This window comes from Neovison vison, chromosome 6 (genome assembly GCF_020171115.1).
Source record: "Neovison vison isolate M4711 chromosome 6, ASM_NN_V1, whole genome shotgun sequence".
Taxonomy (NCBI): Eukaryota; Metazoa; Chordata; class Mammalia; order Carnivora; family Mustelidae; genus Neogale; species Neogale vison.
The window spans coordinates 112,132,579-112,420,936 of NC_058096.1; the positions used below are offsets into that span (position 1 = coordinate 112,132,579).

General features: G+C 39.3%; 2 protein-coding genes and 1 pseudogene across 2 annotated transcripts in view; 1 reads left to right on the plus strand and 2 right to left on the minus strand.

The window, feature by feature from the left end:
* Window positions 1-2,520: 2,520 nt before the first annotated feature.
* On the minus strand, window positions 2,521-154,638 carry P3H2 (prolyl 3-hydroxylase 2). The gene is made up of 15 exons (XM_044251997.1): window positions 153,842-154,638; window positions 35,495-35,647; window positions 34,322-34,511; window positions 28,410-28,541; window positions 26,310-26,452; window positions 25,884-25,973; window positions 23,906-23,946; window positions 22,722-22,816; window positions 15,971-16,098; window positions 15,273-15,368; window positions 14,554-14,704; window positions 13,580-13,697; window positions 12,562-12,637; window positions 6,859-6,999; window positions 2,521-3,505 (listed from the first exon to the last, which is right to left on the minus strand). The coding sequence occupies exons 1-15, from the start codon at window positions 154,325-154,327 to the stop codon at window positions 3,413-3,415; spliced, it is 2,133 nt and encodes a 710-aa protein (XP_044107932.1). The 5' UTR covers window positions 154,328-154,638; the 3' UTR covers window positions 2,521-3,412.
* An 11,978-nt stretch (window positions 154,639-166,616) lies between these two features.
* Window positions 166,617-168,476, plus strand: LOC122910515 (annotated as a pseudogene).
* Window positions 168,477-285,761: 117,285 nt separating this feature from the next.
* Window positions 285,762-288,358, minus strand: part of CLDN1 (claudin 1) — a 16,087-nt gene continuing 13,490 nt past the window's right edge. The window contains exon 4 of the mRNA XM_044251998.1: window positions 285,762-288,358. This exon is cut by the window's right edge and continues 35 nt beyond it. Within this exon, the coding sequence (XP_044107933.1) occupies window positions 288,231-288,358 (128 nt within the window). The 3' untranslated portion in view covers window positions 285,762-288,230.

Below are 288,358 nucleotides of genomic sequence, written 5' to 3' on the forward strand. Positions count from 1 at the left end.
AGAAGAAATTTATGCTCAAGATTCTCTCTGCTTTGAAGGAAGAGGAAAAAGACACCTGACTAGAACCCTCTTTCCTTCTGTGAGCTTCATGAAGGCAGAGCCTGGCACATGGAATTTTTTCCAAAGTGGGACTGATCTCATTGAATTACACAACCCGTATTCAATACATCTCTGAGGAGAGAAGGGGAAATACGCCTTCACATATCACTCAGCGGGAAGAAAAGAGAGGAGCAAAAGTTCAGATTTTATAAAAAATTGTACTTTTCTCTTCACATTAATGTATTATTTTATATTTAATATGCTTGGAAGCATGGCCAAGGGAACAAACATCTCTGGTACTTTTTTCCTCCCTCCTGTTCAAAGGGCTATACTCCGATCTCACACAAAAACATTCCAAGCTGAGTGACCACAGGCCGCAACTTCCTTTCACTGCTGTCCATGTCCTCATCTGGAAAGCGGGCCTCAGGATCTGTACCCAGAACACCTCCCGAGTTCTAGTGCGTGAGCAAACTCTGGCTTACAAGCACCCAGAGCAGTAAGAGGGCAAAAATAAAAACTTTGTGAAACTGCAGGCTTTTCACCCAAGGGTCATCTGACAAGTGGAAGTCCCCCAAGTGGTTTAGCTGAAGAGGACTGGCCTTGAGGTCCTAGAAAGTGGGCCTTTAGGCCCGGGTGGTCCCCAGCACAGACAGTGCTGCTGAGTGAATGAGAAAAAGGCCCCCCTTCTGCACAGACCCACCTCCTCTCCAGGTCCAGAGGCTGGGGAACAAGCACCTTCTCCAGCCATCAAAAAGGCACCCCTTCCTCTAGTGGCCACACCCTGGGCCAGACATTCTCACATAAACTTGACTTGGTAACCCTGGCTCAGATCGGCTTCGGTCCTCCGATGACACTCCCTAACTCTCTGAACACAATTATGTCTGGTTGGATGGGGAGCTGATTGAAAAGTGCAGGGGGGGCACCTGGGTGGCTCAGTTAGTTAAAGCCTCTGCCTTCGACTCAGGTCATGATCCCGGGGTCCTAGGATGGCGCTCCGCATTGGGCTCTCTGCTCAGCAGGGAGTCTGTTTCCCTCTGTCTCTGTCTGTCTCTCTCTCTCTCTGCCTGCCTCTCTGCCTACTTGTGATCACTATCTGATAAATAAATAAAAATCTTAAAAAAAAAAAAAAAGTGCAGTGGCACCTGGGTGGCTCAGTGGGTTAAAGCCTCTGCCTTTGCTCAGGTCATGATCTCGGGGTCCAGGGATCAAGCCCCGTGTCAGGCTCTCTGCTCGGCAGGGAGCCTGTTTCCCCTCTCTCTCTGCCTGCTTGTGATCTCTCTCTCCTCTGTCAAATAAATAAATAAAGTCTTTTAAAAAAGTGGATACACGATGTTCCAGGTGTACAACACCACGGGCGGCCTGAAAAACAGGAATCACCGCCCTGGGCAGTCAGCCCATGGCACGAGAGGAGATCCATAACACAGCTCTGGAGGCCGGCCTCCACTTTCTGTAGGGCAGAATCCCCACCTTAGTGCTGGAGTCCCAGCCTCTCCTGGAGCTCCCACGGCACCCAGGAAGCGGGAACGACAAGGAGCCAAAGACTGTTTTCTTTGTTGATGCCTCGTTGCCAGAAAACAGAAATTAGATCTTGCCCAGATTCTCCTATCAGCAGATCTGTGTGCCAGCAAACACTTCTCCGTGAGACGGCAAACAGAGATCCGCCTTCCCAAAGCTCGGGGAGTTTTAGCCCTAAAATTGGGTTTAAAGTTTTCAAATCACATAGACGCAGGAGGAACCCCTTCCCAAATCTCAAAATGTTTGCTCAAGTAAATTTGGTGGTATTGGTGCCTATTTCTAAAATCAGCTTTGTTTGTGTTTTTCATTGGCTCAGTGTTGTATTTAAAGCAAGAGGCTGAAGGGCTTGGGAAATAATTATAAGCTGGTATGTCATTTTCAGAAAAGGAAACTGAAACCCAGAAAGGAAAAGACAGTAGCTCCAGGTCACACAGCAGGGCATACTGGACCCAGCTGGGATTATAACCTAATGTTCCTTCCCTTCTCCCAACTGAAGGTTGGGTGGAAAACAGATGGCACATAACCCACCATGACTCAATTTTTCAGTCTCAAAGGATGAATGTGCTTAACCATCGACCAAGGTCATAAAAGGCAACCAATAAATGTGATTTTCCAGTGAATGTTTACATCTGATGGTTTTCTAAAGAACCTGTACCAGTGCCCCTCCCAAAGTAATCTCTGCCACCGGTTAGTAGCCTTCCCAAGACTGGAACCACCCCAGTCACCCTGAATAATGTCTTTGCAGGGCTTCCTTAGCATTCTGGCCAGGGACCAGATGTTCTCTGGAGGAACACCTCTGTTAACCATTTCTGTGCCTTCAAAAGTTGTTTCCAGTTTCCTTGTGGCCCTGAAACACCAGCAAAACGAGTCATAGCCAGGTGTTGTCCCTGGGCTGTCCCCAAAGCCACAAAGCCATTACCTAAAGATACACCAAACATTTGGGAGAAGAAAACTAAATGCCAGGTGTTAGGATCAGCCTCCCTGTATTAAACAATCAGACACAAACATGAATCTGGGAACTGGAGAGCAGCCGAGACAAGGGACACCAAAATACATGCAGCTGAAGATGGGAATCAGTCTGAAATCCGCTTGTCTTACAAAATGTCCCTTCTCACCAATGGGCCCCACACTCAGGCAACATGTCAATGGTGTCCCCATTCAGGCGGGATTGAAGATTTTCTTCCAAAGGCACGAGGGTGAGGAGTCATTCTACTTCAACCCTCCGAACAACCTTTTCTAAAGACACAAGTCTTAGGGCAGTCCTTCCTAGAGCACTGTGGAGGAGGAATCGAAGCTTCCAGTGTAAGTCTGCTCTCCGGGGAAAATACCAGGGCCAGTGACTCCACCAGGGCCCTGGCGATGCTGGGCCTCTCCATCGCCTACAGCACTCTTCCAAGAGGATCAGGGACACGCGAGGCAGCGCAAACCCCGCTGGGTGCTCCTCAGACTCCAGCTTGTGGCCTCCATACTGGGAGAGGGTGTTGCTGAAGGGCACGGGGTCCGAAAGCCTTCTGAGTCCAGTCACACGCTAACCTTAGAACCGGAGCATGCAGGACAGGTGTCGTGTTGCCAAGAACAAACTTATTCTTTCTGCCAGAGCTTTTGGATCTGCAGCAAAGGACGTGCATGTGTGCGTGCGTCAGTGTGTGTGCAGAGGGCATGGGGACAGAAGACCCCATGAGAGATGGAGACGGACAGCCTGAGTGAGGCAAAGCGGGCATCCGCAGGTACAGCAGGGGGATCTGGTGACTCGGATTGACCTGTTAATTTATATCATGGCTCTGTACAAAAATAAAGGGGTTCTCATAAGATTAACAATTTAAATAAATATCTGATAGAACTTTTCTTTCCCTCGTTTTTATAGCTCATCCCTGGGGTTGATATTCAGTCCCTGCTTTCCTTGTTGTTCCTGATCCAGGATGGCGATCACTTCATCGGCCTGTATCCGCTCCTGCAAAACAGGTAACCAACACATTTCTGTTACAGGAACCATGGTCACTCCCAGCGGCAGGTGCTTCCCAAACATTTCCAGGCATCTTTGTGTGCAGAGATGGGAGCTAGGTCCGGTTCAGGACCCTCATCTCTGTTCCCGCAGTGGTGCCTTCTCCTGACTTCCTTTTGTCTTAAGCAGTAACTTTTCCAAGATTTCTCTCTTGCCCGGAAGTCTTATGTAGTCAACCGACTAGTACCCTTTCTACACTGTGGTTCCACAGGCATCTCTGACTCAGGGCTCCAATCCAGCGTTCCAGCTAGAGTCAGTGTTTTCTCCCCCACACACCTATGCCCATCCTGTTCACCAATTCTCTCTCTCAGTCAAGACCGCCTCTGCTCACCCCTTTGCCCTCCAAACCCAGCCATGGCTCCTTGGACCAGATAAATCACCATGTCCTGTTTGTTCTCCCTCCTGTTCCCACCCCCTTTACAGTGCCTGCTATGGCTGCCTGAGTTTAGGGCAGGATTTCTCGGCCTTGGCACTCCTGACATTTGGGGCCAGAGAATTCTTTGTTGTTGGGTGTGGTCCCAAACCTAGTAGAATGTTTAGCAACAGCCTTGACCTCTGCCCATTACCGGGACCTGGTAGCGCCGCCCTCCAAGTCTTGACAACCAAAAATGTCTCTAGCCCTTGCCGAATGCGCCCTAGGAGGCAAAATCAGTCCCACTAGAGAACAGCAGATTTGGGCTGTCACCACCCCTAAGCCCAACTGCTGCAGCTACCAGATCGTATCCCCATTTAACACCCAGCTCGCACATGCTTCTGAGGGGCCCCTAGCATTTCGGTCCCAACCACGCCTCGTTCATGCTTTCAACCCTTGTACGGGTTCCTGTTGTTTGAGGTTCCAGGCTTCCGGTATCGCGCATTCTTCAGAGTCTACAATGATAACTACTCTTTGAGAATTGATACCTTTAAAACAACCTACAACCAGCAGGGAAATCTGCCAGCTTTGCTGACTCCTTCATAGGCTTTCCTTGCTCAGGGATTCCATCTGAGAAGAGGTGCCCAACTCCGGACTCCCGAAGTTTGTTGTACATTCTAATTACCTGGGGAGCTTTTAAAGCTCTCCATGCCTACCTAGGTCACACTCTCTATCAATTTAGCCAGAATGTTTGCGGATGGAGACAGATGTCAGTAGTCTCTAAAACTGCCCTGCTGATCACAATGTGGAGCCTGGGAATCCCATACGCTCATTTTTCCAGTAGTTGATGAGGTTCTGGTCATTCTCCCCTGTGACCACTAGATGCCGCTACTGCCCCGATTCTGGAGAAGTTTCCGAACCCTCTGAATTGGGAAGGAACCAAGAGAATTTACTTTGTGTTAAGTTTATTCGATGGAAAATATCTTGGAAGAGAGTGTTGGGATACTGAGCAATGAAACGGACTCCATGTTTGCTGAACTGAACACTAGAGAGAGAAAAGAATGTGGTGATGTTCCAAGAGTTTGTCGTCTTCCCCATCTGCTCATTTGCCTAGATTCCCTGGTGCAGGAGCACAGTTGGGGGAGGGAGGGGCTGGTGTTTCCGAGTGGACAAGCACAAGGAAAGAAAGGAATCGCAGTTGAGGAAGACTGTTCAGTGCCTCTTGAAGTTCTCAGAACTGAGTGTTCTGCCTGCCACCAGCCCCTCCAGTCAGGACCAGGACACTTGTCCCTTTGGGCACCTGGCTCTCATCTCCCCAGCAGGGAGTGAGCCTCTACAAGTCAGTCTTCCTTGATGCTCCCTACAAAATGTGCACTGCTGTCTTAGATCTACTTCCTTGCGGACCTCTCCAAGCCTCTCATGGTCAGGGACAGTGTTTTGTCACCGTGGTACCCCCATGGCCTACTGAGCAGGGTTGCCCAAGCATAGAGATCTTCCATAAACATCTGTGAAGTACATAAAAGAATGCTTACAGAATGTGACCTAAAATCTGTGTGAGTTAGATCGCATGGCAAAATGCATGAGACACAGGAATGAATTTTAAACAGTTTCTGACTAAATTAGATCCAATTTAGGTATCCAAAGAGAAAATTGGATCGAATGCTGTTTTAAAGACTAGATTTTCATAACTCATCAGTACCGGGGCTGAAGGAGACGAAGACACCAGTTTAGCCCCTGCAGTGAAGTTTCAGTTTCAGTGTCAGTATCCCATGCCAAGCTGTTGCTGAGGCTTTGACTGGAGGGACAAGGAACTTGCTACTTCCAGGGCAGACAACTCCACCAAAGGGTAGCAACAATTTTTAAGTCATGTCTATGTTGAGCCGACATTTTCCTTCCACCCATTGGTCTTAACTCCTCCCTCTAAAGCCTCACAGAAAGAGACCATAAGCTCTGGTGGGGGGCATCCAGAAGGATGGGGTCCAGGTTAAGTGTCTACTTCCAGTATAATAAAAACTATATGTTAAATGCAATGTTTAAGTTAACAATAGTAAATAAAAACAAACTTTTCAGGTTGACTCACCATCTCCTCCTACATGTGTCTCATAAATTACTCAGTGCTCTTTTTATTTTTTATGTAAAGATTTTATTTATTTATTTATTTATTTGATAGAGAGGGAAAGAGTGAGCACAAGCAGGGGGAGTGGCAGGCAAAGGGAGAGGGAGAAGCAGGCTCCTCACAAAGCAAGGAGCCCAATGTGGGACTCGATCACAGGATCCTGGGATCATGATGGGAGCAGGAGGCAGACACTTAACCGACTGAGCCACCCAGGTACCCCTCAGTGCTCGTCTTAAAGATTTGTTGAGAAAATAGATAAGTCTTCCTGGTGTCCAGCAGAAAGTGGTTCTTCTCTCTTGATGCCACAGTTTGGTAATAAGCTCAATACTAACTAGGGACAGCCATCATTATTTCCTCAAACGTTTTCTTATTAGAACCATTAAGAATTACCTTCCTGGGGCACCTGAGTGGTTCAGTGGGTTAAAGCCTCTGCCTTTGGCCCAGGTCATGATCCTAGAGTCCTGGGATTGAGCCCCGCATCAGGCTCTCTGCTCAGCAGGGGGCCTGCTTCCTCCTTTCTCTGACTGCCAAATAAATAAATAAAATCTTAAAAAAAAAAAATTACCTTCCCAGCCCCTCTTCTTTCTCTCAGACTCACACTACAACAACAGCTGTGTAATTGCTTCATCATGAAAAATCTGTTCTTGCTTAGAAAACACAACCAGTGTTGGAAACCAGAAAGAAAGGACTCTATAATAGTTTGATTGATTTTATGATCTCTAAGATCCCTGAAGGGTTATGGAACAATTAATGGACTCTTCAAATAAATCAGTTCACAAAGCAGGTCTTTGGGACATCTACTTGGCTTTCGGGGGGTGGGGGTTAGACACTCACCAATTCTCTGTAAAGTGGATCCAAGGTAAACCACAGAGCCACAGCACACCTCTGGCCCTTGGTGACTGCCTTCACTCCATGCGGGTTCTCTCCTCCAGAAGAGAAGCTGACCATACGGCCACACTTTGGTTTGATAGAGGCCTGAGGAAGAAGGTGAAAATGAGACTCTCCTTTCCATATCAGGAGCATCTCTACAACACCTTTCTCCATCCTTCTGTGGGATTATTTGGGTCAAGTTTTGAATCAAAGAATAATGGAATCCTGGGGCTGGAGTAGACATGGGTTGGTTCAATTTCCTCACTCGTGAAACCAAGGTAAGCCCAGAATAAGGTGTGATTCAGACATTAAAGTGTTCAGGTAAAATGGCTGGCACAGTCCAGGGCACAGAGTCACTGTCCAACACAGGCAGCCCTATGGCCGACAAACTCCATGGAGACAAAGGCTCCTTTTTACTTTATTTTCCGGCCTTTAGCTCTAGCACAGAATCTGGCATATGGCAGCTGCCCATTTAATATCTGGGGAATGACAAAAACAAGTCAAGGAGTGCACAAGAGTGCTGGTAACTTTTATTACTGATCTAGGTAGTGGCTCCATGGGTGCACAATTTTCATGCCTCGGTTGTACGTGTCTGGTTTGTGAGCCTTTCATAACATGAAGATTTTTAAAAGTCAAGTCTAATGCCATATGATACTTTAGTTCCACTATAGTATTCCTGTCCTCTGGTCCTCAGTGAATTCACTGTCCTCCTTGGAGGGACCTATTCCATGGCCTCCAGACTCTGCAGTGATGAACACAGTCCTTCCAAGCTTGTGCTCAGATAAAACTGCTCAATAATGTTCAGGGGAAGAGGACAGAGAGAGAAGAAGAGTGAGGGCAGTGATGGTGTCTGATCAAATGAGCGGGTTCTCCAAACTGAGTGAACTGAACAACAGAATATAAGGGGCCTGGCATCTATATTTTAAGAAGTGTCTGATGTCATCCAAAATCTATAAAGAACTTATCAAACTCAAACCCAAAGAACAAAGAATCCAATCAAGAAATGGGCAGAAGACATGCATAGACATTTCTGCAAAGAAGACATCCAGATGGCCAACAGACACATAAAAAAGTGCTCCACATCACTCGGCATCAGGGAAATAAACCACAGTGAGATATCACCTCACAACCAGTCAGAATGGCTAAAATCAACAAGTCAGGAAATGACAGATGCTGGCGAGGATGCGGAGAAAGGGGAACCCTCCTACACTGTTGGTGGGAATTCAAGCTGGTGCAACCACTCTGGAAAACAGCATGGAGGTTCCTCAAAAAGTTGAAAATAGAGCTACCCTATGACCCAGCAACTACACTACTAGGTACTTACCCCAAAGATGCAAATGTAGTGATCTGAAGGGGCGTGTGCACCTGAATGTTTATAGTAGAAAAATGTCTGCAATAGCCAAACTATGGGAAGAGCCCAGATGTCCATCGAGAGAAGAATGGATAAAGAAGATGTGGTATATATATATACATACATATGTATGTATGTAAGTATATATACACACATATACACACATATACACAATGGAATATTAAGCAGCCATCAAAAAATGAAATCCTGCCATTTGCAATGACATGGATGGAACTAGAAGGTAGAGGGACAATTATCATATGATCTCACTGATTTGAGGATTTTGAGAAATAAGATAGAAAATCATAGGGGAAGGGAGGGAAAAATGAAACAAGATAAAACCGGAGAAGGAGACAAACCATAAGAGACACTTGGTCTCAGGAAACAAACTGAGGGTTGCTGGAGGGGAAGAAGCTGGAGGAATGGTGTGGCTGGGGGATGGACACTGGGGAAAGTATGTGCTATGGAGAGTGCTGTGAACTGTGTAAGACTGATGAATCACAAATCTGTATCTTTGAAGCAAATAATACATTATAAGTTACTTAAAAAAATTTTTTTTTTATTTGATAGACAGACAGTGATCACAAGTAGGCAAAGAGGCAGGCAGAGAGAGAGGAAGGGAAGCCGGCTCCCTGCTGAGCAGAGAGCCCGATGCGGGGCTAGATCCCAGGACCCTGGGATCATGACCTGAGCCTAAGGCAGAGGTTTTAACCCACTGAGCCACCTAGGTGCCCCTATAAGTTAATTTTTAAAAAGGCTAAAAAAAAAAAAAAAAAAAAAAAAAAAAGCATCGATGTCAGTAGAATTCAGTTTTCTGAGAAACACAGAAATAGTACTCATTCCATAGCAGAGCTTAGAAAAGTAGAATAAAAGAAAAAAAAAATCCTACCATTTGATGACATGGGCCCATTTTAAGGAGTTATTTTCTGCATTGACTTGGATTGGTACATGCCCATTAGAAGAACTTTTGGTTTCCTTCACCATAAAAGGGGATGGCTATCTGTTTTCACTGTTGGCTTCAAAGAGAAATATTTAGAAATTTCCTGAGGTCCTTGGATGCTACCTAACATAGGTACCCCTAGACTGTAAGATACACATGGGAGCTCCGAGGGAGGTGGAGAAGGCAAGAAGTCTGAAACCTGTGTGTGTGTGTGTGTGAGAGAGAGAGAGAGAGAGACGAGCAGAGAAAAGCAGTCAGCTTCCAGTTACTCTTCTATTCACAATAATTGAGAAATGATTTGTCTTTGCTGGAGAGAGTTGATTTGCTTATGCTGCTTTGTCAAGATGACTTTTCGGATGCAAATCTGAAGAGTTCGCCACTTACAGGTGCCTTTGGTATCAATCTGATTTCATTTCCCTGGAGAAGGAATATGTTTTACGTTTCCACGTAGAAACAACAGAATTAATGATACTGGAAACACATGAAGTAGGATAGGAAAGCCTTCCCATATACACAACTTTAAGATCTGGTTTCCGGTTTTCTGGGCGGCTCATTCCCGAGTGCTGGTCTGGGCCCTCTCTACCACATGTGGGCGCCATTGCTTCTATGTGACCATCAAGGGTCAACAGTAACATTTTACAGTATTAAAGATAGGATGTGGGGACAACTTGATGCCTTATCTCTGATGGAACAGGAGGAATTGAAAGAAGTTTTTACACAGAAGAACTTGGAAAAGTTTAGGAGAAGAGAACATCAGCTGCCTGATGCATTTGAAATTGATGCATTTGAAATTGATTAGAGGAAAAAAGTTCACAAAAGTCTCTGTGACTGAGCTTATCAAATGGAGAGCGTCACCTGTTATACATTAGCCACGGAAAGGAATAAACAAGCTTCATTTATGACATGACTTTTACAGGAAAATATGTCCTGAAGTTTAGATGATTGTAAACATACTTTTGGAACACAGTTTATATTGAACTTAATTTTTCATGATGCAAATAGAACTTATTAAATCTCACCTCTCCCAAATTTGCACAGAGGAAACCCAAATCCCCAAATACTTATGTTTCACAAATATGCCGGTATTGAAAATGATCTATGTATCTTCCAAGTATGATAAAGGAACATTTCTTTGCTTTCCATCTAACTGATGGTTTAAAGTCAGAGAAGCCTTTGTGCTGTATTTGTCTTGAATGAATGTAAATCTTTAGCCACCATTCAGTGAATTGTGTAATTCCCAGATTTTTCCAAAGTAAAGAACTTAGAAGACTATTTTCCTTGTGTAGCTTTAAGTTGGGCCATTTCTCTGCTTCATTTGTCCCTTGTGTCAAAGAAAGGAAAGCTGAAAAGTAAAGCTAATCATTTCTCTTTGTCATTAGGACTGATTACCTAAGAATTTTTATTATTTACAAAATGGCCTAAAAACTCCACCATATGAATTAATCTGAAATAGAGCTAAATTGGGAAAAATGAATCTTTCAACTTGGAGCTTTTCAATCAAAACACTGTTTAAATCAATTTTTCTTTTACTTTTTTAGGGGTGATGGGGGTGAGATTCAGTACGTTTTAAAATACTTACACCTTTCTCTTAAAAGTATAGATATGTAGAAGACCAGGATTATATGCTTTCATATCTTTAAACAGCAGAATTACAGTTAACTTGCATTCAACAATTAATGAATTATTTGTTCTCACATGGTATTCCAGGCATCACTTGCTTTCAAACATTGGGCATTTCCAAATATGGCCACTAGATGGTGTAGAAGCAAAGAAATCTTTCAACCTGTGATTTTTTTTTTTTTTTTCCTTCTTTCCAACTGTGTGAGCTGCAAGCATTTTAAAATCTGTTATAGTGTGGGAAGAGCTCAGAAATCAAACGCTTTCCCTAAAGAGCCTTTTTTTAAATGGTAATTTTGTGTTGAGATTAGAAGCAACCCAGATCATCAATCCTGCTTTAATTTTCCAGATCATGAAGCATTAAAATAACGGTTGATACTTAAGCTTTCACAACAAACCAAGAGGCATCATAACTTTTTAGATACACATTATTGCAAGAAATGGTATGAAATATTTTTCTTAATTATTCCAATGTTTCTGGACAATTTTAACCAGAATCTCCACAGAGTTCTCTTTCAAAGTCAGTAGTACAGAATTTTTTATATCATCTGCTTATATCCCAGTGGTATGCTATGAATGATGGATGCGTATTTCACTATTAAGAAAAGGACACAAAATAGGAGAGGGAAAACATAATATTCAGTTTTGCTGTGAATATAGTATGTACAGGGGCACCTGGGTGGCTCAGTGGGTTAAAGCCTCTGCCTTCGGCTCAGGTCATGATCTCAGGTCCTAGGATCGAGCCCCACATCGGGCTCATGATCTCAGGTCCTAGGATCGAGCCCCACATCGGGTGCTCTGCTCAGCAGGGAGCCTGCTTCCTCCTCTCTTTCTGCCTGCCTCTCTGCCTACTTGCAATCTCTGTCAAATAAATAAATAAAATCTGAAAAAAAAGAAGAAAAAAGAAAATAGTATGTATAACCCCAAATACTTGAAGTTTATCAGATACATGCTTCAATTATTTAGATTTTGTATGGAGGAAAGATGTATCTCATAATCCATTTACATTTCAATTATATCCTCAATTGGAAAACGTGTTTTTCCCACCCTGTTATATGCTCTTTCGCTTAAAGTCTAAAGGATGCTGGCTATATGGTCTATAACTCAGTAGACTGTTTTTCCAAAGACATTGGTTTGCCTAGTTGAAATTAACTGTTGATTTTTACTAATGGAGTTGTGTTTAGAATCTCATCTTTAGTGTGTGTGTGTGTGTGTGTAATGTATATAAATCAATTTTCAGGTACAGGTTTACTTACAGTCACAAGCATATATATATATATATATATATATATATATACACAGTAATTTCCATAACTAGTGGTCTAGAGTGCAATGCTCAATCCAAGCATGGAGAACACCAGACTGTTGGAAAGCTATCCCATTGAATCCATTTGTCTAGTCCTAGGCATGGGTAACTTAGAAATAGGTGTTCTTGTGTTTCCGTCAGACTACCTGACAAAGAATGAGAAGACCCAAGTTCTGATTTCAAGTCTAACACTAACTGGCCATGTAATCATAAGCAAATCCTTCATATACCTATTCTTTAAATTACCCGTCTGTAAAATGGACTGGAAGATTTCACTGATTAATCCATCTCTAACACTTTATGATGTATACATTTGCTGGCCAACTGTACACCTCTTGAATTCTTGAATTCTCAAGCTTGGATATTTGAAATCCAACAGTCTGGATCCTCAGAAAAATAGCAAGATTGATATGAAGAAATGCAACAAAAATTTGCCTGTATAGTTTTACTTACCGTCACAGTTTTGGCATCCATCTCAGTGAAAATGAATTCTCCTCCTTCAAAGTCATCATTCATATACAGGAGAGCACTATAAGAAAAAAGAGAAAACCATTTGTACGATTATGTGCTCACAACAACTTCATCAGAACATACTGGAGATGACTGACCAGCCTGATTGGTCAAGATTCCTTTGAACTGGACATTGAAATAACCGACCCTCCCAACCCTAAAGAGTAAGACCGGATATGGTTCAGGTCATACCCCTGAATATTTACTTGTTTTACTTATGCTAACATTTAAATTATATTTCAAATTTCATTTCCCATTTCACTTTTTCCTAAGAAAACCTAACTGTATTTAATCTACTCCTTCAAACTTACCCACGCTACTTATAATTCTCTTCTTCCCTCTTATGCTTGTAACTCTAAAGGATGTATTCCCCACCCCCCCTCCCGCCCCCCCATGTAGCTAGAAAGCTCCAAGAGCTGTAGTCTTGCCTTGAAGCTAGTGGGTATTCAATAAATGTTTTTGTATGTCACACTCTATGGCAGTAATTAACCACAATTAAATACATGGTGACTTCTCTTTAGACACTAGAACATCATCCAATCTTTCTTCAGAGTTTCCAGTTTCTTATTTCTAGAAGGCAGACATAGGTGAGTGATATTGTAAGACCCCTATGCACCCTGGGACAGTAGACCCTTGGGTTCTCAGACTGAGATACATGTCCCACAAGGGATACATTTCAGTGAAAGCCAAATGATCAAATAAGGAAACTCTACTTTTTAATATGAAAACAAAATGGGCATTTTGTGGATTAAGGTACAACAAAACATGCTTGGATTTTTAAGGTAAAAATCTGAGATGATCAAGTCGCTTCCTGGTTGTGGCTTCAGGAAGTTTATTTGAGAATCTCTGTTTCATTGAGATGAATCTGATGACAAGCCAAACAGATGAGTTTTTTAGTTTCCATGGAGAGTTGGTAACTGTTGAGCAAAATCTTCATCAGTGAAGGTGGTGATGCTTGTACCTATAGTCCCGGAACGTGTACGCAGGAGGCTCCTTCCAGCATTCATTGGCCTCAGGATCCAACAGGCAGTTGTCAGCATGGATGGGGTGACTGAGGTCCGTTCTTCTATCCTGCTGACCTGCCGGAAAAGGGAACAGGTGAGATGACAGGAGAGTAGGACCCTCCACCAGCCAAGCTGACAACCTGTCTTCTCCCATCACTAGTGCCCTTTGAGAATTTAAGGAGACACAGGAGAGACCCACAGAGATGAACGAACCGACTAAGCTGTCAAGAGACAGGTCCTGCTTGGGGGCGAACTTGTAAAACTGTGGACAAATCACGTCTCCCTGTTCTCCTGTGAAAGTTTCTTGATATGAAGATACAAAATAAAAATTCCATGCATTCCATGGGTCAGACTTCATGCAGGAAAGACGAAGGAGAGGGGTGAAATGAAAATGCAAAAGAAAAGATTGATTCAGCTGAAAGTTCACATGTCAAAGTCTCCTCCCATGACATTCTTCCTCCCCTCCCACTCAACAGGGTGTGGAAGAGAAGAGCTAGAAGAGAAATCATGACAACCACAAGTGAGGCAGTCTCTGCCTTTTTAAGATCATTTCTTTGAAAAATCCCTTCATCTTCTATGCAACCACTTAATGCTTCAGGGTGTGATGGAGGACTATAATTTCCAGGTTCCTGGTTCCCTGCAAAGTGAAACCTAAAACAGGAAAGTCCTTCTTTGTGTGCCTTTAAGCAAGTAGGGGAAATGGTTCTGAAAGGAAAGACAGGCAAAGCGATGGCCTTCTGGAACTTGAGGGGGTCAAACAAGGAGAAACAGAGGGAAGGGGGAGCAAAGAGTGAACAAGCTGCTTCTGTTTGGGGAATTTACAACTTTGCTAAACCCTGAGTCTAACATGTAACAGAACTTTGTTTTACATTGTTTCCATTCTCATTTCACCATGAGTAGAAGGGAAAAAGTTCAGACTCTGGAATCTTACCAGACAGGGCTGTTCGGCAGACCATGTGTGTATAGGAAAAATACAGGGTTGAGTTCAGCATGAAATAGGATTCTACAATCTTTCGAGCCTTCTCGCTGATGTCATAAAACAGACGGGCACTCTTCAGGGGGACTCGGCCTTCGTAACCAAACTGAAGACAAAGAAGAGCATGAGTTCGCGCTGGGGTGACCCGAAGGCGTGAGAAAAACAGGTACTAGGTTCCAGTAAGGCAGTGTAAAGAGGATCACATTTGCACTGACCAGTGGAAATACAGCCTCATGCTCTTGGATTTGGGTTAGGAAAATGAGCCACTGAAATTCATCCTTCCTCATCACAGTGGGAACACTGAAACCTAATCTCTTCCTCTTGTCTCTTCTCAGAGAACACTCCTTTCTCCCCAACAACACTTGGTGTGGGGCAAAATCCTCATGGGGTTCAGTATGTTTTTGCCATTGCCCCAGGATCTCCTTGAGGATGGGGAGGAGAGGGGCTGTATATTATTTGTCAGATATGAATTTAGGATCTACAATGTTTGATAAGTTGATGACCCAATGAAGGGAACCAAGGAGTGATTTAAAACCATGGAGATATCATTTCATGCTTTCTCCCTTCACTTCTCCTGACAGGTCTACCGTCTCGACTCTCCTGTTTCCTGTGTCGACATGCACAGAAGGTATTTGATGGACTCTTGGGAACCCAAACCCAAGCTATGACTTTACTTTGAGTGCTTTCAGGACAGTTGCACCTTCAAACTTCTCATTGGGTGTATGGGGTGAAGTTTTCCCTCTGTATCCATCACCAACAAGCATGATTCCCTGGAAGCAAAATACAAGAAGATGCTTTCTTAATGACAGTGATGACCTCATCAGCTCTCCCTTTTTGCCCTGACTGCCAGGAAACTAAGGACCACAGTCAATGCTCAGACCCAACCTTATTTTGTACCAGGATCCTGATATCATTAATTCTTCCCATCCAAAGAGGTATCTTCATTTAGACTTCACTTTCCATGTTCATCATGAAATACTAGATTTGTAGAAACAGATAGGCTATCAATGATCAATATATGGGTTAATTATTGATTAAAATGTAGAGATTTCCCAGTGACTTTATATGGTAGCAGAACACATACTGAATGGCTATTGTCCTGGGTATAAAGTCACTAACTGTTCCAGATCCATGAGTTGTGTCCAGAGCTGGACAAAATCCAAATTCTCCCAATGCAGGCTATGAAAATGCCCCCACACTGATGACCTTGTCCTAAAGAAAGTGACATTTCAGGCCTGGTTTCCTGACTCCAAGTGAGACCAGGACCAGAGAGCTCCAGGGCTCCCACCAGGTCAGCACCATCAGGGTCCCCTCCCACCCGGATCCTCACAATGGCCACGCTGTGGAGCTCCCCTCCCACCCGGGTCCTCACACTGGCCACGCTGTGGAGCTCCCGGCACTGTTCCTCTGACAGGACGTTGTCCAGGAGAACCCGCTGAGTCCCGTTCAACTGTTCCGAGTTATAGACAAACGTGATGTTCTCATAGAGCAGAGGGCCACCTGAAGAGACAGAACATACGGTCTTCTCTGTTACCTCTGTTCCCCAGGTGGGGGAAGCACAGAACACCCATCAGTTTTCAATGTGAAATTCATGAGAATCAGTTTGCTCATGAATACTTAAGAATGAGGTGAACCATGAGAGACTATGGACTCTGAAAAACAATCTGAGGGTTTTGAAGGGGCGGGGGGTGGGAGTTGGGGTAGCAGGTGGTGGGTATTATAGAGGGCACTGATTGCATGGAGCACTGGGTGAGGTGCAAAAAACAATGAATACTGTTACTCTGAAAAGAAATTTTTAAAAAAGGGGTGCCTGGGTGGCTCAGTGGGTTAGAGCCTCTGCCTTCGGCTCAGGTCATGATCCCAGGGTCATGGGATCGAGCCCCACGTCGGGCTCTCTGTTCCGCGGGGAGCCTGCTTCCTTCTCTCTCTCTCTCTCTGCCTGCCTCTCTGCCTACTTGTGATTTCTCTCTCTCTGTCAAATAAACAAAATATTTTTTAAAAAAGAAATAAAAAATTTAAAAAGAAAACACTGAAGAATTATGTCAACAAAAGAAAAATTTAAGTTTGCATTTTCATATCAGTTTTTCTATCCAAAAATAATGTACACTTTTCCACATATTTAATTCTAATTCAGTGAGATTGTGAAATTTACTTATTAAATTTATGATTTACCTCTCGTTGCCAAGAAAGCAAAAAAAAAAAAAAGAATGCAAAGACACGTTGGAATCTTGCTATGTACACTATGGATTCAGGAAAAAGAGAGATGTCTGACAACCAGGTTTCTCCATAACATCACAATAATGGTGTCACATTTGTACAGTATTGTGGGTTTGCCACACTATCTTTTCATTTGATTCCAGCAATGATCCTGCAAAGCAGACTAGGAATCTCACAGGATGATGTTCAGAGAACTTCTAGAATTTTCTTCATAACTGCACACATCGGTCCCCACAACACTTGGCTCCTCACTCTGTTACAACATCACATTACTTGATCACATGTTTGTGCCCCCATACGTGACATATATACCGCAGTCTCACTGGTATGGAGAGAAATATCTTCACTCAAAAACTCCGCTGGTAAATGCACCCTCAGGACAGCCACACCCAAGCCAGCCAACTCCTTCCTCGTCTCCTTCCCGCCACCTAACTGACTCTAAATGGTCTTGTTTGTGGAATATATTTTTTTTCTGTTCTCTGGGCATATCTTTGTATTACTTTCTTCGCATGGGAAGGTTTCCTCTAGGCCCTGGCTCTCTCCCTGGGTAGGGCCCACAACTTCATGAAATTAGCCCATGTGGGCTTTTCAGAAGGAGATGATTTGGGGTCATGCTTTAGGTGGTTAATGACCAAAATCTAGACCTGACCAGGCTCTTTCCTCACAGAGAACAGAACCGAAGGACAAAGCTTCTGTTGGCAAGGAAATTTTCAGCTGTAACGCAGTGCAAGCAGCTTGAGCTAAAAAATTGAACAGAAAAGGAAAAAAAAATGTTCTTTCTTCGTAAACTCCTAAGGGACCTGATATGTGCCTGTCAATAACAACAGTCCACCTGGGAGGGAGGCACGGGGAGGGTTCAGCTACTCCCTTCTTCTCCCGCAATGGTCCCCAACACATGGGCCTACAGCACATCAGGTGAAGAAGGAAGAAACCAATGGAAATGAATGTCCCCTCTAGTCCTTTAAAATTAATTGGTGAAACTGGGGAACAGCACCACATTTATCAATATTCTAGTTATGATGAAAGATTCATTACAGCCCACAATTAGTGGAGTATTAAGATAAAAAGACAGTGTTTCCCAGTCTTTAATAATATATGGTTATCTGTTAAAGGAATAGTTCCCTAAGGAGAGGCAGTGCTGACACATTATTTTATAGCAATTTTGCTTCCATACTTAAAATTATAAAACTGTAAGTGCCGTATCTACTTATCTTTAGAGTTTCATATAACTGTAATGCCAAAAGCAATTCACAAGATTAAATAAAAGCAAGACCATAAAACTAACTAAATTCAAGTTAACATCATTAATGAAATGGTTAATGTTATTTTGCAGGAACCAAAAAGCTACATTCCACAGGAATGTTCTACTCACTGATCTGGCCCAGATTCTTTGGGCGCCAGCATCCTTTATAGTATTTCTGATGTGTAATGACTCATTGCACTGCAACTTTTCTTGATTGCAATTACTATGAAGTTGTAGTGTACCATGATAATTTGGCCCTTCGTCTGCTCCTGATACATTATTTATACGTTTGTTGGGCTTCATATTTTGTTAGTCTTCAGTCACCGAAGTATCACCAACAGGTGCCAGTGGGTTAGTAGCCTCACCCACCGCAGTGTGAAGTCTCATGGTGGGACTTGGCTATCAGGTGGTTATTTACATGACCTGATAGTTGCCCCTATTAATTTTTTTAGATTGTCATAAAAAATCTATAAATACAGAATTTCTCAGATTCCAGGAATATGACCACAAGGTATAGTTTCAGTACCAATCTTTTGGATGAACAGAGAAAAAATATATATACACATACATACACAATTCAATGTTTCTCAGCCTTTGATCTGCAGAAAGTTTTTGATGAAAAAAGGAGTTTCTTCATCAAATATGTTTGGGAAGTACTAGGTTACATAAGATTTAAGAAGACTTCTTAGAACTTTTAATATGTAAATAGGCATGAATATCTGGACTATCAAGATAGCATGAAGCAGTTCTCTCCCTTCATTGAGCACAAAAACCAACCTTCCTTCCTCCCTTCCTTCTTCTCTCCTTCCTCCTTCCTCCCTCCTGCCTTTGTTCCTATGGCAGAGAAACTGTAAGACAGCCCCCTGATGATCACTGCCTCCTGGGATTCATGGGCTTGCGTCATTTGCTTTCCTCGAGTATCAGTGGGGACTGGAACACACTTCTAACAACAGAGTATGGCAAAGGTGATGGGACATCCCTTCTGTGACTGCATTACACGAGACTGCAACTTCCATCCTGCTGGCAGAGTCTGCCTATTGCCTTCTCAGCTTTCCTTGTAGACAGACTCATGCAGCAAGGAATGAGGAGGCTCCTCCAGCCAGTGATCAACTGGGAACTGAGGACCACTGTCCACTAAGACTTTAGGAACCAAATTCTGTCTCCTGAGCTTAGAAGAAGATGGTTCCCCATCTCAGAGATGATCAACAATTTGAGGGAAGTCTGTGCCAGACTGTGAAGCAAGGGACCTTGCCAAGCTACCCCCAAATTTCTGACCCCCAAAGCGTGGGATAGTGAATGTATATTATTGTAAGCTGCTACATTTGTGATTTATTTCTTCTTCTTCTTCTTTTTTTTTTTTTTTTGGGCAGCAATAAAAGACCAGGAGAACATTCCTCCCCCCAACAGGACCTCTTAACATAAAACACAGGTTTTTCAGGAAAAGTTACTCTAATCTATGTAGCTGTTTAAGATCCACAGCCAAATTAAGGCAGTTTCCCAAATATTTGGAAAAGTAAACTACATATTCCATTCCCACTTAGAAAGGTAAAAGAGGTGTTCCTTCAACAAGAAAGAAAAGCGACTTGCCGGTTCACTGAAAAGCACTTCTAATATAAAAGTCAAAAAGAAATGGATGACAGATCAAGGGTTGAGTGAACCGGGTTGGTTTGTATTATATCATATTTTTTTTTCCTCTCTTGAGAGTATATGAACTTTAAATACAATGACCTGATTTTCAAGAGATGACTTTAATCATTCCTAAGTTCTGAGGAAGTATTTGCTATTACAGTATTGATTATTTAGTATTATAGTAATATATGCCTGGTCTATTATGTTAAGTTCTAAGTGTGGCATCTTAATAAGAATAAAGGAGTATATTCAGAGACATTGCCAGTTCTTCTAGTCATTCCACACGGAACATACAAAGATCAGGAGAAGGGACAGTGTGCAAAGGAGTCTTAACTACCCGCCCACTCACAGCTTCAGGCAGAACCCATGCTAGGAACCTGCCTTTCATGTAGTTACCACAATCACCACTGAGCATAGACTTTTATACAGAAACTTCCCACACATGCATTTCACAAGACACAACCAACTACCCACCCACTAGCCAAAAGGGGGAAAAAAATTAATAAATAAATAGAAAGAAGAAGAAGAAGGAAAAACAAACCGTGTCATTGAAACACATACATTCACCAGCCTGCAAATGACTAGTAGCACACCAGACAGAGGAAAACATTGAAATAAAAATAAAACCGTGGTCCAATAAGTTGTGGTTCCTGGGGCCTGATGTGATGGCTTCAGCCAACTCCTAACCACAGCTCCGGGAGATTTAGCTAAACAACTTAATTCTTCTCTCATTCATAAAGTATGCGCCTGGCTTGGATTCTCCAGTTGCAATAAAGAGGGATCATCTAGGAAAATACTCCTTTGTGCTCACCGCCTGTGGCTCACATGGCAAGAAGCAGCATTTTACCATAAATATTACAGCGTTCTACAAGTCACAACAGGGATGTGCTAAGCGAGCACAGCCCTTTACGGTCTACAGAAGACTTTTCACACTGTTCCTCAGCACAAAGTTGCTGTCCTTCTTTTACAGCTGAAGATCACAGAGCCCAAAGACCTCACGTCTCTAGGTGTCCATCACACCACAGCACAACAGACTAACCAATCCTAGAAACTGGGATGCCTGATTCCAAGTTCAATGTTATTTCTACTCTACTGATGGGGATGATTATGGAGCAGGACCTTTGGAAACTGGCACTTGGATGGAGAATGGGTAAGGGATGGGTGTTTTTAGTTTGATGATATGCCAGGAGAACATTCCGTGGACTGGAGTCTGTCTGGGACATGGTCCTGGGCCACTCCTTTAATGCTTCAGAGCTGTCCAGGGCGAATACTACTAATTGCCGTCAGGCAACCAAGAGTAGATGACAGTCACTTTGTGGAGGAGGAGAAAAGCTGAAATATAGTCTACTCTGTGAAGCATGCAAGCTTTCTTACCTCCCTGACATGTGCTTGGAGCCAGGCTAAGATAGGAAAGTGTTTTTTGGTTGGGAACTTTGCCTCTGTCTACCACTGTTCTTAATTTAGAAACTATTTAAATCTCTAGTGACTCCACAGAAGTCTTTCCAGTGGTTTCCCAGAGAACATCCTAAGATTCAGTAGCCCATTCAACTAAGCGAACTCTACAGAAGTGATAGATTTTGGTAGCCTGGACAGTCATGGTCTCTCCCCACCTGGGAATGGTCTCCTGATCTACTCTTCATGCTAGCCTTCCTAGACAGCTGCTGTACATCAGAGTCCTGTGGAGCCAGGGGACTTAAAAACACACACACACACACACACACACACACACACAAAAACAAAACCCCACAAAACACTTTGAAGTTTGGCAACCATCCTGGAGTTTCCCAAACCTTTACAGCAAAGTGCTGGCTTCCTGGCACATACTTCCTAGGTGATTTCTCAGCTGAAAAAGCAACACGAACTCTGGCTGACCATGGAACTCTCGGGCATTTGTAGAACAGCTTAGGCTTTGTGGCTACAAACTGAGGGCCAGGTCAGATTAGATGAGTGTTTTATCCTGTTTACTGCCTCCAACTGACTTGGAAGCTGAGGAAGGAAAGGGCTGGGAAATGTGAGAGCTGTGGAGAGCCAGACGTTTTCCAACCAGCTGGAGGAATGTGCTGTCGCACTATCTCGTGGGGGAAAGGAGTATTGTACTTCTCAACGCAGGTTTTTAAAACCTGCTTATCTTGCTGTTATTTAATCAATAAGGGATGCATTTTGGATCTCTAGATGCTTTTATGTTCCACCTCCAGCTAAGTAAGGGAAAATGGGATCTAGATCTGGATTCAAAAACCTGGGTTCGAATGCCTGCTCAACCCATTATGAACTGTGAGACACTGGACATGCCACTGTATCTCCGTGGGCCTCAGTTTCTTGCCTGGAAAGTGGGGACAGTTGTCTTGTATGAGATGCTTCCAGTATTCAAATGAACTGTGTATAAATTTGCCTGAGAAATTATAAATTATAACAAGTTTAGCTTTATCTAAAAACTACTTTGACAACACTCTACATGTGTTTCTGTGAATTTTGATCTGACATAAGTATATTACGTTCTGCTCTCTCCGTGTCTGTGCCTTTGTTCCATTGTTTTATCCATTAATATGGCTCCCTCCACACCGCTGCCAATGCAACCTAAGTTCCACTCACCACTCAGAGTCCTGCTCGAATATATGTACTTCAAGCACTGTAGATGAACTCAGCTGATAGTCCTGTGACCTCTCTCTTCAAGTTCCTCTGATGTGCAGTATACTCTGTACTCTCTGGCACTCACTCACTAGGTGACAAAAGCCCTGCAACCTCTCCAAGCCTCAGGTACTCAACTGATCATTCTGTCCCTGCCTAGTTCACAGGACTCCTGTGGGCAACAGATAAGGGAGTAAATCTGGAAACACTTTTGTTGGAAACCAAAGGTGATGACATACAAATCTGAGACACTGTTTTCAAGTCTTGCTTTCAGAATGTCATAAAATATAGTAGCTTAGTCCTATTCCTTAGTTTCCAGAGAAAGTGGACTCTTCCTTAATTTAATAACAATGAGCCAAGTCCTACCTCCTTCTTTCCCTCCTGTAAGCAGAAGTGCACAGATACTTACCCTCTCTTAAGTCTCGATCTATCTTGGGCGATGACTTTTTCCCCATTGATAATCCATGAACTTCTGCCCCTTCCACGTTCACTCCTGAAGGGACCCTGCCCATTAAAAACAATTGAAATGAATTTCCCACTGATTAAGGATGTTCAAAGACAAAGGGCACCTTACTCTTCTTAGCACTCTTTTTTATTTTTGACAGTTAATTATATCCATAACTTCACCCCTCTTGAAATTAGACATTAAGTCTCAAAAGAGCAGAAAAATATTAGCACATGCATCTTTGTGATGCTTGGGGCATTGTTATTTTTGTCCTGAGCATAGAGCACACCCCAAACAATAGCTGAACTGAAATAAAGCATGACCTCGTGCAGTGGTTCTCGACTATTCCAAAAAAGAAGACACAAGTTTCAGACTTGGCAAACATACAAATCACAGCATGATATCCTTTCAATATACACAGACTGAACAAATCCAATTGTGCATGTCCACTCTTGGAGCTCTTGTAATAATTTGAAACCACCCAGGGTTGAGGTCTTGCCACCTAGAGAAAGACCACAAGATTTTGAATAGGAAGATTTTCATCTACCAGTCCCTCGTGGTGACACTCCAAAAGAGTCCTTTGCCTTGTCAGAGCCTTGATTTCTGAATTTGGAAAATGAACAGGCTACATCAGGTCAGCTCAAACATATAACTCCAACATTCTATGATTTCTCAAACTGCTCATAACATGTAAATTGATTTTTTACTTCTATCATTTCAAAAAATGAAGTCTCTTCATTTCTGATTGAGTTAATGACACCTAGTAGTTTAGCTTGCAATGAAACTTGTTGGGCTTCCTGCTTTCAAATACAGTAAGGGAATTCAGCATTAACAAGAAAAAACGAAGCTCTATTCTATTAATCAAAAACAGAATCCATAGAAGGTTTCACCTTCAGAGATCACCTGATCCAACCCCTTCCTTGGAGGGAACACAGAGGACTAGAAAGGAAAACAAAGCACCCAAGGTCACATGACTGTAGAAAGAGCGAGCTGGGACCAGAAGGCTGAGCTTTTAATTCCCAGTGTAGAATTCATTTAATTATATCTTTTTGCCTATTTCATTGAGCTAAGATCCTTATAATGGGTATGACTCTAAGTATTTCTTCTCATTAAAAGTAAACGGATTGTGTTCTGAATGAAGAACTCACCGATTCTCATCCTGTCGTCCACCATATCGGATCCAATAATTCTGTTTTAAATTTAAAAAAAAATCAATAGCTTTGTCACTAAAATATAATGCATAAAAAGAAAATATAAATTTAAAACACTCAAAAGACCTAAAACATTGGGAAACTTGCATATTGTATTAAGATACAATATTTTTTTAATTAGTAAAAAGAAAACGTAAAGGCAATGAAACGTTGGCAAAGATAAAATGATGCACAAATGGATTTTTAAAAATAGCAGGGAATTAGCTTAAGTATTTATATTTTTTATCCAAGAAGTGGATAAAATTTGATGTCAGGAAGACAATTAAGAGATCATTCAGTCCAACTCCCTTATGTTTCATGAATAAAACAAACAAGAAAGGCCAGCTTGATTAATTATCTGTGCAGGATCATAAAGTAACTTTTTCTGAAGTTTCCTGGGAGAATGCAATTAAAGAAATAATAAAAAAGGCTGGGAATAAGCATACTTATAAACGTTATTTAGAATTAGTATACTTAAAAATTTTCCTAATTTTTAAAATATGCCAATAAAAACATAAGACAGTAATGAAAAGAATGTTACAAATAGGATATATTACAAATAGTGCTTTTTTATGAATATGTGACAGGTATAGATGTAAAGAACTTATATAGTTAACTAACAGATATATGAAAAAAGGCATGTCCAGATAATTCAGGTCACAGAAAAAGGAATTAATGACAATATGTGAAAAGTTAATTTTTGTTAGCCATCAAAGGAATACAAATGAAAACAACACTGATATATCATTTTGTATATAAGAAATATAAATGATTTTTAATGTTATTTCTCATTGCTGAGATATTCATAGTAACCTGGTACTTTATGCACTTCTAGAACCAGTTCCAAAAAAGAAGGTATCAGAAAATTCCCTTAGAAAAACAATTTCAAGAACTTTAAAACTTCTCATGTCTTGTTATGGCAGAATAATCCCATTCCTGGTAATTTATTCATAGGGCATAGTTCAATAGAGAGGGAAAATGCTTCATGCATTAAACATGGTAGAAAAAAATCAGAAACAAATCAGACTTCCAGTGTCAGGAAAACAGTTAATTTATTGCACATCAGTTCTATTTACATAGTTAAAAATCATCTTAAAAGCTGTAAAAATGTAGAAATTGCTTATGACAACTTAAATAAAAATCAGAACAGAAATCTCTCTGTACTGGCAAAGTTGTATCTTCACATGAAGAATGACTGAAAGTCAACATGGACAAGTGGAGAAAAGTCAGCATGACGAATATACAGTTGACACTGATTTCGTTCTGTACGAAGTCTTTCTAGTTTTTAAAATGTGTAGGAGAAATACAAAAGCTTGCATCCAGAATTTAAGACATAAAACAATCCTGAGGCAAATGCATCAGGTGCAAAACACTTCTCTTCCCCCCAAATATATCTGCTTTTGACTTTGAATCTCAGTGATATGGAGATCTATTAAAGTCTTTTAATGTTTATCATACACTGAGTAAACACCCACCCCTGCCTTCCTGGGTTTTGTTAATACGAGACAGGAGATAAGACTCTTCAATAAACTATATGTTGGCTAACTGAACATAATTAAAACATTTAAATTAATAAATAAATAAAATTGGCAAATGGAATTTCAAAAAAAAAAAAAAGAATCTTCAGTAAATCAAGCTGGGAAATAAAATCATGAATAAGAAGTCCACTGAGGGGGTACCTAGATGGCTCAGTGGGTTAAGTCTCTGCCTCTGGCTCAGGTCATGATCCCAGGGTCCTGGGATGGAGCCCCACATAGGGCTCCTTGCTCAGCAGGGAGCCTGCTTCCTCCTTTCTCTCTCTGCCTGCCTCTCTGCCTACTTGGGATCTCTCTCTCTCTCTCTCTGTGTCTAATAAATAAATAAAATCTTAACAAAAAAGAAGAAGTCAATTGAGTATTCTTTTAAAACACATTTCCTCTTCCCTCTTTGCTCTTACCGGTTCTGTGTATGAAAATCCCAGGCCCTCTGCAGCTGATTTTATTAGTTCTGATTCCATTTTATGACGCTTCACAAACATTGCCAAATCCTAGAGGGAAAAAAAAAAAAAGAATGAAAAGTTTATATTTAAGTAACAGTTAAGGGATATGATAAATGTTCAAGTGGAAATATTTTTCAATAGACAGTGACAAGTGAGCTAAAAAAATATTCACAGCTGCACAAAAAGTCTCCTTCTTAATAGATTTTCACAAGCTGTCATGTAGGAGAAAAATATGCTTCTGGCATTAGTACTGAAGTACAAAAGAACTGCTTTCTAGAACCTTGACTCAATGGCTAGATATCTTCCAGAGCAGTGCTACATTTTTACCAGTTCTGCCCAGAGCATCAGGCAGAATGCAGTTTCTTCTCAGGACCTTGGTCTCACCTCTCTGGCCTCAATGGATGCTGGGTCACTGCTGTCATCCAGGAGACTCTCATAGTAACCTACATTGTCTAGGACGTCCTCATCATCTGGATGGAGGAGAAGATAAGCCTTGGCACACTCCAAGGCTTTCACATATTCACCCACTGAAAGACCAAGGAGTTGTAGCATTAGAGTCAGGCTAGGTCCATCTAGGGGGGTTGTAAGAAATACTTCAACATACCTGTGAGAGGTCCGCAGTAAACACAAGTAAGAGGGAGGATAAGGTGAAGCTGAGTAGCATATGCAGAAATGGTCACAGACCAAAACAGATTGTCAAATATGGAGAAACAACTGATGGCTGCCAGAGGGGAGGTGTGTGAGGGGATGGCGGAAATTAAGGGGATCAGGAAGTACAAACTTCTAGTTGTAAGATAAATAAGTCACAGAGCTGAAAAGTTTAGCATAGGGAATACAGTAAGACCATAATAACGTTGTTTGGTGACAGATGGTGACCATGCTTATCATAATGAGCTCTGAGTGATTGTCAAATCATCATGTTGTTCACCTGAAACTAATACAACACTCAGTGCTAATCATACTTCAAAAGAAATAGCCACAGACAAAAGAAAGGACATGATTTCAGGTGTTTAAAATGGTACCTGCTTTGGTGCTAGATGTTTTACATCAATTATTACAAGTTTCCACCTGAAGATGTTTGTTGACAACTTCCATTAGTTAATACAAATAAGCAGAGCAGAATTTTGGCGGTTAATTCTGTTTTTGTCCTGAGTTCGACCACGTGACATCTAAAATCGATTTCAGCAATCCCAATTCTATTAATTGCTTATAAGTGTGAGGAAAGATGTTCAATCTCTCTTTCTCAATTAGATAAATAGAAATTAAAACTATACTGAGATAAAAATTTTCACCTAGTGGGATTCGGTAATAATCTAAAATTTCACAATATATTCTGTTGATGAGCAATGAAAAATGTACTATACATGGAAGAAAATTTGGCATCATCTATCAAAATTTAAAATGAATGAATGATTCGACCCAGGAATCGTACTTCCAGAAACTCATCCTATAGATATTCACTTGTGGATGTGAACTAACTTACATAAAATATTACACATTTGATCCTTGATTGAAATACCAGTTACTAACAACACAACACAATACCCATTAGTAAGGGGACACATAAAATAAATTACAGTACAATGGTATGTGGATGTAAAGAAAAATTAATGAGGAAGATCTCCATGTATCAATACAATTAGGTTAGACCATATAAAATTGCCAAAATTTGGCTTTTACTGACCTAAGCAAATGGTAATTTCATAGATCCAACCTACTAAAAAATACTTTTTATGATTTTATTTTTAAGTAATCTGTACACCCAACAGGGGGCTCGAACCCACAGCCCCGTGATCAAGAGTAGCATGCTCTACCAACTGAGCCAGCCAGGCACCCCTGGTACTATTATTATTATTATTTTATTATTATTATTGAGAGAGATAATCCTAAGTAGGCTCTTCGCCCAGCACAGAACCCAATGAGCTTCATCTCAGGACCTTGAGATCATGACCTAAGCTGAAATCAAGAACCAGATGCTTAACCAACAGCACCACCCAGGTGCACCCTCCTTACTTATATATATTATTAAGTGAAGAAAGCAATGTAAAAAAAAAGTGTAAATAATATGCCACCTTCTGTATATAAGGGGGGGAAATAAGCTAGGGTGTGTGTGTATACGTGTTTAAAAAAAAACATAAATCGGAAACTGTTGTAGGGCATGAAATTGGGCTGCAGAAAAAGGAAGAGAGGGAGGCTTTTATGATATTTGGTCTTTGAACTTGCAAATATATGACCTTTTAATATTAAATTGAAAATCATGTAAAATATCAGTCTAAGAAAATTTTCAGGACATCATCACAGCATTTGCCCACTTGTGGTTTTACCGGCTCTCTTTGGCCTGAGTGGCGGTGATGTGAGATGAGAGAAAAAAAGCCATAAACCCGCATTGCCTCAATGGTAAAGTGGGAAATACAGAGGAAAATTCAATGTAATGATGAATGACACCCCTTCCCCAAAGGTCTTCCGGGATGATCCACGCTTTACCTCGATAGTAGGCAAACTGTAGGTAGTCATAATGAAGGGGAAGAAAGTTCTCAATTGGAGAGAGGCGGCCAGGGCGAGTGGCAAGTTCCCTCACACATTCGTGCTGACAGACCAGCACCTGCATATAGTGATCTGGAAGACAAGAGTGAGAGGTGGGTGGGTCCCTCCCGTTCACTGGCGTGCCATACACACACACACACACACACACACACACACACACACATACATGTATATTTGTATGTGTATATAGATGTTATATTGGGGTATGGCCAATATTGATCAGGAACCTATTCTACCCAGTTACAGAATAGTCCACCACCTGAACATTGGAAATCCTAATACTGTAGGGACTGCTAAAATATGGAAGAAAGCTCAAGAATTTAGATACACATTCTGCCTCTTTCTCTTTGTTCCCCTTTCTGTGTCCCATCCTTCCTGCTGTAAACAGGTAAGGATTCTCAAGTGTAAGGTTGTCACATTCTCTTTAGCTCTGGGCTGTCACTCATCCACACATGGGCTGAGGAAACGAAAGTAACTAATGTCCCAGAGAAACAAACACTTCTTACATTTTGCCCCAACTTTGATTTCTACAACGAAGATGGAGGTCTTCTCCAGCAAGGAGATTTTATTCATGCTTGCGCAGAGCAGGCTCTCTTGAGACTGACGATAAAATCGTCTGACTTCATGACTTCACATTTTAATTTACCACAACTGCCTCCTCTCAACAGAGAACCTCTCAAAGGTTCTCTGTTGGGCAGTTTGGCTTGTCTCCTGATGACTTGAAGAGGGACCCCAGCACACAACAGAAAAAGCGTGTGTCTCTTCTGGTGTGTAGGCAAATGGGCCAGTTCTTGCACGACCTAACTCAACCCAACACAGAACAGCTAACATAATCCCTACAATCCACTGGTTCTTAAATGCAGCAGGAGGATGGGAAGGGAAGAATAAGCTCTGTTTACTTGTGTAGTATGTAGAAATAAACAGCTATATAAATAGCCAACAAATAGCTGTTTTATTTCTTATGAAAATGACAACCTTCAACTGTTTTCTCCTGGTTAGCTGGCCACTGGCATTCCTCTTTACCTTCTAACACACACTCCTCCTAATTCCAAATGACAAGCAAAAGGAAGAGGTGGAAAACACACCCAGTAAGAACCCAAAATCTGAAGGAAGGTAATTTTTCAACACAACATACAAAGAAAAACAAAATGAGAGTCACAAAATTATATTCTTTAGGGCTTTAACAAGCATACCTGGAAATAAATAACTACATTGAGAAGCCATTTGTGTTTTTAATGTTCTTCTAACTCTAAAATTAAAATATTTTGGTTTCCTAAATATACCCCATATTTCATTTTTTATTATTTTTTTAAAGATTTTATTTATTTATTTGTCAGAGACAGAGAGAGAACACAAGTTAAAGGGAGTAGCAGGCAGAAGGAGAAGCAGGCTCCCTGCTGAGCAAGGGGCCTGATGCAAGACTCGATCCCAGGACCCTGAGATCATGACCTGAGCCCAAGACAGACACTTAATGACTGAACCACTTATGTGCCCCTTCCATTCTGTATTTTTTTTTAAAGATTTTATTTATTTATTTGACAGACAGAGATCACAGTAGGCAGAGAGGTAGGCAGAGAGAGAGAGGAGGAAGCAGGCTCCCTGCTGAGCAGAGAGCTCATGTGGGGGCTCAATCCCAGGGCCCTGGGATCATGACCTGAGCTGAAGGCAGAAGCTTAACCCACTGAGCCACCCAGGTGCCCCATCCATTCTGTATTTTAAAAGCCAGTTTCACTTTTAATTTAGAACAGTTTTTTTTTCTTTTTTAAAGAAGATTCTATTTATTTATTTGACAGAGCACAAGCAGGAGGGGGAGCAGAGGGAGAGGGAGAAGTAGGCTCCCCACTGAGCAGGGAGATGGCCTTGGGGCTAGATCCCAGGACTTTGGGATCAAGACCTGAGCTCAAGGGCAGATGCTTAACTGCCTGAGCCACCCAGGTGCCCCTTAGAACAGTTTTGAACCAGACAAGAATTCACAGAGTTAGGATAACACATAAGTTGTGTTTCTTGTCTCCTTTCTATATCAAGTGCAATTACTATGATTTAATACATTTGAGATCCAAGACACTTCTGTGGAAATACTGTTTAAAATTCCCTTCTCATAATAAATTGAACATGTGTTGAATTCTCAAGAAGACTTGCCATATTTCTGTAATATATAATATTTGACTGAGTTTCAAGAGCTGTGACTTTTTAAAAATCACTTTTCTTTACTGGAAGTGGGGATAATGGTGGTGATAGTTGTATTAAGTATTAAGTATTAAGAGCCTGAGTTAAGAGATCTCTACTCTTTTCCAGCAACCAACATGTTATGATGACCTCATGCAAACCATTACACGTTGTTCTGTGGGACTCTGTCTGTCAGTTTTCCTAAATCAGATGTAGGATCTTTGCCAAAGCTGTTCAGTGGCCATTGATGGAGGCAAGTCTGGAGGAGGTGGAGACAGGGCACACATCCTTACACAGCTACAAGGTAATAAACTCTAATAAATGAAAAGCATTCCCAAATAAAAGAGTAAGTGTAAACAAATACTTAACAATTGAAATGTGAAACACACATAAAACTGACATTCTAAAGAGCAGAGCTCACAAAAATGCAAGGAAATGACTGTGCCAGAGGCTTAGCAAAACAAAACCTGGGGGGGGAAATCTTCAATAATTCAGATACTGGTACTGATTTTAAATTAACTGAATTGGGGACGCCTGGGTGGCGCAGTTGGTTGGACGACTGCCTTCGGCCCAGGGCGTGATCCTGGAGTCCCGGGATCGAGTCCCACATCAGGCTCCCAGCTCCATGGGGAGTCTGCTTCGCTCTCTGACCTTCTCCTCGCTCATGCTCTCTCTCACTGTCTCTCTCAAATAAATAAATAAAATCTTTTAAAAAAAAATAATAAATTAACTGAATTGGTTTTGGGTAATTGACTATGAGGCAAATAGTTCATCCAACAAACTGATTTTCAGTCTACTGTTTAATCTAAATTTTGAAAGATGGTTCCCAATTGTCCCTCTCAAAGACCCTGACAATTTATGACCTGCATTTTCAAAACATACAGTATAATTAATCCTTTTAATCTGAAATGTGATTGATGGTTATGTCATTTCCTTCCTCCTTCCTTTCTCCCTTCCTCCCTTTCTCTCTGTCTTCCTTCCTTCTCTTCTTTTTTCCCTTCCATTCATTCATTTAATGAATATTTACTAAGCACCCACTGTTTGCCAGTCAATATACTAAGGGGCTGAGGATTAAGCACTTAACAAGATAAGACATTAGGCAAGTGATAGAGGAAAACAACAACTTTCAAAGTCTGTGAGTGGAAATGAACATGGCATTTCCAGGAAATGCCACAGGAGTGGATCAAAGAGACAGAAAGAGAGGGGATGAGATTATACACAAGTGCACAATCATGAATATCTTTATTAAAGATCTTGGGTTTTAGTCCAAGTGCAATGGAAGGCTTTGGCTGGGGATGGTGGGGGGAGGTTCTGTGAACATATTTTCCTCTTTTATTTTTAGACCATTCTGTCTGCCTATAGAGTAAAACCTCGTCAGGACACAAGGACCAGCAAGGAGGCTATCACTGTGCCTTTGTTAAAATATACTGTGGATATGAACCAGGGTGGTAGCAAAAGGGATGCAGAGAACCAGGGAATCTCCCACGCTTTTAGGAAGTACCACCTATCAGAGTTTGGTAACAAATAGAGGAGAATAGGAATTAGGAGGAATCTAAATAAGGAATTAAGGAAAATAACTTTTGGGGACTTGGTTTGAACTGCTAGGTGAGGGGTGCTTTTCATGGAGACCAAAAACATAAGCATTTGGGAAGAGAAAACTCACTTTTTTTTTTCCTCCAATTTATTTATTTTCAGAAAAACATTATTCATTATTTTTTCACCACACCCAGTGCTCCATGCAAGCCGTGCCCTCTATAATACCCACCACCTGGTACCCCAACCTCCCACCCCACCCCGCCACTTCAAACCCCTCAGACTGTTTTTCAGAGTCCATAGTCTCTCATGGTTCACCTCCCCTTCCAATTTACCCAAATTCCCTACTCCTCTCTAACGCCCCTTGTCCTCCATGCTATTTGTTATACTCCACAAATAAGTGAAACCATATGATAGTTGACTCTCTCTGCTTGACTTATTTCACTCAGCATAATCTCTTCCAGTCCCGTCCATGTTGCTACAAAAGTTGGGTATTCATCCTTTCTGATGGAGGCATAATACTCCATAGTGTATATGGACCACATCTTCCTTATCCATTCATCCGTTGAAGGGCATCTTGGTTCTTTCCATAGTTTGGCGACTGTGGCCATTGCTGCAAACTCACTTTCTTAATTTGCCTTTCTACATGTATAGGCGAAGCTGAACATCCTTTTTTAAAATACATATGTATAACTTAGAACACAATATGTACTCAACAGATATTTGTTAAACATTAATTACTGAATAGGTTATCCTTTGTACATTTTTCATTTATGTAGACCTTAAAATATGTGTCTTAGACTGAGAAAAGCCTAGATTTGATTCCTAGCTTCCCCTTAATCACATTGCTCTGAGGTATAAGTTCCTTATTTAAAAAAGGGAGAAGATGGTAGATACCACTACCATCTACCTACCAGAAGTTGTTTAGAGGATTAAAAGATACATAAATATACAAAATGTTCTGCATATTGTAACTGCTATGTAAATGTTGCTTATTATTAGGACTATCCATAAATCAGAAATAAATTACTACTAATTACAATAATTTACCAGTTCTGCTTAAATATTATAGATATTAACTGTTTGCCTATAAATATTTTGCAACTTTTCTACTTGTCATTTGTAAGTTGGCTTGATTTATTGTATCTTTTGTATTTAAAATCTTATGTAAAGTCTATCTTTTTCTTCAGATATCTTGTCTTTTGTCATGCTAAGAACTGGTTTTCCTCTCTTCCCATTTTACACATATTCTCTTGCATTTGCTTCTTTTAAAGATTTATTCATTTATTTTAAAGACAGAGAGAAAGCATGAACTCAAGTGCATGCACGGGTAGGGAGAAGGGCAGAAGGAGGGAGAGAATCCTCAAGCAGATTTCCTGCTGAGACCAAGCTCTGAGCCAAAATCACAAGTCAGACGCTTTACCAACTGAGCCACACAGCCACCCCTCTTGCATTTTCTTCTAACAGTTTTATTTTCACACCTATATTATTAACATAAATAGAATTTATTTTTGTATGTTTTTCAAATGCTTCCCACCATAAATGGTTAACTAACCAATCTCTGTAGTAAATGTATAATTCACATTACCTACTATTTTACATGCTGCTTTGTAATATATTACATTCTCATAGATAATAAAAACCTCTTTTAAGTAACTGAAGAAAACTATACAAAAGCATTCACTACTACATTGCTTATAATAATGAAAACCTATAACTTTCCAATATTCAACAGTAAGGGGACTGGTCAAATTAATTATGTTTTCCACATATATTGGAATATTGCACAATCATTCAAAACCATAAGTAGATCCAAATGTACTACTTACATGAGAAGAAGTCCACACTATATTGTTAAGCATAAAATAAAATGAAAACAAAAATATGCTCGAAATCAGTATTCACAGTATTGTCTCATTTTTTAAAAAAATAATAATTATTATAAATAAATACAGAAACATTTACATATGCATCTGAACAAGTTTGGGAGTACAATCACCAAAATTTAAACGAGGTAGATTTATTTATAGGAGATAGGATAGGTTACTATATCTTTCATTTTTTACAATTTTTACTTCTGTATTGTTGGGGTAGATTTACAGACTGCATTTCCTATAGTCAGGAAATAAATAAGGGGAAAAAATAAGCTTTACCTGCAATGGCTTCATAGAGACCAGCTTTGTACCCTAAGTACTCGTACTCTTCAAATCTCTGAGGCCCCTCGCACAGGGCTCTGCACTCCGTATCTTCACTGTAATATTCTCTTAGAGCTTGCTCAAAGTACTTGATAGCAAGCTCAAAGTCATCAGCCTCATAATGTTTAACTCCTGCACTGTAACTCTCCTGCAAAGAAGCAGAAAAAAAAATTATACACACACACACACACACACACGTATTTATTTTTTCCAAAGAGCACCTGTGGAGCACTTGAATAACAGGATTCAGGGTCAATCAGCATCATTTGGACAGGGGTTCACTGGGTTCTTGAGCTATGGAAGAATAATGTATGGTTTTACTGGGAGACAAAAAGTAACTTCCCTGGTTTCAGGGAATTATAAATAAGAATGGTGTTATTGAGCAAGGTGAATCCTGTGGCACCAGTCAATTTCATATTCTTCCTGAGCACAAACATGCAAGACACCATTTTCTAACTTCATCTGAATATAGTTATGGGCATGCAACAACATCCAGTAGATTGATGTGGGTGACCATGACACACCCAATGTCCAGGCCTGGCCCAATTTAATAATAATAATAATAATAGTAATAATGCTTCTATTGAAAATCTCTTATCCTGTTCTTCAACCATCTTGGAAGTCACATGTCAAGAGTGGTGACATCTCCAATTGAAAAAAAAAAAAAAGCCTCCCCAACTTACTGTGATTTCAAGTAAGCTTTCATTTAAGTGGAAAATTATATAGCTTTAAAATACCAGAATTTGAAAAGTACAGGTACAATAGAAAATCAATGGGCAAGGAGCTGGGAAATCACAGTGTGACCTGAGTAGTTCGTACTGGCTTCAACTCCCATGTGTAAAATTAAAGGTTGGAGGTGGCGCTGAGGTTTAGAGGGGTGACAGATGTTTATATCATGTTTTACTTTTCACTATATCATACTATTTTCTAAGGGCATTTTCACCTTCTCTCAATTTTTTCAACCCCAGTAATAACAATATTTCATCTGAGAACTCTAAAAAATAAAACCATTACTGTATTTGGAATCGAGAATCAACCTGAGACACCCATTCACAGGCATCTGCTTGGAGTCCAGTGAAACTCAGGAACACCTAGCTCTTTCTGATTAGGGCAAGGATCCCCCGCGCTCACCAGATGTGGTTTGGCTTCCAGATCTACAGGCTGGAGTGCTTCCACGCCGGCCATTGTTCTGTAATTCTCAATGTTCTGCTGCATTTCCATGTGCTCGGGGTTGGCCATGAAAAATGTGTGGGCTGCTTCCACTGCCTTTTCCAACTGGTTAAGCTATGGAGAAAAGAAGAGGACCACATGAAGGCAAATATTTCTAACCCGGCTCAGTACCAGTCCAAGGGATAACGGCTAAAGCGGCAGGGCCAGCTTCCAGTTCATATTCACTGTATGCAATCTCTGTACTATAAAGTGGGAGGTTAAAGAACAGGGCTCCTAAAATGATATGTGGCTGTTCAGGCTTTGATGAAAATAGCTACATGTGCTCTACTCCAAGTTCATTCTTTACCCACTGTGACCTGAGCCACCTGCTTTTATGGCAAACTGAATCTTTGCACTTGGATTTGCTTCATGGTTGGTCACAATAAAAAGCTGCCAATGCTGTGCCATCTCTAATTCATGTTTTTGACATTTTTATCTTTTATTTTCTCTTTTCTCTTTGTTCCTTTTGCCTTTAATCCTGACAATGGGGTACAAACAAACCCATGCATTTCCAAAGGATGGGAATCAGTCTACCTCCCACTCCATCAAATTTACTGGGCTTTAGAATGTGAAGAATACAGAATTATGATTTTTTAAAATATTTTATCTATTTGGCAGATAGAGAGAGAGAGATCACAAGTAGGAAGAGAGAGAAGGGGAAGCAGGCCCCCTGCTGAGCAGAGAACCAGATGTGTGACTCGATCCCGGGCTCCGAGATCATGACCTGAGCCGAAAGCAGAGGCCTTAACCCACTGAGCTACACAGGCGCCCAAGAATACAGAATTAAAAGGAGTAAACTATTCCAATGTGTAAGAAATGCTGAATATGGCACATAAAATGCTTTACCACATTCCTTTGAAATACCTGATTCCAGCCTTACAACTTTCTCATCAACACAAAAGGAAGAATTTTTAGTAACCACTACACAGACAGTACAAAATCTTCTCCTAAACCACACAATACATTGTCCTCTGTGTAAGGCAGCGATGCATTCTTTAACAAAATAGAATTGAATTTACCCAATTTAAGACATTTTTCTCTATGCTTTAGACGTAAAGAATGTATATAGACAGATCTGTTTGCTCCATATCAAAAAAGTGAATATTCATATTGGCAATCTTTCTCATGGTAAATTCCAAATTATGTTTGATCTATTTTGCAGTATGAAGACATGAAAACTCATTGTCATTAAGAAGTAAACATAAAATCATGGAACAGCATATCTGATTCAATTGAGTCTGTTTTTGACAGTCTTGCCAGTCAGGTATTAATAAGAAATAGAAGTACTTAGTGCCTAAGTCCCCAATTATTGCCATTTTGTGTTATATAAATAATCTTAACCCTCACCATACTGCCCTATTTTAAGACCTGAAATCCTTAACTTTGTTTAATAATAGTAAAACCTTCCCTTTGAATTTGTATACTATTAGCTACTGGCCTTCCTTCCATTAAGTTTTTGTCTTGTCAACTGTCCCTGCCATTTTTACCTTTGTCCTCAATTCTATGCTCCCAGAATGATCTCGGCTATCAAAATCATGAATTTTGGATGTGGTTTCTTTCTTAATTTACATTTTTCAACTTCTTAGTCACTAAATATGAACTGTGTGGACATCTATAGTGTTGAGTATATAGGTAGAGAAGAAAAACAATAGGTTCTAATTAGATATGTGTCTACACTTATCAAATAAACCTGAAAAAATCATTTAAAAATTTATGACTTAGTTATCCTTTTTTTTTTAAAGATTTTTATTTATTTGACAAAGATCACAAGTAGGCAGAGAGGGGTAAGCAGGCTCCCCGCTGAGCAGAGACCTAATGTGGGGCTCGATCCCAGGACCCTGAGATCATGAACTGAGCTGAAGGGAGAGGCTTAACCCACTGAGCCACCCAGGTGCCCCTGACTCAGTTATCCTTAAAGGAAAAAAAATGCTTGTAAAAACCCTACACTACTATCTACTATATAGGATTTCATAAGGTTTTAATTGTGTAATATATATAAATGTGCTTCAGAAATCACTAAAATCCTTAAAAATAAACAACAGAATACAATTTGACCCATCCATTTCAAAGATGTAAATAATGATGGTATAAGATGAGTGGGTAAGAAGATGTGGTTTACACACACACATGTGCGCGCGCACACACACACACACACACACACACAGGAATATTACTCAGCCATCAAAAGGAATGAAATATTGACATTTGCAACAATATAGATGAAACTAGAGGGTATTGTGCTAAGTGAAATAAGTCAGTCAGAGAAAGACAAATACCGTATAATTTTACCCATGTGGAACTTAAGAAGTAAAACAGATGAACATAGGGAAAGGGAAGGAGAAAATAAAATAACATGAAAACTGGAGAGGAAGGCAAACCACCAGAGACACTGAACTCTAGGAAAAAACTGAGGGTTGCTGGAGGGGAAATGGTTGGGGGGAAGGGATAATTGGGTGAGAGCATTAAAGAAGGCACTTGACATAACGAGCCCTGGATATTACAGGCAAATGATGAATCACTAAATTCCACCTATGCAACTAATTTTAAAAAAGGGGGAAAAATGATGATGGTGTAATCTATGTGTCCAGGGGAGTTACTAATACACTCTGATATACTCTTGTTAATTAAAATTGACAGAACATAAATTTATTTTTTCACTTTCCTACCTTCGTCTTTTGCTTAGGCTGTTCCACCTGTCTATGAGCCTCTGTCCCTTGGTCTTTTCTTACTGAAATCTAACATATCCCATAAAGCTAACCCTAAATCCTGCCTCTCTAAGGGATCTTTTCTCAACATGATAGCCACAGTCACGTACAGCCATACCATCTTATCCTTATTCCTCTATGAGCACTTATCATACTCTGCTGTATATTGTACCTCCCTGAGTATATTCGTTTTTTCTAGTAGAGCTCTGTGAGAATAGGGACCATATGACTTCTTTTTCTTGTTTGTTTTCCACCTACTTTACATCTGGATTATGTCTAAGATATGTCTGGGGAAAAAAGAGGAAAAAAGAAATTCTAACAAATAAATCTTTTACACACAAATCAAAAAGTATATTACATGTGAGTGTGCTTCTTAAGCTCTACTGGCTGAAAAGGATAGTCAGTTTAATAACAACATCTCCAAAGTCACCATTCACACTGAGATCTTGCAATAACGGTTACCAACAAAGAATGTTTCATAGCTCTTGAACACTGCCAGCCAGCACTGACAAGTTAGTTCCTTTCTTAAATTTTATCATAGTTTTTAGTTTGTTTTGTTTTGTTTTGGCACATTTGATGTTTTCCCCATTCATTTTCTTTGTTTTCCCCATTTATAACCCAGTATTGAGCATCATATCATCTTCCCCAATATAAATAAGAAGATTCCATGCTTCAAGTTAAACCGTAAAACTTATTCATGAACTGGCCATGGTTTTTAAATCATTATAAACCAGTTCAGGAAACTGGAACTGGCTGCCAATGTCTATAAAAGAAGCCATTATTTTAACTAGAATCTTGATATCTTTGTACTTTATTTGAGAAATCAGATATACACATTTGAAGCGGTAGGAAAAGTTCAAGTGAACACGTGTATGCTGGATATAATGCCATATTTTGGGATGGAGATTATTATAAGGCCTTGTAAGTACTAGTTTTCAGCTAACCCACCACTTCATTGACACACAAAAAAGCAAACTATCCTGGAAGGCTCCTCACTGGACTTCCTTTAAGACCAAAATAAAATAGGGGTGCCCAGGTGGTTCAGTGGGTTAAGCCTCTGCCTTCAGTTCAGGTCATGCTCTCAGGGTCCTGGGACCGAGCCCACATCGAGTTCTCTGCTCATCAGGAAGCCTGCTTCCCCCTCTCTCTCTGCCTGCCTCTCTGCGTACTTGTGTCTTCTCTCTCTGTCAAATAAATAAAATCCTTAAAAAAAAAAAGGACCAAAATAAGATAAACCACAGGAGAGGGTAACTCTATACATTAGAAAAATGCATTGCAAAATAAAGAGCAGCTGAGAAAAGGGGAATGATTTGACAAGATGGTATCAAATTTTGAAGGGAGCCAACTGAACCACCGGCATATGAGAAGTACTGGCCAGAAATGCCTTCAAGAAGCACTGGGTGATTTCATCTCAGGCTGTGAAGAACTAAGGCGAACATTTTCTCCTGCCAAACCAGAAGCAGGACTGTACGTGGCAGTCAGACTGCATGGAAAAAGAAGTGAATGCTGATTAAATCAACACCCTGCTGACATTCCCAAGTTACTCTGTCCACTGGTGAGTGAATGAAATTCTTCTGACGCCCTCGTGGTTTTCCATAGCAAGTAATAAAGAAGCGTTTCACAAGGACACATGGATGATTTAGAAACCTTCAGTAGCTATCCATTGACCACAAAAGAGATTCCAGAAACTATGTACTACGACATTCAAAACCTCCAGGATTTAGCGTCAACTCACCTTCTAGCATAACTTCCTCACCTGCCATTACGCAAATTTTTCCCCAAAAAGGTTCTAGAAGATTGTCTCTCTCTCTCTCTCTCTCTTTTTTTAAGGGTTTACTTATTTTTTGAAAGAGAGAGCACTGTGGGGGTAGAGGGAGGGGAGTGGAGGAAGAGGACAAACAGACTCCATGCTGGGCAGGGAGTCAGATGCAGGGTTGGATCCCATGACCCTGAGATCATGACCTGAGCCAAAATCAAGAGTCAGATGCTTAATCGACAGAACCACTCATGCGTCCCTAGAAGAACTTCTAGATGTTTTTATAATTTACCACATTCCTGTTCAAGAAAATACACACAGTCTCAGTGCTCCAGTCATACTCAAATTCTTCATTTCACTCATTCACTTATTCAGCAAATATTTATTTTGTACTGAACTGGTGCCAAACACTGTGATAGTTGATGAGAATACCTAAAACCAAAGACCCTGCTTTCTAGATACTTACAGCCTCATCAAAGGGGACAAGTCTAAAGTATTTAAATCATTAATGAAATTAATTTCAGACTGTGTGGAATCTATAAAGAAATAAATGAAAACCCAACACTGTAAAATCTGGCTGGACTGGGGATGGAAGCAGGACTCAATCAGGTAAATTAGTCAAAGAAGGTCCCTCTGCTAGGGTATTTTGCAGCTGAGACCTAAATGTTGAGAAGCCAGTCATGAGCAGAATGGGAGGGAGAACATTCCAGGCAAAAAGAGAGTCAAGTGAAATGACCCTTTCCTGGCGAAAGAAAGCCAAGTGGAGAAAGTCTTGACATGATTTAAAAGCAGAGCAGAGACTAAAGAGAGATCTTTGAAAAGCTAGAGACAGACCAAGAGCTCATAGGCTATGGTAGAGTTTATTCTAAGTGCAAGAGGAAACCTTTAAAGAATTTTAAACAATATCTAATACACATTTTAAGATGACAGTTCACGGGCGCCTGGGTGGCTCAGTCGGTTAACCATCCAGCTCTTGATTTTGGGTTAGATCCTGGTCCCTGGGTCCTGGGACTGGCCTGTGTCCCAGCTTGCTTGGCATTCTGTCTCTCTTTCTCCCTCTGGCCCGAACCCCACTTGCATTTGCTTTCTCTCTGCATAAAATAAAATCAATACATTTTTAAAATAAATGAATAGGGTTAAGCATCTGCCTTCGGCTCAGGTCATGATCTCTGCATCCTGGGATCGAGTCCCACGTTGGGGATACCTGCTCAGCAGGGAATCTGCTTATCTCTCTGTCTTTCCCCCAGCTCTCTCATGCTCTCTCTCTGTGTCAAATAAAACATTTAAATAAATAAATAAATAAAAATTAAAAATGATCATTCAGACTGCTATGTGGGAAACAAATCTTTGGTAATAGGCAAGAAACCATGACAGTAACTCAGTCAGGTAAAAGACGATGCTTTTACTTTTCAAAATAAAAACAGGACAGGCATGGGTCCATACACTGACTTTCTCCCCTCTCTCTTACATTCTTTTCTCTTTCTCCCGATTTTGCCTATTCTTGCTATAGTGACGTTCCTCAATACAGACACATAATATACAAGAAAACAGTTTTAAAATCTCCAAATGTATTTTAAGGGAAATATACAAGTTTCCTGTCTTCTGGAGTAAGAGAAATAGGAAGCTCAAATATTCTGAATAGGACAGCCTGTAAGACATATGCAAGAAAGGAAATTCTAAAGCACATTTAAAAATAGAAAGAACACTGTACTTCTGAGATAGAGTATTTAAGATTACTTCCTAGCTTCTGAAGTCTTTTTATACAATCAGGGTAAAACATCAAGCCCAAAATAAGTAATTCCCATTCTCTTCTCCTCAAACATCCACATTTCCAATTAGGAAGGGAATTCTCACTCTGCTTTTACCAGCCTAACTTACGGAATTCATCCGACCTCATGCATTATATTTTGATGAAGTGCTGTGTTTTCTGGCCTTGGCTCTTTACTTAAATTTCACAATATAACAACTTCAGGGAAATTTTAACCCCATATGAAGTTTCTTACCAACTGACAAGCATGTAGACACTGAAGACATCCTGTTTCTAGGCCACAGCTGAATTTTTAAGTTTTAGTTAGTAGCATAAACACACGAGCTGGAGGAAAATTCACTAGATTATAACATGTACATCAGGCTTCAACACGGTAAATTCATGGGCTAAAAACTAAACGTTCTTTTATGGAACAGGAAGGATTTTTGTCTTTTGATGGTTCTTTGTTTAGTAATGGTGACACTACCCATTTTAGTAGCATTTGCTAATGTCTCCAAATTTACCTCAAATGTTTGCCAACTCAGTTACTTTTTCTTACGAAACCAAATAAATAATTTAAAAAACTGAACAACATATTAAAAGAATATCCTTAAAATAAAGATCTATTAGGTTTTTGGGACTCCTGGGTGGCTCAGTTGGTTGAGCATCTGCTGTCAGTTCAGGGTCCTGGTATCTAGGGTCATGATCTCAGGGTCCTGGTATCGAATCCTGCATCTGGCTATTTGCTCAGTGGGGAGGCTACGACTCCCTCTGCCTGCCTCTTCTCCAGCTGGTGTGCTCTCTCCCTGACAAATAAATAAAATAATAAAACAAAATCTTAAAAAAAAAATCTAGTAAGTTTTGAAACAAAATTTGAAAGCAATTTTTAAACCATTGGATTAAAATAATCCTATGAATTAAAGTGTTTCAAATGTAAAGACCAGGCTGCTAATGAGAATTCAATTTTATTTTAGAAAAGTCCTACACATTTCCATATAATGTAGTCAGATTTGGAGAGAGTAAAAAAAATAGCTATATAAAAAAACAACTTTGCATTCTCATTTCACAGTCTCTGGAGAGTTACTTTCCCTTAATGTTATTACTATAGCTTGTAAAAAGACCTACACATGGAATTATTTTTATAATTCTGTTATAGAAAGCAATCACTTGTTTCTCTTGACAGATTTATAGAATTAATTTTACCAGACACTGAAGACTACATAATATAGTGCATTGCCCTTTTCATCTTGGCTACTAAGAAGCTCAGAGCTAAATTTTATTCTCATATACAGCAACTGTATTATGCTGGGTTTCTAGCATACCAAACTGAAGCTGGTATATTTCCCTTTTTCTTTGACTTTCTTTGTTTTTTTATTCCATTTCAAAAATCTAATGATATAAATAATTGTTTTAGCTAAGTAATTCAAAGTCCTTCTAATTTATTCACAAAATAAACCCCTGTAGTAAGGGACATTGCTAGTAGAATTCTTTCTTACCTCTTAATGTGGAGTGTTTAGAAGTTTCTAGCTTTAAAGAATAACATATTAATTCACAAGTTAGGTGCTCATGTTAATGGAGAAAATAAACTTATCTTTGCATGTATGGAAAGTTAGTCTAAAGTGTTGTCATGGATATAAGTAAATATTTATAGCTTTCAAAATGCTATTTGTTAAGGATTAGATGGGACATGACATTTCTAAAGAGTAACGTTTTCTCTATGGGGTAAGCTGGAAAGGAAGAATATGTATTTTTAAAGCATTTTCTTCTGCCAAAGTGCTTATACTCTTTCCTTCAATTACTTACAGTCCTGAGACAGATTAATAGACTCTTGCTTGCTCTTTCTAAAAACTGGTAAGTTTCAAGTTGATGTTTACAACTTAATTGTAAATACTAATGATGAGTAGCCACTGTCAAATGAGGTTAACCTTATGAGCTCAGTGCAACAACAGATCCTATCAGCTAAGTCTGCTAGAAGGTTCTTATCTAAAACCATCTTCTGGGGTAAGGAAAACACTAAAGTGAAGAAGCAGGACTTTAAGCATACCATGTCAGATTAGAGACTACTTAAAACAAAAAGGCCTTGAAGTTTCTGAAAAAGAAGAAAACCTCAGAATATTAGCCAAAAAATACGTGTGTACTTAACTGGACAAAATCCCTCAAGCCATCTGTGGACTGTATTGTCTAACTTCCTAACAAGAGGCCAGCCAAGACTTGGATGCTCGCTGGTAAGGAGAGAGAACTGTCTCGGTGATGGAATGTGGGCAAGTCATCTCTGCCCCAGAGCCAATGAAACTAGCGTGTGGGACTTATTGGTATGCTACTGTTGTTTTTGGTTCTAAACATTAGGACAGGGTAAGATTGAATATCTGGGCAGGCATCTTAACCTCTACAGTATTGTCCAGAAGTCTCCCTTGAGGTGTCAGAGGATGACTAATCGTTACCGAAAAGAAGGTTCAGGCCAAGATCTCTCTGACATTTGCTTCCTGCTACTGTTTTTGGAAACACAGCTTTAACCTCTTCAGAAATTTCTCTGAAAGGACGATGTCACTCATTTCATATTCTAGTTTTGCCAACATCCCACAACTATGGCAGGGATCATCCCTTTAGCTGGTAAAGAATGTTATTATTTATAATAAATACATAAAAATATTATAAATAATATTAATTATTATTTATCTGATTATAAAAAATAAACACAAATCTAATGTCCCCCTTCTGTGAGCTCAGAACTGTTCTCTCCTGCGTGGCCCCCATGTTGGCGAGCATGATCTTGTTCAAGAGGTTGTTGTTCAGAATTTACCCTGCACATTGTTGTATAGTTTGAAAAGCATTTCATAGTACAACTGATCGAAGTAAGAGTAATAACAGTGATCATTTATTGAGTGACTACTCATTTCCTATTTGGAGATTCTTCAAAAACTAGGAGATGAATCCCCTACCTCACCTCGGGCCCAATGCAGGAGGACTAGATCATTATTCCCAAGGGCTCCTTAAGATACAAACAGTAGGATCATGTAGAAGCCAGTGCTGGGATAGACAGAGTAGCCCTTAATGAACTTTACCATATGAAAACAAGTTTTGTTGTTCTAACAGCTCACTCATGCTTTGCTTCTGACTGGTTTTCATTATGATAAATGGAGATGAATTTTGTGTTTCCCTAGCGAGCCATTAAAAAGTTCTAGCTGGCCCTCACTTCCCAGGAGCCAACAGCCAGCTCCCTAATTGCTCACTACCAGAGTGAGGACTCTGCAGTCATCAGAAGACAGAGCAGGTTCCCCCCTCCCTGAAGTGTACAAAGTTGCAATGGTTTGACTGTATTTGTCAAATATGACTGCACCATGCAGCTAACTATGGACTTGGGCTTTCTGTTCTAAGCTATTCTTCAAAAATCAACATGAAATAGCTTAATAAAGATTTGGTACTGATTTTTCTACTCTTGAGAATATGAAAGAGAGAGAGAAAGAAGGGATTTCAAAGCCTTGTGTGCCTGCAACATTGTTTTGTGAAATAAAGTAGTGGGCACAAAATGCTTGCCATGGGCAAGAAGGAGCGGGAGCCCCCAGGACTGAGATCCAAAGTGTGGTTTATTTCCTGTTTCTCTCCTAAGCACCTTCGTTTCCTGAGTGGATTGCAGCTGGGGGCACACAGTCAGGGAAGAGAAGTAATACATTAGGCTTTGCTTGTGAAAACAATGAGTTCTGGAACACTAAAAAGAAATTTACAAAACAAATAATTTTTTTTTTTAAAGTGTTAAGAGTGCTAGGGTGACCTTGGTGATAGCCTGGCAAAACTGATGACTGGGGAGAGCTTCAGAGGTCAGTGTCCATACAGAAAAACACTGTTGTTATAATTTCCAACGTCTCCCTTCTATGTTGTGTTTTTGAAAGAAATTTAACTTTCCACCCAAACCACTCCACTGTAAGCAATATAAGAAAAGCAAACAAGCAAATCAAAGGCTTTTCCACTTGTACCTTTTTGGTATAAATATGCCACATTCCTCTTTGAAGTACAAACTCTCTCTAGCCCCAATAAGGGTGGGGAGATTTACTTCAAAATGTATTTCAAAACATTTACTTCATCTCATGTAAAGGAATGTACAATGGCTGCAAGCCAAAGGGAGTTTCACTCCAAAGACCCTTCTTAGAGGGGACTTCAAGGAGAGCCTAAGGTCCCTTCAGGTATCCAACCCATCAAGCTGACTAATGGGTGTTCCTAACCTGACAGGCCACATGGTCTTATTAAAGAGGTAGTTTTGATGATGGAGTTCTTTCTGCGTTCCCCAAGCTCCTCTGGCATCACACCTGCCCTTCTTAAAGCATTCAGCCACAGCAATAACCTTCAGGCTATATTGTAAATTCAATATCCCCGCCATATACACAAGTTAAATATAAACACAAGAATTTTCTCTGTACCTCAGCCAACAGACTGTACTGGAAAGAAGTTCCAGTCCATCTGAATATCTGAGGAGATTAAAGCTTGGAGAAAATTCACTTATTTGTTGAACTTACCAGGTGGCATCAAACCTTGGGTTACTTTTGTGGCACCTGCATTGATCTGTGAACACTAATTTCCATTAGCCATGGATAACGAGGGCTAGAAAAACCCTTTCAATTATTTAGTCCCATAGCCTCAGGTGGAAAAAGGATGAACACAGAAAATTAATGGCAAAGTTGTGGCTAAAACCTAAGTCTTTTATTAAAATGTTCACAAACACACATTAGGGATTTTAATCCCCGTTATTTCAAAGTTGAGGTGAATTCATGTATATCTGGTCCACGTGACAAGTGTTTGTTGATCACCTCTGTCATAGAAAGAACTATGATAGATGTTCTGTGAGGTTATAAAATATTTACAATATGGTCCTTGATCTTTTATTAAATACACTCCAGTAGGTCAAGGAGATGTACACAAATTATTAATATCGAGAACTAAGTTTCTGCAGGATTAGAGGGCAGAGTTAGTGGGTAGCAGGCAACACAATGCTACAGAAATTGAGAGAAATTTGAACCTGAGAGGTTCAGGGAAGGCCTCATTGAGAAAGTGGAACTGAGGCTGAGTCATGAAGAATGAAAAACACGTGGATGTCTCAGATACAGAATTAGGTGAGCAGGGAGAAATAGAATGAGTCATATCTTTATCGAAGAGTCATTTGGCTAACCTGGCTCACATGCAAGGTCTAGATTACAGAGTAATGGGGGAGAAGGATAAACAGGAATATACCGTGGGGCTCTACGAACACTAAACCAAAGTGTTTTCATTCTTGGATAAAGAGAAACAGATACAGCTATGTGTGTATGTGTATGTGTGCAGTCAAGAAAATCTCTCCTGCCTCATTCCAAAAAGGACTGGAGAAATATAAATTTGAGTTAGCTACGGAAAACCTCTATCTTCAGATTTTATTTATTTATTTGTTTGTTTAAGGTAAGTGTAGGTTCACAGCAAGATTGAAAGGAAAGAAGGGAGGCTTCCTGTATCTCCCTTACCCACATGGACACAATGTCTCCCATTATCAGACCACCAGAGTGGTCAAGTACATTGACCCATCATAACCACCCAAATTCCACAGGTTTCACTCTTGGTATTGTACACTCTGCGGACTGTATAATGTATAATGACAGGGATCTATCTGTATCATACAGAGCATTTTTGTGCCCTAAAACCTCTGTTCTCCATCTACTCCTTCCTTCCACTCCAACCCCTGATTTATTTACTTTCTCCATAGTCTTGCTTTTTCTAGAACGTCATATAGTTTCAAGCCATACAGTAGTGTATCTTTTCAGATTGGTGTTTTTCACTTAGTATTATACATTTAAAGTTCCTCCATGTCTTTGCACGGCTTGAAAGCTCATTTCTTTTTAGCATTAAATAACAGTCTATCATCTGGATGTACCACAGTTTATCCATTCATCTACCAAGAACATCTCAGTTACTTCAAAATTTCCATAATTGTGAATAAAGAGCTGCTATAAGCATCCATGTATAGCTTTTTGTGAGTACACAAGCTTTCAGCTCCTTTGGGTAAATATCAAGGAGCAAGACTGCTAGATGGGTATAGTAATAGCAGTGTAATTTTGTAATAGACTGCAAAATTGTCTTCTGGAATGGCCTTACCATTTTGCATTCTCACCAGCAATGAATGAGTATTATTGCTCCACATCCTTGCCACCATTGATGTTCTCTGCATTCTGGATTTGGGTCATTTTAAAGGTGTGCTGCAGTGTTGTTTTAATTTTCACTTCCCTGATCACATAGGATGTGGAGGATTATCTTCATATACTTGTCAACCGTACCTCTTCTTTGGTGATATGTCTGTTAAGATCTTTGGCCCATTTTTAAATTGGCTTGTTTTCTTAATTTTGAATTTTAATAGTTCTTTACATATTGGATAACAACTATTTATCCCAAATGTGCTGTTTCTAAATAATTTTTTCCTCGACTGTTGTTTGTCTTCCAATTTTCTTGACATTGTCTTTTGCAGAATAAAAGTTTTTAATTTAGTCCAGCCTTCAATTCTTTCTTTCATGGATGGTACCTTTGATATTGTATCCAAAATCTACTGTCATACCCAAGTTCATCTACAAGTTTTACAGTTTTACATTTAGGTCCATGATCAATTTTGAATTATTTTTTGTGAAGGACATACGTTTTCTGCGTAGGCTCACTTTTTGCATGTAGATGTCCATTTGTTCCTGCATCACTTGGAGACATTATTCCATTGAACTATCTTTGGTCCTTTGTCAAAGATCAGTGAACTATTTGTATATGGATCTATTTCTGGGCTCTTTATTCTCTTCTGTGTATCTATATGTTTATTCCTTTGCCATACTGCACTGTTTTGAATACTGTAACTTTATAGTAAGTCTTGGATTTGGATAATGTTAGTCTTCCAATTTTGTTCTTCTCTATCAATATTGTGTTGGCTCTTCTGAGTCTTTCCTCCCTCCCTATAAACTTCAGAACAGTTTGTGGCTATCTGTGAAAGAAACTAGGATTTTGATTGGGATTATCCTGAAACTATAGAACAGACATCTTCCCAACTGACTGCCACCAGTGGGTCTTCCTTTCCTAGGAATATGGAATCTCTATTTATTTAGTTCTTTGACTTCATTCATCAGAGTTTGGTACTTCCCCTCATCTATATCTTGTAAATATTTTGTTATAATTACACCAAGGTATTTTATTTTGTGAAATGCTAATGGAAATGTTTTTGTGTTTTTAATTTCATCTTTTTAAAGATTTTTTTAATTTTGTGTTTTTAATTTCAAATATCACTTATTTATTGCTAGTATACAGGATAGTGATTGACTTCTGTATATTAGCTTTGTATAAAAAAAAAGTACTAACTTTGTATCCTATAAACTTGCTATAATCATTTACAGTTCCAGGATATTGTTTTCAAATCTTTCTTATTTTCTACATAGATTATCATGTCATCTGTGAACAGTTTGATCTCTTCCTTCCCCATCATATACCTTTTATTTCCTAGCCTTGCCTTATTGCATTTGCAAGAACTTCCAGTAAAAAGTTAAAAATAAGTAGTGAGATGGGGGCATCCTTGCCTGTGTACCTGATGTCGGCGGGGAAGTTTCAAATTTTTCACTATTAAGAATAATATTAGCTGTTGGTTTTGGTAGATATACTTCAGCAAATCACAGAAATTCCTCTCTCTTCCTAATTTACTGTGAATTTTTATAATGAATGGGTGTTGGACCTTATCTAATTTTTTTTGTATCTATTATATGATCATGTGATTTTTCTTTTTTAGCCTGTTAATGTGATAGATTACATTAATTGATTTTTGATTGCTGAGCCAGTTTTTCATACCTGAAGTAAATCCCACTTGGTTAAATGACTAAGGTATATTTTATGTCCCAGCATGTGATCTATCTTGGTGAATCTTCCATAGAGCTTGAGAAGAATATGGTTTAAAAAACTTGGGCTTTCCGAATTTGACTATGATCTTCTCTCTCTTCAATCCTGCAGGCGGTGGTTTGCCCTGTGTCCTCACTTCCTTTATGGATCCTAGAAGCGTTGTTGATTTTTCAGTCTGTTCGGCTTTTTTGCTTATTGGGAGGATGTAATGGCAACATTCAAGCTCCTTATATGCAGAACAAGAAACATAGGTCTGAGATACTTCGCATTTCTCAGAAGGAAAAAGGGTATGAGAATGGGGGTATATTATCAACTCGATATCTTCTCCCTTTTGGAAAGATTAACCTGGTTATTCCAGCATAAATGGGGACTAAGGGGAGAACGAAGAGGCACAATTCTTGGGGAACATTATAATACTCTCTCAGATAAAGCAGCAGCAAGTTGATTATTGTAGTCAGCATGGGTCACCAAAATGAAATACCATGAAATGGGTACTACAGACTATCATATTTGTTTTCACAGTTGTGGAGGATGGATGTCTGTGGGCAGTGTGCCAGCATGGTCAGGTTTTCGTGAGAGCTCTCTTCCTGGTTGCAGATGACTGCTTTTTTCATTGCGTACTAATATGGCAGAGAGAGTGTGCAAAATCTCTTGTGTCTCTTTATATAAGGGCACTAATTCTATCATGACAGCCCCACCCTCATGGCCTCATCTAAACCGAATTACATCCCAAAGTCCCTGTCTCCAAATGACAACACATTGGGACTTAAGGGCTCAACATATTAATTTTGGGGGATATAATTTGGTCTATAGCATTCATCAAGAAAACACATGATTTAATAATTATCTTTAAAACTTTAAATCTTTAAAATCTTTAGAATTTTAAATCTTTAAAATTTTGAAGTCAAGCGATTAGGAGTATGATAGAAATAGCAATGGGATTCACTATTTCTTAAAGGTGGTTCTGAAATTTGGTTATGGGATAGAGAAAATAATTGGTTCATTTTGAACTAGGTTACATTTGATACAATGAGAAATCTTGCAAAAGAGTACATCATTTTAGCAGAGAAGAACCTTGACTGAAGAGCTGATGGATTGAGTATTGGGCAGAGTCTACACCTGAGGCACACTTGAGGTCTTTGGCCCATAAAAAGTAAGACTTCCAGACTTTCCAGAGTGAGAGTATGAACAATTATTATAATTGGCTCAGAATAATCCAGAGGGACAGGAAAAATGTTTTTATGTTTGTAAGTAGCCCTTGCTAGGAAGAATATTCCCCTGGATGATCATAAGACATGCTAAAAGGAAAAAAAAAAAATTCTTATAGTGAATTAAGTAAGATAAAAGTTAAACATATCTATTTAGAATAAGACTTTTGAGACTTTTAATTACTGTGATAGTTAATTCCCATGAATCAGATATTGTATTCTATATTTTTCAAACTTTTAAAAAAAGGTTTTATTTATTTATTTGACGAGAGAGATCACAAGTTGGCAGAGAGGCAGGCAGAGAGAGAGAGGGAAGCAGGCTCCCTGCTGAGCAGAGAGCCTGATGCGGAGCTCAATCCCAGGACCTGAGATCATGACCTGAGCCAAAGGTAGAGGCTCAAACCACTGAGCCACCCAGGTGCCCCTCAAACTTTTTTGATCAAAGAACCATCCTCTGCTTCAGAGTGGCTCAAGACTAACCAGATCTCTGAGGCTCTACTTTGTTGTGTACATACACCCGCACACACGCTTTGGGTAAATTTCATTAACTTTGATGGAAGAATGGCTTTAGTTGTAAAATCATCATCTAACTGATCTCAGAATCCCAAAATGCTAAGAGAGGAATTTCCCTTAGACATAATATGGCATAAGTCTCCCTTCTCTGTTACACTTATATAAATAAGATATCTAAAACATAGAGTGAGAAATTTTTCTTAGGGCCACATGGATCCTAGCAGAAACGCTGGACCCTACAACCTGGTCTTCTAATTCCAAAGTTACTGATTTTTCTAGTAGACCTCATTGTGTCTAAGAGTAAGTGGCCAATCCTCCTCATTCGGCAGGAAAATAAAGAGTGGATCATTTTGGAGAAGTGCATATAAAAAACTCAGAACCGGAATAAGTCATAAAGGAAAACCTTTCCCCATGCCACCCAGAATAAGGCAACTTGATGTTGCAAAGTGGCGGCTAATGAGTATAGAAGAGAACTATGAGACTGTGTTCAAATGAAGAGACTGGTTTGAATTGAAACACAGCCTAGAAAAATCATATCAAATAGACTGTAAAATTATATTCATTGGTTTAAAAAAACTCAGGCTTTCTGAATTTGACTTTACACATACTGTGAATTTACATTGGCTTCCTTCCCCTGGAAATGTTATATTGTAGTTTAGCAGCTGGAAGTTTGGTCTGTACTAAGAAAAGAGTGCCACTATAATCTTCTATAAATGTAGTCCAGTGTTCCCATTTTGTCTGCAGAGGGTACTGTAAGCCTTGTATATCTAGGAATTCTGAGGCTCAGGTTACTCTGACTTTCAGTTCAACCTCATCAACATTCAATAAGCGTCCTGTTCTGAGTATTGGGGAAGGAGGAATGGTAGAGAGAAAATGGAGACAATCCTTGCTTTTTAATAGCTACTCTGTGGGACGGGGTGGGAAATCAGAAAAATACCTATAATTCAGGGTTGAGTAAGGGACCATAAAAGAAGTTCAAAACAAAACAAAATAAAACAAAACACAGTATAAAGATTCCAAGTAGGAAAGAACACTTCTAAATAGGTGGTTTGGGATCTAGAAAGTCTCTATGGAGATCTTACAAATATGGCATTTGTAATGGAGCATGAAGAATGGATGGGATTTCAACAGGGACAGATGCCAGGAACAGTATACCAAACAAAGTGTCATCCATGGGAAGATCAGTTTGTTGGGAGTACAAGTGTTGATAATGGGCTTTGGAGTAGTTGAGAATACTTAAAAAAGGAGGCTGAGACCAGACTCATGTGGGTTTGGAGCTAAGCACATTTTGTGTCATATTTGGGGGAGAATTGAAAATTTCAGAACACTGGAATAAGCTGAATCTTTTGAAACTGCCTTCCAGAAACATCACTGTGTCACTGTAGAGGAGTAAGTCTATGTTTCTAAGTTATACTAGTAACATAGGATGGTCTGGAGTGAGAGAGATAGATTAAATCAATCCTGCTTAGACACAGGTGCCAGCACCCCCTTACTCCCTGGGTCTAATTCCCAACTGGTCTTGGATCCCGAACACTATGGAAGCAGGCCACAGACTCACCTACCCAGAGTCGTTGCTTGGGCATGCCAGTAAAATGCTAAACTGCCACATAGCCCATTTCTGGAAGACCCACTTCTGTTACTCTGAAGCCTTTTATGTTTTACAGATGCCATAGTAAGTTCAGTTTTCTTTCTTTCTTTCTTTTTTTTTTTTTAAAGATTTTATTTATTTATTTATTTGACAGAGAGAGAGAGATCACAAGTAGGCAGAGAAGCAGGCAGAGAGAGAGAGAGGAGGAAGCAGGCTCCCTGCTGAGCAGAGAGCCCGATGCAGGACTCAATCCCAGGACCCCAAGATCATGACCTGAGCCGAAGGCAGCGGCTTACCCCACTGAGCCACCCAGGCACCCCGTAAGTTCAGTTTCCAACCAGAAAGAGATCTCAGCCAAGTCATTAAAATGAACACAGCCTTCCATCTGGGAATTGCCACCTCTACCCTTTCTACCCAGAGGAATATGTGGTCCCATTACAAAATAATCTAAGCAGCTTTCATCCTTTTCATTTGAAAACACTCCCGTGAGGCACTAGAGGACTTGTCACGTGCCTCTACCTTCAGACAACAAGGCTGAGAGAATCTGTTATACATCCATTCATCTTGGCCTCCTCCCTCATTTGAGCAGATAAATGAATGAGAATGATTGTATGAACTAATAATTATTAACCATGTGCTTTCCTATTTAGGAATGGAGGATGCTGAGACCTGTAAGAATTAAAGGAAGACTTGGGGTGCCCAAAGCAGCTGCCTTTGGCTTAGGTCATGATCCCAGCATCCTGGGATCAATACCCATTTCAGGCTCCCTGTTCAGTGGGGAGTCTCCTCCCTCTCCCTGCTCTTGTACCCTCACACTCTCTCTCTCTCTCTCTCTCCCTCTAAAAAAATTAATGAAATCTTTAAAAAAAAGAAGATGATGAAGAAGAAAAGGGAGCCAACGGGAGGCTAAATCCTACTGTTCCTCTTTCCAGCTCTCTCGGAAAAAGAAGCTAAGAGCAAATGTCTACGTCCAATGTGCATATATTCTCAAAGGGAAGAAAGTAAATGTGTATGTGTGTATCTCAAACAAACAACAGTCCTCTACCAGTTACCTTACAAAGAAAATCATAAATTACCTCAGGCCGTCATCACATACAGATTGGGCAAATATTAATATCTCAATTTTATCATGATAGAAAGAAAGCTCAGAGAAGCTAAATACTAATAGTTGGTACTATTATTGATCATATAACCAGAGACCTGAAATAAATGTCTTACATAGATTACCACATGTTATGGGCTAATGTATTCCCTAAAGTTCAGGTGCTGAAAGCCAAACCCCAACTACCTCAGGATGAGACTATATTTGGAGATAGGGCCTTTCAAGAAGTAATTAAGTTAAAATGAGACCCTCAGTGTGGGCCCTAATCTAATCTGACTAACGTCTTTATAAGAGGGAATTAGGGCATAGAGAGACACACCAGGTTCACTGGCACAGGGAGGAGAAGACCATGTGAGGACACAGTCAGGAGGCAACCATCTGCAAGCCAAGGAGGGAAAAAAATAATCATGCAGACTCCTTGATCTCGAACTTCTAGCCTCCAGAACTGTGAAAAAAATAAATGCCTGTTGTTTAAGTCACCCGATCGGTGGTATTTTTTTTTTTTTTAATAGCAGTCTTAGCAAATGAACACAGCACATTTTAAAAATAAAAGTAAGAGTAAGGTAGAAGTCAATAACTTCGTTTACAATTGAGACAATTGAAAACCATAAGTAATTGAATCTGACTCTAAACCCAAAGGTGTCTTATACCAGAACTCAGGACCTTAATCTCTCTGCTGTATTCTCTCAAGTGATTAAGTAATCAAGACAGTGCTAGCAACTTAACTAGGGCACACTAACTTTTAATTCAGGTTCGCTCCACTAAACTATCATGACATTACTTCAGTAGGCACTTTGACATTAAAACAGGATGGGAAACAAGATCAAGAAAAAAGAGTTCCAAGTGAAAATTAAAATACCTACTTTCCTATTTATTATTTCTTAGGATAGGACTAAACATTTCAGGTCAAATGAATCTTCTCTTCTAAGCATTCTGGAGTGGCACATCTGTTTTTATTTATGGTATTTAAATCTCCCATTTTGTTTTTTTACGAAAAGGAGTTTGATCAAGACTCTCTTCCTCTAAGCATCTCCTTTCATTTTATTTCAAGTAAAAAGTTTTCATAACATGAAAAACTCCCAAAGGGAAGATACTTTCCTAGTTTTATTTTAATTAGCTGGTAAAATTCCTGAAAAATGCTAAAAAACCGTAACACCAGAGAAGTCTGCCTGGGAAATGTCATCTTAATTTTGCAAAACAGAATTTCTAAGATTCCACATACAATGATCAGATCAAATTAAAAGTGACGTTTCAAACAACAGGGATGGACTAAATTACAGCACAATCGTATAGTAGGATATTATACGCCAATGGAGAATAATAAGACATGCAAAGATGTTCATAATATACTCTTGAAAGAAAAAAGCAGACTACATACCGCTATGTATGGTATAAATCCATTTATGCAACAGAAATTCACAAAAAATGTTATGCGCCAAATATTCATATTAGCTGTGCTCAAGCACAGTCAGGGGACTTACTTTAGGATGTAATAATTGTTATTTTTTATCTTGTTTTCTAATTTTCAAAAACAAACATATGGTATGTGTGTGTTTTGAAGAAACAGAAATGGAAGCAGAATGAGAAAATAAGCAGAAGTCTAGGTTTACCATGATTTTTTGAATAAAGAAATACTCCCATCAGGGAAGGGCTTAATCTTGGAAGAAGATCTGCTAAAGACACCAGTGAATTTGATTTATATAATTTAAATGAGTGAAACTCTAAAAAAGCTCTGGTGTGTGTGTGTGTGTGTGTGTGTGTGTACGTACACGAATGTACACTAGTGTGCAAGCACACAGTATGCATGAAAGGTCTAACATCTAAATCCAAAAAGGAAAATAGCTGTGAGGAACTTTCTGGTGAACTCCTGCTCCCCTTAAGCTCTTTACCACACTGAAGCCAGAATGATCTTTCTAAAATACAAATCTGATCTTATCCCTCTCTGATTTAAACTTTCAAAGGCTCCCCCTCTGGTATGAGGAGAAAGTTCAAATTCCTTAAATGACTCACCAATTTCTGCCTGACTGGTCCTGGTTTACCTGCCCAGACTCACTTCTCACTATTCTCTGTTACTTTCTAAATATGCCCTGGTTACATTTTGTCTAGTTCTATCTACTCTCTTCTCTTTGAGTTTATTATATTCCTTTGCTTGGGAAATTCTCCTTTAAAATCTCCGCCTGATTATTTCTTAATTATCTTTAGTAGTTTGTCTAGACATTGTTTCCTCTATTGTGTCTGCCATGAACAACCAAATCTCATATGCCAGATAGATCCCTGAACTTCTCACAGTACTTGCCTCACATTATTAATATCACCCATTGAGACACCTGAGTTCTCCACTGGTTCTCTGGAGATCTGAAGACTTTTTTTTTTTTTAATCAGCATACAGAGGATTAAGAGATTTTGCAAAAGGAAGAGAGAGGGAAGGAAGGGAGGAAGGAATGGAGGGAGGGAGGAAGGGAAGGAGAAGGAAGGAAGGAATTTGTAGAAAAACAAAAAAGAACCATCTTCTCTTTTTTAATTTCAATGTACAGTCACCTCACAAAAAGCTGTGTTTCTGTGGCTCTGATTGGTTACTGTACTTGTGGTGATTAACCCTACTGGGCACATTTTAGGTTCTTAATAAGAACTTGATGAAAAGCTGTTCATGTAGTTTTCACTCAGGGAACACTGATTGTCACTGTGGGCTCATGTACATGATGGGCACACAGGGCATGAGTGTGTCTCTCAATGTACATCAGTATCATAAGAGATTATAACATTGCGAGAGCTACAACAAGTAAATAAGCAGACAAAAATCAGACAGTGAGTAACGTACAAAAGAGAGTGATGTGATAATATACAGAAAGAACACTTAACTCAAAATGGATGATACTTATTAGGTCACCAAGTTATTAAAATTCTGGTAGCTGGTGAAAAAAATACAGTACTCTCCAGACAACTGATTTTCCAAAGAGTTTGGTTAAGTTGGAACTACTAGATCATTCCCAATCCTTTCTAAAAAATGAAAATAAACTAATGATAATGTTGAGGCAAACTTTATTTGCTGTTAGCAAATTTTATTAGCCAACTTTGATTAACTGAAAGACATCTACTTAAGTAGGCATACACTTAGCCAGCTACAGAAGGATGGACTGAATGGAGAGACCAGCAGATCTGTCTTCTAGCCACGTGGAATGGGGCAAGGGTGAGACATGTTAGAAGAGAAAAATAGACAAATAAAATCTGTAAATTCCAGAGAAAACAGATTCTCCCTGTAAATATTTCCCCTTAGGATTTATGACATCCTTTAGGGAATTGATGATTTTAACAACCCTGGCTTTGCATGCTGCTGCGTTTTCAAATATCTTTTCCAGAACCAGAGGGTAAATGGAATGGTTCTGGCTGCCGAACGCTGATGGCTTGAAATCCTTCATGAAGAAAAAAAAAAAAAAAAGAGTCAATTAAATCATCACCTCATAATTTTTGTTTATGAAATATTGCACCAAGACCAAGAATTTGGTGTTAGGTATCAGTAAATCTGATTTGATCCCATTTTAAAAAGGCAAAAAATTATGTTATCTTTTCTTCATATTTTTCTCCAAGAAAAAAGACTACTCTGGGAATTTACCTCTCCTGGGGTGGGGGTGTTTGGTGGCAAAATATAGACAATACATAGCAGATTTATGAGAAGCATTTATTACTTAAGGTGAACAATTAGGGAGGAATCCATGAAGAATAAGATAGTTGTACTGGTCTTTGAAAAAGATGTGACATGGATATGCAGAGTGGGTGCTCACTAAAGGAGGGGACACTTGAGATCAACCTTGACAGATGGATAAGGGTTGACAGCTGAGGGTGGATAGAAAAATATATTCCAGGTGAAGTAACTACAACTAAAAATAGAATGCTATGCATTGGAAAAGGAGTTTCAGTTGGCTGTAGCTGAGGCTGATGACAAGAAAATGGGAAACTGGGCCAAAGGAGAGGTTTACATTGTGAACATATTTAAATGAACATCAACTTTGACCCACAACATTTTCCATGGCTTGAATCAAAATAAGGGGCTCACTGTCTTCTCTGTCATTTCTTAGGGGTCTTGTGGCATCTCCAAGTCCTTGGACATAGTATGGGAGTCTTCTTATCTATCACTCTGATCTATATCATGCTTTCCAATAGACAACATCGTGCCCTCAAGTCGATGTCTTCAGAGCTGTAGAAAATTCTTTTTTTAAAAAAAAATAAGATTTTATTTATTTATTTGAGAGAGAGAGAGAGAGAGTGAGCAGGAGCAGGGGAAGAGAAGAGGGAGAAGCAGGATCCCCGCTGAACAGGGAGCCAGGACCCCGGGATCATGACCTGAGCTGAAGGCAGAAACTTAACCAACTGAGCCACCCAGGCGCCCCTAACAGTTGCAAAAAACTTTTTACTAAACGTATGAGGAAGGAGCCACTCATGTAAGGAGGAAAATGTGAGGCAAGAGCCACAGATCCTAGTTCTGGCTCTGCTGGCAACTTGCTGAGTAACCTTAAGCGAGTCCATCAGTATCCCTGAATCTGCTACTTCCTCTGCTGGACAAAATGATCTTTAAGGGGACTTCTAGCCTGCTACGTTTACATATCTAGATTATATATATTCTAAGAATGAGAGGTATAAATAGTATAATCAAGTTAACCCATTTTAGGTACTAAATTGAACAATTTTTCAAGGATGCGTCAGTATATAACAAGCCTTACCTAGAGACCCTGTGGCTGTCCCCACCTTGCTTCACTCACTGAAGAATAATTCATTCCCATCCCAGAATCTTCCTCCCATGTCAATAAGAGATTGTGTTCTACAGTAGAAATAGCAGTGATCCAGAAGTCAATGCTTCAGTCTTTTTTGGGTACTCTTGGAATGAGCTAAGGTTCAACCAGTACCTTTAGAAATCCCTTTCGGCAAGACTATGATTGCTAATTCTTGCCCAGCCTGAAACTCTGCCCCAAGGATAGGGCTAAAGATAAAAACCCCATTCAAAGTAAGCAATTAGAAAAGTCTAGATGGAGAAGTTTGTGTGTATGTATGTGTGTGATGAGGGCAGGTGGGGTATTCGCATTCTATTTCTTGACCGAATATTTTCCCTTAGAGTTCAGGTGTGATAGTAGGTCTCTGTGAAATGCCCTGCTCTTTAGTTTGCTGCCCTTTCAATCCTCCACCTCAATCACTGGTCACTACATCTATGGCTCATTTATCCTGAGGGGAGAAGAAACCCACAACAGATCACGGGGGAGACTTCCTATTCTACTGCTGGCTTGGGTATATGATAAATCCTAATCTGTCTTAATTTAATTACATCATATATACAGTAGGAATAATAATGATTAATATTTGTATTTTATTTTTTAATTGGGAATGTACTTTGCGGAAAGAATGATAAGTTTGGAAATTATAAATCTAACATTATTTACTATATTCCACTGCTTTTTCCATTGAATCTTAGAGACGAAAATGGCCTTAAGAGTTATTTTGGCCAAACCTCCACCCTCTCTTCTGGTGCTTGAATCTCCTTCAAATTCCCATCAATGGTCATGTGACTTCTTACTGACTACCTCAGTGGCAGGAAACTCACTATCTTCCAGAGCAGCCCATCCTGGCTTTGGGCAGTTCTAGCCTTTCCAGTGCCCCTTCTTATGCTGACTAGAATGTGTCTTAGAATTTGTAGGAACTGGTCTTCAAGCCACTTGTCATGACCATTCCAAATAGGTCTAAGGTAGCCCTTCCAACATAGGTACACTGAATCAATGAGTCCGTTCAGTAGAAAACGTTGTTCCTTTAAGAATAGTTTTATCATGGGCCACAGTTATCATAGATCTGAAGGCAGATAAGGCGGCAACTCTCTCTGTCTCAGGGAAATCTGCCCCATCTTCTCTCCCTGTTCCCTTGCATTTGTTCTTCAGATCCTTTCCAGCTGCCCTGTCAGTCAGGAATGGCCTCTCCAGCGTCTACAGGATTTTGTTCAAGGAAGCAGTGTATCATATGGCAATGTCATTTCTTGTTCCTTCATAAATCAGAGAGCCATGACTGAAGCAGTGAAATTCTACTTGGTAGTATAAATTTAAGCCACCTCAGCTGCTCTCTCAGGAAAGAAAAAAAAAAAATTACTGTTGGTTCTTTAGTTACAAAAAGCCTGGGGATCATCCCAAAAAATATTTCAAAAGGAGGCATTATTTCCAGAGGCTAAATAGCACACACATGGGATGCAAAAGTTTGTTGACTCCGCGGAGCCAGCAGAGGCATGGTAAATGTATCTGACTCCTGACAATAACCAAAATAAGTCCCTAAGACAGCTTGGATAACGGGAAATAGATTTTAAAAGAAATTATTATCCTCTGGGTTTCTCCTTAGCACCTTCGCTGCCAGCAGTACACAGTTCTGTGTTTGTCGTGGAGCCACACCTCTATGCCACGATGCATCGGGCACGTGGAGTCCCAGATGCTGAGTTCTCTGGGTGCTGCAGCCCCTGTCGGTCTTGGAGCAGAAAATGAGTTTTGTTTGTGGATTCACAAGCAAACAATTGAACATTATATCTCTTGACAGTCTACTTCCTGAAAGGTTTCTCTCTTTGACTTGAATGATCTTGTCTTTGTGATTAAAGCCAAATGACTCAGGACATTAGAATGGTGCAGATTGGCCCCAAGAGAGCAGAAAAGTGCTTTAATGCCAGAGAAAACTTGCTAGTGCTGTAGACACATGCAACCCCATGCAATACACACACACACACACACACACACACACACACATATACACACGAATCTAAGGTTAGGACAAATCAGTGAAAAAAAATGTGTTCAGCTTATCTTTGCCATGAGCTGGCAGGTGTGTGAAGGTACAGTGGTCAATTCTACTGATATTTATGAACTGATCCCCTTAGTATGAAAGCTTTTAGGAATTATATGAATTATCCTGTTCAGGAATTATATAAAACTTCATGAGGAAGTGTTCTGCTCGGCAAAGAAAATTTCTAATAAAGGGGCAGCTACTTTAAATTATGCTCTTAGACATTGTGGTCTGTCTTATTGAATCAACTATTCACAATTTCTCAGTTCAAGATCATTTGCAAACATATGCTCATTTCTGCAAAGTATCAATGATAACAATAGTGGTCATCATGTACTGTACCTCTGTGCTCAGCACTTTAAATATATTGTCTTATTTAGTCTTCTTAACATCACACCAAGGCAGGTGTTAATAATCTCATTTTGGATGAGAAAAACGAAGCTTAGGTAAGTATTTCAGGCCTTTCTAACTATCCCTTCCCACTCCTAGTTTATTTCCATATAAGCATAAGGAGGGGATGAACTCTAAGTGGTTAAGGATGTATGTCTGCCTGTATCACTTAGGATTGGATTTAAATTGTTCCTTATTTTAAGGCAGAGTAAATATTTTTAACTTTCCCTCTGATACAGACATCTGCAAACTTCTTAAGTGGTCATGGGCCAGACTACTATAAAAATAGATGCATAAAGCTTCGTGCTACTGTGACTTATGTAGGAAGAAACTACGGGATTCTATACCACTCATCTGGATCCAAAACACACAAGGGAGACTTGGAATCCAGTTTGACCAAGGCCTCCCTGAAGAAAGCCAAGATAGTTGCCATTCATTTCAATAACTGGGAGGATTCAGTCCGGTCACTCCTTCGACCTGGCATTTAAGGAAAGGCAAGTTAGACAAACAGAGGAGAGGAAACCCCAGGGGGACTGGCCCTCCCAATGTCTATGAACACAGACTCCTCTCAGGCAACGGAGATGAATGTTACTCGTAACCACATCTTCCCCTGGAAGAATCTTTATGCCAAAATACAAGGTATTTCTTTCCAGTCTACAAGGACAATGTGAGGATTTCATATTCAGAATACTTGGAGAGGTGAAGCTTCGTTTCCAGAACTGAAAAATTGTCCAAAAAAATATTCATCAGTACTGGTCCAACGATTTGTTCTGCTACTCTTACAGGAGAATGTCTTTCTATCCCCACGTCCATACATGTCAGGAAGCTTACTGTCATTTCCTGTACTTGTAATCTGACACTTTCAAACAGTATGCAGACAAATGACCTGAGTCTGTCTTCCACTTGAAGAACCTCAGCCAAGTCACTGTGTTGGCCTCTTAGTTTTAGTAACCCCACTGCTGAAACAGTAACAAGGATGCCTGCATGGCCTTCTTCAGGGAGTTTCTATGAGGAACACAAGGAAAAATCTAAATGATATTATTTAGAGCAGGGGAGTGCACGTATGCGTGCGCGTGCGCACACACACACAGACACACACACACAGACAACTGATGTTGCTATAATGATTTCTACTGAAGCCTGCCTTCACGCCTGTAATGATAAGAACCTGTCCTATCTTCCTTGTTATCCTGAGTGTTTGGGAAGGGTAGACATTGAGTGGATGTCAACAACAATGATGAAAATGGAATTTACCACGCCTTGCCCCATGGACACAATTCTGCCACGAATCCCAATCACGACCTGAGGACTTTTGATCGGAAAGGTTTGCGGTTAGTCTACTTCTGTAACAGAGTAGAAAGCTACCAAATCAATTCCAAGTCTTTTCCATTAGCTGTGGTGGCTGCCACCTCCAGAAAGGCTATGATACACCAGGCTTCTGGTAAAAACAACAGGAATGATTTAAGGAAAACTGCATCAGGTATCTTGACAGCCCTGGACACGAAATCAGCACACAAATGTGTTATCTTAATAATGTGAAAGTCAAAGAGATTGAGGAAAAAGTAAACTTGATTAAAATATTCTTCGGCGGGGTTAAGACCTGGAAAACTTTCCTAATTAAATGTGTCTCTTCCTCTTTATCTTAACCCAGCCCTTTTCTAAAAGCAGCTTCCTGGATTCCCAAATATAGTATCAGCGGGAACTCCAAAGAAGCTGGGTGAGTCCTTCAAGGACTTTCCCTCATAAGCCTCTTTTTCATGGCTGAACAGGCCTGACCTCAGGTCTCATCTTAAAAGTCAGAGCCTTCCCCTTTCATGAAAGCCTGCTCTGTCTGATCGGTCTCTGATACACAGCAAAGATAAATAAGGTCACAGTTAAGTATGGGTCTCTAGTGTGAAGCCCATCCAGGGGTGGGGTGATTTTTCCTCTGCGTGGTCTGGCTGGGCAGCTACTACAGACACATGCTGATTATTTTAAGCCTGCTGAAGTGCCTGAAGCCTAGCTGGCCTTTCAGAAAAGCCTTCTAAGTACTCATTTTCCAAGGAGGAGTGGACTGAGTCAAAAATGCAAAACAAAAAGGAAGCAATGCTACAAAATCCCAGTTAAAATGCTGGAGTGAAAACTGGCTTGTTATAAAGCTGCAAAGGGTTTAGGGACATCATTGAGTCCAAATCTCTCAATGTTATAAAGAAGAACCTTAGACCCAGAAAGGAAGGATGATTTTCCTAACGTCACTTGGGAAACCTCAGTCAGTCCTGAAGACCCTAACCAGCGATCCCTGCCTTACACCAGGATGGAGTCCTCCAGATGGTTAGCCTAAAATAATGCTAAATTACAGGCATCTGGAAACCCATGCTTGCACAACACCCAACATGAAATGTTTCCAAATCATCAGAAATTTGAATTAGATAGTTAACATAACAAAAAAACATTTGGGTGATTTCAGAGATTTCACGCCATTTTTGTAAATGCTTTAATCTGGTGGAGAAATAATCAGAAAGTACAAAAGTGGCTTCTTTTCTTATTCATCTTTGTAGCTCATGAAATAATAATTTGCCTCTGTCTCTGTTTATTTTTTGGCATTTCTTAAACCTGGAAAAATGAAATTAAATTGGCTTATTTCACTTTGTTTTTAAAGTCTTCCTTTTAGAATTTTTTTTTGTTTTATAATAATTAGATTTTCATTACCATTTTAATGCATAAATCCAAAAAAAACCACATTTTTTTCTTCCCTAATTTCCTTTTATTTTTTTTAGTAGCTTTCTCTTCTCTGTAAATGTGTTGTTTCTAGATCATGTAAACTCTTTCTCATCCAGTTTTTAAAAATAAAGTCCATTCTTAAAGTTCAAATTGTGCAAATCTGTAATATTCATTCCAATAAATGCCTATCCCCTGGCTGTCCATCTGTCTGCCCATCATCCATCCATGTATCCATTCATAAATCCAACTGTTCATTGATTTCCTTTCACTTCGCTGATTTACTTAAAAATGAGATTTTCTTTTTTTTAAGATTTTGTTTATTTATTTGACAGAGAGATAGAAAGTGAACACAAGTAGGCAAAGCAGCAGGCAGAGAGAAAAGGAGAAGCAGGATCTCCGGTGAGCACAGAGCCCAATGTGGGGCTCGGTCCCAGGACCCTGAAATCATAACCTGAGCCAGAGACAGAGGCTTAAACTACCGAACCACCCGGCATCCCTTAAAAATAAGATTCTTACAATTCTTTCCACATTGTATTGTACCGAAATGAGAAGAACTTTGTAAACTGCATGGATCCTACAGACATTAATTGTTCTCTTATCTGGGTATGGATTTGCAATGAAATGCATGTCCTTATCAGCCGAATGAATGTTCGCTGTGTATTAGGACCCGCGAAATGACAAAGTTTAGGTAAGAAGAGAATGTCTTTTTTATTTTATTTATTTTATGGCGTATTTTTATTTCAAACAACAGTATTTTCTACAAGCCAAGCAGAGTTTCAGGTGATTTACAAGCACTAACTCAATTAATCCACGTAACAGTCTCAAAGAGAGGTGCTACTACCAGCAGCTGGTAAATATATATATCCTATCTATTATATATATATAATATATATATGATATATACATGGTCCTATCTATTTGTAAATATATAGTCCTATCTATTTGGGGAAACCGAGGTACTGAGCACTAAAAAGAAATTGTCCAAGCTAACGGGTATGGGGATTCACAGTGCCTGGATCGATTGAATCCGACTCCCTGGGTGAGACTAATTGAAAAGCAAAGGAGGAGTGTCGGAACCCTGGGCCTCCTTTGAAGTTTCTTGGCTGAAAGAGCCCAATTCGTACTGTGACTCAAGGTTCTCATCGAGGGAATAGATGTTTAAAATGCAGACACCTGGAGTGGTCACATACATGAACTCCTTGCCTTGCACGTGGTGTATGGATTAAACTCACACTAAAAATGGAGACGGAGCTTGGCGTGAGGTCTTTGGTCACTAGAGCATCTGGTCCCCAGATCTCTCCTTTCTCCTACTAAGGGGTCAGGAATAATCCTTTCATTCATCGTTTCAGGGTTTGCTGGCCAAACCCAACAAATAGGGTTAGAAATAACGGAACACAACTCAAACACAGGCAGTCTGGCTTGGAGGCATGTGATTTTTAAGCTATGATACTTAACTAAGTCCTTGCTACTTAGCTCTGGAGAGAGAAACTTCCAAACAGATAATACCTTAACTATGAGCCGGGATGAAATAAACATGCCTCGAGGTATTATCCTTCTGTATTCTTCTACAAGGGCAACCAGAAATAGGGTATCTCAACCTTTTTATCACAGCTAATTCCACCCCTTTGTAAAATACCATAATCCTGGGTACCTAAAAAATATTAGAATAAAATAATTCACTCTGACCTTATACCGTAACATTAGGTTATAGGGAAGGTCAGTGGTTGGCCTGTAAAAGTGCTTGTAAGTATTAGTGATATTTTCACTAAAAGAAAATAGATCTCTAAATATAGTAGATACAGTTAATATTTCGTGAATCTTAAGTGCATCATAAACCATCTACTATTAATCTCATTCATCATTCCTCTCTAGATCTCACTTTGCTGCTCTCCCCCATCCCAGTCTGATCCCCACCCACCCCCATGCTGGTCCATGTGTTTTGCACACAGGACGTCTTCTGTGCTGGGTCTGGGCATCCACCCTCCCCTCTGTCCACATTGCTCCCTGAGCCCTCTGTACTCTATTCTTTGGCTTTTCATTTGAGGTGGCTTTTCTATTCCTGTCCTTAAGTTCCAACTATCTGCACACACTTCTAGAAGCGTGATTCATGATTTTCACAATTTCTATGATCTGGAAGCCAAATTTAAAGCACCATACCTAATAAGAGACAAATGATAAATGTGACCCTTATCCTCAACAGGATAATTAGCATATTTAGTAAGAGGAATTGGAAAGCCATCGCAGCCAGGATACCCCAAAGCGAAAACAGGTAGGACTCAGATTCCCTTTGAGTCCTATTCTTACAGAATGAAAAGTCAGAGTGAAGGACTTTTTGCAAAGTCAGGATTTGGAAGAACAGGGAAATTCACATCTGAAGAGCTTTTCCAGTACAGCTCTGGAATCCAGAAACCCTCCATTTCTTCTCTGCAGTTGACACACTTGAAGAGGAATGTTCCCTGTTACATGTTTCCACGTTGGGATGTTCTCACAGTGGTGCATCCCAGTGAGCAACCACAGCTCAGACCAAAGGTCTCTTCGACCTAATCTTCAGAGGTATCTTGAGCTCATATTTGCTGAGTCCTGCATAGGGTTTGCTACTCAGTGAATAATACTACCAGAATTAACTGAAATTCTATGATTCTTAGATGGAACCTTGTGTTCTATTGTGATTTCATTGTTATTTTTATTTTTGTTTCATTTTCTTTTAGTTTCCTTACAAAGTCAATTCTTTAAAAGCCCCAACAAATCTCTGCTGATATGAGAGAAGAAAATGATGCTGTATCTGGACCTCGACTAAGGGAGAGGGGAGGGAGGGAAAGAGGGAGAGATTTCCAGGAAGCCAAGATGGAGGCAGAAAGCCTGAAATTAACCACTGACTCCCAAAGTCATTCACAGGCCTTTTTAATTTCTCAGGCTCTTGCCAACTCCTGAAGTACTGCCCTGTGTTTCTTTTTTTTTTTTTTTTAAGATTTTATTTATTTATTTGTCAGAGAGAGAGGGAGAGAGAGCGAGCACAGGCAGACAGAGAGGCAGGCAGAGGCAGAGGGAGAAGCAGGCTCCCTGCCGAGCAAGGAGCCCAATGTGGGACTCGATCCCAAGACGCCGGGATCATGACCTGAGCCGAAGGCAGCTGCCCAACCAACTGAGCCACCCAGGCATCCCTGCCCTGTGTTTCTTGATTAAATATTTGATTATCTCTTAAAAGCTGGAGTGGGGAGTAGTTAATATTTATTGAATATCTATGGTAAATGTGGATATCACAGGTACCTCTTGTACATTTTCTGGTTTAATGGGGCTCCCAATATCTGAATAGAAGATCCTAATCCCCACAGATGGGATTCAATTCTCTATTAAGTTCTTAGATCAAGGTAGACCTGTTACTTAATCTCTAACTGATAATGACAAGAAATAAAGTCTTAGATCACAGAAATACAGGGATTTTTAGAAACTGTATATGTATACTGTTGCCTGTATTTATTCTTAAGTAACCCAACTTAACAATTTTATTTGGTGAGGTCTATACATTAATATGACAAGTTGAGGTCAGTATCTCACAACTATAATCCTCTAGAAGTGCCAGAGGGCAAAAGGAAATTAATGACTTCCCTTTTTTCTTTTTTTATTATTAAAGTATCTGATCTATGCCTTACATTCAATATAGTTTCTGACTCAAATTCATAATGACAAATATTAGAGAAATCCTTATCCACAGAGTTATTTAAATCTGTTCTGGAAATAAATAAACTGGAAACTTTTCAAGAAATAAATAAACTGTTCTGACCAATAAAACAAGATGCAACAAAAAAATATAGAAAAGGAGAGATAAAATTCATCATTACTTGATAATACCAAGAAAATCTGCTGAATTATTAGACTTATTAAAAGTTCAATTAAATACCTGCAAAAATAGTTAATTATATAAAGTGTGCAGCATTCCTCTATTACTTTAATAAACATTTTAAATGTATAATGGGAAAATGCCTGCAGATTACATGGACAAACTTTAAAACTGACCATTATGTATGTTACAGCTACATGAAGATAACTATAAAATTTCACTAAGAGAAAAGATCTAAATAATTAGAAGAATAAGGTTCTCTTAGAATTTTACCAAATGATTCTGTTGTTCACATGGAAAAATGAAAAGGCAGAACAGAGTACATTTTGAAAATCAAAAGTAGGGCACCTGGGTGGCTCAGTGGGTTAAGCCTCTGCCTTCAGCTCAGGTCATGATCATGATCAGGTCCTGGGATCGAGCCTCACATCGGGCTTCCTAGTCAGCAGGGAGCCTGCTTCCCCCTCTCTCTCTCTGCCTGCCTTTCTGCTTATTTGTGATATTTCTCTGTCAAATAAGTAAATAAAATCTTTAAAAAATAAAAAAAAAGAAAATCAAAAGTAATGAGAATGAGTTTGCTATAATAAAGCCACAGTAATTAAAAGAATCAATTCATGAGGGAAAACTGGACAGGGTATCAGTGGAACAAACTGAATAGCCCATAAGCAGATCTTAGAATAGAAAGGACTTCATATAGGAAAGGTGAGGTAAAAATGTTCTCAGAAAGTGAGAATAGCACATGAAATCAATAAATGATGTTAGAAAGAAATCAATAAATGATGTTAGAAAAAACTGGGTTTAGAAAATACCACTTTGATCTTAGCCCAGTATTATACTACTAATAAATTATAGATGGGTTAGAGTTACATGCCCTAATTTTTTTTACAAATTATATATTTTAAAAAACTAGAATAAAATACATGTGAATATGTCTGATATTCTCAGGCTTAGAAGTGATGGAAGATACTACAAGTAAACTACAGATCAATTAAATTCTAAATGCCTTAAAATAATCAAATTATAAAACAACTAGAATTAAATATTTTTGATTTCTAGATAAAAGAGACTTTCTCACATCTAAAACGATAAGAGGACATCACAAGAAAAAAGTTTGTCAATGGAAACACACATAAACTAAGAAAACAAAATCAAATTAACCCTTATATACATCGAATGACATACTTATGATGGCAAAAATATTCTTTAACAAGTATGATTTATGTTATTGTCTTAATACATAAGGGGATTTTGTAACTTTTAAGCCATAACTAATAGATATGATCAGATAATTCACAAAGGAACAAATGCAGACTGGTATAAACATTTACAGTTTCAGCTAAAATTTGCAACACAGATTTTATTATTTATTTATTTGAAAGCAAGAGACAGCATGAGTAGGCAGATGGGCAGAGGGAGAAGCAAACCCCCCCCCCCCCCGCCCCGAGCAAGGAGCTGGCTATGAAACTCAGTCCCAGGATCCTGGGATCATAACCTGAGCAGAAGGCTTAATGGACTAAAGCACCCAGGCACCCCAGGATAAACAAATTTTAAAATTTCAACTAGAAATAACTGACTATTACTCATTACAAATGTCAAGGTCATTAAAGACCAAGTGTTGACTGAGAAACTGTCACAGAATTGAAAAGACTGAGGGGGCACAACTAAATTCAATGTGAGATCCTATAGCAGAGAAAAGGACAATAGTGGAAAAACTGGTGAAATTGGGATAAGTTCTGCCAGTTTAGTTAAAAGTATGGCACTGCAGGCTAACTCCTCGGTTAACATGGGATTTAGCTTCTGTGATTTAGCTTCAAGAGGCTCAGAATAAAAATTTAATATTAAATTTTAAGTAAAATTGTAAAACAGAAAAAAGGAAGGAAGGATGGAAGGAAGGGAAGGAAGGAGGGAGGAAGGAAGCAAAGCGTGCCGGCTCAGTCACGGGACGGAAAAGTTGGACACTGACTCAGAAGTCACGGGAAAAGAGCAGCATACCATTAACATTTACATGGTACGTTTGGAGCTTTGGATTTGTAAGGTCAAAACTTTAGGCTTTCTTATTTCCTCCTGGAAACACTGTCTGTAATTACATTAATTGTCACTAGATTATAGAGGGCACCTTATTCCCAAGACAGACTCTTAAGTTTTGGCCTTTTTTTGCAGATGTGACTTAACTGAGCTAGCAGTATTGTGGTGTTTGCCTTTTATTAATTAAAACAACCAAAATGTAAATCTTAAAGATTAATATTAAACTTAACAAAGGCTTACAAAGGAATCCATTAAAGAAAGTAAATATCTGGTTCAATTTGGTACTTTTCTCATACTCCTTGACATTAAATTACCTGTTGTTTTTTGTTTTTGTTTTTGTTTTTGTTTTTAGCCTTTTTGCTATTTATGACCACAAAGAAAAAATCTTAGATGCTTTATCTCACTAGTTGCTGTGGTGTTTTTAGTGTATGTCTACTGCATTGCCTACAGCCATTCTGTCTTGTTCTGGAAGGAACATTTCAATTTTCTTCTGTACACCATGCCTTTTTCAATCCATGCTATTTGGATGTGGCATTTGGCTCTAATTCTTGAAATTTCCCAAGGAAGAAAAACTATCCTTATCGAATTACCTGCACCTGGTTTTTCTGCTTTTTAATCCCCACAGTTTAAGCAATTTACCAAAGACTGCAGAAGCCATCTAGCCTGAAATCCCATGTTTTTGATTATTTGTCCAAGCAGAAAGGAGCAGTATTCACATTCTATCACTCAAGATGAAGTTCTCTACCTCTCAACGGTTTTGTTAGCTTATAATCAAACACTCAATAATCATAAATTTGCATACAGTGCTTTGGCAAAGAGGAAGCTTATATTTTCTGCTTTTGGATTTACATTCACTTTCCTGATATAGGTATTCCTACAGTTTTAAGTTCATGTTCCAAAACACTTTCTAAGACAATATTCAAACTGAACACGATGTTCTATAAAGCTTTAATGTGGTCTCCTATCAAGTGACAACACAAGACTCAACAAGATGTGAAGGCATTTAAAAGTAATTGCATGGAACTCTTTTAAAAATAAAATTGTGCAAAAGGCTGATGAAAGAGGGAGGTGATATACCATATCCCATATCAATAATTATCCTCATAATCTCCATTGAAAGCCACATTTGATAATGATGGAGAGACACTCAGAGAAAGTGAGAGTCAGACTAGCATTCTCAGGGTTGAGTACAGGCTGCAAGTGGTGTAATTTGAATAATGATTTGCCTCCCAAATTTGGACATCAGGTTTCACAATAAACACAGGAGTTCAGCTGTTTCAAGGAGATTGTACAGTTCCAGACATAAATTTTTAAAAATAGGAAAATAATCACATATCCTCCATGTGATTCCAATCACTCACATAAAATATTTTGAAAACAGAAAGAAGCCAGATTCCAAACACTTCACACTGTTTGATTCCATTTATAGATATTCTGGAATTGGCAAAACTGAGGAACAAAGAGGAGATCAATGGCTGTAAAGGGCTAAGGGCAAGAGAGGTGTTCACTATAAAAGGGTAGCACAAGGAAATTTTGAGGGGGTGATGGAACTGCTCTGTATCTTAATTTTGGTGGTGATTACACAACTTGTTGTATTTGTCAAAAGTAATAGAACTCTACACCACAAGGTGCATATTTACTCCAGGCAAATTAAAAATAAATAAATACATCTGAAATATTTGAAAATACCTTGCAGAATAACTATTTTTTCCATTGTTTTTTATTTTTTTAAATTTTTTATTGTGTTATGTTAGTCAGCCCACATTTTTTTTTAATTTTTATTTTTTTAAAGATTTTATTTATTTGCCAGAGATAGAGAGAGAGAATACACACAAGCAGGCAGAGAGGCAGGCAGAGGCAGCAAGAGAAGCAGGCTCCCTGCCGAGCTAGGAGCCCGATGCAGGACTCCATCCCAGGACCTTGGGATCATGACCATAGCCGAAGGCAGCGGCTTAACCCACTGAGCCACCCAGGCGTCCCATACATCATTAATTTTTGATGTAGTGTTCCATGATTCATTGTTTGTGTATAACATCCAGTGCTCCTTGTAATACGTGCCCCCCTTAATACCCATCACCAGGCTCCCCTATGCCCCCACCCACCTCCCTTCTAAAACTCTCCATTTGTTTCCCAGAATCCAAAGTCTCTCATGGCTTGTCTCCCACTTCAATTTCTCGCCCTCCATTTTTCCCTTCTCCTAATGTCCTCCATGCTATTCCTTTATGTTCCACAAATAAGTGGAACCATACGGTAATTGACTTTTTAATGCGGTTCTTTGGCAATTAAGAATAAATGGTAAAACAAAGGACTTGGCACCAGAAGACCAGCATTTGAGTCCTGACTCCTATATTATTTGTTGCATGACTTTAAGAAAACATTTTAGGGGCGCCTGGGTGGCAAAGTCAGTTAAACGTCCAACTCTGGTTTTGGTTCAGATCATGATCTCAGGGTTGTGAGATCAAGCCCCATGCCAGGCTTCTCAGTGCTGGGTCTGCTTGAGACTCTCTCTCTCCCTCTGCCCCACTGGCACCCTCTCTCTCTCTCAAATGAATAAACAAATCTTTAAAAAAAAAATGTTAACTTCTCTGGGTCATTATATATTAAATAGCTATGAGGATGACTGACGCTCTACTCACCCTACTATTATTTGGGAATTGAATAAATTAATGTATATAACATCCAATCATATATAACATTAAAATTATCAAATATTATATGAACATAAGGTTTATTAAAGAGACATAAAAAGTTTTAACTCTCTAAAGACTACACAATCTTAAATCCTTAAAGAATTTGTTTTCTGTTTCGAACCCTTGATTCAATATGCAAGTTATTCATTCTATTGTCGTTCCCTTTTCTGATCCACCAGCTGTGATCTCTATATCAAAATTCTCTGTCACCTGTCAAGGTTCCCATGGGTTTCCCTTTCGTTTCTGCTATTTTACTGATACTGTTATCATACCCTTTACCTTAACTCACACTAAAAGGCAGCAGGATGGGAGTACTGAGCTATTGATAACTCAAAGTTATCCCCTTCTGAACAGAAAGCACATGACCAAGAACCATCTGTGTAGTGGAACTTGAGGGGATTTGGGGAATTAAAGCAAATCCAGATCTCACATTGGAATGTCTTACTGGACTTTTTCCCTCAACATGTGTTGCTAATTAGCAATGAGATCTGGAGTGGGGGCAGGTACCGAGAGGTACAATCAGAAACCGTGCCCAGCTGTTCGGGAGTTTTGCTCAAGTCATCCATCGGAAATTGCGGTGAAGAGTCTACGAAGCTGGCAGTTGCATGAATGGTTCCTGTTAATAACTTTACTCTATCGCGATCACCGTCTGCACTGCTCTAATTCTGAATCCGCTGGCATCCCATTTTTCCAAGTTCAGAAAAAAGTGACTTCTGGAAGGATTGGTGGCTGCCACCACCTCCCCTCTGCCACTCTCCAGTACTCCCTGCTAGCTTCTGTCTTTTGACTACAGGACTCTTTTTCTTCCAAATTCTTTCTCACTTTTTATTTTGTCTGATTTCTCATTTGAGAAGTTTGTTCTTCACTAATGATGCATGGGTCCCCAAACAAATGGTAAATGATGCATACGGACCAGACTCCATTTACTGGAATAAATAAAATACCAGTGAAATACCATCCGAATAAACTCCGAGTGATCCAATTATTTTGCACTTTGGAACTGGGTTGAAATGATTATTCCTTAATGAGTAATAACATTTAAAGTGGTGCATCACTTTAGTCAACAAGCTGCATCTCAGAGATAGAAGTATTTCATGTTTAATATAATTTATGAGATTATTTATCTTTATCTTCATTTTAAAAATGGAAACATTGAGTTTCAGAAAGAATATCAGCATGGTTGCATGGAGACAAGACAGAGAATTGAATTCATACTCTAATGTCAAATCACATTCATTTCTGTACTTTTTTATTTCTCTCTCAATCTCACTCTCTAAACCTACATTTGAGCTTTAGTCAAAGAAAACAAAATCAGTTCTCCCAAATTACCTTTGTAGCCTCTGACACAGGCCAGGGACACCCTCTGCTCTGCCCCAGTGCAATGATCCATCTTCCCCCACCACCTCCACCATGTAGACCAGGCAATGACTATGGTTTTTTAGAGACTTGCACTGATTCACTTAAAACAAAGGCCTCCAAAGGTATCGCCAATCTATGAACTGAATAACAACCTTAGAAAAACTAAGTTGACCACACTGGCAAGACAGGAAGGGTATATCACTTGGTAATATAATACAATTTTCAACTAACAAAGAAAAGTTATCACAGATTAGCAGTTGCAGAAGCCCAAACAATTTAAGACAACAGTAATAATCCCTGTAGCCCTTATCGTCCATCTGACTTTCGGAAGGGAAGGAAATATTCACCCATTTTAGAGATAAAGATATTGTAGGTTACACACGTGTGGGGTCACACGGTTAGAATGGAAGGAATTAAGTGCTAAAATTTGTGCCTTTCTATCCCAGTTCTAGGATCCTCCCACCAAACACTGCCTTCCCTAAAAGGGAAGCAAATTATAACTCAAAATCTGCATTAGTGAATCTTAGTATTACTGGATTATTACTTTCGGAATCTACTATAAGCTTTAGATTTCTCCCACATATGATGCTCATATATACACAATTTTGCATATAATTTTGAGGGCTACACAGATCCCTGGGCTACAACGAAAAATAGGGACTCCACGGAAGAATCACTCCTCTGAGTAGAAATTACAGAAAACAATAAGATACTATTTATACTAATACTACTTATACAAAAATTTTAGCAAATGGACTTTTTTACTCTCTATTAGTCTTTATCCCTCAGTCTCAAACCCTCAGTCTCCCACAGCCACGCATCTTATTTGCATGATACTGCTTTCTTCATGTAGCTATTAATCAGCATGCTTTTAAGTTATTTTAGATGGCTGATGTACATTTGAATTACAAATGCGGATTTTACCCTAAGGCACTTTCATAAGACCAAGTCCTAAACAATGGAACTATGGATACTATGTCTACACTTTTTTGTATCTATCTTAGTGTCACATGTTACAGACACTCAACATTTGTTGAACACAATTGTAATTTTTCTTAAAAATTTACAGTGTGTAGGCTCCTGGGTGGCTCAGTGGATTAGGCCTCTGCAGTCGGCTCAGGTCATGATCTCAGGGTCCTAGGATCCGGTCCGCATCGGGCTCTCTGCTTGGTGGGGGGCCTGCTTCCTTCTCTCTCTCTCTCTCTGCCTGCCTCTCTGCCTACTTGTGATCTCCCTCTGTCGAATGAACAAATAAAATCTTAAAAAAAAAAAAAAAAGATTAACACAGTGTGTTATTCCCATAACAGTGTGAGAGCATCAATGTGTGGGTTCAAATAATAAGGTCTATAAGTGGTTACCATTTATTTTCATGATGAAGCCATATTCCAGTCTGTGCTAAACTTGTACTTCTCCACGGATCTCAAAGACCTCCAATATAAAAACATACCTGAGAATAGCTAGTTCACACTGATGATGGAAACTATCCTTTCAGGAAATAAAAATAAAACTGAATTAAAGTTGGTGTTGAGGTATGTCTAAATCCAAGAACAAATTAGAGCAAACTTCTGTTGACCAACACTCCATATTATGAATTTTTAAATTCTGTATTTTCCTAAAGAAAGTAAGAGGAAAACTGAGGGGGAGACAAGCCAGACAAGACTCCTAACTATAAGAAACAAACGGAGGGTTGCTGGAGGGGAGGTGGGTACAGGGACAGGGAAACTGGGTGATGGGCATTAAGGAGGGCATGTGATGTAATCAGCCCTGGGCATTATATGCAAATGATAAATCACTGACCTCTACCTCTGAAACGAATTATATACTATATGTTAATTAAATTGAATTTAAATGTAAAAAAATTATATTTTCCTGCTGTTTCAACATCACCACTAAGAGGATGTGAACACCTGCCCAGGTGTCCAGGTGCACCAGTGTGATAAGACTGCCTTTGCCTCAAATTCCCCTTCTTGCCTTCCCCCAATTGTGATATAGTAACATTACAATACAGCAATGAAATTCTTTCCTGCTCTCTGTTTTGTACTCCACCCTGACTCACAACAAATGCACTTGCCCATGGGTCCTCTCTCTCTCCCTCTCCTGTCCCCAGCTGCTTAGTGGAGCCAGCTCCCTTGTTGTTCCCTGCTAACGGTCCCCATTTCATGTGGTGACTCTCTCTCTCTAGGACCAGCGAATAAAACACTTTGTTTCCATGAACCTCTTCCCCATCCCCTCTCGTGGCCGCACCTGACTAACCATCTCATGGAAGAATACAAAACACGGAGTTTCCTAAGATGCTCATCCCCTCTACCGGCAAGACCTGGAACTAACATGGAGTCCTGACTGGCCCCAGGCCTCTTGGAGGCTATGTGAGCTGTCTGGTAAGACACCGAGAACCTGCTGCTGAGGGCTTTCACCTCCTGAGCATCCACTCCACCCCCAAATCCTAGGCATGGCCCTGGAGTATTTCAATCACCACTGGTGTCTTTCTGGATAAAAACCCAGATATGTACAAGAAGAACTCACTCTAGAATGGGGGAAAAGAAAGAAAAAGAGAGAGAAAGAAAAATGTGAAAGACACAAGCAGGAACAGAAGGGGGAAAAGTCATCTAAAGTAAAATCTCAATGTTTTTCAGTTTACATTCCATCTGAAATGCCAAGGATGAAATAAGGATAGTAACGGGCATTGTAGCCTAAAAAAAAAGCTGTTCCTCTAGGATGTGTTAATCACTGAAACCAGAGATGGAAATAGCTGAATAGGCCATTTGTTTTTTCCTCAAGACAAGCCAGAAACATACCTTATAGTTTCCTTCCCAAAGTACACACAGTATTTATCATACACTGAATAGAACCATATGCCACAATAATTCACACTTTATAGACAAGACAGAGGTTAAAATTTTTGAAAAATGAACTAGACTTACTGTGCTTCCTTAAAACTTATTTTTTAAGAAGTGATGCATTATAAGGAAAGAAAATTTTATGGGACATATTATGGTTGAGTTCTCCACTAATAACAAGGCCTCTCAGATTCCGTCAAACATCATTGTCAATTGTAGTTCAATGACAACTCACAGTTAGAAGAAAGCACATACTTGATTTTAGTAAGAGTGCTTTTACATATTCCCATAGTGTTTCATAATTTGCAAAATTGGATGCATCTAATTTTGATATCATAAATTTATAAGATCTAGCATATATGATCCTCACTTACAGATGAGGAAGCAGGACCCACAGATACTAGATTATTAGCTAAAAGTTAAAAGCTTTACAGTGGCAAAACCATTGGATCATTCATTCAGTTTAAAAGTATGTCAAGCTCACAGTATGTACTAAGAACTACAATGGGAACAAGGGATACAAAGAAGACATAGTCTTTGCCTTCCAGATGTTCATAGTCTTTGCCTTCCAGATGTTCTAAGTCTACCAAAGAGCATAACAGTAATACACATAAGACTCTCAAATCATGTCAGGTAGACTGCAGTAAATCCCCACAAAGACCTCCAAAATAGCATGGAACTTATAGGAAAGTGAAATTGATATAAGAAATTATTTGAGTTTTTTCTACTCATAGGGAACTTGTCAAGGATAGAAAATAGGACTTACCCATTCTTATCCCTCTCAGAGCCTAGAACAGTCTATAGGTATTCAGCACATGTCGATTGGAAAGAGTAAATAAAGTGAAGGAATTGAGTTGGCTGCCCCCTATATTCCATTTATATGATGTAGATAAAATGATTAGTATACTCTCTAGAAATAAGGAACAGGGATGAAAACTCATGAGAACTATTCAGAAATGAGAACAGTGACTATAGTTGCATTACATATTTCTGAAAGGGATATTCAGCCTTTTAGTTCTTTCCACATAATGATTCAACATGTGTGTCATAATGTCCATTGGAGCTGGCACTGCAGAAATTCATCTTACACTTTATGGGTAAGGAGACCACCAGTTACAGGACAGCTTCACACTTGGCATAGATTTCCGGGGAGATTTGAAAGATCTGGGATAGGACTGTTTGCCAGAACCTTGAAATCGTTTTTACTAGGTCTATCAATGATCATGTTGCTCAAACCTGTATGCATAAAGAAGTTACTTCAGGCTTGTAAAAGAGAATGTCAACTAATGGTTCCTGAATCTAGCACTTGCAAAATAATTTTGGAAAATCAGAGTTAAGACACAATGGGGATCATGTTTTCATAAGACACGGTAAAGATTCTGATTCCAGGGGCGCCTGGGTGGCTCAGTGGGTTAAGCCGCTGCCTTCGGCTCAGGTCATGATCTCGGGGTCCTGGGATCGAGTCCCGCATCGGGCTCTCTGCTCAGCGGGGAGCCTGCTTCCTCCTCCTTCTCTCTCTGCCTCCTCTCTGCCTACTTGTAATCTCTCTCTGTCAAATAAATAAATAAAATCTTTAAAAAAAAAAAAAAGATTCTGATTCCACTTCTTCTATGTGTGGTGGAGGGAATGAAAGGGTTTCTCCACACCAACAAGCAATATCTGACACCAGTGAGTGTCCTACAAATCAAATGCATCCCACAAGTTAAAGGCTCAATCCCGCAATACTGCCCTCACTGTCCCCCATTTCAGACGTCAAGTCCAGGTTGTTACCTTTGCCTCCGACCCACTGGCTACAGACCAGAGTTTCCAAAGACCCCCTGCTCAGGTTCAATTAATTTGTTAGAGTGGCTCATAGAACTCAGAAAAAAAAAATGTACTTATTAGATTACCAGTTTATTATCAAAGGATAGAACTCAGGAACAGCCAGATGCATAGGCTGAGGTGTGAAGCTTCCAAACTCTCTTGCTCTGTTCTACTCTCCCCAAACTTCCCTGTGTTCATCAACCCAGAAGATCTCCAAATCCCATTCTCTGGATTTTTATGGAGGCTTTATTATAAAGGCATGACTAATTAAGTCACTGGCCACTGATGACTGACTGATTAAACCTCTAGCCCTTCTGTCTTCCCAGAAATCAGGGGGTAGGACTTGTCCCAACCCTCTAATCAAGGCTGATTATCCTGGCAACTGGCCCCTGTCCTTTCATCGACATAACTCCATTTTGGTGGGAAGGGGCTTGTTAGGCAAAACAAGACATACATTTCACCTTTATGGATCTGAAATGATTATAGGAACTAAGGACAACACACAAAATATTCTTTTTTTTTTTTAAGATTTTATTTATGTGACGGAGAGAGATCACAAGTAGGCAGAGAGGCAGGCAGAGAGAGAGAGAGGAGGAACCAGACTCCCTACAAGCAGAGAGCCCGATGCAGGACTCGATCCCAGAACCCTGAGATCATGACCTGAGCCGAAGGCAGAAGCTTAATCCACTGAGCCACGCAGGTGCCCCCACACAAAATATTCTAATAAAAGATGCTCCCATTGCCTTTATCAGTCAGGAAATCCCAAGGGTTTGGGGAACTTTAAGACCAAATTTTTTTTTTTAAGATTTTTTATTTATTCATTTGAGAGACAGAGATCACAAGTAGGCAGAGAGGCAGGCAGAGAGAGAGAGAGGAGGAAACAGGCTCCCTGCTGAGCAGAGAGCCTGATGTGGGACTTGATCCCAGGTTCCTGGGATCATGACCTGAGCCAAAGGCAGAGGCTTTAACCCCCTGAGCCACCCAGCTGCCCCAAGACCAAATATTGAAGAAATAGACATTTCTTATAAATCATAATATCAGAAGTGGAATCTGATCTGAATGGTCATCAGTGTATGGGCTAAAAAAAAGTCTTTCCATTGCTTAGGAAGAGTCCAGGCTTTCATCTTTCTGAACATAAATATGTAAAGTAGGATTTTTCTAGGAGTGGTGATGGTTTTGACTTAAGTCATCCACATCTTTTCATTTTTGTCCTTATATAAAGTGACCCTGATTTAGGACAAACTGGTTTATTATCTGTGGAAAGCTACTGGTCTTGTAGATAGACTGGATACATTTCTATTACACTCTACACAAAAACTAGGCTGACCAACATGTGGTCCATCCAACAAATATTTATTGAGCATCCACTACAAAGCTAATATGTAATAGTCATCAGTGAAACTCCATATGGTGGGTTGTGTGACCTTTAGGTAAGTACTAAAATCTGTGCTCAACACAAGTTCTTCATTTCTTATTTTCATATCCTGTTTCCTTTAAGCCTTTTAAGAGTATATTTTCACAAAGAGGGTTGGAGTGAAGAGCAGAAAATTTTACTGCCTAATCAGCAAAATATTTAAAATCTCAGTCCAATAAGGGGTCCTGAGAGGCTCACAGCTGGCTTCAACTTTGTGCAATTACAGAATTAAAACCAGTACTTTTGTCAGAGCCTGCTTAAAAGTTTCCATGCCTGACTTACAAATGCTGAAAGCCAGTAATAGCTATCCTGCAACCTGAAAGGCCCCAAAGACCCAGGTCAACAACTCAACATCTGGCCTGGCCATTGTTTGCCCTCCATTAACATTTTAAAACTTAAATAATTTCTCCCAATTGTTTTTATATGGCTTTAGATGTCCCCAAGGACTGGGAGAGGGACAAACTGCCTTTACTGGCTGCAAGGAAAATTTTTATGTTAAGTGGAAAGCAGTACTGTAAGCAAAACTTAAAAATTCATGATCACAGGAAGTTCAACTTTTTGATATTTCCCAACATATAAGAAAGCAATTACTTCATTTTTCTTATCTAGTTTAGAATCACGTGTGCACATGTGTGTACACAGACACACACACAAACACACACACACATATTCCCCAGAGGGAAATACCTTAATGATGAAATTCTGTAATTGCCTGGATGTTATTTAGCAATTAGCTGCTTTAAATACCCTAAACTGGCCCCTACTGTCTGAATGCAATGGGAAAGGAGTAGAGAGGGGGATGAAGACATTTATTTATTTTGTTGAAGATCTATCTGAAGTAGGAACTCGTGGTGTACATACTACTAACCTGAGAGAAAGGAATAGGAACCTCAGGTTCTGCACTGCTTTGCTGGCTGGGGATCACTGGCACATTTGATGCTTTGTTTTTTAACTGATCCAGTCCATAGTCTGTTGTAAATTTCCATGAAATTGCAATGTAGACAGCAGAAAGAGCATAGTATTTGAAATCAGATGACATGGTTACAAAAATTTTTCCTCATTCATTCTGTATGTTCTTGGTTGGGAAGCCCAGCAAATTTCATTTTCTGGTAAGATACACACACACATACACACACATATGCATACACACACACACACACACACACATACACACAATATGTATATGTATATATAAAACTACATATATATATATGATATATATATATACTTATGAACTGTAACTCTGCTGGCCATCTATCTCATAGGACTAATGTGGGATATATCAATATATCAAAGTAGTCTACCAACTTTGAAGCTACTGTCAAAGTAAGAGATGATTAGATCTTTGAGAGAAGATTTAAAAATGAACACCTTCCTTCAGAACAACAGTACGGATAAAAATGCTGGATTTTCTATTTTGTACCATTTGCAGTCCCTACACTAAACCTTTTGGCCCAAATTCAAAGGAATGGTTCTTATTTTACACTGGTGCAGTTACTGTTCCCTTTTAAGGGTAAGTGGGATTCCAGCACGCCGACTGTCTTAGTAACAAGAAGCTGTGAAAATGTGTCCCCAGAGCTCCACATTCTGGAGAAAGTTGGTGAACTCTTGTGTTTGTTTTTCACTCAAGTACAGTAACACTTTGGTAGGAAGCCAGAGTAGGAAAGAAGGCTGATCCATTTTAGCACTGACGATGAGGGAAGATAGGTATGTTCATTAGAAATATAACCATTAGAGACGGTCATTTTATTTGTCTTCCTAAAATAATCTCTAGTAAGAGAGCACAGCTGGATAGATGGCCTGTGAGCGAAAGGCGGGGGAAAGTAAGCATAAGAAAGTCCTTGGAAATATACAGAATGAAACAGAATTCCAAAAGCATTTTTATTTATTTGTTTATTTGCAAAAAAGACAAGTGAGTGGGAGGCAAGGCAGAGAGGGAGAGAAAATGAAAGAAAGAGTGTCTCAAGTAGAATCTGCAAGCCCGAAGTGGGGCTCCCTGAGACCCTGAGCTCATGACCTGAGCTGAAATCAAGAGTTGGGTGCTTAACGGACTGAACCACCCAGGTGCCCCTCCAGAACTATTTTTATGTCATCACTATGGTAGAAGAATAAAAACGTGTGGTGTGTGTGTGCGTGTGTGTGTGTGTACATATGCATTATATGTGTGTTAAGATGCAGCATGGCATTTATCACGTTTCTATTATCGATAGTAAAATCTCATCTGCGGCTTCTTGAGGCCTTCATGGATGTGCAGGTGGTTTTTCTCCTCTACAAAGTAAAGCAGCAAATCAAAATGAAGGAAGCAGCCTCTCTACCATCCAGAAGGCCACGTGGAACACACCGATGAATGGAGGGGATGAGGATGCTGATCTGCTATGGGCAATTCACTGTTGTGAGCATCTTCTTACTCTCCTTGAGTTAATACTGGAGTTGGTGGAAGGGAAGGGGGCAGGGGGCAGGAAGCTTGCGAGAGCTTGGCACAATTTCATTATGCAGGAATTACCTATTGATATTATTAGGAAAATAGAATGCTTCTCTCAAGCCCTCATCCTGTTCTTGGTATCAAGCAGGTGCTTATATACCATGATTCCGAATGATAATGAGACTAATGTTAATTAATCAGGACAGACTTGCACAAATTGTCAGCTAGCCATGTCTCCCCAAGGTGGGTGGAGGATACTGGAGTGGCAGGACGCCCAGTACCTGGGCTGAAAGGTGGCCCAGAGGCCACAGAAGCCCAGACTTCTAGGGGGACACCACAGCTCAGGGATGAATGGTGTGAGCGTAGGAAGTTTGTTCAAGGTTCTTGAGGACAGATAGCAGAATTAGAGCTAAACCTCAGGGTTAAATGTTTAGGAAAACATTCTTTCCTCTGCTCTCACAGTCCCCCTTTAGACCTCTAGAAACTGCAGAAGAGGAAGGAGTTAAGGAAATCTAATTAGCTAGATGGCTAAGTCAGCAAGGTCACTTTGAAGGAAGAGGCAATAATTAAAAGAAACAAAACAAGCTTTGAAGCCAACAAGATCTCACATCGTATCCCAGTTCTGTCAACTATTGGGCAAAATACTAAGCCTCTATAATCCTTACTTGCTCATTTAAAGTTTAACTAAAATATAACATATGTATGTGTTCTGTTCCTAGTTTCTTGGATATTTTGCTTTGGTAAATATTCCAGAAATAACAGTGACTGGAGAAGATGTGAAGCCTTAAATCTATGGCTTTAGAAATAGTCCCATCAATTTCCTCATGTCTGTATCTCTACTGTCACAGGCCTTTCCAGACTCTGTGGGAACTCCACCAGGGTTGAGGGGCTCATGGAGAAGATCGAACTGTGTGACACTGTGAACCTATAAAATCTTCTCATTTATACTTGTTCTGACTTCCCCAGCCACTTCTAAGAAATCCCATCTCATTTCTACCTTACAGTCACTCCAGAAATCAAAGACAGTTCTCAAACCACACCGTCATCCATCTGAGTTCAATTTTCCCATTCCTTACAGCAAAATGAATTCCCCCTTGGCAATCATTATAGTCTGTGTACTGTTTAGTGTACCTGCCACCGATTAACACAAAGCCAATTCAGCATCCCGTCTGACCAATGAGATGGGATACTTGGCAAGTAGTCATTAGATGACAATTTTTTTTTATCCTGTCCAAAAGTAATCCAAAAATTTGTATGAATAACATACTTGGATTTGGACCTCCATTTGCAGCATTCCTCTCCTTTACTATTTTAGGTTTATGTTTACTAAACTAACTTCAGCTAGAGAAGACATTCCTTTTGTAATTTATGAGCATTAGCAAAGCTACTGACTGTGGGTCAAGGTCAACCACTTAAATAGTAAGCATATGTAAATAAACATGAGTTGCCTGCCTTGATCCATGCCAGTGAAATTTTCCAGAAAGAAACAAAACTCAGTCACCTGAATTATTTCATAATTCAAGTAATACTGACAATGTAGGTGGTCTTACTGCATTGAGATACAGACAGAAAATTATATTCTTGTAAGAGTGACTTCATAAAAGCAAATGAGATTTGGGGAAACTTTCTCCTCTGAACTAGAACATGCACGTCTGCAGAAGAGAAATCATAGATCACAAGCATTATTTTTTGATAATCATGGAAAATATGATGAGTTTTGTGTTTTTTTTTTTTATTATTTCTGTTGTGCTTGGTATCCACTGTCTGGCTTGTTGTACATCGTTTTATGTCTATCAACATAGAGTTGGTGAAGTCTTATGCAGTGCATTTCCAATTCAGAAATATTCTTAGAGAGGACATAATCATGAATCCATTATCAAAAACTACCCTAATGATATCCCAACAATCCAAGTTAAGTTCATGTTCCTCCAGTTCCTCTTACTGGAGAACAATATAAGGAATAGAGAAAACAAAGTGCAAAATTTTTCATAAAATATCTGCTAGCTATGGTACTCAAATTTTGAAATTATTAGCTGCTCATAAAATAGTGTTACATTTGGAATACACACATAGTGGAGTAAAAACACATCTTAATTTTTTTTTTCCCTAGCAAATCTGCCTTGAAATCAGGTCTTTCCTACTAAAATAGGACTTTTGGAATGTTATCTGAATGAATTCCAGGGAGAAATCAAATTAGAACAACAGAAATATCTTGCTTTACTGGACTTCCCTGTTAATAGTAAACACTTTGTAAATAAGTATAAAATAAAAAAAATATTGTTTATATTTTATTTTTAGTTAGCATTTGCACATCTGTTAAAAGATATGCAGGGTCAAACGAGTGTTTACAAAATAAAAGTAGAACAAAAGTACCAACAAAGGAATGAATAGGTGCCCAGCTCCATTCTCAAGATTTTGAAAATAATCAGCTAATATTTCTTCAGAATTAGGCAGAAGTAGAATTTATTCCCCTGATACCCACGGCTTGCTCACTGCACTTCATAATCCTAACATGACATATTAGTTTTAGCCCAACCAGATGCCAAAAGGGAGATGTTTTACAGTACAGAAAAGTCAGGATGGTGGAATGATACAGGGAATTTCAGCCAAGGCACATTCTCTCGGCCCCCAATTCCCTAACAGCTGCCACACCTCTTCTTAGAACTCATCACACACAGACTATAGTTTTGACATTTGTCTCCCTTGTGGTCTCTACAAGAATTCTAAGGCATTGGTATATTAGTTTCTACTCAGAACTGGAGCACAAGACACTTCACCAAGGACACTTGATTAATTCTGTAAAATCACGTATTTATCAACAGATCATATACATACAACTTCCAAAAATAATATTACAACATAGCTTCCAATAAATATATATATATATAACGAGAAAATTCAGTGTCAGAAGGAAAGACAAAGAAAAATATACAGGGAAAAGGGAATAATTATATCTGGAAAGGAAACTGGGATTCATCCATTCCTTCTGTATGTATGGTATAAAGCCTAACTAAATGTCACTTGAGGCACAAGTCACTGTGATTTAGAAGAAAACAAAAAGAGAGTCTCTGTTTTCAAAAAGATGCAGAAAGAGCACAGTTACGTAAAAACTAAGAAAAGTGTGAAATCACTTAGATTATTATAGATATAACTCATCAAAATAAAAATCAAAATTGGATAGTGAGATACAGTAATTTGGGGAAGAGGGAACCCCTTGGGATGGCCAGGAAAGCCTCTGAGAGGAGGTGCTATTTGATGTGGAACCTCTGTAACAAGGCCTTGAGAAAGAAGACTTGGAGAAAGTAGTCAAGGCAAGAGTAAAACAAGTTCTTGGACATCTTTGAGGAAGAAAAAAAAAAAAACCCTGCTGGTTTTTCTGGAACCCGGTAATATATGGTAAGCCTACGTAAGCCCTAGATCAGCGAAGCCATGTAAGCCAAGGTAAGAAACTTGAATTTATTTCTAAATGATAAGAAAATTAATGCAACTGGGCTTCACAATTAGATCTGAGCCTCCTGGAAGCCAAAATCTCTCAACTTGCTTCTACTTCAACAAGGAAAAATAAGGCTGTCACTGTAAGAAAAGACATCTGGAGGGGGAAAAAAAAAATCAACTCAAATATTCTTCTTCCCAGTATCTTGCTTCCCTGTTTACTGGATTTTATCTTTCCCTCACCCTACCCCCAAATTCCTTTATACATTCTAGTTCTAATTACAGTGGACGAAAGGGAGACAGAGAGATCATAAAAATTAAAGGCAAAGGTGTGATTGTCAGTTTCACGTGTCAACTTAGTGAGACTACAGTCCCCAGTACAACAGTCGCCTGGATGTAGCCATGAAGGTATTCTGTAAATGTGATAAAAGTCCATAACAGTTTAAGTAAATTATCCTAGATAATCCAACTGTGCCTGATTCAATCACTTGCAAGGCCTTAAGAAGGTAATTTCTTCTAAGGAAGAATTATTTTCTTTTTTTTTTTATTTTTCCAAAGATTCCATTCATTTACTTGACAGAGAGAAACCACAAGTAGACGGAGAGGCAGGCAGAGAGAGAGAGAGGGAAGCAGGCTCCCCGCCGAGCAGAGAGCCCGATGCAGGACACTATCCCAGGACCCCGAGACCACGACCCAAGCCGAAGGCAGTGGCCCAACCCACTGAGCCACCCAGGCGCCCCAGGAAGAATTATTTTCTAAGGAAAAATAAATTCCTTCTGTAGATAGCAGCTCCACCTCATGGCCAAGAGTTCAAGTCTGCCCTTCCTGATGGTCTGCCCTAAGGATTTCAGTATAGTCAAGAGAGCGCCCTAATCATGGAAGCTGCTTCTTTGCAATAAAGATCTCTTTATATGTGTATAGATAGATAGATAGATATAGATAGATAGATATAAATACAGATTTTTATATCTATATCTATTCCTATATCTTTATATATATGGTTCTGTTTTTCTGGTTGAACCTGACTACACAAGAGGTCACACTTATTTTGAAGTAGTATCTTAAAGATAATCTGTGCCAAACACAAAAGGTAATGAGATAATGATAAATATAACTCCTTCACTTCTGTAACCACAACATATGGATTTAATTATCTGGAAGATGGGGAAATGAACAGTCAGATCAGGTATAATGCAGCCAAATTCCATTCTTCTGGACAAGGAAACCCACGGTAAATTAAGGTGGCAAAAGGATCAGAACTCCAGAGCCCTTGTCCATTTTAGATGACTGGGCTACTATACTCATAGATGCTATTGCTGGAATAGCTTACCACAGTCACCAGCAATGGCAAATAATTCAATATAAACATTTCAACATAATAACTGCACAAATTAGAACTCACAGAAATAGTAAGTATGAATATAAAAATTGATATAAAGGGATTTCCCTCAATAAAATTTATAGTTAAATAAAAATAATTAAACTAATCAAATTTCCAACATTAGGATGAATTAAAGAAATATTTGGTAATTGGGGTACCTGGGTGGCTCAGTGGGTTAAGCCTCTGTCTTTGGCTCAGGTCATGATCCCAGGGTCCTGGGACCAAGCGCCCATCGGGCTCCCTGCTCAGCAGGGAGCTTGCTTCCTCCTCTCTCTCTGCCTGCCTCTCTCCCTACTTGTGACCTATCTCTCTCTGTGTCAAATAAATAAATAAAATCTTAAAAAAAAGAAATATTTGGTAATTTATATCATGAAACCATATTAAGCCACTCTAATTAGTAATATAGAATATATTTAAGAATATTGAAAAACTTTATGATATATTGGAAGTACAAAACATAGGTTACAAATAATTGTAGGAGAGTGACACCAGTTTTGAAACATATGCTCCTAAGCATGGGAAAAAAAGATTGAAAAGACACCTCATCACTGCTATCAATTATTATCCTTGGGCTTAAGATTATCTAATGATTTCATTTTTTTTTATTTTACTTATCTCTGTCTTATAGTTTTCCCTCTCCCTTTGGCAATGAATGCATATTACTCCTTAGAAAAGCAAAAACTGCTCAAGTTATTTTAAGAAACAGAGAGTCAAAATATATATCTTTCATTTTAAAACAGATACACATTCTTTGAAGTTAAAAATCATTGTGGCTAAGAGTAAGTCATTATGTCATTATCACACATCCAGCCATGTCCTTGCCCATCAAAACGATCAGGCCAAACCCCTGCCTACCATACACTTCCTCATACCCATAGCATTCTCAGTCTTCCCATATTGCCACAATGTCACCAACCCAAGGTCAGTGGAGTGTCCTCATGTCAACTGCATCTACTCTTCATGTTCCCAGACTCCTTCAGCATGAATACAAATCATCCTCCTGTCTAACACAGCCACATCCCATTCATGTTCTTTGCTTATCAGTATACCATCATTCCCAAACATTCACCATCTCCACACGGTGCTTCTGCCTGAGACTTTCAAGAAGTACCCAAACTTGACCACTTGACAGTCACTCTTAAGGATCCTCTCTGCTTCTTCTGGGACTTGAGCTACACCAGCCTACTCATCACCCTCCTAGCACATGACGAACCTCTGTCCATATTCTAGGCTTCCTCTGCTGTAGACTGCATTCTATATACACCCCCTTTGACACAGCAAAAAAAGAATCTACTCATTCCAAGAACTCAGTTTTCACTTATCCCATGTTCATGTAATACTTTTAGACACAGTCAGTCCACCCCACTGAGTTCTCATAGAGTTGTATTTTCCCTCTACTATGGTACTTATGATAGCCTGCTTTTTGTTCTAGAGAGATGAATACATCTTCCTCTTTAGAGCAAGATTTTGGCTCATTCATTTTTTTAATCTTGTATTTTTTCTTATAATAGATAGAAGCACTGGACGCTAGAGCACTGACAGCATCAAGAATGTGAAAAAATATATAGACATTAGGAATAGAATGGTGGACTAGACCTTCAATCTTTACTCTTTAATATCAGCATCATGCTTTTAATCAAAAGTATTATTTCAGACTAAAGATCCAGTGACTGTACAATTCTGTCTTTTGATGGAGAGGGGACAAAAGGCAACCATGAGCAGTAGTTTCTAAACCCAGGGGTACAAAATACTCACCTCCAGGGGTAAGTTAATTAATGAATTAATTTTAAGTTTTTGGATGCAGATGCCAACCCCCCTTGAGAGCTACCAGTTCAGAATGTCTGGGACTGAGCCAGAAACCTGTGTTTTAAAAAGCTCTCGATTATCCTGAGTTATAGCACTGCTTGGGAAATCTAGGCTAAGAATACATGTTTACATTTCACTGGTTAGGGTTGTAATAACATTAAGAAAAACAAAATATAAGCTAGGCCATATTATTCAAAAACAAGAGGTAATTTTTTTGGTTCTTGATCAAGATTTGTCTTATACTTCATCAGATAGAGCTCATTTCATCCTTCCTAATGCATATAAGCCTTCTGATTGCTCATATTCCAGAGCAGTGGTTTCCACACAAAGCTCCTGGAGGTGCCTCAGAGGTGAATCTAGGACTACAGACACGGTAGAGGCAGAAGTTTAACTGCACAGCTCTCTCCATTTATAGCTCTTCTCTTTTTTCTCTTTTCTTTCTCTCCCTGTCTCTTCCCTTCCTTCCTTCCTTCCTTTTTAAAAATCACAATCATTCCTCTCTCTCTTTCTCAAATAAATAATGAAGTATTAAAAAAAAAATGGGGGGTAGTGGTGTGTATGCCTGGCTGCCACAGTGGGTTAAGTGTCAGACTCTTGGTTTGGTTCAGATCTTGATCTCAGATGCATTTGAGTCCGGCTCCCCACTCCACGAGGAGTCTGCTTGCGTTTCTCTCTCCCTGGCCCTCTGCCCCTCCCCACCCTGCCCACACTCTTTCTCTTTCCCTCTCTCTTTGAAATAATTAAATCTTAAAAAATCACAATCACTCAAATGATTTCATTTGAAAAATGGATTCTGTTAATTTAAGAAAAATGGCTTGAAAATAACATTAGATTTTGTTCATTTTATTAGAGATCCTTTTTACATGGTAGATTATTGATGGACTCTGACACTAATGCCTAAGTATGTTTAAAAAAAAAAAGACAGAGACAGGAAAAGCTAAAATTTCAGCTTGATATCATGTTTTTGGCCTATTTTAAAGCCATTAATTTTCATCTCTTTGGCTAACTCTATTGAGGTATTATACATAATATTCACAGAAAATATTCACATAAATATTCTGCTGGAGCAGCTTATCAGACTTGGAGATCTACAGTGTCTAACTGGGCTATGGGGATAAGAGCTGGAAATCACTGCAATGTGTTCTATATTCTGGAAACAATGTTTCTTCTTGATCAGCATCATATCACTCACAAGTAAAAGCAAACAAAAATTCTGTAGAGAGAGCAAAGGGACTCTCCTGGTTGCTTCATATCTACATGTCCTCCCAGTCCTAGAAGCTTTCAAAGGAATTAAAAAAGATAGCTTTGCAGGTGTGTGCATATGTGAGTGGACAGCATTTCAAGAGCCCAATGACTGCCTGTCACAGATGTACTGGAATTTACTTCAGATTCTGGCTTCAAATTACAGAAGACATAAGGGCACGTCCATGACTCAGTCCTCGACCCCTGCCAAAGTAGTAGTTTCTAGAAAGAAAACTACGGGAAAAGGAGGACAGAAAGTCAGAAAAGAGAAGAGGAAAAGAAAGTGCTATGCACGTTCATCATTTCTGCTCCTAACTAAAACCTGATGGGGTGATGAGGAGCACGGGACCAGAGCTCTTAGGAAAGAGAAGCACACATACACAAGGTCTACCGAATGCTTCAACAGACACACAGTTATTTTCAGTCACATTAATTAAGTTCTGTGCCTGGTGCTCGCACAAAAATAAAACCAGATGTTTAAGAAGTGATTCAACCCTGTATTCTCTCATATCCATTCCTGCCCTCCCTCACCAATTTCAAGAAATTGGCTTTTTGCCTAAACAGCAGGGGAGGGAAGGGGAGAAGGAAAAAAAAAATAGTTCTGGGGTTATGGCCTTACTTTTCTGTTGATGAGCAGTTGATGATGTGTGGTGAATATATTTGGCTTTCATGACCTCTCTGAGGGAAAGTTAAGAATTGTAGTTTTCTTGAGGCATTTGGGATCCTTGAAGGATTATTTATTCATCAAGCCAATAATTTATCAACCCTGATGAAAACTATGTTTCAAAATTGTCAGTTATATGTAAACATGCCTTAAAATCCATGCTCTGATACATGGACACACATACACATATTAATGAACACACAAATGTGTTAGTAAATATGAAGAAAATGGTTTCATGGTATCAAAGCCACCAGATAGACCTGCTTTAATTATATTCCTCAGTGTGTTTTCTGAAGTCTATGACATGTGGACATTCTTAGGACTTAAACAAATTTGAGACACACTGGGTTACACCAAGTTAAATAAGGTGTCTTTATCGTGGGAATTTCAGAACCTCTGATATGCTGACATACATTATGAATATTTGTGTGGGCAATATTCCGTGCCGTATCTCTCAGCTAGTTGACTCAGTCTTGTGGAATATGTCACGAGGGTAATGATCTACAGGACATGCTGTGAGAAATGCTAATCTAAATGAACCCAAAGTGTTTGTACAGTCTCTGGTTGGATTTTTCTGGGATGAAGAAAATCACTGCTTTCCAAAGAAGTCCGTTCTGTACTACAAAAGATCTAAGTCAATGCAATTTTCCTAACATTGAACCATCATCTACTTCCCTATCACTATCACCATGATTTCTGGTTGTGTACTCTGGAAGAATAAAAAAGAGTAACGTAACCTCTTTTTCCTGTGATAGCTCTTCAAGTATTTGAAGGCAACAATTACATTCCCACACAGTCTTCTATTTTGCAGGAAAAAAACACAAAACAGCATTCTTAAATGAATCTGTCAAATTACATGTTCTAATCCTATTTGTAGGTCTTCTTTAAGAGAAGATACCCAGGAGGATGTCTGGCTGACTCGTTCATAGAGCATGTGACTCTTGATGTCTGCGTTTTAAGTTCAAACCCCATGTTGGGTATAGAGAGTACTTTAAAATAACATATATACTTATTATTACATATATATTTATTATTACATATGTACTTACTTTAAAATAACATATATACTTATTATATAATTATAAATTATATATATTAAATATATAATATATTGTAAATTTTATATATATATATATATATATATATATTTATATATATATAAATTTTTTTAAAGAGAAGGTACCCAGAAATGAACACAGAAATTCTGATATGCTTCTTCAAACACGGTCCTAGATCTCATTAGTTTTTGTCTGGCAGACATGTCTTGTCATTGATTCCCCCCATTACGTTACTAAAACTTTTGAGTCTTTCTCTGAAGTTGTGTAGCTCCCTATGGTGTATGTGTGAGTATTCTGAAAAATGTTAGGAGAATAAATGCACAGAGTTTCATTTGCCCTCCATCACAGAGATTCTTCTGTACAATTGGTTGGATCTCTCTGCTTTGTTATCTTACAAAGTTATCTCAGTCTTATGCAAATGTTATCACTTTAAGCTACCAGCAAGCTTACCACCACAGAAGTCCTTCTTCCTGTTTAGTACTGATTCATTTCTTGACTCCTTTCAAGCAGTTACAAACCCAGGAAACACCAATTAGAAACCATTTCTCTAGCTGGCCATGAATCTTAGAATCTAATGAAAAACACTGTGAAATGTCTTTTGAAATTTAGATTATTAATCGGCAGCAGTTTTGATCTGCAGATCCAAGGAGGCAATCTCATAGTTGTGGGTAACACCATTATGTTAACCCACCAACTATGGCATCAGTAATAGTACCATCACGTGATCTGAGATATGATGAACGCTGCAGGTATAGGACAAGATTAATAAAAATTGATGGAGGTGCAGTTAGGGATCTGAAATAGGCTGCCAGTAGCTCAGGTCACTCTGAATGACAGAAGATCAAGGACACAACCAAAGAAAACAATTACCATAGTCTCAATGATAGGCAACCAGTACACAGTAAGGTTTCTGTTTTCTTTCTCTGTAACAGAATGGGAATGGCGGGGGGAATGACATACAGTTTTATGGCATTAAAATAAACAATGCCAGTTCAGTCTTTGCTCAAATAATGAAAAATTTAATATAAAATACGTTAAATAACTTGTTAGACAGACCTTCTGTAACTAGATTAAAATAAAAATAGATATTAACCCTGAACATTTAGTAGCTGCAATAATAAGATGTTAAAGAACTGATTTTGGAAAGTTATAGCTTAGTCTATTTCCCTTCAGAAAATTAAAAGAAGTAAAAGAAATCTGCCATTTGGTAAATCCAAGTGTCTAATTGTCACTGATAGGCAAAATCCCCAACAATTTAATTGGAACACAGAAAATAACAAAAATGTGCAATAGTTGTTTGTCATTTTAAGAACAAATACTACTTTCAAATCACTTTCCCTCCCAGGATTAAAATCTGCCAGGTTTCAGCCCACAGTGAATTCTTTCAGCTGGATTAGGATCCCTCAAGAAAGGGTGTTCAAAACAGAAATGCTGAGGGAAGCATTTCAGCCAAGGGAGGCATTTCAGCTGTGGAGGAGGCTGGAAAGTATCTGAACACAAGGTTTTCCCTTCTCAGGCCTGTGAATGGCGTTTCAAAGGCTTCCTCACCCATTTGTTGTACTCAGGCTCCCATAAGAGTCAGGTTTTGCAAACAAACAAGCAAACAAACAAAAACCAAATAAGTAAATGAAAAACTCCAGAAAACAGTTCTTGAAGAAGTACAATCTTGTTCCTGGGTAACTGATGCTCTCAAAAATAAAGTAAAAACAGAGAGGCAGAATAAAATCAATAAGCTTAAAATAACCACCACAGGGTAATAGTTTTAGCTAATGTTTATTGAGCTCTTGCTCTGTACTCAGCACTGCTGTTCTCCACGAGGAAAGTTAACATATCACCTTTTTACACAAAATCCAACTGAGGGCAGGGAGGTATTAACTTGATGAAGAACACATGGGTGTGCATGTGTGAGTGTTTATTTGTAATGTGGGTGTATATGTGTATATGTGTGCATGTGCATGCATACATAGAAGTCTTTTTACTAAGATATAATTGATGACCAATAAGCTGCACAAATTAAAGAGTACAATTTGATGAGTTTTGACAGCTGTATTCATTTATGAAAGCACACCACAGTCAAGATAGTGAATCCATCAAGATAACAAATCCATCTCCACTAAAAGCTTCCTTGCTCCTCTTTGTAATCCCTCTCTTTCCCTTGTTCATTCAGGGGCAACCACAAATCTGCTTCCTATCATTTTATGTTTGAGTATTTTCCAAGAACTATGTAAAGTGAATTAAACAATGTACACTTTTTTTATCTGTCTTCTTTCACTCAGCAAATACAGTCTGAGAGTCACCCATGTTGTTCCACACATCAGTAGTTCATTCCTTTATATTGCTGAGTAGTATTCCATTGTACGTCAATACTATGATTTGTATCACAATGTACTTGTTAATGGACATTTGTGTCTAATTTTTAGCAATTACAATTAAAACTGCTAAAAACATTCATATAAAATTCATTAATTTCTCTGAGAACAGCAAACATCGTCTCATATACTTGTCATCTATACATCATCTCTGGTGAAGTGTCAATTCAAAACTTTTCTTATTTTTTTAAATTGGGTTGTATTTTTACTGCCTTGTAAGCATTCTTTATATGCTGTAAATACATGTCCTTTGTCAGATAATATTTTGCAAATACTTTCCTTCAGTCCATGATGACTTTTTACTTTTATAAGTATTTTTTTAAAGGTTTTATTTATTTATTTGACAGACAGAGATCACAAGTAGGCAGAGAGGCAGGTGGGGAGGGGGGAAGCAGGCTCCACGCTGAGCAGAGAGCCCAATGTGGGGCTTCATCCCAGGACCCTGAGATCATGACCTGAGCTGAAGGCAGAGGCTTAAACCACTGAGCCACCCAGGTGCCCCTATAAGTATATTTTGAAGAGAAATCCTTCCAAATTTTGCTGGGGTCCAATTTCTTGATTTTTTTTCTTTTATAGTTTGTGCCTTTCATTCCCTATTTAGTAATAATCACCAAATCCAACATTACTAAGATTTTGCTCCTATATTTTCTTAGAGAAATTTCACACTTGTGATTCTTACACTTGGGTCCATAATCCATTTGTATTAATTTCTATATATGATATGAGATAAATTTTGAGCCTCATTTTTCTTTTGCATATGGCTATCTAACCTATCACCATTTGCTGAAAAAATTACCCCTTCTCCACTGAATTGCCATGATACCTTAACTGAAAATCAACTGACCATGTATGTAGAAGGCTATAAGTGGACTTTATTATGATCTTAACCACTGGTACTACAGGACACTCTGAGGTCACTGGTGTGACAGTGAGGTCACTGAAATAATGCCTAATAAAAGTCCCTCATCCTCATCCACACTTTAGTTTCTAAATGCCTAATTTATTACCAATAAAGCAATTTAGGCAATGAAAGGATCTGGCTTATGTAATTACGGTGGTCTACAGAAATCATAGTCAGGAGAACCTACATCATGAACAATCTTCAAGTAGGCTGGCCTGGCCTCTGAGAATCTGGTGAAATCATCACCTGCTACTCAGACTGACCTGAGAGCTCACCTCAGAAGGGACATCTGGCTGGTTTTGTCTTATTGTTGGGGTGTCTGTACAAGGGTGGAGGAAAAATCATGAAAATCTCAGCTCTGGGAGAGATATGACTCCCAGTTACAGTTCAGCTGTTGCACTAGGATCTTCTTATTGTGTATACTACCTCCCCTCCTCATCAGGCTTTGATTAGGACCCCGACAGAGAGGCCACTATCACTCCCTCCTCTACCCAAAACTGCCCATTCGTCTATGAACAATTCTTACTGCTTCAAAGCTCTCTCTCACATTGTAAAATTTCTATGATCCTGAAATTTTCACCTATTAATCCAAGTTTTGTGTCGCCACAAGGATTCTACTTGGCCACCAGTCGTGTGGAGACACTCTCTGGTACTGTTCTAATTTCCCCATCCCTCCCAGCATTATGGGTGAGAACCAGGGGAACTAAGCTTAATAGTCTCCCTTTTTCACACTACAGAGTTGTATACTCCCGTACTATCTCATTCTCCATCCCTGAATAGTTCTCCACCTTCAATACTTGCCTTAAATGGTTATCCAAGAACTGAACACAAGTCTCTAAGAATGGTCTCCTGAAAAGTACAGTAGGAAAGTCAAGTCTTATGTTCTTTAGGCTTCCCCAATCTCTCTCCCCTTCCTCAGTGGTGGGGGTGGGATTCATACCTTCCCTGTTCTCTGAAAGAGGGGCCTCAATCAATCTGGGGACTTCCATGTTCCCCAACAGAAACAGATGTATGACCTGGGCATTGCATGGTTAAAAAGAACACCGACCTCTGTGTTTGTAAACAAGCCTTGGTAGTGCATTTTAGGGTTAGGAATAATAACAAGGTGTACATAATATACAGTCTTATTTTCAGTAGTCTCCTTACTCATCCAAGTTTGTTTGGGTTTGGATAAAAACTAGAAATTTCTCAAGTTGATTTTTGTTTGGCCAAAAAGTGATGTTATATTTAATTTTTGTATAACTAATTCTGAAAAATTGAAATTCACCTTAATGTGTTTTTAATTGTACCTTTTTATTTGGATAGCATGGTTACTTGGATAACAGTGATAACCAAAAGGTTTTTAATTCATATAACCAGGGCCTTTAGATGCTAAGCAAAAAGCAAAATTTTGGGACAGGAACTCTTGCCAGATATGAAATGTTATTTTTCCCTTTCCTGAGTTTCACTAAATACTAAAATGCCCAGTACTTAGATATGTAAGACACTATTAATTATATTCCAAGAGTCAGGCAATGGTCATAGTTATATTTCACAAAACAATCATATTCTCTTAAAAGAAGACAAAAATTATTATGTGGACATTTAAGCAAGTATGAATAAAACATACTCCAGGTTTCCAAGAATGAATCCAAAATATACTACCATTCTCAATTTTATCCTTCTAGGTTTACTTATTTATATTTATATTTTGGGAGGATAAAAGCTTCTTTTTCCTTCTTGGCATATGCCGTAGTTTGTAATTAGGTAGTATTATTTGTGGGTTTATATTATGGACTGAATGTTTGTCTACACCACAAAATGCATATGTCGAGGCCCTAACCCCAGTGTGGTGGCTGAATATAGAGATAGTGCCTCTAAGAAAGGAATATTAGTTAAATGAGATCATGAAAGTAGGATCTGATCCATAGTATCCTCTTTTTCTTGCTCTCCACCTACTTCCTTCTCTCTCTCTCTCTGTTACCTCTCTCTTTATCTTCATTTCCATCTCTCCCTTTCTACATGCACTGAGGAAAGCTGTAATGAGAACCAAGGCAAGATATTTGCAAGCCAGGGAGAGGGTTCTTATCAGAAACTGAATGAGCTGAAACCTTGTTCTCTGACTTCTATGATCCAGAACTATGAGAAAACAAATGTCCACTGTTTAAGTCACCAGTCTATGGTATTTTGTTATTACAGCCCCCCACACCCAAACAGACTACTATCAATTGTTCCTTGGCTGTCTCCACAACTAAACTATAAGCAGTCCCATGAGGACTGCTACCACCTCATTTGGTTAACACCCGTATTGCCAAGTACTGAACACAGAGATTCCACAAAGCAATGTTCTGTAAATACCTACAAAAAAATTATGTAATTTTTAAAAAGACTTTATTTATTTATTTGACAGAGAGAGACATGGCGAGAGAGGGAACACAAGCAGGGAGAGTAGGAGAGGGAGAAACAAGCTTCCCACAAAGCAGGAAACCCAATATGAGGCTTGATCCCAGGATCCTTGACCAGGACCAGAGCCAAAGGCAGACGCTTAATGACTGAGCCACCCAGGCATGCCCCCATCCCACATAAAAATTAATGTACTTTTAACTAGATTCTTCTCAAATGAATTTTGGGAAATTTTTAAATACTCTTATTGTATTGAGAATATGTGGTATCGGGACTCAAGTTGCTCTACTGGTTTTGAGACCAACTCTGACATTGAGCTGGGGGGCTCCTCCATACCAACAAGCAATTCTTTGGACACCAACAATTCAACTCAGTTCTGACAGTATCTACCCAAAGATAGCATCAGATTCCACAGGTTAAGGGCTTAGTCCCACAAACCTCCACCCCCCCACCACGTCCCTCCCACCTCAAGCAGCAGCTTCAGGTCCAGGTTTACCTGTGCCTCTGACCTACTGGCACTGGATTGGAGGGTCCAACAATCCCCTTCTTGAGGACGATTAACTTGCTAGAGTAGCTCATAGTCAGTAAGCTTGTTTACTTGCCAGATTGCCAATTTCTTATATAAAAGGATATGACTCAAGTATAGCCAGATGGAAGAGAAGCAAGGAAGTTATGTGGAAATGGGCCCAGACCTTATATGTTCCCCCCAGGTATGACGCTCACCCCACATACCCGTGTGTTCACCAACCCAGAAGCTCTGGAAAGCCAGTCCATTTGGGGTCTGTATGTAGGCTTCATTATATACGCATGACTGATGAAATCCTTGCCCTTGGCAATTGAACTCAGTCTGCAGTCCCTCTCCCCTCCCAGGGAGGTAAGATTCGAAGTTCCAACCCTCTAATCACTTGGTGGATTCTCCTGGCAACCAGTCCCCATCCTTAGATTACCTAAGAGCTTCCAAAAGTCATCTCATTAACATAACAGAAGACCTTTTTGGCTCTTATCACAGCATATTCCAAGGTTTTAGGAGCTGTGAGCCAGGAACCTTAGACAAAGACAAAATATATAAGAGAAATATATTTTGGCTTTCAGAATGACCAAATATGTATTTCTTATAAATCACAGTATTACACTCTGAAAGGCCGTATCTTTTGGGAGCATTAATTTCAAGAAGGTGTGGGTGAAAATCTGGCTAATTCATCTCTCTCTAAGAAACTTAAACTCTAAGCCTATAGGTGCCAACTGAAAAGACAGAGTTTCTTCTAGCGGCAGGCCACGGGGATGCCTGAAACGTGCCAGCACAGAGTCTATTTGCACAAGTCCAGGAGATTGGATTAGAAAAGCCCATGCAGCTGCTCAGGCCCCCCACTTTCTCTGCCTGGGGAATGTCCTCAAATCCAAGCTCTCCCCAGACTCTGCTCTGTCTTACACAGGCTACACTTCCCAGGCCTCAACTGCTCAGACAGAACACGACCCCCCCTCCATCCTTCACCACAGACTAGAAACATGTCTTTGGAAAATGTGACCTCATCTCAGGGTAACTTGGGTTCATTTATAGCCAGAGAGGCCTGACGGAGCTGCTGCCAACCTTCAGACAAGGGAGGAGGGGGAGAGGGGAACTGGAGCAGAAAGAGATGGAATTCGGCACCACCTATAAATCAATTTTTTGAAAAGTCTAGATGACTTGACTTGAAATACCTTCTTATCCTGCTTCCTTTTACATACTGAAGGGTACGTCCCAGTCTTGCTACTCAGAGTGTGAAGTGATCCTTAGAACAGAATCAAAAACTTCACCTGGGAACGTGTTAGAAATGCTAGTGTCAGGCTTCACCCCAGAGCTCCTGAATTGAAACCACATTCCAACGCAATTACCCAGATGATTTGCATGCACAGGAAAGTTTATGCAGCACAGGTTTTCAGGGTTCAGACACAGCTAGAGGAAGCTAAGTCCCTGGGGACATATCTGAAACCCCAGGAGTCAGGCCCTGAGGAGGCCTTTGCTCCCTCTCTCAGCTATCTCCTGAGGTCCCCCTCCCTCCGAGCTGCCCCTTCCCTTTCCCTTGGGGAACCCTGCTGCATCCTTCCTTCCTCTGAAGAGAGCATTTGCTCCCTTAGGGGTTTCCTATAGGTGTCCATCTAGACTAATGATGTGGACACCAAGGAGAAGAAAGAAGTTGCCACACTTAACCTCGCAGGCCTCTCCTGCAGGACACAAAACTCAAAGTTGCAGAAAGCGGGGGACAACTAGACGTGGTGCAGTATGAGGTCTTTGTTTTAGGCAGAATTTTTAACTCATCTACATTTCAGTGAAAAAAACAAACTGACTGCGAGGAGCATTTTTCCCTTAGAAACTTGAGAGTGAAGAGGAGATGAACTAGGAAAGTCATGGGGGATACAGATGTAGTTTCAGAGTGTGAGGACGATGGTGAGTCCTCTTTCTCAGTCACTCCCAACACTAATACACAGCTGATCTTCAAGCTGAAATACTCACAAATGAGAAAAGAATTTGGGATCTGGCTGTGAAGGATGGGGGTAGCAGAGACAGAGAAGCAGCTGGGGCAGGTCAAAAACAGCCTCCTTTCTACCCCCCTCACCACCCCCCCCCAAAAAAAAAGAGTGCAGGAGAAAACACAGAAATTTCCAACATCACCTCAGTAGTTCCTGACTTAATATCATTTAGAAGAATGCGTATACTTCTACACACACCGTTACGGGGCCAGCATAATGCCTGGAACGTAGATTTTAGCCCATGTCAGTCAGTCAGCTTGTTGAAGACCTACTCCTTTTCCATTAATAAGAAATTAAGCAATATTCTTCTGTGTATAAGTAGCATGTATCAAATTTCTTAGGGATTTTTTTTTTTTTTTTTTTTTTTTAACCTCACAGTGAAGATCATGGGATACTGAGGGCCTACCATCTGGAAGGTAAAAGTATATCCTGAACAGCGGAAAAACTGCAGGGATCCACAGGAAGTGTAGGAAATAGACTTTTGGAGTTTCACACTTGGATCAAAGTTCTGAGATGGAATGGGGAGTAAATAACCCCGAAGAATATTACAAACAGCTTGGCAACAAGAGTAGGAATGGGGAGAAGACGGGGGATGGCCAGGAATGGAAAGGGTGATATGTTTACATCAACTTAAAAGAGCAAAAGAGCCTTTAATTGCCTTGACAGCTTCAACAACATGCTGGAAGCTGGGAGAAGTGCCCTCCACCATCCCCTACCGTACCCACCCCCCTTTGCTGATACAGATGTAGGGAGGATGTGAAAAGATCAGCAAAATTCAGCTTTCATTTGAGCTACTTCTGTTATTTTAACCCTGTGCAGGGGGTCATAGTGTTCTTCCCTGACAGTAAAAGGATGTTGGGAAAAGACTAGAGAAGGCACACATATAAAGAAAACTGGCCAAAGGCAGTCTTTTGCAAGTCTTTGTAGGGACATACTGTGGCTTTCTTTTCCTGCTGTGTTATTAGCTTAATGAATTTGGGAAAGAGTGCATTCCGATTAGCTTCCAACCATGCACATCCACTTCTGGAATTTCTGCTTTGATAACCACCTTTCTGGATTGCCTCTTGGCACCCACCCCTTCTCTGGGACGAAGGCTGGTCCAGAGAGGAAGCAGGCCCTAGAAGGTAGCACCTGCTTCCCAGCCACTGGCAGGGTTGCAGTGGCTTCCTACCCCGAATTTCTGGAGACATTCCTCTATTACACCCCAGCGCACCACAATAGCATAATTTTCTATCTTCCTGTCAGCCCTTCCCACTCACTGTGTGTCCTTTGAGCAGCAGGCCTGTGTCCTCTACACTTTAACAAAGCTGGTACACAGAGTAAGTGTTCAGTATGTATTCGGTAAATGTATCACGTAAGGATGATCTCCATGGGTCAGGGACTCCCCACACACCTGTACCAGGCAGCACCAAAAGCATGTACCATCATCCAACGCTGAAGAATGGAAAATTGAAAAGGTCACTGTTTTTAGTCATGAAGGTCATTTCCTCCCCTTGTATCTCCAGCCATGGTGTCATCACGAAAGTAGCACAGATTACCAAAAGTGGAAAAAGTGACATTTCCTTACTCATTTTTATATCCTTCCTTCACTGCTCCCCTGCGCTCCCAAGGGAGGTCACCTACACCAGATCCCGCCCTCTGATGACTACACTGTGGCCCACGCTCCTCTGGGGCCACTAGTACGGGCCTCCTCGACCGGCTGGCACTGTAAGATGTGAAAGACAAACTAAGAAGTCAGAACAAATATATTCTTGAGCTTCCTTGAGTATCTTGCAAGAGGCCTAACCTTGCTCTCTTTATCACACACCCTAGTTCACATGCCTAACTGGTTTCTTGTTTTTCACACCATGAAAGTGAAGGTTTCTGCTCATAATCAGATTTTGTAAGGCCATGGAATACCATCATGATTCTAAGTAAGTTACACTGGGAAACCCAAAGAGACATGGTTCCATTATTTTTTAAAGATGTATTTATTCAAAAGAGAAAGAAAGAGAGAGTGAGGGGAGGGACAAAGGGAGAGAATCTTTAAGCAGACCCCCCACTGAGTGAGGAGCCTGAGGCAGCACACTCCATCTTATGCCCTTGATCCTGACCAGAGCTGCAATCAAAAGCTGGATGTGCAACCAACTGAGCCACCCAAGTGCCCCAGCGTGGCATGGGTCCATTTTTAAGAGCAAAGATAAAAATATTTGCTTACCAGTTAAGATGGATTAATGAAGAAAAAAAATCAAAGTAATAATCTTGGACTACTCAGATATTAAGGCTTCGACCAAAATCAAGAATTTTCTTTTAAAAACTGACTATATATTATATGTTTAACTTAAGAGTTATATACAGTTTGTTGTGCTTAAATATAATCCAATGCCTGGGAAATATCTGGGGTTTGCAACCAATAGCTGGAAATGTTTGCCCTTAAGCAATCTTTGGAGAGAGGTCCCAAATTCACGGACATTCACTGTTTTAGAGGTTCCCCAAATGCCTGTAGGTTAAGGGAAAGAAATAGCTTTTTTAAAAGTATAGTTAACTCCCACCACTAATGAACTACATAGCTAAATCCTAACCTAAGGCATCTATTTTTAAATTAGGCTTAGGATGTATAAGGAAGTTCATATCAAACTTGTAAGTCATTCAACAGCCCAAACTGCCAAGTTTCTGAAAGTTACTAGTGAACACAAAAGGTATTCGAGCTCACACATGAATTTTGTGGGAATTAGAGGTACCATGAATGCCAAATCAGACTTAACAGAAAAATTTCCTGGATATTTTAAATAGCCAGTGAGTCATGGACGTATTTCCCTCTTACTTGCTCTAATTCCAGCTAGTAATTTTTTTTTTTTTTTTTTTTTTGGTAGCTGTGCGTGCTTTTGGTCAAGTCATCATTTCTCTGTTGTTAAGTAACTGAATGATATACAGTGCCTTAGTCACCCTAGCCTAATTTAGGCTATGACCTCTACTTCCTGAGATGAAATATATCCCCGAGGAGCAAAGCAAAGATTTCACATCGAACTATAACTTGTACTATTTTGTTCCATGGTCTCATAAATCGATGAATCCCATTATGAAAACTTAGTGTTTTTTATTCTGAGTGGATTATAAACCAAAATCCACCTACTAACACGCTAGCAATGCAGGGAAGGGGAGAGTAGGGATGGCAAGAAAGATTACCTCACTTGCATTAAATATCGATTACCTGATGCTATGATGAGAGCAGGCTTCATTCCTCATGATAGGACTCTTGGCTCATCCAGTGCCATTGTTTCTGACCAGGGGGTTTTCATAAAAGAATTGAGCTAGAATCAAAAACAAAACTACAACATCTTTCCCTGTCCTTTCTCCTTCCTTCTTACTTCCCTCACAACTGCCCGACAGTCCCTTATCCAGTTTCTTTTCCCTGGGCCTCAGGACAACACTCACATAGTATGCTGTGTCGGGGACTTTGTTGTGTAATAATTTCAACTGAGGAAGAACTGATGTCCCATGAGAACACATATCCCATATGTGATATCCCATAGAACACAATCCACGGAAAGGTCGATGCAAGGAGCTAAGGGGCAGGTTTTATCTAGTGCAATGTGGCTCTATTTTTTTTTGTTTGTTTGTTTGTTTATTTGTTTGTTTTAAGATTTTATTTATTTATTTGTCAGAGAGAGAGAGAGAGCACAAGCAGCAGAGTGGCAGCAGAGCCAGAGGGAGAAGCAGGCTCCCTGCCGAGCAAGGAGCCCGAAGTGGGACTCAATCCCAGGACCCTGGGATCATGACCTGAGCCCAAGGCAGCCGCTTAACCAACTGAGCCACCCAGGCATCCCTATGGCTCTATTTTTTTAATGAAATGCTCTGGGGATAAGCTGGAAGGACAGGCAATGGCTCAAGGAAAGGTCAGGAATTACAAAGATCAACAGCAGGAGGGTAAGAATGTATGTTCAACCACAGAACTCAGAGACAGAAATAGTTTTCACCCAGTTTATGTTCACCAAGCCCTATATATAAACAATACCAAGTCTTGCAGAGTTTAATTCCACCATGCCCAGCAGACCAATTTTTAGTCCCCATGCTTCTACTTGAAGCCACCACTACCTCTTAGTTTTGCCTCCTTCCCAATCAGTAGGTAAATTAGTGCCTAGGGAGTAAATATACTGATGTATTCTCCTCTTAAGAAATAGTTAAGGATTCTTCATGGCTTTCAGAAGAAACAGAATACGATGGAATGAAAACGACATGTGTTAAAATTCAGGCAAGCCTGGATTTGAATCCTAGCATAATACTAATTGACCTTGAGCAAGATTCTTGGTCTCTCCAGGCTTCAATTCCCCTCCCCCCCAACCCTTGGCAGAATACAGAAAACAACAGCTATTCATGGTTGTTGTGAGGATTACATGACAAAGAAACACGTCAAATGTCTGGCGTATATTAAGTACTCAATAAATGGCAGATGGACTTTCTTTTTCCTCAAGGTCTTTCACCATATTCCAATTTACTTTTCCAGTCTCAGCATACTTTCACTTTCCAATGTGCAGAGTTAAAATGTTCTTTCCCCCAAAATGTTCCCCCAGTTGCCTGGAATGCCCTCCGTCCCTTTTCACAGACATCCTGTATCAATTGTGTTCAGATGTTGTCCATCCTTCAGAATTCAACTGAAGTACTTTCTCTTTACTCTAGAATCCTTATTTTCTTCAGTCCTAATCCTTCCCTGTGAATCTCCTAGTTTCTTAGGTTTATCTGCCTCTTGGCACTTCCTAATTCTGTGCTAGCTCTAGAACTAGCTCTAGCTTTGCATGGAATAACCCATTTAACAAATTCAAATGAATACATAAAGTGATTTCTCAAGAACTAGCACTAGTAACTGAAACCCCATAAGCCATATATCACTCATTGCTTTTATCACTCTATGTGGGGTATACATCTATACTTGCATGTTAAGGATTTAATAGGTTTCCAATCAATATATATTGATTAATAATAACCACGGTACTAGTATCATGTGTGAGCATTCCAATTTAAAGCAAAGCTAGACCCTCTGTGTTGAAATCTCAGTTCTTCTGCTAATTAGCTATGTGACCTTGGACGAGTTATTTAATCACTCCATACCCTGGTTTTAAAATTTGTAAAATGGGGCTAATAATAGTATCTTGCTTCCAGGTGAGTCCTTATTACAATTATTAATACAAACATCTCTTCTGTCTGCTAATCCCACCCTCTACCCCAACCATCACCAAAAACTTCAGTAGGGAACAAGACCCAGACGTCATGAAATGATGAGAAGAGGACACTACTATGGGGGAATACCAGAAGTAGAAGCAAGAATAGAAGTGTGAAGGCAGGGGCCCCTGGGTGGCTCAGTGGACTAAAGCTCAGGTCATGATTGGCTCAGGTCATGATCCCAGGGTCCTGGGATCGAGCCCCACATCGTGCTCTCTGCTCAATGGGGAGCCTGCTTCCCCCTCTCTCTCTGCCTGCCTCTCTGTCTACTTGTGGTCTCTGTCCATCGAATAAATAAATAAAATCTTAAAAAAAAAAAGAAGTGTGAAGGCAGGGAGTGGTTGAAAGCCATGTGCAGATCCTATTGTACAGTTTTAAGTTTTGTTCTGAGCTTCCATTACCAAGATCTTTATTTGTTTAAAGAAGTAATGTCAAGCTATTCTATTAAGGTAATGTATTGGGACCAAACTACGTTCTCCAATAAATAGGTCCTGATATGCCTTATTTTAAAGCTAAGAGCACTACATTTACAAATTGGTTCATTACCTCTGAAAAATGTGCCAAGTGTGGAATGCAGCTACTGGTAAAGGACAGGCTGCATCTAGTTAGTCAGTGACGGATAGTCTGCAGATACCATGAGCTGTGGATTATTAAAATGTCAAACAGTAATCCTGACATGAGAAACTCAGAATTAATCATTTCCATGCGTGAGCCCAGGATCCTACTTCCTAGGATGCCAAAGGCAAAAGCAAATGTTTGTGGGATAAAGGCATTTTCCTAAGTGCTTACTGTGGTCAGTACATTTGGCTATTATATTAAGGATAGACTGTAGTATTAATGGCTGTCTTTAAATAAGACAACTGTACCAGACACTGCTACGCAAAAATAAATAAATAAATAAATAAATAAATAAATAAAAGTTATTTTTAGAAGTCATATCTACAGTTGCTTCCAGACTTCTGTTTTGCATTTTTAACCTTTAAAGCCTCTGATTACAAATTTAATGTTCTGTTAAATACCAGGTATATGGTTTATTAGAGAGAGATTAAAATAGTATTCTAGTAAGGTTTCCAATTTTGGTGTTCAGTGATATATAAATATGTCCAAGTCTCCTCTCACTCATTGTCATGATTATTTTTAGAGTCAGTATTATCCTTAGCATGAACAAAGCTTGTGTTGTGACCAGCAGAGACCCTCTGAGTTGCCCCTGAATCTCAAACTGTCACCCGAGGATACTGTAAGCAAAGTACTGGAGAGAGAGAGAGGCAGAGGTCTTCAAGAAAGTTTAACTATTTCCTGCAAGGAAGGAAACTGACAAGCCCCCATTCTTTTTCTGTGATGAGTTAGATTTGAGACTGCTTATACTCAACAACCTATAGGAACAGTTAAGTTTAAACCAACCCTAAGTCAACATTAGAACAAAATAATTGGGAATAAGCATTCTCAATAAAAAAAAATTCTGAAACACGGGGCATTTTGTTTCTGATTCCATCTGAGGAGTGAGCCAGGGGACAAGACAATGCTGACTGGGCAAGTGAATCATGTCAGGATACGGAGACTGGAGACTGGAATGGATGGTTTCAAGCAGGGACCTATTTGGTAGATTGATATAAATACAATGAACAGCTCCTGAATATTTGTTGTCTTTGTACATTCACATTTGTATTTATCTGGCCTCTTCTTACTAAGATTCAGAGTGTGTGAGGCATTCTGACAGGCATTCTGAAGGGCAAAAACTGGCCCAGCCCCAGGCTTCACTGAGGTGACCGTCCTAACATACAGATTTAAGAAACACAAAGACTGTCCGCAGTTTAAAAAGATGAAACTCTGTAAAGTTTTGGAAATCTACACCCCCACAAATTCAATGGTATCTGGAGCATGTTCCTGGCAGGAAGAAGTAACAGGATGTCTGTGCTTCAAAAGTCCTTGCCCCAGAATGCAAGATGGCCAGGGTCACCAGAAGAGTTTTATGGCCTCCATTACAGAATCCAGTTTCTCCCAGGGTCAGTGCAGGCCCTGTCAGTAATTCTGAGATTATCCAGTTGTTCGCTCAACTTGCTTTCTTTTGATCTGGACACAGAGCTAGAGTATAATTCTCATCTCCGTTGTATTAATTGTGGCTGCAAGACTGAGTTAGATAATGAAATAGGGATCCAGGTGTTGTATGTCATTTCCAGACCGGACCCAGAAAAGCCTCCCATGTAATCCTGAACTTTTTCTCCTCTCTTTTCTACCAAATGGCCAAGCGATGTCATAATCCTCAAGAAGATCCTGAAAGCCCTTCGTTTAAGATGGCAGAGAATGGAACTCCCCACCACCACCCACCACCACTTGGGGACTTTATATGTGAGAATAATTCTTACTGTTTTAAACCACTAAGACCACTCTTACAAAAGCCAGAGTTATAGTAATAAAGACAGAGAGTTTTTTTTTTCCTGTACCTATGCCACTCTAATCGATGGCTTCCTCATTCTTGCACTCTCTTTCTTTCTCTCTCTTCAGCCAAAATGTTGGTCAACATAACATTTGAAAAGAAACATTATTTGGTTTATGGTGCTACTTCCTTAATTTTACATAAAGTACAATATTAGGCTGTCATATCTGCCTTTGTCACTGTGATGTGAGAAAGCCTTTCTGGGCTACTACGAAAGCCTCTCTGTCCTCCTGCAATGTGTTGCCTACATAGTTTTATGAAAGAAATCTGACAATGAAATTCCTCTGCTTAAAATCATTTAAGACTTGCCATCTACAGTATAAATTTCTTAATATGCCATTCAAGCTCAGTCTCAATCTGGTTCCAATCTGGTTTTGTCTATGCAGAGCTTCTTTATTTAAAAAAAAAAAAAAAAAAAAAAAGCTAGGGAGCCCCTCATCTCCCACCTCTGCTTTTGTTCCTGGTACTTCTCCTGTGTACACTGTCTTCTGAATGCTTTCCTTCTTGCCTTTGGTTCACATGTCACTTTCTGGATAAAGCACTCTGATAGTCGCTAGCTGAATAATAAGTCTTTCCACAATATTCACAAGTGGTTTATCTTTACATTTAGCTGTAGTGTGTGTGTGTGTCTGTGTGTGTGTGTGTGTGTGTGTAGCTATCTCCACTACCAGATTCTTAGCTCTTAGTAGATATGATTGAAATGTGATCCATCTTTTTACCTAGTCCAATGCCTAACATATGGCATTCAAGAAATATTTGTTGAACAAAACATAAAGGAAGAGAAAAGAGAAGGAGGAAGAAGAAATACGAATTACTGGGAGATTCTCTTCCACACTCTGGAAACTTGAGCTCCATATCTCTTCCTTAGAAGCAAAGAGAAAAATCCTTGTGTGAATTCCATATCCCTTTCACTAATCATTTCCCTCACCTGTGCAAATAAATAAAAAAGAAATAGTGACACAAAAACTCCCAAGGACAGACCCTCAGGCCCTTCCTACCATTCTCTGCCATCTCAATTTCTCTTGGTTTTTCCTTTTGGATAAGTCATGGTTTTGTGTTGCTCGCCGGTACTTAATTTTAGTTTACATGTGGGGCTGACACATTCACCCACCATAAGCATATACTTCAGATTCTTTCCACTCATAAGTATCTGATAAAGAGATTTTTTTAAAGACTATTTATGAAAGCAAAGATAAATTCTATAAATCACTTATAAAATCCTTCCTCAAAGCTTGAAAGAGAATACACGGTCAGAAAACATTCTGAAACAACTTTAAGAAGAAAATTAACCTAGTGGAACTGCAACAAACAAGGAAAACTAAAACAACAGCTAAATAATGAGAACTGGAAAGGAAAACGACAACCATGTCCCATCCTCTGAAACATTATAAAACTCCAGATACCGCAGCCAACCCCACCGGTGACTGGCCACAGTGGTGTGGGCTGGCCCTGCTGGACACACACAGATGTTGGTGGGAAGTTCGCCCCATCTTTTTCTCCCACAAAAGCTGAGTCTTAAAAATGCCACATTTGGTACACTGGGCTTACTCTAAACTCTAACGGATGTCAAATCTGAACTGTCTCCTATTTTCTAACATTCTCAAAACCTGGCAAAGCCACATAGAGTAACACTATGTAGGAGATTCTTTTCTTTGGAAAGCTATTACTTGATCAATGCATTATTCCTGGAAGATGGTGCAGGCACAGCAGGGCCGTTTTATAAAAGCCAAAATTGCAATTTCCTGAATGGGAAGGCTTATCTGTTAAAAGAATCACCTACTTTGCTCAGTCTGATATATACTGATCTGAATAATGTATACTTTTTTCTTAGGCAATAATGTTCAGTTCTCCTACTTATCGATGTTTTCACATCTAAAAATTGAAATTAAAGTATAATTTCTAGGACTTTTACCAAAAAAGAAGTGGCAAATATATATATTTTTTAAAATCCACTGATGAAATCCCCTTTATGACGTCTAAACTCTTTCTATCCCATGCCCAGTGGTATCCTGAGAAACCATGAAAAAAGGTATTTCATAGTAAAGAGTTACCAGGTGGTGGGTATTATAAAGGGCACGGATTGCATGGAGCACTGGGTGTGGTGAAGAAATAATGAATACTGTTTTTCTGAAAATAAATAAATTGAAAAAAAAAGAAAAGAAATTAAAAAAAGAGTTCAGTATTTTCATAGGTAGCACTTTAATTACAGTTCCAACAAAAATTCTATTCTCTGGTATATTTATCTAAGACAGAATCACCCATCAGTGCCTTCCACATAACAGAAGCTCAATAAATATTTGGGGAATTAAGAAATGAATATCAGCTGCCATGTGGATAGGCCCCAGATCCTAGAATAGTATCCTCTGGAGAAAGTATACCAAGAAGAACAAGAAAGTCTATGGTGACACATTCTTGGCTTCTCTTCTGGGACACTGCTAAGACTTGGGTTTCCAATAAAAGGAAATTGCTACCTTCAATATGGGGCCTAATTAGCTCATCAACCTCACTGAGTTAGCACCCTCTGACTTGTCACTGATGTCAAGGCTAGAAAAAATTGAGGGGTCATAGTCCTAGAAATCTGTTCTTAATCTCAATATAGATATTATATACTTGAGGGGACATTTTGAGCTCTTTTCATAAATAAATCTCTTCACCGGACAGAACTTCTTCCCTGTAAAATTTGTAATCAGTCCTCCTTTCGTGCTTCCCCGGTCTTTATCCCTGTGTGTTCTCTCTTCACTGACTGAAATGGTGTGGTGCAGCACTCAGGGGTCAGTAAAAAAGGAAGAGACCACAAAGGAAATAAAAAACACCCTGTTAAAAGAAGGAAATCTAGCAAGAATAAGAGAAGGGAAGCCTGGAGAAGGAAGGGTTCCAGATACAATGTCAGGAAACTGATATATGGCTGAGAGGTCAAGAAAGTTGGAGGCAGATAACTGAGCATTGGCTCTAGCAGGCTGTCGACCACAGAGGACTTTTATGAGCGCCATTGCAGTGCAGAGGTATAGATAAGAACACGGTTAGCATGAGCTGTGGAGAAAATGAAGGGAGAGGAGGAAAAGACAGCAACTCTGGACAAGTTTTTGAAGAAATTGCGAGGTCAAAGGAGGCTTATTTGTTTTAAGATAGGTGTTTAACATAGATTTGTGAGTCAATGGAATCATCCAGTAGCTATAAAGACACTGATGATGCACAAAAAAAAAAAAAAAAAAAAGAAGGTGAAGAAGGAGAAGAGAAAAAGAATTGCAACCATGAACTTCTTTAGAAAGCTACAGGAGATAAGCTAGACCCAAAGTACTAGTCAAAAATTTTAATATCATATTGATCTTTACATAGTTTTGTTTAACTTTATTGTATTTATTTCACATTATTATTGATGTTGTTGAAGTAGAAGAGAAAGAGCAGCATATCTATATGTCTTCAGAAGCTGGTGGGCAGGAGGAATTGATGGTGAGAATATGAGTGTTCTCATCTGATGACATCGATCCCATTTTCTTAGAAGTCATAATACATGATAAGGTATGGAAGGGTATCTAGAAGTAATCTGGTTCAACATTTTTTGTCTTATGTCACTACATTCTAGGAATGTCAAGAAAGTTCCTGAAGGCACAGACACTGAATGTGTTCTCAGGAGGAATATGCAGGACTTGCCTTACTCACGCTGCCTCCCCCTTTTCCTCTCCGGCGTAATCAAAAGCTGTGAGCAAGGAGGCAAGAGTTTATAGGACAGTAAATCTTGATTATATACATAGCCAATCTGCTTCCCACATTAAACACTCTTAGTTCTAACAAGCCATACCAACATCCACACTTCTCAGAAAGTTATCTTTAGTAAAAACGCATTGTCTGCCTGAAGTGGGGTTTTCCATTACCTCAGACTTGCCTCAAATTCCACCTTTTTTGCTATAGCTTTATGTTTCTCGCTTACATGTTGCCCTCACTTCTTTAACTTCTGTTAGTTAAGTCTGAAATGCTCATCGTTAATTTGGCCAGAGCAGAACATCACAATCAAATTAAGTATAGACTGCACAAGGTTTTTTAAAGTGATTTAAAGGCAGAATAAATTAAATCAAGGAAAATAATTTATAGAGAAATTTTAGAAAGTAAGATCATTTTGGCTTTCATTCCAGATTCTAGAACATTTTTTCCACTAGCTTCCAAGAGATACATCAAATCTAAGTACCTAATTTCCTCAGTAAATTCCAGCGTGTTCCAGAATGACATACTTGTACTGAAACTCATGAACTTAGCAAAATCCCATGACACTGACTCTAGCTATCATGATTTGTTTTAGGCATCCAGACAGAATCTAAATGTTTACTAGGTAAATGCTGAAATAAGAATCCTTTAAAAGGCTTATATTAATTTTGAAGTTTCCTATTTTAAACCACACACACACACACACACACACAAACAGGTATCAGTCCCTAAAAGGAATCTGACACCTAGAATTATCGAATTAAACTTAAAATATTCAGTAAGTTTTTTTTTCCTGGCAAACCAGTTAAATCTGCTTGTAGTTCTAGGGACATGCAAGTTCAGTCTACTTTTATAATTCCTAATTAATCCTGCATCGCACTAATCAATGGGCAAATGTTGGTTATAGCTACTATGAATTTTTATTAGAAAATTCAAATGTAGAACAATTTAATTTATTCCAAATTATCCCAGTGAGAATTTTAAAAGCACTGTTGGGCTATTTCACTACTTTCCGTTCCAGGAAAGATTACATTCATTATCTTCTTGTAGTATTCATGGGTCTTTCTAGGCACACACATGTTGAAACAAACAAACCAGCAAAAAGTCGTAAACTTGAAAAAGTCATCTGAGAGTGATTAAAAAGACAACTTACTTTTCTATTATTTAAGATCTGTTTCAGATTAGTTCTGGATAGATATTCTGATCTCAGGTCTGAGTTTGAAAAATAATTCAAGGAACAATGATGAATTAGGAAAAACATGTACATGATTAATATCCTTAGCCATAAAATAAATCCTATATAGCAATAAGAAAAACAATACCTCAATAAAGTGGACAAAAGACATGAACAGTGATCAATAAATATATTTTTTAAGAAATTTTCATACTGATAACCAATAAAAATGCATGTTGAGACACAATGAATTTTGTACCCATCAAATTATCAGAGTTTCCTTTACTTGAGTATAATCTAGAAAGCTGGCAGTGATTCTAGAAAACGCGTTTGGTTCTCAGCTTCATCTGTTTGAGTATTAAGCAGTGCCAACTTTCTCAAGGATGGTGTGGTCATATATTTCAAATATCTTAAAGTGTGCACTGTTTGATTTAACAAGTCTACTCCAGGAAAGCCTTAAGAAAATGAGGGGAAACGGGTATCATAAAGTGATAGCATCCAGTAGTCTCTAAGAGAGCACGAAACTGTACCCAGTAAAAAGCAGGAGAGCATTTTGTTTGTAAAATAGATTATAATATATCCATAGGATAGTTACACTATTGCCATCTGAAATGTAAAAGATTTCATTTTATACATTCTTAATTAATAAAAATTACAGAACAATATATACCATATGATTCAACTTTTGTTTATTATTATTATTTTTTAAAGATTTTATTTACCCACTTGACAGTCAGAGATCACAAGTAGGCAGAAAGGCAGGCAGACTGGAGGGTGTGGGGAGAAGCAGGCTCCCCATCAAGCAGAGACCCCGATGCGGGACTCGATCCCAGGATCCTGGGATCACGACCGAGCCGAAGGCAGCAGCTTAACCCACTGAGCCCAGATTCAAGTTTTATTTAAATGGACATACATGGGGTGCCTGGGTGGCTCAGTCATTAAGCGCCAGCCTTCAGCTCAGGTCATGATCCCAGGGTCTTGGGATCAAATCCGCATCAGGCTCCCTGCTCAGCAGGGAGCCCGCTTCTCTCTCTCCCACTCCCACTCTTTATGTTCCCTCTCTTGCTGTGTCTCTGTCAAATAAATAAATAAAATCTTAAAAAAATAAAAATGATATTAAATAAATAAATAAATAGACATGTATACCTAGTGGGGTATATCTAGCTATATTTATAAAAATATTTATATATTTTATTTATATGAATAAATAAATAAATAAATAAATGGACATGTATACCTAGCAGGGGTGTATCTGAAAAGGTGCACATTAAATTTTGAAAGGCTAGGTCTGGGAGAGGATGTTGAATGAGCACCAATTGCTTAATTTCCCGTCTGTACTTTGCTTCTCTGTAGTTGGCAAATGGTCTGCAACGAACATGTATTATCTCAGAAAAAGTAAATATTATTCCTAAACCACTATTGTAACAGTTTCTCTCATATCAGAGTTACTGTTTTCCTGTACTATTTTTAAACTGCACTTCTATCACTCTGCAAATAGCAAAAACAAAACCACATAAAAAACATGGAGATAATATAAACAGTAGCTTGTAATCAGCCCTGTGAAAGCACTGATGATCAGAATTTGGCACTAATGGGCCAAGAGATCTAATCTAGAGTTCGGAATGGACAGCGAGTGATGGTAAGCGGTCCTGGTTAAATAGAAGCATCCACTGCAACCTAGGAGCTGTGTGCTTCTCTGTGGGTACGTGAGGCTTCAGTGAAAAAAGATGAGAGAGATCTGCACCCATCGAATGCTGGCTTTCTCAGTGCAGGCTTGCAGCAGAGCTAGAAGGAAGCCCAGGGGGTCATTGGCTTTAACCACTCCGGCCCACTCCAGGGCTAAACAGAGAAGAGAAGCCTCGAGGACTTGGATGCCATTCCACTGTCAAACAGTTTTGGTAAAACCTTATTTTTCAAAAGGAACCAAAAACAATCTGCCTTTTTTCAACTTCCAGGCAAGTCTGAGCTAATCAACTACAGGCACGCAAGTATGTCTGGTGAGAGGATCGTCGACCACCACAAGCCCACATGCCCTCCTTCATCGGCCCCAGGACCGCAGCTCTGGTGGCCAGGACTGAAGGGTGATGGCAGCAGCACTGTTCCCAGCCACGGCAGTGTGGTCCACAGAAGGAGGACAAATGCAAAGAGTGGGGGCAGAGGGCCTACAGCTGGGCTGATACCAGGCAAGCTGAATCCCTGTTTCAAAGCCGGTGGTGCATAGATGTTCCACAAATGAGAGCCGAAGGAAGAGATGTTTTTGACAATGGAAACAGACCATTTAAGCACAACCAAAAGCTTTGCTCTATTTGAACTAAGCCCATACCTCACATGAGCTACAAATAAGACCGGGCGGTCAATTGTGTCTGCAGCTGTATGAACCTTACCTGAATTTTTAACACGACACACACAACTTATGAAGAATACTTTCGAGCACAGTTGACTTTCTGTGGAAAGTAAACAGACTATTGAAACAGACTATAAAATTAATGACTTATCAATAAATTAAGAAATACTACTGCACAAACAGAAGGCAGGACACTGAACCTACAAGTCTGGACACTTGGGTTTACTCCTGAATCTCCATAAAAAAAGCTATGTGACTCTAACTAGAACATTCCACTTTGTACTATTTTAATCTATTCATTCAACTGTAATTGGACCGCTTCATCTTAAACCATCATTTATCCAGTGAGTCCAACTCTACATCTAAGCACTATGACTCTAAATGCGGGATCTCACAGTGAAGCCCTCTCTGTAAAGAGAAAAGAGACCTCTCACTTTTCCAAACACTTCACTCCCACAATTACAAAAGCTATGTTTCTAGTATTGTAGAAATAATCCCAAATCTTTATAGTCACAGGGGGAAGAGAACAAGACAGAGAGGGAGGGGCACCAGTGAAGCCAAGCCAGTGTCTCCTTACCCAGCATCTCTTTCAATTGTCAACTATTGTTTCCTGTCTTTTTCTCTCCCTTTCTCATGCACCCTCCGAGGACCCCTCGAAAATGAAAGGGAAAACCTGGGAAGCACAACAGACAGGAATGTACACAGAGACTCCAACTCTTGGACACTCAGAACAGTTCTGACTACCATCACTTCTTTCTAAAACTCTCCTCTAGCTCTGCACAAGCTGCTCTCCACTGCCCCCCAAGGAGGACCCCTGGCAAACAGCCCTTGCTCCAGACAGCACTTACCCACTCTACTATCACTTATTAGTACCTAATGTGGGCGATCCTTTCACCAATGCAAAGGGAGAAGAGAGAGGATCTCGGTTCTCAAGGAGTTCCCAGCCTCGGAGTGACAACCAGAACGTGAAACAAGTTATGGACCTCCAGGGTAGGAAAAGATAAAGGCACTGGGAGGAACACAAGAGGGAAAGCATCCTTCCAAACTGCAGGGGTCAGGAAAAGCTTCCTGAAAGGCTCCGAAGAAAGGCTAGGATGGACACATGTGGAGGTAAAAGGGAAAGGTACCAAGAAAGAGACAAGTAGGAGTGAGTTATGGTCCCTGAAAAGAAGTAGTGGAAGATCAGGCTGAATGACAGGATAGATCAGACAGACCTCGAGAGCCAGGATTAAGGCTAAGGCAGGCAGGCTCTTCATCCTGTAGAGGGATTGTTACAGATTTTATATCAGAGGGACAATACAATTGAATCTACACTTGGTGATGATTCATAGTTAAATGTTCCAAAATGAAGGTATTTCTTCTGAAGTTGTATCAGGTACGTTTCAGAGAAAATCCCCCAGGAATATTTAATCCCAGCTTGGTCTTGCACTGCTTGTGGTCACATTAACTTCTGCTCTGCATGGTATTAGATGAGAACCAAGCAGATTTCATTTCATCTATTCAGTTCATATTTCTTGAACAGCTTTGGGCTTATTCTTCCTGGGCTTAACCTTCAGTGTCAGCAGTGGCAGCATCTAGCCATTTTAAGATGTGGTCTTATGTAGGGGCGACTAGGTGGCTCAGTTGGTTAAGCGGCTACCTTGGGCTCAGGTCTTGATTCTAGAGCTTTTTGCTCAGCAGGGAGTCTGGTTCTCCTGACTCTTTCCCCTCTCATGCTCTCTCTCTCTCTCTCATTCCCTCTCTCAAATAAATAAATCTTTTGTTTGTTTGTTTGTTTAAAGATGTGGAAGGGTACCTGGGTGCCTCAGTGGGTTAAACATCAGGCTTTGGCTCAGGTCATGATCCCAGGGTCTTGGGATCAAACCCCATGTTGGGCTCCCTGCTCAGTGGGAAGCCTGCTTCTCCCACTGCCCCTCCCCCCAGCTCGTTTTCTGTCTGTCTGTCTTTCTCTCTCTCACTTGTTCCCTTTCAAATAAATAAATGAATAATATTTTTTAAAAGATGTGGAGATATATATGTGTATATATATATATATATATATATATATACATATAGATAGATAGATAGATAGATATAAACAAAAGTAATTAAGGGCAAGTGTCCTTAATTTTGAGATATTTATGTGCTTTGGCAGGAACACACTCTGGATTTCAAGAGCCAAGTGCTCCCTGCTTCCTGGAATCTTGACAAAAAAGAAGATGTGTTTGACAAAAAACTATCAAAAGCCAGAACATTCCCGGCTGTAGGAAATGAAATGCCGGGCAATTCTAAAATATAGTGACATGTTTCCTTAATTGCAGCTATCAGCGACACGAACGAGAACATGAAAGAAGCCACTGGCATAGAAGGTAGAAAAGAGTAAATGCACTATAAGTGATAATACTCTTACAAAGTAAGTGTTCTCTCACGGATCCACATAGCCTCCTGTTCCAAGTTGAACTTTTGATCCCAGTACATGGGATGAATGTAAGTTGTTCCGAGTGGCTGACATGTGTCTGTGGTCCTGCTATCAAAAAAAGCTGAATATTTCATACGGTGCCGTCAGGCACAATCCCATCCTCATTTATCTGAGGAGAAAAGAAAGCCACAGAAGAAAGACGACAAGTTCAGGGCTGCACCCGCTGCTTGGTGCGAGCACAGAAATCAGCAATGAGGTCTTCCAAGGACAGGTAAGGACACACGGTGTTGGTCTTCTCCTGTAAACAGTATGAGCAGTCTTAACTTTAACTCAGCCATGATGATTCACTTGATCAATATTTCCAACTACCTCAAAGAAGCTCTGAAGAGACGCAAGCTAAAACGCCTATTTGCCTTACTATTTTTGGAGAAAAGTTGTCTCATTCTGAATGGTGGCTCGAAACACAGTACCATCTCCCTCAGAGAGGCACTAACATTTTCTAAGCATCCCGTAGCCACTGTGGAATCTTTAACTGGGAGTCTGTATCTGAAAAATAAACAAATATAAAGAAGAGAAAACAAAAAAGAGGTAGGAAAACGTTCTTGACTGTTTTAAGCCCTGGTTGATTCTGACTCAGTCCCATTGGCATGCGTGATTGAACGTTTTGTGTATAACACAAATTCCAGCCCAGTGCCCTCCATCCGACATGTTCTCATTCCTGAGCCTGACAGCACAACTGGTCTCCTAGCAACTCTCAACATTTTCTCTGCCTAGTCATCTGTAGCCATTGGCTCTTGTTCATGGTTGTCCTTCTCTCATCCCCCGTCCGGACAGAGGAAAAGCCTTCGCTGCCAGCAAAGGGGTCTGAGGTCTGAATCCAGATCTGGAAAATCAGTTGAGCTTGAGTTTCTTCTCTCTTATCCCTGGTCTCTCGACTGTACGCTCTTCCTTCCCCACTCTCTTCCTTCTCTTTTCTGTATGTCTCTCTCTCTCTCTCTCTCTCTCTCTCTCTCTCACACACACACATACACACACACACCAGCAAACAGAATGGTCTTCAAATCTATCCTGACTGATGGCAATGTCGTCCAGTACAAAAAACACAGAATGTTCCTTGCCTAGTGGTGAGCTTGGGAATACAGCTTCACTGTTTGGATACTTGATCACATAAAGAGGGACGGCAAGTAATCACCTCACATCATTACTGTGAGGCTCAAAAGAGGTAATGAAAGACAAACGGTTTTGAAACAATAAAGATTTTAGTTATTATCTTCACGGTATTAATTTTAACAGTAAATAGAGGAAATACCCTTTAGACACACATTTAGAAAGAAAAACAAAGAGGAAACCTGGAAAAACCAGTGATTATTCACTTAAGACCAAACTCTAGTCATAACAGGATTAGAATTTATCCTCTGTTCATCCAAATTTCAAGTACCAACTGCAACTTAGGGAAATATGAGACCAGGAAAACCAAAATGTCATTAAATCTAACAATTTTCAGATGACTCAAAAAACTGCTCCTGTTGGCCTAAGGCAAGTCAGTCGGGGCCTTTCCAACTGCCTCCGACATGGCTTAAAGCATCATGTAAGGATGGACAGGGAGCTCCTCTAAACCCTTCCAATCCTCTTCCTGAAGACATAATAAAGTATAGCTGGGTTTTGGAGGTAGGCAGAGTAGACAAACACTTAAAGGAGAGAAAAACTTAGCTCTCAAAGCCCCAGGACTGTAAGCTAGCTCCATGAATCCACAGATCACAGCTTCTTTTGTTTGTTTATGCATTTTAGTTTTTTGGTGTTTTTGTTTTTTTCTTTTAGTTATCATTTTGTCTTCTCTGTTTAGAACAGGCTTGAGTATTTGGTAACCTTTCAATAAACATTTGTTGAAACATAGAAAAAGTCTGTAGTCAGGGCTATCAAACTGCTCACTTTGGCAGTTTTTTTTTTTTTTTTAAAGATTTTATTTATTTGACAGAGAGAGATCACAAGTAGGCAGAGAGGCAGGCAAAGAGAGAGAGGAGGAAGCAGGCTCCCCGCAGAGCAGAGAGCCCGATGTGGGGCTTGATCCCAGGACCCTGAGATCATGACCTGAGCCGAAGGCAGAGGCTTTAACCCACTGAGCCACCCAGGCGCCCCACTTTGGCAGTTTTGATTACATTTATGTTTGACTAAAACTAATATGATTACTACCAATATGAAAACCAGGAAATATGTGTCAATCGTTTGGCCCTCATGAGATCTCAGTAAATGGAAGGTAGTGTTTGCTCTTCCACTACCCAGTGAAACCATCATTCATTATCACCTATTAAAGGCAAGTGGTCTGGGAGAATTGTATACAAGAAGCTTTACAATCTAGCAAAGGAAAGAGACAAGCAGTAACAACCCCACTGACAGGGAGACATAGTTTAAGACCAAATGACATATGTTTTTTCACAAAAACGTAGAAAGGGCTATATCAATAGATATATAGATATATAGATATATATAGATATATAGATCTATATATATATACTATAGATATAGTAAGAGTGTTACTCTCCCCACTCTTAACTTCATAGAAAGGAAAAAGAAATAGACTCAATTCCCTCCACTCTGAGTGCATGTCCAAACTTTTCATTTTTTTTTATTTATTCTTGATAAGATTATCACTTTCTTCCCACAAACCAAGACTCTGCTCTTCTAGGCAAGCTGCAAAGAAACCAGTAGGCATGCTTTACTTTTATTTTTATTTTTATTTTTTTGTCAAAAGGTACAAGAGAGGTCAGACATGGGCACTTTGCTGGGAGGCACGGGAGGTGGGAGGGCTGCCTGCATGGAAGCTCTATGCACAGTGGTGGGAGGCATAGGCTCTGGAACCTGAATGTCCACCATGCTCCAGTCCTAGCTCAGCCATTTACTATCCACGTAACCACGGACATCACCTTAACCCCTCTGTGTCTCAATAATCCGCATCTGTAAAGCGGGACAAGATAGTACCTACCACAGGGGATCATTTTGAGAACTGAGTTAATACATAAACAGTAAACCATAAATTGAATGGTAAATAAGCAACTAATGAGGCAATAAACACATTTAAATTTTATTTTTAGTAGAATATGATCTGGCAGCATCCCTTTAGATCCATGTCCACAGCTCATAATATCTTACTTTCTTAATAATGGACATTCCTGAGATTGAGGGTCCACTAATGTTCCAAAGATAAAGACTCAGAACACCTGGGTAGTTCTGTCAATTAACCCACTGACTCTTGATTTTGGCTCTGGTCATGGTTTCAGGGTCGTGAGACTGAGCCCCACGTCAGGCTCCACGCTAGATGTGGAGTCTGTTTAAGGTTCTCTCTTTCCCTCTGCCTCTTCCTGCTTGCATGAACACTCTCTCTGGCGGGGGGGGGGTGGGGGCGAGGGACACAGAAAGATGCTCCCCAGTTTGCGTCACACTTTCCACCTGCTTAACTGATGATCCATCAGCCCATACATGGGGCTAGGAACTGGTACACAGAAGTGTATAAGACATTGAACTTCTTTAATTCACTGACTCAGGGAGTATATTTTAATGGTAAAAAGCCTTGGCTTTAAAGCAGATCGATCTAAATTCAAAATACTGTTTGTTATTTACTAAATGTGTGACCTACAGAGCCAACCTGCCAGTGCTCAGTTTTCTCATCTATGGCAGAAGGTATTAATAGCAATTTCAGAGATATATGCGAGGCCATTAAATGATGCATAAAAAAGTAATTAGGACACTGCTTAGACTATAAAACTATTCAGTAAACAACTTCACAGTGATTGTGACATAGTAGGGAAAAGCAGTTTATATATGACACTTATAATAAAGGCAGACAAAACAAATAGATTATTCGCAGGCACAGATGGGTCAGGAAAATGACTCTACAGTCTGGCAAATAAGTTCAGGGGTAGCAGTGGGACCTGCCAGGCAAAAAAATAAAATAAAATAAAATAAAATAAAAAAGAAACACATAAATAAAATCACAGGTATGTAAGTGAGCAGAATGAATTCAGATAATGCCAATATTTTGATTAAAGATGTAGAAGAAGACACAGGGTGTAAATAGTGGGCAATGTGGCTACAAGTAAGCAAGGCTGCATTGCATGAGGACCCTTGGGTATCAATGATAAGACTTTCAGTCTTTATCTCTTTGTTCCCAGATGATCTTATTGGCAAAGCTGAAAGAGATTGAGATTTGGGCAATTTTTCTAATCCGACTCTAGACGATCTCTGTAAAACTTAAGGGGAAAGCCATTAAAAAAAAAAAAAAGCACTTATCTAGGCAACTTCTGTGATACAATAAAAATAATGGCCTTCCCATCTGTTGAATTCACAGATACCTTCTAGTACCTCTTAATTAAGTAAAAAGAAACATGCTGATGTTTCATCCCCACACAAACAATAATTTGCTTCAAAAGAAATTTAGGGTTTAGATTACCAAGCTCACAGCTCTGGCTAACATTTATACCCAGTTAGACAATCCACTGTTTGCAGTGTCTCCAAACAAACAATTGGCACTTCTGTGTCTCAGTTTCTCCACCTGCATAACAGGAAATCCTAAGTATTCCTATCTTTTTCATAAAGCTATAGAAACTATCAAATAATATGATGAATAAGAAACCATCTGTAAATTATAAAACATTTGTATGTTTTATAGTATCATTTATTATTATTAAGTTCATGTCTGTAAAGTGCTTTGACACATAAAAGGCTAAAAACAGAGATTACAGTGTTACACACTTCAACAGCAATCTTTAAGATTTTACCTGCCCTATTTTTCTTACTTTAGTATGCAATTAATATGTAAAAAACATATAGCTATTCAGGCTACCACTGACCCCAAAATAAGTGGCTGTAATATAAGGGCTTCTACACTAAGCTGTATGTTATATCTTTACAAAATTGAAATTGAACACAAATGGAATAAAAAGAATGATTGGAAGAAAGGGAAAAGGTCTCAATTTTTTCAGGAAAATGACTGTGACTGCAAAAGTGAACTGTCACCTAGTTTCACCATTCTTTCTTTTTCTGGCCTCCAAGAACAAGGGGCCCCTTCCCCAGCCCATGAGTCTGGTCGGGAGGAGAGGCACATTGGCCATATGACTGGCTTAGGATACCTTGCCCTGGGCTGTTTGCCTCAAAATCTTAAAAGGAAAAATTTAAGCCAACTCTATCTTAGAACATAAACTGAGTTATAATATGAAATGCAGAAAAGCTGAAGTGACTCAAAGAGTTAATGACAGGACCAGGGCAGTAGCAAGAATAATGTGACAATACTCAGCCACTTACTCATTCTAACAAAATTACGATTCATGGGATATAAAAATGTTCTGAATTGCCAAGGCTTTCGAGACATCCAATTCAAGAAATTCAGCTGCAAGGCCAAACATATTAATGGTTGAAGCATTGACCTTGTGTGATGAACCTGGATGTAAATCTTAAATTTGCCTTCTCCTAACTACACAAATATGCAGAAGGTCGGCTTGGTTTCCTCATCTCTTAAAAGATGATATTAAGAATAATAATGCCACCATCAGGATTTTTTTTTAAGATTTTATTTATTTACTTGACAGAGAGAGATCACAAGCAGGCAGAGAGAGAGGAGGAAGCAGGCTTCCAGCTGAACAGAGAGCCCGATGTGGGGCTCGATCCCAGGACCCTGGGATCATGACCCGAGCTGAAGGCAGAGGCTTTAACCCACTGAGCCACCCAGTTGACCCCACCATCAGGATTTTTATGAGGGACAAATGAGTTTATACAGGAGATGTGCTTGACAGAGTGCTTTGTATAGAATAAATAATACTCTAGAGTAATTAATTACCACTACTAATATCAATACATCATTAGGATAAATGAAGAATCACTTTTGAAAAAAGATTACATGCACACGCATATTTTTGACGAAAACTGAAGTTTTACTGCCATCATATTTTGGTAAAGGACATAACATTCCAAGTTCAAGTAAGTGAATATGTATATATAACCAGAATCTCATAGCACAGAGAATCATGGAACTCACCTGCAATCACCTGAAGTTATAAAAACTAACTAGTGAATAAGGACATCCAGGTCTTTCTCTTACGATAAAACTGTTTTTTCTGAAAATGTGAAAACCCAATTATGAAAATAATTTTGCAGACTTGCTTCTTCAGCGTCATTTTTCAGAGATGGTATTTGCCATAAGTCATACAAAAACACCTTCCATATTTTAAGGGAAAGACAGGAAGAAAAGATGGGATGCTCAGAGTGAGGTCCCAACAGCAGGAAACACTAAAATCATCAGAAGTGTTAGGGAGGAGGTGTGCCTTGTCCACATCAAAGGAAGAAAACCCACACCCTTTCTATTTTGGATAAGGAAAGGATTCAACTCCCTGGTGTGTCCTTTTCAACTAAAAACTACAGCCTACATAAATCTCCTCAAGACTGGAGGAGAAAGAAAAATCTGCATGTGCAAAAAGGATCAAACCATTTTTCAAAGGATTTTTAAATGGTTATCTTTCAACTGGGGAAAAGTGAGGGGGTAGAAATTATATCTGTCATCAAAGGATCCACCCTTCTAAAAATGTGTAATTGTGGTGTGGCCTGCGCCATCACAGGCATAAAAGCAGCTCTCAATAAAAGTTCTTTCTAAAATTAACGGAGTATAAAAATTCCCTAGGCATCCATAGAGATCTAATCCATTCTCAAACCATGTATAGCCTTTCAGAAACATTTTGGATTAACATCAAACCTTCCCTCCCCTTTCCCAATTGCACCCAAGAGCAACTCTGGGCTCTGCACAGAGGCTTGCCTTGTGGCTCCCACGGGGACTTTACAATGTTCAGACAAAAGAGCTAACTAGCTTGTTTAAAAATGAACAAATACACAATAACCACAAACTTGGCTGGGTTTTTACAATGAAAATGTGCATGTTTTTGTTAGAGTAACAATTGATAGGTTAAGGGCCTATTTAATGTGCTCCATGCTCATTATTTTAAAAAAAGAATTTCTCTCCAATTCTCCAATTCAATAGGTATTTATTTGTCAAAGCAACTTGAATTGTTAATGAAAAGGAGATTTAGAGAGTGTTGTGTTCCCTCAATGACTTAGCCCAGGTCAAACAGCTCTTAAAAAGCAGAGTTGGCATTTGAATCAACCCAAGACAAGGTCAGGACTGGAATGAGCTGATTATGTATACTATAGCATACTGGGTATGGGCTAGAATTCCTGAATAATCCCTCACCATTCCCCTCCTTCATCCTGCGCCAAGGCCTCCACCACGTGTTTGTAGCCAGCAAGCTTCAGAATAGGAAGAGGACATAAATAAGAAATCTCTGCCACCCAAAGGGAATCTGGATGGCAATTAATCTCATGAGTTTTTAACCAAACTTCCCCATCACCTAAAACAGTGTTTAGGGGCGCCTGGGTGGCTCAGTGGGTTAAAGCCTCTGCCTTCAGCTCAGGTCATGATCCTGGGGTCCTGGGATAGGGCCCCGAGTCAGGCTTTCTGCTCAGTGAAGAGCCTGCTTTCCCCTCTCTCTGTCTGCCTCTCTGCCTACTTGTGATTTGTGTCAAATAAATAAAATAATAAAAAAAAAAACAGTGTTTGAACTACGTTTCACAAATTCTATGTCTAAATTATTTTACGTCTAAGTCATTCAGAAAGCTGTCTTAATTTTCTCCATCTCTTGGCCAGAAGACCTACCTAGAGTCCTAGTCACAATATTTGTTAAGTCCTAAAAGCATACTGGAAAGGGTGAAAAGCCCCACTGTGAGGACGCCATAAAATACAAATATCAACCAAATAAATGAATAGTTACAGATGCTAAAAGTAAAACTGTCATTATGACCAGTGGCGTGCAGCTTCAAAATCTCATGAAGTGTTAAAAAAATATGAATATATAAAAATATGTCAACGCCATGAAATGCCTTTATTCCATTTCTTTATTTTTCTTTCTATGAGACAATATGAAACAACGCAAAGCACACGAGCTTTGGGATCAGACAAACCTCAGCTCTGATCTTCTCTCAGTTAGACTCTGAGTCACAGTCTCCTCCATTCTAGAACAGAAGTAATACCTCTCATAGTTTTAATTGAGGTTAAAACAACAACAGCAGCAGCAACAACAACAACAACATAATTTTTGGAGAAAAAAGTAGTATTACATTAACCCTAAAGGTTGAATTAGAGAGTATATGTGGACTTGGCTTAAAGACTTGTTCTTTGGGGTGTCTGGGTGGCTCTGTTGGTGAAACACCTGCCTTTCACTGAAGTCATGATCTCGGAGTCCTGGGACTGAGGTCTGCTTCTGCTCCCTGCTCAGTGAGAAGTCTGCTTCTACCTCTCTGCCTTTCCTCCACTCTCACAGCTCCAGCATGCATCCCTGAGTGTGCGTTTTCTCTCGCTCAAATAAATAAATAAATAAATATTAAAAAAAAGATAGAGAGAGAGAGAGAGACTTGCTCTTGGAATAGATGCTGGATTATTCTTATATTGCACCTGGTGAAATCCCCTCATTTCACAGTTGTAACAACTGAGGCCCAGGGAAGGGTGCTTTTTGCTGGGTCACAGTAAGTCGGGGGAAGAGAGAGAGCTAGAACCCTGTGCTCTTTCTGCTGCACAGCACAATCTGAAGATGTGGTCATTGTGCTGTCTGTTGTTTTGATTGAGGGTTTTTAGTATAAGCTTGACGTTAATCAAGAGGGTCAACATGAGGACATACTCATGTTTGTTGATACAAACATCCGTAGAGATAGCTAACACCCTGAGATGCTATAGATCTCTGGATATATGTAGTTAAATACCCAGGCTTTGGAATGGAGAACACAAGTGCTGCCGCAGAAGGAAGATGATTAATTTCCCAACTGCTAGACAGGTGCTTGCACAATTATCTAATCATTTGTAGCTCCACACCATCTAACAGATTATACATGCCCCTTGTCAATGAATGCCTCTATAGAATTATCACTCTTACTGGAGCAGACTATGTTTTTACCTGTTGTAGCAGATTTTTAATTGTGTAAGAGCAATTACTTTTAACCATTTGTTTGAAAACAGGTTAGAAACCTAGATGGAGAAAATAATAAAAAAATTATTTGCAAAATTAACTTTTGAATTACTGGCATAGTTGACGTTTTGTGAATGTCCCCCTGCATTCATTCCCATAGATGAGAGAAAAGCAGTATACTTTTATTTTGCTAATAACTTCCTCTTTACCTTACTTTCATCTTAAAATTAAAAATCCAGACTTTTATATATTCCCAGTATCTGTTGAATACAGCAAAGTATACTGAAAAGATTTGAATAAAAATTGTTATTCATTACTGCTCACGTTTTAAAAAGACCTTATTTATTTATTTGAGAGAGAGAGAGAGAAAGAACACAAGCAGAGGGAGTGGCAGGCCTAAGGAAAAGCAGTCTTCCCTCTGAGTAAAGAGTCCAACAAAGGGTTCAATCCGAGGACCCTTGGGATCATGACCTGAGCAGAAGGCGTCAATGTTTAACTGATTGAGCCACCCAGATGCCCTTTAAAAATAAGAGTCTTATAATACTTCCCACATAGTTCTGTTATACTGAAATGAGATGAACTTTATAAACTGAACGGATCATCACTGCTTAGTCTTAATGTTTGTGCCCCTTCCTGGAAAAAAAAAGCCCTGCAGTGAAACCTAATTACCAATATTATGATACTTGGAAGTAGGGCCTTTGGAAGGTGATTAGGTCTTAACAGTAGAGTCCCTCATCAACAGGATTAGTGGCTTATAAAAGAGACCCCAGAAATCTCCCTTGTTGTTTCTACCATGTGAGGACACAGCAAGAAGACCAGCATCAAAGAACCAAGAAGTAGGCTCTCACCAGATTCGTAATAGGTCTGTGCCTTGACCTTCGACTTTCCCATCCTCCAAAACTTTCAGAAATAAATGTCTGTTGTTTATAAGCCACTCAATCTATAGCATTCTGTTAGAAAAGCCAAACAGATTAAGACAATTACCAAAACTAGCCTCCCTAAATTAACTCCCAAACTTGTTACAGTATAATGATCATTTTGACCAATTGCAACATTAATGACACCATCACCCAAACAACAAATGTTGAGGTCATCTTGAACCACTCACCCTCCAAATTCAAACAAAATCTATTTGACTCTAACCTTAATGCATCTTGAACTCACTGTTTCCTTTTATTCCTCAAAATCCCTGTCTTATTTTAGTACTTCATTATCTCTGACACGGTGTCAAAATCCTTGAGGAGAGGACAGGCAGCAACCTCTTTGACCCTGGCCACAGGAAATTCTTCCTGGACATACCACCAAACACAACGGAAGCAAGAGCGAAAAAGGAACTATTGGACCTTCATAAAGATAAAAAGCTTTTGCACAGCAAAGGAAACAGTCAAAGAAACCAAAAGACAAGACAGAATGGGAAAAGATATTTGCAAATGACACATCAGATAATGGGCTAGTACCCAAAATCTATAAAGAACTTGTCAAACTCAACACCTGAAGAACAAATAACCCAATCAAGAAATGGGCAGAAGATATAAACAGACACTTCTGCAAAGAAGACATCCAAATGGCCAACAGACACATGAAAAAGTACTCAATATCATTCAGCATCAGGGAAACATAAATCAAAACCACAATAAGATACCACCTCACACCAGTCAGAATCACTAAAATTAGCAAGTCATAAAACAACAAATGTTGGCAAGGATGAGGAGAAAGGGGAACCCTCCTACACTGTTGGCGGGAATGCAAGCTGGTGTAGCCACTCTGGAAAACAGTATGGAGGTTTCTCAAAAAGTTGAAATTAGACCTACCCTATGACCCACGATTTGCGCTACTGGGGTAAAGATACAAAAGATACAAAGATATCCTATAAGATATCTTACAAGATATCTTACAAGGTATTTGTATCTTAAAGATACAAATGTAGTAATCCAAAGGGGAACCTTCTCCCCAATATTTATAGCAGCAATGTTCACAATAGCCAAGCTATGGAAAGAGCCCAGATGTCCACTGATAGATGAATGGATAAAGAAGACATAATATATATAATGGAATATTATGCAGCCATCAAAAATGAAATCTTACCATTTGCAATGACGTGGATGGAACTAGAGGGTATTATTATGCTAAGCAAAATAAATCAGTCAGAGAAAGACAATTATCATATGATCTTACTGATATGTAGAATTTGAGAAACAAATTTAGGATCATAGGGGAAGAGAGGAAAAAATGAAACAAGAAGAAACCAGATAGGGAGACAAACCACGAGAGACTTACTTAATCTCCGGAAACAAACTGAGGGTTGCCGGAGGTGGGGGTGGATTGCAACAAATGGTGTTGTTGCAGGATGATGGACACTGGGGAGGGTATATGTTGTGGTAAGCACTGTATATTGTGTAAGACTGATGAATCACAGACCTGTACCCCTGAAACAAATAATACATTATATGTTAATTTTTTTAAAAGGGAAAAAAAAGTCTGTGCTTCTGTGCACACTGCTATCTAAAAAAAAAAAAAAAAAAAAAAAAAGTGGGTCTCCCTTGTGCCTGGATTGTAAACAAAATGAGTCAGAGTTGGAATGGAAGTATAAAAATTATGTCCAATAACATATCTTTATCTTGGCTCATATTTGGTATGCAGTTTGGGGGTAAAAATAAACACAACTTATGAGATCAGATCAGAAGAGAGGTAAAGGGAAATTGGTTTTTCTTCCCTGAATAACATCTATGGACCTGTAAGAACATCAGATTCTGACCTAAAGAAAAATCTCTGGGCTTAGATATCTTCTAACTTTAAAAAAAAATATGAAACTTAAAAAAATATTAATGAGACTCATTTTTATTAAAATGAAAAATTTCATATAGCATTTTTACATATATGACTGCCATGACAAAGGTCCCTGTAATTCTTGGGAATGTTCAGGAATGAACCTCCTTCCACCCATGGAATGTGCGATATTTGGCTCTCACCCCTACCACCCTTCAGGTCCCCTACATACAATACCCTGAGTACTCAGCCCACACGAGAGCCACAGGGATCAAGAATTAGACCTAATTTAGTTAGAATTCTTCCCCACCGCCCCGGCAGTGTTCCTAGGCAGATAATGGGAGCCCCCAAATCACAGCACATGCTCTGTCTCTTTAACTTCCAGGACCCCTGCCACCACCATACATATGGAATGACCAAGTTAGCTTCCAACATGGTGAGCCAGAGGTTGAAGTTCATTAAAAGTTCCAAAGTAGCCATTTGAAACATGATCAATACAGGATGGGCCTCCAAGTCCTGAGACCAGATTTAAGAGCTGCCTAATCTCTCCTTCCTTGTGACCTTCTGCTTCTGTCCTCCTAACCAGAGGCAGGACAAGGTGAATGGTCTCTCCTGACTCTAGAAGACTGTCTCGAATTCTCACCTCAGTCCCCATCCTCTACCTGCCTTCTTTCTGTATCTTACCAGTACCGGGACCCAGCACTTACAGGAATAATCCCTGGAGGCTCTGAGACATGTGAGGGGAAGCACGTCAGAAGCTGGGAGACAAGTGCTGGTTGTCATGCTGGGCCTTCCCAGCCCACGGTGTCGTAATCATCTGGGCTGAACAAGATGGGTGTCCAATTCGTGAGGTCTGTTAAAAAAGACTTGGAAACCACAAAGCTACCACCCTCGTGCAATTTGGGTTTTCAATCCCATATTTAGCACCAACATTGCCTGATACCACATCACACTTCAATCACAGAGTGAAGAAATGATGAATGGGGGCCTTTGTGGGGAAGGCTTTCTGGGCCTGGCAGACTCTCAATGGTTGGTGAGGTAAAGGTTGTGGTCTGGTGTCTGTGCCATAAAATGGAAAGAATGTGAAGTCATGAATCCTCTCTGTAGGTAGATGGTCTGGGGCCCTGTGCTAAGTTTTGAGAACTGCTGTCTCCTCTGCCTAACAGCATCTTTTCATTTCTCATTATACATCAGGTCAAACAAATTTTTCACTTAAATAAGCATGGCTATGTCCTCAAATGACTGGGCACTTTTTTTTTTTTTTTTTAGGAGATAGCATGTATTTCCTTTTCTTTTCTCTTCGGGGGTCTACTAGGTCATAGGCACCAAAAAAAAAAAAAAAGTTGAATAAAGGGGTACCTGGGTGGCTCAGTTGGTTAAGCCTCCATCTCTTGATTTTGGCTCAGGTCATGATCTCAGGGTCCCAGGATCCAGCTCCTGGACTGGCTCCCAGCTCAGTGCAGAGTCTGCTGAAGATCATCTCCTTCTCCCTCCCCCAACCCTGTCCCCACCCTGTTACTTCTGTTGCTTGCTCTCTCTGTCTAAAATAAATACATAGAGTCTTTAAAAAATACATGTTGGGTTAAGTGCTTGCTTAAAATGATATACTGATCTGGTAAACAGGCAAACATTTTATTATAGATTAGTTTCTACAATTCACTGAACAGATTATAAACTCAAAAAACCTTTACGAACTATTACCTTAGAAAACGGACTTTACAGCCAGTAGAATTTCCTCACCAAGCACTTAACCAACTACCAAGTCTTTAACCAGGTTACTCAGGATTTGGAGGACCTGGTCCTGCTTCCTCTGGGTGACTTTTGAAAGGCATGACTTCCAATGTCAACCTCCCGGGGAAATTTTCCTTGACTCACCCTGAGTTGCTCTCTCTCTCGTCAGTGTTTTCATGGTTCTTTTCACAGACTATATTTAAAACTTGGCCTATGTGTCTGCCTACCCTCTCCCAAAACTATGAACCTTGAAGACAGGGATTCTGTCATGTTTCGTACATGATGTTTGTTCCATAAATGAATGAACATTGAAGCAAGTTTTTATAATACAAGTGAAGAGGAATACTGGCTGCAAATAAATTAAAAAATGGGTGATCCAAAAATTATGCCTAATGGCTTTCATTTAATTCTGATGTGAAGACACAAATTTACTTCCTAGGTAAATCAGAGACAACATAAACTTAAGTCTGCTGAATGCCTTCTGGTTTGAAATAAAGTTTTCAGGTCAATGGAAGTGGTTCTAGGAGTCACAGGTACCTTGTGGAAACACAAAGTGAACATAACTGTGATTTAACTTAACAAAAACATACTCTCAATTCACGCTTCTCCCTAATTCATAGTTAATGCAATAACATAATAGGCTGTCCCAGGCTAATTCCTACTTTAAGAAAAGAAAAGAAATATGATTATAACGTGTGTGCATCTCCACTGACAACTTGGTTAGGGAAAGATGCACAATTACACAGGTATTTGGCACTAGTTAGTATATGTACCTTATGTTTCCTGATGCCAGAAAGTTTGTTTGTTTGTTTGTTTGTTTGTTTAATATCAATCTATAAAAGCTTTAAAGGAACAATGGTAGAAGCCAGACCCCTAACAAACAGACTTGGATAACACTGAAAACAAAGATGCCAAATGAAGTTTTTAGAGAATGGACAGGCTGGCAGAGGAAAACAGCATTCTGAAAGCATGAGAGTAAAGAGATGGTGGAAACTCAGTATCTATTTCTACTCTGTGAAGTGGAGAAGATGAGATACAAAGAGGCTGGAATATTAAGGGCGGGGGGGGTGGTGGGAAACACGGAAAGGGAGGAGAGAACCAAACCTGAGCTTTATGGTAGGAACCACCCAGATGCCTTGGGCTCCTAATTTATCGCTGAGGACGAGCAGTCACGTTTTCCAGGAGGTCTTAGCCAAACTGTATTTCTATCCAAGAGGAAATATTTCAGCTGAAATCCTACACAAGGGCCATGTAGATATTCTGGTCAAGCTGCTATGAACCACGTGTCACTTCCTCACCAACTCTGTCAATCTCTGTCTGGCTAAAAAACAAAACCTCATAGGAGATAGCTTAGCAAAACAGCCTGTACTTAAGACAAGATAGAAAATCTAGAAAGCAGTCTCATTAACAGGTGTTATCTCACTTCCATTTTTTTTTGTTTTTGGTTTTTTGAATTTGTTTTTTTTTGGGGGGTGGGGGAGAGTTTAGGGGTTTTTTTGTCTTTCAGTTTTTGTTTTTGGGTTTTGGTTTTTTTGAGGAAGGGCTAAGGACTTATGGCATTTTTCCAATCCTAGTTATTTAACATTAGTGGACTTAAACCTTACTTATTAAGAGGATTATTCTTTCTGGCCTGTTCGCTATTTGGCTTCTGGTATGTGCCCTTTTATTTTGAAAGCTCATTCATTTCAAGTAATATTTTTTTCCTGTTTTATTTAAGGTAATTAAACACATACAATTCGACTTTTTAAAGGACAAAGAGGAAAAGAAATGGCAAGGAAAATCACATCCTTCCCCTCACTTTCTTTCCTGTATTTCTTATTTTTGTTCATGAATTACAAGCCATCCATCACCTGGGTTCCAAACTGTTGGGTCAATTCTGATCTTGCTCTTTTACCTTTACTTTCTTATCCAAAAAAAGATACAAACCTGTATTAATTTCACCTCCTTAGGGACTCATACTCATGCTTTCTCTTCTCCTTTCCCATCATACCATCCTAAATTCTGTCCCTTATTAAAACTTGCCTTAATAATGTAGGAAATAAAGTCACACAGAGAATAAAGAATTGCAGATTCAAGGACTCAAAATGATTCTGAACATCAACTTTGAGAAAAAATATTAGGGAACAGCAGAAAGCTCCCCAAAAACCCTGAACCCCTCTCATTGAGTACATGGTGACCATAAGTGATAAATCCCAAAGGCATGGCTTTGTGACCCTGGTCTGTAATGTTCAGGGCTTAACTACTTCAAAGCTTGATAGGAGAGCGGATTAAGGAAAAGAGAGACAATCTTTATTGCAATGCCAATGTGCACCTGCCTCTATCGCAGTGAATAGTTAAAGAGACTGAGCAGGGAGATGGTTTGGGCAGAATGGTAAATGAAGACAGGAGGTGAAGGTATCAAGAGAAGTTCTGAAATACTAGATAACTAGTAAGGGCAAAAATCAGATAAAGAAATTTGAGCAGACTAAAGGAAACCCTATCAAAGCAATGTCCTCGTGGTTGTTGAATTACAGGTTGGGTGTTGGAGAGCTGACACAAAGCCAGGATCATGCTGAAGCTGAAGTCACAGGAGCCAGAAGCTGGAGTTTTCAAGGAAGGTGTCCGGGGGTCAGGAGGGGGATCAGGAGTGGCACTGGGGAGATGTGACGGGGGATGGGAGTCAGAGTAAGTGGCTGTACAAAAAGGAGTGTTTGTCTGCTTTGGTTTGGTTTGGTTTAAGAGCATTGTCTCCAGGATTAACAGTAGATATGTTGGAAATGATTGAAAAGCTTACGGCCTTTGTTTAAGTTTGACAAAACTTACCATAATAATCTTTAATGAAAATTCCAGGAAAATTGAAGATCAAATGTTGGAAGTTTATATATTGTTTACCAAACGATTCCAAAGAAGTTATTTATGTTTCCTTTTCCATAACAAGAAATGCACATCCTTTCTCCATTTTCAGCTCTACTTCTGAGAAGACAAATGGTACTGGGTAGCACAAGCCAAAATAATTTCAATGCATTCTGAGAATTTCACAAACATTGATACAGAGCAATGGCTAACAATCTGGTATGTTTTATAACCAGACTTGAGAAGGAGCTGATCCGGAAAATTAATCTCTGTTGTACTGCCTGCAACTGTGGGGCTACATTCATTGCAAAAACTGCTAATCAGCAACCTAAAACTGATGCTATTCCTTCCACCCAGGAAGGAAAATCAGGGACCACATCCTCACGTCTGTTTCCACATCCGTTTTGAGTTACAAGCAGGAAATCTCAAGCCTCAGGCTACATTTCCTATTTAGCTCTCATCAGCATTGCCACTAGCCTTGGGATTCTTACAGAAAGCATTATTTGAGAAGTTATTTTCCATTTCTCTTGCATATCTGATGTCCTTCAATTCTATGACCCTGGTTGCTGGTGGCAACAAGAACCATTCTAGACAGATATGTCCTAATTTATGAAACAGTAAACCAAATTTAGCAGCCAAGCAAAACAGTCTACTGATTCACATTTTCCCTGCAATATCCCTGGGACCCAGGCACAGTTCCATACACATTGGGACAATGGTGGCCTCGGAAAGGCTGACTCAAGGTCACCAGCCCTGATGTAACAAACAGTCTGGCTGCACTTGAGTACAATACATCCACCACAATTGCTTGGTTGTATCAGAACAATTCTACCAGCTGGCCCAAACCTAATCCGTATCACAAGTTTGAAAACTTACTAAGAGAATAAAATCAGTATTTCCCAAAGTGTGATCCATTAGTTTTTAACATAAAAGTTAATGTGTACTTCATGCTTATGACTCACTGGACATATATAAGTACTTTTTATGAATAAACTCGCTTAATGTTCATACTACTTCTAGAAGCTGCTCATTTTACAGACAGGGCAACCCAGATTTATTATTATGCTCATTTGCCGGGTGACAAAACTGACTCATAAAAACATTAAATAACTTGCCCCAAACTACAAAGATATACATAGAAGCCTAAAGTTGAACTGTGTCTCAGGGCACCTGGCTGGCTCAGTTGGTAGAGCATGAGACGCTTGATCTTGGGGTTGTGAGTTTAAGTCCTTACACTGGGTGTAAAGATTACTTAAATAATACCAATAATAATAAATAAAAAATAATAATGAACTGTGTCTCAAAGCCAAACTCAATCAAAGTCCATAAAATATGAAGAATTATTCCTCAAAAGGATACATTTTGCACATAATTCCTCAACATGAAAGAACAAATTCCATGCAAAGTTTAAGAGCAGAGATTTAAGTTGAAGTTTCTCTTGGGCCACATAGTAGGAACAACAAGAAAGGGCTACTAAGTCCATGAAGATATGTCAACTTAGGGGAAAACTGAAAAGCAAAAACAAATCGTAATTCTAACTCTGCAAGTCAAGGGGAAAACATGTCAATATAGAATAAAATGCAAAAACCAAAACAACAACAAAAATGTGTAATTGTAAATCATCTCTTTCAATGAACTACCTTAGATTCTGAAAACACTATAGACCTTTAGCTGATCAGAGAAGGAGACAACACTGTCTATCAGTGTTTATTCCAAACACAAATAGAATGTTCCATTTTATTTTTTTTAAAGATTTTATTTATTTATTTGACAGAGAGAAATCACAAGTAGATGGAGAGGCAGGCAGAGAGAGAGAGGAGGAAGCAGGCTCCCTGCCGAGCAGAGAGCCCGATGCGGGACTCGATCCCAGGATCCTGAGATCATGACCTGAGCCGAAGGCAGCAGCTTAACCCACTGAGCCACCCAGGCGCCCCTGTTTAGTTCAATTTTAAAAAGGGAACACAAACATACCCCAAGAACTAGTCTCATAATCTAGGTCTATGTAAAGGTCATTTCATTTATGTGAAATGGACAACTGGGAGTCTTGGCCAAAGGGCTCTAGAGAGCAAGAGAGCTGTATGGATTCCAGAACCGATGGGAAAAACTTTTGGTGATCCCATGTTCATTTGTGCCATCATGCTAGCTCCTGGCTGGAAATAGCATTCTCACACCCAGCCCCTCTCATGCTGTCATAGATCAGTGAGCACAGACACCCAATGGGGCGAAAAGCTCCCATATGTTCAGGAGAAAGACAAATGACTGAATTACAGTCTCTTTAGCTTGGAAACACCACATATCAGAAAAGATAAAGACACAGAAAAATGGCATCATGAGAGCCTTGAAATGGAAACTTTAATTAGAGTTTATAGCTTTGTGGCTACAAAAAATGCTTCCAATCTGAACAGAGAGCAGCTGTGATATGTTGGCAGGAACACTGGCGTAGGAGCGAGACAACCTCCACTGAGTCACACCACCATTCTCTCAGCGTCTGGACAAACCCAAGAATCTCAGCTTTCTCATAGGGCTCCCACGAGGAAGTGAAGACGTGTGTGTGAATGTACTTCACAAATTTCCAGGCATGATGCAAACGTGAGACGTGATTCTCTTCATTTCCATGGTAATTCACACCACTCAAAGGCAATGACAACCAGTTCAGGAAGCCGAGCCCTGGGACATGTCATGCATATCCTGACTCTGTCACAGATAGGCTGCATGCCTTCAAGGAAGGAGGAATTGCTCTGCTAATGGTGCTTGGTTCTCACATACAGACTCAAAAACCAAACAAGCTATGGATAAAAAAAACAAAAGCAAGCAAAAAGTCCTAGGAAAGCACAGCACTGACATAACCTCAGCTCAAGGATCATGCCAGTTATGACTTGAAAATTAATGAGACAACCCCCCAAACACACACTTACTAGACCGTTCTCACTAGTCCACATTCTTTCCTTTCTTTCTACCTCATGCATCATATCTAGAAGTCTAACTTGAAGGCCGAATTTTTATTGCTGCTGGATCTCCCACCAATATCCAGATAATCTTTGGGAGCTGATGTTATCATAGGAATTCAAAACAAGAAGCTGCAAATATTCTAACCACTAGCTTTATCAAACAATTCCTGCTCCAAGTATTGTTTTAAGCAAAAGCGTCCACTGCCCACTCCCCACCCCCCCAGGGATAAAGGCATGCATGGGTCTGGAATGTATTAAAGAAAATCAGAGATCTTAAAAATTTCGAGGACAAAAAACAAAACAAAAACCTCTACATATGCTCTCTTATAGTTGTCCTATCCATATTTGATTTATGTAAGCTTGAAAGCATTTGGAAAAATACTTTTAGGCCATATTATTAAGCTTTATTGGCTAGGATGGATATTGTCATTTTCCATGTAAAAATGAGCAATTTCGTGTGGTTAAAAAATAATATAAAACTTTTATTAATATAGCAATAGCAGTTTTACAAGGTAAAACAATTTTATAAAGTGTATATTGTCTCTTAAAAATAAAAGATGACCATGCTTGTACATCTGTATAGAATTTAAACATTTTCAAAATATTTTCTTCAACGTTAACAGTAAATCTGTTCCACAGACAGAATATTAGTAGTATCCCCAATTTATAGAAAAGGAAACTGAGATTCAAAGAAGTTAAAGTCTTTTTCAGGAATCTATGGAATTAATCTATTGTTTATAATCAGACTGTGTGCCTTTTAAGGTTTTAAATGATATGGGTCGAGTTAATCTTAGGCTATTAATCATCTGAAAACTTTAAATAAAATTGAATCTTAACTATTAGCTTACAGAATTTCAGGTTCTGTATACAACTGTATAGCAAATAAATAACATTGTTTCTAGTACTGGAGTTAGAGAAGAGAGATACAGTTTCTGACTTGAGTGATAAGGTCAAAATATTTCTTCAGGATGCTGATGCTACTACAAAAGCTTTTTTCTATGATTCCAAAGGGTCCTCCCACTTGACTTTACTCTCTAATGTATTCGGTATTCTATATTGCCTAAGCCTACCATCCATTTCAGTGACTAAACATTGAAGTTTTTCATGCTGAGAGTAAGATGCTAGGATTTATTAATACCAAATCAAGGAGCAAACAACTAATTGTTGGAAGTTTCACAGTCTAGAGACATTTAATGACTTTTTTTTCAATCAGAGGAAATATCCTCTGATTTAGTGTATCTAAATATACTAAAGCTGGCAGAGATTTCAAGGTTATACATTTCAATCATCTCATTTTATAAATGAAAAAACTGAGAGGAAGAAATGGGACGTTCATCATCATATAGCCACGCGGCATCTTATAATTAGACCCACAGCATTCCAAATCCTTCCTCTACTACTGTTTCCAAAGCATCACACACAGCTTCGTGTTATCATCTTTTTCTTAAGTCATTAATCTTAAATTGACATATAAAGTTGGACGAAGTACAAAGAATCAAGCAGTAATATCAACTATGCATCAATGTCTAGGTCAGAGACGTCCATGTAACAATCTGTAGAACGAGGGTGGTATTAATTATGGTAGTGTAATATTTACTCTGGGACAATGGCAATGAGAAGAGGTGATCATCACTTAAGAGCATTTTTTGTTGTTGTTGTTATTTTAAGTCCTCTGTAAATTGGTTTCTCATATATAATACAGTAGACAAATCTTTATTATGCGTCCTATTGGGAGAATAGACCAGGATGATCAAATATTTACGTATTTGTGGAGAGTAAAATCAGAGGGGTCTCCTCTAGGGACCTATAAATAAGTGAAAGGGCAGGCTAGTGGCAACTCCCCAATAGTGCTGGGACTTCTTTATGAGCAGCACTGCTGAAAGCAGAAGTAGGAAGGAATACTAACAATAAACAGTGTCACAGTCCAGTTGATTTACTTCGGTTTGATGCACTGTTGGTAGAAGAAAGCTAACTGAAGCCTTTGGTCAGAGATCAGGAAGACTGTTCTGTAGCTTCCTGCAGTAAAGTGCTGGTAACAGCTCTGCCAGAGTCTTGGAATCAGGCCCACTCCAACTGTGCTCACCATCATCACGACAATTTAAAGAACCCTTAAAGATTCTACATGGAGACTTCTGGCTCTGAGCAAGATGGAATAAACTCTTTTCTCCATAGGTATCCTCTTATTTTCCCCTAAAAACTCTGGACGTATTACAAAGGACCAACACAGGAAGACTGAAAGGTGGGACAAAGAAGGTGGACTGTCTAGGGCCCCAGCACTTGAACCTAATAGTGAATTTTCTGGATTTTCTTTTTGTCTCCCAATATCCCAGATTGGATTTGGGAAAAGCCTACAATCTGGAAATGCCAATGGGGGTGGACAAAAAAGGCCCCCCAAATCATGCTCCGTCAAATTGTAGGACCAGAAAGGTTAGGCATAACAGAATGGAAGTGTTTGTGACAACAGAATCCTACTTGAGCAAACACAAGGGGAAAGGACACCATGCCCTCTCCTCACTGGCCAGCTGGCTCAGCAGAGAGCTTGGGCTTCCACTCCCCTCTTCCCCAGGAGTAGCAGGCACGACTTCCCATCCCATCTAGAGAGTAAGGAAGACATTTCAGAGAGGAAGAAGGCAGATAAAGGGATTCTATAAATATTTAAGAATATTTAACGTATCTTTAAGTATTAAGTGGGCAGTCCTGGGCAGACCCCTCTAGCAATGGACATACGAAACTGATGAGAATAAACTTTGGCAAAGGTTTGGGAACTGAAAGTACAGTGTGGAATATGGCCAGGTTTTCAGACAGGCCTCTGGAATGCATGGAACTGAAGCAAATTAGAATAGCACCGCAGAGCCTCTGTAAATGAAACGGGGTTTTCTGAGTATACTGTGACACATGTGCAAAGACAGGGGTACCCACCTTTACTTCTTATGCATGAACGTTCTGATCCGCTGTTATACATCCAATTTAAAAACTTTCCACGGTACTTGGAAACTGCAGCTCAACCCTCTTCAGATGTTACCTCACAGACACTTGAGCCAGAAACCAGAGAACTGATGTGGAATATACATGTGGATATTGTTACAGCTAAATATTACACAAGTGTGTGTTCCCATGGGTGTTTTAAGGCTTGGTACTGTTTTGTTTTGTTTTTTTCTCTTCCCTTATACAAATTAGGTAAGTTATTCATAGGGAATGTGCTGGCAACCCTGGTCTAAGATTTCATTAACCAGAACGAAAGAGGAGGACAGAAAAGGGGATGTAGGACTTTTCTAATGAAAGAAGTATTTAGGGGCTCCTGGGTGGCTCAGTGGGTTAAGCCTCTGCCTTCGGCTCAGGTCATGATCTCAGGGTCCTGGGATTGAGCCCCACATCGAGCTCTCTGCTCGTCGGGGAGCCTGCTTCCCCCTCTCCCTCTGCCTGCCTCTCTGCCTACTTGTGATCTCTGTCAAATAAATAAATACCTAAAGTATTTAGGGGCGCCTGCATGGCTCAGTTGGTTGAGCGACTGCCTTCGGTTCAGGTCATGATCCCAGACTTCCAGGATCGAGTCCCGCATCCGGCTCCCAGCTCCTTGGGGAGTCTGCTTGTCCCTCTGACTTTCTCCTCTCTCATGCTCTCTCTCTCTCTCTCATTCTCTCTCAAATAAATAAATAAAATTTTAAAATTTTTTTCTAAAAAGAAAAAGTATTTAATGATCACCCATCTGTGGGCATAAGACAAATTTTCATTTCATAAGATCACAGAATCTTACTAACTCTGGATGGGGGGAAAAAAAAACCCACTAAATCTTATCTACCTCAATATCACTTCTGTGCTTGTTTACCCTTAAAGGCAGCTGCCCTTTGAAGCATTTGTCAGATTCTTGTTCAGACACCTTCTCCTGGGGCTCTCGATTATATCTGAGTAGCTCTTAGTGTTAGGAAAATCTTCCGTATTTGAGCCAAGATCTGGTTCTCTGTAACTTCTATTATATGGACCTAGTTCTTCAGTTCCTTGGTGCCATAAAAATCAACAATAATGGTCTCAAATAATGATCTTTTTAAAGCCATTTTTCTTAAGTCTTTTCATTCTTATTTCAACTTTTCTCTTATAAAACATAGTTTGAGTCTTTTATCTATCTCTGTCTTTCCTGAACACACCCAAGTTGGTCTAATACCTCTTAAAGTCCCACCAAATTAATAGTAGCGTGATCTTCTTTCAGGTTCTGCTTTGTGGTGACTGTCCATCTAAAGATGAGAACTAGTATCAGACACACCGGAAGGACTTCCTTTCCTGTGACCTTTCAAACTCATGGTATCTCATTCTACTAGATTCCACTAGAATCTCATCACTTTCCTCTTTTCCGTGGGTAGATGGCATCACAGTGCCAGTCCACTGAAGCATTTTAGAATCTCCGGCTGGCAGAGAGAAACCGGCTCTTAAAGCCATCCGATGAAATGCTGCTCTTTTCCTAAAGAACACCTCAAGACCTAGAGAGAAACATTAGTGATAAAACCAGAGATAGAGCCAGGGCACCTGGGTTGCTCAGTCATCTGAGCATCTGACTTTGGCTCAGGTCGTGATTTCGGGGTCCTGGGATCTGAGCCCCACAGCAGTCTCCGCTCAGTGGGTAGTCTCTGCCTCTCCTCCTGCTTGTGCTCTCTCTCTCTCTCTCTCACACCCTCCCCCACTTCACTTAAATTTTGAGATTTTAAATAAAATTTAAAAAAAAGAAAAAAACTAGAGATAGAGCCTAAATCGCTTAATGCTAGACTAGTCATCCCTCCCATTGTTCAGTACTCAACCACTTACCTGACTGGTACAGAAGAGGCAGTCATATTTTTAGTGTCTGTGATAAAGAGATTTTTTTTGGATTCCCAAACCTAGGCCATTCCCCAAGGGTACTCAAGATCAAGATCAGGGTGGAGAAGAGGCTCACAGGGGCTTAAAATTCCCAAAATGTGTTGGTCTGTGGGAAGAGATTTTATCTACTAATAAGAAACAGAGAAGGTTTGGAATGTGTTTGAACAGAGTCAATTTTTTTTTTTTTTTGGAAAAATACAAAGAAGAGGCCACAGTCTCAAGGAAATTGTGAAATAGAAGGGTCAGAAAATGTAGTGGGGAAGAGAGCAAAAGGACTTTTTGCAACACAGTCCCAAGTGTCCAGTCACAGGATAATTTTTGTTTTAGCTCAGTGATGAGAGGAGGCTGTGCTCCATTGTGTAGAGAAGTGAACTTGAAGCCAGCAGCTCAAATAGAGTCAATCAGGTTCTGGTATTTTGGGCCTCAGAGTTTCATGAACCTACTACATTGTAATTATTCCCTCCGTTTATCGTGATATATTGGCTTAACTTTTCTTTCTTCTTTCACCTTCCCTCACAAGCTTGCCTTCTGCCCAGACGCCAAGAAGCAAAGAATAAGTATTTTTGCATCACTGCCAACCTAGGTGAGCCAACAAACTTTTCATTAATAGATTCTCATAAGAACCCACTGAAGTAGGTATGACTATCCCATTTTCCAGATAAGAAACTTAGGTTCATATAGGTGAGCTTTCCCATGGTGACCCAAAGCATAAGAGGCAGGACTTTTTGAATATACGTCCATTTGATGCCAAAATGCCAGCCATGAGAAGTATGTGAGAACTCAGATTTTCTCACCAGAAAAACCTGTGTTTAGATTCTAACTCTGTTATGTTGTACTAAGTGTATGTTCTCAGACATATTATTTAAACTTCTACCTTCACTGTTCCTGTAGCACAATGAAAATTATACACTTAACCACTGAACAACATAGGTTTAAGTTGTGCAGATCCACTTATACTAAGATTTTTTCCCCTAGCAAATATAGCACAGTGCTATAAATGTATTTTCTCTTCCTTATTATTTTTGTTTCAAAGATTTATTTATCCGATGGAGAGCGATAGAGAGCATGCACACGCATGCCAGGCAGGGGGCAGAGGGAGAGAGAGAATCCTAAGTAGACTCCTCATTCAGCAGGAAGCCCCACACGGGCTCAATCTCTGGACCCTGAGATCATGACCTGAGCTGAAACCAAGAGTCAGACACTTAACCCACTGAGCTACCCCTTAACCCACCCCTCCTCCATATGATTTTAAGAACATTCTCTCTAGCTTACTTTATTGTAAGAATACAGTATATAATACATGTAAACACAAAATATGTGTTTATTGATTATTAAGCTATTAGTAAGTCTTCAGGACAATAGTAAACTACTAGTAGTTAAGTTGTTGGGGGATTGTTAAAAGTTGTATGAGGATTTTCAACGATGTGGGGGTTGGTGCACTTAACCCCCATGTTGCTCCAAGGTCAACTGACCTAAGATCTGTAGTAGGGTTATTATGAGAATTGGGTGGGGAAAATTTTGTAAAGCTTTTAGCATAATACCTGAAACAAAGTAACAAAATAAATAATATCCATTATTACTACAAATTATTGTTATAAATTGTACTGCCTCAGAGCTAAGTCTGATGTTTGGTTTTGGGGGGCGGGGTTTAAAGATGATTTTATTAGCTTTCCACAGAGATAGGCATGGAATCATAAAGACCATGAGTAATTTAGCGTAACATTAAATGGAAGGTTGAACTACTCCTAGGAATTCACAGAAACCTCTAGTGGCAAAGTGACACTGCCCTTAACAAACTTAAAAAGTCAACTGAAGTCACAATCTACTTGGACTTAGCTTCGAGGCAGTATATTTATAACTAATTATTAGTAAAATTTCCTAAAAGGCAGCATTTCATATATTACCATAGCTGATTTTTTTTCAAGCTTCAGACCAGTACACATTCTTTTAAAACTTACAATCACTCCAATGTACACTTAAAACAACCTGTACTCCGGATTCAATGAATTATCCAGCTTTTCCATAATCTCTGCTTCCAAGTCTTTCTTTTGTAGTCCTGTTTTCCTATCTCCAAGTTTAAAATTACCAGTGTTTTCTAAATGGTATTCCTCACATGCCACAAATCTTGAAGTTCTGTCTTTCTTCCCATCTAATTCTAACGCTCTGATACAGAACATCTTTGACCCCCCACATAATCACGTAGGAGTATTGGGTTTCTCCAGTGATGGATTCATATTATAACTGGATACACACTTACTCCCCTCAATGAACTATGACCCACTTGAAGGTAGAGAAAATGTCTTCTTCATCTTCACGTCTCGTAACAGAGCTTGGAAAATTCTTTAACAGCTGCATTGAGAAAGCAGTGTAGTTTCATGTAAATATAAAGTGAACATTTTTACTAAGACTCTATCTCTTTTTTTGTTTGGTTTATTTATAGCATTTATTTATTTATTTATTTGAGGTGGGGGGTCATATCATTTGGCGATTTTTCAGGGCCGTGCATGTAGAATCTCCCCCAAAGGGACACCTTCCTTCTCTGTGTCACTGAGGAAAGGGAATGGCCCTGCTCCCCTAGGTTTTCTCAAAGCAGAAACATCTGTACTGTGAATGGGGCCTACAGCATTAAATCACTGAAGAATGACCAACATTTGCTTCCAAAGGAATGGCTCTAGGACAGGCATGGATGTCAGCGTGTGACGCCCACATGTTACTTCTGGCAGCATCCTTTTACGTGGGGGAACCGGCTCTTTTGATTTCCTTGCTCTTATTTTCCTGTACTTAATTGTTTCTAGCCTCTCTCCATCTTTCTCCCTTTATCTTCCTATTTCCCTTCAGTGGGGTGTGAATGTTTGTGTCCTCCTGAAATTCCTGTCTTGAAAGCTAGTCCCCAAGGGGATGGAGTCAGGAGGTGGGCATTGGGGAGGTGATTAGGTCATGACGACAGAGTCCTCATGCATGGGATTAGTGACCTTATATTGCATTAATGACCCCAGCAAGCTTCATAGCCCCTTTCGCCGTGTGAAGTCATAGCAAAGCAGGATTCTCACTAGACACCGAATCCACTGGTGTCACGATCTTGGCCTCACTGCCTCCAGAACTGGGAGAGGGAAATGTTTGCTGTTTACAAGCCACCCAGCTTGGGGTGTTCTGTGATAGTAGCCGAAAAAGACTGAAACACCTTCTGACTCTCTCTCTGTCTCAGTCTCTATGCCATTTCTTCTTTCCTCTGACACCCTCCTATTTATAATACCCACTTTTCAGACTTCTTCTGTTTCGGGTTAGGTCAAGTTGTTTTCTAAGATTACACATGACACAGAGCTAACCCCAAGAAAACTAAGAGTTGCAGTGAATTATTTTTAAACAACTGAGTTTGGGTACACTCTTAATAGAAAGAGACCTAAGTTAATTCTGGAGTTTAGCACTAAAAAGCGTTAGTTTGTATTGCTACAGCAACCTGTCCTATCATGTTCAGTTGAAAAGTGTAAGTAGAGTGAAGCCAGAGCCTCTGCCCTTTCCCGCAAGCCGAATTAGTGCACCGGCAGGGGAGGACCAGCTGTAGGATATAAGCCCCGGGATTTGCATCTTAGAAAAAACAGCTCTATTTCCAATGAGTTTCCCCCTCATAAAAGGTGTCAAATTATAGTTCAACATTTTCGTTTTCATAAATATCATGATTAGTGAACACGTTGCTATCTAGCATGTATTGTCCAAGACTTAATTTGTACTTGTCTCACCTTAATGTCCAGTTATTTCAAATACGGCCAAATATTTAAATCAGTGGTTCTCTATGTGAAATGATTTTGAACCCGAAGAGACATTTTTGCAATGTATGAAGACTTTTTTTGGGGGGGGGGGTCACAGCTGGGAGAGGTCTTGAATGTGTAGCTACCACTATCCAGTAGGCAAAGACCAGGGGCGCTGCCAACCATCCCCAAATGTACAGGACAGCCCATCACAATAAAGAATTATTCATCCCAAAATATCAATAAGCCAAGATTTGGACACTCCAGCTGAAATGCCTGCTGAAACCCTGCAGACTCCACGGTGTAAGTGAGTCTGTGGCAATCCTATAGAAACAATGATTGACTGTGAAGGTCTCTGTCCCTGGTGCCATTTTTAAATGCCACGTACTAAAATCAGATGCTGACTGTTGATTCTGGAATCAATCTAAGAAATATTATTAAGAAATAGCTCTTGCTTCAGTGGGGAAATAATTAGTATGGTCTTTTGGGTTAGTCTTTGATACTATAATTTGAGGTCATTCTTTTAAAAACAGCCAAATCTGGTTTTAAGGTAATTCACTGTGTCTGGAGTCCTAATTAGGTGTTGATTTCTTCATGCAAGCCTATTGATCTTGGCAGAGTAAGAGCTAAAAATTTAGCATTCAAGCAGGAAAAACAAATCAAAATTGGCTCACTTAACGTTTCTATGATTGAAGGTTTATTAACAGTTTCTCTGTTTTGCTTTGGATTTATTTATTTCATTATATTTCTTGTTTTCGCCAGTCCCTTCCTGAGTTCCAGTCTAATTACACTGCAAATCCTCAGCAGTATCCCATTACTTGAACAAAAACCGAATCTACTCTTTGCAGATAATGAATTCCAGTAGGATCATTCTGATACCCTGAGCTCCTGGAAAATCTGACATCTTGGGTCTCTCTCTCTCTCTCTCTCTGGCTCTATTCCTTCACTTCCCTTCCAAAGAAGTCTTTGCCTTGTTCATTTGCATTAGGCTTACCGGGGAAGAGCACTAACCCAGGTTCCTATACCTGAGTTTTCCTCGGAAGTGGGCAGCATAGTAGTTCAGGAAATAACATTGCATAAGGGAGCTTTTATTTTCTGGGCTTATTCCAACTAACAAATGATGTGTTTCACTTTAATTTGGTTGAGTTTTTGTTTTTAGTGTGAGTCTTACAAATAGTAGTCATCAGCAATGTCACGGATGTGGAACTCAGGGTTCTTGGATTCTAATCCTGGCTCTTCCATTAAATTGCTGGATAAATTTGGACAATTTGATATTCCCTCAGGCTCTGTTTTCTCATCTGTAAAATGGGATGGTTAGAACACTGATGTTCCATGAATGTGGCAGTGAGCAGCTGCAGAAAGATGGGATCCTGGAAGGGGAGGGGAACATCTCCCCAACATATGCCCAAGTCATGCACAGGGCATCCAGGGGAAAGAACATTAAAAAGTTTCACAGAAGTAGATGCCAATGTCTGTGTATCCAATTAAACAAGAGGCTCTGTGGCCTTCAGTTCATTAGAGCCAGAGACCTGACAATGCCTCTACCACTACCTGCTTTTCTCTCTCCCCTATAAACCCCTTCAACCTTCTCCTTTTCAGATGTGATTGCACTGTGTGGACCACGGACAGGACAAGGGATCAGGGAGGAAAAGCAGAAGGAGAGAAGTACAGAAAACAAAGTAAAGCAGAAAGGGGTGGGGCCAAGTGAAACCAGCTTCTTCTGACAAGAGTCTGCAACCCTCTTCAGCCCTGCAAATCAAAAATCATACACTCAGCACTAAAGCATACCAAATCTTTTTTTTTTCTTTTTTCTTTTTTTTAAAAGATGTGTTTGGGCCATTTGGCAAATGAGGGTTAGCTCTCATGGAAATTACATAGCTAAGAAGTCAGACAGCAGGAAAGGAGGGATGGATAAAAGGACAGAAAAAGAATTATAGGAGAAAAGCTGAATGGAAAAAAAGACAGGAGAAATTATTTTTCCTAATGAGAACTGCAAAATTTTCCACCAGACAACTATGACTCTTGGCTGAGTGGCCCACGTATCATGCGAATGAAAATGCAGGGTGGGCAGACCAGTCTGGGGTCTGTTCTGTCTCCGAAGGCACCAGGTCTACTGCAGGTCTCAGCTGCACCCAATTCACCAGCGCACCCTTCAGGAGGTACCCATGCCCACAGCACAGAGTCTGGAAAGAGCACAGGCCGTAAATTAGAATACCTACCTTCTGTCCTCAGCTTACTGACTCTTCTTGATTTGTCCTGGAAACTGTGAGGCCAGTGTCATCAGCTATTAAGGGACAGGGACAGACTTCAAGATCAATGAGGGCCCTTCACGCTGTAGCATTACATAGTTCTAATCAATAGTACTTGTCGCCCTTGCTTTCCCACATTTCTTGAGCAAAATACTGATCCCTCTCTCCCAGCTCGAAGATCTGTCAGGGATTCTAGGAAACCCAGTTTGCTCAATTCCTTGGCAGTACAAAGGAACCACCATTACAGCAAATTTTAATTTTAGGTGAACCCACCCACCTTTCAGAATGTGTCAACTCCCCCCGTGAAGCACGTTGACATTTTATCAGACATTCCCAAAAGAATTCCACCCAGCTATCCCTTTGGAGTTTAGCAGTGGACAAATGATATTAGTGACAGAACACACTAGATTCTCAGAGATGGGATCTAGGAAGAGAGACAAGCAGTTTACTGCTTTCCTTTATTAAAACCTGCAAAGGAATCCCTGATTCACTAGACTAAGGAGGAGGTAAGTAAGCAGTTGCTACTCTCATCAAACTGAATTTGAAAGCCTTGGTGGCACTAACTATTTGCAATCTCGAGGGAAGACTGATAAAGAGCTGACAGAGCCTCCAAAAGGCCTGCCCCCTCTAGGAGATGACAGGATTCTGACTCCTTGGCTCAGGACCTAAAAGCTGCTAGACAAACAATCTCCCGTGTTTCCTTCCCAGGAAATGGGACAGAAAGATGGTACTAGTGGGTTTTGATGACTCGAGCATAAAAAAGTCTCAATTGTGAGACAAAAAAAAAAAAAAAAAGACTTCACCGCACACCACCTCCCCTAGAGTAAATAATCCCTAGGACAATTTCAGAACAGCTATTTCAAGAAGATATAAAGTCAACTTCCTATTTGAAATAATTTGGGGACAAAATGTACATAGTCTACATATACGTTTAAAAAAAAGAGAAAGATTTGAAAATGGGATACACAAAAAGTTTTTCTTCTGAACTAACAGTTGAGACCCAGGGTTTCCATTTTGTGCTTGTGAAGGCATTCATCTAGAAAGAAAAAGAAGTTGATAAAACAGATTAAAAGTGAGAAAGTTCCTTGAGTTTACTCTTCTTTTCTAGAAACCACTAATAAAAGAGATTGTGGTCAAGAGAAAGGGAGTTTAGGGAGAGGACTTCAGGAGGGAGATAGGATTGCCTAACTTAATTGCTATTTCCTTTTCTCCCCCCCTTCAATCCTGAGAAGAAAAACAAAGGTCAAATGGCTCAAAGCACCAACTCAGAAACAAAACAGGCAGGGGCAAGCTTGTTTTAAGTAAAAAAAAATAAATAAATAAGCGCCACTAGTTTTTTGCTTTTTGTTTTTTTGCTTTTTTGTTTTTATTGAGTGGCTGGGAACAGTGGGAGAAAAACAGTCCCTGTCAAAACTATTCCTGGTCAAGGCACAAAGATAAGGGAAAAAACAACATCTTTCTTACATTTGTTTAAACTCAACAAATGTATGTAAAGCAGGCACAGTGTGTCAAGGGTTTTCTAAAGCACAGTTTTAGGTAATAATTAAATTAGGAAAGAAAGATGGAGGGGAAAGGAACAGAGTTCTACAACATTAGCCAGAACTTACAAGTAGGAAAAGAGTGAGAAGTCAAGGAATCTAGTCTTTCCGTGACTTTGTCCTGCATCTGACCAGCCAGGACACTGAGTAACCAGTGTGAGAAAACCCCCTGCCACCACTCAGAGATTTTCTCCACAATATTTCATACATAAAAAAACCAAGCTATTATTCATTCCACAAACATACACTGAGCATTTACATACATCTATGTACATATATCTATTTGTATGTAAATCTATACACATTATAGATGTTTGGGGAGTATAGATGCTGAGGACGAGCTCAGACCTACAGTGCCTAAATCCCTCATTTTAAATCATATTTTTCATGCCAAGATGATTAATAATAATCCTTTACCTAATAATCATCCCAATCTGGAAACTCCCACTTTGGGAGATACAAAAGTGACTAAGATAGTTCTTTGATGTCAAGTTCACATCACTGATAGGCAAATACATAAATTCTGAAAGAACAAAGTTCAAAATAAAACATGAGAGGAAGAGATTCCTCGCTGTGGACATTCAAAGGAGGCAGAAAGGGTGTTCTTTTTTTTTTTTTTTTTAAAGATATTATTTTTTTGACAGAGATCAGAAGTAGGCAGAGCAGCAGGCAGAGAGAGGAGGAAGCAGGCTCCTTGCTGAGCAGAGAGCCGGATGCGGGGCTCGAACCCAGGACCCTGGGATCATGACCTGAGCCAAAGGCAGAGGCTTTAACCCACTGAGCCACCCAGGTGCCCCAAAGGGTGTTCTTTTTTTTTTTTTTTCAATTTATTTATTTTCAGAAAAACAGTATTCATTATTTTTTCAACACACCCAGTGCTCCATGCAAGCTGTGCCCTCTATAATACCCACCACCTGGTACCCCAACCTCCCACCCCCCGCCACTTCAAACCCCTCAGATTGTTTTTCAGAGTCCATAGTCTCTCATGGTTCATCTCCCCTTCCAATTTACCCAAAAGCACATACCCTCCCCAATGTCCATAACCCTACCCTCCTTCTCCCATCCCCCCTCCCCCCAGCAACCCACAGTTTGTTTCGTGAGATTAAGAGTCACTTATGGTTTGTCTCCCTCCCTATCCCATCTTGTTTCATGGATTCTTCTCCTACCCACTTAAGCCCCAAAGGGTGTTCTTGTGAGAGTTGCAAAGCGTGTGAAGGAGGACCTCACAGAAACAGGTGTATTTGTGTCATGACAGTTACAATTTGAACATGTACAGAAGGAGGAGGAAAAAAATCTACTATCAAATTAATAATGAGAAGAAACAGGTCTCCATTATTTTTTGAGAAACAGGCCCTGTCCTGAGTACCTTACATAAATCTTCTCTTAAATCTAACCGAAATCAATCAGGTAAGTCCTATTATCTCCATGTCACACATGGAGAAAGCGAACCTCAGAAAGTGTATGTCATTTGTTCACGGTCAGCCAGAGACTGAAGAGGTAAATTTCAGTTCTAGATCTATCCCAAGCCAGAGCCCACCTAACTCCTAAAGAATAAACAAAACCCAGGTATGCAAAAGTAGCAGATAGAGAAGACCAAGCAGCCATCGTTCCATCTGGTGGGAGGGGGTTGAGTGGGGGAGATATCCCGGGAAGGGTACAGGGGAGGCAGGATCTGGATGCTGCATTCAACTATGTGGGCTTTATAAGGCAGCATGGAGAAACCAGTGAAGATTTCTGAGCAGAGCATACCATGATGAAACTTCTATCTCATGCTTTGGGCTATGAATCATGAGTTATGTCTTACAATCTGAAATGATAAAAATCGAGGTTTGAAGAGTCTCACCCTGCATTTAAACAGAAAGGCGTGTCTAGGAACCCGGTGGAACTACTGCCTCATCGCTGTCCAGACAAATTCCCAACATGCCCATTCTCAAGGAATATTCTACAGAGCAGAGCTTAAGATAAATGCAATGAGTCTCTGTTACGCCAGAGGACAAGGACCTACTCATCCCTGGAGCTGTCCAAATCTGGCAGAAGGAGAGCCCTGGGGATTGCAGCATGCCCTGGGACCTGAGGTGACCCAGCGGGGCAGTGGGCACAGCACAGACATGGGCATCAGTTATTGGCAAAGGCCAGACTCCCGAATATTAGTCCTGGGCTCCTTTCATCAAATCATGTTGGCTCCGCCATTAAATATGTAACACGGAATAAGCCCCCTTCCCTCACCGGCTCTCCCTTTCCTCATCAGTGAAATGAGAAATTGAACTTGTCGGGACTCAGATTTCATAATTCTCAATACATTTTCCTCTCCGACACACAGGAGAAAGGATCTGCTTCCATCGGTGGCTCAGTAACTGGGGTCTGGTGGAGAAGCACCAGCTCCCAAGAGCTTCTACAGCTGGGAGATCCTAACACAGGAATAACTGTGCTTCCTTATCTCTAGGAGGCCCACTAGTTCTGACCATATTACAGGATTCACAGTTTTCAAACTCTGGCTGCAAACTCCTCACTGAATTCAATGTGGCCCAGGAGCATCCTTTTCAAGTGTAAACTGGATCACAGAGGTCCAAGGTTATTCAACAACATGAGGGGCTGTGCTTATATCTGAGCACATCTGGGGAACTCCACATTCTATCACTGGGGAGTAAACACTTCTGAATTCAGACTTGTCAGAGCCTGACAGCACTTTGTTGTTATTTGAGAGCTTTGTTTTACTCTCAAAGGATGGTGTCTGCGTGCATGGGTGCGTGCACATATGCATGTGTTTATGATTAAGATTCCCAGGAAGCCAAGAAGAGACTGAAATTGTGGAGCTCTTAGGAGAGGGGAGGGGAAATAGCATGGTACACCTTATTACACGTTCACATAGACACTCCTACAAACTCAACCATCAAAAGTGAGTTTCCAAAGAAATACAAGTATCTCCTCCTTAAGAGATTATCAATAATATAGATGCAAGAAGCTTTGCTTACTAGAAGATACTTACTCTGTTCTTAGGAACACTGCTGGCCAAACAGAAATTAGGACATGGGTTCACATATTTTGGGGAGAACTTGTTAAAACTATGTTGCTTCATCAGATCACACCCAACAGTTCACCCACAAAGGTGCCCATGAGTAACTAATTCCTATAACCAATTCACTGCAAAAATTTGAGGCATCTCAAACCTACAGCTTCACCTTCTTTGACCTCTGATCAGGGGACTGAAGCAGAATGACTGATCTATGTAACATTAACAGTGATGTAAGCTTAATTACAGAACTAGAGAAACCCACATTTTGAGAGTTACCTCATGGTTATTTGTTTTTATAGGACTGGAGAAGAATATTCACTTCTTCTCCAGACATGAGAAAGGAAAATCTCCCCAAAATGTGTGACAGAACTATGAGCAGGAGTGCCAACCTTACATCGGAGACTCTTGGGAAGACCATACTAACAGGACCATACTCAACTACCCACATTCTATCCTGGGAACTGGCTCAGGATGTCTTCTGCTGTCAGATACTTAAGGTCTCCTCCATCTCTGCCACTACCGATTCTCTAAGACCACCGAAAATTAGGCCATTCATCCATAAAAAGATCAGATTTATACCTAATGCATGGTTTAGCAAGTTCATCAAGAAGCAAAAAATATCAGAAGACAAACCTTGAAAGGTTCAGGCTTGATCCTTATTTCTTACCCAGGATATTAGTCTAGCGTACCTTGGACCCTTGGCCCTAGCACTGGGCCTTCAGAGTTCATCTCAGTTGTAATTTCCTGAACTCCACAAACAACCGCACATGTCCATGGTGTCCTTCCCACAGGAGCACAGACCATGTGGGACGGTGTGCATGTGGATCTGTACGTGGTGTGTATATCCGCCACCCTAGAAATGCAGCCCGGCCTATTGGCTAATGCTAGTGGAGGCCAACCCACAAAGCTGCCACTTTAGCAGGTGTGGAGGAGACACTGACCCATTGGCATAAAACCCAGAAAGTAGAGAGTATGAGAGAAAGTATAAGTTCAGAGCAACATGGATTGAGAGAGGGGTGTTTCCAGAAGCACAGACTGAATTCTCTCTGCTGAAGCATCCAGATAGATCTTCAAAATTGTGAATGTGCATAAAATACCAATATACACAGAATACCTCCTGACACTAACTTCAGGTGGGCTGAATACACACACACACGCACACAAAACCCCAAAGGAGAATACTGGGCATCTGATGTCAACTAACTCACTCCAATGCTTACCTCCAGGAATTGGAAGTTGCCTAGTAAAGAAGGCACAGTCAGCACTTTGGGTACTTTTACGGAGACTGACTCACAGAGAGCCTCTTCTCCCATCACACCTTCTCTTTAACTTTTGATCTTTATTGCTTTGTAGGCTCAGGGGAGAGTAGAGGGTAACAAATTTGTTCCAGAGCAAGTCAACTTTTAATTCTGCTTTATGAGGATGTTTTCTTGTAAACTTCAGAGAAAAGGTGCAGAGTAGAGTGTAGGAGGGATGGGGGAGTGAAGAAGGAAGAGAAACTGGGGTGAGGTTAGACGGAGAAATGAAGCGACATTAGACCTTACACTAAATCCAGCTCTGCCCACATCTCAGGAATTAGTGCTGAATGGGTACTTTAAGCATCATTTTATCAATGCAGTCCCCTTTTCAAGAGGCAAGTTGATGCCCAAGGAGCTACAGGCTTGCGCAGGTTCCACCGAGTGTTTGTTACCGAACCTGGGCCACCAGATACCCAGAAGCACACACGCGGGACAGGCCGGTCCGAGGAGACCCACCCTGAGAGGTTAATGAGCAGAGCGCGGGCTCCGGGACTGGGGCGGTGGGGAGGACTCTAGAGAGTGTCCCGGAGTCGCAGGGGGTTAGCGGTGTGCTCTGCGTACCTTGATGTAGGCCCGCTGCAGGTAGTTGTAGGGCACTCTGCGCTGGAAGTCGCTGCGCACATCCTCGCTGACGCGGTGGCGGGACACGGGGCCCCCGAGGCGCTGGCTCTGGCAGCTGCGGTAGCAGCGCGCCCGCTCCAGCAGCGCGCGGAAGAACGGCAGCTCGGCCGCGGGGCCGGCGCCTGGGGGCGCGAGCGGGCGGCGCGCGGCGCAGTGGCGGGCGCAGCGCGCTCGGACCTCCCGCAGGCGCCGGTGGCTGCGCAACGCCGCTTCCAAGTCGCGCACCGCCAGCTCGTAGTCCTCGCTGTAGTAGGCGGCCACGCCGCTGGCGTAGAGCAGGTCGAAGGGCTGCAGAGGCCCGGGCTCTCGCTGCTGCTCGGGGCGCGGGCTGTCAGGGGGGCCGCCCCAGAGCGGCGGCGGGAGCAGCAGCAGCAGCAGGAGCAGCGGCAGTAGCGGCGGCGGCGGCGCCCAGATGCGCTCCCGCATCCTCCGGCGCGGAGAGGCGCGGGACGGCCACGCTCCCAGACGGCTCCCGGCACCTGGCGTCAGGGTCGCGTCTCCCACCTCCGCGGTGAGAGCGCCGGCCCCGCCGCGATCCGGCTGCCCCGCGAGCCCAGGTGACCGGCAGCGCTCAGCGGACTGAGAGGCGGAGGCCGGGTCGGCCGGCCGCTCTTAAAGGGACGCCCACAGCTCGCACGCTCCTCCTGCTGCCCGAGCCTCCGCGAGCCGCTCGCCGGCGCTCAGCGCGCCCTGCAGGCCCGGACCGCGCCGCCCGCACGCCAGGCGCAGCACCGCCCTGTGCCAGCCGGAGAGCGGGCGCTGCTTGAGGCCAGCCCAGGGCGAGAGGTTTCCACGTGCGCTCCCTTGCGCGTGACAGAATGGACGGAAATACTCCCTTTATAAAACCCGGCTCAGCGAGGTTAGGAGTTTCGTTAGGACTCTCATTAGGACTCATACATTTTCTGGAATCGGTGCATGACCTCGCAGTCCGCAGAGCCCTTCACCTTTAGAGGAAGCACTGAAGCTCCATCTCGGGCTGGTAAGAGAGCACCAGGGGCGGAGGCTTGAGGAGAAAGGCAGGCGATGAGTTCAGTGTATAGAACTGTAAAAAGGCGAAAGAAGCTACTCAAACCTGGGCCTGTGGAATCAAAAGCTTGCCGCTCCTTCCCTTAACAAGGGTCCCTCCCTTGCCTTCGCACCCCGTTTTGCAGGGGTGTATGTGTCAGCACTGGAGCAGGGATAGGAGCGTAGACCTGGGCGTAGACCCTATCACAGGACCTGGGGAACCTTTGGAAGACGGCGAGACTGTCCTTACAGTCTGCCTGTTAGTGTACCAACTGTGTGCCTTTGTGCAGTGAGTCTCCGTTTCCTCATCCCCTATGAGACAAATACCTCAACACATCAAATGGTTTTCAGATAGAAATTCTTATTCTAAGAGTTAAAGAGCCAATTCAAAATCCCAGTGCCCCTGGACGTAAACAATGAGCATCAATCTAGGGATGAGAATGCTGAAAGAAACGCTTGCCAGACTTCAACACAACTTTCGCTGGAGGCTTTCATGTTCTTCTGCTTCTCCTCTCCCACCGTGTTCCCCTCTTTCCTGTCCCTTGGCTCCAGACTCTCACAGAGATTCCGGAGAGCTTACTCACTGAACCCTTGACTCCTCCAACCTGCCTCCTGAAGGCATTCCGGTGTTCTAGTGCCTGTGGCAATTTCCCCCAAGTCTCCTTGGCCACTGGGATGGTGAGCAAGAGGGGAGGAGGATGGGAAAGAGCCACACATATCAAGTAGTTGGTGTGAATGTTCAAAAAAAGTCTTTTCTGTGGAATCCCTATTATACTAAGGAGGCTGCTGGGGTTTTATGCTCATGCTTTCATTCATTTTGTTGGGTTTGACCACTCTAACCATGAACAGCCTTGGCTTTGTAATTTCAAGGGACACCAAAGAATCATGCTGTTATTATTTTTCTCCACCAAACCTCACTCATTCTGGCTCATCTCATCGATGGAATAGCTCCAGTTTGGAGCTGAGCATGTACTGAAAGTTTTGAATGTTCAGTATGCCAGAATTTGTACTTGGGTCATCCGCCCAGACTTTTTCTCTAGAGATTCTCTCTCTTTTCAGATAAGACTCAGAGTCCAGAGTTATCAGTGCACTTGTGGAAGGTTTTGAAGCACACTAGTCTAGGAAGTCTTCCTGTGTGACTGGAGATAAAAATGCCAGGAGGCTTTGCTATAGATATCCCTACATTTGGTGTCATGTCCACATCATTTTATAAAACATCAGTTAAATTTCTATCTTTGGATGCCTACTCTCAATTAGATATTCTAGGGGAAGGGAGAGATGACTAAGCCAGGGTTCTTTCCCCTGAAAGCTCATAGTGTTGTATAGGAAGGAGACAAATTGCATATATGTGACTATAGCACAAGGTAGTGAGTAAGGGACAGGCAAGGCTAGGTAAGGAGAGACAGGCAAGGGGCTACATGAACAGCAGGGAACTACTTAAGGAGACTCACAGAAATCCCAGATATGAAGAAATGTTATACGTAAGATATTAACCAGAGAGAAGGGAATACCTTGTTTGTTCTCATGACAGTTACAAGTCCACTATGTTGGTTTTAAATAAAGGTAAGAAGTTTTCATGATATTTATAAATGTGACATGATATTGATAAGAAATTTACCAGATTCCTTGGTCAGTTTTCTACACAAGACTGACCTTAAAAGACCCCAGTGCCAACACTTTCAGGAGCCCTCTCACTCAAGAGTTTTTTTTTTTTTTCTTTCCTTTCTGTTCATGTCTTCACTTAAGAAGCTTTCACTTCACTTTTTTCCCTTCGTGTTCATGAGATTCATTTTTCATATTGGTGAGACAAGAACAGTGCAACCCTCTAACAGTAGAATATAATACATGTTAGATTCGATTCAAAGTAGTATGGAAATGCAGAAACTGCAAAGATAGCTTCTAATGGAAGGATCTAGGAAAATTGGGGGAAGCTCTAGTATTGGCACAGAATCAAAAGCTTAAGAGTCTGTAGCCATACCAGACATCCTACTGATCCCCCAAACTGGCCATTTTCAGGCTTTTTACATATCTTTCTTCCTTATTTCCCTCTATAAAAATCCTACACGATTTTATAGGAAGCATTTCATTGACATCTCAATATTGCTTGAACACTGGAATCACCTGCAAAGGGCAGAAATACTGCTATCTGGCTCTCAGATTCTGACTTAATTGGTCTGGGGTATGGTCTCAGCATTAAGTTTTGGGTTTTTTGTTTGTTTGTTTTAAATTCCCTCAGTGACTCTAAGATGAAACCAAGATTCAGAACCACGAGTCTGGTGTAAATACCATAGAGTAAGAGTAAGAGTAAGCCTATGGGTCAGGACCTCAGGTGCCATGGAGGATTGATGTGTCTGAGACATGCCGCCCCTCAGATACCTCCTCCCCAAGGAGGACAATCTGATCTGCCTGGTAAGGCTGGGTCAGAACAAGTGTTCATGACCGTAAGGCAATAAGAGCCACGCAGGATGGAGAAGTTGATTCCAAGCAGTGCTCTGCCCAGTGGCATCAACCTGTGTTTGAAAGGCAGTCCTCCCTGGGTGTCTCATACTTCTACACATCTGTACGTCTTGCCTGGTGTACCAAGAATGCAGTTTCTCTTTACCTGGGCCATTTCTTAGACAATTGAGTTGCACCTCAGCATTTCTGACTCACTAAGTCTGGGATGGATCCTAAATATGTGTGTTCCTAACAAATCCCTTGATGACTGGTTCTTTCCTTCCTTCCTTGAACTCTAAAAAGTTCCTGAGGCTCTTTGCGCAAAATCCTAGTTTGAGAGTCACTTCATCAGTATGATTCCTCATGAACAGTGGTTCTCAAATTTTGTTGTGTATCTAAAAACTAGTAAAAGGCACAGAGGCCCTGGCTTCTTGAAGTAGAATCATGTATGGCCCTTCATGTCTCTACCACATTCCCCAGGGCTCCTATAGTCACCCAAATTTGAGAAGCACTGCTTTAGTTAGCAATTCTTCCCTCTACCCTCCAGAAAACCATATTAATTGCCACAGCTAGGGAAGAGGAGTACAGGTGTACTAATGGCAGCTAATGGATAAAAGCTGGGCATGATGCTAACCATCCCACAATGAACAGGAGTGTCCCCTACAACAATTATCCGGCCTCAAGTATCAATAGTGCTCAAGTTGAGAAACACTGTGGTAGAACACAGCGTAAGCACTGCAAATCTTAATCAGTTTCCTTATATTACAAATGAGGAAGCTTAGGCCCATGGGTCACACAGATTGACAGTGGCAGGAGGAAATGAATCATTTTACATTCTGAAATGTCAAACATGCATGCTTCACGGGCATACACGGAGCACTGGATGATGGTAGCTTTGTGAGATTTTTAGAAAGAGAAAAGAAAGAAAAATGCTGGAAAGTAATAAAAAAGATGATGTGGAAAAGGGAGCCATTGGAAGTGGCAGATGTTGGAGTGTCTGCTAAGATGGATATGAACGGGGAGAGTGCAATTTCGCTTTTGTTCCTCATTCCTTACAAAGTCAGAGAACAGCCAAAGCACAAGAGAATCCATCCAAAAGCTTTAAAGGGATTCAATCACTTCCTTTTTTTATTATATTTGGAATGAATCTTGACAGAAGCTTGAATTTCCTTTCGACTTCTGTTTGCAAGTCAACAGCATCATAGTACCCACTTGCTTTAGGGAACCTCCAGCAGGAAGGAATTCAGAAAAGAGGAGATCCTCAGGAGTTGCTTATTTTCCCTAAATTTTGCATAGTTTTCAAAGCTGACTTCTCTCCTTCCTTCAAAATTTTTGTGGAACAATAAAAAGTGTCCTCAGACTTCAGCAGTAGACTTAATCAACACTTTCCATAAGCAAATCTAATATTTTCTTATTTTGATCATGTGTAACCAGGGCTCTTGTTTGCCCCAAACATTTTTGATTCCTTTAAAATGAAAAGAATAATTCTCACTGTGCAACAACCCAACCCTGTTCAGCTGCTGTTGATGCTGGCGACAAGGGAGCTGTTTGGAAGACTTTTTTCTTAGGCAAATAGGATCATCTGAAGACTTTCTTTTCCCCTCCAAATAAATTAGTGTGAGAGGCAAGCCACCAACAATCTATCAGTGTAAGAAAAAAGGGGGGGTGCGCCTGGGTGGCTCAGTGGGTTAAAGCCTCTACCTTCAGCTTAGGTCATGATCCCAGGGTCCTGGGATGGAGCCTGCATGGGGCTCTCTGCTCAGAGGGGAACCTACTTCCCTTCCTCTCTCTCTGCCTACTTGTGATCTGTCTGTCAAATAAATAAAATCTTAAAAAAAAAAAAAAGAAGGGGGTGCTCTGTGGGATTTTTTTTTTAGAAAAATTAATATTTAACTTACATTTAAAATCAAACAGGAGTTGCCACATTCCAGGACTGTCTGTTCCCTTCCAATTTCCTTAATAGCTCTGTCCCTATGCTTACCTTAATTCCTAATTGAGCTCTGCAATTCCAAATCAAACAAAACACTGCAAACACTCAGTCCCCACATTCCTGTCATGGAGGCATTCTAAATTCCTTCCTCTGGAGTCTAGCATTTTAGTTGAACAAGAAAAAAGGGAAATAAGAATGCTAATTATTCTCAAAATAATTTAAGCTAAAAACACAATTCAGACTGAAATCAAGAGAGTTGGGTATATCCTGTGTGCTGGGTGTTATGCCAGTTCTTTTCACAAACATTTTGACATGTCACTTTCAAGGCTCTTTTTGAGTAAGACATTAGTATTATAATTTTACCAGTGAGAAAAATAAGACTTATAAAAGAAGAATGGTTTGCCAAAGACTGCCAGCTCACAAGTTACAGCACCAGGACCAAAGCCCATTTACTGTCTTTCCTGCTGTATATTGTGTTGCCTCTCTCTACTCCTCAAAAATCTTCATAGTTCCTGTCAAAGATCTACTTTGGTTAAACTTGTACAAAGCACATTTTTTCTTTAGTCACCAACTTTGTTGTGTTACTCATTCACCTAGAGTCACAGACTCATACAATTTTTTTTTTTTGCAAAATAAATATGGACATAGGTGTGTGTGTGTGTGTTTGTGTGTGTGTGTGTGTGTAAAATCTAATATATTAGACAGCGGCTGAGTATGACCCTGATGACACAATGCATCTAGTAATAGTCATGACTGTTAAAGTAAATAGGTCATAATTCATTCCTATGGAAGTGTTCCCAGATCACTGTACGGCACCCCCAAGAAAACCCTACTCATGAGAAATTCTGGGAGAGATTACTCTGTATGTATGGGTGATCCATTATTCTGAGATTATCCTCATGTCTTGCCTATCTTTGAGAACCTCTTCTCATCTCCTTCTCTGAGTTCTCCATAGAAGGGGCTCCCTGATTCCTCATTTCAGGCTCTGGTCTGCTGTAAACTCTTGAGACTAAGTCTGGGCCCAGTAATGCCTAATCCAGGGGAGGTTTTCTTCTCCAATGAAAAGTCAGCTCCACTTTCTCCTACTGTCCTGCTGTGCCCTTGAATTCTAGTTTAGAAACTGAATCTATGTCTTCTGCTGTTGGGATATTAGGAATGATGATTAATCAATTCTCCAACTTCAGTTTTAGAACCACTTGAGTAGATGCAGAAATGGAAGCAAAAAAATATCCAAATATTACCTTGATCGCTGAAACGCAGGTTTGGAGAATATGGGTTTTAATATGCAACAAATGGGCTATTACTTTTGCCACCACACCCTTAAATCAAACTTAGCTGCCTACCCTCAGCTAGGGAACTTCTGAAGCATACCCTAAAAGTGTCTGCTACAAGACAGGTGAGGAAAATAGGGGCTTACCTCCAACATTCTACTTACGAAATTAGAACAATGATAAGCCAACTTCTCCAACCTTATGGTGGCCTCTGGATCATCTTCTATTGGGATCACAGGGGAAAAAAAAAGAGCCAAATATTAAGGCAATAAAGCCTGAGCTATATAGGGCCCCTAATTCTACAGTTAGGTGCCTGCCTCTCTCATTATTCTAGTCTGTTTTATCTATACCACCATTTACTTCCTTCAGGACATTTCTAACTGGTCTAACCATTATGACTGGTCAGACCTGTGGTACCTTGCATGCTAGCATCCCCACTTCTCTGGATAGCATCTAGATGTGCCTCTACAAGGACTGTTGAGCCTCTTCTGTTCTGTTCTCTAGTATCTGGTTATCTGGTTAAGTACAAGCAGCTCATCTGACCTGCTGTAGGATAAGGCCTCTCCAAATCTCAAGAAGGCATATAGTTCTTCCCTGCCTTAGGCCCAGAAATCTCAGCACCTCATTAACAGCCTTGCCCTGGCACATCTAGGATAAATTGCTTGTGAGATAATAAAAGATATCATATATACATTTTTTAGTGTGTGTATATATATATATACATATATGTATATATATATATAAAATCAGTGCCTCATCTTTTACTAAAATCTCTTTTGTAGACACAGAGATTAACAACCCATCTGATTCATTATCAACTATAGAGTAAAAGGAAATTAGATGGAAAGAAAACTGCATATATATATATATATACACACACACACACACACAAACATATATATGTATATATGTGCATATGTGAATATTTTCTCATATATATATGTATATGACAAAAAGGTTGGAAAGAAAGAAAAATAGTTTTTCTTTATTTTTGGATAAAGAAATTGTTCTCCACAGAAATTTTCAAACTGGTCCAAAAAATACTTGGTTGTCAAAATAAAGTTATCAAAGCTGAAATACCAAAAGTATATCTTAAAATTGATTTTTTTTTTTTTTGCTTATCATGATTTTAAGGGGTTCCTTCAAAAACATTGGCAGTACCCTTATAAAGTCAACAATGTGCCTCTGCTGGAGAAGATGTCACTCATGATGCCTGAATACTTTAGATTCTGACTTCACTACTCATTTTAACTCCCCTGAAAATAGATTCCAGCTTCCTGATTACCTGACCACCTGTTCCTCCTCACCAGCCTGGCTGGGTTCCTGCCTGTGGTTTCCTTCACCATGCTTTCCTATCTCCAGCCCACTCCTGCTGTGTTCACTTCCAAATTACCTTTCATTTGCAGTAGCTGACCATGTTCAGATTGTCCAAATGGAAACGTACTCAAAGAGATATCTCATGATCATCATTCTCTTAGTCTCCTGGGAAGAAAGAGATTTACTAGCTCTCAACACCAAGTCTGTGTTTTAGAAAATGCTATTTGGATGAGTGAACAAAATGAATGAACTTGAATTTCAAAACAGACATGCACATAAAATAAGCTGGCACAGGAAATCAGAATATCCTCCATCTCCTTATGACTCTGCCATGAACTAATTGTGCTATTGTGGGCCTCTTTTACCCCCATCAGTGAAGGAAAGTATAGAACGAGAGCTATGAAATCCCAGAGCTCTAAGTACGCTCTGCTTCTTTCATTGTAAAAATACAATGTCATCACATTTCTCATAGTCCCCAAAGCATTCCTTCCCATCTCCCCACATCTATTTCTGGGAGAAAGTTAAACTTCGGTTCCCAAGCAAATTTCCAAGCTCCCTGGGGGTCATTAAAAGTCTCAGCTTACTGAGAGCTTGTTGATTTTGCCTAGAAATATCAGCCAGCCTCAGCCAGTAGAGCAGGAGACTGGCGTTATTGTTTTGAGACAACCCGTAGCATAGTAACAACTCCAGGCACTGCAGAGTTGATCCATATGCCCCAGCCCCCTGCGAAACCTCCCGCTCCGTCTGTCTCGCACGTGTATTCCCCTTCTGCCCTCTGTTTTCACCCATAGGAAGGAATCATGAAGAGGACTGAGGAAAAATAAGGAGTAGAGGGAGAGCTACCTTGCATTCCCACCACACTTGGTAAATGCAGAAGGTAAGAAATAGATGCAGCAATAAAGTGGCTCAAGTGGAAAAAAAACAAAACAATAAATAATTAGTCAAATTGATATCTTAAATCCTCTTTCCCACTGAATCTGGCTCCTTTACCATGGCACAGAGTTCAGAATATAAGTAGTTAAGTGACCTGGATTTATGATTTATTTTCATCAGAGGATGGGACAATTTATATTTAAAAAATTAATATTATCTTCAAACCACTTTCACAAACTTTTAATAATTACTTTTAAGGTACAGTAAAAATACACACATCTATGCTTAAAAACTTTTTGGATAACTCTCCCCTCTTACTTAATGATGGAAGTTGTATAAATAAAATCTATTTATTTTATAAGTATATAAAATTTTATATAAATATAAAAATTTATAAATAAAATCTCCATTCCCCCTCCACTTCAATCTCATATACCCACAAGAAAACTTTTTGGATAACTCTCTCCTCTTACTTGATGATGGAAATTGTATAAATAAAATAAATAAAATCTATAAATAAATAAATAAATAAATAAAATCTATTTATTTTATAAATATATAAAATTTATTTATTTTATAAATTATAAAATTTTATATAAATATAAAAATTTATAAATAAAATCTCCATTTTCCCCCCACTTCAATCTCAATATACCCACAAGAAAACACAGACTGCTAACTTGCATTTGGCATCTGAAAGACTGCCAGACCTTAGGCTTTACCACACAAACTGTAATCCTAGGCTGATTTGTTAAAATAAACATGAAAGAAATTGTATAGTCAACTTCCTTCAAAGGAGACACCCTGGGATGCCACACGCTGATCCATTTTGACACCAGTGTTTTGGGAAGAACTTGCAAAGATATTTTGCAAATTGTTTTATAATCAAAACTGAATTTTTAACAAAAAAGAACCTTCCTTAACCTATTTCCCAGAATCAACTTCACGTGGCATAGGTGTTTCCTGAAGTCAAGTGTACACTCAAAAGATAAAGAATTCCCCTCATTAAAAATATTGCAGTGACTGAAGTTGATCTTCTAAGGAGGCAGAGGTGTTACTTTTGATTCAAGAGTGGTCATTTCTGGATTGCCTGGGTGGCTCAGTCAGTTAAGTGGCTGCCTTTGGCTCAGGTCATGATCCCACTGAGATCGAGTCCCACATTGGGTCCCTTGCTCAGCGGGGAGCCTGCTTCTCTCTCTGCCTCTGCCACTGGGCCTGCTTGTGCATTTGCTTTCTCATTCTCATTCTCTCTCTCTCTCTCTCTCTGACAAATAAATAAATAAAATCTTAAAAAAAAAAAAGTGATCATTTCAGGGCCATCTGTGTGGCTCAGTCAGCTAAACGTCTGCCTTTGGCTCAGGTCATGGTCCCAGGGTGCTGATGATGAGGGAGCAGGAGGCTGGCTGAGGACAAAGCAAAAGCTGGCACCTGGCACCCCCCCTCCACCTGCTCCTCTTAGTAATATGTGTGACATTCCTCAGGCACCCCTGACTACCCTAAAAGGAAAACAAATAGTTAACTTGCAGAGATCACAATCCTGCAAGACAGAAGTCTCCCTTGGTTTACCAGTGTCCTAGAGATTTATAACAAAAAAGCTATCTTAACAATAGCACAATTTCCAGAGGCAAATAACTCAGTTCCTCAAGGCCTAAATAAAGTTAAATTTCTATTTAACCCAAATCTCACTAACAAGGACACTTGATGGGAGAAATATGAAACTTTATCTCTAGATCTCCAAGGTAGTGTCGAGAATCATTCCCAAGCATATGGCCCACTGATATATATCTAAAGGGTCTCACAAGAAGATTTTTACTACTAGTAATAAATAACCTTTCTCCCAACAATAGCTAGCCCCTCAAGGTCCTGGAAACCTTGCTTCCAAAATTCCTTAGAGACTAACATCACCCCCCCCCTTGTTCTCACCTACCCAACTCCTGTGTATATAATCAGCCACTCCTCAGAATAACAGGGCAGCAGCTCTTCCTGCCCATGGGTCCTGTCCCCGTGCTTTAATAAACCACCAGTTTGCACCAACGATGTCTCAAGAATTCTTTCTTGGTCATTGGCTCCGGACTTCACCCCACCGAACCTCACCTATGTTCTAGAACTTCATCACTGAGATGAGTCCCACATCTTTCTCCTTGCTCAGTGGGGAGTCTGCTTCTCCCTCTGCCTGCCATTCCCCCTTCTTGTGCTCTCTCTCTCTGACAAATAAATAAAATCTTTAAAAAAAGTCCTTTAAAAAGTGGTCATTTCATAGACAATAATAATCACTGTTTTTCAGAAAATAACATCACTTCAATTTTTGTAGCACTTCATCATTTTAAAAGCCCTTCCACACATCTAGGATGATAGATACTATCTCCCCACCTGGTCTGGACTCCTGGGTTTTCCCTGTATAAGGACTTTGGCTTATACTGCCAAGTGGAAGATTCAAGATCTCACTCATCCACAGAACAGATTTTGGCGAACCTTTGTAGGATAACAGATGAAAACAGGAGTTAATCCTTGTATTACATTTGCTGCCTCATTTAATTTGTAAAACCTATATCCCTTTCCTGGGAAATTATATCATATAATACAAAGGCTTTCTGACAAGTCTTGAAGATACTAAGGGCCAGGGTTAATTTTTTTTTTCTACAGTGGCATCTTCTTAGGAGGGCTTCTTATCTGACATTGTAAGGACAGAAAAATGAGGACAAATTATGTATTTACCCATAATCTCTGTTCTTTTTCCCATGAATGTAGATCAAATCTTCTCAAATTATACTGATAATGAAACAGATCAGAGCCGAGGATTTTCCTTATCCTCAATCCCACAGTTAACCTGGAACTAAGTCAATGAATGAGATTCAGTGCTCAACTTTCTGATGTTGTGAACCAAATCACACAGCCTCCCACTACCGTGCATATATAAACTAAACACAATGGAAATTCAAAAAAGGTTCAGGGATGGACTCTGAACAATAGTTTTATACCCAGATGGCAAATTGGAGAAACTTGAGACAACAAAGAGAGCCACTGGATAGATCTGACTGAATTGTTTTTGAAACCCCAGAGATAAGAGGAAGTATCTCTTTATCTCAAGCCTCTCCTCTCAATCTCCTTTGACTTCTCTCATCTTCTATCATTAAATCCACCAATATCCACCTAATTGCTCAAACCAAAAAACTTAAAATTATTCTTGAGATCTACTTTTCTTGGTCTATTCAAAATTAAATATGTGTCTTTAATTCACCCCTTTGCTCTTTAGTCCAGGTCACCACTCAAGAGCAAACCATCATCATCTCTCATTTGGTCTTCTTTCTGGTCTCCAGCTTTCATGATCGTCCACTACCAATTTGTTCTCCATACAACAGCTAAAGTGATCTATTAAAATAATGTAAATATGATCATGTCATTCCCCAGCTTAATATTCTTCAATGATTTCCCACTGTAGTTGAGATAAAATACAAAATCCTTGATTTTTCTACAGATCAATGTATGATCTAGCTAACCCCAAACTTAGCCCTAACGCTCGCAATTTTTTCCCTACTTACTCTTCTATTTTTACAGAACACGTTTTACTTTCTTAACTCTGTCCAGATTTCAGATGTCTTCCCTATAATTCTCTCTTTCGAATTCTCCCACATTCCCAAGTTATTAACTTAAATGTTTCATTCTTAGATGGATTTTTGCTTCCTTTTTTCCCCATTGCCAGAATGTATTCTTTTTTTTCTTCACAATAAATTTATCTTAATTATTTTTTTAACTTAAAAATGAGTCAACCAACACACCGTCTTTGGGGTGATCCGTGGTGGACGTTTTGAGGGCAGCTGACCTGCAGCCTGCGCATCCCCGACGGCCTCCCGTGGAAGCCTGAGCCGGCCGTGTAGCTTTCTCCCTTTGTCTCATATCCATGTCCACCAATGAGAATGCTAATTCACCAGCTGCCCGCCTTAACAGATTCAAGAACAAGGGGAAAGACAGTACAGAAATGAGGCGTCGTCGAATAGAAGTTAATGTGGAGCTGAGGAAAGCGAAGAAGGATGACCAGATGCTGAAAAGGAGAAACGTAAGCTCGTTTCCCGATGATGCTATCTCTCCACTGCAGGAAAACTGCAACAACCAGGGCACTGTAAATTGGTCAGTTGATGACATTGTCAAGGGCATAAATGGCAACAATTTGGAAAGCCAACTCCAGGCTACTCAAGCTGCTAGGAAACTGCTTTCTCGGGAAAAGCAGCCCCCCATAGACAACATAATCCGGGCTGGTTTGATTCCAAAATTTGTGTCCTTCTTGGGCAGAACTGACTGTAATCCCATTCAGTTTGAATCCGCTTGGGCTCTCACCAACATTGCTTCCGGGACCTCCGAACAGACCAAGGCTGTGGTCGACGGAGGCGCGATCCCAGCGTTCATTTCCCTGTTGGCATCTTCCCACGCCCACATCAGCGAACAGGCTGTGTGGGCTCTAGGAAACATTGCAGGGGACGGTTCCGTTTTTGAGACTTGGTTATCAAGTACGGTGCGGTTGATCCGCTTCTGGCTCTCCTCGCGGTTCCTGATATGTCATCGTTAGCATGTGGCTACTTACGTAACCTGACTTGGACACTTTCAAACCTTTGTCGCAATAAGAACCCCGCACCCCCGCTAGATGCCGTTGAGCAGGTTCTTCCTACCTTAGTTCGTCTCCTGCATCACGATGATCCAGAGGTCTTGGCAAATACCTGCTGGGCCATCTCCTACCTGACGGATGGTCCAAACGAACGGATTGAAATGGTTGTGAAAACAGGAGTTGTGCCCCAGCTTGTGAAGCTTCTAGGAGTTACTGAATTGCCCATTGTGACTCCTGCGCTAAGAGCCATAAGAAATATTGTCACTGGGACAGATGAACAGACTCAGGTTGTAATAGATGCAGGAGCACTTGCTATCTTTCCCAGCCTGCTAATGAACCCCAAAACTAATATTCAGAAGGAAGCCACGTGGACAATGTCAAACATCACAGCTGGCCACCAGGACCAGATACAGCAAGTTGTGAATCACGGATTAGTCCCGTTCCTCATTGGTGTTCTCTCTAAGGCAGACTTTAAGACACAAAAGGAAGCTGTCTGGGCTGTGACCAACTATACAAGTGGTGGGACAGTTGAACAGATAGTATATTTCGTCCATTGTGGCATAATAGAACCACTGATGAACCTCTTAACTGCGAAGGATACCAAAATTATTCTGGTCTTTCTGGATGCCATTTCCAACATCTTTCAGGCTGCTGAGAAACTAGGTGAAACTGAGAAACTTAGTATAATGATTGAAGAATGTGGAGGTTTGGACAAAATCGAGGCTCTGCAAAACCATGAAAATGAGTCTGTGTACAAAGCTTCATTAAACTTGATGGAGAAGTATTTCTCTGTAGAGGAAGAGGAAGATCAGAATGTTGTGCCAGAAACTACCTCTGAAGGCTATACGTTCCAGGTTCAGGATGGCACTGCTGGGACCTTTAACTTTTAGCTTGTACAGCCGATGCAGAAAGTTGTTTGTGGTGTGCTTTGTTTGGTAGAAGTTTGTCTTACTGTTTCTCTACTAAGAACTCTTTTTAAATGTGTTTTGTTATTGTAGCACTTTTTACAACAGAACTCTACTTGACCAGTTCCAAACTGTAAAAACTGTATGAAGCTCCTCCTGCCAGTGGGTTTCTTATTTCTATGTGGACTCTCCTCTCTTGCAGTGTCCTGTAAATAAAGATTAAATTCCACCCTTTTCTTTACTTTACAAAAAAAAAAAATTAGTCAACCTATAGCACATCATTAGTTTTTGGTGTAGTGTTCAATGGTTCATCATTTGGGCACAATATCCAGTGCTTATCACATTATGTGCTCTCCCCAGTGCCCATCATCATGAATTTGGTATTCATCCTTTCTGATGGCTGAGTACATTATTATTCCATTGTATATACAAACACATCTTCTTTATCCATTTGTCTGTTGAAGGGCATCTTGGTTCTTTCTACAGTCTGGTTATTGTGGACGTTGCTGCTATGAAGAATGGGGTACATATGGCCCTTTTTTTCACTACATCTATATCTTTGGGGTATATACCCAGTAGAGCAATTGCCAGATCATAGGGTAGCTTTATTTTTAATTTTTTGAGAAATCTCCACACTTTTCCAAAGTGGTTGGATGAACACCCAACTTTTGCATCAACATGGATGGGACTGGAGGAGATTACGCTGAGTGAAATAAGTCAAGCAGAGAAAGTCTATTTTTATATGGTTTCACTTACTTGTGGAACATAAGGAATAATATGAAAGAGATTAGGAGAAGGAAAGGAAAAGTGAATTATGGAAAATCTGAGGGGGAGACAAACCATGAGAGATTGTGGACTCTGAGGGATGTTGGGGGAAGGGTGAGCCTGGTGATGGGTATTAAGAAGGGCATGTAGTGCATGGAACACTGGGTATTGTACATAAACAATGAATCTTGGAACATTGCATTGAAAACTAATGATGTATTCTATGGTGATAAAAATAACACAATTTTTAAAAAGATTTTATTTATTTATTTGATAGACAGAGAGATCACAAGTAGACAGAGAGGCAGATGGCAAGGGAGAGGGGTAGCAGGGTCCCTGCTGAGCAGAGACCCCAATGCAGGGCTTGATCCCAGGATGCTGAGATCATGACCTGAGCCTAAGGCAGAGGCTTATCCCACTGAGCCACCTAGGCACCCCAAAAAATAACGCAATTTTTTTAAACAGCCCCCTTTTCAATATCCATGGCTCCTGCAACTTCCATCATTTTTTTAATCATCCTTATGACTAAAGAAAAAAGTTAAATCCATTTGCTTGACATCTCTTATGATATTTGAAAACAGTTCTCATTGTTTCTGTGTCCTTTTGTCTTTAGTAAGATTCATAGTAATTACATGGGTTTAATACATACCTCTTATGTATCTATTGTGCTCAAGGGACTTTCTTGACTTAATGGAGAATGAAAGAATAAATAATAGACCCTGTCCCCCAAAAAAGACAACCTATGAGCATAAAAGCAAACAACTCAGAAGTAAAAGATGACTTGTGTTTTTAGAAATTCCAAAGAATATTGTTATTTCTAGCTTAGGAGTGCCAGAGAACTTTCGGAAAGAGGGAATGTTTGAGCTGAACCATGTAGGATAGATTAGGATTTCAATACAGTGACATGAGGGAGAGATAACAGCGTTTTTAGAGAGATAAAAGAATATGACAAGATGTACATTTTTAGAAAACATGGAGTATACTTTGGAAATAGAAAGTAGCCCAGTTTTCTTGGACCATATGTTATAAAAAGCAGTAAGATAAAGCCAAAAAAGAGAGACAACAGTAGTTTTTGGAGGCCATTGATTCTCAGGGTTTATATTCTATTTATAGAGAATGGCCATCAACTGAAGCCCTTGCACATTGCAGTTGTTCATTTAAAAGATTAGACTGGAGCATGAAAAACAATTGTATTAAGTAGGGAGACCTTTGATTCCTGGAAGAGGAGATATTACTGAGATAGTGACTGTAATTGCTTAGAAAATGGTACTACAGTAGGATGTGGTGAAGGGAAGGAAAGAAGAGCAAAATTAGCTCTTGGTTGTGCTAAAACTCAGGTACATTCTCCATTCTGTGAGATATCTTCAGAAGAACTGAGCCTTAACTGGCCACCAAAGTAATGTGCTCCAGAACACATCCTTCACTGGCTTCCTTCCCTTTACTATTTCCCTTCCTGACTTCCCCTCCAGTTCTTCCTGGAATCACCTCTCAAATATGCTCCTTGTACTCACATCTTTGACTCAGAGACTACTTTTGGAAAAAAAAATCAATCTAAGTCAGATGATATTAATAATAATAGAAAACACAAAAATTAGGGCAAGCTGAGGGTAGGAACTGGAAGGAAAGGCTCAACACTGATTTTTGACATTTTGTGTGGACTTGGAATTTGTATTATTATCCATACTTAGTTGAATCAAATCCATGTAAAACATAAAGTACAATTTGAATTAAGACACACAAATATTTGTAAATAATGCCAAATTGTAAGAACTTTGTATCTGCAAATATTTTATATCTGTGCATTCGGGTTTTGTTGTTGAACATTCTTTTTCCATTTAACAGATTAAAAATCAAACACCTGAAGACTCTGGTTTACACACATACCAATACAGCCTGAGATTGAATTCCAAAGATCTTCTGAAATAGCTCTACTTTTAATAAGAATATAAAATCTGTCCCTTTTATTAAACATATACCAAATAAAATTTCAACAGAAACAAAGTTAAAAATAAAATCTATAGCCATCAGGGAAACAAGAAAAAATAAAAGTCAGTATTTGATCTATAAGTGGGGAGGAATTTCAGAAACATAAAAGCAACTAAGTTACAAAATAAGAGATTAGTAGATTTAATTACATACTTTTAAATATTAAAATTAAATAATCAACTGTGAAAAAATTTCAATGTCTATCACATACAAATATTGTCTTTAATGTAAAGAGTTCTTGTAAATCAATAAGATGAATGCTTCAACTGTAAAAGAACAAAAGACATAATAGGGATTCCAAAAGAAAGACAATGCAAATGAATAGCATTTTAAAAAGTGTTGAAGTGTTTAAAATATTCTATTTTGCTTATCAAATTGTAAGTTTAAAAATAATAGTCACTAAAAATTATGTTACTTACTCTTCTCATCCACATTGAAAAGGAGTATAAATTGGTATGGATCTGCAATCCCTTAACTACACTTCCAAAGTTTGATAGTTTTCATAGCTTTTCGTAAGCAGAGCAGATGGAACTGATAAGAGGCTACTTATAGTTTTTATTTTTTCAACTTAATGAGAATAAATGCATTTTGCTTGACTGGATATTGTTATCTATACCTGAGGAAGGATGTTACCTACCATATGGTTAAAGCAACCTATTATCATTCTAAAATCGCCAAATTTCTAAATTCCAAAACATACAAAACTCTATGGATAAGTGTTATGGACCTGGACTTTAATTTTTGGGAGAAGAACAATTTGTCAAATATTTCCACTATTTTAGAAAGGTTTTACATTTTCCTTAAGGATAATACACTTATGAGCTTATTCGAAGGAAAAGTGGCCAATAACATGCAAAACTATTTATAAGTAAGGATATTCATTGGAACATTATATCTAATAATAAGAAATTGAAAATAACCTGTCTGTTCATCAAGAGAATGTTAGATAAATGACGGTGGCAACATTCACCGGAATATTATAGCAAGAGCATGCTTTCAAGGAAATGCAATGAGAGGTGTCAGAGCTGAGGCAAGAGCAAAACACATAAACGTGTCTGAAACACAAATACCAACTGTATGTTTATAGAAAAAATACTTGAGGGAAATTAATATCTCTGGAAGGTGAATTATGGGTTGTTTTAATTTTTTAAAACTTTACTCTTGTATTTTATGAATCATCCACAAATCGTGTGTTACTCTTACAAACAGAAGAAAGGACATGCTATTTAATTATAACACTTGAAATTTTTTCATGATTTGAGCTCAGAAGAGCCTTCAAAATTAGAGGTCCACGCTTAGACATTTGGACTAATATTTGCATGGCACAGACTCCCAGACTTGATTAAATTACAGATGCTATATTAGCTTTGCAATTAAAAGAAAATACTTTTCACTCAAATTGTCAACTGGTCCCTTAAGCATATATTTCAGGGTTTTTCCTCTTCTTTGTTATTTCTTATAATGGAATGTAAAAAGAGCCTTAGACATCATTTAATTCTCAAAATTAAAACTTATGATATGGAGATGAAAAGCAGAGCACAGGGAATACAGTCAATAATATTGTAATAACATTACATGATGACAGATGGTGACTATACTTATCATGATTGTACCTACCATGTGAGTATCACTGTGTACCATATAGAATTATGGGATCACAGTACTGTGCACCTGAAACTAAACATTGTATGTCAACTATACTTACATAAACAACAAAATTTTTTTTAAGTTGCAATATATTTGGAGCATTACTTTAGGCTTTTAAACTTTTTATAGTTTGCCCACCATGTCACATCTGTTTCCTAATTCATTCTTCATGTGTATTTTTGTGGATTTTATTTAAAAAAAAGTTTCCAAAAAAAGTACAAAGGGAAACAAAGTTCTGAGTTCTTGCAGCCTGGTATTAATAACTGTTAACATTTTGTCATTTTTATAAAAAAGAAATGAATAGCCTCTTGCTAAAATTAAGTCCTCTCTGACTATTTTCCCTATCCACATTTGCCCATGTACCTTGAATACACATTTATGTATATGAACATATCTCTCCATGAACAATATATAGACAGTGTTCTTTGTGTCAGGGGATATTTTAATTTATATACAATTTTATATTCTACATATTGTTCTACTCTTTATATATATTTCAAATTCTGTTTTAAGTTTTATCCACATGGGTGTACACACACATCATTGCATTGTGTAAATACCGAATTTTGTCATTTTCTAAAATAACCTATGAGGTTTAAAATAACCCTATGAGGTAAGCAAGACAGCAATTTTTGGCCTACTTTACAGATGAGATGTTAAGTGAGTTACCAAGATGTACAACGAGGCTTAACTGAAATTCCTATAATCCTCGTTCAGTGTTCAGTATTCCTTCTCTGATAAAAATAATTTTTAGATAGAAAAGCCAGATTCACAGAAACATGGAAATTAATCAAGAGTTACCATTTGATCTTGCCCTTATAAACATCTGGAGATCTGTCTCTTTTTCAGGGACCAGGACAGTTGGAAACAATAACTTTAACTTTTACTAATATCTCTTGTTTGTTGAGCTCATGACATCAATGAACTGTAACTACATGTGTGTCTCCCACGATTTTTCAAATTGAAATCAGTGGAGTAAGTCTTCCCAGATCTTGGATGAACGTCCATAGGCCCCATGGCTTTAATTCTTAGGTTATAATTTTATGGTTATTTTCAGTATAAACACAGTCTGACTTCAGACACTATAATGTCTGTCCGAGGTACTAGCCAAATTCTTGCACCTGATAGAGCAGCTGATTGCTCTCCTGGCCAAGTTCTGGTCTACTTCAGAGGTCTGGAGGTTTGAAGTGGGAAAGGGGATGAGGGTGACAAGGTCTTTCTGCTCTGGCTTCTTCTCTTACTAGCTGTTTTCAGGGTTTGTTTCCTACTGGAGTCTAAGCCAGAAAAAAAGGAAAAGTGACAAGTAGGACTTTTTTTTTTTTTTTCCCTTTACTTAGTTGGGTGTTTTCCTGCTCTCTGGGTATGAATGATAAGATTCAAATCCGTTGATGAAGTTTGTGTGAGTTCTGTTGTGATTCTTTGCTGGATTGCTCTCCTAAATTCCCTGGACATCTTCATTCCAGGTGGTTGTCTGTAATTCTTTTTTCTGCACCTGGTTATCCAGGGCCACACAGGCAATCTTTTTGGACAGGATCTTTTGGACAGACTCTTTGCTGGCTTTCTTTCACATGACCCTTATCTGACCCTTGGAAACAGTCAAGCATCCCTTAGCCATTGGGCAGTGATGGATCACAGTGCAGAAGCCCTCTCCAGGCCCTAGCCCCAAAGCCAGGCCCGTTTTTGTTCTATAGAACTCCTAGTTTACAGCCTAATTAAGCTTTCTCAGGAGAGAGACAGTCACAGTGCTTTGTAATGCCCATTTTCTGAGAACACATTCTAAAGCTCTTTTAGTTATTGTCTTGAAATCCCTCTCCTTAGGTTTTCAGTAAGACTCTCACAGCCTCTCTACACAAAACAGATGGGATAAAGATTTAGAACATATCAACATATTTCCAAAGAAAATTCTCTGCAAATCCAAGGATCACACCTTCTCTTCCAGTATTTTTATTTTTGTTCTGTCCACAAGATTTCAGAGCCCAGGTATCATTTCACGTACAAATAAAATGAATTGATAGGAAGGGGCTTGTTTTGTACTTTGGTAACAATATGTCTTATTGGCCCATCTGTCAAAATGAAGCAGGGAAAACCCCATTCTAATTTCCTATGCTGACTGACCAAGTGACACGAGGCTAATTGTTTAACTACTGTGTGATCTCCCCACATTTAAAATAGAGTACATTAGGTAATGGGACAATACTACTACTTAAATCATAGGGTTGTTGAGATGATTAAATGAGTTAGTGTATGTTAAGTCTTTTTCTTTTTTAAAGATTTTATTTATCTATTTGAAAGAGACCGAATGAGAGAGAGAGAACGAGAGGGGGGAGGGTCAGAGGAGAAGCAGACCCCCTGCTAAGCAGGGAGCCCAATGTTAGACTTGAACCCGGGACACCAGGATCATCACCTGGACCACAGGCAGTTGCGCTTAACCAACTGAACCACCGAGGTGCCCAGTACATGTTAAGTCTTAAAACATATCTGGCTTGTCCTAAGAACTCGGTAAATGTTACCTATTATTGCTCTTTCCAAGTTCCAGCTAGAAAATAAATAAGTCATGGGGAAATAATGTATAGCATGGTGATAGATATTTGCAAGACTTACTCTGGTGATCATTTTGCAATATATACAAACATCAAATCATTAGGTTGTAAACATGAAACTAATACAATGTTACATGCTAATTATACCTCAGTAAAAAAAAAAAAAAGGAGGACACTAGAAAATAAAAGAAAAATTCAACTTGACTAACATTCCTCTAATAAGTTTTTTTTTATTTATCTTGATAGTATTAAGCATGTCTTCCCCAGTATTTCCAAAATACTGTAGGTAAATTCTGTCTCTTTGTGTTCTCAAATTCATGTATCATGTTCCTATAAATAGCTGTTTATGTGCATGTCTTCCCCTTTAATTCTTCAAGCCAGGGACTTTGCTGTATTTATTCTTGTTTCCCAAGCACGTTTGATGGATGAACAAGTGGCCAGGACAGATAGGATGGCTAGACACTCAAAAATAAATAATGTCAGTAGATGATCAACTTTGCTGAGGTAGATGAATGGATGGATAAAGCCTGAATAGCAAAGAAGTCTCTGAGAGTTCTAAGAGGACAGAAATATGCACAGTTTACACATGACTGTGCCAATATTTTCCTATTAAAGCCATAAGAATTTGTAACAAAAACATACTAAGGAAACATTGGATTCTACTAGATGTTTAATGATACCAGGCTGTGTTCAGAAAGAAAAGCAAATATCTTTATAATCATTCCATGTGGGTAATTTATTGAAACAATATCAGTGTAGAAAATGGAGATAACCAGGGCCCCCATTGCTGTTAGATAATTCTAGCCAATCATTATGGTTTAAACCTCAAAGAAAGAAAATGGAAATTCACAATGGATCATATTAGCTAGATGATGAAACAGTAGAGTATTAACATTGAAAAGTAAAAAATTAGATATAGTCTCTAATTATAGTTACCTTTTAGTACTTATAATGACTATGGGTAAAGACTATAATAGAGTTGAATGTAGTGTAATTACATTATTTTTTTTCTTTTGATTCATAAAGAAGTCTTAGTATTATATTAATTCTTTTAAAAGAAGGTAATTCATTATATTAACATAGTTAACTGGGACTGAAAGGCACCCTAACAGGAAAAAAAAAATCGCTTTCCTTGACATTCAAAAATAACTGAATTATTTTTTCAAATGGAGACTTTCTGCAGTTGTAGAGACAGCTGCTAAAAACATTAGTAATCATTAAGAGAAAGTAATAGTGAAGAAGTTTTTCGCTCTTTTATTTTATTTTTTTTCTTTTTAAGCCAAATATTCCATTTATTTAGTTTCATCAGATCTGAAACTTTCAGGATGTTTTAAGCCATGAAAAATGAAGTTCTATTAACCCTCATAATTCTCCATGAATTCCTCTCCATAGCACAGCTTTACAAACTACTCTGGAAAGCATGGTGGAACTTTGGATATAACCTTTTGTGGAAATGCTATTCTGCCCACCTCAGTCTAGTGACATGAGCAAAGCTGCGAAGGTGTGAATGATAACATGGGGACTAGAGAACTGGTTAGAGTTACTGTGCCTTCACCTTGCTATCTGACTTCAAGCAAGTTATTCAAGCTCAACTTTAGTTATAAAATGGGACATCCATTTAGTTATTGGTAAATTAAAGACAATTACATATACTTCCTAAGGTTATTTTTAAGCTTAAGATCAATCTTTATTAAGTGCCTTAGAAATTTCTGCATACCCCATAACAGTGAGATTATTATACTAAAAATAGATTTTGATTGCAAGAAACAAAAACTAGTTCAAAACAAGTGGTAGGTGGGCAATAGTCTTCATGGTGGAAGGGGTGGTTCCTTCTTCCCTTTCTAAGCAAGGGATATACTAATGTATTCAGTCCAGCTCAGAGGTACTTACCCATTGACTCAGCAGATATAGGCACACTTGGTTGATATACGAAAACTTGTAACTCTTTGTCATCTGTGAGGAAGGGAGAGGGATATTTTTTTTCCTTTTTGTTACATCAATAACTGACAATTAGGGCTTCTTGGTAAAGAAGGAAAAATCAGTAAATACATGCATGAGTAGTTAACTGTCCTGCCATTATACCACAAGCACTTAACTAGATTTCCAAGTGAGGAACTGAAGTGCTATAGTCATGCCTCGCATATAGCAGCATGCCAGATACTGAGAAGACCACCTCTCAGGGGCCACACTCTTCTTCCCATTGCTTTTGCTATCTGCATATTGCTTTTGCTATCTGCATATTTTCACTCAATACTCCTCTTTATGACCAGCTTCCTTGGCATATTCATCTTACACATAATCTGTTGTGACCATGATCCTTGGCTATACCTCCTAGGTCTAGCACCTACCTGCAGCTGACCAGATCCTCTGGATCTCTTAGACTGGAGAGACAATAGTTTGTCCCAGAAAGTGATCTATCTACTATCCACTCCCTGGAAATACCACCAAGACAACCTGTTGACCACCGAAGTAACCTCTTGAAAAAAGAAATCAGTGTTTATTGTTTAACATGTAAGGGGGACCCCATATTTTGGCCGTCTCAGTAGCATCTCATAGAGAAAGAAGGCAAGGGTGGGATATATATGAGGATTTAGAGTTCTAGTTTAAGGTAAGTCTTTCAATGCTGGAGCTAACTTGAGACTGGTTGAGTTTGTGACATAACAGTTTAGGGTGGTAGACATAGAGGGGCAAGGGTTTCTAAGAGTCTTGAATAAACAATCTTCTCATAATTTTGATGATGTTACCTATTGTCTTAAGAAGGAGTAAGGAGAGCTAGTTGAGTAATCTGCTGTTCAAATAAATGGATTTGGGGGATAGTTCTTAAAACAAACAATAAAATAATCTAGAACTTCATCTTCCTGGGCTGAACTTCTCTAAAGTTATGTTAATTTAGATGTTAAAGTGTGTGTTCAATTTTTTGTTCTCAGTTCTCAGTACTGGTTGCTTTTAGAATCACTTGGAAGAGGGAAGTTATTAAATATATATACTTTATCCCACATTGGGACATTAAATATTGATCTTTAGGAATGGTATTGGGGCATTGGTAAATTTTTTTTAAAGATTTTATTTATTTATTTGACAGACAGAGATCACAAATAGGCAGAGAGGCAGACGGTGGGCTGGAGGAGCAGGTTTCCTGCCAAGCAGGGAGCCTGATGCGGGGCTCCATCCCAGGACCCTGGGATCATGACCTGAGCTGAAGGCAGAGGCTTTAACCCACTGAGCCACCCCGATGCCCCGGGGTTTAAAGTTTCCCAGATGATTCTAATGTTCAGCCAGGATAGCAAACCAATGATCTAGATAATCTTTTGAAACAAGGCCACAGAAATTACATGTATCTGGTCACTGGGGGTGGGAGGTGAAGGGAAGAGAGGGGGAAGAAGCTGAGATATGTGAAATGGAAGATTGCTCCTTCTAGAGACTGTGGGTGGGTCAGGTAACTGGAGTCTTCTAGAAGTATTTGTCATCCCTAGGGAGTGCCTGGTCTGAGATGAACCACAGTATGTGCACTCCACCCACATTACATTTTTTATCCAGGTGCTAAAAGGCCAACACCCCTGGAAGTCATAGGGGCTTAAACTGGCAAGTCTTGAGTGTCAGGAGCCCGTGTAGGCTGGATACACCAAGAGCCATGGTTGCTGTTGATGACTAAAAGTGGGTGGAGACAGCAGAGGAAAACTTGTTGTTCCTGGGCCATGGCCCAGAGGCTCCAAAAAACAGACACTGAAAAGATTATGAATCAGCTAGTCATTGTGGGAGTGCCAGATTATGGTCAGGAAGAGGCTATGGGAAACATCAGGGGAATGGAGAAGTGAGAAATGGAGAAGTGAGAGAATGGCTAGCAACCTGTTAGGGCACAGAAGAAGTGTGACAGGAATGTAGATAGGTATCCAATGGTACTCTTGTGGGGAGAGCAAGCAGAGCAGGAGCTGGAGATGAGGCACCAGGGAGAGCATCTGATAGAATCTGGTCACATTTTAGCAGGGAAGAAAAAGAATTCAGTCCAAGAATAGCTGTGGGTGATGTTTGATCTCGGACTACTCAATGGAAGTAGAACTATAAGGGTTATATATGATGACCAACCATAACTAGCCTGGAACAGAGGAGTAATAGCAGCAAATGGGAAAGGATAATTCTTCAGAGTTACCAAGACGAAAAAACAAAAACAAAAACAAAAACAAAACTTGTTGAAATCAAGTGAATAAAGTATACCTCAGAGAGTCACTGTTCTCAGGGAGGGATCTGATGGCATCAGATCCATGGAGTTACTGCTTAGGAGCCAGGAAAGTCTGAAGGGAAGATAAGCATAATACTGACCAAAAATAAACAAAACAACAATAAGGAAAATACTGATGTGGAAAATTATAGCAATATGACTATGCCATAACGAATTGCTAGTTCATAAAATTCCCTTGAGGAACAAATGGGCATCAGAAATGACCTAGGAATTCCATTTCCAGGTAAAACTCCTAGAGAAATTCTTACCTAAGTCCACAAGAAGACATTTATAAGGATGTTCATTAAAATGTTGATTGTAAAAGCAAAAAGTTAGAACTAGTCCCAATGTCTCAAGAACTACCAAATTAATTATGGTACATTTGTGTGAGGAAATAGTGTACGTCAAAAATAAACAACTTAGACTCTAAGAAAGCATTTACAGGTAATTGAAAAATCAAGTTGGAAGAGGATATATGCAGTGTGGTAGTATTTATATATACTTCTAAAAACATGCAGAAGAGTAATATACTTCATTCATTGATACAAGTATGTATTTAGAAAAGATATGAAAAAGTAAATTACGTGTGCACCAAATCCATAAGACAACTGCCTCTGGAGAGAGACTTGAGCTTTGGGATGGTATTACAACTTGATGTGTAATATTTTATTTTTAAAAATCCTAAGCATATAGGATATATTATTATCAGTTTGGTAGGCTCATGGGTGTTGTTTATTTTTTCTTCTGCTTTACTGATCTTAAACCAACCAAAAATAAATACGCACACAAAAAGATCAACTACAAGGTTCTCTTCACAATAGTTGGTGAATTCTATTAATTCATTTTATCTAATACCATATAGGACATTGAGGATATCAAAAGCAACAAGATTTAGTTCATGGTCCCAAGGAATCCACAGTATCTAAAGAACACACACATTCATACTTATAAAGGTAGCCATAAACACTTAAGGAAACACATATGAAAGAAATACTAATTTTGCTAAGGAAAAGGAGTAAAAATACTACTATATAGATAGAACATTTTATTTTTTTAAAGGTTTTATTTATTTATTTGGCAGACAGAGATCACAAGTAGGCAGAGAGGCAAGCAGAAAGAGAGGGGGAAGCAGGCTCCCTGCTGAGCAGGGAGCCCGATGTGGTTCTTAATCCCAGAACCCCAAGATCATGACCCAAGCTGAAGGCAGAGGCTTAAACCACTGAGCCACCCAGGCGCCTCTAGATAGAACATTCTAGATTGGCCACTAAGTAAAGTAGTTTTTATAGCAGGCAAAAGAAGAAATGTGTGAATCAAAATCCATAGGGGTCTAAAACATGAAGTCATTTTTAGTAACAATGCTTAGTATTGTGTTATTGAATCATATAGCTTGCAGAAAGAAAAGGCAGGAAGTAGACCTAGAAATTAGGGTTACTTAGTAAAGAGTCCAGAATATCTTACTAAGAATTGTGGGGCACAAGGGTATATTTCAGTAAAATAATATTGATGATATGAAAGGTAGATTGAACTGACGTTAATCTGGAGGAAGGATTGTAAGAATCCAAATAATAGATACTCACTATACACTACTGGATGATGGACAGTATTTAGATATATCCACTGCCATGTCAGACACTATAAATATAGCCTCAAAAAAAATTTTTTTTATATAGCCTCAAAATTTAAAAGGTGAACTGAAGGTCAGAAATAGGAAGATCCGCCTGCTCATGGCAACCCCAGAGAGAGGTCAAGATAGAAACTTAAAATGACCAGAAAATTAGAGCACAAAGTTGCTCTTCACTCAGTAGAGAAAGCTTTCTGTTGACTATTTCTAATTTATAACGAATAAATAAATAAATATTTAATCCACACTCTCTCGGGAAAAGAGTTTTATTTGTTTGTGAAAGTAAAACCAGATTTCTTGAATGGTTCTACTATAAACAGGAGCCCTTTGTAACTGCACCCTTAGGATTCTGGTGAACCTGCCAAAGGGTGGGTCACCTTGGCTGGAGTAGTAACACAGATTGGCTCCTTCACAGGAAAACTGAGGATTTGCAATAAACAATCAAGGACCCTGAAAGCACTTGTTTGAGTGATATTAGTACTTGTTGGAGTGACATTCTGGCTAAGACAGATTTTTTTCTTTGGCCCCTACCCTACTCTCCCCACACTGTAGAAAGAACACTACTCTGGGTGTAGGGGCCTTTGAACTTGCCTTAGTGACATTTTTTAATCCCATGAATTATTTATAAACGTGTTTCACCTCTCTGGATTCTGGGGCCCTCATCTAAACATAAGTTTTATTTCTCTAATTTTAACTTGGTCTGGGAGCATGGATTATGGCAAACCTATTTCTTAGCAGCTTGGCTCAACTTGTTGATTCAGTGTCCTTCGAATCCCTTCCATTAATTCAAGCGAAGGGAGTTCCATGTTTTTGAGGTGGTCTCAAAAGCATTCCTGTATGCCTTCTAGCCTTTGAGGGGAATGATGATCGAAATGTGGTCTCCCATCTTTACAGGAATTAGCAGAGAGCAGTCATTCAAGGCCCCATTAGATGAAGGTGGTTGCAGCCAGACTGAGGCCGGTGGGTCTGAGAGCATGATGCCAGCAGTGGGTGGTGGACTCTCTGGCCTTTTCAGTCCTCCTGGAATATTCCAGGGACAAGTTATGTGCTTCGCTGTCACCTGTTCTGACATCTGTTTGAATGTATTTCTCCTACAAGAATGGGCACTCAGGGGCATCTGGGTGGCTTAGCTGGTTGAGTGATACGTGATTTCAGCTCAGGTCGTGATGTCAGGTTGTGGGATCAAGCCCCATGTCTGGCTCCCTGCTCAGGGGGGAGCCTGCTTCTTTCTTTCCCTCTGCCCCTCCCTCTAGTCACACACTCTCTCTTGTTCTTTCTCTCTCTAAAATAAATCAATAAATCTTAAAAAAAAAAAAAAGAAGAAGAGTCTGCAGCCTATGAGCAATAGTAACATCATCATTAATTACAAAAAATGGTCTGTTTTATTTTTATTTGGGGCTTCAGTTCAGAAACAATTAAAAATAGAATGATTAAGCTATTTTTTTTGTTGTTGCATTAATTGCTTATTTTCAAATGACATGGGTCAATTACTTGTTAATTCCTACTAAAAAGTTAGGATAAAATTTCAACTTTAAGAAATGGAAAATAAGATAATTTTGGAACACAGATCATTAGAAATGGAGGCATTTTAGATTGACCTGTTTAATTCCCCATTTGACATATGTTTCTTCTATATCCTAGAGAGGTGAATGATTAAGTATCCATTGACATAAATGGAGCCTGAATTGGTTTTCTAAATTTCAGTCTGGTGTTTTTTCTGTTAAGTAATACCTATGCCAACTAGAAGTCTACACATTATTTACACACTAGAATAAGATTGTTTTGTATGGAATTCAGAGTAGGCACCATAAAGGTATAAATATCCATACATTTTTAATTTCCTGAATGCTAGAGCATGTGAGCAACTTGGTCTCTTACGTTGAGTCAAGAATATCTTTTCACAATTTTTGCATTAAACACTAACGAGCAGATCCCTTTGGAAATTTGGCATTGCTTCTTGAATTAGAATTAAAGAAAGTTTTCTCCTGAAATAACTGGAAGCATAGCATGTACTCTATTCATTGCTTCGTACTAAAACCAGCTTCATAATTCCTTTTATGATTTTGTCTGGACAGGTCCAAATTAGTTACTACATGACTAGAGCCCAGACGGCTTTTCATAATCAAAATTGGCTGGCAAACGGCAAGAGCTTTGGCAAAAGTTGTGTTTTCCTGTGCACCTAAAAATTGCTTCATTGAGAGGGAAGTGAGAGTTGGACAATTGCTGTTTTTATAATGAAGCTTCTTAGAATCACAAAGTGGTAGAATATGTTAGAACAAAAATGACTTTGAGGGGTACTATTTGGCCCTGTGTTTCTATGGAAAGAACCATATTTTTGGTTGTTTCAACCTACCATCCATTTGTCAAACACTGATACTTTTAGAAAACAAAATCAAAATGAATTTCCAGAAAAAAAAATAAAAAATATAGGTTCCATGCTTTATCATACTTCCAGAAGAAATGAAATACTCAGGCAAAATGCTATGCAATGCCTTTAAACATTTGCTCTCAATTCTTGTATTCATTGTACAGCATTTTGACAAAATAACAATAGCAAAACCCACCATTCTGAAGGCTAAAGACAGCAAAGAGATAGACATCTTATGCAGGCACCCTAGGTCTTAAACTACTTAATTCCAACTAGCTATAGTTATTTAACAGTTGTTCAAAGCTCTGCTTGGTCCCAAAGCCTATGCTCTTGACATCATAAACATCATAAAAGCATATTTTTCATAATAGAGTTGATATGAAATAATATCAAGATTTTTATTTTCTCTTAGCAATTTTGAGAGCTTGTTTGGAGGTTCTAGTAGGGGAGCGCAGCTACTCGTATACCCTTGACGGAAGAACGGTCCTCTCCTCTATCGGGGATGGTCGTCCTCTTCGACGGAGCGCGCAGCTTTGGGAGGGACGCACATGGAGTGGTGAGGGAGGAAGGGGACACCCGCCTAGCCAGCCAGATCAGCCGAATCAACCCTGGCGATCAATGGGTTGACAGATGTCGCAGCCAGAGAACATGCAAGAGTCAATAAAGCACTGGATGAAAAGTAATCCATTAGAAAAAGATAAGATGGTGAACAGTAAGAAGCTGCTCAAGAGCTTAGAGCAATCAACAGATGTGGAATAAAAATTCTTCACAAAAATCCATTGGTGAATCTAATTTTATGGATTTTACAAGCCTTCTTATTTTGACACCTTCCTTCCCTATGTAATAAGGGACAAAATCAACTTTTCAGCAGATCAAGACAGATTTACCATGAAACTTATGAAGGTAAACTTTCTATAGACTCTTTCTGAAGCTTGGGAGGAGGCCATGCATTGTAACCCTATGGTCTTACGATGCTATAAAGTTTGCAAAATTTTATTTTCACTCTATTTCCTTCTAGTACACATCCATTCATGAAGTGTGGCGTTAGAGTTGAATTTGAGTTGGAGATACATTTAGATTGGGTTCCGTGGAATATACTTAGGTATCATGCAATTACTTCAGTTAAAGTGTTTAAGTGCTACACACCATTAGCAATGAGCACACCCAGCACACAGACCTTGGCCTTTAATAACCATTTCCACTGGTAGGAATAGGGGCTGTCAAAATTATGGATGGACCAGTCTTGAGGCAAGTCAAAGTGAGCTGGATGAACAATTTGCTAGTCCTGAAAGTAAAGTGCTAAAAAAAGCATAGGGGCATATACAAGGACACATAGGAATGTGGAATCAAAAAATTCATGAGTTCACATGATAATAAATAAGTAAATAATTGGAGAAAAAGAGAGAAAACCTGAAAAACAAAGTAACAGAGGTAAGATATTAACAATAAGGGAATTTGGGAATAGGGTAAATACATTTGGTCTTTTACAAATTTCATTTTTGAAACTTCTCTGTAAATTTAAAGTTGTTTCCAAATTAAAAGTTTTAAAAGAAAAGGTAAGCAAGTGCTAATATTTCCCTTGGAATTATTTTCAGGCATACTCCTACAACCACTATGTCCACCCATCCAACAATGAAGAATAAAGATGCAGAACCAGAACTCATATTATCATAAAAATGCATCCTGTAATGCCCAGCACATGACATATAGGTTAGTGGAAGGCAAAACAAGGTTTGGAATGCAGTGACCCAGAAGAGAGTGAGTAGAAAATTCTTCTAGACATCAGATGTGTAAAATGTAACAAATATTTAAGTTCTCATTAACACTGGAACAAAAGGAAATCTCTCCTTACAGAAATATACCTAATATAAAAATATATATAAATATATCTAATATTAGAGGATATGTGATTATATACACCATCTTTCTTTAAAAATTTGGTTAGGAACTGTGCAAAAATAGAATGTGTCATATAATATCTGTGTACGGTGGGGGTAAATCTCTAGCAGTACCACATTAGTGAGTACATCTGTGAGTGAATATTCATGTGATCTATCCCAACATATGGGATCATGTCTTAGCATTTCTGGTTCACTTTGCCCTGACAAGTCTGGAGCTTCCAGATGAAACAGAATGCAAAATTGCCTTTGACCCAGAAAAATGGCTTGAAGCAAAAAGTGTTCCTCTGACAAATCTACATTTTTCTGTCAGTAAGTCAGTATATTAATATAGTACTTATTTGATCACACAATTATGTAACCTAGTGCAACATATTAAGCAATTTCAAATGCCTGATATGTCCCTGAATTGTTCCTCTGTATTGAAGTATCCAATACTGTGTTATAAAGTTGAAAGAAATTTCTTAAAACCCAATTAATAAAAACAAAGTTTGATCAATCACACTAGAGCAAAGCTTGCATTCTGCCTCTGGCAATTGTAGTTACAAAGACTAAAATTTCTTTTCTTCCCTCTATCACATACATCTGAATTAACTAAACATCTGGACAAAATGACAAAAAGAAAATGTGAAATGATTGCGTTCAACACCCTGGACTTCAGGCAACAAGGAGCAACAATCATTGAGAGGGAAGCAAATAAGTATTACAATTGCCCTAACTTACTGCTTTGAGAGAGTGGGTTTCCTGACAGGAACCCACAGACTCAGTAACTGAGAAGACCAAGCTGAAAGTCTGGGAAGACATTGTCAGTAGAGTTTGCAGGGCAAAGAGCCAGAAAGCTGACAGCTATACACAGAGATAACCCCAGAGATCTGCAAAGACTCTCCCTCAAGTATTCAGCAGAGTACTAATGAATGGTTATGTGAAATGGCCTGAGGCCAGGGAAGCAGCCAACTGAAAGGATTAGCAATAATAGTACTTGGAGCACACAGAAGGCAAGAAGAGTGCCATTTTCCACATAGCCAGACTAAGAAAACTCCTAATTTATGGGGCACTGGGTGGAGTGCTCAGAAGACAGGTCTTATCTCAGTAGTAGGGTAAAATTAGCTCTCAAATAAATACTACTCTACTCTCAGAAAAGCTTAAAAGCAAGACTCAAAAAAAAAAAAAGGTTTAACTATTTCCAAGTAACTTAGCATACTGGAACAAAGCTCAAGAGACACAAAATATTGAGCACTATATTCATTCCTAGAGCTTCCATAACAAAGTGCCAAAGTGTGTGGCTTAAAACAATAGAAATTTATTGTCTCACATTTCTAGAAGCTATAAGCTGAAATCAAGGTACCAGCAGGATTGTGCACTCTCTGAAGGTGATGGAGAAGAAATTATTCTCTGCCTCTCTTTCACTTCTGGTAGTTCTTTGGCTTGAAGATGCATCACTTCAGATCATTGTCTTCATAGTGTTCTCCGTGCATGTCTTCACATTCTTTCTGTGCATCTCTGTCTCTGTGTTCAAATTTCTTCTTTTTCTAAGGACATCAGTCATACTGTATTAAGGTTCATCCCAAAGATCTCATTTTAATTTGATGCCCCTTAAATATTTTTCTAATAAAATCACAACCTGAGTTACTGGGGATTAGAACATAAAGCTATCTTTTTAGAGGAATACAAACTCATAACACATACTCAACAGTGTAAAATTTATAAAATTTATATTGTGATCCAATCAAAAATTACCTGACATGCAAAACAAAACAAAATAAGATAAAAAAGATATGATCTGTAAAGAAGAGAAAAACTCACCAGTCAAAATCAAACAAGAACTGACACAGGTTTTAAAATTATTAAAAAAGACATTAAAATAATTATAATTGTGTTTTATGTGTTCTAAACCTAGAGGAAATCTGGTTTTATTAGGTAGAGTCATGGAACTTATTTGTAAAAGACCCAAATTGAATTTCTAGAGATAAAATTAAAATGTTTGAGATGAAAAATACATTATACAGATTAATGACAGATTAGACATAACAGACGAAATAATAGTGAATCCAACTCCTAAGAATGGACACTATCAAAATGAAATGTAAAAAAGAAAAAAAAAATTAAAGACACAACATCAGGGGTCTGTAAGAGAATGTCAGGCTACTGAATTTACATATAACTCAAGACCCTGAAAGAGGGAAAAGGTTGGACAAAAAAGAATATTTGCAGACATAATAACCAAACTTTTTCAAATTCGATGAAAGCTATAAATTTACATATTCAATAAGCTCAGTAAACCTCAAATATAAGAATCATGAAGATAGCTACACCAAGACACATAATAATCAAATTGCTTCAAACCAATAACAAAAGAAAGTCTTAAAATCCAGAGGAAAAGGGACACTTGGGTGGCTCAGTTGGTTTAGCATCTGCTTTTGACATAGGTCATGATCCTGGGGTCTTGGGATAGAGTCTCACATGGGGGTCCTTGCTCGGGAGGGATCTGGTGTTTCCTTCTGCCTGCCGCCCCTCTGCTTGTGCTCTGTTTCTCCCTCTGACAAATAAATAAGTAAACCTTTTTTAAAAATCCAGAGGAAAAGGACAGGCTATGTACAAAGGAAAAAAAGAATGATTACAGAAGATTTCTTGTAGGGAAAAATGTAAAGAGGACAACAATGTTGTAGCATCTTGAATGTATTCAGAGAAAAATCTGTGAACCTAAAATTTTATAACTAATGAAAATATCCTTCAAAATTAAGGCAAAACTAAGGCTTTTTGAAACATACAAAACCTTAAAGAATTTATTGTCAGTAGACTTGGACAAGAAATGTTAAAGTAAGTTCTTAAGAAGAAAAAAAAAGATACTAGATAAAAAGAAAGGAATTAAGAAGCCTGGAAATGGTAACTATATGAGTTAAATACATGTGATTTTGTGAAATTATCTCTTAATTCTAGTTAAAAGATAATTAGCTGTTTAAACAAAAATATCATCAATGTAGACTGCTGTTTATAATATGTATATAAACAATGTGTATGACAGCAATAACATAAATGTCAGGAGAAATGGAAGTATATGTTTATAAAATGCTCATCTACAAAATGGTATAATATCACTGGGAGGTATAAATTGTGATAAGGTAAAGAAACTGTTGGAATAACAAACCAAAGAGTTGTAGTTAATAAGACAACAAATGAGAAATAATGGAATCATAACAAATACCAAAAGGAAGGCAGAAAAATGAAGGGAAAAGAACAAAGAAGAGGTGACAAATAGAGAACAAAAAGCAAGATGAAAACTGAAGCCTAAAAATATTAACAATCTCATTAAGTGTAAATAGTCTAAACACACCAACTAAAAGGCAGAGATTGTCAAATTGTATAAAAAATAAGTGCCACCAATATGCTGCTTAAAAGAAACTAATTTTAATATGGAGACAAAATGACAGAAATATATATAACTAGCTAATACCAAGTCTGAAGAAAGTTGTAATGTCTATATTAACACCAGATGAAGATTTTAGAGCAAAGAATATTACCAGGGAAAATGAAGGCCATTTCATAATGACAAAGGGTTTAATTAATCAAACAGACATAATCATCCTATACTTTTATGTGCCTAAAAATACGGTTTCAAAAGGAATGAAGAAAAAAAGCTGATACAAAGGTAAGGAGAAATCAACAAATTTCATATTTAGTAGAAGACTTTATTTCTCCTCTTTCAATAATTGATGGAATAAGTAGACACAAATTCAGTAAACGTATATAAAGCTCAAAGAACACTATTAACCAACTTAATCTGACATTTACAGAACACTCTACTAAAAAGGGAAGACTGCTTTAAGTGTTGTACATAAAAAACTTGACAAGATAGACTATATTCTGGGTCATAAAACAAATATAAACAAATTCATATATGTATATATATGTATATACAAATTCATATATATGTATATATACATATGCATATATGTGTATATATATATATACATGAAATGTATATATATACATGAAAATGAAAACATCCTCAACATTTGTAGGATGCCACTAAAGCAGTATTTCAGAAGGGAATTTTATAGCACTAAACATCTAATTAAAAGGATATATAAACATATAAGTTAGTGATACTAGAAAGCCTTGGACAAATTACTAAAAAGATCGCCTACCTTCATACACTACTAGCAATGAGAAGACCACATTGAAATCATCTAGGTGGACATTGATTTTTCTTTTTAAAATTTTTAAGGTTTTATTTATTTATTTGTCAGAGAGAGGGAGAACACACACAAGCAGGGAGAGCAGCAAGAAGAAGAAGCGAACTCCTGCTGAGCAAGGAGTCTGATGTGGGACTCGATCCCATGACCCTGGGATCATGACCTAAGCCGAAGGCAGACGCTTAACCTACTGAGCCACCCAGTCATCCCAGACATTGACTTTTCTTAGTAAATGTTTAAATACATGACAGTTTCAAAACTTCCCAAGTGTAGCACATACATACATTTCTTCCAAAATGTTCGTGGTGAATCACTGAGATGTTACTGTTTCCTTTAACATATGAAAAAAATGAACTCAGTTAGAGTATTTTTGAGGCCACACATTCTGTGAGTAGTGACCAACATCTCTGACTTCGGAATTACAAACCAGTGTTTTTTCTTCTCTTAGATATGAGAAGCTCTGTATTACTGTGAAGCATATACATAAGCACAGCATTGCACAGATGGAGAACTGCAAATGGTAGGAACCTGGAAAATTTCCCCTCGGGAATTCCAGTACTACTGTTCCCTTCCTCTTTAGTCTCTCCAGAACCTACATGGCGAGGGAGGGCGGTACATTTACTGAGGGGCTTTACTGGGGATGTGGCCGGCGACATTCACAACAGAGGCATTTTACAAGGCTTGGCCAAGAGACTCCAGCGCATTCTCCATGTGACACATATTTGCACTGAAGATGTGGCTTGAGAATTTAATATCCCTCAGCAGTTCTTGCTCGTTAAACCACTTTATTTTCTCCGTTTGAAATGCTTGTGGAATTAAGTTGCAGTGACTTGTAGTGAAATACAGGGCAGAGAAAAACAAACCACTCAAAGTGGGATACAGATTGGAGAAAAACACATTTTATTGTTTTAGTCACGAGCGCCATTGGCTGGAAGCAGATGACTTAAATGAGTTGCTGTCTGCCAGACCACAGCATGGGGCAGACAAACAGAAAACAATGAGGTCATGCAGGAGTAACTCATTATCCCAGATACAGTATCAATTTTAATAGAAGCCCGTTTGATGCTTGGTGTGATACGTAAAATCACTGGACTAGAAGTCAAGACATGTGGGTTCTAGTCCTGCTTTTACTGGTAACCAGATGTTTGATTTCAGTCGATCCCTCTTTTTTGGTCTCAGTTTTGCTCTTTGTGAACAACTAATACATGGGTGAGTTTAGGTGACACCAGGACCTTTTCCAGCTTGGCAATAAGTCAGCATATATTTAGCAGTAGTATGCTCCAGGAACTTTATTTTTATTTATTTATTTATTTTTTAAAGATTTTATTTATTTGCCAGAGAGAGAGAAAGAGAGTACACACAAGCAGGCAGAGAGGCAGGCAGAGGCAGTGAGAGAAGCAGGCTCCCTGCTGAGCAAGGAGCCAGATGCGGGGCTCAGTTCCAGGGCTCTGGGATCATGACCTGAGCCGAAGGCAGTGGCTTAACCAACTGAGCCACCCAGGCGTCCCTCCAAGATCTTTATTATGTACTGAGAATATGTTAATAAACAAAATGGATTTGATGTCTCCCTTTATTTCAGCTAGAAGAAAGAGCCAACAGATTGGTTTATAAGGCCTTCGTAGGGCCTGAAATATTCTTAAGGAATGAGAAAACTCCATGATTTCTATCACTGGCCTGAAGGGGGCTATATATTTGTATTCAAATGGCAATTTTACAACCATTCCCCACTTTATGTTTTTATTACTTCTTGCTGGAGTAATAGCAATCCTTTCCTCACTAGTCTCTGCCTCTACCCTCAGTTCGTCCATATAACCATGCAGATAGATTGCTATTAGAAATTACTGTCAGTGTTCCAGGAAGCTATTAATATTATTCGTCTTTTTTTAAAAAAAAATCTTGTTTCCCCCATGGCAAACGAAATCATGAACATGTTCCTTAAGACGAGATTTGAAGCCCTTCCTGCTCTGGTCTGAAACTCCCTTTTCTATTTTTGCTCATCATATACATTAGCCCATGCTCTACTGAAGGCAAACTACATATCTCAACAGCCATAGCCTGTATCAGACTCTCATTAACCTGTATCAGTTTCTGTTGCTACCCTGGAAGCCCTTGGAGAGCAGAGATGGCTTCTTATTTATGTCTGAATCCCAGTGTGTAAGCCAGTACTTGGTGGCACGGTAGAAAATAAATATTTGTGGAATTGATTGCATACCCTTTTGGCAGGATCTTGCCCCACTAGATGTGTCTCTCACACTGTAAACCCTCAATAAATAACTGTTGATTGTTGCCTAACCAGTTCTAAGCAATGATCTGTGAATTGCTAGCATCTGCTCCCCTTGAGAGCTTGTTAGAAATAAAAATTCATAAGACATAATCCAAGTACCTTTGAGTGTGGGGACTAGGGAATCTCTAGGCTTCTCCAGAATTCTCATGCCTGATAAAGTTGGAGAAGCATGTCCCTAAACCATTACCAGAAACTCATTTATAGCCTCTGACTCATTTTTCATATAATAAAAATGTGATTATTTAACTAATGCCAAAACACTTTGGCCTTGGGTTCCACTGGTTGATAACATCTAAAGACAAAGTCAGACTAAAACCTGAGCATTGGTAAAATTGAGAAAATGCTAAGAATTATTTTTAAGCTGCTTTGTTCTTCAGAGTTCCACTGTGGTCTTCAACTCTACTCCCAATGAAAAACAGCAAAAACAAACATTTGCAAAGGTTCTATAAAGATGTGGTCAAATTCCCTTATCCTGTGATACTTGTATGTCCCAGGTGTGAGCTAGGGAGGTGTTAGTCTTTCTAGGTATGTTAATTCTCATAGATGATATACATAACTTTAATATAACTTCAATTTACTGAGACCTCTTTGATATCAATCCTTTACTCATGGGTTAGATCCTTTATTTTTTCAGCTAATATATATTGACGGTGTACTATGTACAATCATGCTAACTATTGTGGACTTACCCAAAGAAAAGGCACAGTCTTTGGACTCAAATTGCTGAGAGTATAATAGAAGAAACAATGTACATCTTTAAGACCACGCCATTTGTATTAATTAGGAATAAACATCAGTTGTCAACCAGCCCAGCCCTTGAGCCCTAACTCAGCTTCCAGGGCTTAGCAGGCTTTCTGAAGAAATTGGTACATTCGCTAAGGGCAGAAGCACAAGTAGGAGTCATTCAGGCTAAAGGTGCAAGGAGAATGGATGGGGTGGGGAGTAAAATAAAAGGATGTTCCTAGTAGAGGATGTTGCATTTACGCGGGTCAGAGAACAGGACAGGAGAGAGGCAAGTTGCTTGCATGGGACTGTAAGTTGTTCGGTCTGGATGGAGCACAGAATACGCAAAGGACTGAGGAAAAATGAAGGTGGTGAGACACAGGGACAAATCATTGAGGCCTCCTGAGCCACATTAAGGTGTCTGAAATTTATCCTGGAGGACAGGTGAAAGAAATTCCAGTGAGGTAGAAGGAGAAGAGGTGAGCGCCAGCCAGAAAGAGCTGAAGAGGTTTAGAGCATGGCTGTGGGGGGTCAGGAGTGGACAGCGGTAGGTGAGAGATCAGTGACACAGCTTTAATCTCAATGAGGGTGTGTTGTTTGAAGGCTGGGGGTCTGTCGCTCTTCAAAGGCATGCCTTGAGAGCACCCGCTCCACTCTGAATGTTGCACAGACATTTCTAAATGAATATGCTCCATTGCACAGAATAAGAGCCTGCAAAGCACTGTGGAGAGAAGAGGAGGCGGAGTCACAAAACAGCTCTTTGTCCCATTATCCAGTTCAGTGAGCCAAGAAAAGGTCGGAACATGAGGACTCTGTCCCTGAGTTGCTCTATAACCTCTGCATTTTTTCCTTAATTTGTGAAGGGGGAGAAATATTAGATTAACCTTCTTTGTACAACTTCCCTAAGGAATTTCCATTTAAAATACAGACAAAACATTATACACACTGAACATAGCCATAAATGCATACCAATAGACTTGCAAAACTTAACAACAACAACAAGATTCCTAATCTGTGAATCTTTTCACTAGTCTGGAACTTCTTTGAAGCCACAAGTCCTGAATTTTACAAACTGAGTGTTTACTACCTCATCCCTCAGCACAAGCTCAGGGGAGAATATACTATTTTCTCATATGTAATTAAAAGGAAGTAAAATGTTAACCTTAGAAACATTTGCTTTGTGGGGGGAACCTGGGTGGCTCAGAGGGTTAAGCCTCTGCCTTTGGCTCAGGTCACGGTCTTAGGGTCCTGGGATGGAGCCCTGCATCGGGCTCTCTGCTCAGCAGGGAGCCTGCTTCTCTTCCTCTCTCTGCCTACTTGTGATCTCTGTCTGTCAAATAAATAAATAAAATAAAAAAAAAAAAACAACAAAGAAAGAAAGAAACATTTGCTTTTGGAACAGAAACACAGTGTTTCTGTTCATGCCCTGGTTCAGCATGTCTAAGCTTTTGACCACTAGTTCTTTAGGGCTTCACTGTTTAAGCGTTCTACTATTCCATTTCAATTTGAAGATTGTATTGTGAAGGGGAAAAGGTTGCCAAGATGAATTTCAGAGACTCTGGACTTGAGTCTAAGATTTGATGTTGCCCTTGGGCAGCCCTCTGTGTCTCTTACATGTCAATACTTCATCCACTCTGTGGAATTAAGGTGATAGTTCTTGTTTTGTTTTCGTCACCAGCATCGCCCAGCATTTATGTAGGAAGGATTTACCTAGGGCGTATGATATGCAGGGCAGTTGGCTAGGTTTGGTGAAGCAGAAGGAATTCGTAGTACTGCTGTGGGGAGGCATATTTAATTGGAAACATTACAAACTAACACTGCACTAACTATTCACTTCTTTAAACAACTGTAGAAGGGCAAAGAGGAGAGTAACTAACAGCCTGAGTGAATCAATGAAGCCTTCATAAAGGAGGTAGTATTCTAGCTATACCTTGAAGGACCTAGGTGAGTAAACATGGAGTTGAAGGCCTTTGTTTGCATTTGGAATCCCGCGTGATGAAGATACGGAGTCATGCTTAGGGATTATGAGAGATAATTACTACTACTAAGAGTCATTGTGAGCTATATGTTTGTGTACCAATGAAGAAAAAATGCAAGGCTCAGGTAATCTTTTCCATCAGCAAGGCCTATACTTTTACCTGTCACTACCTCCTTTGCCCAAACTATCCAGATATATCCTTGCAGCAGCCCAGTGTGACTGCTGCTCATGAACTTGGTAGTCTAAAATAAAGGCACAGTTATTATGACCCAAAGAATATTACCCAAGGAATCCAAGAGCATGGAATTGGAAAGGTGGGTATGAGTCAAAGTCTTCAGTGTTCAACAAAGTTCAAAGTCAAGGAATCCAAGTTCCCATGCCAAGTCCAAAGGGCAGAAGAGAGGTCACAAGATGGAAATAAAATCAAGGGTTAAGTGCAGAATGGAAAGTGGCAGAACACCAGATCATGAAAGGAGAAAAGGTCCTGGAATCTAGTACTGGAATATAGAACCTTTCTTTTATTGGTCATCGGGTACATGGAACAAATTATAGACAGTTCATTTTAGAGTTTTTCCTAATTCTACTTTTGTATTTCCTTAATTCTGCTTCTTGTATTACTTTATCATCTGTATGATCTATATCTTGGTTTAATTGAACATAATAATAAAAAAGCAACAAAAAAATTTACTCTAAGAATATTAAAGATGTAGAATAATAATAATAAAAAAAATCTGACTTTTAAATTTACTCCAAATTCCTGTCTATTTACCTTCATTCTACTCTCCCAGGAATGAATTCATTCTGCAGATAGGTGAATCCCTTCCCTTTTTATTTCTTATAAGTTAACCTTTAGAGATGTTTATCTCAATTTCATTCAAATAATTTCTTTTCCTACTAAGGAAAGAAACTGAATCTTTTTTTAATTATTTTTATTAACATATAATGTATTATTAGCCCAAGGGGTCCAGGTCTGTGAATCATCAGGCTTACACATTCCACAGCATTCACCATAGCACATACCCTGCCCAGTGTTCACAAACCATTTTTTTCTTATAAGATTTTCTCTTTAACATTTGAGGTGAATATTGGAAAACATAATACTCAGGTTGCATGAAAACAGACATTTTCACATTATTTGCAAAAGAATGAGAAAAGATTTGTAAATATCTTAGAAGTAAACAATGTGAATACCTACTGAACAAGTAGTTTTATTCACAACATTGAGCAAAATTCTTAAGAATAAAACTCCACTAATTTTCAAAGAAATGGGAAATACAATAGTAGGAATAGTTTACCTTCTCATAGAATTTTAAAGTTTAAGAAAAGATTTGTAATGTTACATGTTGGCAAGGCAGTGAAGAAATGGACATTCTCTAGGACTCAAAGGACTTTTTAAAATAGTCAAGGCTTTCTAGTGAGCACTATGACTATGCATGTAAAACTCTAATAAATGTCTCATACCATATGTCTCAGAAGATTCACTTCCAGACATCTAACTTCTTGATGGAAAATATTATGGGCTGAGGTTCTGCTTATCCCAGAAACCTATTTCACAGTGAAGGAGGTACACTGAATGTACATCCCTGAAATTGAAATGTCTTTTAGAGATAGTTTTAAATACTTTCTGAACTTGAGGCTCTTCCTCTCTCTCTTATTAGAAAAAGGATTTTAAATCCAAACCACACTTTGTGCAAGGACAATACGTTGGGTATTTTTAACCTTGCATTTGACTTAATATGTAGTGTGAGCCATCAATTCATGCTCCTCTTTTTTTAATTACTAAATTACATTTTTACTTGAGATTTATTATACTGTTCAAATGGCAATTTTCTTTTAATTTTATTGGGAAGAAATTATAGGTGTTTATAATAAAATTTGGGTAGCTTAGAGCCTAAGAAGTTAATGTGCTCCAAATACCAAAAATACATATATACTATTTAAAAAGTTAAAATGAAATCAGTCATTTCCTGTTTTTTTTTTTAAAGATTTTATTTTTATTTATTTGACAGAGAGAGATCACAAGTAGGCAGAGAGGCAGACAGAGAGAGAGAGGAGGAAGCATGCTCCCCGCTGAGCAGAGAGCCCGATGCGGGACCGATCCCAGGACCCTGAGATCATGGCCTGAGCCGAAGGCAGCAGCCTAACCCACTGAGCCACCCAGGTGCCCCTCATTTCCTGTTTCTAATAACATTGTTTATTGAGTTCTCTGGTCTGCAACTTATATTTTATATAATACCTCAAATACATAGAAGTCTTTGAGGATGTAATATTATTCTCTCTCACAACAAGATTGTGGATAAAACTCTAATTTTGTTCCATTTTAAAGATGGTGAAAATAAGTCGCAGGGTGGTGAAATGACTTGTGGAAAACTTTAGCTCATAGTTACTAGCTGGGCCTCAGAAGTATGTGTTCTGCCTGTAGGACCAAGGTTCTTTTTTTTTTTTTTTTTTAAGATTTCATTTATTTATTTGACAGACAGAGATCACAAATAGGCAGAGAAGCAGGCAGAGAGAGAGGGGGAAGCAGTCTCCCTGCCAAGCAGACAGGCTGATGTGGGGCTTGATCTCAGGACCCTGGGCCAAAGACAGAGGCTTTAACCCACTGAGCCACCCAGGCACCCCAAGACCCAGGTTCTTTATACAACACTAGATGCATTTCTGGTCTCCTGTGACTTCTCAAAACTACCCCCAGAATGTGTGACAATGCCTCTCTCTTGGACTATACATTTTTTTAAGAGGTTTTCCAATCAGATCCTCTCTCTGTGTCTGAGACCAGAACATTCTATAGCCTCTATGTGTCCCCTCTCTGGGGGCTCTTGATTCACAACTGCTTTCTCCATATCTTCACCTATGCTCACCTCAGCGTCCTCCATTATATCAGTGCAAATTCATTGAGGCCACGTCCTTGGTCCTTGAGTCTCTGGTTGTTGTGACCTTCTCACCCCCAACCTCCCCCCCCACCGAAGTGCACACAAGTGGCTCAGCTGGACAACTATATGTCACAGTCTGGAAAATCTTAAAATATTTCTCAATTAACCTATCATTTATATTTCTCTTCCTGCACCCTAGAAATATTATTTCATCTGATAGTTTTCTAGAGCCCAACTTCCAATTAAGCATACTTGGAAACTGAAGAAATATTTATATTACTTCTGAATCAGCTGTGAAAATGACAGCATATTATATATTGTTATTTATAAAAGCTTTATAGATACTGCTAGACGCAGTAAAGTTCCCCAGAGAACATTGGCTCTTGCTTCGGTGTCAAAGCAATAAAGGGTAATCATCTACATGGGATAAATTGCCAATTAAATTTAGTAAGCCCTCTGATATTTAAGACCAACAACCAGCCTGACTAAACTTGCTTTTCAGTCTTTTCTTGCATCAAATCTCAAGGTTCCAGCTAATATGAATTATTTGCTTTTACTCAAGCATGACTTTTGTGTTCCCATTTCATGACTTTTTCTCATGTTGATCCTTCGACCTGGTAGAATAATAGTCCAGTTATTAATAAAAGCCTACATTTGCAAAAGTATTTCCATGTGTATTATTTTATATGGTCTTTACTATAACCTGTTGTCATTTTATAAGTGAAAATTTCTGAGGCAAATGTCTTACTGAATGCCTCAATGTTACAAATTCTGAGATTTGAATCTAGGCTTCAAAGCTTCATCATGCTGTACTGCTTTTCCTGTTATAATTTAAAGGAAATTCAGAGGAAGGTACTTTCAATAAATACAACCACATATTTATGTTATATATTAACAAAATGCAATTAATGTCATTAGGTTAAAAGATTAAACAAAACAGAAGAATTGAGACTTAAAAAGAATAGCAAAAATAGAGACGCAATATTCAGTCAGATTCAAATATTAATTCCCCTCCCCTTTTTCTGATTTTTACTCATCATTAAGATTTTATCTTAAACATCACTTCCTATACAGAAGCTTTGCTGACCATGTTCCCTTTGGAGACTGGGCGAAGTGGTCTTACCACACATTCCTATGGCCCTGTGATTTCTCAATGGCAATTAACACACTTTAGTATCTCTTGTTTAATTTTCTACCTTTGCTGTTAGACTGAAAACTCCATAAAGGACAAAGACTGGATCTTTCCATTATCCTAGTGTATACCAGAAGCATACATATCTTCTGGAACATGACCGCCATTTTTATTTGGTGAATAAAAGAAAGAAGAGAGTGAGGAAAGAAAGAGATTATAGAGAGTCTTACGATTCCAGAGTCAGACTTACGAGTTTTTTACTTAAATAGTTACTCAATTTCTCTTAATCACAGTTTCTCATCAGTAGAAAGGCCACACTAGCTAGACCTCTTATTTATAAGAGGTCTTACAAAGTGCCTGGAACATAAGAAACAAATGAAAAGAATTTCTTTTTTATACCCAATCACAGGATGTTCTCTGAAAGTTACATTGTGACTCTGGAGAACCTCTGTTCCTAGTCTTTTGGGAGCAGTTCCTTTGATAATTCTGTTCACATTCTAACCATGCAGAGAGAGCCCTTAGATATTTCAAAACCAGTACCAAGAACTTGAATTTGTTGTTTTTCCTCTCAAGACATTTCTTCCCCTTTTATTCCCTATTTCAGTTCAAGGTTCTACCATTCACATAGATGACAACATCAGAGCCCAGAGCCTTGACTCCTACCCTTACCCGACCCCAACCCCACCACATCGTTTTTCTTAGTCTATGCAGTGCTTCTTAGTTAGGCATAATATTGCCATCCAGGGGACATACGGTGATGTCTGGAGACATTTTTTGTTATCACAATAGGGAAATGATGGGTGAGGCCAAGGATGCTGCTAAACATTCCATAATACATAGGGCAGCCCCCAACAGCGAAGAATTTTCTGACTCAAAATATCAACAGCACTGGAGTTGAGAAAACTTTCTGTACAATGAGGGATTAGTATGGTTGCAAAACTGACATTCTAATCATCGGTCTTTGAGACTGCTGGCAGTACTGTGTAATTTGCTGGTAGGAAAAGGGGCTGGCTTCCTCCAGAAAATACTGTCATTGCCCCAGATTTCAGTAAAATTGTGGCAAGTTTGCTGATGAGATCCAAGTGGACTGTTTTGGAAGTAGTTATACAGATTGTCTCTACAAGAGATATCTCACAATGTCATCCCGGGAACTCTGGAAATCTCAAAGACATTTTCAGGGAGTGTTCAAGATTAAAACCATTTTTACAATAATATTAAGGTGTTATTTGTCTTTTCTCATTCATTATTCTATGGGAGTAGAGTACAGTTTTTCAGAGTCTGCATAATGTACAATATTGCCGTATATTAAATTCAGAAGCAAGTAGCCAGTACAAGTATCCAGCTGCTTTCTATTAAACCAGACATTAAAGAGATTTGTAAAGATGTATAACAATGCTACTCTACTCACAAGTTTTTGATTTTCAAAAAATATGGTTAGTTTTCATTAAAATGTGTTGTTTATGTTAACATATAATAGGTTATTATTTAAAACTCATAAATAAATAGGTAATTTCAAAAATACTCAGTATTCATTTCTAGTATAGGAAATATCAATAGACATAACTATATAAACAAAAGTACTTTGAGTTCTACAATAATTTTTAAGAGTGTAAAGCAGTCAATGGAAAAAAATTGAGAATTGTTATTACAGTGCAGTGTTTCACATATTTCATTTGTGCATTATATGTATGCATATGCATAATCTGTTAAAAAAACACACTCTGATTCAGTAAATGTGATGGTTAATTTTATGTGGCAACCTCATGGGATCAAGGGGTGGACAGGTATTTGATCAAATATAATACTAGGGGTTTCTATGAGGTGTTTCTGTATATAATTAGCACTGGAATTCCTAGACTAGGTAAAGCAGATTGCTCTCCCTTAATGTGGGTGGCCCTCATCCAATCATTTTAAAGTTTAAATAGATCCAAAAGACTGATCCTCCCTAGAATAAGAGGGAATTCTTCCAGTCTTGACTGCCGTGAGCTGGGACATTGGTTTTTCCTGCCTTCGGAGTCGAACTGAAACATTTTCCTCTAACACTTGGAATGCTGGTCTTTAGACTAGAACTGTACCATTAGCCTTCCTGTTCTTAGACCTTCAGACCCATACTGGAACATCATTTGCTCTCCTAGGTCTTGGGAACTCTCAGCCTCTGAAATCACATGAGCTTATTTCTTACAAAGAAATCTCTTTATCTGTGTATTTCTCCTGTTGGTTCTCTTTCTTTGGTTAATGCTAATACAGTCGATCTGGGATGGGTCCTGAGATTGTGCATTCTAACATCTTCTAGATAATGCTAATGCCACTGGTCCATGGACCACACTTCTAGTGGTAAGGGTCAAAGCATCAACATAACCTGGGAATTTATTAGAAATATAGAATCCCAGGGGTGCCTGGGTGGCTCAGTGGGTAAAGCCTCTGCCTTCAGCTCAGGTCATGATCCCAAGGTCCTGGGATCGAGCCCCACATCAGGCTCTCTGCTCAGCAGGGAGCCTGCTTCCTCCTCTCTCTGACTGCCTCTCTGCATACTTGTAATCTCTGTCTGTCAAATAAATAAATAAAATCTTTTTAAAAAAATGAAATATAGAATCCCAGACACTGCATCATACTTATAGAATCAGAATCTTCACTTGACCAAGGTTCCTACATGATTTATTTGTACATTAAAATTTAAGAGACTCTGTTCTAGTGTAGGACTCAACACTGACTACTACTACATAGTAGAATCACTTGAATAATTTTTTTTAAATGCCTGGACTCTACTCTGATTAAATCAGACCAATTAAATCTAGTCTCACAGAATAGGCCACAAATCCTTCTTCTTTTGTTTAAATTTTTTTATTTGAGAGAGAGAGATAGCACATACATGATAGGGGGCAGAATAAGGAGGGTAGAGGAAGAGGGAGAGAGAATCCCAAGCAGACTCTGTGATGAGCAAGGAGCCTGATGCAGGGCTTGATCTCAGGACCCTGAGACCATGGCCTAAGCCAAAATCAGGAGTCTCAAACAACTGAACCACCCAGATGCCCCCCACCCCCGCTAAATAAAGCTGTATTTAAAAATTAAAAATTAAAGCTGTAAATAAAGCTGTATAACATTAATGTGCAATCATGAGTGAAAACCACTAGTCTAGAGAGAAAGGTCTGAAGATCAACAATCACAGTCTTTGAGTCTTCTAATAAAATTTAATAATTAATTATCCATTGAAAATAATAATAATTAGTTATTAATGCTAATTAACAAAATTGATTACTCAGGGTGTGAAATGAAAGCAAAAGACGTCAACCTGCTACTTAAGAGTTTCTGGATAAGGAGTCAATAGTTAACCAAATGCTTGAATAAGACACCAAAGGAAATGGTAACGGTCTTATCTGTCAGGTGACACTCTACAACTTCTTGTGTGTTTGATGTCTCTTCCTGGAGTGGGGACTTAGCTTTGAGAGTTTACTAAATACTCAAGGTCTAGGGTTGAACGTTATGTGTTGCAGTGGAGGAGTAGAATCACAGAGCTACAAGTGATCTTCAGAGCTGGATACAGAATAGGTTACCTAGATTCATTTCTAGATGGGAACTTTGAAGTTCAGAGAGGGTAATTCACTCACCACAGGGGCAGCACAGCATCGTGGAGGTAACCAGCTGGAAATCAACTCATGGCTCTTATGCCTTCTCTGGAGTCCTCCCCTTATTTCAAAAACAAGTCATATACTACAGCCAGAGCTACCAGAAATTTAGAAGTACAGGGATCAGAATGCTTGCATTGAAATTTTGTTCACTGGTTACTGAGTATTTTACATTATTATATATATTTTTTCATCATTCAACACTGCTTGTTAAGCTTCTGTGAAGAGGTGTCAGGCACTTATCAGACCTCATTAAAAGTAGTTATTTTGTCATACTATAGTTGTTTGTAGAATTATGCAATAAAGCCAGCTCTCCTGATTTCTACTTCAGTATTTACTTAACGGCATGTCATACTGACCTTCTTGGCAGATGAAGAGGGCTGAAAAATTGAACTATTCACCCAGCTGGGAAAGTGGGCCAGGGGCCTTGATTCTGGACCCACTACAATGATCCCTCTGCAAAGCGTGGGGCACTAAGAGCAGAATTTGACATTGGAAATCATTAGCCACCAGAACCTCTCCCAGCTAGTCCTCCTTTCTCTGAAAATAGTGCTTAAAAAGAGAAAGAAATAAAGGGAAGAAAAGAAAAGGCACTCTGTTTGATGCACTGTATGTTGGAGGGTTCTGGAAAAATTTATAATGTGTTCTGAGCTCAGAGACAAAATTTTCCGAAAGGACATTTATACTATTTTCTTCCAAGAGTCTGCATCCTGTTATATTCTGGAAGAAGTGACCTCATGGTGTTTGTATTTGTCTCTCACACAAAACCTCTTTTATAGTATTAATGCATGTGCAGATCTTAGGATATGTAATACATGAAGCCCTGACTTGGGCAGGTCATTCAAAGAACAGGCTGCTGCTTTCATAATGGCGTCATCTTGTTTTATAGCGGCAGAGCGGCTGGGAGGGGGAGAATTGGATAGGAGGAAGTTCTACGCCAAGTTACTTGAAACATATATATGCCACAGCAATTGAAGGAACTTAATAAAAGTGAGAGAATATTAACTAGTGATACATGTTATTAGTCTCAGAGGAACTGACAGTAATCACTATAATCCTTTACAGCCTATTAGAATTATAAGGTGATTGCTTGCACATTACCTCATTTGTATAATACTTTACAGCTTATAAAGTACTTCCTCATAGATCATCTTGGTTGTTTCTTCCAACATCCATGTGAGATACGCAGCACTGGTATTATCCCAAATTTATAGGTAAGAAGACGGAGGCTTTGAAAGAAATTTAAGATGTATGAATTTTTTTACATAGCACTTGACAAGAAACATCAGATCTCTTTTATATACATGAATTCCATTGATTTCCATAAGAAGCATCTGTGGTAAATAAAATTATTATTAATCCCATTTTGCTTGTAGGGAAGCCGAGAGACAGAGTAAATGGCTTAACCCAGATTTCACAGCAAATTAACTGTCAGAAGGAGAGGTTAGATCCAGACTGACTCCGTAAAAAGTGCTCTTTCCATTATGTAAAACTGCCTCTTTATTTACAGAGGGCGGGCTTTGGAATCAGCCAGACTAGAGTCTAAATCCTTCCTCTTACACAGGCAGACTGTAGGGTGAAGCCTGAGAAACCACTTAACTTCTCAAAGCACGGCTCTCTAATCAGCAAACTAGGAAAAGTAATACCTACTTTATGGAATTACTGTGAAGGAAAAAAAAAAATGACCTCATGTTTATAAAATGTTTAGCGTAGCGCTTAACACATAGAAAGGGCTGTTACTGCAATAAATTTTATCTCTGGCTCTTGCTGGTGTACAAGCCCATCCCGTCCCAAATGTAGCCCCACCAGTGCTGCTCAAAAGCTTTGGAAAATGTTATTTTTCCAACTGAAGCTGTGGACTCTTTCGGAGCAGTGAAGGAAGATCAGCACTGGTATCTGGAACGGAAGTCAAGATTTAAAGAGCCAACGCTTTCATCTCCCTCCTTTCATGGCTCCTAGAACTCCTGCAAGCCCCTTCACTTCCAGCCTCTGTTCCCAGATAAAGTGAGAACTATGGTCAGAAGGAAAACAAACCAGAGCTCTGTCGGAACATCTGGTTAACATTCCAGAGCCCAAGACCCCACACTAAGAAGACCCTGCTCTCTCTCTCTCTCTCTCTCTCTCTCTCTCACACACACACACACACACACACACACACCTCAACCTCAGCTGTCTCAGCTGCCTGTGCCTCCAAGAAATCACCTGAAACTCAAGACGGGTTTGAAGAAAAACAGTGCTTTACTGTCAGGGAATAATGAAGACTTATAGAGATCAGCCCTGATCACTTATTTGTTCAACATATTGATAATTCTCATGGGAAACAGGTATTTCTCAAAGCTTCTCCCTCTTCTAGAAGCTCAGTACTATATGAAGGCAGAATGATTAGCGTGACTGGTCCCGGCCTGACTTTTCAGCTTCACGTGCATCTTGCCGCCCCCAGCCTGGTGCTATGTTCAGTTTCCCAATCACATCTTGCCACTCATATTCAGTGCTTTGGCACAAGTTGTTCTTTAAAAAAAAAAAAAAATTAGTTAATTAATTAATTTGTTAGAGAGAGAGAGGGAGAGAGCACGAACAGGGGGAGCAGCAGACAGAGGGAGAAGCAGGCTCTCCAGTGAGCAAGAGGCCTGATGTGGGACTCGATTCCAGGACCCTGAGATCATGACCTGAGCTGTAAGCAGACCCTTAATTAACTGAGCCACCCAGGCATCCAAGTTGATCTTTTTACCAAGATTTCTCACTCAGTGCCTGAATTGTTGCTGCAACGTGAGTTGCTATTATTCTCAAAGATGTAGCTCAGGAAATCTTTTTTTTTTTTTTAAGATTTTATTAATTTATTTGACAGACCGAGATCATAAGTAGGCAGAGAGGCAAGCAGAGAGAGAGGAGGAAGCAGGCTCCCCGCTGAGCAGGGAGCCTGATGCGGGGCTCAATCCCTGGACCCTGGGATCATGACCTGAGCCGAAGGCAGAGGCTTTAACCCACTGAGAGCAGGCACCCCAAGAAAACTTTCTTTTAAGAAATGCCTCCTGGAGGGCAGCTGGGTGGCTTAGTTGGTTAAGCATTTGCCTTTGGCTTAGGAAATGATTTCAGGGTCCTCAGATCAAATACAGCTCAGGGTTCAGTAGGTAGTCTGCTTCTCCCTCTCTCTCTGCTCCGGCTCCCCCTGCCGCCTGCCAGCTGGTGTTCTCTCTCTCCCTCAAATAAATAGATAAATAAAATCTTTAAAAAAATAATAAGAAAAGAAAAAAAAAAAAAGAAATGCCTTCTGGTTGCCTCTATTCCTGAGAAGCTGTCTGAGGTAAAGTTGGTGATTTTGTTTTTGACCACATCCATTAGAACTCCTAAGTACTCTGTGTATGTTTAATGTTCACACATCTATGTCTTTCACAAGTTGCTGAGCTCACTGGGATAAGTTTTTTTGCTGATTCATGAAACCCAATGCTAGGCATAATGACTTTTTTTAAAAAAAATTTTTGAAGATTTTATTTATTTGACAGGCAGAGATCACAAGTAGGCAGAGAGGCAGACAGAGAGAGGACGGAAATCAGGCTCCCTGTTGAGCAGAGAGCCCTATTTGGGACTTGACCCCAGGACCCTGTGATCATGTCCTGAGCTTAAGGCAGAGGCTTTAACCAACTGAGGCACCCAGGCGCCCCTATAATGACTTTTTTAAAAACCAGGATGGAAGTTGTTGAATCTTAATCATTTTTACATGTAGACACCTTTGGCTACCTTGGACATCCAATAACACCATGATTTGTTTATTTATTTATTTATCTATCTATTTATTTATTTTTGGTCATCACTTATAGTTGATGACACTGTTAAATTTTATTAAAGATTAGTATGAAAATGGTGACAATTTTCTGATCCAGGTTAATGGTCCTTTTGAATTTTGTCTCACATCCCTAAGAACTAGAAAGTATGGAGTATTTAGAATCAGACTGAGATTCAAATGATTAACATCTCTCTATGGAAAGGAAATTTGAGCTTTTTGAGATCCTATTTCAGATTGTTACAATGCCTAGCTCTGCGGAGGTGGTGTGACAAAGACAGAGGATACCTACAATGATATCTAGCACACAGCCACTGATTTAAAAAAGGCTGAAAGTTTTTAGTTGCTTGAGACTTCATGGAACAATGAAAGAAGCCCCAAATACCCTGGATTTGAATCTTACCCTGCCTCTCATTAATCATGTGATTTGGGCCTCTTACAGTTTACTCATCTGGAATATGGAGCCAAAAATACCCACTATGAAGCCTTTTTCTTTTTTTAAGATTTTATTTATTTACTTGACAGACGGAGATCACAAATAGGCAGAGAGGCAGGCAGAGAGAGAGGGGGAAGCAGACTCCCTGAAAGCAGAGAGCCTGATGTAGGGCTCCATCCCAGGACCCTGAGATCATGACCTGAGCCGAAGGCAGAGGCTTTAACCCACTGAGCCACCTCTATGAAGCCTTTTATTAACAAGTGGTACAGTAACAGATGCACTAGCATGGGCCTGGAAAATAGGAAATGCTCAATAAATAGTAGAGTGATTAAATGATTGACATTTTAAAATATAATTAATTCCACTTTTGTAGTCAAATTTCAGTGTCTACAGAAATTAAAAATTCTCAAATGATGGTACTGATTTTACATACTTATTAGTTATTAAAGTTAATGATAATTTATTGATTTGTTAAATAGAAAAGTTAAAATTTAAAGATGATATCACCTATATATTTTTTACAAACACCTTTTTTACAGAAGCCAGTGATTTTTTAAAAATCTGAAGAAGGGAGATGGTTGAATAAGCAAAGCATATTTCAGTTAAAAGATCAATGCAATTATACAAAGATAAAGTTTTAAATGAGCAGAAATCATTGCTTCTTAGAAAATAATTTTAGGACTCAAAATATTTTTAACACATAATATAGGAACATGTAGTTAAAATAATGGACATAAATACAAGTCAATAAATATTTTGAAAAAGAAACCCAGCTAATGAAATATCTAAATACTTCATGCATGCAAGGACTAAAGATTTATTGAACACAGGTGCCAGCAACATATGGAGAAGCCCTTTGATTAACCGTTTGCCATTGCATTTTCCCATAGTTTCCCATCAGTGCTCCAGAGTCTCAAAGGCCAGGGTGGATGGCAGATGTTGCACGTGAGCTGCGGAATTCCGGCCACCCCAGAGAGCTCTTCCTGAATTTCTAGCTGATGTTTAACATGAGAATAAAACATTAACAGATGCTGTGTCTTAACTTTGCCTGCTTTTCTGGTGGGTCCCTCTTGGGCGATGATCATCTGACACCAACATTGGAAAGCCGTCTGGTAAAGGGAGGGATGGGGAAATGAAAGAGAGACAGAAGCAGAGAAAGAAAGAAAAGAGTAGGAGAGAGTGAGAGGGAGGGAAGGAGAGAGGGAGAGAAAGATTGAGAGGGAAGATGATCTTGTGTTGTACTGGAATCAAGGTATCTGGAATGTCGTTCCATTGAAGTTCTTAACTTACTGTGGGATTTTGGGAAAGAGATACATACCCCCACCGATCTGTGCCTCAGTTCCCTCATCTGTGAAATAAGCAGTAGGATTAGATGGCCTGAAATCCTTTCTAGAGCTAGCCGTCATATTCAGTGTTTAAAATGCAGTCTTGAATTCCTGTTGATCCTACACATTTATAGTCTTACCAAAACAATAAAACCTCTATTAATAAGACTAACCTAGCCATTAATTTGATCATTCCATCAATAAAAGGAGGAGGAGACTAATGATACGTTTACTATCTGTCATGAACTTTCATACAGTTTTCGTTCTCCGTGCTGCTAGACCCGTAAGGTAGTCTTTCCGCATTTTAAGAGAAGTGGAATTACATTCTAGAGGTTAATAACTTGACTGCTGTCAGGATGTTAACAGGTTTAGGATGTGATTACTTTTATTTATTAACTCAGTCCTTCAGTAAATATTGTTGAGCACCTTGCCAGGAGCTGGTTTAGATGTAGGAATGTCATAGGGAACAAAGTGTCTCCAAAGATCTTATTTCTTTTTTTATGACAATGAAGACGTATTCTTGTCAGAATATCTTGAGACTGTCAAGGAACCAGGTGATTTAAATTTTTCATACTACATCAAGTATTTGGAGAAAAAGAAGACTTCTAAGTCACTTGAGAATAGTTTTCCAACATTTAGGCTCTGACACGTCTCATTTTACATTTAAAACATGAACTTTATCATGAGAAATAGTGGGTTTTATTAATCTCATCTCTATAAACACAAGGCAGATATGTATTTCCCCCCTTCTTTTAAAAGGAATAACACTACTACCTCACAAGTTTTACTACAAAATTGTGGAATATAAACAGCACTTTTAGAAAAAAAAATCATTCTCCAATATAAAAGGCACAAGTATGTACTTGAGAAAGATACTATTAAAAGATTAGTTAAAATAAATAGAGATTATTAAAATAAAAAATGCATCATGGGAACACCTTATTACTGAATGCATTCCATGTAGTAGATATTAAGCTACATACTATGCAGGATCAAAAACTCAAAAGAATTCGGATTTTAAAAAAAGGGAATTCGGATCATACCAAAGCAAATGAAAGATTCTGTTGAGATTTTTCAGGATTGCTGCTGCTACTGTCATTACTACTACTATTAGAAACAATAATTCACATTTACTCTGTTCTCACTATTTGCCAGACACAATGTTAAGAGCTTTGAATGCATTATAACATTGGTCTTCTCAACACCCCTGTAACAAACACCATCATTGTCGCCAGTGCATCAATGAGGGTGTGGGAGAATTCGGGATGCTGAAAAACTAGCATACAGACACGCAGAGGAAAAAGTGGTAAGCTGATATTCAAAGGCAGATTCTTTAAAGATTTCTTTATTTGGAGGGGGCTGAGGGAGGCAGAGATAATCTCAAGAGGACTCCATTTGGAGCTCAGAGCACTAAGCCGGAGGCGGGGCTGGATCCCACCACCTGAAAGAGAGCGTGACCTGAGCTGAAATCAATCATGACCAATCGCTGAGCTGGCTGAGCCAGTCAGGTGCCCCAAAGACAGATTCTTCTGAGTCCACAGATAATGTTCTTAACATCTAACCGAATAGTCATTTTAAGATCTCAAGCCTAAGAGAGCACCAGATAGATGAAGCTATTAATACTGTGAAAATCAAGATAAGAGCTGATTTGGGACAAATAAAATGAATGAAGATTCAATTGTGTTCATTTTTAAGTGACAGGAGGACAGACAAGTGGATGTCTAATGGAATTGCAGCATGAATAGGGTTTAGACCTACTTTTGCAAAACAGTCAGGCAAGGAGATAACCTAGGACAGCACTTAGAGGACAGCCTGGGGGAGCTCTGAAGCTAATTATGGCAGGACAGATGGGGGAACTTGACGGACCTGAGCACCTATGGAAAGGGGAGGACATCTAAGACTTTTAGAAGGACTTCTAGGTAGATTTCATGGTCTAGTGCACCTGGAGGCATAGTATAGGAGTTTAATATTTGTGCCAAGACTGAGTGGCTAGACATGAAGCGACCTGTTAAAATCCAGAAACTGGATCCTTGACTTCCTCATCAGGTAAGGTAAAGTCTGAGAAATTATAGTAGGGTTTCTTTTTTTTTTTTCTTCAAACATTTTTGACGATGACCCACAGTAAAAAATGCATTTTTTTATCATCACGCAGTACACATACTCATATAACATGCACTCAGCTGGCACAAGTATCTGATCTGATAGAAGGAACATTTTCCCTTACTATGGTCATTACACTCTAATATTTTTCCACTATATTTCATTTTTTTGTATTGCTAGATACAGTTAACTTAATTAATTTCCCAACCTACTAATGGGATACAACCTACTGCCTAAAAAGTATTAGCCAAATGATGACTGGGGGAAGAGAAATAGTAGCAACCTATCTGCCTTACAGGAGGAGAAAAACCCAGGTAGCCTAGAAGACATGTTGGTCCATTATTAAAACTATGACACCTGAGGATGGAAGTGCATCCAGTGTCATGAACACATTTTGGGGGTTCTGGGTATAGAGATGATGGTTGAAACTCCGCAGTAGTTATTTGGAGGAGAAAAAACACCAGAATGAAGCAGAAAGTAAAAAAAAACTGAACTCTACAGAATACCCACAATTCTGCAGTGGAGTGAGGAAGATGAATTCAAGGGATTAAAAAAACCACACCGGGATGCCTGGGTGGCTCAGTGGGTTAAGCCTCTGCCTTCGGCTCAGGTCATGATCTCAGGGTCTTGGGATCGAGTCCCACATCGGGCTCTCTGCTCAGCAGGGAGCCTGCTTCCTCCTCTCTCTCTCTGCCTGCCTCTCTGCCTGCTTGTGATCTCTCTGTCAAATAAAAAAAACAAAAAAACAAACAAAAAAAAAAACCACACCGCCACACAATGTTGATTTGAGGACTTTAATAAAGTATAATTTACGGCAATTGTTTTGGAGTCCAGGAGCATTGATCTATTTTATATTGGGTTTTTAATAAATCACTAGTGTATGTTGGCGCATTGTGGAATATGAAGTAATTTATACTCAGTGGAATTGTGAATCCATTTCTTGTCTAAAAGATGTACACAAATCCGGGAAAGACGGCTTATTCTGCCATCTAGTGGTCTCTTTTCTTCCTGTCGGCTGTAAATTGACGACAGGACTGGAAAAACCAGAAAATTTACTAAGACACATTTTAATTGTTGTAAATGCTAGGTGAATATTGACAGCCAAACAACGGGGCTTGACATATGAAAACCTGAGGTGACTTTTCTCTTACAGTGGGTATTGGGCACCTTTTCAAAATATTCTTCCTCATAAAATTTCAGGAGAACCTACACACTAACTAAGAATAAGCCTAACATTCAATGAATAAGACATTCATGAAGAAAATTCTAGAACCCTAGACATGGGACATGGAAGAATGAAAAGGTATGCTGTGCTTATTGAAGGAAGATTCATTATTATAAATATGCACACTTTCCCCAAATTTAGCTATAAATCAAACAAAATCCCAGGAAAATCCCCAAAGATTTTTATTTGTTTGTATATTGGAATGTTCCAAATTGGTTCTAATGTTTAAATGAAAGGGAAAATGTGAAACAATAACCCCAAAAGGTAAAGAACTTGTTTAAAATGTAAAGACAGGTCAACTAATCTTCGACAAAGCAGGAAAGAATGTCCAATGGAAAAAAGACAGCCTCTTCAATAAATGGTGTTGGGAAAATTGGACAGCCACGTGCAGAAAAATGAAATTGGACCATTTCCTTACACCACACACAAAAATAGATTCAAAATGGATTAAGGACCTCAATGTGAGAAAGGAATCCATCAAAATCCTTGAGGAGAACACAGGCAGCAACCTCTTCGACCTCAGCCGCAGCAACATCTTCCTAGGAACATCGCCAAAGGCAAGGGAAGCAAAGGCAAAAATGAACTTTTGGGATTTCATCAAAATCAAAAGCTTTTGCACAGCAAAGGAAACAGTTAACAAAACCAAAAGACAACTGACAGAATGGGAGAAGATATTTGCAAACGACATATCAGATAAAGGACTAGTGTCCAAAATCTATAAAGAACTTAACAAACTCAACACCCAAAGAACAAATAATCCAATCAAGAAATGGGCAGAGGACATGAACAGACGTTTCTGCCAAGAAGACATCCAGATGGCCAACAGACACATGAAAAAGTGCTCCATATCACTCGGCATCAGGGAAATACAAATCAAAACCACAATGAGATATCACCTCACACCAGTCAGAATGGCTAAAATCAACAAGTCAGGAAATGACAGATGCTGGCGAGGATGTGGAGAAAGGGGAACCCTCCTACACTGTTGGTGGGAATGCAAGCTGGTGCAACCACTCTGGAAAACGGCATGGAGGTTCCTCAAAATGTTGAAAATAGAACTGCCCTATGACCCAGCAATTGCACTACTGGGTATTTACCCTAAAGATACAAACGTAGTGATCCAAAGGGGCACGTGCACCCGAATGTTTATAGCAGCAATGTCCACAATAGCCAAACTATGGAAAGAACCTAGATGTCCATCAACAGATGAATGGATCAAGAAGATGTGGTATATATACACGATGGAATACTATGCAGCCATCAAAAGAAACGAAATCTTGCCATTTGCGACAACATGGATGGAACTAGAGCGTATCATGCTTAGCGAAATAAGTCAAGCAGAGAAAGACAACTATCATATGATCTCCCTGATATGAGGGAGTGGTGATGCAACATGGGGGCTTAAGTGGGTAGGAGAAGAATCCATGAAACAAGATGGGATAGGGAGGGAGACAAACCATAAGTGACTCTTAATCTCACGAAACAAACTGTGGGTTGCGGGGGGGAGGGGGGTTGGGAGAAGGGGGGTAGGCTTATGGACATTGGGGAGGGTATGTGCTTTTGGGTAAATTGGAAGGGGAGATGAACCATGAGAGACTATGGACTCTGAAAAACAATCTGAGGGGTTTGAAGTGGCTGGGGGGTGGGAGGTTGGGGTACCAGGTGGTGGGTATTATAGAGGGTACAGCTTGCATGGAGCACTGGGTGTGGTGAAAAAATAATGAATACTGTTTTTCTGAAAATAAATAAATTGGAAAAAACAAAACAAAACAAAACAAAACAAAAAAAAAAAGTCCAAAAAAAAATTATATATATATATATAAATGTAAGCTGGCATTAAATTTTGAAATGACTTTAGAGGTTTTTGCCTATTTTGCTTTTTTCTTATATATGTATTAAAGTATAATTGACATACCAAAAAAAAAAAAAAAATAAAATGTAAAGACACTATATGTGAATTAATTGAATTTAAATTAAAAAAATAAAAATTTTAAACGATAACAAAAAGTATCATAAAATAATAGTTATTAAAAGATATAAAATTATGCAGAAATAGATCTATATATAGGCCAATTGAAGAGCACAGAGGCCAGAAACAGAATCATGAAAAATATTGAAATTAAACTGATGATTAAAGTGACATTTTGAATCGGAGGGAAAAAGAGAGCAAGTGTTCAATGAATAGTGTTTCCAAAATGTGTTGTGCATTTGGAAAAAGAAAGTAGTTATTTTCAACTTCAACCCATATATCGGCATAAATTCCTTATGGCTTAGAGAGGTAAATGTAAAAAGCAAAACTATAAAAGTGTTAGGGAGAAAATGCAGGGTAATTTTTATAACCAGATGGTGGGGGGAAATCCAAGCAAAACACTACCCTGGAGCCATAAGAAAAGGTTTGACACACTTAACTACATAAAAATTTCCAATTTCTCTGTGATGACAGACACCATAAACAAAGTTAAACAACAAGTGACAGACTGGAAATTACATTCGGGATATAAAAGTGCTTCTACATGTACACAACAATAAGAAAACAAGCCAATAAAAAAAGGCTCACATGATTTGGACCGGGATTCACTGAAGAAGTACCAAGGGACAATAGATTGGTAAAAAGATGCTCATGCTTGAAATGGATCAGAAAAAAGCAAATCAAAATCAGGTATTTTTACTTGTTTTTAACGTCTGGAAAGACTAAGAACGTGCAATGACACGCGGAAATGAGCGCTCTCAAACACTCGGGAAGAGTAAGCAACTGGTGAAGCCGATTTGGAAGGCAGTTTGGCAGAATCTATAGAATTTCTAAATGTCCATATTTTTGACATAGCAGTTCTACTTCTGGAATGAATCCTCAGGAAATAGTCACATATGTTCGCAAAGATTTATGTTCATTGCTTCATTTTTTTAAAAATAGTAATGACAAATGGGAAACATGGTAAATCAAACGAATTTCTTTTGCTTTCCGAAACCTGTTGCTCTCCTGAATGTCTTCCTTCCTCCAGGCCCCTGAGATTTCATCCTTTTCATCTCCTCCCCCTCCTTGGGTCACACAGTTCCCAGGATTGTGTTCTAAGTCTTCCCTTTCATCTATCTTCATTTCCTTGGTGACCTCCTCTGGCCTCTTGGTTCTGATTCATTATCTGCTACTCTCCACTTGGCAGTTTATGCTTCTAACCCGTATACTTCTCTGACCTCCAGATGCCTGCTCACATCTCCCTTTCTGGATCTTGTATGTGTCCCACACATTACTTGAAAAACAAACTCTTGATCTTCTCTTCCAAACCTGTCCTTGCCTCCATCTCCTAGATCTCAATAAATAGAAATTTCATCATTCCAGGAGCTCAGGCCAAAATTCTAGAAGCCATATTTGAAACACTTTCTTCACATTCAGTTTGCCAGAAATTCATACAGCCTGACTTTGTAGTCTAAAGATATATGAAGATTCCAAACACTGCTCACCAATTCCATTCTGAAGACTCCGGTTTGAGCCACTACCATCTCCCACCTGAATGACAGAAAAAGCCTCTGTACTGGTCTCCAGAGTACCATGCCTCTCTGTGGTCTACTTTTAACAGAACAGCTAGAATGATTTTTAAATGAAAAGCAGATCCTGGGGTGCCTGGGTGGCTCAGTGGGTTAATGCCTCTGTCTTCAGCTCAGGTCATGATCTCAGGGTCCTGGGATCGAGCCCCGCATCGGGTTCTCTGCTCAGCGGGGAGCCTGCTTCCTCCTCTCTCTCTGCCTGCCTTTCTGCCTACTTGAATCTCTGTCAAATAAATATATAAAATCTCAAAAAAAAAAAAAAAAAAAAAGAAAAGCAGATCCTGTTTCTCTTCTGATTAGAAGTCTCCACTGGCTTCCCACCTCACTCACAGTAAAAGCCAGCATTTTTGCCAAGTCTTATTAACCTTACCTCAGCATCACTTCCTCTCCTCCCAGCACACCCCTTCCTTGACTTTTTCCCCTCTCTGTGAACCCCCACCAACACTGTTTCCTGATTCACCCTACTCAAGACACTCTACCCTCCTTCCCAATCTTTCAACTCCAGATGTAACCTTGGCATAGGGCCCACCCACTTCCTGTTCCCTCTGCCTGTATTTCTTTTCTTAGTCCCTGACCTATTTTAGCCTTTACTCAAATATCACATTCTCACTGAGCCTCTCCTGACCACCCTATTTAAAATTGCACACTTCCGTTTTTACCATCTGACGTAGCGTATATTTTATGCTTTACAAATTTGTGTATTTATTTTCTGTCTCCTCCAATATTGTTTTTAACTGTTTTTTGTTGTTGTTGTTGTTGTTTGGTTCCTTGGATAATTCTGTTTATTATTATTCACTCATATACCTCCAGATCTTAAAATAGTTGTTAGGCACGCAGTAGGTGTTCCATAAGGATCTGCCGAATGAAGGAATTATGGACGTCTACTGATAGGAGAGTATCGTAAGACACTGATATTTAAAATTTGTTCATCTGTTCCTCAAAGGGCCTTTGAGAAACAATGACATTGACTTTATTTTAATAATGATGTTTTATTGTGGGGCACCTGGGTAGCTCAGTCGGTTAAGCATCTGACTCTTGGTTTCATCTCAGGTCATGATCTCAGGGTCCTGAGGCTGAGTCCCGGGTTGGTGCTCAGAGTGGAGTCTGCTGGTGATTCTTTTTTCCTCTCCATCTAAATGAATGGAGAATGGTCTAAAAACAAATGAACAAATACATAAAATCTTTAAGAAAATAATGTTTTATTGCAAAATATATGATTTCTGATGTTTTCAAAGTGATGTACAAGCTTTAAATATATTTTCATCAAAATCTAGGTGCTAAATATTTACTCATTCAACTTATGAAAAATATCTGCCATATAATCCAAATAGCAATGACAGTTCTTATATTTGTGTCACAAATATTTTGCTTCATTTTCAGTTCAAACAGTATATAAAACCTGGGACAACAATCTCATTTCCAATTCTAAGCTCTTCCAATAGCATGATAAAATGGATATTTTCTCCCAATATGGTAAAACATTTTGTGCCTTGTTCCTCCTGACCCCTTCCCCCCAGAAGCTAAGCATTCTCCAACTGTCTTTTGATTTGTACCCCAAATCATTTCTATCTTGAGGCAACTGCATCATAGTGAATGATAAGGATTGGTGAGAGTGTGCTTCTCTGTTGTTAAACAGGTGAATGATGATTGATTGATTGATCACAAAAGTGCAGACAGAAGAGGAAGACTTTCAGACAATAGAATCATTCTCAGGCAAATCAATTTTAGGGAAAAGTTCATTTGAAAGTCAAAGATCTGGAAATAGTTTACTTTCTCCATTCCCATACGTTCTTGGAAAATCTGTGAGCAACCCTGGGTACTCAGACACCCATATTATTCTAAAGATAAATCATATTGTGGAATTCTATGCAATAGTTATTTTTAAAAATGATGAATGTATCCAGAAATTTCCAAGAAATCATCATAATTAAACACACACACACACACAACACACACACACTCAAGTTACTTAGCAATGTTACTTAGCAATCAATCTCATTGATCTTTTAAAAATGTATTTGACATATTTGTATATGCACATCAATTTATAGAAGGGGACCACAGAATTTGCACAAAGCCATCCATAGTAGGTACCTGTGAGGGGGGGATGGTGGAGTAGTGGCTGGGGGCCATGGAATAAGATTCACACTCTGCTCAGCTAGTTTTACATTCTTAAAATATTGGTTAAATTTCATACATGAGTTAAGGAAAACTAATTGAAATTAATAAAAATTAAGAGAAATACTAGGAGACCCTGATATTGTAGTGCTGGTATCATCTTTTAAATTTTTTTCTTAGAGCAGTTTATAAATATTGTAGAATATTCCTAATAGCTTTACATAATAAAAGTCAGTTGTAACAAGCTCCTACTTCCCTTTTTTCTTTTATAGCTGCTATTTTCCTACTCCATGCTGCTGATAGTCACTTTCAATCTCATCATGTCATGAGTTTTGTTACAGCTCTTTGTACCTATATCAGTTCCTCCCACTAGATGGTTCCTTAAAAGACTATGCCATTTTCAACTTTGCAATCCTTACACACTGCCTGGGATAGAGTAGGCTCTCAATGACATTTTTGAATGAATTAATAAATGAATAAATGAATGGAAGTAAATGCTCTGTTCTCTTGTTCTCCCCTTTGTCTCATTGATTAAAAACCAATTTTTTAAAAATTTTATCTTGCATGCCTAATGATCTTCTATACTTATTGGACAGTGAGTTCTAGACATTTAACACACTTACAGACATTATCTCATTTTTCTTCCCCTTTTGTGGTGACGAGCCATGGGTAGACCTAGACTCAGCTTACACACAGAGAAGTAGAATCCCACAGACTGAAAGTATCTTTCTAAATGCACTGCCACAGCCACTGTGACCATTAGGTTATAATTGTTGATCTGGCAGCATGAAGAGCCACGGGTGACTTTACTACTTGACCAGTAGCTCTTTTAATAGAATATCATGATATTTGATATTTCATAGGTATTCTAAAATAAGTCTGACACTGGTCATTGCTTCTTTAGTAACTTAGATGTCATTTATTAAATCATATGTTAGAAAGTTTCTTAAAGATTACACAAAAAAACCCATACCTAGGGGCGCCTCAGTGGCTCAGTGGGTTAAGCTTCTGCCTTTGGCTCAGGTCATGATCCCAGGGTTCTGGGATTGAGTCCCACATCGGGCTCTCTGCTCAGCAGGGAGCCTGCTTCCTCTTCTCTCTCTCTCTGTCTGCCTCTCTGCCTACTTGTGATCTCTGTCTGACAAATAAATAAAATTAAAAAAAAAAAGATACCCATTGCTAGTTCTTGAAATCTTTTTTTTTTTTTTTTTTTTTTTAATACCAAAGAGATGGGAGCCTGGGTGGCTCAGTCAGTTAAGCATCAGACTCTTTATTTCAGTCAGGTCATGATCTCAACATTGTGAGATCAGCCCCACATTGGGCTCTGTGCTCAGCTGGGAGTCTGCTTGGGATTCTCTTTCTCTTTCTCCCTTGGCAGTTCCCCCTGCCCTTCACCGCACCCCCCCAAGCAGATAAATAAATCTTTTTTAAAAATACCAGGGAGAGGGATGCCAACAGATATTATTTGTCAAAGGACAAAGGACAATGGCTATTTTTATGATATCTGTTTGTGTATGCACATTTATCAAAGTAAAAAGCAAGATGGAAATTTACAAAAACAGTAAATTTTTATTTGTGTTTGAATTCTGTAGTGCTTTTGGTATTGAATATTGAGAGCAGCAGCAGTTAAAATGATGTCAATAAAACAAAATAACAAAGTCAAGGAAGAAAATGGTAAGAAATTTCAGTACCTTTCTCCTTGCGTCCCTGGAGATAGAGAACTTCTGTGGCGTAAAAGCAATAAAGTTGCTTCTGGTTATAAAGAAATCGCTACAAAGTTCTGTGAGGTACAGTGTTAGGGCAGTGTTCCAGGACCCTAATTGGTACTCTGTTTTCCACATTTATTTCAAGCTGACCCAAACAGAAATGTAGTATTTTCAGAGACAGAAATGAATAGAAGGTAGATTGTTATAACTACAGTATAGAACCCCTGAACTAACAGGTGTGGTCCAGTTCAAAAGCAGTATTATAGTTTTTCTTAAAAGGAGACTGCCTTACTCAACTGAAGCATAATTCATTTCACATTTTCCAGGAATATATATCCACTGCACAAATGGAAATGACCCAATAGAAGAAGCCAGAAAATTTGAGGAAAAAAACTTGATAAATGACAATTCCAAACCAGAAATTATACTTCCTTCCACATCAGTCAGATCTTCAGACTAAGTGATATATTAAGGTCTTATAAAAACATCATACTATTCTAATCACTGTAACCTTAAAATGCATCTTAAAAATTATCTTTACTCCTCTTTCACAATTACTTCTGCCTTTACTCTTACAGGATAGAGGAGTTTCTACTAAATATGAAAGTAATACATTGTATCGCAATGTAAAAGTATCACATACAATTTGGACAGACAATTGAAAGACTGGTAGCAAAACTTCATAGATGATATTAAAAAAGAAAAACACAGGTGAGGAATGAATATTTGCAGTACATATGACAGGTGAAATGTCCATATAATCAACACACAAAAAGGTCATTTTTATCAATCTCACTCAATCTCATGACCTTGAGACCATGACCTAAAGGGAAATCAAGAGTCAGTCCTGTAACTGACTGAGCCACCCAGGCACCACAACCACAGAGAAAGGTTTTTTTGTTGTTGTTGTTGTTGTTGTTTTGTTGTTTTTTTTTAAGATTTTATTTATTTATTTGACAGAGAGAGAGAGTATACAAGCGGGGGAGCAGCAGGGAGAGGGGGAAGTAGGCTCCCACTGAGCAGAGAGAAAGGAAAGCAGGCTCCATGCTGAGCAGAGAGCCCAATGTGGGGCTCCATCCCAAGACCCTGGGATCATGACCTGAGCCAAAAGCAGAAGCTTAATGACTGAGCCACCCAGGCATCTCCCTGAGAAAGCTCTAAATAAGAGCAATCGTTCTGAAGTTTTCCGAATGCTACACACTTGATCTAATCTCTCTTTTTCTGAAAAATAATCTGGACTAATCCCAATGTATCTCACATTCTCAACTCTTAAGTGTTTCCTGGGTATGTCTTCTAGGAAACTCAGGTGAAGACAAGTGTTTTCCCTGTCTCCTCCTAAGAACCCTAACTGAAAGATTTCTTCTTCCTTCTTCAGGAGTTCAGCTCCTCTCAGGCCCATACCATCTGTCTGTGTCTTTCACAAGTCCTCCACAAAACTATCATCTCCTGGCCTTACTCACACAAAACTCGATCTACAGAGTTACTCTCTCCCCCTGCTGATGGTCATCACCACCATCGCATCATGCTCATTTTTATCATTACTGCCACAGATAACACCTGTAACACTTAGTACATAGCAGACACTGTTGTAAGCATTTTACATATTTTAATGCAGTTCCCACAAAACCCAGTGAGGCAGACATCGTTAATATCCCCATTTTGAAAAGGAAAAAAAAAAATTCAGATCGAAGGTAACCACTTGCTTTAAGTCGCATAGCGTGTAAGGGGCCCACTGGCATTTGAGCTCTGGTAGTCCCGCTCCAGAGCCTATGCTCTACACTGTGCATCCTGTCCTCAATATAAAGATTTATTCTCGAGGCCTTCAGTGTCCAAGGAGATATTCAGAAGCTCTCATCTGCCAGTTCTTTGACCTTCTATTACTGGAGAAAAATCATGTTAACTCAAGATAATGGGTTTCTTTTTTTTTTTTTTTTTTAAGATTTTATTTTATTTATTTGAGAGAGAGAGACAGTGAGAGAGAGCATGAGCGAGGAGAAGGTCAGAGGGAGAAGCAGACTCCCCATGGAGCTGGGAGCCTGATGTGGGACTCGATCCCGGGACTCCAGGATCACGCCCTGAGCCGGAGGCAGTCGTTTAACCAACTGCGCCACCCAGGCGTCCCCAGTGGGTTTCTTTTTATATCAATTTCCACATTCTGTGCCTGGGTCCTTCTAAAACCAGAGTCTGAGAGAAGGTAGATATGATGGCTAGTTTTATGTGCCATAAAACTATAGGGTTTTATATAGTTTTATATAGTTTTTATATAGTTTTATAGGGTAGGCTATAGTGCCAATTATTTGGTCAAAAACTTGTGTGGATGTTGCTTTTTTTTTTTTTTTAAGAGTTCATTTATTTATTTGACAGGCAGAGATCACAAGTAGGCAGAGAGGCAGGCAGAGAGAGGGGGGAAGCAGGCTCCCCTGCCGAGCAGAGAGCCCCACATGGGACTCCATCCCAGGACCCTGAGATCACGACCTGAGCCAAAGGCAGAGACTTAACCCACTGAGCCACCCAGGCACCCCATGGATGTTGCTCTTAAGGTATTTTGTTGATGTGGTTAATTTTATGGTCAATTGACCTGTGGGTGGGTCTGATCCAATCAGTCGAAGGCCTTGGGAGCAAAAGCTGAGATTTCCGAAGAATTCTGCCTGAGCGTATATAACGTAGAAATCCCGCCTAAGTTTCCAGCCTTCTGGACTGTTCTACAAATTTCAAATTTCCCAACCCCAACAATTAAATAAGTGAATCCTTTAAATCTCTACTCCTTTCCCCTTATCCTCCCCCCACTCCACTATTTATGTACACACACACACACACACACACACACACATTTCATTGGCTGTGTTTCTCTTGAGAACATTGATACAGTAGATAGGAAAAAATGTAAAACATGAGTTTATTATCAAGTTGGTTAACCATGTAACAAAGGCTTGAAAGATGAAACAGAGGAGAGATAGCTACTATGCAGTGCTTTGTAAATGAAGTAATTAACCTATAATTAATGATACTCCTTTTCATCCCAGTGAAAATTTGGGACAGCTGACAAATAAGAATGTGTGCCCCTCGCCCACTAGGTAATCACAGAATAAATATAAAGTCAATAACCATCACATATAAATATTAAATGGATAATAAAAGAGGTAGAAGGAAAACGTGGTAGAAATAAAGAATTTTTTTTTTAAAAAAGTGTTACTTCCTGAGTCTGAAAATCAGGGGGATATGATGGAAAGGCTGTAATTGATCTGACCCTTGACGTATCATTGTAATTTTCAGAGACAGAAATGGGAGGAGGATATTTACGCTACTTTCCTGTAGCTAAGGGGACTGATTCTTCAGCAGCGAGTTCTTCAGCTCTGTGTCACGTTAATACTTGAACCTCAGCCACTAATTTGCATACAAATTAGTGAAATGGTCTCTCCTTGTGTCTTGGTTTTGACATTTATTCATTTGAAAGCATGGCAATGTTGTAATTCTGCCCTATTCAAAGGATTAACTAATAAAAAAATGACTTCATAAAAATATTCATTCTATAAAAGATGTTATTTTGTTATAAATATTTATGGTTATTGGTTATTTCCAGCACCGCTGAAAATGGACTCCAAAGAAATCATAACAAGAATTGTATTTTAATACAGCCTCTAGAGTGTGTGGTCTTGTTACATTTTTATTACAATGTCTCAGTAATACAAGGTCTCTTAATGTAGCTCTTAAAAATAAAATCAGTAGTGATTTCACAGATCTCCAATATTTATAAGCTGAGTGTTCATCTCATTATTCAGAGCCCTGTGCAACACATTTTCCTGGGACAACAGAACCCTCTCAGCTCACTTCAAGGTTTTAAACTGTCAGCAGTCAAAACTGTCACTTGAAAGGCCACAGTGACTAAGGATGGGAAAGACAATCTTCACGCCTATAGGTGGAGCCACGTGAACATAACTTCTAGAATTACTTGATTTAATTATTTATTTAACTTTAAATCATCCCCAAGCAGATGCATTTCTTTCTCCCCCTCTCTCCCTCTCATTCTTTTTTCTCTCTCTCACTTTCTTTTTTTCTTAAGATTTTTATTTGTTTGGCAGATGGAGATCACGAGTAGGCAGAGAGGGAGGCAGAGAGAGAAGATGAAGCAGGCTCCCCGCTGAAAAGAGAGTCTGATGTGGGGCTCGATCCCAGGACCCTGGGATCATGACCTGAGCCTAAAGGCAGAGGCTTTAACACACTGAGCCACCCAGACGCCCCTGATTCTTTTTTCTTTTTAACAGAGAGGCCAATTTCTCTTTACCAATCTTTGGTTATTTCTTTCTTTCAGTTTTTTTCTTTCATTGTTTCTTTCTCCAAATGTTCCTTCTTTCTCCCTTCTTCCTTCATAATAATAAAAGAAATTACTGAAACATATTTCTTATGCTAAAATACAAATTTGAAGGGATCCTTGTGACAGTCTACTCTGGACTCTCCTGCCTGGATTTTGGGGACTGAAGTGTTAGGGATTTCAGGGTTCATCAGAAATCTTACTATCCCAGTTGACTAGGCATGTAGCAGGAGCCTGAGAAAAAATTTCATTTCTTTCCTTTACAGCTTTCCTGCTTCTTGCCCTCTCGAGAGAGAGTGCTTTTCTCTTTATATTCAATATCCTAAACCTAGTTTACCTCTCAATGCCATTACACAAGGCTCACCTTTCCTCAAAAAAGGTGCGGGGGGAGTTTTGGGTGGGGTGCTGGTGATGGCAATTCAGTTCTTTGCTCAGCAAATACTTCCTAAGCACCTTCAAGGTACTATTATTTTGATTAAATACTTCTCCTATTTTCGCCACTAACAACTACTAAACCAGTAGGAAGGGGAAAAAAGGAACAAAGGGGACTAAAGCAATGAGATAAGATCAAAAATAAATTTCCACATTTAAAGTAAAAAAAGAGATAAAGTAAGAAAATGACCTTTCCCATAGAAACTGTCCAGACATCAGACTCCCAACATCCCTTCTACCCTGGTCTTAATTACATGGAAATTTGTCACTTCGGTTTCCTGGAGAAGTCATAGATTTCTTCAGATCTCCAAAGAGGAAAACAAACATTTCTGAATTTATACCTCCTGAGGGCTCACACTGCAAAATATGCTGCATTTGATTTTGTGGCAAAGTCTTAAGGAAGTGGAAAGCATCATTTTTGTTCTTGCGGAATTTGAAACTAAAATGAAGGTGGATCTGACTCCTTTAGAAAAACAAAGAAGGGAGAGGTTGTCATAGAAACATGGTGCACATCCTAACGCATCCTGACCACACAGAGACAGGCACAGCCCATAGTATGCCGTGGAAACCCTTCATGGAAGACACAGTCTTTAGCAGTCTTCAGAAGAAAAGTGATTCCACTCATAGGCCAGGAATGTGGGCAGCGTGCCACACAAGAGAGAAAGACTATGTGTATGCTCTAGAGACAAATCAACTGCTTCATCTGCGTAGGAAGGTAAATAAGTTTTCTGGTCAGAATAAAGGATAGGAGTTGGAGCAAAGCAAGCTCTTTTGGAGATAGTTGGAGGTAAGAGGCTTGAGAAACACTTGCGGTTTTAGAGGATTCAAGTGGTAATTTAGATTATATAACAGAAAATCATTCTTTTACATGTTACTAGGGAAATTTTGAAACCTCCATCAGAGTACACTGATATCATGATTTCTGTGCACCCATTGTATTCTTGCTGATAAATATTAACATTTTGCCAAATGTTGTTATGCTGAATGGATGTTATCACTACTGGACACGTAAATTATTTTATCTCCTGTGAGTTGTGGTATGCACTTGAATAGGTTATCAGAAAGGAATTATGGATTTTTAAGCCAGAAAGGGCTCAAACATTCATGGTAATAAATTCCCCTTTTAAATTAGCTGCCTACAGACCAAAAAACAGGGAAAAAATGAAAGTCCTTCAGAAGTCAGGGATTTAGCATGAAGGTCTGGCCAAGGAAGCTGATATAATGTAGAGAGGTCTTCATGGGAACAGTGCCTCTCCAGGAGCATAGAAAGAAATACAGTTTAAATGTAACCAAAGAAGACAAGCATTCTTGAAGCGTGGAACCAGCAACCATAGGCAGAGAGTAACTATGTTTCAGATACTCAAAGTGGAAATGACATTTGATAAAAAACTCAACCAAATGCTATGGAAGGTGTTTTACCCATGTTATTCCATGTAAATATCACAAACACCTCTTGCAAAAATTGTTTCCCCATTTTACCTGTAAATAACTGGGGCATAGAGCTGTGAAATCACTTGTTCGTGACACAGGACCACTTAGTGGTAGGGCTAGGACTGCAACCAGCTCAGTATTTGTTCCCTCACAACCAAACAACCAGAAAGAGGAAATGAGGTCTGCCTAGAGACCCAAGGCCAGAATGACATCAGTGACTTCTGGGAGTGAACCATTTAGGGTGTTCTGACATCAAGGAGAAGACTATGTAGTCCACTTAAGAAAGTATCTTCTTGGAGCCTCTGAGTGGCTCAGTTGGTTAAGCATCTACCTTTGGCTCAGGTCATGATCCTGGAATCCTGGAGTTGAACCCAGCATTGGTGGGCTCTCTGCTCAGTAGGGAGCCTGCCTCTCCCTCTTTCTGCCACTCTACCTAATCGTGTTCTCTCTCTCTGTCTAATAAATAAATCTTAAAAAAAAAAAGAAAAGAAAAGAAAATATCTTCTTCAAGTAGACTATGGACAACTAAACCCTTATGCTTTTAGAAGTTACTACCCCCCCCAAAAAAAAAACCCAAAATAAGTAAAGTTACTACTTCATGTGCTTTTCTGTCTTTGATGTGTTTGGGCATGAGAGGGAATTGTCCACACACAGAACACAGAAAAGGATTCTGAAAGGTGAGGCTAGATGGTGGCGGAAATTTCCAGAGTGAAGTAGATGGTTGGAGCTGATGAGTTGGGGAGGTGTTGAAAGGAAATCAGAAGGTGGAGAGTGAAGACAGACAGGGTGTGGGCTTCATCCTCCCTGGACTTTCCCTCACAGGTTGCCTATGTCTTCTTGTTTATAAGGACAGATGTGCTCGTAGGGCACCAACAGTCTTCGGAAAATGTGTTTCTCAAAGTGTGATTTGTAAACAGTTGATGATACATAAAATTTGGGGTATAGGGATAAGCATGTTTAAGTTATATTGTAAGTTTCATGAGTATTAGGGAAAAAATGGCCCTAAATTTGTGAATTCATGGTTATAGTGAAAATTAGAACAAGGACAAAGTATCACAGGGATCTGGTCCTACCTCATCCATGAAGGACTACAAGTGAGGTACTTGATTCTTGGGACCTCGATTTCTACAAGACTGGAACAATGAAAACCTTGTTGCAAGATATATTGGACAATTTCAGGTATGAAGGTATCAATGTAACTCATGACATCTAGTAGGTATTCAGTAGGCAGCAACTGTTACTACATGAGAGGTGGGATAAGAGAGGAGAGGGAATGCTATGGAATGATCTCGGCCCCAGAACCAGGAACCATTTTGATACTAACAGTAAGTGGATAAGTAGGAAGGGAAGGTCGGGTTTGGGTTTTTAGAATCACTTCAGAGTTGCTGGCAAGCATATGTATATGTTTATATTAGCATATATTATATTATATAAATATGCTTATATTAACATCCTCATTCTGAGAGTGAATCATTTTTACCCCCTTAGAGGTTTTCACAGTTATGCCATTTCTCTTAATATCCCCACAGAACATTGGGAATTTAAAAGGGAATTTCCAGGGGCCGTTGGGTGGCTCAGTTGGTTAAGTGTCTGACTCCCGGTTTGGCTCAGGTCATGATTTCCGGGCCCGAGATTGAGCCCTACATCAGGCACCATGCTTATCGGGGTATCTGCTTGAGGTTCTCTCTCTCCCCTCACTCACGAACGAACTCTCTCTAATAAATAAATAAAATCTTTAAAAAATAAAATAAAATAAAATGGAATTTCCTAAGTGAAAGCTGAACTTCTAGGATCTGGGTTCCATGAAGCGACAATGTTGACAGTTCTTAATGAACATTCTTGGTATCTGGATGGTATCAGCTTTCTTTGAATCATAGATCTTTTATCTTTTTAGAGCAGACTCCCTGCTGAGCAGAGAGCCCAATGTGGGGCTCGATTCCAGGACCCTGAGATCATGACCTGAGCCAAAGGCAGAGGCTTAACCTACTGAGCCACCCAGGTGCCCCAGAAACACATTCTTTACATTTGTACAGTTGTACATAATGAGATTATGAAGTACTTTCGCACAGATAATTTCACTTACTTTTCATGACAGTAGTATGAAATAGGTACTAATATTCTCATATTCTACAAGAGGCAGCAAAAGCTCAGACTTTTGGTGTCTCTTTCAGCATTTCATAATGAGCAGCGGACCTAGATGACCTGACTCCACATCCAATACAGTTTTCACGATGTATCTCCATTTCTAATTTCCATTATTCAGTATAAGATGAACGTGAAAAACATCTGTCCCCGCTCTTAAAGAACTCCCAGTTTCATTTGGCAAGGAAATAGAAACACACACACACCCATGAGTAAAATATCACCACAGGCGGAATACCAGCATATGATGCCAAGTGCCCTGTAGGTGTTACTCACCCCAGAGTTCATATGAACAGGGAAAAAGAGTTTGAGATCACTATGAGCTGGAGTGGTCAGGGCCATATCATAGAGGAGGTAAGAAGAATATTCTGGAAGAGTAGAAAACCAGGCACCATTTGAGATGATTGTAATAATCAAGCTGTCCTCCACCCCCAGGTTCTAACTCTCATCTGTAAACATTCCAAAACGAAAAGGACATTGCATTCTTGGCTGGAAATGAAACAAGCAAATGAATCATCTGAAAATGCAGGGTTGGAATAGGTTCTCATGTGATTTGCATGCAAGATATCCACGTTCCCGGGCTCCCTGCTGAAGGTGTACATGCGGTAACCAAATCTGTGATGTCCCACATCTTTCATGTTCCCTCCTCAGAGCCTGACTCATAAACAGGATTCAACAAACCAAGCTATAACTTTCCTGGGTTAGGGCGCTAAGTGCTGTGGATAGGGACACAAAGGAGAGAGGCGTGGATTCAGGATCAGAAGAATGGAACTTTGTCCTAGTGTTGGAGCAACTGAATATAACCTTGAACAACTCACTTCATTTCTCTGACTTCCAGTTTCATCATCTGTAAAATGGGCCTAATGATACCCTCCTATCTTACCATTTTGTGAAGAATACAGGAGGCCACATATGAAAAGGTATCCTGAAAATGGTAAAATTTTACACTTTTACAGTTACAAAATTATACAATTACAAAATTTTACAATTTTACAAATGTATAGATTGTACAAATATACATGATATACAAATAATACAGAATGATTTCTAAGGGATCCTTTTCATAAAATCTCCTCTAAGTCTCCTTGGCAACTTAGCAAGTGCTTGTTAAAAAATGTTTTGGTCAGGATGCCTGGGTGGCTCAGTGGGTTAAAGCCTCTGCCTTTGGCTCAAGTCATGGTCCCAGGGTCCTGGGATCGAGCCCTGCATTGGGCTCTCTGCTCAGCGGGGAGCCCCTCTGTCTGCCTGCCTCTCTGCCTACTTGTGATCTCTGTCTGCCAAATAAATAAATAAAATCTTAAAAAAGAAAATGTTTTTGTCCTCATCATAATTCTCGTCTATACCTTGCCCTTCCCAAACTCCATTTTCCAGTGAAGCCCTTGAGAAGTTAAGACAGAATCACACGACTAGGTGTGGCGGCTGAGGGATTTCAACATCAAGTTTCTGATTCTAAAGCCTGTGCTGCTTCTGTCACAGACCTCCTCTGTTCCATCTGAGGGTTCCCGAATATTTTGTATGAGAACCTATGGTGAAACCTGATCTGACCTCTGGCAATCCTTTCTGACTCAAAGACCTACTAATAAATCTAATGTGCCCCACTCACAGAACCCTGCCTGATGAGGGAAGCATTACAGAATTAGAGGAAGAGCTGCTTCCTTTTGTGGCACATTCAGATCTTTGGGGTCTGTGCCAAGGAGCTGACGGGGGAAATTCCCACTTCACATTCTTCTTCTTTTACTTGGATAATTGAGATCTTAAATGACATCAGACTTTCTGGGATCTTTCAGGGAGTTCATTCTGGGCTGATTCCATCATCAGAATACCTCGGTTAGAGGGCTCCTCCCCTGGGGTTGCTCAAACCCGGGGCTGACTAGGCTCACTTTCGGTTACCTCAGGGTGGCTACGTGGAACGCAGAGTCTGCTTACGTTGAAGGCCTAATTCAATTGCTTACTAAAGGTTCTTGAAAAATATGACCGGATGTCCTCCTGCTTTATCTTTTATCTTTCTGATCAGATTCCCAGTCCTGCCACAGAAAACACACTTGGGATAGAAGGCAATAGGCAGCGGTTTGAAAAGTTTCAGCAATGGGGGATTTATTTACAGCTGAGAACCCGGGGATTAGCTATATTCCACTTAATGTAATATGCATATGGGAGCAAAAGATTTAAAGAAGAAAACAATCCCGAAGGGAAAAATCCAGCGAATAATGAAGACAGTTACGGCTGTGCTTTGATACTTCTTGGCCTTACAAGTATGCAAAATGCAGTCCTATCCAGAGATGAGGCTTCAACTGTGTTCCTTAAGAGTGAGTTCAACTCGGTTTCCAGGGCGGAGAGACCCAGCCCTGCCATATCTCACCCCCTTCCTGTCTACCCTAGGGAAGCAGCACAACAGTTTCTAGAGACACTTAAACCAACATACCCACCAAGATCCTTATTATGTAGCCAGACTCTGAGCTGTTCTTAAAATGAGCGCTAATAGCCAGATGACTACTTCTGTTCAGTTCATGTCAGTGAGAATATCCACTAAGCCTCTGTATTTGTCACTGGAGCCCCAGCAGCTGTTCGAGATGCATTTAACGCCTGCACTGTCTTCAGATACCCAAAGATCTTTGCTCAAGAGTGTTCATTCGCCTCAAGTGTCCTTCACCAGCTCTACCTTTTCAAATCCCAGCACCATTAAGGCAATTCCTTCGTGAAGCCTCCTCTGATTACTCAAATCAAATATAACCACAGGTCATAGCCTGCGTCTACTTGAATCCTTGGGTTTTCTGTCTGTTTCAGAGTTGTTTGTATAATGGTCAGTCTCTCCTACTGGGCACCTGTAGGTCTGCTTCACCGGATGGTGTTTTTCTTGGTATGATTTTACAAGCTCTTATAATACCTACTTTTCCTCATTCTGAAAAGTGCAACAATAAATCAGCATTAACAGTAAATCAGAACAATAGTAAACAATAATAAATCATCATAATAAATCATAAATAATAAATCAAGGTTAAAATAAGGAATGTCAGGCCTCACTCCTGCACTTTGGAGTAGGCAGATCATGATTATAACCCTCAAGCCCTGTGGTCCTTTGAGGTTACCTGTACACCCCAGAGGCTGTCCTCAAACCTGCAAGACTGGTTCTCCCGCCTCTGTGAAAAGAGCTCTTCACTTCAAAAAGAGGTTCCACCCTTTCTCATTTAATGAAACCTAATATCATGCTCTAACCTAACATAGATATGTGCACCAGACTTTAAGAAGATTCTTTATCTTTAAGAAATCAGTATTTTGGCCTAAGTAGTATATGGGAAAAAAAAAATGAAAAGTAAAAAAAAAAAAAACAATTATAAATACAATTTATTGTCTCCAAATAACTATATTTTAAGTTCTTTTTTATACTGCTATATAGATGAAAGCATTCCAAACATTTCTGAGCAAAACTAACAATTATTTCACGACCAGGACTTATAAGGGAGAGATGGCTTTCAAGAAAACACAAATCTGTTCACACATAAGAGCTCTGTAAAGGATTCCCAAAAGGAAGTAGTGGAGGAGTGTTCTTTGAAGAGGTCTCCAATAGCCTGAGACTTAAAGGGTAGATAAAAAAAAATTAGAAGGGGAAGCTTGAAGTGACAAAATATTGCCGGAAAATGACAAAATATTGTGGGAAATGACAAAATATTGCTGGTGGAGCAGCTGATAATGGAGGGGTATGCATGTGAGGGGCACAGGTACCGAGAAAAATCTCTACCTTCTTTTTTTTTTAATTTTTTATTTTTTATAAACATGTATTTTTATCCCCAGGGGTACAGGTCTGTGAATCGCCAGGTTTACACACTTCACAGGACTCACCAAAGCACATACCCTCCCCAAGTCCATAACCTTCTATGCAGTTTTGTTGTGAAACTAAAACTGCTCAAAAAAATTAAGTCTTAAAAAAAAAAAAATGGCTTCAGTTACTGCCAGATGTCCCCCTGGAAAGCAAAAACCTGGCTGGGAACCACTTCCTTAAATGCAGACTGTGGGCTCCACCCAAGATCTACTGAATCAGAAGCTAGGGGAGATGAACCATGAGAGACTATGGACTCTGAAAAACAATCTGAGGGTTTTGAAGGGGTGGGGGATGGGAGGTTGGGGAAGCCAGGTGGTGGGTATTAAGGAGGGCACTATTACATGGAGCACTGGGTGTGGTGCAAAAACAATGAATTCTGTTACACTGAGAAGAAATTAAAAAAAAAAAAAATTGTAGTATTAAAAAAAAAAAAAAAAAAAGAAGCAGCAGCAGCTAGGGGAGAGGGGTGTGTTTCAACATGCCTTACAATTCCTTCTGAGGCAGCTTAAGTTTGAGAACAACACTGGTCTTACCTATACTCTTCCAAGCAAGTGTATCCCAGATGATACAGACTAGTATTCCTTAGTGTGTGGACCATGGATTACCTGCATCAGAATCACGTTTACTGTGTGCCAGAGTAGCATCTGGGGACCCACCCTAGTGAATGGGGAAGATGAGAGGGATGTGGAAAGCAGGGATCCAGTTTTCCTGGGTTTTTTGTTTGTTTGATTGTTTGTTTTTAATGTAAGTATATTCCAATGGCTCTCTTGGGCACAGATGTTCAAGTACCACTGACTGGTGTTGTCTTTTCAGACTTTCTTTATTCATATCCCTAACATCCCAAATTCTACTTTAATGTTTCCAAAACAACTTTCTGATAACAATTTGGCTTCTGCTTAGACCTACCTACAGCAGTGTTTCCCAGCACTGGTAACATTGTTAAACTACCTTGGGAAGTTTTAAAAAATATCAATACCCCGTCTTCCAAGTCAATTAAATCCGAATCTATGGTGCTAGTATTTTTTGAAGAGTCCTGATGATTCCTATATGCAAGTAGGCTCTGAAACCACTGCCAAGAGGGGGAAATGCACTAGTCTTACCAGTGGTAATATTCCAGGAGGTTTCATGCTTATGCATCTCAGTATAAATCATAAAGGCAACATTCTGGTTTGCATTTCATTCCCTTTGTGTGTCCCTTTAAATCCATTCAAGTTCTGAGGACCACAGCTAAATGCCAAATCCTGGAACGCAGTGGTATAACTGGGATATTCTCCTCCTTCCCTCACCACCTGCTGGCTTTTCCTGTTATTCTCTGTAAGTCAATTTCAGGGTTTTGTTCAATTGATTATAATAGAGAAGTGACAGCTAATGTATATCTTCAAAAATAGAGGCACTTTGATGTTAATGTAATGAAGTCTTTAGATGAGCGTTCCAATTCATTAGAAATATGGAGGATAGAGGAACAAATCAAACACCAATAAGGGAGAATTTATATCAACTGAGAGGGTGGACATTTAATTTTTTTTTAATTTTTAGAAGATTTTATTTATTTACTTGAGAAAGAGAGCAAGTGAAAGAAGAGCGTGAGCAGAGAGGAGGTGCAGAGGGAGAGAGAGAAGCAGGTTCCGTGCTGAGGAAGGAGCCCGTGTGGGATCAATCCCAGAACCCCAAGATCATGACCTGAGCCAAAAGCTGATGCTTAACTAACTGAGCCACTCAAGGGTGGACATTTTATAGAGTAATTTGTCTGTCTTTTCAACAAGTCAGTATTTTTGAAAATCAAAATAATAAAATGAAATCATATGACATTTAAGAGGGAGACTATTTTAAACTATAAAAGAGTTGAGAAACAGCTATCAGAGACAATGCCTTGTTTGGATCCCAGTTAGACAAACCAGTTGTAAGTGAAGCTATGGCAGCACTTGGAAGAATTTGAATATCATTTGAGTATTAGATGATGTTAAGGAATTATCCTGAATTTTGTTTGGTAGGACAATGATATGGTGGTTACATAAGAAAACTTCCTGATTTTTAGAAACGTGTCACAGAGACAAAATGCTATGCTATGGATAATTTACTTTAAACCACTTCAGTCAAAAAAAAATTGATGATGTATATATAGCAAAATATTAACAATTGTCCAGTCTAGATTATGGACATAAAAATATTCATTATACTGTTCTTGTTCCTTTTTTCATTTGCTTGAAATTTTTTATACTAAAAAATGGGGAGTCAAAAGGAAAAAAAAAGAATATGTACATTCAGTTTAGATAGTGGAGAAACCTCTGGAATGGGAACAAAACCACTTGAGTCTGGTCTTGATCTGAGTAGTCCCCTCTCCAGCCCTCATTTGCACCTATGCTAAATAAGGTTTTAGATCAACCTCCTTCCTACTGTAATCCTGTGTTCACGCTCCTCATACACAACATTATTAGAACCAGATACAGTGTCACTTTTAAAAGCAAGATACTGCCCTCGAATACAATTTAAAACATCTCTGGGTAGTGGCAATTATGGATGGAGAGGTTTTATTTCATGAAGATTTTCTATTGCTAATATTTTCATGAAGAATCATATAGCATTTCTCTTTGAACTCTATGGAAAACTAGAGTTCCGTAACCTAAAATGGGAAAACCCAAGAACAAATTTTTTTTTTTAATTTTATTTATTTACTTGACAGAGACAGAGAGATCACAAGTAGGCAGAGAGGCAGGCAGAGAGAGAGGAGGAAGCAGGCTCCCTGCCTCACCGAGAGCCCGATGCGGGGCTCGATCCCAGGACCCCGAGATCATGACCTGAGCCGAAGGCAGCGGCTTTAACCCACTGAGCCACCCAGGTGCCCCCAAGAACAAATTTTTTATGTAGATTTCTTCATAGCATTAAACACTTGCAGTGCAATTGTGTCTAATGTGTGAAAAAGCTTAGCATTTTGTTTTGTTCCAGACTTGACTATGGAAAGAGGGATAAAATTCTAATGGGGTGATGGTGCTTTATTAGGGAATCAAGAACAGGCTGTTCTCAAGTTCTGAAGGTGTCAGTTTCCTAAGTGGGAATGCTAAGAAGCATTTCAGTGCCATTCATTTCAGCAAATCCTTACTAAGCACCCTTGCATGTCAGTGATGCTGGGGGACACCACAACATGTCTTCGCCGGCACCCACCGTGTGTCAGGCATTCTTGTTAATATGGCAGCATTTCGAATTCAGGTGTTCCAGGTGCTTATCAAAATAGAATCCCTGGGTACCTGGCTGGCTCTGTCTCTGGATGCAACTCTTGATTTCGGGGTTTTGAGTTCGAGCCTCATATAGGGTGTAGAAATTACATAAAAATAAAATTAAAAAAAAAAAAAAAGAGAACCCCTGTCCTCTTGGAGCATACACACATTCTAATGGGGAGAGATGTTCTATAAACATACAGATACATAAGTAAATAAGAAAATTTTAGCTACTAAGAAGTGTTATTTAAAAAAAGACTAATGTGAAAGAGATGGGAGGGGGCTCTTTTAGGAGGCAATCGGGGAAGGCTTGAGGAGGTGTTATTTTAATTGAGACCTGAGTAAGAGGAAGTCAGTGAGTGATGCAGAGATAACATCTGAAGATAAGCATGCTGCCCGCTGTGTGCTGGGACTGTGAGCACTCCACTTTTATTGGCTAACTTAAGCTTCATGGCAGTCCTTACAAGGGAGGTACTATTATGAATTATCTCCATATTACCCACATGAACATACTGAAGCACAGGGACATGAAACACTGGCCAGATGTGACAGAACTGGAATTCGAGCTAGGGAGCCTAGCCTCAGAGCCTCTAATTTTCTGCTATAGCGCCGCTCAGTAAGCTGGGCCAGTAGTATGTTCTAGAAAGAAGAAATAAAGTAGCGAAGGTCTTCACAGACAGTGAGTGTAGTGTGTTTGAGAGACCAAAAGAACATCAGAGTGGCTGATGGGGAGCAATCAAAGGGGAGAGAAGAAGAAGCAAAAGAGCTAGGGTCGGGGCACCTGGGTGGTTCAGCCACTTAAGTGTCTGCCTTCAGCTCAGGTCATGATCCCAGGGTCTGGGGATTGAGACGGGCATGGAGCTCCCTGCTCAGTGGGGAGCCTGCTTCTCCCTCTCCCTCTCCCTCTGCCTGCCTGTGCTCTGTCTGTCAAATAAATAAAATAAAGCCTTAAAAAAGAAGAGCTAGGCTGGAACCTGGTGAAGTAGGTCTGCATAAGGTAAGACTTTATTCCGCTTGCGATAGGAAGCCTTGAAGAGGTTTTGAACAAAGGTGGGTGTGATATTATCGGCTTTTCATTTTTAAATGGTGGCTTTGCTGTGCAGAGGATGGAATCTTGGGGGTAAGTGAGGCAGGGTGAGCTGTTAGAATGTTGCTGTCACAGGACAAGTGGAACTAGGTGTAGCTGGAGTGTAGTTCACAGCGGTATCATGACAAGACAGAGTTGGACCAGGCCTTAGCTTCAGAGATCAGTCACAGAACATTCTGATACGTTGCATGTGGGACGTGAGGGTAGGACAGAAATAAAGAACGATTCTTGGGGTCTCCATGTGAGGAACTGGGTGGACGGTAGGATCATTCAGAGGACTACAGAGGGCTATGTTCAGTTTGACTTGGTTGTTAGACATCTGAGTCTAGGATTTGAGTTTAGAAAAAGTTGACTTAGCTTGTTCTAGCCTGAGAGAAAAAGAAACATTTCGATAAGCATAATCTCTTCTGAAATAAATTCAGTCTGGGCAGGAGAAAGAGGCATATGTGTCCAGGAATTTGTAAGTCTACATCAGGATTTGCATTCAGGTGGCCCAAGGATATGTTTTATTTGGAATTCAAAATGTTGTAAAAGTTGGATCTCACATAAAAATATTCTGGCTTCTCTTTAAAAATTGGAAGGCCAGGGAATATTGAGCCAACAGTTCTGTGTTTGGAGCTCCCCGCTTTTCCATAGACTTCACTATTCCCAGTTGTATTGCTCCCATCCAGATTTCATGGGAATTTTAGTTCTTGGCCCTCGAACTAGATTCCAGTCTTCACTCTGCCACTTACGATGGTTTGAGACTTTGCCGTTTTTTAGCTTTTCTGGACCTCAGGTCCTCAACCATCATATGTGTGCTGTAAGGTTCTTTTGAAAATCACATTACATAATGGATATGAATGCATCTTATCTTGGTAATGTACTCTAAAACAGCAAAATATTATTCTCTTCAAAAAAAAAAGTTCAGATTATCAATTTATAACAGTGCAATGAAAGCTGGCAATACCTAGGTTTCCTTATTTAGATATTTAGAAAAGTTTAAATTACTTCTAAAATAAAGTCTACTTTTAAATTAAAATGGAAATGGGGGGGTATTCGGTGCCCCAAATTGAGGGAAGAAACTCTCTGAGGGAAGACATACCCACACACTACTGAGAATTCAAAACATTTCAGTGGAACAAAGATGAAAAGGACAAGCAGAATGGAAGGGAAGAGAAACTGGAGTCAAAAACCAAAGATTCTGAGGTGCCTGGGTAACTCAGTTATTAAGCGTCTGCCTTTGGCTCATGTCATGGTCCCAGGTTCCTGGGATTGAGCCTTGCATTGGCCTCCCTGCTCAGCAGGAAGCCTGCTTTTCCCTCTCCCACTCTTCCTGCTTGTGGTCTTTCTCTCACTGCGTCTCTCTGTCAAATAAATAAATAAAATCTTAAAAAAAGAAACAAAAAACAAAAAACAGGTTGGGGCACCTGGGTGGCTCAGTGAGTTAAGCCTCTGCCCTCGGCTCAGGTCATGATCCCAGGGTTCTGGGATCAAGCCCCACGTCTGGCTCTCTGCTCAGCAGGGAGCCTGCTGCCCCCCTCTCTCTGCCTGCCTCTCTGTCTACTTGTGATCTCTGCCTGTCAAATAAATAAATAAAATCTTAAAAAAAAAAACAACAAGAAAGAAAGAAACCACACTCTTGTTTTAGCTGCACCACTTCTACTCTGTGTGAACTTGGATGCTTAGTGATAAAAGGAACTCATCCCTAAAAAGTGCTCTACACACACTATTTCACTTAGCACAATCTGTGAGGCATTTTACACAGGAGGAAATTAAGACACAGATTAGTTCAGGCATCTGCCCATAGCTGTGTAGCAAGCAAGTGTGAGAACTGGATGCATCATTTCCCTTCTCAGGTTCTTGGAATAAAATGTGAAGAAGTGAAATTTTATTTTATAAGGATTTTCCCAAAGTGCTACTGAGGTATATTCTATAGATATTTGGATACATACATACAGAATACATACTTGCATAGAGAAGCTATTATCCATTCCAGTAAGGAACTTCATTTTTGTTTAATTCATTGATTGCCCGTGGTGTCTTAGAAGTTCTTTTTCTTTTTTTTAAGATTTTATTTATTTATTTATTTGACAGAGATCACAAGCAGGCAGAGAGAGAAAGAGGGGGGAAGTAGGCTCCCCGCTGAGCAGAGAGCCCGAAGCAGGCTTCAATCCCAGGACCCTGAGATCATGACCTGAGCCAAAGGCAGAGGTTTTAACCCACTGAACCACCCAGGCACCCCTTAGATGTTGTTCTTATGAGATTTATCAAAATTATCACAAACTAAGTCACCAGGTGGCAATTTATGAAAATATACGTACTGATATTGAGCTGTGTAATATTTTACTTAAAGCTTATTGATATATGCATCCACTCGAAAGGTATATTCAAACCATTATTTCACAAGTACCGTGACCTAACACGACCTACAATTTCTATGCCCAGCACAGAGCCACACACTTAGGCCCTTACGCACTTTGTGTTGCTGAGGCTCCAAACGCGTTGTACAAATGAGATCTCACCTCTCAACCTCCCCCGCAGCCCTGTAGTGCTAACATGCCCATTCTTTTGGTTGTCCGTAAATACAATGCGACATTGAGAGATCGTTGACTTGAGTCCTAAACTTGCTCTCCTGCTTACCCTCTGAGGGAACTTAGTTCATCCAGCTCTATAATGAGAGAGTTAGGCTAAGTGACCTCTAAGTTCCTTTCCTCTTAAATTCTGGAATTTTTGAAATCTAGCTATAAAGTGAAATGGTGCCCTTTCATTATTACCAGCTGACTATTAGTTGAACTCCCTATGAAAAATCAATGAATGTCCAAGAGCTTCCAGTGGACTAGAAGAACAAAAATGTACCATAGGCTCATCGTTCTTATTCCCGAAGTCGGTGGCTTATGCCTGAATGCAGGTCTTACACGTTTTAATCGCCCCGACGCGCTCCACTTGAATTGTGAGGCTGAAAGCAGACTCGGGACTCCGGCTGTGCGGGGTGAACCTTGTCTGATTGCATCAGCAGGGTGGGCTGGGATGCTCGATTCTGTTTCGAGTAGTCATTCAGCAGTTCAGTGACACATACGAGGTCATGGACTTCAAAGAGAATGGTGAATGCAGAGAGGAAGGCCGGTGCAGAATGGTCTGGTTAACGATCACACTTCATAATTTCACGGGGTGCTGACTCTCCCAGACATGGTGTTCAGCCCAACTCATACTGGCTTAGCTTGGGAATCAGGAACCTTCACCCCAAGGTCACTCTCTGATCCCTCAAGGTATTTAACCAGGTATCCATCTTTCTTAACAGAATTTCTTTAGGCTTAGAGAATTCACCAAAAGAACAGTCCTCATCATGTTGGGGTACTTTGCTCCATGCTTTGCAAGACTCTTCTCATGTCATTAGTCATTTCTTTGAACGTGTGAGGTACACGGGTCATACACAGTAAACTAGTCCTTACAGACAGGGAAACAGAGTCAGAGAGGAACGAGCTTGCCCTGCATCACATTGCTAGTAAGTGGCACATTTCCTCCAGTTTAGTGCTCTTTCTTCTCTGACGTAGTCCATCTACCTGACAGGGAGATGTTTTTAAGGCTTTACATCCTTTTTGTATGCTGGAAGAGGGGGTACAGTATCTGCTTTTATATGATGCACTTAATAACATTTAATAATGACCACTTCTTCTCCCTCTGGTATGCCTAACGTCGGTACTATGTTAGTACCCATCTGGTATCTCTTTATATACAGTGGTTTTCAAGCAGTGTTCTTGAACAGTGGGCTTCATGGGCCTCTGAAGGATCATCACAGTGTGGGGATGGAAAGAAGGATGAATATATCAGACCATAGGCACCACCCACTCCAACTGGAACATCTTTGCCATTATCTCCTTTATACAGTGTACTGCTGTCTGAAGGAAAACCAATCCCAAAGTAGGTTAGTAAACACTTTCTTTGTTGTCTTACTGAGGAGGCTAGCCCAGGAGACAGTCTTTCTGATTGCTTAGAAGAACTGCTTCGAATCTTGTTAGGTACAGGGGATTACACACAAGAAAAGGGAAAGGGGTACAGGTGTTTACAAGCAGTTCTCCAAATACTTGCACATCACAAGAGGATCTAATTTGTTGCAGTTGTAATAATTTGTTCCACCATGTAGACAGGAGAAGGACCCTTATGTCATCTGAACATAACATTATGTTTCTATCACTTCTGATTATTTAAAAATATTGTTTCTGCTTCTGCTTAACTGGTCTTCCGGTCCTTCCTGGTTTTATTTTCCTCCTTGAGGTCACTGGGGATGGTCACAGGAGGCTGACATCAGTCACCCACTGCAATTTTAGTGCACAGAACTTCTTCATTACACTGTGAACAAAGGCATCTCCAGACAAAATGTTTGAAAACCACAGGATTATCATGTTCTTTTCAAAGAGGGCCATATTTTATTCTAGCAACAAGCTCTAACTGGGTGGCAGGGAAAAGTACTGGACTTTGGCTTCAAGCAGGTCTGTGTTCAAGCTCCAACCCACTTGTTAGGAGTGAGCCTGAGTACCTCTTCAAGCTTTAGTTTCCTCTTATGTAAAATGATAACTGGGAGGAAAGGAAAAATAATTTTCTCTGCACTTCAAGTTCCTTCTAGTTGGACTGAATCAAATTGACATGAAGTAGCTTAACAGGAGAAAATAAAATTTACTTTTGTACAAACAAGGAATCCACACAGATGTGGAAATCCCAAAGACAGTCAGGAAAAATGAGCAGGTCCTCTATCTTAATTCCTTTCAGGCAGTTTGTGGGGTAGATGCAGAGCTTTCCCCAAATCTGCTGGGTTTTGACTGCTTTTAACTCAAAATGAACTTCACGCCTAAGTGACTCATCTTGGGGTGGCCTGACCTTGTCCTCTACACCTCCTGTATTAGTTTGCCAGGCTCGCAATAACAAAGTACCACAAATAGTAGCTTTAACAACAGAGATATACCGCCTCATAATTCTGGAGACAAGAAGTCTACAATCAGGTTATTAGGAGGGTTGGTTTCTTCTGAGGGCTATGAGGAAATGATTAGTTCCAAGTCTCTCTCTTCTGCTTGTAGATGGTTGTCCTCTCCGTGCGTCACTTCACGTTGTCTTTCTTCCTGGGGAGTCTGGGACCAACTTTCTCCTTAATAGAAGAACACCAGTCATAGTGGATCAGGATGTACCCAAATGACTTCATCTTAACTAATTACATCTGCAATAACCCTGTTTCCAAGTAAGGTCCCATTCTGAGGTACTGGGGGTTAGGACTTTAACATATGAACTTGGGGGATGGGTGATATGAAACAATTCAATCTTTTTTGAAAATTATTTTTGATTTGATGCTTAAAGTGCTTTCCCAAGGACCTAAGTCATAATAGCTATTTAGCAGGCATGAGTTTCCTTCCTTTTGTACAATGCTACCCCCATTGTTGACTCTTCTCCCAAAACACTCCCTTCTGTTATTCTTTGCTATGATCCTTTTTTTTTTTTTTTTTTTTTTTTTTTCTAAGGGAAAGAGAGACTCTTAAGCAGGCTCCATGCCCAGAATGGAACCCAAGGCTGGGCTCCATCTCAAAACCCTGAGATCAAGACCTGAGCTGAAATCAAGAGTCAGACACTTAACTAAGCCACCCAGGTGCTCTTCTATGATCCTTTCTATTTTTACCTTTTCCCTTAGCCTCTTTTATGACCTTTTGAGGCTATTCACCTCTTCTCCCCATTCTCAGGGGAATTTCTGAACCTAGGGTGAAGTTATGCAGATCCCAAGCTGTACCTTTCATGGGAGAATATCCTAGGAATGAGCCTGAGACTGATCTTTCAAGATCATTATCGTTCCTCCATTTCTCTTTGTAAAAGGTGGAAATTGACCACCTTACCCCAATCACCGCAGCTTCTGAGGGAGGCCCTAGTGACCAGAAGAGTCGTGAATTTATTCAAGTCTGGCTGCATGGAAAAGCTTCTTGACAAAATTTCCCAGAGAGGTAATGTCAGAACTTTCTGAGAAAAGTTCATAAACATGTCTGAGCATGAGGGGGTGGTTTGAACAGCAGATGCCAGATTCTGAAGAAAGAACAGTTCTAATTGAACAAAAGTTCACTGGGGCAAACAAAAGAAGGGAAAATACAACTGCATTTTTTTGTCAGTCCAAGTTTGTCTAAAACCAATGTGTCAGAGGTACTCTCACCGGTCTTTGCTTAGTTTTTCCTCACTTGGAATGCTGAAATATGGCTGACTCCCACAGCAACCTGGCATCTCCTCTGGGGACTGCACATTATTTACCAAGAGCATTTCTTTAAAGCGGCACACCGTGAAAGCCCTATGGGTAGTTACTGGTAGAGCCTTTCTCCAAAGAGCTGCATAGACAATAAATTGAAATTTGAAAATTAAGAGTTCAGAAGCTGGGCAGATAGATCCCAGGCCTGCATCTGATTTGTTGAGTATACTTAATGCCTGTCAAATAGCCCGACGTCAGCATATCATGATGAGTGGCAGAATGGTTTTATGGGCTCAGTGCATACAAGCAGTCTCAGGACAGAAAGGCAGAAGTTGGGGTAGATGCAGTTTTGGAATGACTGCCTTTTCAAGATAGCAGAACTAACTACCTGAGAAATGTAAATTTTCTGATCCTATGCTCGGGCTGCTGTTTGAGAAACCTAGGTCACTGAATTGTAGGTTCCTTTTGTAAACCTGTCCCTGGTGTCTTGGTATCAGCACACAAACATTTCTAGATGTCTATGGACAGGAGTGGGAGCCTTGGAAAGCCGGGGGAAGCTCGTTTTGATGAAGGGACTGAGTGGGTGGAGTTGAAGCTGGAGGCTAATCTCTTTATGCAGGTGTGTGTGTTTGTGTGCCAGTGTGTGTGTATGTGTGTGCATGTTGACCTGGGCTTGGCTAGCTCAGCTGTTGTTTTGGAAGACAAAACAACAGTTCCTAATTCCCTAGTGCACCATCAGCTAGTGTTTCAGCTCTGCAGTAGTGGTGGTCTTGGGAATCACAGCAGACCACCCACATGGAAAAGAAAAGAAAACAATACCTAGCCCCGAAAGTAGGTTCTGCAATTTTAATCCCAAAACATTCAGAAGCAGGAAATCTTTTACAGTTTTATTATCATGAAGTCCCTGGCACAGGCATCAGCTTTTGAGAGGGAGTGAAGCCAAGTCAACATGGGACATAATAATATCAATACTGTACAGCAATAACAATGGTAATTTATACTTTCCATCCCACTTTGAAGAATGATTTTTTTTTCCCATGGAAGTTTCTTGAAGACAAAAATGCCCTCAGTTTGGAGTGACTTAAATTACTATTTTGACTCTGGCATTAGCTCTGTCACTTTGGGGAGCTACCTTTATTTCTCACAACCATGTTTTCCATTAAAAATGAGGTATATATTGCCTATACAAGGCAGCCCTTCTGACTGGATAATCAGATAGATAGATGGATCCATGTATACATACAGAGGACTAATATCTCACTCTGCTCCAACTTTTGATAATCAAGATTCTTTACTTTATATTGAAAACTAATGTTGGCTAATTGAACATAATAAAAAAAAAGTGCACTATACCCAAATTACAACTGGGTTTTCATAATCAGCATTAACAAAACACCAAATGAGTGTATTTCACTGCATTAGGGCTTGGTGGAATCACAAAGAACTATGGCAGATGTGCTCCCTGGAGAAGCAGAACCTACAGGGGCACCTGGGTGGCTCAGTTGGTCAAGTGTCTGCCTTTGGCCCAGGTCATGATGCTGGAATCCTGGGATCTATTCCCAGGATTGAGCCTTGGTGTCAGACTCCCTGCTCAGGAGGGAGTCTGCTTCTCCCTTTGCCCCTCACCCTGGTTGGACATGCTCTCTCCCTCTCTCTCCCTCTCTCGGTCTCTCTCTCAAATAAATAAAATATCTTTTTAAAAGTTCTTTAAAAAAAAAAAAAAAAGAAACCGAACCTACACATAAGAGTAAGGCAGGAAGGAGAAATCTTGATGTGCAAACTCATACTGATAATTTAATCATGAAGTCTCCTCATGTACAATATTGGATGGATCTCTAAACCCTGAAGACACTGCGGCATCCTATGTCTCAGCCCATAGACATCTTCTTTTGTACATTTCATAAAGTTTTTGAGGAGCTGTGTTCTCTACATGGCACCACCTTCCTGACAAATGCAAATGACGATTTTCTTCCTGGCATCTCTTTCTTCAATAAACACTCCTCAGGGGTTCAGTGAGGTATACTCATTCTTTCCACCATTTTTGGAGAAAGCTCTGTGGCAGGAATAGCCCAAGAAGATGGGAACACATGCTTTCTTGTAGAGACTTTGGAACAGGAAGAAGAGATCCTATTTAAAAATGTGTGCAGACTTTCTACAAAACAGAAAAGTTTTAAGATTTTAGGTTTTCATCTATCCTTATTATCTCTAAACATAAGGGTGGAAAGCAGCAAAAACTTTCTGCTTTCCAATTCCAAATATTTCATTCATGGTATCCTGTGCAGTGTCAAAATAGCCAAGTACCAACCCTTTGGTGGCTATAAATCTGGTAAACACTGGCCACAATCATTACAATGTGGCAGCACTTATGTGTACAATGAAGCCAAAGTTTCTCCAAACCCTTTCCTCCCCTTTACAAGAGTGTTTGAGAGGGAGGATAGCAGAATGTAATGATTCCCAAACCTTAGTGTTCCAAGTGAAGATGGCTGGGTCATATCTCCAGAAATTCCCATAGGGTAGCTTTGATTTATTGACAAATACCTCAGGAAATCCAAGGCACATAGTCTCAACAGCACATTGGAAGAAATGATAACACAGCAACTAGGAGTTCAGGATTTCAGATTAAAATAGTCTAGATCTAAATCTCAGAACCTGAAGTCCCTTGCTATCTACCATTGAGTGAGTTATTCAAACTATTTAAGCTTTAGTTTTCTCAACTATAAAATAGGGTTAATGACACTTAATTCAGAGTGGTCATTAGCTCACCTTGAAGGGAGATCATGTGTACAGAGAATTTGGCACAGCAACTGCCACATAGTAGGCACTAATGCAACAGTGGCTATTGTTTGATATGACTCCTGGCCTAAACTCTGGCTAGTCTTTATGAGGTTTGGCCTCTTGAAGGATCCACATGTATTTCCAAGTGAAAAATTAATAGTGTCCTTTCTCTCACAATGATGATGAAGCATAATAGCATGAACATATAACTTCTTCCCCCACTAGCCAACTCCATACAACCATACTGAGGGGCATCAAGTTAATTTGAACATAAGGACATGATACATTTGGCCCTGAGGAATCTGTAATAGCATAAACTGAGGGCTGGTAAAGGTTCTTGAGACAGTCATGTGGGTATTTTGAAAAAGATTTTGACAGTCATTATAGTATGAGGTAGTACACATAAAGTAGGACTGGGACCTAGGTGGCTGTTTTCCTGGTGATATGGTGATAATACTAGTTTTGTCCTCTTTACAGTAATGTAAGAACCATAGGAGGAAATGCAAGTGAAAGCAATTTGAAAATTGTGCAACATTAAGATAATAGGATTGTTATGATGAGGTGTCTGCTCTAAAACCCAGAAAACATAACACACAAAATATTTAATAGGCCATTCTATAAAGAGAGCCCAGTATTAAGGACTGATCCTAAGTCTAGTTACATGCCACCCACTGTTGAGTGACTGGAAGGCCAGATGTCCACATGGTAGAAATGATGACGAGCTGATTCAAGAATCAGATAGGAGGCCCAGATTAGCTCATTTTAAGGTTCACTCCTATGCAGATATTACAAGATTCTAAGAAATTCTGAATCTAATTAGACATTCAAGAAAATAGAGAAGGAAAATGTGTTCTAAGTTTTGCAGTTAAGCTGGCAGACTTTCTAGAAATAAATTTATAGTAAAAAATGTGCTTTGAAAAGCCTGTATTTTTAGGTAACAGCTCAATTAAGTAAGAAAACAAAACCAAAATTACAGACCAAGTTGTTTACTAAATGAAAATTCTAGCCTTTATTATGGCTGTGGGATTTGGATCTGCCAGAGCTATCACACCTGGCTTGTTGAGCAATAAATACCTGTGGCGCCGTGAGTCAGATGGTACATTAACTGGCAAGTCAAGAAAATCAGGAACATACTCCTAAAATGACGTCTTTCCACCTGTATAGGAACACTTGCTACCCACGACCTGCTACAGCTTAATGTGGACAGGAAGGCAGAGGGGAAAGGGAGCAAAAGACCCAGGACTGGGAGCTTGTCTGAAGAAAATAAAATTTCTGTTGACAGCCTTCAGGCAATTCATCTCTATCTACTGTGTTCTCTCAGTACTTCACATTTATCTGCACAAACTCACTGACATTTGTTGTCATCTTTTCCCCACAAGTCAGGGGTTATGCCTTATTGAATTCTATATTTTTAGTGGCACACATGGCATTGGGCCTAACACACAGAGCTCAGCCTGAGGCTATTTATTAACTGAATATAATAGCATGAATTAAGAAGTAACCAGGGTCTAGAAAATACCAGTCAGTGGTAGAACATGTGGGTCTAGTTGGAAACTTCCAGAAAAAAGAACACACATTAACTTCAGGTATAGCCAAGGATCTTTTAAAATAAAAAGGCCATGCAATCTGGTAGCAGAGAGAAGCATCAAGCTCTATAAACTCTGAAGCTCTTCCTTTGAGGTGAAGAGGAGTCATTCCATGCTGGCAGCAGGTCAAGGGTCCTGCTGTAGTCTTCCCAGTTACCCTGTCAAAGAGACGAGTGATAGCACTTGCTAATATGAAAAGCAAGCCTCAATCCCCAATTTATTACCTTGAATTCTGGCATCTGCAGTCACTGTTCTTCTGAAATGACTTCCAAACATTATTAGGGAACTCGTTTGGTCAATTCTCAGTCAACAATTTCCCTGACCTCTCCTGATGATTAGATTTGTTGACCATTCATTTCTTTTTTTTTTTTTTTTTTAATTCTCATCCTCCTCATCCTCCTTATTTTTATTTCTTTTTTTAAATTTCTTTTCAGTGTAACAGTATTCATTGTTTCTGTACCACACCGAGTGTTCCATGCAATATGTGCCCTCCCTAATACCCACCACCTTGTTCCCCCAACCTCCCACTCCCCACCCCTTCAAGACCCTCAGATTGTTTTTAAGAGTCCATAGTCTTTCATGGTTCACCTCCCCTTCCAATTTCCCTCAACTCCCTTCTTCTCTCCATCTTCCCATGTCCTCCATGTTATTTGTTATGCTCCACAAATAAGTGAAACCATATGATAATTGACTCTCTGCTAGGCTTATTTCACTCAGCATAATCTCTTCCAGTCCCGTCCATGTTGCTACAAAAGTTGGGTATTCATCTTTTCTGATGGAGGCATAATACTCCATAGTGTATATGGACCACATCTTCCTTATCCATTCGTCCGTTGAAGGGCATCTTGGCTCTTTCCACAGTTTGGCGACCATGGCCATTGCTGCTATAAACATTGGGGTACAGATGGCCCTTCTTTTCACTACATCTGTATCTTTGGGGTAAATACCCAGTAGTGCAATTTCAGGGTCATAGGAAAGCTCTATTTTTAATTTCTTGAGGAATCTCCACACTGTTCTCCAAAGTGGCTGCACCAACTTTCATTCCCACCAACAGTGGAAGAGGGTTCCCCTTTCTCCACATCCTCTCCAACACATGTTGTTTCCTGTCTTTCTAATTTTGGCCATTCTAATTGGTGTAAGGTGGTATCTCAATGTGGTTTTGATTTGAATCTCCCTGATGGCTAGTGATGATGAACATTTTTTCATGTGTCTGTTAGCCATTTGTATGTCTTCTTCGGAGAAGTGTCTGTTCATGTCTTCTGCCCATTTTTTGACATGATTATCTGTTTTGTGTGTGTTGAGTTTGAGGAGTTCTTTATAGATCCTGGATATCAACCTTTTATCTGTACTGTCATTTACAAATATCTTCTCCCATTCCGTGGGTTGCATCTTTGTTTTGTTGACTCTTTCCTTTGCTGAGCAGAAGCTTTTGATCTTGATGAAGTCCCAAAAGTTCATTTTCGCTTTTGTTTCCTTTGCCTTTGGAGACATATCTTGAAAGAAGTTGCTGTGGCTGATATTGAAGAGGTTCCTGCTTATGTTCTCCTCTAGGATTCTGATGGATTCCTGTCTCACGTTGAGGTCTTTTATCCATTTCGAGTTTATCTTTGTGTATGGTGTAAGAGAATGGTCGAGTTTCATTCTTCTACATATAGCTTTCCAGTTTTCCCAGCACCATTTATTGAAGAGACTGTCTTTTTTCCACCGTATATTTTTCCCTGTTTTGTCAAAGATGATTTGACCACAGAGTTGAGGTCAACTGGGCTCTCTACTCTGTTCCATTGGTCTATGTGTCTGTTTTTATGCCAGTACCATGCTGTCTTGGTGATCACACCTTTGTAGTAAAGCTTGAAATCAGGTAATGTGATGCCACCAGTTTTATTTTTGTTTTTCAACATTTCCTTAGCAATTCGGGGTCTCTTTTGATTCCATGCAAATTTTAGGATTATTTGCTCTAGCTCTTTGAAAAATGCTGGTGGAAGTTTGATCAGAATGTTATTAAAAGTATAGATTGCTCTAGGCAGTATAGACATTTTAACAATGTTTATTCTTCGGATCCAAGGGCATGGAATGGTCTTCCATCTTTTTGTGTCTTCTTCAATTTCTTTCATGAGTGTTCTGTAGTTCCTCGAGTACAGATCCTTTACCTCTTTGGTTAGGTTTAGTCCCAGGTATCTTATGGTTCTTGGTGCTATAGTAAATGGAATTGATTCTCTAATTTCCCTTTCTGTATTTTCATTGTTAGTGTATAAGAAAGCCGCTGATTTCTGTACATTGACTTCGTATCCTGCCATGTTACTGAATTGCTGTATGAGTTCTAGTAGTTTGGGGGTGGAGTCTTTTGGGTTTTCCATATACAGAATCATGTCATCTGTGAAGAGAGAGAGTTTGACTTCTTCATTGCCAATTTGGATACCTTTTATTTCTCTTTGTTGTCTGATTGCTGTTGCTAGGACTTCTAATACTATGTTGAACAAGAGTGGTGAGAGTGGGCATCCTTGTCATGTTCCTCATCTCAACAGAGAGGCTGCAAGTTTTTTCCCATTGAGGATGATATTTGCTGTGGGTCTTTCGTAGATAGATTTTATGAAGTTCAGGAATGTTCCCTCTATCCCTATACTTTGAAGCGTTTTAATCAGGAACGGATGCTGGATTTTATCAAATGCTTTTTCTGCATCAATTGAGAGGACCATGTGGTTCTTCTCTCTTCTCTTATTGATTTGTTCCATCACATTGATTGATTTGCGAATGTTGAACCATTCTTGTAACCCAGGGATGAATCCCACCTGTGATCATTCATTTCTTTCTGAAACCCTGAGATATGATATCTTTGAAGTTCTATGAAACTATTCTCTTCCCATTTTCCTTTGTTTTACAGGCAAGTTAATTTTTCTACTCTGCAAGTTTTTCTTCCTTCTTTCACCAAGCCATGATTATTTGCTATGCAACTCAGCCTTTGGCTCTCATCTTCTCTTTCTAAACAATTAACCTGTAGAATTCTAATTCACTGGCAGAACTTGAGCTACCTTGGTGCTCAAGAGATGCCATCCTAACCTTTGTCTGGCTTTGACCTATATACTAGTTGCAGATTCCCAAATGTTTATAATATATCTTTTTGTAGATACCCCATCATCAACTCATTACCTCTTCTTGCTTCGGCATACCATCTACACACATTTGGGTGAGTCTCTTCATTGGTCTTGGTTTCAACTTTTTCACAAGTTATATAAGATAGTAGAAGAAATATTTTTATGAGTTCAGTGCAGCTTTCAAATTCATGGTAAGCATTTCACCAAAAGAAACTCATAATTCTTTCTAATGTAACTGCAACCATATATTTTCTATCATTTTTATAATTGTATTTTTGTGTTCCAAGTTAAGAACCACAATGGATATCCTTGTCAATATTCAAATTCTTAAAAAAATCTTATTATTATTTTTACCTATTCCTGGATTTGAGTGGCCATTGTTGGTATAAGGCAAGAGAAGTGAACATCAAGAGTCTCAGAATAGAAAGTATAGGGTCTGTTATTATCAAATTGATTTCGAACTCTGACCTGAAGTTTATTTATTCATAGGAGTCGGTCTTTCCAATAAGAGTTGAGGTCCTAGAGGGAAAGATTGACATTTGATTTAACTCATTAGTCTCATCTTCTAACTCAGTGCCTAATATTTGGTGTATGCTCAGTAAGTATTTGTTGAATTATTTTAATTATCAAGTTTTAGGTTTCTTTACATATATCATCCCCAGCTAGTACAGCAGGAAGTTGCTTAATTAGACAAGGATATGGAAGTCTTTCCTTTAATAGGTTTGTGATAGAAGACTTAGGATCAAACTCAAAGTCCAAGAGACTTGCACAGGGTAAAAAAAAAAAAAAAAAAAAAAGGTGAATCCTTATAGCTTGTATGAGAAGCACAGAATAAAGAAAATCGGGCTGCAACCATTGGTGGAAGGGCAGGGTCTTCTTGTGTTCTGTGTTGGTTTAATGATCCCTGATGAGAGTAACAGGGCAATGACTCACGGCTATTAGCCAGAAGCTGGAGAGTGGTTGAGGCAAAGAGTAAATCTTACCCTGCAGTTTGGGCACATTTCATGAAATGACTCTCTGAGCTCCTTGCTATTGGAATTGTTCAAGCAGAGGTTGAACAAGTGTGAGACAAGGATGCTGTAAGGGGAGTCTTAGAGACAGAGTCTCGGGTGGAATTGAACTAGTGTCCTTTATGTCCTCACCTATTATATTTTTTTCCCAACTATTATATTTTTAAAATATAAGCTATATAATTTATTGAGCAGTGCATTACTGGGCAACATACTCTCTCTATATATAATTATAGCCAACACTTAACATAGCATTTACTGTGCACTGAATGGTGTTCTTTGTGTATATGCATTCCATAAACTTTCACACAAGCCTCTGGAGTAGGTATTGTTTTAAGTTCCATTCTACAAAGGTGGAAGTGGAGGCACATGTGGGTCAACAACTTGTACAGGGATATTCATCCAGTAAGTAGCAGAGAAGGGATTTTAACCCACAAAGTCTGGTTTCTACTGTGTACTCTCATCTATTATGGCTGCACAGCTGCTCTGAGCTTTGCAGTGATGAAGTGACTGTCAGATTGCCACTCACTCATCCTTCTGAGATGAGAAACAGGTCTACAGGTATATGCCAAATGCCTTTGATCACTCTGGGGTCTTCTCCAACTTCTCTTTTCCTTCTGCCTGGTTTTGGCGCTGCTCCCTCCAAGCCTGAGACCCTCTTTTTTGTTTTTTGTTTTTTGTTTTTTTTCCGCTACTTCCAACCTCCCCTCCTCTTACTCATCTCAAATTGCTGACTGATGTCATTCAAGCATCTCCATTGGCTCCTTCCTGTCTGTGGCCTCAGGTTCAAATACATCAAACCTGTGTGGCTCTTCATAACCTGCTGCCCTTACATTTGGCAAACTTTTCTCTGACTCTTTAAAATATAGACTTGATTCCCATTAAGCTTACTTCATCATTGTTCCACTCATGTTTGTAAGTCTTGTTTCCTATAAACAATAATACTAATGTGTCTTTGTTAGGGAATACATTTTGTTTACAAAGTCCTCAAACATAAGCTTCTCTTTCTATCTCTGCCCACTGCTCACTCTGTTCCATGCATCTCTTCCTCATCAGTCTACTCTTTCCCAAGATCACCACTGTCAGTTCAGACCCTGTTCACCTTCACAGGAAATTCCTCTATATTTCCTGCTTGCTCTGCTGCCGGGCTTATCTCCCGAAAAGCCACTCTCAACAAGGCTGGTACAAAGCCTTTAATTTATGCTAGACAATAAGTTAGCCTCATGGGCCTTGAAATCCAGGCCAGGGATCTGGATAAGGAATTTTTTTTTTAATGTGGGATATAATAATATTGGAAAAACTCATGCTTTCTTCTCAACTCTATAACTAAGGATCGTATTATATATGCGAACAATATCAAAAGTGCTTGAGAAAGGGCCAAAAAAGGATTTTGTTGGTGTAGCTTCTTTTATTCCTCATCCCTGCTATGATTCTGTCTCTGGAGAAGGTTGGTTTGATAGGGAAAAACAAGGGGAAGCAGAACAGAATGCTATAGATGTCAGGTGTTTTCACAAACAAAGCTGTAAAGCTTTGACCCAACCTATCTGGGCTGACCCTTAGATATCAGGATGAGATCTGACTCTTACTGTAGCAGCCCCTATAGTCATCCAGCTGGAAAAAAAAAATGTAAATTCTGGAATGGATTGAAAAACAAAGAAATTCTTGTCACATCTGTTTATCCTGTTTCTGATATGTTATATTTTGTTTCTGTCTCATTGTGACTCTGTGCTTTCCTCATGCCTTCAGAATGGATCTTGACATCTTTCCTCAGACAAAAACTAGTCATTATCTCGCTTACTTCTCCTTGAGGTATTGCAGTTAAGTATGTTATACTGTTTGAAATTGTTCTCAGTTCTTGAATGTTCTGGAGTTTTTGTTTTATTTATTATTATTATTATTATTTTCTCTTTCCTTTTCAGAGCGGGGAGTTTCTATTGATCTATCTCCAAACTCAGGTGATTCTTTCCTCATCCATGTTCAGTCTCTGGTAGAATCATCAAGGGCATTCTTAATTTCTTAAAGAGATTTTTGACTTCTATTATTTACTTTTGATTCTTTTGAAGAATTTCCATATTTCTGATTATATTACCTACCTATCTGTTTTTCTATGTTGTCCACTTTTTCCATTGAAGTCTAACATATTAATCATAGTTATTTTAAATTCTTTGATACTTTCAAAATCTGGGTTATGTCTGAGTCTTGTTTTGATAGTTGTTTTGCCTCTTTAGCCTATACATTTTTTGCCTTTTGGCATATCTTTTTTCTTTTTTTTTTTTTAAGATTTTATTTATTTATGTGACAGACAGAGATTACAAGTAGGCAGAGAGGCAGGCAGAGAGAGAGGAAGGGAAGCAGGCTCCCTGCCGAGCAGAGAGCCCGACGCGGGGCTCGATCCCAGGACCCTGAGATCATGACCTGAGCCGAAGGCAGAGGCTTTAACCCACTGAGCCACCCAGGTGCCCCAAGAATTAGACCATTTTTAATGCTTATTGTAGTTGTTAGTGCCAGAGGCTTCCAATTCCTGTCCTGTCCTTATTTTGTCTCCTGTCCTGACTTTGAGTTTCCCTCAAGTAATCTTCCCCAGAGAAAGTCTATATCTTGTAGCTATTTCATCTCTAAGCCACTATTACTGTGCTAGAGTTTGTTGGTGGTAAAGTGTGGGGGAAGGGAAACATTCTGTAATCCTATGATTAAATCTCAGTGTTTTAATGGGTCTTTGTTTCTGGCCATGACCTTCATGAGAATGTCTTCAGTGATAAAGCTTTCCCCCACTCAGGTGATACAAGAAGACTAGAGGAGACTGAAGTGGGAAGAATGACTTCCCTCAACTAGAATAAGGTTCTGGTAGTCTTCTTCCCTTGAGAGTAGGCCTTTGTTACTGGGGAATGTTTGTATATTTCACAATGATTATACTTCTCCTCTTCCTGACAGAGACATAAGAGCATCTTTCTTGGCTCTTCAACTTAAGAACCTGGTGTGGTACCTGGAAGTAAAACCTACCAAAAAAGTGGGAATCTCTCTAAGAGTGCAGCCCCCAGGATTTTCTTATTCTTATGCTAGTTTATACTCAGCCTCTAGCAATTCATTTAAATCATCCTTTAAGTGTTCCTACTAGTTTAGTATGTTTCACTTCAGGTAAATGGCTCTGCTGCTTCTCTCTGAATTTATCTGTCTTTTCCCGGGTGGTAGCTTTCCTGGTGATCTCACTTTTCTGATGAGTCCAAGAAAAGTAATTGATTCTCAATTCGTCCATCTTTTTTTGTTGTTGTAAGGACAGGAGTGATTATTTCTAAGGGCTTTACATTGTCAGAGCTGAAGCCAGAAGTTGTTGGATATAGAATGAGTGTCTTTATGAAAAAGGTATATATGTGCTATACCTTATTGAACTTTATATTTAGCTAATGCCCCCAAAAGAGTGGAAGCTCACAAGATTGTAAAGTATTAGTGTTGAGTCAATAGAAAAGCACAAACCATGCCACACATCAAGAAACTTGTATAATTAAGTTAATCACCAGAATCAGTGAATATTCCTAAATGTAATAATTGGATAAGTCATAGAAGACACTTATATAATACAAAAGCATAATAATATTTTGCAGTGTTAGATGTGCATTTTTGAATAAAATTACAACCTTATACCAAGTACATTATTATTCATGCTGCTTATAAATCTAAAACTCAAAAGGGAAATCTATAAATTTTCACCAAACAATAGCACCCACACACTTAATCCAAATGGCTGTTCATTCCCAGGCACCATGTTTTACACAGCTGTCTGGAATTTTGGCAAAGAACATCCTAGGTGCTGCCAAGATCATGGGAGAGGAAATGGATCTTAACATAGCTGATTCTAACTTTCAGGAAGCAAGAGCATGCATTTCTGAGTGTTCAGAGACTGTAGACTTGGGACATGAGAAAAATACATAAGGAGGAGAGAATTTCTTCATGATGGAGACAGAATTCTTAATAAGGCAAGAAGTACTCATTAAAATGTAGATTTATGTTGGAGTCCTATGTTCAATAATAAATGAAACCGATGTTTTATGTGGGCTTCATTGTGTGGCTCTGCCTTATATCAGTACATGGATCAGCTTCACTCTTCCATTCCCTTCCCCGTCTATTGTCAGCACTTTTCACAGCAAGACTCTCCTCTTGCCATCTGATCCATGTAAAACCTGGCCATGCTTTCAGCAGAGTTAAGGGTTTTGAACCTTTATGTTTTTGTTTGCATTCATATAGAAAGATCCTGTGCTGTCAAAATCTTACCATTTCAGATTAGAATGAAATTTGTGGTGTTGAAATAGGATCAGAGATATTAGCATGGACTCCTGGTGTTCATACACACACACACACACACACACACACACACATACAGAAATGTAAACATAGAGGTATGCACATGCTTGGCCTCTCTCTCTCTCTATATATATATATATATATACACACATATATATAGTTCCAAGATGTTAACATTAGGGGATGCTGGGTAAAGATATGTGGGAAATCTCCACCTTATTTTTGCAACTTTCCTGTAAGTCCAAAATTATTTCAAAAACAGAAAAGGAAAATGGAAAATAAAAAGGATAGAAAAGGTCATATGATATATTAAAATGATTAAACAAAGGCACTTTCTATGACTTGAAGGCCTAAGACAGCATGACATCTCCATGAAACCTTCACCAAAACCCTACCAGGAGCCATTTGTCCTTTTAACCGTAAGTCTTTATGGGGAAAATTATATAACAGAGTTTTGAAATTCTATGGTATAATTTCAGAGCTATTTCTCTCATTCCTTATGGGATGAGTTAAGAAGGAGCCCAGATAAGAAAGAGAAGCCTAGTCATAGTCTACGAAAAGTATGCCTGCTGCATACATGGGTTAGAATTCCGTTAAGAATCCAGATGAGTTCCAGAGCAATTTTATTATGTGATCAGTCTTTCCCAGCAGCTGTGGAGCAGAAAACTCTGGCTATGGGAAATGCACAAATCTGGCATGAGACAGGAATTTAGGAGTAGAGTTTAAGGGGGAGTTGGTGCCACTAGGAAAGAATTTCAGCATAAATTTCTCAGCATAAAACAAGAACCTATCTCCCTGTAGCTGGAATACCCCACACGTTTTGTACCCAAACTGCAAGTCCAATAAGTAATTGTGAATTAATCCTAGGAACGGAATATATTCTAGTCAAGGAGTCTGGATTGTGAATGCAGGAAGTCTCATGAACCCTCCAGGCAGGTCAATAAATTACAGATGTTGGCATGCTGCAATCCCCCCATATGTATCTTCCTAATAATCACAAATACCTATTCCCTGAAAGGAAGAGTCCTCCAGGTTGCTGTCTCTAGTTGTAGTTTGTTCATTATTCATTACTGTAAGGTTTTCCAATATACAACCATACCATAATGTATTTGTCTTTTATTGATGGACATTTGTCTATTGCAAACTATGTCACAATGAATGCTCTTACACATGTAGCCTATAGTACACATGCAATCATTTCTTAAATCCTACTTTTTATTAACTTTTGTGCAAATAAATGAAGACCAACTAAATAAGAAAAGTGTAACATATTTACTGATAGTTTGCTATAGGAAGGGAGTCAGCAACCATCACTTGCATCATGAGAGAGACTCAAAGACATGCAGAGTAGGAAAACTTTATAGTGGAAAAAATGGAAGGTTTCAGGTGTATCATGATTGTAAGTAAGTTTTGGCCTAGGGAAGCTATAAGTGGTCTAACTAGAGGCAAGCCATCATCTGTTATTGGTTAAGGGTGCATATTTGACTCTCTGGTTGACTGTAAAGTGGAAATAGAAAAATTAAAGAAGCTGTCAATTAATACTGGAATTTTGGTCACTTGGGACCAATTATTACAGAAGTTATTCTTTAGCTTCCTAGATTATTACTAGGGGTAACAGTCTGGCTTCCTACAAGTCTCCATTGTAGCAGGTTGGCTTCTGGGCTGTTTATTGTAGATAAGGAGTTGATTTCCTGGGCAAGTTCCTGCAGGTTGTGGATCAGGAGGCTGTTTTTACATACGGTCTAGATATTGTCCATCTATATATTTACCCTCTCACTTTCATGATTTAGGTCATCTATGCTCTTGGGCCTAAAGGCATCATCATCATCATCATCATCATATATTATCATTTTTGTGAAATTTGAATAATATGATAATGCATTAACTATCTTACTATGTGACACACATATTTTTTTCTTTATACCTCTTTTAATTCATAGATCCTTAGCCTATCAGTGAACTTCAAGCAACAGTGCTTGAAGTATAGATGTTATAAAAAAAAATTCCAGTATCAAAGTATCGAAAGTTATCTTGATGTTCCTTCCAATCCAATGGCAGTGCTTCCACTCATAGCATCTTTGTGTTCCTTATACAAATAAAGGTTCTTGGGTAAGTATATATATTTGCCCAAGGTCATACAGATAGCAAAACTAAAATTAAAGTCTAGGACTCTCATTCCAAAGTGTGTGTGTGTGTGTGTGTGTGCGTGTGTGTGTGTGTGTGTGTACATATGTAAACATGTATACACTTTTTTTTTCTTTCTTTTCTATATAAATGCTTTCCAATATTTTAGGTACATTTTCCTAATGTATCAGACCACAGAAATACTTTTAATGTTATAACATAATGATAGAATCATGAGGTATAATAAATACTAAAAACACTAAAATGATTTCACAACAGAATTATTGGAATAAATGATAAGAATTTATTTTCCAATGTGTTCCCTTCAACTTTATAACAAAGGAAAATGAGAATTCATATTATTTTATATTTATCTGAGTACCACTCAATATGAATGTCCTATTTTATACATATCCATCATAGTAAAAAGAAGAAAATGAAGTACTTAACCATAAGCTGATAGATTTGGGGGTGCCTGGGTGGCTCAGTGGTTTAAAGCCTCTGCATTTGGCTTGGGTCATGACCCCAGGGTCCTGGGATAGAACCCTGCATTGGGATCTCTGTTCAGCAGAAAGCCTGCTTCCTCTGCTCTCTCTCTCTGCCTACTTGTGATCTCTGCCTGTCAAATAAATAAATAAATAAACTTAAAAAAAAAAAAAGGCTGATAGATTTGTATTAAGACTTTTCAAACATGGTTAGTACTTATATCTTGTAAAGATTATCACTATCTCCACCATCTTTCCCCACCCTCCCACCAGCTGGGGCATCATGCTTTTTTTTTTTTTTTTTTTAAACAAAGTCTCTAGTATCTTAATTTGAATCTGGGGAAATCTGATTTTTGCTTACTCCATTTGGTTACAGTTTGAAAACCTCAAGCTTTTTTTAAAGTTTTCTCCTCTTAGCCACAGAATCTACTTTTGTATAACATAAGTATTCAAGATAAACATAAAATACATTGTATTTTCTAATAATAAAAAGATATAGGAGCACCTGGGTGGCTCAGTTGGTTGAGCATCTGGGTCCTGAGACCCAGGGTCCTGAGACTGAGCCCAGAGACAGAATCTCCCTAAGATTCTCTCTCTCCCTCTCCTTCTGTCTCCGCCCCGCCCTTATTTGTGCTCTCCCACTCTTTCTAAAAAAAAAAAAAAAGTATACAAATTATCTTTTAATATGGTGTTAAAATTTTATAAAAGGAAGATATTTCTCTCATCAAGGACCTTCGAGAAAATATTATTAGAATAGAACTATAGACAACATGCACTCAGAATTAGCAACAATTATGATGCACTGAAATTTTCCAGCTCTGCCATACTTTTTATAGCTAAGATTTCTTTCTCTGTATATCTGACCAGTTGTCACAAAGAAGTTGGGTTTTTTAAAATAACACTAAACTAAAAAGGAAGAGGCTTTCAATGCAGTTAAGTCTTCAAATACTCCAACTAAAACATCTGCTTATTTATATGTTCAAAATGGAATAGTACTGAAGTTAGCTGAAATCCATAGCACTGAGAGTTTTCTATACCTCATCACTTTTAGAAAATGATTGTGTGTGTGTGTCTTATCCATAAAAATTATAGTCAATGGAATTAGGAGAGCATTTCTGTGTCTTAGTAAAGCTTGTCACCTTGTTACTATCCTTTCAGAAAAGCCAAGGCCAGCTCCTGTCCAACTGCATGGAATAGGCTGGCTGATGCCAGTCTCTCCCTTAAAATGTCTGACTAAGGCTGCAGCTCAGAAGGGTCCTTTATTTAAAAAATGACATCTGTCTTCTAGGAACTCATTGCCACTCTTCCATACATGCTGGAATACAGTAAAATCAATCAATTGAGAGGAATAAAAACTAGAAAATAATATAACTTTATTTTATCTATCTTCAAATAAGTTTAACAAACAATATGTGGCCTTAACTGTAGACAGTGTTATGAAACAATCATGTTTTTATTTGAATGATGACACTAGATCAGCATATTGTTTTGTTTCATTTTGTTTTAGAGATTTTATTTGTTTATTTGACAGTGAGAGAGAGCAAGAGAGGGAACACAAGCAGGGACAGTGGGAGAGGGAGAGGCAGGCTTCCTGCTGAGCAGGGAGCCTGCCACGCCATTGTGGGGACTGATCCCAGGACTCTGGGACCATGACCTGAGCTGAAGGCAGAGCTTAAGGACTGAGCCATCCAGAGCCACTAGATCAGCATACTGTTAAACAATGACATCTAAATGAGAAAGAATGCATTACAAAAAAACTACAAAAAGAGAACTGAAATTTAGAGTTCAAGGTCAAAGCAATGTACCTGAAATTTTTGGAACAGGGTTTGAGTCTTAGTTCTCTTTATTAAAAAATGGGCATTCCTGTACAAAACATGCCATTTTTGTGACCAGTTTCTTCTATATAATCAGATAAGAAGATCTGTCCTGCTTACTTCACAAGATTTTAGGATGAACTTATGGTACAACTTAAAGCAATGTTATAAGAAACTAGTACAGAATGTATTAACACATATTATGTAACAAATATTTTGCTGGATGCTTTCTATATAATGATTAATATAATGCTTATACAAATACATTATAAATTATTAATTACTATACAAATAGATAGAAATATTATTGTGTATAAGAGAACTCTTATCCTTATACATTAAGTAATTTAGTCTTTCCCATATTGAAAGGAGCAGGTGACATTTGAGAACATTTATTTCTTTCCATAGCCCATTGATGATTTAGCATTATGCAGAGATATTGTGCCTTTGCAAGAATAAAAAATGTAAGTAGATTAGATTCCTTAGGAAAAAAACAAAGATTCAAAAATAAAATAGGGTGCCTGGGTTGCTCAGTGGGTTAAGCCTCTGCCTTCAGCTCAGGTCATGATCTTAGGGTCCTGGGATCGAGCCCCACCTGGGGTTCTCTGATCAGCAGGGAGCCTGCTTCCCCTCTCTCTCTATGCCTGTCTCTCTGCCTACTTGTGATCTCCCTCTCTGTCAAATAAATAAATAAAATCTTTAAAAAATAAAAAATAATGAAATAATAAAATAAAATAAAGTCTAACAATATAAGATACCAACTTAAAGTAAAACTTAGGCACAGGTTAAAAATAAAAGAGTGAAAATGATAATAAATAATCAAAGGCAAATGAGAAAAGGGAGGTAATAAATAATGATAATAAACATATGACGATTCAAGGCAAAAAGAATTATACTGGATCAAAGTCATCATTTTATGTTGAAAAATATTTAATCCACACTAAATAGACAGAACCTTTATGAACAGAATAACATTAGAATGACATAAAAGGAAAAAAAAATTAAAAATACATAAAACAACATATTGAAAGACTCATAATCTTTGGCAGATACAACAAGCAAAGTTAAATTTAAACTAAATCTAATTGGAGTCTAAGTATTGCAACTCAAAGGAATGACTATTAAACTGGATAAATAAAACTTCTACACTGTTCACAAGAGATACAATTAAAACATAAGGATATAGAAAGAATAAAAGTTGAAGGATAGAAATACATGCCATATAAATATTAATCAAAAGAAAGCTGGTGTAGTTATTGTGATATCAGATTTCAAAATGATTAAATATTTAATTCACAAAGATATAATAAATTCAAGTTCATATGCAAATAACACATATTGTACTAAAAACACAGACATTCCAATTATATAAGATAACATAAAAGCTATTTAACAAAACAGTAAAAATTCCTCTATGAATATTTGAAAAATATAGATAAAAACTTGATCTAATTAACATGCATGAAATACTATACTCCAAATTTCAAGTGATGCATTCTTTTTAATCACTGAGTAATAATTGATTATATTCTAAATCATAAAGTAAATTTTAGCAAATTTCAATGGACTGACATTACAGTGTATATCTTTTGACTAAAATAAAATTAAAATTAAAATTAATGATTTAAAAGAGAGATAGCTAAAACAAAAATTGTCACATCTTTTAAAACTTAAAAATGAACTTCATGGTACAGCTATTATGGAAAACAGTATTTCAAAACATTAAAATAGAACTACCTACCACATGATCCAGCAATGCTACTTTTGAGTTTTTTTTTTTTTTTAAGATTTTATTTATTTATTTGACAGACCGGGATCACAAGTTGGTAGAGAGGCAGGCAGAGAGAGAGGAAGGGAAGCAGGTTCCCCACTGAGCAGAGAACCCAACACGGGACTCAATCCCAGGACCCTGGGATCATGACCTGAGCGGAAAGCAGAAGCTTCAACCCACTGAGCCACCCAGGTTCCCCAATACTTTTGAGTTTTTATTCAAAAGAATTAATCAGGATCTTAAAGAGATACCTGTTTTCTGGCAGCAGCACTATTCACAATAGCCAAGGTATGGAAACAGCCCGATTGCCCATTGACAGATGAATGGATCAAGAAAATGTGTAGTAGGGCGCCTGGGTGGCTCAGTGGGTTAAGCCGCTGCCTTCGGCTCAGGTCATGATCTCAGGGTCCTGGGATCGAGTCCCGCATCGGGCTCTCTGCTCTGCAGGGAGCCTGCTTCCTCCTCTCTCTCTCTCTGCCTGCCTCTCTGCCTACATGTGGTCTCTCTCTGTCAAATAAATAAATAAAAAAAAAAAAAGAAAGAAAATGTGTAGTATACATATGAAGAAATACTGCTTAGTTTAAAAAAAAAAAAAAAAAAAGAAGAAGGAAATCTTGCTATTTGCGACAACATGGATAGACCTGGGTACATTATGTTAAATGAGGCAGACACGGAAAGACAATACTATATAATCCCACATATGTGTGGAATCTAAGAAAGTCCAATTTATGGAAGCAAGAGAAGAATGATACTTATTAGGAATGGGATGAGTGGAGAGGGAATGGGAGATGTTGGTCAGGGGCACAAAGTTTCTGTTCTATAGGATGACCACCTTCTAGAGAGCCAAAGCACGGCATAGTGACCATAGGTCACGAGAGTGTCCTATACACTTTTTTTCTCAATTAAACTTCTGTTGTAATGGGTCTAAAAAAGAAAAAAAAACTTTAAATTAACCCACAAAGCAGTAAAATAAAAAATGGAAGTTATACCATATGTTTAACTGGATAGTAACAAAAGTACTATGTTTCAAAGCCTAGATGATCCAGAAAAAGCTATGTTTAGAGGGAAATTTTTATCTTTAAATTTATATATTAGAAATAAAGGAAAGCAGGAAATCCATGAACCCTAACTCATCTATCTCAAGAAGTTTTTTTTTTTTTAATAACTAAATCCAAATGAAATAAAACAAAAGATAGAAAATACAGAGATCAATGAAATAAGAAATAATTACCTTGTAGAGAGGATAAAAAAAATCAAAAGTTGGTTGCTGGAAAAAATTAATAAAATTACTAATCCTTGATGAGATTAGAAAGGGAAGAGAGAGAAAAAGGAAAATATATTTGTTTTACTTTAATGATTGGAAAGAAGGAGGAAACGTAGAATGAAGAAAAGTTTGTTATCATTGGCAGTGTCTTTGCAAATGTAAGTTAGCAGATGCTGTACTGGTTTTTGCAAAGCAGTTGTTTATACGTGATGGGCTGTTTCTACAGGGATTCACTGTAGCAGCAGGATTTATGACACTCTTCATAACATTTTCAACTGCTGATTAAAAAAAATAGGTATTGGGGTGCCTGGGTGGCTCAGTTGTTAAGTGTCTGCCTTTGGCTCTGGTCATGATCCCGGGATCCTGGCTCCCTGCGCAGTGGGCGAGCTTGCTCCTCTCTCTTCCTCTGTTGCTCTCCCTACTTGTGCTCTCCCTCTCTGTCAAATGAATGAAAGATTTTTTTTTAAATAAAAAATAAAAAAATAGGTTTTTATCTTCCTCCTTGACGTTCCATAAAAAGACAGAAAATTTCCCAATTCTCTGTCAAGTGAATTGAACTAAAACACCTGAATTTCTCTTCATGTTTACAATGGAAAGGAAAATATGACTTGAGCTATTCTGACATGTCTTATGGCTTGTAATGAAACTAAGGAAATGTGCAAACGTACAGGTATGAATGTATTTATTCTTGTGCCCAAAGAATTGAAAGCACAAAAATACCAGTTGCTTAAATCTCCAAGCAGTAATCCAGATGTTCGTATTTTAAGTAAAAGAACTGGCTAGATCTTATTCTTGGAATTCGAGTGTTGCTGTATTTCATGTCTAAGTATTCTAGAATCTGAACCTAGGCAGCAAAGTTAATGGCAAGATACAAAAGTGCAATAATAAACAGTGCTATCTTGCCTTACAAATTTCTTTATTGACTATCAGATAAGATGCACGTTGTTCATTCTGATATTCTAAACCTTCCACAAAATGGCCCCAACCCCTTTTTCACTTTTGGGTACTGATCACCTCTACTCAGGAGAAGCCTTAGACAATAGACTATTCTCAGCTCCCCACAAGTACCCCTGACGTTCCTGGGATGTCTTTGCTGTTGCTGCTTCTAGCTTTTCATGATGAAACCATAATTATCTTTCAAGGCTCCTCCACGAAGTCTTTTCTAAATTTTCTAATAAGATGTGATCTCATTCAATTATTTGCAACCATGTAAAACATTTCTTATATTTCTTGTGTTTTATCCAAAAAAATAATTGTGCTTCATCATTTGTGAAGCATCTAATCTTGAACTTCTTAAGGACTGGACTGTGTCTTCCAAATATTTATATATACATTTTTCTGAAACACTCAGCTTGAAGATAGGTAGTCATGTTGTCAGAGCCCCAATGGAAGAAGACCATGATGTTTCCCACTCATAATTTTCAAACTATAAACATTACATTGCATCTGACTGAATACAGTTTCAGGCCTTTTTGCTTCTTTCCAATTTTGTTGCAATGCGTTTACAGGAAATTAAGTCTGTGAGGAAATAAGACCTAGCCAGGTTCAAAGTATGATTTCCATGGGATATAAATATAAAAGCCTATATATATTTTTAAAAGCCTGTACATTTTAAAATTATGGAGTGGTCTAAAGTGTTGGAACCATAAACAGGTTTTTTTTTTTAAAGATTTTATTTATTTATTTGACAGAGATCACAAGTAGGCAGAGAGGCAGGCAAAGAGAGAGGGGGAGGCAGGCTCCCTGCCGAGCAGAAAGCCTGATGCGGGGCTCGATCCCAGGGCCCTGAGACCAAGACCTGAGCTGAAGGCAGAGGCTTAACCCACTGAGCCACCCAGGCACCCCTTGTACACAGTGTTTTGACCACCAGCATCGCTGAGAAACTGCTAAGGCTGCAGAAAGGGGCTTGTGTGCACTGCATAGGAGTCTGGCAATTAAAGATAAGCCCATACTGGTACTCTTTGCTCAGTAATTGTGCAAACAGCAGAACAAAAAAGACCCTGCTCACCAGAGACTTTCATCTGAGCACCATTGGTATACTGCTGCCTCTGCATCTGCCTTTGTGTAGTCTGTCTCGCCAGATGCAGAAGCTCCCACCAGTCATCATATTCAAAAAGAAAGAGTTAAATGGCTGAGAGAATCCACATGGTAAATAATCATTAGTGGTCTATGTGGGGAGTAAACAGTTCAAAGTCAAGTTTTTTTTTTTTTTTTCTTGGTATGTGGTTGATGATTTTTGCTTCTAACTGGTGACTTTATTCAGTTTCAAAGGTGGGTTTGTAGTCTTGGGTCTTGATACATCTCATTATAATAGGTTTGTTACTTTGTGCCACTGGAGTTAACAAGTAGGACAACAGTGCTAGACCCTAAAATTGCTTGGTTGTAGTTGTCATATTTCTCTCCTGACAGGTCCAGTCTGGGAAGAATCTGCTGACAGTTTGCAGTTGATGAACTGGTTTAAAAGTCAAAAGGTAATGGGACACCTGTGTGGCTCAGTTGGTTAAGCATCTATGTGGCTCTTGATATTGGCTCGGGTCATGATATTAGGATTGTGAGATGGAGTCTCACGCGTGCTGGGCATGGAAACAGCTTAAGATTTACTCTTTCTTTCTGCCCCTCCCTGTTCATGTGTTTTCTCTCTTAAAAAATAATAATAATAATTAAAAAAAAATTTTTAAAGTCAACAAGTGACAACAAGGTAACCCAGAGTTAGCAACAGTAGGAGTCTCTAACACACCAAGGCTGAAAGGACCAAGGAAGGAGGTGTTAGTTAAACTGGTGCCCAGGGTCCAGGGTCTCCTAGCAGAAGCTGGAAGCATGGAAAATGGGAACAAGATCACAGAAGACAGTGCCAGAGAGGCTGCCCATGGTGCAGAAGGAAGAGGGAAATAGCTGGTTTCTTCCTTCCTTCGTCGTCCAATCTCCTGCCACTATCTCCTATTGTCAGAACCAGGAGGAAGCCAGCTGACGCATAGCCTAGTTATCATGATCTACGAGTGGAGCGTCAGCCTCCTACAATGTTCGTTGATTGGGTTTGTTTTGCAGTTTCTGCAGAACTATAAGGCTCCTACTCAGAAAAACCCCTGAATGCTTAACCACATTGTTCCTTTAATTATTAACGTGCAAGAAGAAAAGGTGGTCAGCATTTGATTGGACCACAGAGAAAGAAGGAAATTGGTTACTGCTAGGGTTACCGTGATTATTATTGTTGGTGATTGTTATCAGGAGCCACAGAAGCTATATAACTGAGGAACAGAGGATTTGTGGAATAAGATATCTCCTGGATATCTCTTTAGACTGAAAAGCTGTATTGTTTTACTAGTTACAAAGACCAGCTCACTAGAAAAATGAAAAGTATACCATAGCAAGCAATTATGGTCATTGCTAGGAGTGTGTGTGTGTGTGTGTGTGTGTATATTAAGTACTTGAAAGTACCTTGAGAATTTCTATAAAGAGCCAATTAGGCTGTCCAAAAATAAGGTTTTAAATTCAAGGTGTCAAAACAAAGGTGGAGACTAAGGTGTGTCTAAGGAATTCGCAAGTCAAAACACAAATAGCAGCAGACTTGTTTCCTGCAGCTGTCCCTGCATGTGAGGGGTGGGGGGTCTGTGAAGTGGACTGGACACAAGAGCTCAGTAGTCCCTGGACTCCCTGTCAGCAGTTGTTGCCTGTGAAATCCTCAGCGGAGAGCCAGAATTCCGACACGAGATGCTTCCATTACTACTATTCTATAAATTTTTAACTTTAGTAATGATGTGAGCAAAAGATAATTGAAGCAACTTTATTAGTAATAATCCAAGCATATGATGATAAAGTTATCTCTAGGGCCCACTAAGGAGACATATTTAAGTGCTTACCCTAGGCAGAGCTTTTTATGCTAAATCCTGAAAGGACTACAAAGAGATATAGGACAAATTTCAGCACAAAACCCTTTCATTTTTAACTTTAGTAACATAATTTATTAGTTCAAATAACACTGAATTCTTAGCAAATTCACCTTCCTGGTACATGTAGAGATCTCAAATATACTGAAACTTTCATCTACATTCATGAGGGAAAAAAATCTATGACTATGAATTTTTGAATCAAAAAAAGTTAATGTACTACTTAGGTTGCAGGATTTGAATAGATCATTATAACGTGGATATTACCAGACTAGAATGAATGAAAAATTTGAGATAGATAAAAGAGATGTTAAATAGTTGGTCATGTCAGAAATGCCCCCAAATGCTATCTTGACCTGTACAGGATCTCTAAAGCCCAACAGGTAATTATTGGAGATACATTTCTGTACCAGGAATAATAATTAAAAAAATGGACGATCTTCAAAGGAAAATCATTGAAAATCAGATAGGAAATCAGGTGAATTATTGGTGCTGGGAACCTGAAGAGCAGGGTACAAATGTTCTGATAGAAAATATATGAACAACAAGTTGGCCAAACTACTGAGATTGAGATCTTTGATTTGTGGATGGTGTTAACATCTAACTCTCATTCTACAGGTACAAAACCAATAGAACTATATTGGGAGATAATTAAAAGATTTACAGATAGTACCAGGACTTGTCCAAGATACTTGATAGTTACAATCAGAGTCCAGTCAGAATTTCTGACATTCTAAGCAAGCAAGAAACAGGTCCTCAAATCAAAAGGATTTATTGGACAGTAAGGCAGGAGAGGAAAAGAGGAAAGTGAGGCTTCTGAGTAAATTCAGAGTAATGTCCAGTTATCTTTCTCTGAAAAGTTCGTTGACTATGGCCCTGGGTTTTCAGCTTTATTCAACTCCAAAAAAGGCTAAAAGATATCATCTGTTTTGGAGCTTTGGCAAACTGGTCAATGGGAGGAGAAAGGTAACAGAAAGTAAGGTGTAGAATATTTACCAGGTAAAAAGGGGATTTAGAAAGTTTTGAAAAAACAACATTTCCAACTTTGGAGTCCTCTACCTTGTGATATCTAGGCCAAAATCTGGCATTTGTGTATCATCCATTAGAGAGCAGTTTGGTTAAGACCTATGAAGTACTGTAAATATAGCCAGTAATCCCATTTATGTCAACATAGCAAAGAAAATTTAAAAGTAGGAAAACGGCTATACGCAAGAAGAACATCACCAAACTGAAAATGGGAAACAATAAAATGTACAGTTTTAAGAAAATATTTAAGTAAAATATGTCTCATTTTTAGGGGACAACATTAGGTGATAAAACAATGATTATGGAAACTAAGCAGAGCCATGAAAAATATTAATACAATCAGTGTTGAATGAAATAAACAGAACATAAATTAAAGGTATATTCTGGTAATAGTAATGAAAAGAATTATCTATCTGTGGACAGACACTGGATGATATTACGGTAAGCATCTTTCTTTCTGTTGGCTTGCGGCAGCAGCTCATAAAAGAACTTCTCTCATGTTGGAATTTTGGGGGGGAAGTCTGCCTTGTCTCCAAAGGTGTAATTGCACATGTAAAATCTAGCCTTTTTTTTCCTTTCTGAGTCCTGGCCAATGCTCGGGCTTCAGACATTCTTTTCTCCAACATCCTCCTATGGGTTAGCATCCAGGGACAGGCCCTGCCTCTGAAGAGAATTCCTGACATTTTTCAATTCCTCTGCCTATGACTAGGTGCATAAATCAGTTCTATGGGGCTAGAAACAGGATGTTCTTCTGGGCTTAAGATGTTCTTGATTAGATATTTTATAATCAAACTTTATAGCATAAAGCTGATATTTTGATTTATACCAGAGGACTGGGACAAGACTTTTTTTTTTTTTTTTTTTCTGGTCGAGGTAGAACAGTGATATGACTACCACCTTCAAGAAAAACTAGGAAAGACCTCAATACAAAAATCCTCAATAAAATACTAGCAAACCAAATTCAACAGCACACCAACTGAGATTTATCTGTGAGATATAAGGATAGCTCAATATATACAAATCCATCAATGTGGCCACCACATTAACAAAAGGAAGGATAAAAATCTTAGATCATCTGCATAGAGGGGGAAAAAAAGAAAACATTTGAGAAAATTCGCCACCTTCCATGATATTAAAAAGAAACCTCTCAAAAAATTATATATAGAAAGAATGTACCTCAACATGGTAAGGACCATAAACCCAGAGTGAACATCATAATAGCGAAAGGTTGAAAACTTTTCCTCTTAAATCAGGAACAAGACGTGGACACCCGCTCTCATCCCTTCCATTTAACATACTACTGGAAGACTTAACCCCAGCGATTAGGTTAGAAATTGGAGAAAAGGGAACCCTGACACACTGTTAGTGGGAATGTAAATTGGCACAGCCATGAGGGGAAATACAGTGGTTATGTAGATAACTAAGATCACTAAGTTATGTAGATCTGCTACAGGGAGGGTTCACTTCATTCCATGATGTTGACAACTCGTCTTGGTTGATACCACCAATCTCATCAGGAAAGTCTAAGTATTGGTAAGCTGTCAAGCTCTTGGGTGCAGATGCACATTTTACAATTATAAATGGATATACAGTTTTATTTGAAAGTGCAAATGTTATCATTGGCGACAAATACTCTTAGTTGTTTTCTGTGGAGTGATAGTCTCGCTTCACTTAATTTGCAAAAAAATGGCTGCTTTATATCCACGTTTGACTAACCATAGTTTGACCTTCAGTCATCCTTTCCAGTAGAAGTGGTATTCCATGAAAGAAGCAGTTGGTTCAGTTTTCAACTCAAATAACCATTCAAATGCTTTTCCTTGAGACAGCTATCATACTTTGGTATGTAACAGAGGTGCCTAATACAATACTTCTCATTTCATCACACAGAATGTTAACTAGGCGTGTTGCCAAGGGTTAAGGTTTGACAAAATCAATAATCCCTAGCACTTCCTGAAGGATATTCTGCAATGAATGGGGGAAACTGATGTGGCAGAGAAGAAAACAGTGACTATGAGTACAGTTGGATGTCAAAGCCTCGATCCATGCTCATCCACTGGAAGTTTCACACCATTGGCAAAAAAGACACACTAGTTTTGAGTTCAGAAAATTTTTGAACAAGTCTCGAGGTCTTCCAGAAGATTAAACATCTAACTTTGAAAACCTTCGAATTTGGGTAATTGTGCTGCAGAACTGGAAAAGCCTTTAATTTTATGATTTTCTGCAACATCTTGACAGGACCATACCATTTGTGCAAAAATCCAAACCCACTATATCTGAGAGACCCAGAGTTACCACGGAGAGTAAATGTTGATAATAATGACAAGAAAAGATAAATGTAAATGAAAGTTATCAAACTGTTTAAATAATTGAATAAAATATCTTATGATTATGATACTACTTAGTAAGTGGAATGTCTTCAAGTACTTGGTTACCTTTTAATTTTGGCCAGTGGGTCATGTAGTCTTTTTTTTTTTTTTTTAAGATTTTATTAATGTATTTGACAGAGAGAGAGAAGAAACACAAGCAGGGGGAGTGGGAAAGGAAGAAGCGGGCTTCCTGTTGAGCAGGGCGCCCCACAAGGGCTAGATCCTAGGACCCTGCGATCATGACCTGAGCCGAAGGCAGATGCCTTCGCCACCTGAGTGGAAGGTGCCACTCAGAAGCCACCCAGAAGCCCCTAATTACCTTTTAATAGAACAATATATTTTCAAAATATAAAAATTCTATTGGAATGATCAATAATCCAATTTTTTTTTTTTTACAATTTCTGACAAATCTTACCTTTTAGTTACTTCTAAGTGGGAACTTTCACTGAACCAATAGCAAAGAATACTAGAAGATAAACCTTATACTGTTTTCCCCATGCTATTATAAAGGAAAGAATAACTAATAATAGATAAGGTTACTGAGTAACTATTACAAACAAGAAGTGTAACTATTTAATACCAACATCACCTCAATAAATTAGGTACCCATAATTCCCAATGAAAGCTGAGGAAGTTGAGGCTTTGAGAGGATTAATGACCTCACCAAGGTCACAGAGTAGTAAATGGAAGAGACTTAATCATAAAGCTATGTAAGTGTCGTTGTAGATTCCAGAACTGGTTAGAGACAGTTAAGAAAGCTCATGTCCAAGTAGGTGGCTCCTCATCCTTTGAACTGTGACTGGCATTACTATTCACTGGCACTGACAAGCCTCCCATAATCTAGCCCTCATGTATGTTCATGACAAAAGAGTCTCTCCCAGGAGTTTCTCAGACGACAGTGTCTCTTTCTGTGATCTAGGAGCTGAGTCACAGTTACAGAAAGCCTGACAACCTTGCTGCAAGGCCTCGAGGGTGGGCGGAGAGAGAAGGGCCTGTTTTTGAGCTTCAGAAATGCTGACAGCTTTGACGCTTGATTAAAGATCATGGCTGACAGCAGATCTGGAAGGTAGTTTTTGGGGAACTTGGCAGGAAAAAAATCTCTAGTGACAAATAGAAGATAACCTCATAATGTACTAAAAGGTACCCCTGAGGGTAGAGCTGAGAAGTTTCTGACTTAATGACATCCATGGCCCTGCACTTCAGTGAGTTTCTTGCCTCTGGAGGTAAAAGGATGATCACTCCTATAGGAGGCTGAAGGGAGGATTCAGCCTCTTCTAGACTGTACCACTCGAAGCAGACTTAGGTAAGGGAGAATTTTGACCAAAGAAAACATTGCCTTCCTCCTTATCATTTTTGTCTCCCTTCCTGGTAGTCAGGTAGTCAGTTTGTCCCCGGAATTTTACAAACATGTAACTAAGCAGAATATTTCATCTTTTATTCCATACCTCTGCTATCTCACAATAAGTATCTTAAAACAGATACCACACTTTATAAAGGGTGTGGAAAAAATCAGACATGAAGAATTATTATAGTTCCTCTTTGTTAAGAATCCATGGAATAAACTATAGGATAATGTTAAAGGAAAAGAAGAAAAGTCAATTACTAATTAATCAAGAAGTTATTGAATACCTGCTCTGGGCCAGGCAGAGTTGTAGAAGCCAGAAATAGAACAGTGACCAAAGCAGAAACATCCTCCACGGTTAGGTAGCCCGCATTCTGTTGGGGGAGATGAAAGATATGCACCTAAGTATGTATGTAATATATCTGTTTGTGATAAGAATTATGGAAAAAGGCGGGTAAGATGTCAGTCAGTGCTGGCGGTCTTGGTTATATGTTGTGTTTAGGTTGGTCAGGAAGGCTTTTTAAACAAGGCGGCATTTGAGGAAAAACCTGAGTGTAATGAGGAATGAGTGAACCACCCGGCTTTCTGAGGGAGGAGCGGTGCTGTCGGATGATACAGCAAATGCAAAGGTCCTAGGTTGGGAATATGGTTTTTCTATGTGAAGGTTATTTGCGATTCAGAAAGAGTGAGCAGGGGGAGGGAATGGTATCAGAAAGGGAAACAAAGGTCATCTAATGCATGGGGATTTACAGGCAATGGGTCAAGGTAGGCGGTTGAAATTTTATTCTGAGTAAGATGTAAAAACTGCAGAAGGTTTTGAGCAGAAGAATGATGTATACGAACTGGGTTCCAGGATAACCATGCTGCAGCCTAGAAATCAGACCACGAGGGAGTCTATGAGGACTGAAGCCCAGTGAGCAATGAAAGGTCTAACGAAACATCTGTAATCCAAATGAGAGATGATGGGACTTGGAAACAGGTGGTGAGAGAGAGATTTGAGACAGATTTTGACAGGATTCAATGATGGACTGAATGTACTGTGGGAGTAAAAGAACGCAGTCAAAGGTGTAGTTAAGACTTTGGCCCGGAGCACTGAAGAAGCAGTCACATTTAAACTGAAGAGGGAGCGGCAGTCTCAAATTTTCATTTGGATTGCTTTGGTAAGAAGAACTCGTTTTTGTCCATGTTTTGTTTGAGATTCCTATTAGACTCCTGGCGGAGATGTTGAGTAAGTAGCTGTATATCAAGTTTGGAGATTTTGAAGAAACTTTAGTCTGGAGTCTTAAATTTCAGATGGTTTTAGTTGAGAGAGTATTGACAACAAATTATGAAGGAGAAACCAAAAGAAGGTGTGTAGTTTTCAGAGATGTTTCCTGTTCAGATTTATCCCACTCTAGAGGATTTTTCAGCGAGCACCGTTTTTTTTGTTCTTTGTCTTTTAATTGAAAACACTACCCTCTAAGCTACTAGTAGTTTAAAACCATGTCTCACAATCTTTATAAAGGGAAGTTCTGGCTTTAAGACTATTTCAGGGCAGACAGCTAAATTTAAAAAAATGGTAATTTTATTAGTGTTAGGTAAGTGTTCAGAGCACACCATATAGAGTTTGTTGTGGGCACTTAATTTATAATTTTGGTTGAATAAAAGGCCGATTAGTATAAAAGCACAATGTATTAACAAAGTGAATACATGAGCTACAAAATCTCAATCTAGAATGAGAATTAATGCACTAAAGTTTTTTTAAAGAGAGTTTAAAAAGCCATGAGTAGTAAAAACATTTCAGCATACCCTGTTTAAACAACTGACTAATCTCCTTCAAGAGTTAAAAATTGGTATTTTCATACAAATTGGTATATTCATATAAATGATATATTCAATAAACATTACTTTTATGCCTTATTTTAAAATAGTCAACTCTAAAGTCCATCTAAAGAACAACATTTTTAACCTAATTTTATCCCAACAACCAAGTCATTGGTTCTGACAAATTCCAGTGTTACTTATGTTGTTCCTACTATATTAAATACTTAGATATAAACTAGAAACTCCATTATTTACAAAAATTGAATTAAGTAGAGTTTTTGAAAATGTCTTAAAAATCCAATAAGAAAGTAATGAGGATTAAAACATAAAGTCTATCAAATTTCTACAAAAGAATTCTATATAAAATCTATAAAATTTCATGTTTTCTCTTCTCCAGTAAAATCAAAATATAATGTGGGGATTGCTCCTTTCTAGCTTTATTTTAATCATCTGTTAATATATATTAAAAGCATGGGGCTTCAATAGAAGTGATTGTTTCAGAGCTCGAAAATTGCAAAATTTAGGAAAACTGCCCTGCAAACTTCCTCATTACTATGGAAAAGACACATTTGTGTTCATTTTTTAAGAAAAGAAGTTATCAGTTGCCTTCTATGTGCCAGGTACTGGGCTGGACACTTTCTGAGATTCTCTGACTGTCCCAAGGTTGAATCTGTGGGGGTTGGCCGGGCCACAGTAGTGCACAGAAGCAATGATTCAGTTACATTCATCCGGATGCAGGGAATTAAAAGATTTATGACGTGCAATAAAACCAGGGAAAGAAAAAAAATGAATGTTACAAGTTTCTGAGGAAACAACAGGTCTTTATAAAAACAATTTTCTTTTCTTTAGAGAACCTATAGCTTAGGTTTGACTGAGAGGATCAATCCTAGTATTTTTTTTTTTCCCAAGGAATTCTTTTTTCCTTTTTTCTGATCTAAACTCCCCCATGGTGAGGGAGCAGTTTAAATTTTAAAAGATTAAATAACACAAGGAACTTCATCTCAATCTACTTAATTTCCTAGGATTCTTGGCCCAAATACTAGGCTGTTATATAAATGTCCAATAACCTGAGATCATGAGGAGGGGAGGTTTGAATCTATTTGTGCAGTCAATTAAGCAAGAGAGTGGAGAAGGACCAGGATTTGGACTCAGACATTCTTCGCCTAAGTCTGGGCTCCAACATTAATTTTGTGAGTTTAGTGAACGTGCCCCCTACCACACCGTGATATATTTGTATATGAAGAGATTGGTGATTATATTAGACAAGACTCTTTCAGAAAGAGAATTTAAGTCAAAAGAATTAAGAAAATAAGAAATTTACCAGTGCCCATAACTGAAAAGTGGAGTCACAGCTAACTTCAGGCCTGGCTGCATCTAGGGGCTGAAATTGTGTTATTAGGCACTGTTCCTCTCCATCCTACAGTGTTGCTTTTCTCATAGAGGGGGGCTTATTTATTATTTTTAACTTTTTTGGCTATAGGTTTTTCTTTCTTCATCTAGCAAATTCTAGAAAAATAAAGGTTCCCCCCCCAATAATTATAATAAAGAATAAAACAAGAATTAAGTCTCATTGGTCCAACTTGGTTCATAGGTTCTGCCTTAATATAGTCATTCCTCACTTGTTTAATTAATTTATATAGGGGCACCTGGGTGGCTCAGTGGGTTAAAGCCTCTGCCTTCGGCTCAGGTCGTGATCCTAGGGTCCTGGTATCGAGCCCCGCGTCGGGCTCTCTGTTTGGCAGGGAGCCTGATTCCTCCTTCTCTCTCTCTGTGCCTGCCTCTCAGCCTACTTGTAATCTCTGTCTGTCAAATAAATAAATAAAATCTTAAAAAAAATTAATTTATATAGTAATAACTACTTGAGGTCTACTATGGGATAGGCACTATGGTCCTAGACCTCTGTGATATAGTGGTGAATAAGTATGTAGATATATAAACATATAAATTTCCTGCTTTCATCAAGCATTTAATCAGAGGAAGAGGCAGACAATACACTAACACATGAATAAATATACAGTATAACATTCTGACATTCTTGTCATGTTAGGAAAAATGAAGTAGGACAGGAGACTAGAGAGTGATAGGGCTCTTTTTCATATAGGGTGATTAGACACAACTTTTCCAATGTGGTGATATTTGTGATTCTTTCGGGAGAAACTGGGAGCAAAACAATAAATTGAAGATGCTTGCTTGTGTTGCAGGGCTGGCTAGGAGACCAGAGGTTGGCGCAGAATGATTTAGGGGAACAGTGGAAAGTTATGAGGTTGGTAAGACAGCTAGTGTCAGATTTCATTTTACATTAGTTGGAAATTCTGGAGGATTGTGAAGAATAAAGACAGGGAATTAGCCAACTTACATTTTCAAAAGATCAATCTTTTTGCTGTTTGGGGAATAGACTCTAGGGCATGGGACTGAAACCAGGGAATCATTTGAGAGGTTACCCCACTGGTCTCGGTAGAAGAGGACTGTGGTTTGGGCTGCAGTAGCAGATAGAGAGAAATGGTCTGATTTGGGACGAATTTTGAAGGTAGAGTTGACAGGGGTCACTAACGGATTAAATATCTTTCTTCAAGAGAAAGACCAAGAATCATATATTATGATTCTATATGAAGATTCTATATGAAGAATCTGCAGACATACCCATCTTCCTAGGGATGAAATGGAGATGGAAAATTGGATATGCATGTCTAAGGGATTCTTGGCTATTTTCCCTCTTTATTCTATAATAATATTCATCATGATTATTACAGCCCACTCGAGAATATCGAATATACTGATGTTCCAAAAAATTGTAAATATTTATACACATATACAATGTTCCTATCCTGCTGGGTGGTAGGACAGGCCATCTGAACCATACCTACAGAGAGTAATGTAGGATATTTCTCTGAAACAAACCATAGTGCCCTTAGTTAAAAGGAGGGAGTAAATACTGGACCTTAAAAAAATCACTAAAGATGACTAGTATCAGAAGATGTTTAGTGTAGGAAGGAGGAGTCAAGATGGTGGAGAAGTAGCAGGCTGAGACTACTTCAACTAGCAGGAGATCAGCTAGAGAGCTTATCTAAAGAGTGCAAACACCTGCAAATCCATTGGCAGATGGAAGAGAAGAAGAATAGCAATTCTAGAAACAGAAAAACAACCACTTTCTGAAAGGTAGGACTGGCGGAGAAGTGAATCCAAAGCGACGGGAAGATAGACCCCGGGGGGAGGGGCCGGCTCCGGGCAAGTGGTGGAGCAATGGAGCACAAAATCAGGACTTTTAAAAGTCTGTTCCGCTGAGGGACATCGCTCCAGAGGCTAAACTGGGGCGAAGCCCACGCGGGGTCAGCATGGCCTCAGGTCTCGCAGGGTCACATGAGGATCGGGGGTGTCTGAGTGTTGCAGAACTTGCGGGTATTGGAGCGGGAAAGCCGGCTGCAGAGACAGAGCCGACAGTAAGCTCGCAGCTCGGGGTTACCTTGAACCAGCCCCAGGCTCGGTGAGCTCCGAGCGTGGCCGGAGGTCAGGCAGACGGGAGTTACTGGGCGCTGTTCTCTGAGGTTGCACTGAGGAGTGGGGCCCCGGGCTCTCGGCTCCTCCAGACCGGAGACCAGGAGGCCACCATTTGTATTCCCGTCCTCTGGAACTCTACGGAAAGTGCTCAGGGAACAAAAGCTCCTGAAAGCAAACCCAAGCGGATTACTCAGCCTGGCCCCTGGTAAGGGCGGTGCAATTTCGCCTGGGGCAAAGACACTTGAGAATCACTACACCAGACCCCTCCCCCAGAAGATCAACAAGAAATCCAGCCAAGACCAAGTTCACCTACCAAGGAGAACGGTTTCAATACCAAGGAGAGCAGCAGAATTCCAGAGGAGGAGAAAGCAAAGCACGGAATTCATGGCTTTCTCCCTGTGATTTTTTAGTCTTGCAGTTAAAGTAATTTTTTTCTTTTTCATTTTTTTTCTCTTCTTTTGCTAAAATTTTTTTTAACTTTTACCCTTTTCCTTTTTAACGTTTTTTAACTAGTTTATCTAATATATATATATATATATATATATATATATATATACTTTTCTTTATTCGTTTTCTTTTTTTTTTTTTTCCTTTCTTTCTTTTTGAACCTCTTTTTATCCCCTTTCTCCCCCCTCATGATTTGGGATCTCTTCTGATTTGGTTAAAGCAAAAGAGGGACAAACAGCTACTGGACCACGTCGGGAGAATTCGAGAGATAAGTGACATCATAAGACGAAACAACATTAGAATAATTGGGATTCCAGAAGAAGAAGAAAGAGAGAGGGGAGCAGAAGGTATACTGGAGAGAATTATTGGGGAGAATTTCCCCAATATGGCAAAGGGAACGAGCATCAAAATTCAGGAGGTTCAGAGAACGCCCCTCAAAATCAATAAGAATAGGCCCACACCCCATCACCTAATAGTAAAATTTACAAGTCTTAGTGACAAAGAGAAAATCCTGAAAGCAGCCTGGGAAAAGAAGTCTGTAACATACAATGGTAAAAATATAAGATTGGCAGCTGACTTATCCACAGAGACCTGGCAGGCCAGAAAGAGCTGGCATGATATTTTCAGAGCACTAAACGAGAAAAACATGCAGCCAAGAATACTATATCCAGCTAGGCTATCATTGAAAATAGAAGGAGAGATTAAAAGCTTCCAGGACAAACAAAAACTGAAAGAATTTGCAAACACCAAACCAGCTCTACAGGAAATACTGAAAGGGGTCCTCTAAGCAAAGAGAGAGCCTACAAGTGGTAGATCAGAAAGGAACAGAGACAATATACAGTAACAGTCACCTTACAGGCAATACAATGGCACTAAATTCATATCTCTCAATAGTTACCCTGAATGTTAATGGGTTAAATGCCCGAATCAAAAGACACAGGGTATCAGAATGGAAAAAAAAAAAACAAAACCCATCTATATGTTGCCTCCAAGAAACTCATTTTAAGCCAGAAGACACTTCCAGATTTAAAGTGAGAGGGTGGAAAAGAATTTACCATGCTAATGGACATCAGAAGAAAGCATGAGTGGCAATCCTTATATCAGATCAATTAGATGTTAAGCCAAAGACTATAATAAGAGATGAGGAAGGACACTATATCATACTCAAAGGGTCTGTCCAACAAGAAGATCTAACAATTTTAAATATCTATGCCCCCAACGTGGGAGCAGCCAACTATATAAACCAATTAATAACAAAATCAAAGAAACACATCAACAATAATACAATAATAGTAGGGGACTTTAACACTCCCCTCACTGAAATGGACAGATCATCCAAGCAAAAGATCAACAAGGAAATAAAGGCCTTAAACGACACACTGGACCAGATGGACATCACAGATATATTCAGAACATTTCATCCCAAAGCAACAGAACATACATTCTTCTCTAGTGCACATGGAACATTCTCCAGAATAGATCACAATAGATCGGTCCTAAATCAGGACTCAACCGGTATCAAAAGATTGGGATCATTCCCTGCATATATTCAGACCACAATGCTCTGAAGCTAGAACTCAACCACAAGAGGAAGTTTGGAAAGAACCCAAATACATGGAGACTAAACAGCATCCTTCTAAAGAATGAATGGGTCAACCAGGAAATTAAAGAAGAATTGAAAAAAATCATGGAAACAAATGATAATGAAAACACAACGGTTCAAAATCTGTGAGACACAACAAAGGCAGTCCTGAGAGGAAAATATATAGCGGTACAAGCCTTTCTCAAGAAACAAGAAAGGCCTCAGGTACACAACCTAACTCTACACCTAAAGGAGCTGGAGAAAGAACAAGAAAGAAACCCTAAGCCCAGCAGGAGAAGAGAAATCATAAAGATCAGAGCAGAAATCAATGAAATAGAAACCAAAAAACAATAGAACAAATCAACGAAACTAGGAGCTGGTTCTTTGAAAGAATTAATAAAATTGATAAACCCTTGGCCAGACTTATCAAAAAGAAAAGAGAAAGGACCCAAATAAATAAAATCATGAATGAAAGAGGAGAGATCACAACTAACACCAAAGAAATACAAACTATTATAAGAACATACTATGAGCAACTCTACGCCAACAAATTTGACAATCTGGAAGAAATGGATGCATTCCTAGAAACATATAAACTACTACAACTGAACCAGGAAAAAATAGAAAGCCTGAACAGACCCATAACCAGTAAAGAGATTGAAACAGTCATTAAAAATCTCCAAACAAACAAAAGCCCAGGGCCAGATGGCTTCCCGGGGGAATTCTACCAAACATTTAAAGAAGAACTAATTCCTATTCTCTTGAAACTGTTCCAAAAAATAGAAATGGAAGGAAAACTTCCAAACTCATTTTATGAGGCCAACATCACCTTGATCCCAAAACCAGACAAGGATCCCATCAAAAAAGAGAACTATAGACCAATATCCTTGATGAACACAGATGTGAAAATTCTCACCAAAATACTAGCCAATAGGATTCAACAGTACATTAAAAGGATTATTCACCACGACCAAGTGGGATTTATTCCAGGGCTGCAAGTTTGGTTCAACATCCGCAAATCAGTCAATGTGATACAAGACATCAATAAAAGAAAGAACAAGAACCATATGATACTCTCAATAGATGCTGAAAAAGCATTTAACAAAGTACAGCATACCTTCCTGATCAAAACTCTTCAAACTGTAGGGATAGAGGGCACATACCTCAATATCATCAAAGCCATCTATGAAAAACCCACCGCAAATATCATTCTCAATGGACAAAAACTGAAAGGTTTTCCGCTAAGGTCAGGAACACGGCAGGGATGTCCATTATCACCACTGCTATTCAACATAGTACTAGAAGTCCTAGCCTCAGCAATCAGACAACAAAAGGAAATTAAAGGCATCCAAATTGGCAAAGAAGAAGTCAAACTATCACTCTTCACAGATGATATAATACTATATGTGGAAAACCCAAAAGACTCCACTCCAAAACTGCTAGAACTTGTACAGGAATTCAGTAAAGTGTCAGGATATAAGATCAATGCACAGAAATCAGTTGCATTTCTCTACACCAACAACAAGACAGAAGAAAGAGAAATTAAGGAGTCAATCCCATTTACAATTGCACCCCAAACCATAAGATACCTCGGAATAAACCTAACCAAAGAGGCACAGAATCTATACCCAGAAAACTATAAAGTACTCATGAAAGAAATTGAGGAAGACACAAAGAAATGGAAAAATGTTCCATGCTCCTGGATTGGAAGAATAAATATTGTGAAAATGTCTATGCTACCTAAAGCAATCTACACATTTAATGCAATTCCTATCAAAGTACCATCCATTTTTTTCAAAGAAATGGAACAAATAATCCTAAAATTTATATGGAACCAGAAAAGACCTCGAATAGCCAAAGGAATATTGAAAAAGAAAGCCAAAGTTGGTGGCATCACAATTCCGGACTTCAAGCTCTATTACAAAGCTGTCATCATCAAGACAGCATGGTATTGGCACAAAAACAGACACATAGATCAATGGCACAGAATAGAGAGCCCAGAAATAGACCCTCAACTCTATGGTCAACTAATCTTCGACAAAGCAGGAAAGAATGTCCAATGGAAAAAAAGACAGCCTCTTCAATAAATGGTGTTGGGAAAATTGGACAGCCACACGCAGAAAAATGAAATTAGACCATTTCCTTACACCACACACAAAAATAGACTCAAAATGGTTGAAGGACCTCAATGTGAGAAAGGAATCCATCAAAATCCTTGAGGAGAACACAGGCAGCAACCTCTTATACCTCAGCCGCAGCAACATCTTCCTAGGAACATCGCCAAAGGCAAGGGAAGCCAGGGCAAAAATGAACCATTGGGATTTCATCAAGATCAAAAGCTTTTGCACAGCAAAGGAAACAGTTAACAAAATCAAAAGACAACTGACAGAATGGGAGAAGATATTTGCAAACGACATATCAGATAAAGGACTAGTGTCCAAAATCTATAACGAACTTAGCAAACTCGACACCCAAAGAACAGATAATCCAATCAGGAAATGGGCAGAGGACATTAACAGACGTTTCTGCCAAGAAGACATCCAGATGGCCAACAGACACATGAAAAAGTGCTCCATATCACTCGGCATCAGGGAAATACAAATCAAAACCACAATGAGATATCACCTCACACCAGTCAGAATGGCTAAAATCAACAAGTCAGGAAATGACAGATGCTGGCGAGGATGCAGAGAAAGGGGAACCCTCCTACACTGTTGGTGGGAATGTAAGCTGGTGCAACCACTCTGGAAAACAGCATGGAGGTTCCTCAAAATGTTGAAAATAGAACTGCCCTATGACCCAGCAATTGCACTACTGGGTATTTACCTTAAAGATACAAACGTAGTGATCCAAAGGGGCACGTGCACCCGAATGTTTATAGCAGCAATGTCCACAATAGCCAAACTATGGAAAGAACCTAGATGTCCATCAACAGATGAATAGATAAAGAAGATGTGGTATATATGCACAATGGAATACTATGCAGCCATCAAAAGAAATGAAATCTTGCCATTTGCGACAACATGGATGGAACTAGAGCGTATCATGCTTAGCGAAATAAGTCAAGCTGAGAAAGACAACTATCATATGATCTCCCTGATATGAGGAAGTGGTGATGCAACATGGGGCTTAAGTGGGTAGGAGAAGAATCAATGAAACAAGATGGGATTGGGAGGGAGACAAACCATAAGTGACTCTTAATCTCACAAAACAAACTGAGGGTTGCTGGGGGGAGGGGGGTTGGGAGAAGGGGATTGGGGTTATGGACATTGGGGAGGGTATGTGCTTTGGTGAGTGCTGTGAAGTGTGTAAACCTGGCGATTCACAGACCTGTGCCCCGGGGATAAAAATATATGTTTATAAAAAAATAAACAGATCAGATCACGACCTGAGCAGAAGGCAGGGGCTTCACCCACTGAGCCACCCAGGTGCCCCTTTATCACATTTTATTTTCCACTTTTGCTTCAAGTGTTCTGGGTCACTTAGCCTAGCTCCTGCATTTCATTCACTGCATTGTGTAAACCTGTGTCTGCCTACCCTGTTCTCCACTGGGACTGCCTTTTTTTTTCTTTTCTCCATTTGGTATGTTCCTGACCATGCCTAGGTCAGGTGTTTCCCTCTCAGCTTTCTCAGACTCTGTAAAGTTCTTACCTGCTCCCTGCCTCTGGGCTCCTTAGCACTCAGCACCGAGCCTCACTTCTACCACACTCACCACACTGATGTGCAGGTACATTTGCTACTCAAGGATTTCTGTCTCAAGTTAGCATTGCTGGATCACAATGAAAGAATCAATATTCTTAGTATTTTGATATTTGATATTGGTTCTTTATAGTTAGTGATGGACCAGTTTACATTTGTAAATGAGGATGAGAACCCATTTCTTTATATCCTAGCCAACACTTGGTGTTTTCGGTCTTAAGACTTTTATTGCTCTGAAGAATAGGAAACTATCTTTTTCTGATTATTTCTCACAACCTGATTTGTACCCTCATTGACTTTTATTTTTCTCCGGATTTTTGATTTTGAGGTCCTCGGTGTGGGCTTCTGGGCTATCCATGGCACAATCTCTAGGGGACATCATTCATATAGACCACCTTGAGAATAGTGTCATTCTGGGTGTTAATAAAAAAGGTGACCCTGAGGCAAAGACTGTGTTTTACTCATCTCTGTACTTTCTGTTTGCATCAGGATTTGGCACAGAGTAAGCACTAAATTGAGGAGAGGACAGTTTCACTGATAACATTTCAGCAAAATTGCTTCCCTTACAACATCTCGTGAAGAAGTAAAATAGTAAAGTGGGTGCTTCTAGACAGTTTTATTATATGTGCATTTTATGTTTTATCATCTTTTTTAAAGTCATATCATCAGAAAATGTGCCTGAAATCGTAACCTGGCATTTTAATTCTGTAATATGAGTCTCTTAATCCTGAGCCTGTGTATTATTCTGGAAGACAGATATGGAGGTAGGTTAATATGAAATCAGAGAAAAGACCCTATCCAATCAACAGTGCACTTGAAATTGTCAAGGTAATGGCTTTCATTTTACCAAGAGAATTATTCCTGAGAACCATAATCCCTTACATTTGTTCAGTGTTTTTGGTTTATAAAGGACATTCACATATATATGTCATTTGATTTCTGCTAAAACTCTGTGGGTTAAGTCACACACAGATTATTACTGAGGCTGAGACCCATTAGAAAGTTGGCTGAGATGATATAACTAACGAGGCAAGCAAAATCTGATGTTGATGGGCAGCAGTGTGCACATCTGTGCAACTCAACTTCCCGACTTGCTATGGAATGTGGCCATGGGAACACCATTCTATTCAATGAGACATAAAAGTGAAAGCTTACTGACATTTCTTTGTTTTATTACATATTACTTCATTGTCTTTTCTGACATACTATTGGATACAAACAAAATGATATATAACACATGCAAGTTTTAAAGAATAATAATTATATATAATGAATACCTGTGAACCCTCTACCTTACCCAGGACTAGAACGCAGCCAACAACATCCATCTGCCTCCGAGTTCTTCACCTCTGCCACTTGTGTTCTTCCATGGGTGACATTGTTCTGAGTCTTGTGTTGATCATTCCTATGCATTTCTTTTTCCATAGTTTTGTCTATTATGTCTATATGCCTTAACAACGTATTACTTAGTTTTGAGTTTTATAAAAATGGTATTATGCTCATTGTGTCCCTGTGGAACTTGTTTTTTTTTTTTTTTTTGATGACTCAAAATTACATTTCTAAATAATATAGTCATTGAATGAATAAAATGATTTATTTTATGTATATCTCTACTTTATTCATTTTCACTCCTGCAAGATATTCCATAGTATGAATGCACCACAATTTATTATTCTCTCATCAATGGACATTTGGAAGTATTCCAGTTCTCTTGTTGTTATAGTTACTAGAGTGGTCATTTGTGCTCATGTGTCCTGCTATATATGTAGGAGTTTCTCCAGTAGTGCATTTTATGTCAGGTTGTTTAAATTTACGGTACAGCAATATTTCCAACTTTGTTGGACCAACTGAGGGACCCACCATCATTCATCCACATTCCCTTCCACATTTATATTATCAGACCTCTTGAATTATGCCTATTGTCTAAAGTTACATTTCACTAATTTTATTGATAAGGTTTTATTATTATAACTATTAATGAAGTTGGACATACTTTTACATCTTAATGACCTTACATCATTCATCTTTTATGAAATGCCTTTTTATGACCTTTGCTTATTTTTCCATTGAGTTGTATATTTTAAATTAATTTATTGATGTTCTTTATATATTCTGGGTATTAAATTTTTGTTTATTATATGCTGTGTGGTGATATTGACTCCTAATTATGGACTGTCTTTGTATTTCCCTATTATGTTCTTGGTGAACAGAAGTTCTTCATTTTGATAGGGTTGTATACATCCTTTTTGGAAAATTGCTTCCTTTTGTGTTTTACATTAAAAAAAAATTCTGGGGGTGCCTGGGTGGCTCAGTGGGTTAAAGCCTCTGCCTTCGGCTTGGATCATGATCTCGGGGTTCTGCGATCGAGCCCTGTACCAGACTCTCTGCTCAGCTGGGAGCCTGCTTTCCTTCATCTCTCTGCCTGCCTCTCTGCCTACTTGTGATCTCTGTCAAATGAATAAATAAAATCTTTTAAAAAAAGAAAGAAAAAAAATTCTGTAATTCATAATAAAGACTTGGTTCTCAGATTTTTTTTCCTTCTGAAATTTTTTGAGTTTTTGTTTTCCTATTAAAGTCCTTAACCCATATGGAATTAATTTTTGTGCTAAATTTAAAAAAAATAAAAGCTCCTTTGGGAGAATAAAGTGCTTTATTTCAGTTCAACTTAATTAAGAAATACTTGTCCAGTTTTCAGATTTTATCTTTCCCAAACTGAGGTGTGTGTATATGTGTGTGTGTGTTCACTTTTTTTTGGGGGGGTGGCTGGGAAAGAGAATCAAAACAATTATGTCATAGAGATGATGAAATAAAGGAAGTAAAATCACTAATCAATTAAATATAAATGTATCGAGATTATGGTTTAGCTAAGGACTTCCCTGAAAATTTCATATAACAGAGGAAAATAACTCAGACTCTGCTTTATAATCATTTATCCTCTTAAGACAGTATTATTTGTTAAATAGAAGTAAGCTTTTAAAAAAAGAATTTGCAAACAAATAAATAAAAATAAAAAAAAATTAAAAAAAAGAGTTTGCCTTGTATTAATGCCCATTTTGGGGGGGTAATTTAAAATTATGGAAAATGACAAGAAAATAGGTTATTTACTAAAAAAGACAACAGTAGTCTCTGAAAACCACTTCCCTTTAACTCTTTCCCTCCTCTCACCCAAACAAACAACAACAACAAAAAAGCCAGAAAATAAAACCATAGCATAAGAGGAAGGGTGTAGACAACAGTGTAATCTATAGAGTACTTGGGTATGTTCTTTAGCCAGAACAATTTTGGGGCATCACTGATGCTGAAGGATGACACAGCCCAGGGGGTTATAGTCCAGACCATGCATTCTGGAATCTCTCGTGAAGCTACTACCTAAGACCTTCCTCTCAGAGGTTCTGATTGCTGTGACCTGGGATAATGCCCTGGAATTGGGAAGTTTCAAAACTTCACAGGTGATTCTGATTTTGTTATGGTTAAGAACCACCACATGGGGCCAAACTCCTCATTTTACAGATTGAAAAACAAGGGATGGAGATCTCCACAGCTCACTGTGACTGACCCATAGTGGAATCAGTGTGGATTCCAGTTAGTTCTCTTCCTACACAACATCATTCACCCTGCGCAGGCCCAGGAGAGGGTCCTACTGGTTTCCTACATCATTTAGCCTTGTCCACGTTTAAAAGCACTGGGCCTCTCATAGATGTTTAGTAAATATTAAATGAATAAATTCCTATCTCATGTCCAATTGCCAATACTGGCCATGTTGGAAAAACCTGCCAATGGAAGTCCAGTATACAAAATGGATGAGGTTGCAGAGGCTCAGAGCACTGAGGTTTTTTTTTTATTATTATTTTTGGCCTCAACAAGCTGTCCCCACACCACCCTAGAATCTGTAGGGGCTTCTGTCAGTTTCCATGGCACCAGCTAATTGTAGAGATTTTAGGGCAGGTTGGGGGCATGTGGAATGTGTCTGGGGTGGGAGAGAAGGGTACAAGGAAATCTTACTCCTCTGCTACATGCAAAAAGAAGGGAAAGAATTCGCTACCAGATTTTATTAGGATTAGCCACAAGTTTGAAGATGGGAAATATAAAAATGGCATGAAATTTTCCCTGATCTGGGGCACACATCCACATAGGAAGTCCTACGTGAGGAAAGGGGAACAGCATGGATTGTAGAATAATGGCATCCAATTAGGGTGAGCTCACATGAAAGTGATGCCTACTTGGTATTATTTACAATCCAGGTTTTTCCAAGTTCTTGTCAGGAGTACCTAGACATTTTATTTCCTCTCAACTGTCATGGGCCTGGACCCCACCCCCAGAGATTTAAATTCTGCAGAAAGAGTGGGGGATTCTGACGCATCTGCTTAATTAGTTCAGGTCAAACTGACCTTTGTCTCTCACCCAACCTGCTGATGCCTGAAATTCCACACAGAGCGATAATCATTTGTTGACAAGCCTATCTCTTTAATATGAAAATTGCCCAGGGAGAGGTTACAATTAAGGGTTTATCAATTAATGATATTTTCAGATAATGAATGAATGTGTTTCATCACTTGCTTTCCTTGGAGGTAGTTTTGATAATAATCTTTACCAAAATGATAATGGATTTCTAGCCTACTGTCTGTCACTCTTCTATCTTCTGAGGAACACACCCTCCTCAAGCTTGGACAATAGTTTCGTTGGTTCTTTTACCATTTAGTCATCCTTTGTAGCATATCCCCTGTTTGTGGATGAGGAAAATAAAGCAACTTCTCTTGGCATTCTCTTCTATTACCACCAGCCTTGATGAGGAAGAAACTCCATTTGAGAGAAATAGGACATTCAAGTGGGCAGAGTCACTCAGTTACTTGACAGATGGCCCAGAAGCACAACAGTGCATTCCCAGGTTCATAAAGTGAGTCAGATCCTATCCTAAACCACAGCAGCTTTCAAGCATGGTGATCTTGAAATAAATAATTAGAAAAACAAGCTAAGGGTTTTTTTTTTATTTAAAAAACACAATTTATTGAAAAAGAGTAATGCTTTATACAAATTCCCATTAAAAAACTCCAAAATATCTATTTGTCTGTTTCCAAGCACAGAAGCAGAATACAAAAATATCAAAATTGGATGAATTCTGGTGTACCAATTCTGCTGGCCATTTTGGACTATCAATTTCTCTGTAGAGTTTAGCAACCAGTAACCACCATGCATTTACACTCAGACATGATTAGAACCTTTGTATGTAGCAAAGACTCTTTTGAATTATACCTTCTAAGAACACAGAGGTTCAGGTTTGGAAGACATACTAAGCTTTAAGGGGTTCATACCTTCATATGATGCAGTCCTTTGGATAACTCCCCTGATGTGGTGTCACTATGAATTACCATTCCCAAACTACCTATTTGAGCAGTGCTCCCTGCCAGCCTAAGCAACACCTCTGATAGCATCACTTAACAGAAACTCACCTTGCATACCCTTGCAAATTATTTTAATTCAAAAAAGTCTTCTGTACCTTGGCTTTGCTGATGCTCACACGTCTACATTTTAAGTGTAAGTCTGCATTACTGAAAGGGGAAAAGCTTAGCCTTAAAAAGCATCAGGCCACACCCACTGAAGAAACTAAGACTTCCTTAGAATCTTTTTCATTTAGTAAGCCAAATTTCACTTCAGTGTCTCATCACATGAGAGATTAAGGCAAGAAAACCATTTCTTAGAATTTCTCTCCTTTCAGGGATTTGAAAAGCAATCCTAAAGCAATACACTTAAATCCTTAATTCTTCCCCCAGAACAGTACACATTTTTTTTTAACCTTTTAAAACCACACTTACATGTATCCCATCTTACTGGATCCCCACAACAGCCCTGTGAGGTAGGCAGGTCAAGAATTTCAATCTCCTTTTTACAGATGAGGCACTGAATCTAGGGCAGCCAAGTGCCTTGCTGAAACCCAAACAGTAATTGATAGCAGCACCAAGACTCCAGTCACCAAAGCCAACACCTTTCCATTACATCATCTTGCTCGAGTGAAGTAGCAATTTCTCAGTCAGGAAAACTAAGAGCAATTGTTAAAATGGAGCGGAGAACCAAAAGCATGCTAGACAACCGTTCATAGAAAGGAGATGGGCCAATGAAGAAAGGAAGGTGCCAACCAATATAAAAATGTGTTCATAGGTTTGATTCCGTGACTTAACTGCCAACTGAGTATATAAAAACACTACTTAAGCATGGTTCATGTTCAAAGAATGCGCATAATATCAACTAATTAATACTCACACCACCTCTACCAGCTGGTTAAGTGTCATTATCTCAATTTGACAGGTGGGAAAAGAAGAGAAAGACTAAGTGACTTGCTTACAGTTAGAGAGAATATCTGTCATCAGATTATCACTACAGGAAGTCTAGTACTTCATTCAGACCAAACAGACAGATGAGCCATTTTCTCTCTAGAAAGGGGTAAACTACACGATAAGTACATCGGAGAAAACAATACAGTTGAGGTGGGTGGGGGAGAAAAAGTTTGAGGGCATACACAACTGTGAATAAGTAGCTTAAAAATTCAATCAATAAAATTGTGTTACAACACTTGGGAAAGCAGCACACAGCAACCGAATCAGACAAATATTTTCAAAGCAAACAAGAGCACTGTAGGTCAGAGTACAGAAATCGTGTGGAAGGTCAACAGGAACATATCATCTTGCTTGCAGAAAGATATGCTCCCAAAGTTCTGTAAGAGATTCTTCCTGACTCTCGGAATTATATTGTAGGCTTATGAACTGTGTTATCAGATTCAAGATTTAAGATCAACCTCATAAAAAAAAAAGGCATGAAGGATGATGAAAGCACATGCTATAAGATCATAATTAAAAATAATATAAAAGAAGCACATGAAAAGCCACATGTGAAGAAGTAAAATCCATACTTAGTAAAGCAGGTTAGGTCTTTTGTCAAAGATGGTAAAAGCTGATGAAAGAGGGAAAATAATATTTCACCCATTATATATGTGTCCATATAGAAAAAGAAAAATATACCAGATAAACTGCTTTTTAAATCAATATAGAATTAAATATCTTTTTCTTTTTTTAGATATATTTTAAGTATACTGGTACCAACATAATAAGAGTTTTTGCTATCTAACTTTTAATAGAAAAACATGTATATGTACATATCTATATATATTTAAGGAGTTCCCCTTCCCCACATTTGAGATGATTACTCAGTGGGAAGCAGTAATAAAAATGGAAAAGCCTTCCCTCCTGCATTGAGGAAAGGAGGTAAAATAAAACTAAGCCATTTTTAGCAGTGTGCATTTTAAAAAAATAAGTTTTTTTTGCATTTGTTGTTTTTTTGCAATACCGTAGTTCATACTACAATAGTCAAAAGTCTAAAGTCCTAATGTCAATGACAGTATTTCAATGTCCACTTTCTATTTGTTTCAACAGCTGCTGTCTCCTTTTGCTTCTGTGTCACACATAGTCTTTCCCACTGGAAGGTGCAGGTTTTGGATAAGGCCGCGGTGTTGGGTAAGATGTTGTTTTTCGGGGACAGGAGCAGCAAAGTAGGGCACCTCCCAGAAGGCAGAGAGAGGCAGCAG

What these genes read in the sequence shown, in the direction of transcription:
- P3H2 (XM_044251997.1), bottom strand. Translation starts at nt 154,327, where the DNA reads ATGCGGGAGCGCATCTGGGCGCCGCCGCCGCCGCTACTGCCGCTGCTC. An exon ending in ACAGTTTGCCTACTATCGAG is followed by an intron (nt 26,453 to 28,409) that starts GTAAAGCGTGGA and finishes TTGGTCTTTCAG; the next exon opens with TGGGTGAATATGTGAAAGCC. An exon ending in CTGCCGAACAGCCCTGTCTG is followed by an intron (nt 13,698 to 14,553) that starts GTAAGATTCCAG and finishes CTTTTCCGGCAG; the next exon opens with GTCAGCAGGATAGAAGAACG.